The sequence below is a fragment of the Lissotriton vulgaris genome, chromosome 6 (genome assembly GCF_964263255.1).
Source record: "Lissotriton vulgaris chromosome 6, aLisVul1.2, whole genome shotgun sequence".
NCBI lineage: Eukaryota > Metazoa > Chordata > Amphibia > Caudata > Salamandridae > Lissotriton > Lissotriton vulgaris.
Genome location: NC_141694.1, coordinates 1,729,134,928 through 1,729,423,285, shown reverse-complemented (window position 1 = coordinate 1,729,423,285; position 288,358 = coordinate 1,729,134,928). Strand labels below are relative to the sequence as shown.

Below are 288,358 nucleotides of genomic sequence, written 5' to 3'. Positions count from 1 at the left end.
TGTACACCAGTCTGCTTTTCAGTTTCACACTGCAGTCTCTTTTTTTCCCTTTCTGCACACTCTTTTAGCTCCGTTCCCATTGTAACCATATTTCTAATAGTCTCTGCCTACTACTAGGTGGAAAGTTCACAAGACTTTCCCAAACAACATAACTTCTTTTATTTTTCCAAAGAAAATCACAGAGATAGTTGCTGGTTTTATTAAAGTCATTACCTAATTTTAGTTCCCTACACATTTCCACCATCCAATCAAATATGTTATTTTATATTTTACTTGCTGTCCTCCACTATAGCTGCCTTTCAACTACAAAACTGCCTCATTCTGCTGCAGCCTTTTTCTGTGTGCTACTCCTGCTTGTCCCCAAAATGGTCGGAGTCTGGAATGTGGGCCACAGTTTTGTGTTTTGGGCCAGAGAGAGTGCTAGAATGAGGGGCATTGGCAGGGACTTAGATTTACCTAATATAGACATTACTTGAGATGGTCATAGAAGGTTAACTTGGCATCAATTGTTGCCTTTGGTTGAAAGTATTGCAGATTGCCAACATCCAGACCTCATGATTGTGCTCTGTGATGGAAATGACCTTGGCACAATTACTGGCATATGCCTGGAAATCCCAATGAATTATACTTTTGGTAAATTAATGTTACATTTCCCACATACTGCCTTGGTGTTCTCCAACATATGCCAAAAACAGAAGTGACAGTGGCCGACCCAATTTTTAATGCAGTTAGAGAAATCCAGAAAACCCTGTCAGTAAAATAATTTCCACATTTCTCTGAGACCGCAACATGAGCCCTATATACCATAACAATTTACGCTTCCACATGTATAGAATATATCGAATAGACAGAGTCCATTTCACAGACAGAGGCAACAGAATGTTCCTCAAGAACTTAAAATACTGCATCCTGTTCTATGTGTAGTTATCCTCTACACACCGTTTTCAGAGCTAACCCTTTTCCAAAACACTGGTTCTTTTTGTTTTCAAATCCTTATTTCTAATTTCTCACTTGGATCCATGGATCCGCTGTGGATGTTCAGCCAAAGAGGGGTCTGCCAATTATACAGCAGGTGGTTCCACGATGAATCCGCATATCAGTTCCCAACCAAAAGTACACATTCAATACCAGTGGGCACTGGTGACATTTGAAAGTGGTAGGGTGTAAAAGTTGGGTCATAGTGTTACGTCGCAAGCATGTGAAGTGCACAAGCCGAACCAACAGAAATGGTGTTTGAGGAGTTCTTCCCCCAAAACAAATTTGAAAAAACTGTGACAAATGGTACATTTGATAGAAATTTGAAAAAGGACGAAGGTTTATTAAGCAATTGTGAACATATTTTACAATATTTAAACACATCAAAAACTGCCCCATATCTTGCTGCATTAAATATGTTCAACAGATACTGTAGTGAGCACGTCTACAATTAGACATAAGTACATTGAAACTGGAAATGTCGCACGTAAGCAATCTGAAGACTTTACAGTTATAAACTGACCTCCATAGTGCAAGATCTGCCATTGAGAGCAGATGTGCCCTTGCAAAGAATGATTATTAATTAGTTATGACCAGAGTCTAGGGAATTGAGTTTGAGTTCATTACTGCCGTTGAATCATAGATGTGGAGCTGGAATACAGTCCTGCTGGAGTGTGGAAAGTGAAAATAAACATGCACAATGCTGCACAGCCCTGAAGAATGAAAATCTGGTCTTAAATATTAGATGGTGACATTCACATTTGAAACAATTGAATTTGCCTTCTTTAGGATTTATAATTGTCAATTAAGAATTAAAAGCTCCCAAAAAGCAAATTCAATTGCTTCAAATGTGAATGTCATCCTCTAAATTTCGGACCAGCTTTCCCTTCCTCTTTATTTTCACTCTACACACTCCACCAGGCAGCAGTCACGAGGGAGGAACACATTCCAGCTCACAAACAATAAAACCAGTAATTTACAGACAGAGCTTTTGGTTGGGACAATCAAGGGTTCACCAGTTTGGACAAATGCCAGACACCTTCTGAAACATTCATACAAATGAAATCTCTTAGCTTTCCAAAACTTTCCAGCCTGCAATATTCATGCTGCCCGCATGCCATGTGCAGAGCAGGGCTCTTTTTTATCCAGTGCTCAAGATGGCGCAGCCCTTTCAGAGAAACACATTTCTGGCACTGAAGAAATTTCTTTACACAATGAAACATTGATTAGTTCAAAGGAAGCAGTGTGCACTCCAGGAGCTGGGGAACAGCCTAAGACCAGGGTGCAAGCTTTTGCAGTGATATCATACCTGTGTGGACACAACAGCCACTAGTATATTATTGTGTGTTGCGTACGCACATGAGGACATTTCAAACAGCTAAAGCTTTCTGTAGTTAGGCCTAAAATGTGCTCTCCACCTCTCATGACCCTCTTGTGATGACTTTTAAATTGTTACAACCCACTACCTCATTCTCCCTATCAACCTGGTCCACCTCCTCCCACTGAAATGAATGGAGTTCTGTGAATTCCTCCCAGGGTATTGTGTAAGCGTTCGAAAAGCAACCTTATCCATGGCATTTTTAAATTCGGCACAGCCTCTGCCTTGATGTCACTTCTTTTGTTTTGTGACTGCAGGTCAAAGAAGACCTCTCCCAGCAGGCACATGAGCAGCAGGATTTCTGCAAAGTGTATCACAGCTGCCCCATTAAAAATAAGACAACAGCCAGCAAGGAGCAATTTTTTTTCAGCTGCTTGCCATTTTTTCAATTCTTTCTTTGCCTCTTACCTCAGGGTGTTAGGGTAATGCCTCTTTTCCCATTAACACCAGCTGCCCTGTCCAATGCAAAACAACAATATATTTAATATACGGGGTGTGTGAGTGGTTGGCTGGATGTGTGAGTGGTTGTGTGTCTGTGAGTGGGAGTGTAAGCAGTTGTGTTGGTGTGTGAGAGAGTACGTTAGTGACTGTGTGAGTGGTTGTGTGGGTCTGTGAATGGGTGTGAGGATGATTGTGTTGATCTGTGAGTGGGTGTGTGAGTGTGTGTGTAATTCTGTAAGTAGGTGTATGAGTGGTTTTGTGGGTCTGAGTGTGGGTGTGTGAGTGGCTGTAGGGGTGTGTGAGTGGGTGTGTAAGTGGCTGTGTGGGTCTGCTTGAGTGTGTGAATGGTTTTGTGGGTCTGTGACTGGTTGTATGGGTGTGTGAGTGGGTGTGTGAGTGGCTGTGTGGATCTATGAGTGGGTGAGTGAGTGGGTTAGCAGGTCTGTTGGGTGGGTGTCTCAGTGGCTGTATCGGTATGTGAGTGGGTGTATGAGTGGTTTTATGGGTGTGTGAGGGCCTGTGTGGGTGTGTGAGTGGGTGTATGAGTGGCTGTGAGGGTCTGTGAGTAGGTATGTGAGTAGGTTTATGGGTCTGTGAGTGGGTGGGTGAGTGGATGTATAACCAGACCAGCGCTCTGAGTAGAAGGTATATGGTAATAAGGTGTCATTACAATTGGTATGAGAACCTACCTGTAAGTCTCTAGTATATAGTAGGACACATAAGTTTAGAGGCTCAATAGATTTTTTTTTTATATTTCTTTTTAGAGGCTCAATAGATTTAATGCACTTACGTGTACACTGCTGTGCTGTCTGCTGTCATTTGAAAGGCAGCCCTGCTTTGCAGGCTGCTTTTAAAATGAAATTATAAGCATATTTGACTTTTGAATTAAATGTACTTAAACGACCTTATTTTTACATATGTCACCACTAAGGTCTCCCCTGGGTGCCCCCATGGTAGGGTGCTTTTCTTTCCTTTTGCGCGAGGCCCTAGGCGGCCTTAGACGATCTCCTGGTGCCATGTCAAGGCACCACTCTAAGGTTTGGAAGGATGGTAGAGTTGGACACAGGGGATTCACAGGAGGGGCGGTGGGGAAGGAAGGAGCTCAGGACGATGTTGCCATTTTTTTCAGTGGTGTGGAGGAACTTGTGATGGACATTTTGATGCTAGACATCAGTTCAGTGCAGTAGTTTCTTAACTTTATTTGTCATGAGAATCTCGGGCATAGTCTGTTATCTGACAACTCCCCCAGTACCTTTTCTTAGACATCCTCATGGCATTAGCTTAAGGCTAACTCCTTTTGTAGGCATTATCTACATATGCATTATAATAAACAAGGCCACTGCTAAAGAAGATCTTTTTGAGTACGTATTTTTGGATTTCTTAACCGGCACTGCAAGACAGAAGGACATGAGGCTACAATGCCACTTATCCCCAGCACGTTGTGGACGTTACAATGTCATTGTGTACGCTCCATGGCATGCTTCCAGATACGACCAGAGGGACATAAACCCTGGGTCTCTGATATACCAGCACAGTGAGCATGGTGGAGAGCAGGCTTCCGAATAGGTATAAGAGCAGCATGCCACCCTTGACTAAGTAAGTGTGGTGCACCTCACGTACCAGGATTTCTTACTCCTGGATCTATCAACTCCATGTTCTAATGTTGGTTTCATTTTCTTTGAACTTATAACAACATGGCATCTCCCTGGCATTCTTCCACCGAAGATGCAAAAAGATTAATAGTGTGTGACTACAGGGGCATGTTACCTCCTCCTCCCATGTGGCTATTTAGGATTCCCAATAGGGTAAGTCCCATTGTATAAGTGACATCTACACTGTACCACCGACCATAGTATGTTGATTATATGTTAGATATGGAACACGAAGGCACACAGCGTGTGACATACGTAGTATTCACAGAAAAACATTTGCGTGGATATTGCACATTTGCATGACTGCATGTATAACAGCTGTATAAAAATACTGATACAGAGTGAGATGGAATGATTGATCATCACCAGTGGTGAAAGATCACGAACAATACATGATTCACTTTTTTTCATAAGATAACTTGCTGCTAACAAACAGCTAGATTCCATATTTGTTTTCTTTACCATAAGAATCATGACCTATTACGTCTATTGAAAGGCGAGTTATAGCTCACCTTGCTGGCATGAAAGTGCTGCATGCTTTTGTGTGAAGTGATGTGTATCCTTGGCAATGTGTATGTGATGTCCTGATGAAAGCCGTGGACCCAAGTGGCCTTAACTACGGGCTGAAACATGTCAAGGAGTAGTTAAAGCTAGAAGACAATAATATCCTCACACCCTATTGAGATTTATTTTAACCACACCCAAATAACCATTAATTAAGGGACACCAAGGCTGGTTGGAGGTATTTTTTATCTTTTAGGTAGGGAAAATATCCAAAGTGCTCCCTGAAACATTGTCGAGTCCATCCTGGTTTTTAGGGACCAGGATAAGACCAGATGATGAAGCATGCCACTAATAGATTTGATGAGGGTCTATCAAAAGAAAAGGAATCTTTTACTTTCTTCTGATGCTGACAGAGTATTTTTTTGTATGCAAATAAGCCTCAAATGTAGGCAGGGGATACCCATTTGCCTTTTTCTTGTTGTAGTTATGCAAATGTCCTGTCTCTTTCTGTGTTTGTAGACTAGCACCTAAGCTCATCATCTCCTGCACAGAGTATGGGACATTGGAAGCTCCTTCTCCACAGGAGCCCCAGAAATTAGGAAATTCCCTCCCCACAAAGACAAGACGTATCCAAGATCACTTGGAATTTAAGAAAAAAAAATAAAGATCTCACTCTTCCCAAACAGATGATGCAAAGACCACGCCAACCCAATAACCAGGATCTATTCTGACCCAAAGTTGGTAATAATGAGTACATGTACAACTATCTCTCACTATTTTTCAATCCACTCCAGGCATAAGCTCAGCAATCGATTGCAGTGGCACGAGAGGTACAACCCACTGCTCCTCACACAACAAAACTAAACCCTTCCCAGAGACATCGTAAATTACCCAAAAAACAGAAAAAATAAATTAACATAAAACTTACTCATTGTAACCATCTCTCCTCTCACTCCACTACCTGCTTAAGTGCAGTGACCCATGTTAGAATAAGAGCACCAATCTAATCATGACATGCCAAAACACTTCTCACATAAACCAAGGGCATGTCAACATTATTTCAGCCAAGCAATCTCTATGGTGTAGCATGCTATTCATTCACTAATGTGTGTCAGTGCCTTGTCACAGGTATGTCAGGCTATATAAATGCATCTAAAATACAGAATCAGCCTGCTGTTTGAAAAGTCAGGATGCAAACGCTAGGTGCAAATTGTGCACTGACTTTTTTGCAACCTGCTTTGAATTTAGCAATGCAATCTATGTACTATAGGTTGCATTGCAAAATGTCTAGTCGCAGATAGGTGCAGAACAGCCTGCCTAATAATCATAAATTAGTCAGGTCCTGCCCAGTTACTTACAGGTAATCTTGATTATCCTTAGCCCTGGCAGTGCTCATCACATTCATTACATTTGGGGGTGATCCCACGCCTCGCAAGAGAAAGAAACAGCAAGTAAGTCTTACACTAATACCATCTTCCAAGATAGAAAGAAAAGGAGGGATACTAAGGACAGCTCTCAGCTAACCAATTCTTCTAGCAGTAGTAATAGTCAAGAGAAAAGCAGCTTTCAAGGTTAACAAGTTGACAACTATAGATTGTAAAGGTTTAAAGGGACTCCCTGTAAAGCCTTTCAGATAAGGTAGAATTCCAAACAGGAACAGAAGGTCTCCTAGAAGACTTATGGTTAGCACACTTCATCAAATGTTTCACATTCAAAAGATTATCTCTTCCAAAACCTCGGCTTGGAAAGCACGCTACTTGAATCTTAAGGTTGACCCTGCTAAATTCTCATTAAACCTATCTAATAGGAACTGGAGACAGAAGAGTTGCCACGGGAAATAGGAGAAAGGGAAAACGATTCACACCAGCTTTGAAAGATACCCCAGCATTTAGAATAGGGCTTAAGACTTGCAGGATGTCTAGAACCAGGATAAGGGAATTATGCTAAGGAATTCCCCTCTTCTAGAGGCCCATCCTTTCAATTTACAGACTGCAAGAGAACATTTGCAAAATGAAGTCACTCCCAGGTGTGGAGAGGAAAGAGTGAGAGAGGGAACTTCCAGAATGGTGCTCATGAGATTGATTTCGGTAGAGGAAACCCAGATCAGTGTGGCCATAACTGAAGTACCATGATGACCTTCACAGCTTCCTCCTGGAACTCTAGAACACCCTCGGGAAAGAGTGGAAAAGGTGGAAAAGCATATATAGGAGTTCAGGAGGCTAAGGAAGAGATAGAGCATCCACTCCAAATGAGTAGGAGGAGAACCTCGACAGCCGAGTGTCTTCTTGTGAAGCGAATAGGTCTATTATGTCGAACCGAAGACTGAGAGAGGGAAAAAGAAGAAGGGAAGACCCTGCTGAGGTGGTCTATTGTAGAGTTGTCCAATTCCCTGATGTGAATCGCCCTTCCCAATAGTAGATGGATCTTTGCCCAATCTGCTGAGGTTGTAGGGTGAGGGGGCAGGATCTCATACACCCTGTCGATTGATGTACAACATGGTGACAGTATTTGTCTGTCTTGATTAGAACATGTGATAGAGCGCGCAGGTCACCCGACTCTGATTTACCAAATATGCACTACTGGGCCCATGACGTGTTTTATCACTTATTTCATAAATCAGGTACCCTACACACCGCTATCAGTAATTTGAGTTTCCTTTCTAGTTATTTACATGTACCTGACTTATCAATCCTCAAGAACAGGTACCTATGATCACCATGGATCAGGAGCTGTATTTGAGATTCAAGTAGATAAACACCAATATCATATACAATTAAATTTTGTTTATACCTTGTAATAACCACACAGTCAAGAAGTTTCAAAAACCTTTATCTATTAATTTTCGTTGTCATATGCCATGAGAATAAGATTTACACAGATCAGACTATCAATAACTAAGATCAGAAATACAGTGTAGCTATGAATCAATGTAAGAAGCATTTAGATTTTAGGAAATATAAAGGACGGAAACTAGAAACACGCTATTATAGTAAATAGACCTTCAAAAAGTTACTAAAGGAGGGTAAAGAAAGGGAACATACTAATCAAAGTAACTTTCATAATATGCTATCAGTTAAAAGAAAACGTAACTCATGAAAGTTTCTATATCAACAAGTACTTATTTCCTGTAGGGAGGGGAAGACCGGGACATACTATATATGAAAACAGTTTCAGTGGTTGGACTAAAGGTAGAGAGAAATATGGAACAGGCTAGAAAACCATTTGCATGAAAAGTCAATTTTATACAAAGACAGAGAAAATAACATAGGCAAGTTTGCTTTATTTCAGAAAAGAGTTGAGAGTTTGAAAGTTCAGAGATGAGAGTTCAGAGTTGAGAGTTCTGAGTTGAGAGACAAACACCCACACAGACTATATTTACCTAGAACAGGACGGAGACTAACCCTGGCCACGGGTCAGTTTGGAAAGGCGGGAAAGGACCCTCAAGGACTTAGGATGCCAGTAGGCGAGCAGGTACAGCTCAAGGATAGTCAGGACGGGATCACCCCAGGATTGGATCAGGACTGGGCTCACGGAAGGGTACGACCAACACCTGCAGCTTCGGATGCAACGCCTGCGCTACGCCCTCTCTGCAAGGAATCTGTTGGAAGGGCGAGATTTTGATCGATATCTTATCACTATTGATCTAAACCTCGATCTGGTCGACTGAATCTTTATTGCCTGTCATTGAGGGAAGAAAGTGCATCTCTTACCAAGTTAGTTCACCCAATAAAGGACTCCGCTTCAAAGGATCACAAACAACTTCTAGCTTTCAAGGATTTATTATAAAGTCAAGATAAGTTGCAGGTACAAGCATCTCAAGATGAGATTCACAAGATACACGGGCCCAACTACATACATGTGCTCTCTGAAAGCCCTCAGACGAGCAACGGAAACCACCAGCACCAATTCTAAAAATAATAGGGCTATTAGCATAGACACATACTGAGATCTCTCAGACATTTACAGCCGGAGGGAAAATACAGGTTAGGCTGTCCCTACCCTGATCTAGATGGTATCCCTACTTAATCATGTCCCTACCTAACAAAGGTGTCAGCAGTGAATGACCCCCAAGGGAAGTCACCCACTCTCAGTCTCTTGGTATAAACCTATAGTTCTCCAATCATGACCCCTCTCTGCCTACCCATCCGCTCTCTTAAGGGTCCTCAGGCTTCTGCTCTAACTCCCCCCAGGGGTGCTGTCCCTAATACAAAAATACAACAACATTTAGGACGCCCCTCGTGAGACGCCCCTCACGTGGTGTAGCTTCTGGCTTTTTCCATGATGAGGCCTTGTGGTTAGAGTCGACCTTGCTTCTCAGACTCGTCTCCGGCCCGCTGATACCCCTTAAACATTCCGGAACCCTCCTCCATGTCTGGTCCGCTTCTTGAACAGACTTCTATTCATTTTATTTCTAATTGAATACCCCCTTTTCTCTTACAGACAGATAGTTGCAGCCAAATCCCAATTCTCATAGACTTCCAACATCGTTGCAACATTCCCCGGCCCAGACTAATATGTGTAAATCAACGTTAAACTTTTCAGGCCTACAACATTTCTCATAATGATTATAACTTTCGACTTTTTCTTTAATTATGGCATGTTAGTACTCTTATTCTGCTATTCAGTAAACACATCTATAAATCATGGTCTATTTGTTATTACTAAAACATTAGTGCAAGCCACGTTGTGAAATTGAACCACCTTCCCCCTCCCTTCTAGCTCTGGCCCTGAGGCCTACCACGTTTAACGTTTCCGTATGCCATCTTATATTTTAGCAGCTACACAACATGGCTTCAGGAATAATCACGTTTAATTATATCATTTGTTTCACACATTTCTGTATTAGTTCCACTTCTACTTAAATCTCTACATTAACTACACATTTCAGAATATAGATGTAGGTACTATCAGCACTCATGGCATTTCTCTTCATGACTTGTGCTTACTACGTGTAAGTGTGACGCACTTCTACATTTTGGTCAGTTTGCGCTCTCTCAGTTCCCCCCTTTGATGACCTCTCGGGGTCATCATTAACATTCAAACTGCAGTGATTGCTAGCATAACTCGTTTCTGTGTTTCCAAAGCCCTCAGACTCCGGTACTGACTATCTTGTATGGCAGCCAATCTCTGCAGCTGTTTTCTCCGAGCCCTCTCTGACCTTCTTGATCTGTACCATTTGAATACCCTCACCAATCCCCACAACACGATCCCACAGATCAATATTATGATGATAGGTTTTAGTATTTTCCACACAAAGCTTTTGCCTAAGGTGGTGAGCCAACCTCCAGCCTCACTTATTCCATGGCCCACCTTTTCCCAGACATTTTTTCTGCTCAGGTCTTCGATCTCCTTGTGAATATCAGTTATGTTCCTAATAACTTTCTCAAGGGGCTTCGAATTGTCTGGAATGTAAGTGCAACATTCCTGGACCTTCAAAGCCTTACAGACTCCGCCCTCTTTTGCTAATAGGACGTCTAAGGCAAGACGGTTCTGAAGAACCATAGCCCTTATCGATTGCATCTCTCCTTCTACCAACATTAAGGACTGAGCAGTGCTGGCAGACAACCTGTCTACGACTGTTGCCAGTCGTCTAATTTTGACATCATTAAGGATTAATCCCAAAAGAGGGAACACAGCTCCAAAGACATCTCCAACCATTTCTACACCTCCTACATCTCTCCTTCCCCTCGATGATGTCTTGCCCTCGATGATCTCTAAGTCTTGGGCATGATATATTTTAGGGAAGATAATTGCCAAGTAACATGATCCATACCAGTTGTCAGGTAGTCTTACGTAGGCATTTCTTCCACATACAAAATATACATTTGGAATCGCTTGCATTCCCTTCAGGAAGTCTTTAGTATAGTACTCTAAATTGAAAGCATGTTCACAGCTAACTTCTCCCACGTATATATTTTCATAATACGTTTTGGCTCTATGAAGACATAACTTTCCTCTCTGCGTTCTATCTAAAGCTATTGGACCACTACTACCTTTTCTCTTGTGTGCCTTCTCTTCCTCGGTCCAATCTGTTTTCCATTGTCCTGATTTTTTCAAAATCTTTTGTCTCCTATTTCGATCATCCACCTGCCCTATGAACTTTTTCTCGACTTCTGACACCTTGCATGTCAGGTTATTTCTGCGGGCATGTGAAGTATCTAAGGTAATCCAAGGAATGAAAAACTTTGCCAACCTGTCTTCACTCTTCCAGTAGTCCCATTTATTCATTTGTTTATAATTAGGGACTTCTGGTAACACTGCATCGTAATTGGAGAAATAGTATTCAAAACTATCTCTCCCATAAAATATACTAAGCAATAAGCTACATGTAATGCCATACGTCAGCGGGAGGTGATGATATCGAATGCCTTCATCTACAGACGCCGGCAACTGCATGCAGACGTAACAGTCCTTAACCTCCATGGCATCCACGTATTCATACAGAAGTTTAGCATAAGCATTAGACCTAAAGTCTCCTTGGGACTCATCTACGTGTAACCTGCGGGCTTCTGCAGCTAATAACGCTTTTTCTTGAGTGTTTTCCCCTTTCTCACCAGCAACGGTGGGTGTAAGCGCCTCTACAGATTTCACATCAGTTACCTTTGCCTCTTCCTCACGTCCCTTTACATAAGAGACTGTTACTACTAAAGCTATTAATATTATCACTCCTACTATTAGTGTACCTATTATACATTTCGCTCTGCGGTTCTGGGTGCCGGCCTCCATTTCGTCAGACTGTATGGCTCTTTCTTATCTTGGCACAAAGTTTTTTCCTTTCGTTCCTTTACAGTCTCTCTTACTCCTTTTGTCCTTAGAACCACACAACTGGAAGCTGACAACCTTCTTCGCAAAAGTTCTTTACAGTCCAATACAGACAACCCTAGCCCTTCTCCAGTAACTCAAGGGAAGGTCCCTAAGATTCTCTGCTTCCTGGGCGCTAGGTAATCTTCTTTTCTTCTCGCTTATTTACAAAGTCTTTTAAGCATCCACTATCAGGCGATCGCCTGCAGCTTCGACAGCAAAGTTCAATATCTCCATACGAAGATTGTGCTCTTCTTGGGCTGATATCTTTGTACCAAAATCGGGGAATTGCAATTCTGTGAGAAACATGTGTTTTAACTTGCTGAGGCGGGGAGGTCGGGGAACCATAAATGTCAGTGACCCTTCTTGTTCGACACCGGGCACTAACAGTCGTATCTCTACTGTTATGATGGGCTCAGAACTGGACACCACCACCGCTCGGATCCTCCCTGTCACTGGTTTCGAAGCCATCTGTCGCCAGATATGTCCACTCAGGGGTGGAGTATCTCCTGCTAGGTACACGCACTCTTCTTGACCTCCTCAAGACCGGTGCTTCAGCGCCCTGAGCACCTTCTTCCGGGTCTGAATCTTCTGATATCGGAGGAAGGGTTCTCTCTGGAGTTGACCTCAGACTAGAGCTTCTTCTCTGCGGCCAATCCGCTTCTCCACGTACCCTTCTACTCCTTCTCCTCCTTGTCTGTTCACGCTCTCTGTCAGACCTGTCAGTGTCTGACTCGTACTCCCAGCTACTTTCTCCTTCAGTAGCGTCGTCTGTTTCGCTGCTGTACTGACCGTCCTCAGCTTGGTCAGACTCGTTCCTTTCTTCCGCTGGCACCTCTACAGCTTGGCTAGCCCCCTCTATGGCTTCTCGGTCCGCAGCTGGACGTCTATCCGAGAGAGGAGCTGTGTCTTCCAGAGGTGCTGGTACTCTCCGCCTGTGCGACGCGTGGATCCAGTTGGGCAGGCCTCCCACTTTCACTGCCGTGTTCGTGATCAGGATGATCTGAAAGGGCCCACGCCAACGAACATCCAAGCAGCTTCTTCTCACGTGCTTTTTCACCAGGACCCAGTCCCCAGGAAGCAAGTCATGACACGGGTCCTGGCACGATGGTACCTCGGCAGCCTGCACCTGAAGGGACACAGAATGAATGGCGTCAGACAGCCCCTTACAATAGTCCAGGATCATATCATCTGTGATGCTAATCAGTGCAGCAGTTGTGACAGAAGGTAACCTCATTGCTCTTCCCATCAATACCTCATGAGGAGACAAACCAGTTCTCCTATCCGGGGTACTACGGAGGCTCATAAGGACCAATGGCAACGCATCAGGCCAACTCAAGGATGTTGATGAACACACCTTTGCAATTCTGGCCTTGATGGTGCCATTTATTTGCTCCACAATTCCTGAAGCCTCTGGTCGATAACTGCAATGTAGTTTCTGATCTATGTTCAAAGCTGCACAAATCATTTTCACAAGCGAGCTGTTGAAATGCGTTCCCCTATCTGATTCCAAAGAGGCCGGCACCCCGAAGCGCGGGATAAGCTCCCTAAGCAGTAACTTGGCTACTGTGAGGGTGTCGCACCTACGTGTAGGATATGCCTCAACCCATCTGGAGAAAACGCAAACAACCACCAGGATATAACGGAGGCGGCTGCACCTTGGCATTTCAATGAAATCTATCTGCATTCGATTGAATGGACCTCCTGACCTCCCAATGTGGCTCAGTGCAACTGGTGTCTTTTTCCCTACATTCAACTGCTGACACGTCACACAACGCTGGCACACTGCTTCGGCTGCTACTCTGAACTTAGGGTTGTACCAGGTCTGTCTAAACACTCTCAGCATAGCATCTCTTCCTAAGTGGACAGGACCATGCATGTGTCTGGCCATTGGGCTCACCATCTCATTGGGCAACACTGCTCTGCCATCTGCTGAGACCCAGAAATGGGCCTCACCCATCACACATCCTGCCTTTTGCCATGTTTCTTTTTCACAATCAGGAGCATTTTCTTGCATTTCCTTTAGTTCGTCCCATGTATCGACAGTTTCTAATATCATAGCTAATTCAGTCCTTACATTTATTCCACCCACTTCCACCTCTGTGAAAGAGTACCCTGTTTCCGCGCAATACCGTGCGACTTCGTCGGCATATCTATTGCCTTGTGACACGAAGTCCATATTTCTGGTATGTGCGGTGCATTTCACAACTGCGATACCTGCTGGACATTGCAATGCCTCTAACAACAGGCGCACAAATTCTCCATTGCGAATGGGAGAGCCTGAAGAGGTCATGAAACCTCTTTGAGACCACAACTGCCCGTAATCATGAACTACCCCGTAACCATATTGACTGTCAGTGTATATGGTGACTCGGATTTGATTGCTTGCCAGGCAGGCACGTGTCAGGGCAATAATCTCGGCTACCTGAGCGGAGTGTACTCCTTCCAGGCATCCAGCTTCCACTACTCCAGTAATTGTGCAAACAGCGTAAGCTGCTCTCAACTGCCCAACTTCGTCTCTTACACATGAGCCATCGACAAAGAAAATTTCATCTGGGTCAGTCAGTGGCTCATCTACGATGTCGGGTCTTGGTTTGGTGCATAGTTCAGTCACATCGAGGCAGTCATGGTCTGTACAATCTTCATCATCCTCAATATCGTTTGGAAGTGGCATCAAGGTAGCAGGGTTTAAAACAGAGCATCTCCTGAGGGTCACGTTCTCTGCAGCAAGAATGACTTGCTCATAGCGCGTGAGCCTGCTGTTCGTCAGATGCTGTGTTTTAGTCCTGGTCATCAACAATTCAACAGAATGGGGCACGTACACCTCTAACGGGTGCCCCATGACAATATTCTCACACCTCTCGATGCTGACACCTGTTGCGGCAACGGATTTGAGACATCCGGGCAACGCTGCGGCTACTGGGTCTAAAGTAGCCGAGAAATAAGCGACTGGTCTACGGGCATTCCCATGAATTTGGACTAACACAGACAGCGCGCAACCCTCTCTCTCACAACAGTAGAGCAAGAATGGTTTATCGTAATCCGGCATTCCCAGAGCCGGAGCACGACACAAGTCCTCTCTCAGCTGCAGGAATGCCATCAAACAGTCTTTGTCCCATGGTACCGGATCGCTCACCTCCTTGTGCGTCAGTTTTTGCAAGGGCTTTGCTTTCAGTGAAAAGTTTGCAATCCACTGTCGGCAATATCCCACCATTCCTAGGAACATCCTGACTTCTCTCTGTGTTTTAGGCGCATTCATCTTCATGATGGCCTCTATCCTGTCTGGTGACACTTTTCGTTTACCTTTCTCAATTCTGTGTCCCAAGTACTGCACCTCTGTCAGGCAGTACTGCAATTTTCCCGGGGACACCTTATGCCCATTCTCAGCTAGGTGATTTAACAAAGTAATAGAGTCTTCCCTGCAAGCTTCCTCTGTTTCTGACGCCACAAGGAGGTCGTCTATGTACTGGACCAGAACTGACCTCTGGGGCAGCACTAGACTTTCAAGATTTTTCTTTAAAAGCTGGTTGAAGATCGATGGGCTCTCTGTATACCCCTGAGGAATACGACACCATGTTAGGACGCGACCTTCCAGCTTAAATGCGAAAAGAAAATGGCTTTCTTCGTCCAGAGTGATCGAGAAGAAAGCCTGACAAAGATCAATTACAGTGAACCATTCTGCTTGGAACGGTATCTGAAACAGTATCACGGATGGATTCGGTACCACTGGACAACACGAAACGACTATGTTATTAATCTTTCTGAGGTCCTGCACTATCCGGAATTTCCCATTTGGTTTCTGCAAACCCATAATCGGGGAGTTACATGGACTACCCACGATTTCCTTCAGTATTCCCTGCTTAATCATGGATTCGATCACAGGTTTGATGCCTGCAATCGTTTCTGGAGTCAATTTATATTGAGGGGTTCTTGGAAACTCAGCATGCGGTTTCACTACAATTTTCACTGGGTCCACCCCTTTCACCAACCCAATCTCTTCCCCCGTGAAATCCCACACTTCTGGAGCAACCGTCTCTCTCAGATCCCAGGGGAGCTCATCTACTGTCAGAGTGGGATACAATTCCACACATATTCTGGAATTTGCGACTTTAAAATCTGCATCATCGTCATTAGTCAATACCTCCACGCCCTGTGGTGTGCAATATATGGTGCAATTTAACTTGCACAAAAGGTCTCTGCCTAGCAGACATACAGGACTAGAATCGCAAACCACAAACTGATGCTCATCTCTGTACTTCCCTATTTTCACCTGCACGGGTTCAGTCAGAGGACTGGTCATTCTCCTGTTAGCGACCCCCACCACTTGTATGGTCTCTCCAGACATGGGCAGGCCTGGCACTGCGGCTGACCTGATCGTGGATCGGGTCGCTCCTGTGTCTACTAGAAATGTCGTGGGGTACCCTGCCACTTCGGCCTCAACATAGGGTCCCCTCTGATCTACCTCCAGAGCTGCCCCGAGGGTGCAGTCATCCCTTTCTACCCTCTGTCCAGTTAGTGGGTCCACATAATAGCATTCCTCTCCCCCGACAAACAGTGGCATCTGTCTATAGGTCTTACCCATAGTCCCTACTCTGGGTGGCTGCGGGAACTGAGCTCGGGGAGGTGGGCCCCCCCCTTTGAGCACCTTTCCCTGGTATTGCGTTACCCCTCTTGCAGGCGCACTCTGGGTCACTTCCTCTTCTACCTCTTGGTCTCCTATCTCAACATTATAGGGACACTCGCGTTTCCAATGTCCCACCTCGTTACACTGGTGGCACCTAGTTGTTTTCTTTAAGGCAGCTATATCTATCCTGGGTCTAAAGGTGGAGTTCTCCTCATTGCCCTTGTTCTGACTGTACTGTTTCTTTCCTCCAGTACCGGTTCCTGGTTGCTGTTGCTGCTGTCCCCCCTTCCCAGCTGCCTGCATCTGTACCACCATCAGTTTCTCCTTTAGTTTCTTAGCCTTGGAGTCTATCTCATCACAGCAGTACCTGGCATACCTCAGTATTTCGTCTAGGGGTTTATTTTGCCAACAGATCAAGTGTTGCTGTATCATTAAACTAATATCCGGTCTCAGGCCCAAGACGAACTTGGACACAAATTGCCCTATGTCCTTTGGATCCATTACATCCAGACCGCTATACTGTTTGAACGCCTTCAGCAATCTCTCATAGTATTCGTGAACTGTCTCTTTGGGTTCCTGTCTTGTTCGGTCAATTTTTACCCAATCTATGTCTTGCATTGGCACTTTATCTTTCAGCCAAGTCATTACTCTCTCGAACTTTGCCATCACACTCTCGGACGGCCCATTAGTCTTAGCATCTCTCTCGGGCTCTATGGTGGGCCACTCAGCGCTAACCTTGCATGCAGTCCACAAATCTCCTGGCACTACTATGTCAAACAGCGTGTTCAAATCTATCCATAGGACCTTTGAGATTTTTACGAATCTCTCAACTTGCTTATACCACTCCACTGGGTTTTCCCGCAGTTTGGGGAAAGAGGTGGTAAAAGCAGCTAAATCCCCCCTACTCCAAGGGACGTGGACATAAGTCCCATTTGCGACTTCCCTCAAAGGGTATGTCTCTACTCCCTGCTGTCCTCCTGGTGTCATACCAAGTGTGCTTCTCCTGACGGTCCCTCTCTTGGACCACCTCTCTTCCCACTTATCTAGGGCCCTCCACGTCCTTATTCCAGTGATCAGCTCCCTTATGTGTGTTTTCAATCCGATGGTTCTCCTCTCATCTAGATCTCGGTCTGTGTAATGTAGTCTGTGGTTGCCCTGTAATGCTTTTGTTCTTGACAGGTCCACCATATATTTGCCTGCTAGTTCTACCAATTTCTCATGGGTTGCCCTCGCCTTTCGAGTTACGTCCTTTGCCATGAACAGAATTTCATCCTGCTCATACATGTCCATTCTTTCTAAGGGCAGGGTACCGTCTACCATGTCATCCAGATCCGACTTTAAGCTGGAGACATCGAGTCTTTTGGCTTTTATTTCTGCTCGCAATACCTCCTTCGAGGGGGGTTCACAGGTTTCTCTCCCATCCCAACTTCGGGCCCTACGTTTGGGTTCGGGAGAGTTGGGGAGTGCTCTCTCTTGTTCCCATCTCTCCAGGTCCCATGCTCGGCCATCCGATCTGGGAAGGTGATGGAACACGGGCCTGTTACCCCCTACCTTACTTTGTCCATTCTCTCCTCTCTTTTCACAGTAAGCCTCTCTGCTATTCTCCCTTCGATCCCCATTCTCTCTTGGCCTCGTATCACTCAGTATCTGATACGATCCTTCCTGGTTTCCCATATTCCCTGGGCTGCGCTCATGTCCGTCATCACAGGGACTATGGTGCGGCCTTTCGCAACTCCCACTCTGTTCTCTATTGTCTGGCACGCAGTGGATACACTTAAAGCTGTCTCTGTACTCCCGAGCCCTTCTGTCTTCATCACTACGTATTGGGCGAGACACCCCCCCGTTTTCCAGGTCTGATCTGCCTCCACTCCGGGCCCAATGGGTGCCTCTCCTACTGTCCTTCTCCCTCCCGTCCCACTCCGGACTGCTCTCTTCAGCCCCGCAGTGAGTCCGGGCTCTGCTGTCCTGCCTTTCCCTTTCAGCTTCCGCAGTTATGATGTTCTTGTGAGCCTCTACTGCCTCCTCCCACTTCTTCATGTACTCATTTAACTCCTGAAAGGATTTCCGTCCTGATCCCCTCATATCCTCTGGCCATCTAATGTCCCCCAGATCCCCTGCCGTGGGTACTGGGGTGCTCCACTCTCTTGGTATCGGCAACTGGCTTGGGGAGTTGATCGTATCATTCCTCCTTGCCATCTCTGCTCTTTCTCTGTCCCTCCGTACCCGTTCCTCCCCTCTAGCTCTCTCTGGGTCATATATCGATACTATAGGACCTATGGTAACAGGTACCTGTAGTGCATCAGGTAATGCGTAGGATGTGGCACACTCCGTCTCTGGCGGCCTTTGCACCACAAACCTCCCAACTACCTGTTGCACCTGGCTAGCCTGGGACAGTTCTTTCCTTGCAGCGGGATCCCAATCGGGGCTGGGAAGCGGCCCATGCTCTCCTGCATTGCCCCCCCCTTTCTCACTATTCTCAACATCTCCCCCTGCTCTGTTATACGGAGGTGGCCTGTCTGTCAATAATCTGTTTATCAGGCTGTCCTCTGTCTCGCTCTCGTCATCCTCCTCTAGGGGGCTTTTGTTCCCGGGCATCTCTAACACTGGATATAATTTATTTACTTCCAGGTTATGCACCCTCCATCTTTTAGCATCCGCATCCCATTTGGCATCCTGTACTGCCCTTACCGAGCGTTTCACTCTTTCTTGCCGTCTGTTCATGTTCTTTTCATGCGCTGCCCTAATCCATGCATTAAGGGCTTCAAACTGGGTTGGTCTAGGCAAGGGTCTCGTTGAGGTCATAATTGCTTTTAATCTGTGTAGCACCTCTAATCTGAACGTCCCGTACTTCGGGAACGTGAGTTCCTCATTTCCATCTGTCATCTTACTCCACTCTGTGATCCATAGAATCGTATGCAGCCCAACATTTGTCCCCATATAACGGGCTGGTGTACCCTCCGGCGGGGCTTCTTCCCCTTCATACGATCCCCTGCGCTCTCTTTTAAACAGCGCTCTTAACCATTTAAAACACTTCATAATTATGCGCAAAATTTCCAGCTTGAATACTCTGTTTACTTCCTGATGACAATCCACCAATCCTAGCGCGGCTTTGCTAGCTGGCCTATCGCAGCGCGGTCTTTCACCGGCCGGCCAATCCCAGCGCGGCACTTTCTGACGTCACTAGTCTCCGCTTCGCAGCAGCACCCCTCCTTTCTCAGCTCTCTTCGCGGTCATGCATGCGTCCCATTCATACTCCGAAAAATGACTACTTCCGACCAAGCGGTCACTTCCCTCGACTGTACGTCCACAGTCTATCTGTAATTGTCAACACAACTGACGAGATGTCTATCGTCTCTCTGATAGGTTCTTTACACACACAGTAACTTCCGACCAGCGTCCGTTACTCACGCACTCACTCTTACGTTCCCCCTATCTCGGTCCTTCGGGTGATCAGTGGTACCTCGTGACCCCCTTCACTCTAGTTAACAATTACTCTGGGTGTCCGGCACACCCGAACCACTTAAGCTCTCCTTGAACTTAAGATTTCCACCGGTTGTGCGCGCTCACAACCTGTTCCACAGTCACTCTACAAGCATTCAACTCCGCCAGACATGTACAACATAGATACAATACAAAACACCGCAATCTTAACACGCATGACCCTTTATACTCACTCTCGACCGATACTGCTGCTTTTCTGTCTCACGTCATCCGGTCCTTCTTCGGCGGGCGGTTCTTCCGATCATCGATCTCTAGGGGCCTTGGGGTAATCTAACCTGGCCTAGATCACCTTCCTCAAGAAGGCAACCATCCTCTATAGCTACCAACTGGAAGGGCGAGATTTTGATCGATATCTTATCACTATTGATCTAAACCTCGATCTGGTCGACTGAATCTTTATTGCCTGTCATTGAGGGAAGAAAGTGCATCTCTTACCAAGTTAGTTCACCCAATAAAGGACTCCGCTTCAAAGGATCACAAACAACTTCTAGCTTTCAAGGATTTATTATAAAGTCAAGATAATTGCAGGTACAAGCATCTCAAGATGAGATTCACAAGATACACGGGCCCAACTACATACATGTGCTCTCTGAAAGCCCTCAGACGAGCAACGGAAACCACCAGCACCAATTCTACAAATAATAGGGCTATTAGCATAGACACATACTGAGATCTCTCAGACATTTACAGCTGGAGGGAAAATACAGTTTAGGCTGTCCCTACCCTGATCTAGATGGTATCCCTACTTAATCAGGTCCCTACCTAACAAAGGTGTCAGCAGTGAATGACCCCCAAGGGAAGTCACCCACTCTCAGTCTCTTGGTATAAACCTATAGTTCTCCAATCATGACCCCTCTCTGCCTACCCATCCGCTCTCTTAAGGGTCCTCAGGCTTCTGCTCTAACTCCCCCCAGGGGTGCTGTCCCTAATACAAAAATACAACAACATTTAGGACGCCCCTCGTGAGACGCCCCTCACGTGGTGTAGCTTCTGGCTTTTTCCATGATGAGGCCTTGTGGTTAGAGTCGACCTTGCTTCTCAGACTCGTCTCCGGCCCGCTGATACCCCTTAAACATTCCGGAACCCTCCTCCATGTCTGGTCCGCTTCTTGAACAGACTTCTATTCATTTTATTTCTAATTGAATACCCCCTTTTCTCTTACAGACAGATAGTTGCAGCCAAATCCCAATTCTCATAGACTTCCAACATCGTTGCAACATTCCCCGGCCCAGACTAATATGTGTAAATCAACGTTAAACTTTTCAGGCCTACAACATTTCTCATAATGATTATAACTTTCGACTTTTTCTTTAATTATGGCATGTTAGTACTCTTATTCTGCTATTCAGTAAACACATCTATAAATCATGGTCTATTTGTTATTACTAAAACATTAGTGCAAGCCACGTTGTGAAATTGAACCACCTTCCCCCTCCCTTCTAGCTCTGGCCCTGAGGCCTACCACGTTTAACGTTTCCGTATGCCATCTTATATTTTAGCAGCTACACAACATGGCTTCAGGAATAATCACGTTTAATTATATCATTTGTTTCACACATTTCTGTATTAGTTCCACTTCTACTTAAATCTCTACATTAACTACACATTTCAGAATATAGATGTAGGTACTATCAGCACTCATGGCATTTCTCTTCATGACTTGTGCTTACTACGTGTAAGTGTGACGCACTTCTACATTTTGGTCAGTTTGCGCTCTCTCACTGTCAATAACCCCGATTGGGTTCTCGAATCTCCCAGCAAAGTGCTTCGCCAGCACTCAAAGATTTTCTTTCCACCCCAGACTAAGTTTGTGGAAATTACGGACAGAGTGCTCCGCAGCTCTCTGTATCAATCACCTATAGAGTTCGTAGGGTCAGTGACAGGTCGGCTATTGGGACAAGTCGGACAATTTCTCTAGCTAAACCTAGGCCAGTTATACTGTTTTCGGGTCAGTAGACCACCCACAAATGTTGCAAGTGTAAGGATCCCCAACTTTGGATTGGACAAGAGAGGTGGTTAGGTCTTTGTCACCACCTAGAATTTGGTGTTCCCACAATTAACATTCAATTTCTTGAACCCACCCCTTACATTCCAGTTCCCATGGCATACGGTTTATAGAATACAATAGAGCTCACAGTGGAATATCAAAATGTAACAATTTCAGGTGCAGCTCGGCTCTTCTCGCTGGGTCGTAGGTTGATTCCCAGGAGAATCTCAGCTTCGGCAGCCAGCTGGTTAAGTTCCACTACTGCGTGATTCGGTTTTCCTTCATCACGTGGTTAGGGCTGCACGGGCTTCAAAGATGGAGTGACTCCCCGTCCCCCAGGCCCACAATAAGCGATACATGAAAAGTAAGCGAAAACAAATTAGAAACATAGGAAAAATTGAAGACACTGTATACCATGATTGGCTTCACTACACCCCTTACTTTATAATATCTATAGCATTAGGAGTTAAGCAGAATAAACAGCTGAGCAAAAGCAACGGTGGCAAGCGAAAAGCGTGTTAGAACAAAGCGGCCATTTTAGCAATACTGCGCATGAGGGAAAATCTCCCTCCAGAACTACGAGTGCGTCACATCACATGGGCATGACCGACGCATGCGCAGACTGAAATCCCGCATAGCAGCGACCATATTAGTTGCAAGCGTAGTTAGGATTAATAAACACATAGGAAAGCGTCTCTGGGACACCCGCGTGTAGTGTAAAAGTGCACGAATAATAAACGAAACAAATTGGTTATTACGTTAAACGTTATGCGAAGGTTTTGAATTCAAGCAAGTCGCGTAACGTGCGAATCCTTGCTCCATCAATCCCCTCTTTGATGATATTTACTATCATCACTATTAATGGAACCAGATGCCAACTTTTCTTTTTCACATTTCACCCATCTCTATTTCAACAAAGTTTTTGTAGAGCCTTTTGTCTGCAACCTTATTAGGATGGTAGTTCTTCATCTTTTTGTAAATTTGATTATTCAGTTCTTCCAATTCAAGCTCATCAACATTCCGTTTCGCTCCTCTCTTATTCACAGCATACTTCTTTTTGCATTTCAGGCATTTACAACAAATTATTATTATTAGCACAATTCTGATTCCTGCTATTGGCATCAGTATTTTACTCACGAGACTTTTACCTATGTTAGAAAACCAACAACCTACAGAGGAGAGACCATCAGTTAGTCTCTTCCAGGCACTGTCAACCTCCAGTGGTTTGAGTTCCTTTTCCAAATTAGTTATGTTTCTCACATATTTCTTAATTTCAATACTTTTATCTGGAATGTAAATTGCGCTTTCAACATTCTACAGACTCCGCCCTCTTTTGCCAATAAGGTGTCAAGAGCAAGTCGATTTTGTAAAACCATTGATCTGATCGCAACCATTTCAGTATTGACCAGCAGAAAACCAGCAGCTGTGTCAGTAGATAACCGATCCACCACTGTAGACAATTTTCAAATTCAATGTGTATTCAGAACCACGCCCACTCCAGGTATCAATGCACTAAATATATCACCTATAATAATATAATATCCTACTACTCCCAGGAACATTCTGATGTCTTTCTGAGTACGGGGTAATTCCATGTCTCGAATTATCCTTATCCTTTCTGAAGTAACTTTCCGGATACCTTTTTCTATCTGGTGCCCCAGATATTTCACTGAATTTTTGCAGAGCTGTAATTTGTCTGGCGATACCTTATGCCCTCCTTTACCCAGATGATTCAACAATGCAATGGTATCAGTAACACAGTCGTTCCGACTTTTAGACGCCACCAGGAGGTCGTCTATGTACTGGACCAAAACTGATTCTCCAGTTAAGACTAATGATTCAAGGCATCTTTTTAAAATCTGATTGAAAATAGAAGGACTCTCTGTGTACCCTGGAGGGACACGATTCCAGACGTAGACATGACTGTCGAATTCAAATGAGAAAAGAAATTTGCTGTCTGGATGCAATGGGATAGAGAAGAATGCATGACACAAGTCAATGACTGTAAACCATCCAGCATTCCATGGAATTTGGTACAAAATCACTGCGGGGTTTGGCACAATAGGACAACAAGGAACAACAATCTTGTTTACCTTGCGCAGGTCTTGCACTACCCTGTACTTCCCGCTAGGCTTTTTGATTCTAATTATGGGCGAATTACAAGGACTGCTCATTACTTCCTGTATGATGTTGGCTTCTAGCAATCTTTTTATTTCGAGGGCAACTCCGGCTTTCACTTCTGCGTTCATTTTATACTGCTTGGTATTTGGGTAAACTGCATTTGGTTTTATGGCTATTTGAATCAGGTCTACATTTGCCATTAGTCCTACATCCCTTCCAGTGAAATCCCACACTTCTGGTATCACTGTCTGTTGGAGCTCTTCAGGTAAATCTTGCATTGTCAATTTCTTGATTTCTGAGTCAGGCCTTAGCAACATTAATTTGTACAATCCGTCTTCATCTGGAGTCTGGATTTCAACGCCTTTTGGTGTGCAAAAGATGGTGCAGTTCATTTTGCACAGCAAATCACGTCCCAATAAGTTCACAGGACTAGAATCACAGACCACAAATCTGTGCATTTCTTTAAAATTCCCGATTGGGGGGCGTGGCCAAGATGGCGGTGTGAGCGGACGTGCTTTGCCGAGCTCCCGCCGCCGGCCGCCGTTTTCTAGCACTATCATAGCATACATCCCGGCCCGAGTGGTTCCCTGGGGTGCCCGGAATCGATTCTGCTGCGGCAGTGGCGCTGGCTGTCGGCGCTGAAGACCGGCGGCGCCCAATTCCCGCCGAGTCTACCCTGCATCGAGGCGGCCCATTGGGGCCTAGAGTGAGCGGAGCAGCGGGAGCGAGGCCGTGGTGGGCAGAGCCCGGAGGCCGCCTCAGACGCATTCCAGGCGGGCGGCTGTGGTGACGGCAGGTCCGACCCACGCAGCGGTGCACGAGGCCTCCCGCAGTTCCGTGGCGGGGGCTCTGGGGACCTGCTACCCCTCCCCAGCAACGGAGCTACCCCAGCCCTGAGTGCTGCCGGCGCTGCCGGTGAATACCGGCGGAACGAGTGGCGGCGCCTGGAGGGACCGACTCGCAGTCGGAGGTGAGGAGCGAGGGGTGGATGGACGGCCTCCCAGCGGCCAGCGGGACGGAGTCTGCAGAGCGGGGACGGCGGGGGAGAACTGTGGCAGCGCCGGACCCCCTCACACGCTGCAGGGCGCCTGCATTCACCCTCGGCCCCAGCGGTAACAGGACGTTGCAGGAGGTCGCCATTTTGTAGTGCACAGCTCCCCGACCCAGAACACGCATTGACCGGGCCTGGCTCCTCGCTCCCCGCCACTTGGTCCCCCTCTGCGGCCCTACTCCTATTGCACAGCGACCGCCAGTGACAGGTGCGGAGTCATACACCGGCCCAGGCTGTGGGACAGACGACGGGCGGAGGGAGCCCCAATTGCTCAGTGGACAATAGCAGGTTGCTGGAGACTGAATAGGGATCCCTCGCTGTGATCGTGGGGCCCCCTACGCCTAAAGCTCCTTCTGCCCAAGGCAGTGGCTCGCTGCCTCGTGGCCTCCCGGGCTCCTCGGCGGTGGGCCGCCATTTTGTGACTGGGCATGGTCCTGTTCCTGGCCCTCCCATACAGCTCATTAGGCCTTGAGCCGCCTGCTTGTCTGGTCCTGAGGGTCCTTAGCGCACTCGAGGTTTGGGGACTCACGGGCCGCCGACATTGGTAGCGGCTGATCTGTGCACTGGGGGGGGGCTGGAGGGGACATGTCCACCGGGAGGCTCCGGAAAGATCGCACCATAAAAGAGCTCTTCACCCCTAACACGATGGGGAAACGGACGGACGACACTGCGACCGGTCATCGGGTTGGCACCGAGAAGAAGACCACAGAATCTCCGTCCTTGGGAAAGACGGATCCCGAGGGCCCTGTCACGCGGTCCTTTTTAGAGTCCCTCTTTACCGGGCTACGAGAGGACATCCATGCCTTAAAGAAAGAGCTCCAGGAGGAAATAAAGGAGGTACGCCGAGATACCGACGCCATTGGAGAGAGGGTGGCAGATTTAGAGGCCAAAAGTGACGTGCGGGATGCGGAGATAGAGGCGCTGAGACAGGAGTCAGTTCGCATACATGACCAACAGGTGGACCTCCAAACTCATGCAGAGGACTTGGAGAACCGCTCTCGGCGGCACAACATCCGGATAAGGGGAGTAAAGCAGACCCCCGACACGGAAGATCTCTTTCAATTTACGCAGGGGCTGTTCAATCACATTCTGGGCAGGCCGGCAGACTCCCCCTGAGGCTGGACAGAGCCCACCGGACGGGCCCGCCTAGAACTAATGCGGCCTACCCAGCGGACATTCTGGTCTGTGTGCAGGACTTTAGAACAAAAGAAGAGATCCTTAACAAAGCGCGCCAAATGACTCCGGTCACCTATGGTACACACTCCCCGACTCTGTATCAAGACCTAGCTGCCCTTACCTTGGAGAAGCGACGTACCTTTCGGCCAGTCACGGCGGAACTGCGAAAGCGCAATATCTCCTACAGCTGGGGTCACCCCTTCCGCCTGGTGTTTAGGCTAGGCAACAATCTTCACCAACTGCGCTCCCTCAGGGAGGCCTGCAGCCTGCTGGGCATTGAGGAACCGGCGGTGGACGAGGGACCCACGGGGGAGGGTGCTGCCAATGAGGAGACCCCCGGGCGATGGAAGCAACAACGGCGTCGTCGCAGACCGAGGCGCCCCGCAGCGACGGAGATAGAGGAAGGTCAACGAGCTGCAGTGGAAACCGTGGCACAGGGCTTGGTGAAGCCAGACAGCGGCTGACCTCCAGACTGATGGAGCTATGACCCAGATGAGTATGATGGGGCCGGGACCGCTTGAGCCGGCGGCTGGGGCGGAGATTTCGGACTCCACACACTTCCCCGACTGAGACCCTAATACTTCTTCCACGACTGTGGAGGGGGGACGGGCCTGTTCAAACACACCGTTGCCATTGCTCACACACCAAGGATATACTTTACCACCGGTCCAGTGGACTACTTACTGGACCTGGGACTATGTTTGCCCGAGATCTTTTCATGGTTGGGACTAAGGGATGGGGGGCGGGCTGGGAGGGGGGTGTTGCGAATGTTTGGGTTGGGGGGAGTTGAGAGGGGAGAGGGAGGGGGGGGCTCTCCTTGTCCAGGGGATTCTGTCCTTACAAATGGGGTTGGCAGACAGACCTGCGTCGAGCGAGATGTTATTCTACAACTAGCGCCCGCAGCCCAGGTGCTGGACTTAGCTTCATCTGCACTGCGCCCGCCATGACACGCCATTTGACCATACTTTCACTTAATGTGCGGGGCCTCAACAACCCAGTCAAGCGCAAGGCGATATTGTCCTTCCTGGAACACTCGAAAGCTGACATTTGCCTCCTACAAGAGACACACCTTGTATCTAAAGACCACCACAGACTTAAGTCGCGCTCCTTCCCTTGGCAGTTTTTCTCATCCACTCAGAAGAAGGTAGCGGGGGTAGCAGTACTAGTAGCCAAATCCTTTGAGGGGAGGGTCATACAGAAAGAGGCTGAGATCAAGGGGCGGCTCCTCGTCCACAGTTTTCAGGTGGCGGGCCAAACATTACTGGTGGGCACTGTTTACGCGCCGAACGAAGGTCAGGAAAGGTTCTTACACACAGCATTAGAAACGGCCACAGCCACCGCGCACCCGCACTTACTATTGGGTGGAGATCTCAACCTAGTGTTCCACAACACGGCAGACCGCTCAGGCCAGAGGTTCGGACAGGTTGGGGCACTCTCGACGTCAGGACATACACATATTTCAGATCTAGGCCTCACTGACCTATGGAGACACTCCCATCCACATACGACAGCTTACACATACTATTCTGCGGCCCACAAGACCTATGCGAGGTTGGACTATCTTTTGTGCTCTTCCCAACTGACGGCACAAGCTAAGGACGTAGAGATACTTCCGGCCTCGGCAGGTTGCTGGAGACTGAATAGGGATCCCTCGTGGGTGCTGTGATCGTGGGGCCCCCTACGCCTAAAGCTCCTTCTGCCCAGGCAGTGGCTCGCTGCCTCGTGGCCTCCCGGGCTCCTCGGCGGTGGGCCGCCATTTTGTGACTGGGCCCGGTCCTGTTCCTGGCCCTCCCATACGGCTCATTAGGCCTTGAGCCGCCTGCTTGTCTGGTCCTGAGGGTCCTTAGCGCACTCGAGGTTTGGGGACTCACGGGCCGCCGACATTGGTAGCGGCTGATCTGTGCGCTGGGGGGGGGGGGCTGGAGGGGACATGTCCACCGGGAGGCTCCGGAAAGATCGCACCATAAAAGAGCTCTTCACCCCTAACACGATGGGGAAACGGACGGACGACACTGCGACCGGTCAGCGGGTTGGTACCGAGAAGAAGACCACAGAATCTCCGTCCTTGAGAAAGACGGATCCCGAGGGCCCTGTCACGCGGTCCTTTTTAGAGTCCCTCTTTACCGGGCTACGAGAGGACATCCATGCCTTAAAGAAAGAGCTCCAGGAGGAAATAAAGGAGGTACGCCGAGATACCGACGCCATTGGAGAGAGGGTGGCAGATTTAGAGGCCAAAAGTGACGTGCGGGATGCGGAGATAGAGGCGCTGAGACAGGAGTTAGTTCGCATACATGACCAACAGGTGGACCTCCAAACTCATGCAGAGGTCTTGGAGAACCGCTCTCGGCGGCACAACATCCGGATAAGGGGAGTAAAGCAGACCCCGACACGGAAGATCTCTTTCAATTTACGCAGGGGCTGTTCAATCACATTCTGGGCAGGCCGGCAGACTCCCCCTGAGGCTGGACAGAGCCCACCGGACGGGCCCGCCTAGAACTAATGCGGCCTACCCAGCGGACATTCTGGTCTGTGTGCAGGACTTTAGAACAAAAGAAGAGATCCTTAACAAAGCGCGCCAAATGACTCCGGTCACCTATGGTACACACTCCCCGACTCTGTATCAAGACCTAGCTGCCCTTACCTTGGAGAAGCGACGTACCTTTCGGCCAGTCACGGCGGAACTGCGAAAGCGCAATATCTCCTACAGCTGGGGTCACCCCTTCCGCCTGGTGTTTAGGCTAGGCAACAATCTTCACCAACTCCGCTCCCTCAGGGAGTCCTGCAGCCTGCTGGGCATTGAGGAACCGGCGGTGGACGAGGGACCCACGGGGGAGGGTGCTGCCAATGAGGAGACCCCCGGGCGATGGAAGCAACAACGGCGTCATCGCAGACCGAGGCGCCCCGCAGCGACGGAGATAGAGGAAGGTCAACGAGCTGCAGTGGAAACCGTGGCACAGGGCTTGGTGAAGCCCGACAGCGGCTGACCTCCCGACTGATGGAGCTATGACCCAGATGAGTATGATGGGGCCGGGACCGCTTGAGCCGGCGGCCGGGGGGGAGATTTCGGACTCCACACACTTCCCCGACTGAGACCCTAATACTTCTTCCACGACTGTGGAGGGGGGACGGGCCTGTTCAAACACATCGTTGCCATTGCTCACACACCAAGGATATACTTTACCACGGGTCCAGTGGACTACTTACTGGACCTGGGACTATGTTTGCCCGAGATCTTTTCATGGTTGGGACTAAGGGATGGGGGGCGGGCTGGGAGGGGGGTGTTGCGAATGTTTGGGTTGGGGGGGAGTTGAGAGGGGAGAGGGAGGGGGGGCTCTCCTTGTCCAGGGGATTCTGTCCTTACAAATGGGGTTGGCAGACAGACCTGCGTCGAGCGAGATGTTATTCTACAACTAGCGCCCGCAGCCCAGGTGATGGACTTAGCTTCATCTGCACTGCGCCCGCCATGACACGCCATTTGACCATACTTTCACTTAATGTGCGGAGCCTCAACAACCCAGTCAAGCGCAAGGCGATATTGTCCTTCCTGGAACACTCGAAAGCTGACATTTGCCTCCTACAAGAGACACACCTTGTATCTAAAGACCACCACAGACTTAAGTCGCGCTCCTTCCCTTGGCAGTTTTTCTCATCCACTCAGAAGAAGGTAGCGGGGATAGCAATACTAGTAGCCAAATCCTTTGAGGGGAGGGTCATACAGAAAGAGGCTGAGATCAAGGGGCGGCTCCTCGTCCACAGTTTTCAGGTGGCGGGCCAAACATTACTGGTGGGCACTGTTTACGCGCCGAACGAAGGTCAGGAAAGGTTCTTACACACAGCATTAGAAACGGCCACAGCCCCCGCGCACCCGCACTTACTATTGGGTGGAGATCTCAACCTAGTGTTCCACAACACGGCAGACCGCTCAGGCCAGAGGTTCGGACAGGTTGGGGCACTCTCGACGTCAGGACATACACATATTTCAGATCTAGGCCTCACTGACCTATGGAGACACTCCCATCCACATACGACAGCTTACACATACTATTCTGCGGCCCACAAGACCTATGCGAGGTAGGACTATCTTTTGTGCTCTTCCCAACTGACGGCACAAGCTAAGGACGTAGAGATACTTCCGGCCTCGTTGTCTGACCATTCACCAGTGGTGGCGACCTTCCAAGTGGCGCCCACGCCGACACCTCAGCGACACTGGCGGCTTCGAGACGGGCTTCTGCAGGTCCCAGACACACAAGAAAGACTCAAAGCCGCAATCGCTCAATTCTTGACACACAATGCGAATGGAGACACGACTAAAACCACACAATGGGCGGCACTCAAAGCGGTCCTACGAGGTGAGATCATATCAATCGCCGCCGCTAACAATAGGGAAAGAGCGCTGAAGAGAGCCGAACTCACTCAACGGGTGGCTGAACTGGAGCAGATGCACCAACGCACCGGGGCCGCGCGGGCGTGGCACCAGTTGTGCACCGAAAGGAAGATGCTGGCTGCCCTAGATCAAGATGTGGCTGAATACGCTGCCATGCGCCTCAAGCACGCATACTACACCGGAGGTGACCGCTGTGGGAAGCTCTTAGCGAGCAGGCTAAGGGCACAGACTCAGAGACAGCAGGTACACTCCCTCCAATCCGCTCGAGGCACCCAGGTCACGGAAGACGCGGCCATAGCGGCGGCCTTCGGTAAATTTTACGCCGCCCTCTATGATGCAGATTGCCTCGATCCGACGGCCGGCCTGGACTATCTGCGTGACGCGGCGCTTCCCTCCCTGAATCAGGCGCAAGCGGACTTCCTGGACCGGCCCATTGGTCAAGATAAATGAGGCGAAATCGGAGGCCCTGAATGTCTCGTTGCTACCGGAGACCCTGGAAGAGGTCAAAGCGGAGTTCAAAGTGCAGTGGTCTGACACCTCCATCTCCTATCTGGGTGTCCTCCTGACTCCGACGGTGCAGGGCACCGCGGAGGCCAACTACGTGACACTCACTAAGAAAATCCGAGACCAGCTACGGCGTTGGAAACCCCTCACGCTGTCCTGGCTTGGCCGGATCGCGGCTGTTAAAATGACATTGCTGCCCCAGATTCTATACGTGTTCCAGACGCTTCCCCTGCGGCCGCCGACCGGGTGGCTTCAGAAAACCCAGTCGGAGTTAGCGCGGTTTATCTGGAACGGCCGGCACCCGCGGTTTAGGCAAACTATTGCTACTCTGCCCCCCGATCACGGTGAAGTTGGCATACCCGACCTCACGTTACATACTTCCAAGCGGCACAACTACGCACGCTAGTGGAGTGGCATCAACTAGAATCGGGTAAACACTGGCTCTTTCAGGACCAGGCAGTGGCCGGTCGCCCACTACAGGGTATCCCATTCCTCCCACGGTGTCATAGACCCCCCAACCTGTATGCCTCACAGATCACAAGCACAGTCCTCGGGGTGTGGGACAGGGTAGCCGTGGCTAAAGGACTGACCTCCTTTCCCTCGCCGATGACTCCGATATTTGATAACCCGGACTTCACCCCGGGCCTAGACACCAGGGCATACGCGGCATGGAGAGCGACCCCCTGCAGGGATGTGGGACACATGTTTGACCTCAAGGGTATCCTTCCATTCCACAAGGTGAAAGAGGACTATGGCATTGCCGAGACCGATCGCTTACAATATCTGCAGGTGCGACACTGGGCTCTTCACCCCTCGATCCAGCCAGGAGCCCAACGACATCTCACACCCTATGAGAGGTGGCTGCTGACCCGCACATCAGACAAAAAATTAATCTCAGATCTCTACCAACAGCTACTCCTCACCAACATTCACAAATACAACGCAGGAAGGGCTAGGTGGGAGAGAGACCTGGGGCGCCAACTCACGATTAAAGGAAGGGGAGGGGGTTTATTACAGAGCCAGACATTCAGCACACCACACGGGTCTCACTGAGACAATGACCAAAGTCGCCACATACTGGTATCATACACCCGAGAGGTTGCATCGGTGGGATCCCCAGGTTAGCGACCGCTGCTGGAGGGGTTGCGGGGAGCTGGGGACGCTAGAACATTTGTTGTGGGGCTGTGACAGACTCCGTCCGTACTGGACTCCTATTCTGGATCTAATAGACTCTCACCTAGACACGCAACTACCTCGATTCCCAGCCTACATTGTACTGGGTCTCCCTAACGCGCTCATGTACCCCCTGAAATCCTGGAGGGGGAAACTGATCGCACTGGCCCTGGGGGCGGCAGTTCAGAATATAGTAGCCCACTGGAGAGCTGTCCAGGCCCCGCAGCAACTGGGTTGGCTGCATCGTCTTTGGGCGATTCTGGGAATGGAGAAGCTGTCGCTAGCCTCGGCGGGGAGGGGGGCGGACTTTGCAGCACTGTGGCAACCCTTCCTCACCCTGCTGACCGGGGAGTTCAGGGAAGTGAGCTGCCCCCGATATCTGCGGCTGCTGCGACTTGCAGATACCTCACTCCCGGAGCCCGAGACACGCACACACAAGCGCAGAGGCCCAGCACGTGCGGCGCCGACTGGCTCGTAGAGAATCAGTGATGACCTGTTGCCCCATACTGGACTAATGGACAAGGAGAGGGGAGGGAGCGGGAGGAGGGAGGGACCCCAGGGACTGTTTTGTCCTGAGTTGGGGATTCCTGTGAGTTCTCGCATTATTATTGGCTCCGCTTGCACCTCTATGGCACCTCTTTTGTCGCGGCCGGCCCAGATGGGTTGTAGGCGGCTTGCTGTGTTAACTGTGTAGGCCCCTGTGTCGGCACGTTGGGAATAAGCAGTGACTCTGTCCTAGGCCGCCTCCTCCCGAGACCGGCGCTGATGATTTTGAGAGGTGCATTGCGCTTATTTTTCTGCTCAATAAAAAGATTTAATACTAAAATTCCCGATTGAAATCTCCATTGGTTCTGTTACTGGAGTACTAATTATCTGGTTTGACACACCCACTACTTGGATTGCTTCTCCCGAGAGGGGTAGGTTAGGAACGTCTGCTGTTCTCACAGTAGAACGGGTAGCACCAGTGTTCAATAGAAAGGTGACGTCATTTCCTTCAACCTTTCCTTCAATGTATGGCCCTGTCTGGTCTACCGGCAAGGAGGCGCCAAGTACGCACTCCTCGTCCTCCCCACTCAGGCCCCGTCAGTAAGGTTCATCACAGAGGAATGTATCATTCAACAGGAATTGCGAGGTTGCTGCATTTCTATCCTCCCTTCCTTCCCATACCTCGACCCCCTCATTCTGCTGAGCTTGGTTCTTATAGTTAGGTCTAGGAGCGCGAGGCAACTGATTCTGTTTTACCTGTTGCTGGGTCTTTCGTGGCCCCTCTTTCTGCACCTGTGGATTTAAACCATTAATTGTGACATTACCAGTCTGTAAATTCGGACATTCGTCTCTCCAGTGCCCTATCTGACCGCAACCGTGGCAGGGAAATTTCTTCATGGCCTCCTCTCGACTCATTTTAACCCGGGGTTTCCCTCCTTCCCCAGAGCTTGTGTTCGGGGTATTATTATTCATTTTACTTAACTGTTTTTCTTGTTGTTCCGCCAATTTCACTTGAGCCCACATGACCATTTTCCTTTAAGGCCTTCCGTTTATTCTCCAGCTCATCTTCACAGTACTTGGCGTATTTCAGGACCTCATCTATGGGTTTTCCTTGCCAACAGATTTTGTTATCTCTAATCCACTGGGAGATTTCAGGTCTCAATCCCAACACAAATCGATAAATGAAATGGGTCATATCCTTCATTTCAATGTTATCAATTCCACTGTAGGTTTTGAATACCTGCAACAGCCGTTCATAATAGGAGTGAACAGTTTCATCACGATTTTGGGTAGTTCTATCTATGCGGGTCCAATCAGTTTCTTTGCCTGGCACCTTCCCTTTCAAATATTGTATTGCCTTATCATACTGCCGCATTACATTTGGAGAAGGAGCTCCTGTTCTTGAGTCTCTTTCATACTCCTCACTGGGCCAATCAACTGCAATTTTACATTCGGTCCATAAATCTACTGGAACTACAATGTCGAAGAACCCATCTAGGTCCTTCAGGAGGCACTTTTGGACTTTGACGAATCTCTCGACCTGCCTATACCACTCAACAGGCTTCTCTCTTAACTTCGGGAAATCATTGGTAAAGGACACAATATCCTGTCGGGACCATGGTACATGTACATATTTTCCCCCTGGCACTTCTCTCATGGGATACAAGGTTTCTGTCTTATCGACTTCCTTTAGGACATATTCAGAAGTTTTTGGTCTGGCATTACTGTCTTCCTTTTTCTTTGCCCATCTGGCTTTCCATTTTTCTAAGTCTCTCCACTTCTGCAACAAATTCAACAATTCCCTTATCTGCACCTTTTTCCCTGACACATTCATGTTTTCTAGATCCTTATCCGAAAATTCTGCTCTATAAGGCTTTTGTAATACTTTGGATTTGCTAACATCTATTCCCATATTAGCTGCGGTGTCCATTAGTTTCTCATGGAACACTCTGGTGTTTCGGGTAAGGCTTTTGCATATGAACAGTAATTCTTCCTCACTAAGAGTGTTCAGTCTGTCTAGTCCCACGTTTCCAGCCATTAGTTCTTTCAACTCTATTCTTAGCTTGTAAATATCTAATAGTTTTGGCTGGGGAGTTATCTTTTCTAATTCTCTGGTCCATCGATCTATTTCTTCCGGAGTCACCACTGTGGCACTTCGAGTACCTGAAGCTGTGTCTATCAGGACTTCCCTTGCACTAGTCTGTGTTCTCGTTCGAGGTACAATGCTCTCTGGTTCCCTTATGGGCAGATCCAACAGGGAGACCACAGATTCGCATTCACTTATCTGATCGTCAACTATGAGAGGCTCTTTTCTAGGTTGTGCTACAGCTGGGGTAATAACTGGAGTTTTTGGACTAGCCTGTCTATCCCATGAAGAGGAACAACGGGACCAATAGTTACTGGAATTGTCAAAGCTTCAGAACTGGGATTCAACAGTGATATTTTCTGAATTAGTTCATTCCGTTGTTTAATTAAGGCTTCTTTTTCTTGTTCCTGTGAAACCCTTTCAATTGGTGTTTCATGTATTACTTGCGGAACTAAAGGAGGGTACAGACTTGGGGCAGTTGGAACTGTCATGCCGGATCCCTCCTCACCGAATGACCTATAATTTGGAAAAGTTGTATCAGGTCTACAAAATCCGTCTTTACTAGTTTGCCTATTACCTATACCTGTTGTATCTGTTTCACTGGCCCTTCTATTTCTGGGAGGTATGGAAAATGGGTTTTTCGAACTCAGGGTCCTAGATTCCTCATCATATGGCAGTGGATTTTTCATAAGTAAATCCTCCAGGTATTCATCTTCTGAATCACCTGTGGACATTAGGTGTCGGGTTTTCTTGGTGCTTTTTTCTCCTACAGGTTCATCTACACCAAATACTGGAAATAGTCCCTCAACCATCATATTCTGTCTCCACTGTTTCATTTTTTTCTCTTTGGCTTCTCGCTGCAATTTCAGATACCATTTGCTCACTCCTTTTTCCATTCTGGGTCTGTCTCGCTCTAAAGCCTCAATCTCTCATTCTTCTAAAGCCTCATATTGAGTCAATCTTGGTCTGGGATGTAAGTCATTCATTCGGGTCCTCAAATTAAACAGGATTCTACTATTAAAGGTACCATCTAAGGGAAATGCTAAGATTCCATCGTCTTGGGTATACTTTACCCAATTCTCCAACCATACGCAGGTATGATAACCTTTGCCAAACATCATAAATGATGCAGGAGTATTAGGTGGTGGAATGATTATGCCTTCTCTAGTTCTAATAGGCTTGTCTTTCTTGAAATAATTTTTGATTTTGTCAGCAAATTACATTTTCCTCTTGCTTCCGTACATATTGTAAGGTCTGCCTCTTAACATCTGATTCTTGCGAAAACCTAAAAGTTGTGGATCAGGTAAGAATTCGGGATACCACATAGTCTGCGTAACCAGAAATTCCGTGGTCAGCTACGACCCTTTTGTTTACAAATCCTCTTCCAATACCCGCGCGTCTCTCAACAGTTGCAACAACCAATCAACCCTGTGATTGCAAATAATTTCGACCAATGGGTGCGCGGCCTTTTTCGCTAAACGCGGTCTCACGCACCGGCACTCACCCTTCCTTTACAATACCAGCTTCGTTACACGCCCGCTGTTTCAACCATTACCAGCGCGGCACAGAGTGACGTCAGCGCAGCTTCGCGACCGACTCCCTCCTTCGCAAGGTAACGGAAACTTTGAATTTTTCTTAAAGTGCAAGTGCTCAATTTAGTTAACAACGTATAACATTCGCAACTGTACTCGAGTGTCTATAAAGAACGTTTTGTTTCACTGCAAGTAAACCTCTTCTGTCTACTTTTCATACACTACGGATAGACCCTTCTGCCTACCCTTCATACAAGCATTAGAGAACCTGTTACTTCCTTTGGCTCACCAATGTACTCCTTTGCTATCACTCAAGCTCCGATGAACCTACTACTCCTTCCTTGTGTGACCCTTACTAGGTAATATCACAACTGAAGTTTCATTAGCGGACTCGTTCCTACCATTTATTCAACTGTTCATTCAGAAAACCCTAATTAGCGCTTCCAGTTCTGCCTAACCATGCACTAATTTTCCTCACAGCCTGTGACCTCGCTGCAGAGTGGATTCTACTCACCACCCGCTAGGCTATCCCCCGGGGAATTTCCAGACAACATATAACAATCACTAACAATTTGTTAATAAACATTTAATATAGCAGCATTTCATAAAACAATTTAAACATTTCATAACATTTCAAAGCAATAAATTTCAGTCAATCGATTTTTTAAGGAAAAATTATTTTTAGCAGCACAGTTTAAATGTTCACGATTTATCAACAATTAACCTATCTACCTGTCTCAACTAGTCCTAACCATAGCTCTGCTACCAGAAAATTACTGATCGAGCGCACAGGTCACCCGACTCTGATTTACCAAATATGCACTACTGGGCTAATGACGTGTTTTATCACTTATTTCATAAATCAGGTAACCTACACACCGCTATCAGTAATTTGAGTTTCCTTTCTAGTTATTTACATGTACATGACTTACCAATCCTCAAGAACAGGTACCTATGATCACCATGGATCAGGAGCTGTATTTGAGATTCAAGTAGATAAACACCAATATCATATACAATTAAATTTAGTTTATACCTTGTAATAACCACACACTCAAGAAGTTTCAAAAACCTTTATCTATTAATTTTCGTTGTCATATGCCATGAGAATAAGATTTACACAGATCAGACTATCAATAACTAAAATCAGAAATACAGTGTAGCTATGAATCAATGTAAGAAGCATTTAGATTTTAGGAAATATAAAGGACGGAAACTAGAAACACGCTATTATAGTAAATAGACCTTCAAAAAGTTACTAAAGGAGGGTAAAGAAAGGGAACATACTAATCAAAGTAACTTTCATAATATGCTATCAGTTAAAAGAAAACGTCAATCATGAAAGTTTCTATATCAACAAGTACTTATTTCCTGTAGGGAGGGGAAGACTGGGACATACTATATATGAAAACAGTTTCAGTGGTTGGACTAAAGGTAGAGAGAAATATGGAACAGGCTAGAAAACCATTTGCATGAAAAGTCAATTTTATACAAAGACAGAGAAAATAACATAGGCAAGTTTGCTATATTTCAGAAAAGAGTTGAGAGTTTGAAAGTTCAGAGATGAGAGTTCAGAGTTGAGAGTTCTGAGTTGAGAAACAAACACCCACACAGACTATATTTACCTAGAACAGGACGGAGACTAACCCTGGCCACGGGTCAGTTGGGAAAGGCGGGAAAGGACCCTCAAGGACTTAGGATGCCAGTAGGCGAGCAGGTACAGCTCATGGACAGTCAGGACGGGATCACCCCAGGATTGGATCAGGACTGGGCTCACGGAAGGGTACGACCAACACCTGCAGCTTCGGATGCAACGCCTGCGCTACGCCCTCTCTGCAAGGAATCTGCCAATAACCCCGATTGGGTTCTTGAATCTCCCAGCAAAGTGCTTCGCCAGCACTCAAAGGTTTTCTTTCCACCCCAGACTGTTTGTGGAAATTACGGACAGAGTGCTCCGCAGTTCTCTGTATCAATCACCTATAGAGTTCGTAGGGTCAGTGACAGGTCGGCTATTCGGACAAGTCAGACAATTTCTCTAGCTAAACCTAGGCCAGTTATACTGTTTTCGGGTCAGTAGACCATCCACAAATGTTGCAAGAGTAAGGATCCCCAACTTTGGATTGGACAAGAGAGGTGGTTAGGTCATTGTCACCACCTAGAATTTGGTGTTCCCACAATTAATATTCAATTTCTTGAACCCACCCCTTACATTCCAGTGTCCATGGCATACGGTTTATAGAATACAATAGAGCTCACAGTGGAATATCAAAATGTAACAATTTCAGGTGCAGCTCGGCTATTCTCGCTGGGTCGTAGGTTGATTCCCAGGAGAATCTCAGCTTCGGCAGCCAGCTGGCTAAGTTCCACTACTGTGTGATTCGGTTTTCCTTCATCACGTGGTTAGGGCTGCACGGGCTTCAAAGATGGAGTGACTCCCCGTCCCCCAGGCCCACAATAAGCGATACATGAAAAGTAAGCGAAAACAAATTAGAAACATAGGAAAAATTGAAGACACTGTATACCATGATTGGCTTCTCTACACCCCTTACTTTATAATATCTATAGCATTAGGAGTTAAGCAGAATAAACAGCTGAGCAAAAGCAGCGGTGGCAAGCAAAGAGCGTGTTAGAACAAAGCGGCCATTTTAGCAATACTGCGCATGAGCGAAAATCTCCCTCCAGAACTACGAGTGCGTCACATCACATGGATATGACCGACGCATGCGCAGACTGAAATCCCGCATAGCAGCGACCATATTAGTTGCAAGCGTAGTTAGGATTAATAAACACATAGGCAAGCGTCTCTGGGACACCCGCGTGTAGTGTAAAAGTGCACAATTAATAAACGAAACAAATTGGTTATTACGTTAAATGTTATGCGAGGGTTTTGAATTCAAGCAAGTCGCGTAACGTGCGAATCCTTGCTCCATCACATGAAGGTTCCTTATAAAGAGCAGAAAGTAAGCAGAGTGTTGTAAATGTGTTATCTTTCTTCCGTGTTCATTCTTCCAGAATGCTTGTACGCATTCTGGGTTCTTTACTGAATATTCTGTGGGAGTCAGTTGGGAGTTGGTCAGCTGGCATGGTGACTTCTCTGGCTGCGCTCTTAAATAAATATTACCACTTACCTCCAAAGCTTGGCATCATTTCTTCAACAATTTTGATGACGATCCTGTACAGCAGCTGACCTCTGAAGAGCGAGATTTAATCTCTTCAATTCAACTCCGCCAAATACAGCCTCTGAGAGTCGCCCGCACATCAAATCCACTCAGCCCTCCTGTTTTTTCGTATCCACTGCAGCCTACATGTATCCTCATCCTGCTACTGTGCTCAGCACGAAAAAAGGGGAGGAGAAACAAGCCAAAATTCAAGGAAGAAGAGTCCGCTGACGTCACTCGCATTAACTGTAAGTTGCAACAGCGCATGCGTACTCTTGTACGTCATTGTTGCTTGGCACGCCTCTGACTTGTTTTGACGCGTCATCCAGCGTGTCATTCCGGCCTTTGTCAGTGTTGCCTAGCAACGTGGAAGGAGACTAGACGCAACCACGCAGATTTTGATAACAGCAACGCTTCGTTTCAAGTCTCACCAGCATGAACTTGTAACACGTATTTACATCACGGCCATTATTGTGTTTTCAATGTTTTCAGCATTGCCTAGCTACAGCAAGTAGCGCATCGCGCTCAGACTGAAAACGATAACAGCGCTTCATATGATATAGTTACGGTGATGTGCACACCTGTGTGACATTGACAATAATTGCGCAACATGGATTCCTCTTCTCAACTGTGATGTACACACCTGTACAACTTTATAATTACACTATTGAATTAAGAAAACGCTCTTCTTCAAAGTTCTTCTCTACATTGTGTGGGTTATTCATTCGATGATACGCACATCGCTACTTTGCACATTTTAGTTCTCTGAGTTACGTTACAGCACCACATTTATTAGCATCAACCAATATTTTTATGGAATTTGTTTGTTGTGTTTTTAAGTCATTATACTGCTAACATTCTTGATCATCACTATCTGTTTAGTCAAACTATTTTCAAGAAGTGTTATCTTTTGATTTATGTCACAGCATCTTATTGTGTCATGTCTCAACAAATGACAGTTACACTTCCTCCACCATTTTTAAATGAACCCGGCACTCCTTCTATTACATGGGAAGACTGGATCATAATTTTTGACAACTATCTTGATGGTCAAGAATTTTCAGGGTAGCGTAAAAAAACATTACTTCTTAGCACTCTATGCAAAGGAGGTCAATGCATCTTCAGATTTCTTCCTCCAGCACTGCAAGACAATGGTGAACCTTTACCTGATGAATATAAGGAAGCTTTTTGTAGGTTAGAGACACGCTTTTCAAAAGAAGAAAATTTAGTGATGAATCGCTACAAATTTTATACACACCGTCAATGGAGTGAGGAATCAATTGATGATTTTGTTGCTCATTTAAGAGAACTTTCAGTCAAGTGCAAATTTGGTGCTATGTGTGATGAATTAATCAGAGATCAATTAATAGTGCAACGTAACAACAAAAAAATTCAAGAGCGATTATGGGCTGCTAAGAATCCCGCTTTAAAATTGGCAATTGACTTGGCCAAAGTCATTGAAGAATCAGAGAGTTGCATGAAAGAATTACAAAAGAAATCCAGCACTCAACAAGAGGTGTCAGAAGTTTCTGAGAAAAGTTTAAAAGAGGAATGTGATTCAGATGCTGAAGAATCTGTAGTTGTAGTAAGAAATAAAACTAAATCCAGCAGCAAAAAGAGATCTTCCTCCAAGTTTACAAACAAAATTTGTACACGTTGTGGCAGCAATGGCCACACAGCTGAATCAAGATACTGCTTTGCGTCCAACAAAGAGTGCTTGAAATGTGGCAGACTAGGAAATTTTTCAGAATTGTGCAAAACTAAGAACCGCCCAAAAGTAGCAGTGGTTCAAGACTCTACTGGAGAAGTATTCCGCGCGCTAATTTAAGACTGGAATACGGTTTAAGGAATCAGCTCTTGGTCCGCCAAGCTACATTTTTAAAAACATTATTGGCATTTTCTCGAGCCGATGAGGGCACGTTAGCAAATGTGTGCTGGCGTGAGATCTCGAAAGGTCAATATTCGAGAAGCTGGCAGGATTATCTATCCGAGTGTCTTTTAAATTTCGAATGCCCTAACCTGATAGATGAAGTGAGGAGCAAAACGGTTTATAAAAAAACCAATTAATTCAACCGTTGCTCTGTTGTCAGAAATAATGGATAAAGATGAGCTGAGAAAAAAACCCACTTCTGGTCTATAGCAAACTCTTTTGAGAAAATGTTTGTCCAACCTTATTTACTTTTTCATCTAAAACCCTTGATTAAAAAGAAATTTATGCTATTAAGGTTTGGCATATATCCAACCAAAGATGGAACCCCTAAGTGGGAGTATAAATGGTCATCAAATATTTGTAGGCCTTGCGGGCTGTATGAGGAAACTTTGCTGCACATTGTAACACTATGTCCAAAAATGTTGCAGGAACGGAAGACAATTTTAAAACCTATTTTTATAGAAATGGGAGTCAGAACTTGTACTATTTTGCCTAAGTGGTGTCAATGTTTATAGCATACATCAATTCGTTCAATTCATTTTTAAAGCGGAAAATAAATTATGTATGGTTGACAACCAAAGTAAATGATAAATCTGTTACGGCTGCGAAACAATGATTTTACTGTTTTTAAGGAGTAGGTGGGCCATTTTATGGCATTTTTAATTCATTTTGAAATTGGGTAATATTTGTGTATTGTTAGGCAACTTTTATAACTATGCTTGGCTCATCATGGCCACTTATTTTATGATTTTAAAGACCTGAGTATGGGCACTTTATCCCCGAAAGGTGCTATGTATTATAGATTATTTTTAAAATCAAATAATAACTTTTTGCTGCTAGCATAAGGCACATTAGCATTGTTGGTGAAAAATTCAATGCACTTTTTATTTTTCTGCTGATAGCATAAGTCACTTTAGTATTGATGTTGAAATACTATTGTATTTTCGCTGCTAATAGTTATAGACAATCTGCAAATGTGTTCTTATACTCTGCTGCTAAACTGTTATTGTATATTTGCTGCTAGCACATTGCACCTTAGTTTTTGTTATGTGAGCACATTGCACTTTATCTAGACATTGTAGATTGCTGTCAAAAATTGGATAATATTTGCTGTTAGCATCATGCACTTTAATCCCTAACTGGAAAATGGTTAAACACTTGTCGACCAATTTATATTTTGCATTGTATTCATATATGTTCAATCAGACTTTGTGTTTGATATGTACTTTTTCTTTTTGTAATGATTCTAATTAATCAACAAATAAACAATTTACTACTACTACTGGAGAAGTTAGAAAACAAAAAGACAGAATCTTAGTAATTGATAATGTTGATGTTGTTTCAGACAATGATAAGACACTGAAAAGACCAAAAGCTGAATTTACAATTAATAGTCGTGAAGTCTCCCTTATGGTAGACACAGGTTGGAGATACACCATTATTCCACGATCTGTGTTACATGAGCATTGGGGCAATAAATCATTATTGAATAGTGATATTAATCCAACAGGGTATCAAGGGGAGACAATAGACATCTCAGGCTACTCCGAATCTAACATCATGTTCAAAAACAGAGTAACTTTTGGTAAAGTTTATGTCTCTGTTGATGGACCTCCCATTCTAGGATGGAGTCATCAATATGATCTACCCATAATCATCAATCCCAGGGCACATTCACAAGTCATGGTGGTGGATGACCAATCCTTAGAAGACATATTAGAAAAATTCCAAACTGTATTTCAAGATGAGTTAGGTGAACTCAAAGGATATTCACATGTTATTCAGTTGAAGGATAATAGTATTCCTGTGCAACACAAATTAGGAAGAATTCCTCTTTCAGTGAGGGATGATGGTAAGTCTTCATTAAACAAAATGTTACAAAGTGGCGTGATAGAACCGGTTGAGGCATCCTCTTGAGTATCTCTGGTCGACTCGTTATCACTAAGAAATCGGATGGAAAATTGAGATTCTTTGTAGATTTAAGGTCACTAAACAAGTGTGTTGTGGCAGTACCTTTCCATTACCAAATATAAATGAATTATTATCTACATTACAAGGTGCTAAGTACTTCTCAAAATTAGACCTAAAGAGTGTTCACTACCAGATAAGACTCCTTGATGACTCTAAACACCTCACTGCATTTATAACTACAGAGGGTACTTTCCAGTTCACACGTCTTCCGTTTGGCCTAATTTCGGCTGCAAGTGTATTTCAAAGAATGGTTACTGAAATGTTCAAAGGGATTCAGAAAGCGGTTTTCTTTCAGGATGACATTTTAGTTTTCGGAGACTCTGTTGATGATTACAATGCAGTACTTGAAAATGTTCTCAGCAGAATCTCTAAGGCATTTGTCCTTACTCTTCGTAAGGACAAATGTTCCTTTTTGGTTGAAAAAAATGAGTATCTTGATCATGAAATAACAGCATCAGGAGTGAAACCCAAGACAAACCTTTTGGAAGCTATTCACTCAGCTCCATGTCCATCTGACAAAGATCAACTCAGATCTTTCATTGGGTTGATAGAATACTATTCAAAATTCGTCAGAAATTTTTCTGACAATACAGCACAACAAAGTCTTTTGTTAAAAAAAGGAGCAACATTTGTGTGGGGTGATGATCAAAATACTTGTTTTAAGTGTATTAAAAAAGATATATGTGAGGCCAATGTTTTAGCCCCTTTTGACACCAAATGCACATCAGTTGTTATGGTTGATGCCAGTGCCACTGGTTTAGGTGCTGTTCTTTTGCAAAATCACATTGAGGGGGAACGAACAATTGCATTTGCTTCTCGTACACTTACTTCTTCAGAACAGAATTACTCTGTCATAGAGAAAGAAGTACTTGCAGCAGCTTGGGGTGTTCAATATTTTTGCACCTACTTGTGGGGGACAACATTTATTCTAAAATCTGATCACAAACCGTTGGTTCGCATCTTATCTCCTGCTGGTGCTGCCAAGAGTTCTCCAAGGCTAGCTAGATTAGCTTCCAAGCTTCAAGAATACCAGTATGAAATCTCACATGTACAAGCGTAATGTCCAGGCGGATTGTCTCTCCAGATTATCTGTTAAGTGGGAGGATCTTGATGACAAATCTTTTAGTATTGAGAATAATGAAGAATCTGTTGCTTCTATTCAGGATGTCCTAAAAGTTAGTGAATGCACTTTTACTCGTGAAGAATGGTGCAAAGCCATGGCCAATGATCACATTCTCAAAGAAGTTATCCGTCTTATTAATTTGGGTTCTAGAAGGGAAAGTTGTGTACACATTTCTACTCGTTCTTTCTTAAAAATTCTGGATGAATTATCTATTTGCGGTGACAATGTTTTAATGTGAGGTGATAAGTTCATTCCTCCTGCTAGATAAAATTATTATTATCGCTCATGAAGGCCATTCAGGTCATACTTTGACTCAACGCAGATTAAAGGCCAATTTCTGGTGGCCGGGTTTAGATTCTCAGGTCTCTTCTTGGATTGAAAAGTGTCCTCCTTGTAGAGAAGGTGAAAAGAGACTTAAATTGCTGTAGGGTCATCCTCTGGTCAGCTAGAAAGTCCTGGTAGTCCATGGCACAGTATTTGTCTAGATTTCATTGGACCTATGGAAGAACTTCCTTTAAGTCACAGTTTTGTAAGGGATATTACTACTAAAACCACCATAAATTTCTTGAAAACACTCTTTCAGGAAGAAGGTTAACCCAATGTACTTGTCACAGAGAATGGCACACAATTAGTCTCCCATAACATGCGTTCATTATTGTCAAATTGTAGTGTCAAACATCATTGCACTTCTCTATAAAACCCACAAAGTAATGGTTTGTGTAAAAGAATTAACAGATTAGTCAAAGGAATAATCCAAATGTCTTGTTCAAGTGGCAATTTCGATCATGGTATGGTTTGTGATATGATCTGGGCGTATCGCACTACTGTACATGGTAATAATGAGAAGTCACCTTTTGAAATAATGCGTGGAAGATCTCCTGGCACTAAACGTACTTCTTCATGGATTAAAGAGTGGGTTTCTCATGGTGGTCATGATCACTACAATTCCTCAACCATTTTTAATGCCAATGGTACTGTTTTGACACACATTTCAAAAGGGGATCTTGTGAAAATAAAATCAGGAAGAATTTCCAGAGGTCTATCTAAGTTCAAAAGTCCTTTTTGTGTCAAAGAGGTATTTCATCATTACATAGTCTTAACCAATGGTGAGAAATGGAATCTTTGCAGGGTGGCTTTATATCAAAAGAAATCTATGGTTTCTAATGAAGAGATTCACTCTTCCTCTGCTAACAGTGGGACTGGTGGCTACATGTATACTACATCAGAAGATTCCAACTAGTCCCTGAGTTCATTCAATAGGAAAAATGTTGGTTGTGGTGATGCTTCTGATTCTAGTGATTTACAAAACAACTCTATTAATCCTTTTCACTTTCAGGATGCTCCTGTGTCTCTTGACACCAGGATCCCGAGGTGTCGTAGACTACCGGCCTATTTAAATGATTATTGTTGTTAACTTTTTCTTTTCTCCCACGATATGTTTTTTTGTATTGCATTCATAAAATTTATACCAAGTTGTACTTTTTAGCTCTCTTTACTTATAAGATGTCATTGTGGACTTTAATCTGGTCATTTGTTTCTTTTCCCTAAAGAAGGAAGGTATGTTGTAAATGTGTTATCTTTCTTCTGTGTTCATACTTCCAGAATGCTTGTACGCATTCTGGGTACTTCACTGAATATTCTGTGGGAGTCAGTTTGGAGTTGGTCAGCTGGCGTGGTGACTTCTCTGGCTGCGCTCTTAAATAAATATTACCACTTACCTGCAAGAGCTTGGCGTCATTTCTTCAACACAGAGCCATGGGAATCATAAACAGTTCCTTACAATATGAAGATTGGAGTCCCTCTAGATCAAACCATCTCCTCTGGATTGTTCTGGATAAGCAGGCAGCACTCCAACCATCCATGCTGGTGTCCACCATTGTTACTGTGGGAAGGAGAATGAAAGGAGAATCCTCTTACAGGAGGTATAGGATTCAACCATCATTGGTAACTCTTCCTCCCCTATATATTCCCACCTCTGATCAGTAGTAAGAGAATCCAGTACTATCTCCTAGGAAACTGAATTAGAACCATCAGAACTGTCCAGCAAGGAAGTATTCCCAGAGGGATAGCTTTTAAGAGACTGCATAGTCTCAATGATGAGGAAAGAATTTACCCTCAAGCCTCTATGGCATTTTGAGAGGGAGAGACGCCAGGAAAAGAGGAGGAAGAGGTATGTTTCATCATGGCGAGCAAGAAAGGTAGTGTTCACTCTGAACAAGGCAAGAATCAGAGAGACAGAATACACCCCCTTGCTCACACTCAGCCTTTAAATATTTGATACCCGGCGAGACAATCAGCAGGAGAGAGCTCTCCCATGCAGGTTCATCACGAAATATTTAATAGGGTAAATTACATAACAATAGGAGGTCCAGCTCTCCAGCGTGAATTAATAATGAGAGGCCCTGCTTTTCCACCACAGCAAATCTGCTCACCTTGAAGCCGCATAACACAGACAAACCATCTTCGACGTGAAGGCATCCCAGGACTTTTTCACCTTCTCAGTCCGGAGCGAATGTGTAGCGGTGCACTCACGCCCCACAACCAACACCCAGGATAGGATGTTGTTGGGGGTGAAAATGTAGGATCTAAAGCCTAGCAGGGGTCCATCTGTCCTGTGTCAGTCACTGGACAGGATGGAAAAAATAAGAAGTGACATACGGTAAGTAAGCCTGGGTGGGCCTGGTGGGCCCTATCTTATTTCCTATTTCTTTCTCCCGCGAGGGGTGGGATCATCCACAAAAGTAATGAATGTGAGGAGGACAGAGGGATATAGGGATAATAATATGCCAACCCCTGTGATAGGCTAGGCTACAAATATAGGAATGTTGTCTGAATGTATCAGCAGACCAGCATCCATGAGTTTGCATTCCAAAACGTTTTTTTTAAAGAACCTGTGTTCCGTAATCGAACCAGTGCTTCTTTAAAAAACATTTTTTCTTTAAAACCCTACCCCAGTAACCTACCATTATCTAATTTCTGCCAACCATTTGATCTCTGTATCTTTCGAGTCAATTCAGCCTGTCATCTTCCGAGGCGGGCGCCTAGACACCACAGGGAAGTAGTGCGCATTTATTAATTAATATTCCATTTCCCCATTCACTTGAAGCCCCCTTCTGTTTGAGGTGTTGAGTATCTGATCAATGACTTGTGATCATAATTGATAACTCCCTTTTTTTTAAGCAAGTCTTTATTGATATATTTTTTCAACCCTCAATTTTACATAAAATCTAAAAAAAAAAAAAGCTAATATAGACTCCGACCCCCCCGTCCCTACCCCTCCCCCGAGGTATGAATGCATACATGTTTGGACACGGTTAATGATATGACATTTTGTAGCAATATTTTGACACTAATAATATACATTTCCTATATAAGTTCACAAGATTTGACATAGGTAAATTATTAAGCCAGATTCTGTATCCAGCGTGTCAGTGGATCCCAGATTTCCAGCCCCGTCCTTTGTCTTCTTCTACCCTTCCTCCGATATATAGCCATTTCTAGATTATATGTGGCCAAGAGTTTTGTCCGCCATTGTTGAAAAGCAGGAGGATTGGGGTCTAGCCAGGCTGTGGCCAAGCATATTTTAAAGACTGCCGTGGCAATAAATATTAGCCCTTGCATTCCTATGGGACGAATATCTCTGTCCAGTCCAAGTATTAATTCTGTCGTCGTGATTTCAATTCTTGAATTAAAGATTTCGGACAGAAAGGTGGATATTTCCCTACGAATTGTACCCAAAGTAGCACATGTAGCAAATATGTGTACGATGTCTGCCTCATCTGCATACAGCGTGGGCATTCCGTACCTCTACCCATCCCCCACTTGGCAATCTTGATTGGGGTATAGTATAGCTGGAAATATGTTTTATAATATTGGGCTTGCAGGTTAGCCAACATTAAACATGATTGGGATGCCTCAAAGGATTTCTCCCAAGTCCCTCCCATCACATCCAGTTTATCATGCCATTTTGCTGCAAATTTTTCCGTGTCGTCTGATAGTGCGGATGTCAGGTTATTGTAAATTACTCCAATCTTAACGGTCGTATTTATGCTTATAACTTCGATTAGCTGTTTTTTTCTAAACTTGGATGGACCTCCCCCTTTTTTCATTAAGAAGTCTCTAATTTGTAGGAATTTGAAGAAATCTCTTTGGTTTAGCCCGAATTCTCTTTTTAGTTCCTCGAATGACTTAAATCCTGTATTGGAGTAAAAATTGCCACACCGCTAATTCCTGCCCTTTGCCACCTTTTCTTGCAGGCGTCCTTAAACGTTTCTGAGAAGTTGTTATTCCTCACTAAAGTTGTATAATATGAGAATTTCCCGATGCCCAAGAGTTTTCGAACATTGTTCCACGCCGAGTGTACACCCCTAAGGGTTTTAAATCGTACTTTTTTAAAATAACAATTATACGTTAGTCGCCAAAGATGTTCATTAGCTTCGTTGCCTAAGATTAGTTCCTGTGGTGTTGGGATCGCCCCCTCTTGCTCTATAGTCTTTTTTTGGGTAAGCAAAATATTGCTATACTTTAGTATCGTGGCCCACCAGTACAGTTTGAGGTTGGGTAATGCAAGGCGGCATCTATTTTTTGGAAGTGTAATGTATTTAAGTGCTCTGCGTGGTCTTTTATAATTCCATATAAACCGAGAGAATAGGTCCTCTATGTCCTTAACTATTTGTGGGGTAAAATCTAAACATATGTCCTAAAAAAGTATAAGAATTTAGGAAGGTATAACATTTTTATGGCATTGCATCATCCCACTAGGGTCAGGTGAAGATTGTCAATTCTACGGAGGTTTTTTCCCGTTTGCTTTATAAGTAGTTCCAAGTTAATTTTAACCAGATTATCTAGGTCGGATGTTATATTCACTCCTAGGTACGTGGCGCTTGCAACAATCCTGTTTTCCTGATGTGTGATCTTGCTGTTGACAACTATGTGGGTTTTGCCCTGGTTAAGCTTGTGTCCTGATACCTCCCCAAATTGTCTGGCTTCTTCTTCCATAACTTTCACTGCTTCCCTGGGATCTCCTGTGACTATCGCTATGTCGTCCACATAGGCTAAGGTCTTGGTATTACCGTTTATGGTATTGATTGGTGGAATTGCCGGATTGGATTCTAGTCTAAGAATAAAGGGGTTAATAAAGATTGCAAATAATAAGGGGGAGCAAGGACACCCCTCTCTTGTCCCTCTGGTTACTCTTATGTTCCCAGACATCTCCCCATTTATCATAACCACCGCTTCCGGGTTTGTATATACCATGCGGGTAGCTTTAATAAATCGGTCACCAATCTCACTCTTTGACATAGCCGTCCAAAGATACTGCCAGGAGACCCTTTCGAAGGCCTTCTCGGCATCTAATAGTATCAAGGCCATAGGGTTTCCTGCCACCTCCGATATATCAAAGAGTGTGATGACCCTCTGGACATGGTCAGTGGTGGTTCGACCCGGAATGAAGCAGTGTTGGCGTGGCGAGATCATTTTATGTATATGTTGCGCCAATCTGGTTGCCAATAGTTTCGAATACATTTTGGAGTCACAGTTTATTAGTGTGATCGGGCGGTATGATCACAGTTGTGCAGGGTCTTTGTTTTTTTGGGGAATACTATCATTTTTGCCCTGGCCCATGAACCTGGTGGCTGTCCCCCCAAGAAAATATGTGTAATTATTGTTGTTATAATTCCCTTCAGTGGTTTATGGAATTTAGCATAAGATTCAGCCCGGCTGCTTTTCCGATGGCTAAGCTATTAATTGATAACAAGATTTCCCCCCATTCCGGACTTACAGCTAAGCTTTCTTGGTCTTCCTCCGATAGTCAAGGTACAGTAAACTGTTCTATATACTCTTCAATTTTTCTTTGATTGCTATTAGTTTCCTTGTATAGATCTTGGTAGTAATCTTGGAACGCCCCTCTTATCCCTATTGGGTTTTGTATAGGTCTGTTTTTGGGGTCGTTAATTTCTTTAATTGTGTTTGCCATGTTTTTTTGTCTCACTCGTACCGCCAAGTGATGCCCTACTTGTTCGCTAAGTTCATATATTCTTTCTTTATTCACTATAGCTTTATCGACTGCCTTTTTAGTAAATATATCTGCCACATTGTTTCTTGCGATGGCCACTATGCCCAGTGCATCTTCGATGTTCTGCCCCTCTTGTACTGCCCTCGTAAGGTCTGCCTTTGCAATAACTAGTCTTCCCTGTAATGTTTTTATATTCAGTTTTGCCTCCCGTTTAAGATTAAGGGAGAATCTTAGAGTCTCTCCCCTAATTCCCGCCTTTAAGGTATCCCAGATTATTTCAATTGGTGCGCTCCCCATGTTATCCTCTAGGAACTCTGGTATCCATTTGTTTATGCATTGACAATACTTTTCATTAAAAGTAAAGACCTCTCAAAAGTCCACAGAATTTGGCTACATTGCGGCCCTTCGATATCCATGGTGAGCATCAGTGGATTGTGGTCAGATAAGATCCGAGAAAGTCTCTCTATTAGGCATTTTGTTAGGATTGTATGGGAGATAAATATATAATCTAGCCTGGCCAATTTAGTGTGTGGGTGGGAAAAAAATGTATAGCCTGGATCGCTGGGGTGTTTTGCTTGCCAACAGTCCCCTAGCCCATGTGAGGTGCATAAATCTTGGAGTATTCTAAATACTCTGGGTTTCCTTCCTTTATATGTGAAGTCTGGCTTTGATTGCGAGTCCGAGGGTAAGTTCAAGTTGAAATCGCCACACATGATAAAGGGGGATGACCAGTGAGCCAATTCATTTAATATAAATACCAATAAGTCTGGGTCGTCTGTTATTATCGTGGCTTTCTTTCCCTGGCCATATTGACACTCTGTTATTGCCCAGTGCCCTAACTTATCGGCTGCAGATCTGATGAATTGAAGCCCCCCTCCAATTGCCAAAATGGCTACCCCCTTGTCTTTGTCGCCTGCGTTGTCGATATGATCAATCTATATCCCATGTTTTTTAAAAGATGTTGCTGCGACCCTTTCACATGTGTCTCCTGCATGCATATAATATTAGGACCCATTGCCTTGAGGCCGATTGCCACCCTTTGTTTTTTTTTCAAGTCATTAAGGCCACAAATATTAATCGTTAAGATCCTTAATTTAGCTGTTTCTTGCATAGTTCTGATTCATCTTTAAACCATATTTTGTCCTATGTTCTTGATTCCTATTTGTAAGACTATACCATGGTTGTGTCATTTCCTTTAGTTTTAACCCTGATCTATCTATGATTACCTGTGTTGTGTTGTACCTGTGTGTGCTTTCCTCCCCCCCACTCCACCCTTTCCCACCCCCCCCTTACCACCCCTTGAGGCATCCTGAATCCCAGGGAATCCAGGTGTGGGCGTCAGTCTAATCAGTTCGCCGCAGCCCGCCCCGCGTCCCGCACCCTGTGTGTCAAACAAATAGTACGAGGTGGAGGGTGATCTATATAGATGAAAGTTTCTCTATACATTCACACATAACCATATATTATGTCATATTTTGATTACCAGACTTTTCTTTTCACCCCCCCTCTCTTCAGGATTGAGCCCCATCCTTTACTTGCTTTGTGCTTCTCATATTGTCGCAGGTGGCTTTTACCATCGCAGTAGTGCATTTTGCTATTTTTGGTGCTTTTCTGTTTTACGGTTCCCAGAGTCTGAGATTTCTTTTAAAAATGCCTGTGTCTGAATTTCGCTTGTGAAGCTTCGTGTTGTTCCATTGATGATTATTTTTAGTCGAGCTGGGTTTTGCAGAAAGACAGTTGCGCCGATTAGCTCGAAGGGTGTAATTAGTTGTCTCAGCCTCCATCTCCGTTCCACTGTGGCATGGGCATAGTCTGGTCGATCAAAGAACATGAAGCCTTTGTGTTCCCTCTTGCTGGTAGGCCGAGCAAGATCGTAGATGGCTTGGCGCAAGAGAAAGTTCCCAAAGTGTACCAGTATTGCTCTTGGATATTGTGGTGGATTGTGAAATCGCTTTCCGAGGGTTAGGGGGAAGCGGTGAGCACGCTGTACCTCCCTGTCCATTTCCCAGGATTGTAATTCCGGGAAGGCTGTTTTAAGGAGGGTAGTCATGAAGCCCCTTGGGTCGTTTCCATCTGTGCCTTCGGGAATTCCAAGAAAACGCAGATTATTTCGTCTGGCTCTATTTTCTTGGTCTTCGACCTTTAGCATCAGATCTTTTATAATTCCATCCTGCTCTTTTTCTTGTGTTTGAAGGTTAGCGACGTCTTTCTCCAGATTTTCAGTACGCGATTCTACTGAAGCCATTCTGTCTGAGATTTCTGAGCAGGTTTGACCCACTTTTTTGATAGCTCCTTGTAGCTTTGGATGGCAGCGTGATTCCTCCTATTGTCAATTTTAACATCTTCGTGGAAGTTCTTAATAGAGTTTAGTACTTCGCTCAGGGAAGGCTCTGCATGTTTTCCGGTGCAGCTGGTACTTTCGTGTTGTTTATGGCCGATCCCTTTGGTCTCTTCCAAGGTGTACAGCTTATGGTCTGATTCTGTTGTTGGTTTTGAAGTTGAGCTTTTTCGAGTATAGTTGGTTTGTTCTGTATTGCTCCCTTGATCTGTAGTTTCTTCATATGTTATTTTGTTTTGTCTTTTTTGTCTTGCTTTCTTTTTTTCGAGTTTTTTTCTTGGGGTATTATCTTGTCCTGATTCATTCGTTTTCCTTGTGTTCAGGTCAGGGGAGTTTGATAGCTCTGGGGTTGATAGATCAAGTCTTTGAGCCTCACTGATGTCACTTGCCTCACTAGATTGTAGTATTGTATTTTTTGCTGGGGGAGAAGAGTGATTGGATAATGGCGTTTTGTTTGGATGCTTAAGCATTCAAACAATGTCTCTGGTATGGCTGTTGTTGTACTCGCCACTTCTTTTCCCTGAGTGGGGTCTGATATTAGGATTTCTAGATCAGGGGCTGGTCTTGTCACCATATTAGATTCAACTGCAGGCGTTGTAGGATCAGCACGATTTGATCCGCTGGCTTCACCAATTTGGGTCCCTTGTCATCCGGCATAGCGCTTTTGTTTTCAGCTCTAGCGGAGCTACTCATCCCTTCCTTGAGTAGAGGGCTCAAGATATTAGAGATCCTTGGTTGAGACTCTAATGTATTGCCCGGTGGTTTTGGCAGATGCCTTCAGGTTTTTAATTGCTTGTAGTCTTTTTGCTTTTTTAGCCATCAGTTCCAAATTATCATTGCCTACTATATCCTTCCCCTTCTCCTTCCCTTTCTCCGTCTCCATGTCTTTCTCATTGTTTTTATCTTTCTTGTCTTTATTTTTATCTTTATCTTTATTTTTATCTTTATTTTTGCGTTTCTCGTTGTCTTCATTTTTATCTTTATCTTTGTCTTTGTCGTTGTCTTTGTCTTTTTTATCCTTTTCCCTTTCTTTATCTTGGTCTTTATTTTATTTAGCTTTGAACCCTCTAGTCTCAGGTCTTCTTTGTGCACCTTTGGTTTTCTCAGTGCTCTCAGTGCTATGTGTGCTCTCTAAGCTCCCTGTGCTCTGAATGCTCAGTATTTCTTGTGTGTCTTGTAATTCAGGAAATTCAGGTACTCCTTGTGGGGGGTGTTGTAAATTTTGTTCACTAAACTGAGCCTCTCCTGGTCCCGTATACCCCGCCATTCTATGACTTATTGTCACATGTTGGTCTATCGCTTTTACTACAGCTTGAGTTTTTCGGGGTTTTTGCGTTTGAGTTTTTCGGGGATCCCGATGATCCTGATAGTCCTGAAAATTACACACATGTAGTTTGACCCTGTATCTTTTGAGCACTCTTTTACCACCTCCCCAGGTTATTGGAGCCTGGAGGTTCACATAGATTTTCACTGTAGCAGCCGCTCCTCGCTAGTGCTCCCAGCTTCTCCAGTTCTAATTTCCCTACTTGCACGCTTCAAGCCCTTCAAACCCCTAGCTTCAAGCTCCCCTCCGCTTCTGATTCCTGGTCCAGATCTCCGATGGCTACCCCACCTCTCCTCTGTGTTGTCTTGACAGCAGAGTAGCGTGGGCCTTCTGTCAACGGGGGTGCGGAGGACGATGGAAAGCCGACCGAGCGGCTGAACGGCAGGCCGGGAAATCGGTGACAGAGATTATGAGCGGCAAGCAGAGAGTGGCATGCCGCAATACTGGTTAGTAAATGCGGGTAGTAATGTAGTAAATGTGGGTGCTGATACGTGGTTGATACGGGGTACGGCTGTGAAGAGTTGTTTCTTTGATCGCTGATTTCGGTCCACCCGGCCCTTCCGGAAGTTGTCAAGGCAGTTAGTACTACCGCGTGAGGCCGTGAGTTGATGAGATTGTTTTTCGCGAGTGAGGTGAGAGTGCCCTGGAGTTGCGAGTCACGATTCTGTCCTTTCCCTCGCCGCCAGACCAGACCTCACGCCCAGAGTACTGGACTACTGGTAACAGCAGATCAGTCGCCGATCAGTCCGTCGTTCTGTAGGTGCTGAGCCTACTCGATACAAGGTTGAGGCCAGGCAATTCAAGCAAAGAGAGCACAGGCAGTACAGGCAGTCTGTAGTGGGGGATGAGTTGTAGCACTAGTTGTTAGAGTTCACAGTTCAGAGTTAACCGTTGCTGTTGATGTCTGCTATTACTCGCTACAACTCATTAGCTACACATTATATGCATTACCGGCATTACCGACATTATAGGCATAGACAGGTAGACAGTCATAAATCTATACTAATATAATAAAGAGAGAGCCCAAACCTTTGAGGCGGGTAATCTCAGGAACCACAGCACCAATCACAACACCCAATACATCGTTGGAAAGGGCAGTTGCAATAGGCTATGCAGACGCCCACCATATACATTTAAAAGGTCCACCATATACATTTAAAAGGTAAAAGAACCGTGCCAGCAAAGTAGTCCCTTGTGGGCGTGTCTGCGTTGTGCTTTGGGCGTGTGCTGGGGGCGTGACAAACGCTGGGGGAGTGTGGTACGTTCCGCCCTTCATGCCATGTCTAATATTGTGTGCTAATCCCACCCTGCTCCCTTTAAATACCCCTGCACCCCATAATCATATCCCACCCTTACTCCTTAAAATACCCCAACACCCTTAAACACTAACCCATCTTAACCCTATAAATATACCTTGTTCCCCAAAACCCAAACCTATCCCTAAACCCTAAAAATACCCCTGTACCCCAAAACCCAAACCTAGCCCTGAACTCTATAAATACCCCTGTACCTCAAAACCCGAACCTACCCCTGAACCCTAAAAATACCCCTGTACCCCAAAACCCAAACCTAGCCCTGAACCCTAAAAATACCACTGTACCCCAAAACCCAAACCTACCCCTGAACCCTAAAATACCCCTGTACCTCAAAACCCAAACCTAACCCTGAACCCTTAAAATACCCCTGTACCCCAAAACCCAAACCTACCCCTGAACCCTAAAAATACCCCTGTACCCCAAAACCAAACCTAGCCCAGAACCCTAAAAATAACCCTGTGCCCCAAAAGCCAAACCTACCCCTGAACCTTAAAATACCCCTGTACCCCAAAACCAAAACCTAGCCCTGAACCCTTAAAATACTCCTGTACCCCAAAACCCAAACCTACCCCTGAACCCTAAAAATACCCCTATACCCCAAAACCCAAACCTAGGCCTGAATTCTAAAAATACCCCTGTACCCCAAAACCCATACCAATCCCTAAACCCTACAACTACCCCTGTACCCCATAACCCAAAACTATATCTGAACCCTTAAAATACCCAAAAACCCCAAAACATATACCTCAGTACCCCAAAACATATACCCCTATACCCATACTTACATTATCCAAACATTAAAAAAAACATGCTTTTACCATTCATGCATTTACAACGAATTTCGTTGTAAATGTATGCGTGGTAAAAGCATATAAAATGTAATGCCATGCGTTATAATGGCATTGCGGAGTCATGGTACTTTCGTAATGAAAGTATGCGGAGTGATGGTATGCGGAAAGAAAGTTGTGGAATAATGGGTGTTTACCCTCCCCCGGTAAGTACATTGGCGGCACGGCAGCCCACATCTCCAGCAACATACTCATATTTTTTCACCACCCATTTGAAAAATGCACAGGTCTCTCTCATTGATGGCCAGCACCGACATACACTTTTAAACACACCTCCCGCCACAAGTTCTAGAATTGCGAACTTTAGAGCTGGAGAGCTACGTTTGAATCTCGGCATCAGCTCAACATCCTGTGATTCCAGGCAAATCGCTTTGTCTCCCCATGCCTACCACAAATGAATGTGTTCTTCTGTAATGTAAATTGTGCTCATGCCATGTTGTCGAGTTCGCGCTATATAATATTGCAAGGAAAAATAAAGTAGGGAAACTCGAGTTCACACACTACTGAACGCGCACTCTTAAGTGCATCAGCAGTGCACTGTGAATCGGAGCGTTTCAGAGGCCTGTCACAGATAAGAAATGCTATCAAAACGAAATCCTACAAAACAATATACTACTGGCCGGCAGCAATTCATCCCGGACAGCGTCGGGACTGGCTGCTAGTATATGATATACAATGGTAACGGCATCATCCACTTGGATTTGAGATTTTGCGATCCCAGCACAAGTTCACAAGCACTCACTACTGTTAGACGGGGACCCGGAGGGTCGGCCGAGCAAGGGGGAGAGGCCTCCTGGCGAGGGCCCTCTCCTTCAATCGTACGGACGAGCAACTACCCCCCCACAGATGGACGCCACACAAAGATAGGTTCTGTACACTTTTATCGGTATTCTTAGGCAGGTTAACTTGACGATACAGCAGGACCAGGATACGATGATCCCGTCAATTCTAGTCTCTTGGGAAAGGGGGTAGCGGGACAGTCTCAGTACCGGTCCGGTACAGGGGTAGCGGGTGTATAGCTCACAATCCTCGAGCTGGAGGGTCGCAAGTAGGGGCCGCGGCAGCGCCAGCAGGCCTTCAAGGATAGTTCACGAAGAGGATGAGCCGCGGCAGCGCCAGCAGGCCTTCAAGATGGTTCACGAAGAGGATGAGCCGCGGCAGCGCCAGCAGGCCTTCACGATGGTTCACGAAGAGGATGAGCCGCGGCAGCGCCAGCAGGCCTTCAAAGATAGTTCACGATGAGGATGAGCCGCGGCAGCGCCAGCAGGCCTTCAAAGATGGTTCACGAAGAGGATGAGGCGTGGCAGCGCCAGCAGGCCTTCAAAGATAGTTCAGGAAGAGGAGCCGCGGCAGCGCCAGCAGGCCTCCAAGGATGAGTTCGTCTCGGTGTCTCTCGACTCCAGGATACTGCCTTCCTGCTCTGGAGCTTCCCCAGTTATAGGTCTGGCGCCCTTTGATGTCCGGACCCTCGCACTTGGGGGTCGGGAGGTCCGGGATGAGGGAGTCCAGACACCCAGCAGGGGGGTGGACCCAGCGCCCAGGGAGGCTGGGGGTGATCGAAACCTGGCGGAGGGGAGCCATCGACACTCCTTCTTCCATTGACTCGCCAAGTGGTCTCTTTACCCCCTGGGTGGATGGTGGTGCCTCGATGTCGGGGCTTGGCTGGGCCTGAGGCTGAGGTCGACCCTAGGCCACGAGGCCTGGTCGTGGAGGGTCCAAGATGGCGGCGGGGACGGAGACGGTGGTTCGGGAAGGGATCCGGGCCAGCCGAGAAGGTTATGATTATGAGCCGGGGTTCCGTCGGGAAAGAGCTGGGGGTTGACCCGGCGGGTTGCAGGTGTGGTTCTTGTCCGGGGAACAGGGGTAGCAGTAGTCCGCGACCCGCCATGCGGGGAGGGGTCGGGCCTGCCACGAGGCCTGTCCAACACTACCACTTGATGATTAGTTGGCCCCTGCACACAAAAACAGCATCGGCATCGGTAACAGCATCGGTTCCTGGCACTGGAGTTCATGTAGCGCTAGTATACAATCCCTTTTGTCCACCGCGCCACCACAGATCGCTAAGACAGTTTTAGGATAGCAAAAGATAGCCTTAACGGCCCTGAGCGGTATTAGAGGACGACTTCAGCAAAAGATTGTAAATTTCTCTGTGCACATAATCGAGCGTCTCGCCCTTATCTGCCGCTGCTCACTCGCTGCTGGTTGCTGACTACCGCTTATTCCACCTCATTTCTCCATTACCATCAGGGCAGGGCAGGGTAAATGCATGGCACACTAGCCGGGACTCACGGAGCGATGCTTTGCGACCGCTCACACTGACGCCATCTTGCCTCTCTCCACAATGTAATTGATAACTCCCAGTGCGCATCTCAAAAGGGAGAAATTCTGAAAAAAAAACTCCTAATTGCGATTCAGTATGAGTCACAAAATCCAATGTGTGAATCACAAGATGAATCAGGTATTTTTCTAGAACAAAAGTGTTACAAACTCTGATTTTGCATGTTGCAGGGTTTGTGATAACAAAATAGTTTTCAGAGCACAAGTCGGGGGTATGTGCAGGTAGACGGCGTCCACCCACTATTTTCACAGAGTGGGCGTCTACCCTGCCAAGAAGTTCGGGACCCACTGTAAAATATGCTGATTCGTCCAGGTGTAATTTACAAACAACGGGACACTTTCAGCAGCGCCTGCAAATTGTCTACTTTCGATAAGCAACAATGAGTAGGTGAGGCAGGGGGCTTTCTTTTTTCAGACTCCAGCTGGACCCATAACAAAGGCTGAATCTGAGGGGTCATTGGGCCTCCTTTAGTCCTGCCTGGGAGTGGTCTTGAGCCGTTATGTACCCAAGCTAAGCCCCGTAATGAAGCTGCTCATTTCTTACATTGTCCTATTTTTCCCAATAACAATTCTGCCGTGACCTTTTGCACATATTTGTGTGCAGAACAATGTTGGATTAGTTTCTCTGAAACTAGCTTCACACATTACGTTCCTCGAACATCATGTACTAGGCCCTTCTACGCAGTATGTACAAATGTTGTTTCTATCTTCATCCACGGAGCAGAAGAGCTATCTACATATCCATAACATCACTAATCTATACACACATCGCAAAGCTGCTTTCTATATTAAATAAAGAGCATGCTGAGACTTCACAACGCAGCGGTCCGAAATCTCATGAGGGGTGTCCTGTTCATGACCAAGATGGGGTCTTTCATTCTCTCCTGCCAGGTAATGGGGTTGGTGTGTTCCTTTGGGAGATTCTTGTCTCTACACCCACACACACTATAGGTACACTTAAAGTAGGGTGTGCATAGTAGTAGTACTCCTGATTACTGCCCTGTTTTATGTCTGCATATATACACTGTTTTAGTTCCATGGTAGAACTGTATCTACTATTTACGCTTTTGGTGCTTGTAATCACTTTTATCTACTTCTGTCTACTGTTTATCGCAGCACAAGTATTCTAAACAAGAATAATATTGGTTCAATAACTAAACTGAAATTGTCCCACTGTGTATTCTCTGTATGTTTCTCTGAGCTCAAGTAAGCACGAGTGGCTGAGCGAAAGGTTCTGATCTGCTTCCATGATCCCTGAGGCTCAGGGTTGTCATGTTCATTGGTTGCCAGAAACCATTCGGTCCCTGGTAAGGTTAGGGGGGCTTACGGTGGCACTGTGGGCTAGCTGGTTTCTAACCAACATATCCTGCAGTTGTGCCTGGAATCAGTCTAAGCACTTCACTCAAAGTTTATGTTGTCCAACAAATTTGCAGGTTCTACAGATTAGTGGGGACTACACAACAGAGCCTCACACCTAGATGCAAATGCAGTGGAGAGGAACAAAGGTAAACACCTAGTTAGCACTTCAGACGTATTTCAAGAGAGGCAAGCTTTCAACTTTGTTTAGTTCCTGTATTCAAATTATGCATTCACTGTAAGAATGTCAGATGTTTTGGTCTTTCCTAGTATTTACACAAAATAAATTACATTTTAGAGCTCTTATAAGGATTACAATGCAACTGCAAGTAATATAAGGATCTCTTTGTTCAAAGCAATAACCCACTTACCTATCTGCATAAAATAAAATCTGTCATCTGCCTGTTACGTGATGTACTTTGTAGAAGACACATTAACAATTTATGATATTTTTAATTAAAATTGGGGTTAGACAAAACAGAGATCTTTCCAACAAATATATAAACTTTCAGAGTTATCTTACCATTATTATTCACTCAGATTTACTGGGAACTCACAGTTCTCAGCAGCAGGTGCCTTAACCCCATAAGATATTTAAAAATGTATGCGTTACAACCAATTAAGCAGAACAATTTTACTGTCAGTTTTCTCTTTGTTGCCAAATTTTTTGTGGCAGAAGCAAATCTATTTTGGGATTTATTGTGTCACACAAATGTGGCTTTGTAAAAAAAAACCTCAAGGTAGTACATTGCCCTGCCTTGCGTTACCTTATGTCGGGTAGGCAGTATATGGGTGGTGCTTGGGTGTTCCAGTGCATCCACTAATGCATGTTGATGCAAATCTATATTTAAAAAGACTTGTAAACATAGGTTTGCACCAAACTGGTGAGTCGACCTGAGGCTGGTGTAACAAGGAGAAATGTCTTTATTTCTCCTTGTTATTTCCTTGTTGCATAAATGCATTATTCTGCAGCACACATACAAAGAGGAAATAGCTTCATAGGATAGTCTTTGCGTGGCTTTGTAAAAAAAATTAACTAATGCACTGCAGTGCTTTCCGTTGCCATGCGTTACCGTGCTTCAGGTAGGCAATACATGGGTGGTGCTTTGGCATTCCTGTACATTCACTCATGTATTTTGTGTATAAATAATATACACAGTGGCTTTGTAAATAAAAAGAAAACCCAACGCAGGGCAGCATTGAGATATGTGTTACCCTGCATCAGGTAGGCATTACATGTGTGGTGCATTGGGTCTCCCGTACATCCACATATGTATTTTGTGTACAAATAATTTACACAGTCCTCTTACGGCATGCACATCAGCTTCCCTTGGATCAGCTCTCGACTACCACTTTCCTGTAAAAGGATCAAGGTTATTCCCAATTTATGTGAAGAGACATTCCAGCTGGTGAGCTCAAGTCATAGACGTTCCATGATGGCTTTGAGAAAGTCAAAGGGCCTGCGCATTGCAGTGTGCCAGTTAGAGCAAGTCTAGTATTTCCGGCCCAGTCTTACCAGCTCTCACAGGAGTGGAGGTTCCGATTCCCCTGGCACGCATCACTGGCCCGGTGGTGAGCAGAATGACTGGATGCAAAAACAGAGGTGAAAGGTGTCCACACGCTCCTCCACCTACATGGCTGAATCTGCCTAATCTGGCTGATAGTCTTGGTTCGTCCTGGATTGTTGGATAGTTGAATCATTGCTCTTCCTCCACAGGTAATGACTTGCTTCTCCATCACATATGCACACTGCCCCATTGCGACAGCCCTCTCACTTCACCACGGCCCCCACCTCGTATACAGGGTTTGTGACAGCACACACAGGACCCTTCAGGTCACAGCACTGCATAGGGCAACCGCCCTCTTCTGGAGGGAAACATCCTTTACCCTGCAGGCAGAACCATGAACTGCCTTTACTCCAGTCACTACCCCAACTGTGACATTACAATACATTCCTTTACAACACAAGTTGTTACAACGACTTGCTTTAGGGGACACGTTGCTGGACTGGTGTTGAATTTTAAGTCCAACACCTTCCCTACTGATACACTAGTTGGAGTTGTAATTTATACTATTACAAAGTCCAGCGTCCTGCCTAAGGCAAGTCATTGTAATGACTTGCGTGGCAAAGAAACACGTGGTAACATCACAGTCGGGGTAGGGACAGTGGAATAAAGGCATGTTTGGGAAAAGCCTGCAGTTTCTCATACATTCTCTTATAGTTAGAGCAATGCACCAGGAGGATAGCCCTCAATCATAACTGCTGCACCCACCTGGCACACAGAGGTCATGGGCAGCACGCAGGCATTCACTTTGTGCAATTTCAAACACTAAATAGTCATATCTTTCTTTCTCCTATTTCACATCAAAGGTCAATGTCTTGTCTTTAATACGTGGCGCATGAGGTTAGAGTGCGGCTGGCAGGCAGAAGCCACATGAAAGTCAAGTGTCAAACACATCCACTATGTGGCCTAGATTCTTATTACTGTATTCCAAAAAGGGGGAGTGAGAGTGATGCAAGGATTGCTCACCTTCCCAAACACCTAACCATACAAAAATAACAGGAGGAACCACTACTGTGCTTACCCTGTCTCTCTATACCAGCTCACCCTATGGTATTAAAGGGACTCTCAACCACTGGAATTCCAAGTGGCATGCTTCATCGAGTCCTTGTCATGATACATATAGTATATGGGCAGGCTCAACCTTCGTAGCCAGGGGAACTATTTGGTTAATTGGTGGAATCCTAGATTTAAAACAGTCTAGAGAATCGTGAAGGTTAATTTTATTTTCAAAGGGCACGCTGACGGAGTCAAAAACAGGTGGGGATGCACTAAGGAAATGAGCATCCTCTGTATCCGTGGGTCAACGTGTTTCAGCCATCACACCAATGCCTCACCAGGCTAGAAGGCTTTCGTCATGATCTCACGAGGATCCCGTTAGTATACTGTTTGTTTGCATTCCATTGTGAAACTTACATTCACCATACTCACACATGACATACATATCGCCCCATTTGATCCCTATGTTTGCATCTCTTTAGTACTGTCCTATTTAAAATTCCATGTGGGTATGGAGGCAGGTGAACCTTGTAGTCAAACTTTCATCAAAGGTGCCTTCGGCCGTGAACCTATTTGATTCCTTCTTTCTTGGCATCCTAGAATCTTATTACACATGGTGCAACATTACAGTCTATTAAATTCAACCCAAAAGAGACATTTGTCTTAGATCACAGACTTGGGTCAAGCTGGAAAGCCGGGATTAATCCAAGATTTTCTGCTTTCACATTGTTCAGAATAGCCATTAGATGGACATCTTTTTATTTCTCCTATTTTATCAAAGGTTCTCTTATTTTATTAAAGGTTAATGCTTTGCCTTTAATTCTTGGTACATAAAGGTAAAGCATGGCTGCTGGCAGAAGCTGCAACTGTGCACTTTTCACTTCAAATAAAGACTGCCTTGCATAATCCTGTTTGCTCCTGCATGACCCAAATATTTCAATTTTGTGCAGAAGTATCTAAATCTGTCATATAAACAAAGGATTGCGGCCAACAAAGTGAAAACAACTATGGTGCTTTCACCCAAAGTGAAAAAAAAATATTTTCAAAAGCTTCTGTAGCGTGGCATCTACAGTGAAAGCGGCCCGCTGGTAATTAAATAATTAAATAAGCGCAGCCACTAAAGTGAAAGTGGACTGCGCGGTATATTACTTAATTAAGTAAGCGCTGCCGCTAATGTGAAAGAGGACCATGGGATATATTACATAAGAGCAGCTGCTATAGTTAAAGCGGACCACACTGTAATTTGAATAATTACATTACTTTAAAAAAAAAAAGGGGCGGGTGCTGTGATGTATTGGGTGGAATAGGGGAAGAGCATTAAAGAAAATAGTGCTCACCGACTTATAAAGCAGACCATGTATCAACGCCAGTAAAAGGTCCAGTTGTTATGGGAGTTAACAAATGCAGACAAGGCGGTATCAAGGGTGAACTAACAAGCCTAATAACAACTTAGAAGCCAACTTTTAGGAAGGACAATGACACATGCCAATTAAAAATATGTCCGGAGACTGGTTGGGGCTTTAAAGCCATACTCCACTACTGCATGTCTCGCAGGAGCGCATGAGCTGCCCAGGCTCGACCTGGGACGTTGAAACAGGTCCTTACCATGCCCTATATACATGACCTGACCTCCAGCAAAAACATATGGTGCCTAGAGGTAGTAGTGCTGGGACAATTTTTTTGAGTAGGGGATGCTGCCATTAATGTTATGCCACTGAAATTAGAGATTTTGTGAAAACACAAAGCGCTACATAAAGGACAAGTGTAGCAAATGAGCTACGTAGATTCGGCAGGAGTATGGTAGCGCTGTAGTATGTGTCCAGAGTGCATTTTGAAACACATTGTCCCAAATATAGGAGTAAAGCATGAAGTAGCACTGTAATGCCAAATACAGACAGCACATTTTACATGGAAAAGTCCCCTTGATTAGGCTATTACATTTGCATCTTGCATGCAGTTTTACTGCTATACGTATATGTCACACAAACAACAACTTGTTGAAATTTGTTTTCTGAGCATATTTATCGCACAAGTAAAGTGTTTGTTTTGATTTATTAAACTATTTGTAACCATCACAATTCAGAATTAGATATATTTTGAATTACTGTAAAGTTAATTTACAAGTACTTCAAGTACTTCAATTTTGTTGTGTGTTGGAAAACTTTTGACATAATGTAGACTTCTCTTTTCATACTCTCTGTACCCCACGAAGATTGTCTCTTTATTGCAAAATTCACTTACTTTGCAGTAAGAGAAGGGCAAAGTAAATGCCAATTTCCTTATTAAAAAACGTTAAGGAATAATTTGTCAGAAGACAAAGCCTAGCATTTCACCTCTGTCTTCAAACACTACAAGATAATAACAAAATTGAAAGGCCTCATCATTGATAGTAATACTATTAATCCATATGTGTAAAGCGCGAACATGCCACCCTTTAAGTGTTCATGGTCCTGGGGGCCCTTGGGGTGATTAAGTGAGCTATTACCCTGTCTCACATGATGCTGATCTGCCGCCCGCTATCGAACCGTGGTCCCCGTGCTACGGATTCAGCCTCTCTGGCTGCTGCGCCATACCCCTCACCCTAGGTGAACATTCTACTTTTGAACTCCTGCAAGCGTGCTTAATTTAGAAAGTTATGTGCCAGGACCCAAGACATTGCTTAGGATGTAGCTACAGCTTGCCCCGCCCTCTGCCCCTGCAAGTGCTGCAAAGTGCCAGTACCAACGGCCTAGACACAAATAATTTTTTAGTCTATATTGAATTGCTAAATTGACATGTTCTGCTGAAAATAGGCAGACAGTGGCTCCATGTGGGGGCCTGTCATAAGTAAAGTGCTGGTGTTTAGAATTAAATGCTGGTCAGAGTACTGGCAACACAGGCATAAATTAAGCACAGCAGGATTCAAGGTTATTCTGGGAGTACTGCAGCACCTCCTGCATCCTTAGAATCAGCACCCTTGGCTGGAAGGGTGAACAAAAAAATCCTATAGTGACCGATAGGCAGCGTTAGGTGATGGTTACCTGCCACGCTGCTAAGCTTCCACCAATCAAGCCCCCTGCCCCCCTCCCCCGCCTGCACCAGTACCATCTTCTCTTTTAAAGCCATCATGGGCTGTCATGATCTATTTTCTTCTTGCTGCATTTGTACCCAGTCCTGGACTCTCTTATGGATGGAATGCTTTAACTTCCACTTACCTTTCCATTGGATATTGCACAGGGCTCTGATTCTTTCGTTGTAATGCCTCGAGTACCTCATCTGCCGTCCCTCGAGGATATTACACTGCTTACAGTGAGTCATGGGTTTGTTTTGCTCGTCAGATGGATTTGATTATTCATGTATTTTTAGTTCCAGATGGCTCCCTGCACCCCTTCTTGTCCCTGTGTTTGCTGGAGCATGCACCCAGTCCTATCGAGGCCCGTGTGGGCTGGAGTCTGAATCTTGCCTTTATGAGGCACTTTGTGGGCCTGCCTGAGCCTGGTACCACCCTGTGCGCCCGAGAGCATATATACCCTGCCCTTCCTTGAGCCTTGTGTGAGTCAGAACCTACAGCCTGTGCTTTCTCGGGCCCTGTATGAGCTGGAGCATTTGCCCATCCTTTTCGAGGCCTCATCAGAGCCTGAACATGATGCCCCTTTCGGGCTTTTGTGGGCCTTAGTGTGATGCCCACCTTCAGGACCAATCTGGGCCAAAGCTGCTCCCGCCTTGTGTGGGCCGAACCGTATGTCCCCTTCTGTACCCTTAGTCTTCTGTGCCCTATTTCGGCCTGATCCTACTGCCTGTCCCCTTCTGGGTGTGATGTCTTAACTTTTGACTAACTGTCGAAACAAGGGAGGCTCCCAGTGTTTAATATGCAGGCCCACTGCCCCAGACACTACAGGGCCACAACGCCACGTCGCCACCCATAAATCCTCAGATTTTGCCAGGAAGGAACAAATAGCACTCACCTGCGGGTGGCACTGGAAGACAGGGGGAATTAAATTATGGGGTGCCGCTGAGCCGCTCTCTTTCCAGTCTCCCTCTGGCCTCTAAGATGCCTCATCCTGCCTCAGAGTCACAAGCCACGCACTTTTTCCCAATGCGTAGGAGCCCTGCCCCCTGATCATCGGGCGCGCACACACGGAGGGCGGTGACATCTGCGCGCTGCTCACGTGATGCACGTCGTCTACATGACATCATCAATGGTGATCTCATCATGGTCAGGTGGTGGTGTTTAATAAATTAAAATGAGAAGGGCGGCGGCCTGCCACCTGATCAAAGAGCCTGCCTGCCTGCCTGAAATTAAAATCAGCGGACATGCTTCGGAGCATGGTGGTCACTGTGTTCTATTGTTGGGGCCGATTTGGACTGACCGTGACTCACGGTCGGTCCAAATCGGCCCCAACAACAGAACCGGCCCCCGTCTCAAAACCGGCCCCCACCCGGTCCAGCCTACCGGGGGATTGCCCGGTGCCCGGAGTGACCAGTCCGGGCCTGCTGGGGACTCAAAGCACAAGATGCCGCCGAGCCTCACGGGCTCCCAAGATCCAAATGTGCCCCTGCGTTGGAGCGGCCCCCTCTCAGGCCGCCCAAGAACTAATGCGGCTGCGCTCCCGGGGACACTCACCGGGACTCTCGCTGGGACTCCTCTTGGTGCTCTCTCCTCCCCCGCCCTCCTCCCCGGCAGCGCTACTCACCAGCTGCCTCTCCGGGAAGGGGGGGTTGCACCACGCTTCACCCGGTCCCCAATCTCGGGACCAGGACTTCGGAAGGCGGAGCCCTCGTGGCTCCAGGCTCATTCTTCGGCCGGGCTCCCTCATGGCGGCCTCTGCAGACACCCGGGAGCCAGCCAATGGCAGTGCGGCTCCCGGGACGAGCCTCCCCCTCCTCCGACGCCTCAGCCAATCGCTGCGCGGCTCTGCCGATGACACTGCGGGGCTGGGGCCAATCCCAGCGCGGCGTCACTGAGCGGGCTCGTCGCTCTCCGCCAATGGGAGCGCAGATGCTTCGGTCTCTCTCCTCTGAGGATTGTAGAACACAGGCAGCAGCAGAGAAAAGCGTAATAAGGCAAATAAAGCGCTCCCAAGCGCTGAAGGCAATTCACAGAGCTCCCCAGCGCTGAAGGTCCAGGAAAAGCGCCCTCAAGCGCTAGCAGTAAAACAAAAGCGCTCCCAAGCGCTAGAAGGGGAAAATAAAGAGCTCCAAGGCGCCAGTCCAGCGCAAGTACAAGTAAAGCGCCCCTCAGGCACTAGTGCCCCAACAGTCCTCCACAAAGTCCTTCAGGGGTCCAGGACAAGTCCATCAGATATCCAGGGGCTGGGCAGGGCCCAGGGATTCCCCTGGGCCCAAGCAGCAGCACGCCCCTGGTAGGATTCAAGTCCGAAACAAGAACATTTTTAGAGTGTCACAGCACCCTTTTTATACCCAAAATCCTTTGTCTAAAGGGTGCAGGCAGTGTGAGAACCAGCTAGAACTGGTTATAGGGAATTCCTTTCACTGGCCAGCTAGGCACATCAGAAGCACCCCACGGGGTGGAGCCAGCATTGTGTGGGGAAAACCCAGCCTCATTCAGGACCCTCAACCAGACGGTCAATCCACAAGCAGGCCCAGGCTCACTCCTCCCCTCACATCAGCATGCTAAACACTCCATTCACCACAGGGGCAGACCCTCCCAGACTCTTGGAGCCAGGCTCACCAGCCAGCCTCAGCCAATCACACGCCAGACACAAATTACACAAATATGCCAGCTTCTAGAAGTTGCACTTCTACACTAGACACAATCATGCCACATATATCATTACGCAGCATTCAATCTCACGAGTTTGCACATACCAAACTCGGCCCTGCACTCCCCACACATCAGGAACTACCATGGTCACACATATTCCCCATGCATTCCTATGGGAGGGCAGGTCACTCACCACAAATACACAGAGAGCTCACGCACTTTACACTGTACCACAGTGAAAAAGTGCGCAGAGGCCTAAAATCACCACCACCAGGTTCCAGAAACAGGCTAGAAAAAAGCAAAAAAGTTTCGGGGTGAACCTGCCAAAAGGGCCGGGTCCAACAGCTGCCAAAAGGCAACATTTTTTTATATGTAGCTTTCAAAAGTGTGCGTATTCTACCTAAATCATTAGGGTTTGCAAATATACTCATAATGCGCTCAAATGTACTCATTATAGACCTGCTAAACATATATGTGAGGCGTTAAGATCTGATTGCACTTCTCATTATACCATTTCCTGTAAAGTCATGGCTTGTGATGTCACTGACTGTGATGCCACATGTGATGTCACATGCTGTGATGTCACTTGCATACTGCCTAACTAGGTAAATCCCCCCACTTTTTTTAAGACTTGTGCCCTGATAGTTTAATATATCTGGCTCAATGATCGTTATTTCCCTATTACTATTAGCCACACAAGCGTGGCTCCTTTAGCCAAAATAGGATCTTTAGTCAAAAGCATGCTGCATTCTGGAACTTGTAGGCCCAAAGTTAGATTGAGAAAACTGAAACTTACGTACAATTATCAAAGTGCAAGTGCCTAAAAGACCAAGTTAAAATGGACTGTGCTGACAACTTTCTACACATCAAATATGGCGAGATGCAAGGACGCTCTGAAACTTTCTGAATAGAGGGGTAGGCCTAAGTTTTAGACAAAGACCCATGACTTTGCATGTCGTCAGTCTGCTGAGAAAACTGGAATCAAAGAACAGCCCACATGTTTCTCTTCCCATGCACGTCTTCAGAGGCCGCTGGGCTCGTCGGGCTGTATCTGCCGCTAGGGGCACGAAGTGCGACGTGGAAGGAAAAAATGAATCTTGGCGAGGAGCAGCAGCGCTGCTTGAGTACCGAGGCAGACTCGTGATCCGAGAAAGCACGCGGGTCGGAGTCTCCAAAGGAGCGGGGAAGCAAGGGAGGCCGGCACCAGGGAGGGCAAGAGGAGGTGGGAGCTACATCGTTGAGGTCACATACAGGGTATCTAGGAAAAAGGTGAGAAGAGCGGCAGCTCAGCTATCCCGCTAGCTCACTGACAGCCAGAGAAAGGCAGGGGAGGGAGGCTGCAGCTTTGAGTTCCCTGACAGCCTGGGGAGGGGCCCGGCATCCTCGAGAACAGTGACAGGCAGCCAGGAAAGTGCAGGGGTGGCTGCTGCAGTCCCGATCACACAGACAACCGCGGAAGGAGCGTGGGACAGACGAGAGGGGAAAGTGAATGCTGTCCCGGGTAAATACAGAAATAAATCAGGGTAGGGGAGAATTTAGCTTGCAACCCTGTGCACACTAACTGCAAGAACACGATGCCATCAAGGGACAAGAGGTAGTACCGCTGGTGAACACCCGGATGGTAAAAGCAAAGAAAGGGGTGGGTCTGCTTCTTAGGGCGAGCCACTGTCAGCCAGCAAAGGTAGAAAAGGAGGCAGATCTGAACACACTGAAATCAAGGGTAGAGGATGAGGAAGATCTGCTGCTGCTGAGCACACTGACGGACAAGGAGCCTGAAGAGGAGGAGGCGCTAAGTATGCAGGTGGCGTCTAAGCACTCGCCCGAGTCCAAAAACTGCACCTGGCACAGCAGCTTCACTGAATGCCACTTGACAACTATTCACTGATCGCAGCCAGTGGTGGCAGAGCACTGCACGCTCCAGGCGCTAGAATCCAGTGAGCATGGACGGGTTGCTGGTGGTCTGCTTGATTTCCCTGGCTATGTTCCTGGGGTGCTTCCTCCTCGGTCTCATACCTCTGGCCATCAAACTCTCCGAGGTAAGTGCATTCGTTCAACTTGTGCATAAGCTGTTTGTAGACAACTGACTGTGTCCATTATTAAACATGTACGTTTATTTGTGCCACTGACCTTGTTGTCTTGGCGCTATAAACGGGGTATTAGTGTTGGGGGAAGCGCCGTTATTGTGAGTTTGGTTTCAAGCTGTGAAACTTCTCATCATCCTCCTCTGCTTTCTTGTTTACCTATCTGTTTGCTTCTGTTTGCTGTGTGATCACTGAGTGTTCTTTGGGACTGACTGTTCTTCTTTATTTATGATATATTCTATCCTGTCATGTCAAATATGCCTCAGAGTGGGGAGTTGGACTTTCAGTTCCTGGCAGCCGGGTGTACTGAGAGGGCGCGCCCCGGCGGCGGCCCCTCTGTGGTACCTATTTACTACACCCTCGAGCCCCGTGGCACGTAGCGACGTCCTCATGACCTTTGCCCCCTGACCGTGCGCCGTGCCCTGTACGTGCAGCTCGTGAGCCGGTGCACGCGCCACTCCGAGTCACCCCGGTTGGAGCTGAGCTCCCAGAGGGCGCGCGCCTCGGCGGGAGGGAGAAGTCAACAGAGACTGCGTCCGTGGAGACGGCGCATTCCGACAACACACCGAGGGCTCTTCAGGAATCCCAAACACGCCGAGGGGCAGCCGGGTGTGTGCGCAGCAGCACTGCGAGAAAACTACCACTCACCCGCTACTAATGTCTATATAGCCTATGAGGGGAATCCTTAGAGGTGGGCAACCCCCACAAAATTATTTCCCGACTAATCGCCTGACGTCCAAATTGCATTTTGTAGCGCTTACTACCCCTGACGAGGCGAGGTGTCGAAGCGCTTTTTCGGCGAGTATTATAGTGAAATATGAAAGTGATTTCAGTGGTGGATAGGTTAGTCAGTTATTTGTATTCAGAAGGATAGCGGAAGGATAGAAGAGGGAACAAGTTTGCAATTATATAACGCTTGGTACCCCTGATGGGGTGTTGAAGCGCCTTTTTACAGCCAGTAGCATGCTACTCCGGAACCCAGAAAGGATTAGGGGTGAATTAGTATAGTGAAATATGAAAGTAATTTTAATGGTAGATATTAGTCAGTTATTTGGATTGAGAAGGGTAGTGGAGGGATAGAAGAGGGAAAAGGGTTTGCATATATGGGGTGTTGAAGCGCTTTTTCAGGGGGTTGCATGCTACTCCGGAACCCATCTTATCTTATCTTATCTTAACAAAAATTTGTACAGCGCACGTTCACCCAGGGGTTTCTTGCCGCTAACCGATGGAGCTGGAGACTAAGGCCAAGGGGAGAGATGGAGAACTAGGCCAGCGTCTGAACAAACAGCCACGTTTTAAGCTGCCTCCTGAACTGGAGAAGAGTGGTGGAAGAGCGGATCTCTAACGTAAGGGAATTCCACAGTTTAGTGGCAAGCCTGCGTCCTCCTTTCCGTTGAAATTTAAAACGGGGGACAATCAGGAGAATCTGAGAAGCAGACCGCAAAATGCGAAGAGGAGTGCACTTGGGCAGAAGTTCCTGGATGAACCTGGGACTGCGTGAATGAAGAGCTTTAAATGCCATGCAGGCAGTTTTAAAGAGTGTGCGCTGCATGACAGGGAGCCAGTGAAGTTGCTTCAACAGCGGTCTGGCAGATTGCCAGCGAGAGAGATGATAGATAAATCTGGCAGCTTGATTTTGGGCCAGTTGAAGACGTTTAGTGAGCGTCACCGGGAGGCCCAAATAGATGGCATTGGCATAGTCTAAATGAGAAAGTACCAATGCCATCACAACCTGGGTTAGAGCGGACTGAGTGAGCATTCGGCTAATCTTTCTTATTTTCCGCAGCTGGAAAAAGCAAGATGACACCACAGCGTTGACCTGAGGCTTTAGTGATAGCTCATCATCAATAAGTACCCCTAGGTTTTTAACCACTTTTGACGGAGTAGGTGGCTTACCGAGTTTGAGCGGCCAATAATGTGGTCCCCAGAGGAGTTTGCTTTTACCAAAGAGGACAAGCTCCGTCTTCTCAGGATTCAATTTCAGATGGTTACTATCCATCCAATGACCTATGGAGATCATAGTGGACTGGAATTGGTGCACAGATTCTGGGGAGTCGTCAATAGTAAAAGTAAGTTGCAGATCGTCTGCGTAATTAAAAGTGGTGACTTTAAAATGTTTTAATAAGTGCAACAGAGGGAGCATATAAATGTTAAACAAAATAGGAGATAAAGAGGAGCGCTGAGGGACCCCACAGGTAGTATGGAGTTTCGAGGAAGAGAAGGGAGGTAGACCGACAACTTGTGAGCGGTCACTAAGGAAGGATCTGATCCAATCATGGGCAGAGCCACGGATGCCGGCTAATCTGACACAGTCGCGAAGAATGTACCCATAAAGGATTAGTCGTCAATAAGTATAGTGAAATATGAAATTTGAGAAGTGGACATGTTAGTGTATTATTTTGATTCAATAGGATAGTGGAGGGATAGAAGAGTGAAGAATTTAGACTTTTTTTTGGGAGGTCATACTAGGAGTAGGAGGCTTGGGATGAGTAAAAAGGGATGTGGAGGGGAAGAGTAAGAGGGAATAGTTTAGAAAGGTTTGTTTTGGGGGATCGGTATAGTAAAAGGGGTGTCAGATGGTGCAAGGAGGGGTGGAGTAGGGGAGAGTCTAGAAAGGGCTATTTTGGGAATCATAGTAGTGGTATGGGGTTTGGGATGAATGAGAGAGTGGATGTAGAGGATATAGTGATAGAGGTATAGGGTGAGGAATAGGGAAGTGCATTGGAAAGAGTAGTAGAAAGAGGTTTGACATGAGTCAGAGAGTTGAGGTAGAAGATATATCGAGAGAGGGATAGGGTGAGAAATTGGATAGGGTATTGGATATGCTGAATTAGAAGAAATTAATAAATATATAGATCCAGAAGTACATGGAAAGTATATAGATGCATAAAGAAAGTAAGTATATGTAGATTAAAGATATTGATAGAGGTATTGGGTGAGAAATAGAGTAGTGCATTGTATATGTTTTTTTTGGGGGGGGAGTAATAAATATATAGATCCAAGTACATGTAAGGTATATAAATGCATAATGGAAGTAAGTATATATAGATTAAAGATGCATTCAATAAACTCTGGTTTTCAAGTGTTGTACTTAAAAAATTAGATACTGCTTACGCAGAACAATCCTGGGCCCGAGTGCCGGTCCTGCACATTGGCATCCCAGTGTGGGTACACGACCCCGAATTGTCCGGGCAAAAATAATGGCTGGTAAAATAAATGTGCGGGCCGGGCAAGGGCTGTAGGCACAAGATTATCCTGGCCACTGGATGCGGGGAAAGCGTGCAACTAAAGGAAGGAAGAAAGGAAAGTGGAAAAAAAAGACAGGAGAGGGCAAAATAAAAAAACTCAAGAAGGGCAGACAGAAAGAAAAGGAAAGCAGATAAAAGAATGAAAAAGATAGAAAGGTAGGATAAAATGAAGGATAAGAAGCAGAAAAAGAAATGATAACGCAAAGAAAAAGAAGGAAGTACAAAAAAGAAAGCTGAAGAAAAGAGCGAAAGAAAGAAAAAAGAGTGGAGTGAACGAAAGGCAAGGAAGAATGAAAAATAAGGAAGAATAACAAAAGATCAAGAAAGGAAAAAGTAGTAGTATGAAAGAAAGAATAAAGAAAGTGAAAAGAGAAACAGTGGAAGACTGGAGGAAGGAAGGAAGAAAACAACAGGACAAGGAAATGACAGTAATGCGAAAAAGGCATGAAAGAAAAGGAAAAAGTGAATAAAGCAAGACAGAAAGAACAGAAAACGAAAGAAGTAGCGAAATACATAGAATGAAGGAAAGAAATCAAGATTGGGGGCACAGGATACACATCATGTTAGGAACAGCCTTTGTAAAAAGACAGCTGCATGCTCTCAAACCAGCTGAAAAGCAATCAGTGACTACTGGTAGCTCCTAAGACCTGTCGGGGATTTCTTATCTAACTCCTAATCTGAAGATTTTCACTTCCTTTCTCCTCATTGCTGCAGTTGGTGTTGCTAACCAACACACAAATCCAGCAGCTGCGTGCGTCAACTACAGACAGACTGCACCTGCTGCTCACTTCTGTCTGACTGTGGAGTCCATCCCCAGCCTTTATCTTGACTTTGCTTGGTCCCTGCTGAAACGACTGTTTAGGTGTAGTGACGCAACAAAATAAGTCAGTGGCTGGGAAACATTTAAACAGCATGAATTGTAATGCATTTATATGTTGAAATGCAAATATTTTCATTTGGGAAATCAATGGTCTTGGCCTGCTTGCGCCTGATTTCAAAGATGCTGTGGTGTTCACAATGAGACAGTAAGTGTGAACAGTTAATACCCAAAACTATTACAAAGTTTGCAAATGTCCACAATACTGCATTTTTGCATAACTTAGTTGCGTAAAAGGAGCAAGGGAGTATCCAGAAAATTAAAATACCCCCCCTGCTTTGCACTAGAGCTCTGATGGCACCAAGCATGCAAGCCCTCGACTCCTGTTACAAGAGCTCTCTGGTCTCTTTATTTCAAGCATCTATCCATTTATAAAGATCATTTCACCCCTACCTTCGTCTGCTGATACCCACCCTTCTACCTTTGCATTCTGTATTCTGTTGTACATACAATTTATTTATTAGCCATTCTTTACTTTCCTTGTTTCTTACCTCTTAACATTCTGTTCTTGTATTCTGATGTTGTTATGGAGATGGACATTATTTTACTGTCAGTTGGCTCCCTGGTCAACTGAGAGGTGTCCGTTATGCTGCTGGCTCTATTAAAGTCGATACTTACTGGCTGGCGTACTGTCATGGTTAGTACTGTTTTTCTGTAACTCCTTCATGCAACATTCAGATTGTTCTTTAACCGTAGCTAAGTCAATGGCTACTTTTAACATGGGGGTTTTAGCCACCCATAACCTTTCTTGCATCTTTTTGTTATTACATTGAACCATCAGTTTATCTCTTATTAATTCATCCGCCATGGCACCAAACTTGCACTTTATAGAAAGGTCTCTTAATCTGCCAACAAGTCCGTCGACAGTTTCATCGTTCTTTTGGTGGTGTGTATAAAACTTGTAACAATTCATCACAACATTTTCTTCTTTGGCATATCTAACTTCGAGTCTACGCACTGCTTCTTTATATTCATCTGGCACAGGTTCTCCATTAGCTTGAAGAGCTTGAGAAAGATATCTAAAAATACGTTTCCCCTTCTTACAGAAAGTACTCAGTGAAGGTGCCTTTTTTACTTTCTGATTTATTATTTCTTTTGGTCTGATAAAGGAGGAAGATGTGTTGTACTTACCATTTATGTATTAGCCCTTCTTTACTTGCCTTGTTTCTTACCTCTTAGCATTCTGTTCTTGTATTCTGATGTTGTTATGGAGATGGACATTTTTAGGTCTCGCGCCTGCGATGCATATGGCGAAGCCATATGCCATCGCGCAGGGGCGATACTATTGTTGCCGGGTCTGCTTCCCAGAAGACAGGAGATGTCACGCGCACGCTCTGGAAAGCGATCGGCGCCGGCCGCGTGCGCGTGTTTCCCAATCTCCTGTCTCTCTGGGAAGCACACAAGCAAGCCCAGCAAGCCCCGCAAGCCCCGCCAAGGCGCCACGAGTGAACGCAGTAAGAGTTGTGCAGCCCGCGCTGCAGCTGGTAACATTATTTAGTTTCTATCCAATAACGTCGTAGTTCTGCCCTGTTATTAAATACATTCATTTCATTTTGTTTTCCAGCACTCAAAACGTCACAAGATCATTTTGTGTGTCTCAAAGAACGGGTTGTGATGGCATTTCCTCCTCCAGCAAGAGTAATTGAATCCCCTTGTGTTTTTTTTTTTCAATTTGGAGTCATGTGTATAGCGTGCATCTTTAGTATACTTACTACACACTGCTTCAGAATTGTTTCCTGTGTGCAAATATTGGAAATATATATATATTTATATATATATTTTTAGCCCACAGTTTGTATGAAATAATTCATAGAAGTGACTAGTTGCACTTCTGTGGGTTAAATCTTTGTTGGAACCGTCATTCGTGGGGAAGTGGGTGGTTGCCGGGCTCGCGTGTGTGTTGATGACAGGCCCGCAAGAAGCACTAGGCCTCCTCTTGGCTGAGGCCTAGTTGAATCTGATTACTGGATTAGAGGTGCCTGCCCGTCCGTGTCACTTTCAGTTACCAGGTTACTGGTTCGGAGGAGCATTTCACCCAGTGCTCCCAGATCCAGGCCCCTCTCTGCAACACATTCATGTAGAAACGGGAGCCCTGCCGAAAACATAAGCACAAGAAGACCGACTCGCTAATTTTCTATAGTCGGTGTCTACTTAACTTCTGAAGCTAGGAGCGTTACAAGACTTAGTCACACTTATGCGTATATACATAAGTGAATCGGGCCTAGTATTAAGAAACGGACAGCACAGACCCTCTTCCACTGCCCTGGAACGCCAATTTATTTTATACAAACTTGGTTTCATTTAGTAAAAAACAAAAGCCTGTGTTGTGGGAATGCGCGAGCCGTAGTACCATTATTCCACCCCCACTTGTCTGCCTCGTAGGTAGCTTTCCATGTTATCTGTTCACACTTTAAATAACATCTACATTTTCCAAAAACAAGGAAGAAGCTTGCTGTCCTAAGTTGTTTATAGTCGACACACTCGGTATGCAGACTCGAAGCAGGAATGCACATTGCTGTACAGAATTGTCTTATATAATTCTAAATTATTTATGGTGTATGTAAAGCGCTGCCTCGGAGCGCTTTGGAGGTAGGGTCCAGACAAGATAAAGAGGGGTGTCAAGTTAAATTGAATTGACTTGCATGAACTGACGTTGAGTTAAACCCTTTGTGTGTGTGTTTTTTTATTATGTTTGGGGTGCTCTCTAATAAAAAGCTGATAAACCGGTTCATTCCTGCCGTGGTCCGCGGATGGCTTTATCACCTTATCAGTGTTTTCTAAATACCAAGCATGTTGTACAGGCAATACTACTCATTAATACGTGATATAAATCGACACGTAGACTCATTTGTGACTGGAGGTATGGGGAGACATATTTGTGTGGAACCTGTGTATGTGGTGAGGTCGAACGCAACAGGCACTTTGTTTTAATTTGGTGAGTTGTGTAAGGTGGCGACTCAGGGCGAAAGGGTCAAACTTGTTTCAACCATGGTCTCCCGAGCAAAAGGAATGTTTTGTGATTTAGGAATTTTCTTCTCTTTTTTACCGGTGAAATAGGGCAACGCAAGCAGGATAGGTGAGAATTTAGCATGTGGGAAAAGTGTATACATTTATATTAAAAAATGGTCTTTGACGTATTAGTTGCACGATTTTATGATGTCTGCTATCCTCAGTAAACCTACACACCAACCAGATTTCTCTGCTCCTGTTTCCTTCAGACCTCCTTTGGTGGGTTGACTGGTAGGCTCACATGAGGACAATTTACTTTTGAGTTTATTTTGTATTTTTATTTGTAGTGCAGGCCACATTTTCATGACAGGGCGCTCTGCACAGATGCAGATATATCGTGTACAAACGAAGAGCAAAATATCACGGAGCAAAATCTTTCAACAGAAGGACATCAGGTTTCTACTTAGAGTTCTCCTGACCGAGGCGGCCTTGGGGGTGTATAGACTTTAATAAGAGGTCAGAAATGTAACCCAAACACGATTTCTGCAGAGATGAACGCTGCATTGAATACTTTGATGGGACTATTTAAGTACGGCGTAGTAAGCAGTCGTGTGCTGAACTGTGGGGCCCTCTGTAATGTAGGCCTCAACTGCACATCAGGAGTGCATGGGCCCTGGGCCCTATGCATTCAATCAGCATTGCAGCCTTCCGATTTCAGTGCAAATTCGAGTATATGAGCCGTGCAGTGCTCTAGGTCTGTGAGGGTGTCTGTTAGCAACAGCTAACCACTCATAAACAATGTTTATATACCAATTGTAAATTAACAAAAAAGTTATGCAAAGCATTGTCAGAGACAATGCCAGTAACTCAAAATTTAATGCTGCGAGACCTATTGCATTGCAAATGCTTGTTTTACTGTTAGTTGGCTCCCTGGTCAGTTGGGAGGTGTCCGTTACGCTGCTGGTTCTATTAAAGTCTGTACTTACTACTTACCTATTAGTCGCCTGCGTAGTTACTTCACTACATATTCCATTCATTCTTTCATCCATCATTCAATCTACATCCACCCATTCACTCTGCTATCCATCCTCATCCATTCACCCACTCTGCCAACAATCCATCCATCCATCTACCCACCCTGGCAGCTATACATACATCCAGTTTATCATCCACTCTTCCATCCATTAGTCCGCCCCTCCGTCCATCCATCCATCAGTCCACTCTGCCATCTTTTCACCTGTCCATCCACCTATGCATTCCTTTACTTTGCCATCCTTTCACCTGTCCCTCCATCTATCCATACCTTCACACGGTCCTCCTTTCACCTGTTTATCCATCCACCACTTACCCTTTTACCCACACATTCATCCACCCACTCATTCATCTGACCCTCCCTCCCTCCCATCCATCCATCATTCCTTCTAATATTCCTTTCTTCTTTCTTCTTTCCCTTTTTCCATTTACTCATCTTTCGTTCTTCCTTGCACCTGTAGGCTCTTCTATTCTATGTTCATTTCTTGCTATACTTATGGGCTTTTATCTATCACGTTGCAAACAGAAGGGGCCATAAAGAACTCCTTCCCCGTTATTGATGCTAAAGCAAGGAGGTTTTGAACTGGTTGGATGTTGATTCCTGTAGAAATGGTGCCAGGGATGATGACAGTGCAGCCGATCGAGTCCAGGAGTATAGAGAGTATTCTAGGGGCTGTGAAGTAGCTTTCCTTCTTTGATTGTTGTGCATAGGATCTATGCATTGCTCTGTAGTAAGTTCCAACGCTGGCATTGCAATACATTATATCTGGACATACAAATTGTCTCTCCATTACTCAGAACATAAAGGTAAAGTAGGTACCAGATGTTCGGGAGTACAACCGGGTTTACTGTATCGTACAGTAAGTCCTTGTGCTATTTTCAACACATTCCATAAAAGGCTACTACAGATACAAGATTTTACATAGTCTCTGTGTTTCTGTTTTTGTCGCACAATCAATTTATTAGTGCTGTAGTATTATTTTAATTTTCTTGTAAATTTAAAGTACATATCTAAAATTAATTTACATTAATATTCAACATAAGCATATATTTATTTTTGAGCTAAATAACATTTTTTATTGTTCCAAATAGTTTACCATGCAGCTATATCTGCCTGACTGCTGAGTTTCCTATGGCAAAGTATAGGGAAAAGTAAATAAATCTATTTAACTTAAAAATAAATATTAAATATAACTTGCAGTCGGGATACAGCAAGCAACTTTCTATGCAGCCCCAATAGTGTTTTCGAACATTCTCAAGAGGGCAGATAGCTATTTTGCAGCACCAGTTACAACTGGACCGGACGTGTCATACTCTGTTTACCTGGATCTGCTTGCCAGGGTGCCCGCTAAGCCTCGGTCCCTCAAGAATCTCTCCTTACAATGCAAACTGGTCTTGGCAGGCCGGCAGAAGGCTTGAGCTACAGGTGCAGGGAAAGCGTTCTTGGCTTCCTGGGTGATGACCCCTTACCTAGCTGGGGGACTGTCAGACTTTGGCCCTCAATCCTGGTTACAGCAGCTCAAAGTCTTGGCACTTTTCTTTCCCCTGATGAACTGTGCCGTTGAACAACTTGTGCCACCCAACAGGCTCAGGACTCAGCTGGTGTTGAATGCTCACGTAACATTCCACAACCCAGCAAGTGCATCCTAACAATTCTAGAATTCACACATGTAATATGGAAAACACCTAGAGAAGAAGCACATTACAACACAGTCTGCCTTGCTGGGTTTCAGATTTGCGCTTACCGGACCACTGGAGACATCAGCAACGAGTATTAACTCAATGAACCATCTTGCCAGCTGATCATGATCAGGAGATCCTGTCTTGAAAGCGAAATCTCAAGTCACCATTGTCATCCGACAAGGTCTTGAACTGTGGAGGACGTCAATGGCTTCTCTCAGATACCTGTGTTATACCCCACTACAGCAGCGATGTTCATTTGAATTACTCAGACATTTGTAATTTACTTTGCACTAAATCTACCTTGTTATTATAACCTTCATAATATTTAAAGGCACCCGGTGACCAATATGTAACTCCTGTGTAGCTAATGTACAACTGGAGCAACTTAATAGTCCCTCCCTAACCCATTGCTGCTGTCCATTAACCTACTCTGTCTGATGAGCTTTTTGCACCGATGCATATCAGCACACAGGTGATTGGCTGCTTAGTACCCATGGATCACCCAAATCAGCCATCTTCCAGGCAAACAAACAGTACCTGGTTCACAAGCATAACTTACACTTTGAAAAATGTATACTTTTGACTAAGTTTAGTGCGTTTAGGCTAGTCACAAATTCCGAGTGTAAATTTACTCCAAAATATTAGCACACTTACCCAAAAGTGTAAATTACTCAAAAGTGTATAGCCTCAAGTCCTTCAGTTTGGTGGAAACATGTAAATTGCACTTTCTGGGAACATTTACACTGGGATTTTGTGATTAGCTAAAAAGTAGTTCTCTTTCTTAAAAGTGGAAATTACTGAAAAGTATGTTATCTTTGTGAATCAGGGCCATAATTTTGAGTTTAAGGATATTTTTAACTGAGGCAGAGTTTTAGGTTTAGTTTAATAGTGATTAATATCCCAAATAGCAAACCCATTTTTATATCTATAAGAATCCAGTCTGGTCTGGAATGGAAAATTGTGGGACATATGATTGTTGGTGTGTCAGCTGTCATACATGACAAGTGGCGCCCAGCTGTTGCACAATCATCACAGGCATTCCTCATATCATTGCTGAGTGAAGTTAACAACGTTCTTGTCATCACAGTGGCTATGCCTTTGTCAACCACTGGTGTGATTATGAGTGTGCAAACCACAGCAGTGCCTGGCTAAAAGGACAACACAGCATGTTTACTTTTGTTTCCCAACGTTTTATGACACAGGGAGGGCAGCAAATATATCCTGGTAGCCGCTGCAAAATGGCAATTAAATAAGATTTTTTTCAAATTTGTACAGGAAATATAAATACCCACACCAGCAATCGGTTGCTTCGCATGCACCCACCGAATGTGAGGGTGACAGCTAAGAGGGAACACCACCAAGACAACCCAGGAAAACAAAATATATCAATAACAACTGAACCTCTTCCCATTCCCCAAAGACTCATTACGTCAACATGTGCATGGATACCTGTATGCTGGGTTCTCTGTGCCTGCACATGTGTATGTGAATGAGTGCCTGTTTTAGTGTCTCAGGGTGCATACACTGTACAAAAACCAAAACGATTGACATTATCTTTGCTTGTTTATATTGTAGATCACTCTTTTACTGATGTGTATCTATTATCTTGTGCAATCTGGAAGATTGTTTTGGTGTACTGCAAAAAAGAACATTAGTACTATTTGGTTCTTTTAAGCAACAACTTACCAGATACGACTGTGTTTCTTAATATAGTCCATTTACATACTCCTGTTTCTTAAACTGTGTTGTTTTCTATGGCATGCTGTTAACATCTGCTTGTTTAGATTGGTTGGTAATTGAAGCATTTTGTTTAAAAAAATATTTTATAACGTTTGGATATTTTAGCGACAACCTGCTTTTATATGTTTCTGATTGACTTCTATCTATTTGGAAGCAGTTTGCACTTGCACTTTCATTATTGGTAAAAAAAATAAGTCATCAGGATAGAACTGTTGGTGGGGCTGGTCCAAGAAAGTACCTGTCTTGGGGCACAGTTATATATTTTTTTTATGTTAAGTATGTGTATTTATATTTATATGATATTTGTTTTGTACAATTCATGTTGCTTTTATGATCCTAAAGATAAAAACAAAAAGCTTTTCAATCAATCGTTTTTTTTTTACAGCAAAAGCTGCACTTTGTGAGCTTGCTAGGCGCCGGCCTCCTGTGCGGGACAGCTCTGGCCATCATCATTCCAGAAGGGATTGAGCTTCTAGAAGATTCTTCAAGAGGTCAGAATATAACATGTTTGTCAGTTGCCAACAGAAAAAAGACAATAAGCCATTTAGTTCCACTAAACGGGATGGGTCTGAGGTGCCGGGTTTTTAGAGACCCGGTGGTGCCAGGGGACCACACCCGAAGACCTCTGGGTTCTCCCTGTTCTGGACTACAGAAACACAGAGTCTTCTAGTTGAAGTCAGAGATCGAGTTTTATTGGTTGCAACCAAGTAACATGTGTCCTAGAATTACAACAGCACGGGCTGTAAGTTCTCAGGAGACTGTTCGATTTTACAGAACCAGCCTTCTCCTTATATACAGAAATAACAGCTGCGGGCAAGAATTCTTGTGTTTATGATATGGTTATACACATATTTCTACAATAATACAAAGAGCGAAGTCATGCTGATCAGCACATATTTTAGAAGTCCAGATCGTGATGGATTACCCAGCCAGGCCCAGAATTCCCATCAGATATCGATGAAACACCAATAAGGTCGGGCATCCTCCCGTCGTAAAACTGGTCATAAACAAGGAACGCGGACAGGTGTACGTGTGTAGAAAACATGGTCTGTATGCGGTGAATGGTTTATGGCATGTTGTGCTTTGATGATATCTTACTCGGCCACTGGGCGAGGAGCTGCCCAAACAGGTTTGGCTGGAGGCAGTGGAGTCAGCTCGGCCAGGTCATGGGGAAGTCAGCTACGGTGGATGTGTCCTTTCAGATCAAACTCGGCCTTAATCGATTGACTATATGAGGGCAAGTCATAAGATGGATGCCGTTTACAAAATGGAGTCCGAGGGTTCGGAACGGAAACCACGATTTAAGGGTGTTAGCATCACTCAATCGTGACGCAAATGCATAGGGATAATGTCCTAATCATTACCGGTCCGTCGATACCAAATTCGTCATGGTAAGACGATATTTTGTGATACGAGTGTTGGACCTCGATACCGGTGGAACAGCAGGGTCCGGAATTTCAGTACCACAGACCCTCCTTTTGCCCTCATACTAGGCAATAACTCATGTTAATCTGAGTTCAAATCTGTATTGATGAATTCATGGAGATGCTGCTGTAGCATCATTCTGTTGCTCAATTCGTCCCTTGATACAGGCTTCCTTACACATGAAGTAGCACAGAGGCCACATATTGCAGGAGCGCACTGTACAAACAGGCAGAACATAAACAGAATGGCTAGGATCATCCCAATGAAGATCAGAGTTTTCCATCCCCAGGCAGAGATCAGTTCCCAGAGCCACCCTAGCAGGGACCAATCCCCTTTCTCCATGTGAAGGGAATCAGATATTTTGTGTAATTTGGAGATGGCCTGGTATACTGTCGGAGCATTGTCAGGGATGAAAATGCAGCAACTAGATTGGATCACTCTACATACACCACCACGGTCTGCAAGTATGACATCTAGGGCAACCCTGTTCTGGAGTGTCATAAGTCGATCCGACTGAAGCTCAGCTGTCAAGTTGCTAAGGGCACCGGCCGTTTCAGTCACGGCGGGCTCAACTATCCTCGTCAACTGTCGAATGTTCCTGCTGTTCACCATAGGCCCCCAAAATGGCAGAAAACCCTTTGCGAAGTCTCCAAACTCTTGACCCGCAGTGTCGTCTTGACTCACGACACCCCTAACTGTCCTTGTCCGATGGTAATCTGCCCCGGCCGTGTAGGTGGGTGGCAGCAGAAACGAGATAAAGCATGTGCCCGAGAAGTCAGTGGGCAACCAGGTATAGGCTTTGTCATGGCAGACGAAATAGGTGCCTTTAGCCGCCGAGAATGGAGGGGAAGTTCGGGAGGCAAACACATATGTTTCCGTGCATACGCTCTTCCCCAACTGTGCTTTGGGATCCCTGCCAATACCTTGCAGACATAAGTGACCTCGGTGGGGCACTATCCAGACTGGGGAGGATTTCTTTGTTTTCTGGCTTTTGTTTAACACCTTGGGTGCTAGGGGTTTTCCCGCTGGGTGCTGAAATCTTGAAATCCCATGCTTCATGACAAAGCCAGCTCGTCATAAGCACAGCGCAGGTAACACCCATGACGAGCTGGCTTTGTCATCAGCACTGAAGGGGTTAAAGAGATCCCATATTTAGTCATATTCCAACGACTGTAGGGAGTGAGTTCATCTTTAGGAATCGTTTGATACGTGTCAATATCCCTACTCATATTTCTTATTCCTGCCACTAGTGCCTTGTTGCTGGAGTCGCTCTCTGTGGAACGGGGCGGGTATGGTTCTAGGGCGAACAGGAACATGGTCTGGAAAGCCCACAGAGAACCATAATAACTGAATGGCAGGATGAAGTATGGAATGCCCTTATCTGTTGTGTGCGGCATGAGTCCACATATCCAACAATTCGATGTGTTCATTATAGACTGGTGCTGGTGTAGGAGCTGGATGAAGGAGTTATTTACAAACTCTAGTCTTCTGGCAGACTCGTGTTCAGGAAGAGGGTGAAAGGAGTGTAAAGAAACAGTTGGAGGAGGTGTGGGCTGAGTGTTGTTTACAAAGGTGACTTGAAACGTGGATAAGGTATAACCAATCAAGAACATCGTTATGCTACATATCATCAAAATACATATTATCAAGAATCTCTTTCTTGCCATCACAGTGCACATTTTTTTTTTTAAAGTTCATGTGTCTAGCAGGTCTCTCTACCTTTGGAAACTCCATCCTCTGGTTGCTGCCTGCGGTGGGAGGTTGCTTCTGCCAGGGAGTGCGCTCTGTTCAGTCAGGGGTAATTCCCTCCGACTGACCAGAACCGTTGACCTAAATGTCCCCAGCTGTACTCCCCAGACTTCAACCGCGGCCCTAGCAGCAGAACCGGATGGCGGTTCGAAAATCAAAAATGAGCTAGTTCCCTGGGCGAGAGAGCTGTAAAATCAAAAATAGTTCATGGGAAAAAGGGAAAATCGCACTAATTTGATTATGTCAGTTCCTTGGTCTTGACCTCAGATTATATCGTTCTTTCCCAGGTACGGTGTGATCTTCAAACAATGTTTCAGGTTCTGTAGTGTCCAACTGCATTGACGGTGGCACAGATCCTTGCAAAATACAATCGCTCTCTTTATCGGTACCAGTTCCTTTTAATCGTGCATCGCTGAAGGGGACAAAGCGAGGTATGAACTCTGTCTCGGAGTCAGCGACTCCTTGCTGGACCCACCGGTCATATGGAAGGGGCAGCGGGACCCTTTTGCAATGGGCGCCGTGCACCGAGTGTTTTTTCCTGTGGACACGTACTGCAGAGCGGGTAGATAGCAGGACCTGGAAAGGTCCGGTCCAGCGAGGCTCCTTGTTCTTTGTTCGCCTGAAGTTCCGAACTAGGACCCAGGAGCCAGGTTCGATGGCGTGGCCTGGATCGTCAGACGCCGGCGGAGAGGAGCTGTGGACCTGTTGATGTAAAGCATGCAGTTTAGTTGTCAATTCGTGCAAATAGTCAAACAGTGCGGGGTACTCTATTTCACTCAATCTCTTGGGTCTGGGCACACCCCAGATGTTAGCTGGGCGGCCGAACACAATTTCATGTGGGCTAAGTCCTAATCTGGAATGGACAATCATTCTGGTAGACAGGAGTGCTAAAGGCAGGGCGTCTGGCCACTTAAGACCTGTGCTGGCTTGGATCTTGGCTAATTTTAACTTTAACGTGCCGTTATAGCACTCTACTAATCCAGCTGATTGGGGGTGGTTTGCAGCGTGGAATTTCTGCTGGATGCCTAGACACTCACACACTCTCTTCATCACTCGTCCCACGAATTCACTTCCATTATCACTCCAAACAATCCTAGGCATGCCAAATCTAGGGAAGAATTCTTTGACAAGGGCCTTGGCAGTTGACAATGCAGTGTTGTCCTTAAGGAGGTACGCTTCCACCCACCTGGAGAAAGCGCAAACAACAACAAGCACGTATCTCAGGTTGTTACACCTCTCCATGTGGATGAAATCGAGCTGCAAGACCTCGAACGGGTACGTTGGAGGCGCAAAATGACCAGCTGGAGTCGGGGTTCCCCTACCGGGATTGTGCTTCAAACACACCATACAGTTTCTGACCAAATTCTCTGCACATTTTGGGATACCACTATTCTGCCATACTGGGGCCAACAGCTTACAGATTCCTTTCACACTGATGTGTGCCATTCCATGGGCCATCGTCACCACTGCGAGCACATAGGCGTTAGGTAACATCCATCGCTGATGTTCTGACAGTTCGACCCAACAACCATTCGCATCTAATCTACCCTTGCTTTCTCTCCATTCATTCACCTCTTTCTCAGTGGCATCAGCTTGTATAGATTTCACGCTTTCGATGGTGTCCTCACACATACCCACATCAGGGGTCCATCTAGCAGGACCTACAACATACATCCGACTCATTGTGTTCCTTGCCGTCTCTTTCGTGACCTCATCGGCAAATGCATTCCCTCGACCAACATCATCTTGAGTCTTTCTGTGTGCACTGCATTTCACAATTGCAACTTGTAGGGGCAAGGTCAGTGACTCGAGAAGGTCGTGTACTAGCTGGCCGTGTTGAATTTTTGCACCATGTGACGTCAGGAACCCACGTTCACGCCACAATCTTCCAAAACTGTGGGCTACGCCAAAGGCGTATTGGCTATCAGTATACACATTCACTCGTTTTCCTTTCGCCAACACACACGCTCTTGTGAGTGCGACTAACTCTGCTGCTTGCGCGGAATTGTGGGGGATGCGAGCTGTCTCTACAATTGTGTGTAATGTTGTCACGGCATATGCTGCGGTCGTATCACCATTTGGCAACTTGAAACATGAACCATCAACCCATAACGCATCATTACATTCAGGGAGGGGAGTGTCCTGCAAGTCTACTCTCCCTTTTGTCTCTTCCTCCGTCCTAAAGCAGCAATCATGTTTTTCAACCTCATCTGTCTCGGCTGGAATGGGTAATAACGTAGCAGGGTTGAGTGTATCACACCTCTTTATGTGAATGTGACTCGCTAACAGTGTCAATTCATAGCTGGATAGTCGAGCACTAGTTAGATGTTGTGTTTTCATCCTGTTTAGTAGGATATCTACTGCATGTGGGACCATAACGATCAGAGTATTATTCATGACTAACCCAGCAGACTGTCGAATACAGACAGCTGCTGCAGCAGTGGCCCTCAAGCAACTTGGTAATGCCTTAGCTACAGGATCTAGAGTCGCAGAGAAATACGCACATGGGCGTTGTTTGTCCCCAAAGTGTTGCGTCAAGAATGATAATGCGCAACCTTCCTTCTCATAGACATATAATGTAAAAGGCTTACTGTAGTCGGGGTTGCCCAACACAGGAGCCGAACATAATGCCTCACGCAACTCATGGAAACTCGTCTGACAATCTTCAGACCAAGGCAAAGGATTGGGTGTGTCTTTACGGATTAATGCCAGCAAAGGTTTGGCCAATAGTGAGAAGTTCGGTATCCATTGTCTACAGTACGATGTAATGCCCAAGAAGGCACGCACTTCTCTTTGTGTCCTTGGGACGCTCAGTTCTGCAATTGCCTGTATTCTTTCTGGGGTCAGTCTCCTTCCCTCCGTCGATAAGATGTGACCTAAGTAGGTTACTTCTTGTCGACAAAATTGTAATTTGGAAAGCGAGACTTTGTGCTTCATGTCACATAAATGATGTAACACTGACAATGTCACTTGCTTGCAAACTTCTTCCATGTCTGCAGCGATCAGCAGATCGTCCACATACTGGATTAAAGTTGCACCATCCTGCAGAACAATCGTGTCTAGTTGTGTTTTTAGAGCCTGACTGAATATTGATGGACTTTCACAGTAGCCCTGAGGAGCGCGTTTAAAGCGGAAGCTTCGTCCTCCTAAATTGAAGCCAAAGATATCTCTGCTCTCCTCGGCAATCGGGATGCTGAAGAAAGCGTTCTTCAGGTCAATCACTGAAAACCAATTGGCTGAAGCTGGAACCATTGTCAATAAAGCAGTAATGTCGGGGACGACTGGAAACTGTGGTACAACGATCTTATTCACTTCCCTGAGATCAATCACAAATCGGTACACAGGGGGCTGTGAAGGATCGGTACACTTTAAGACAGGCAAAACAGGACTGTTACAATTGTTGCCTGTTGTCTCTTCGATGACATCTTTCTCGATCAGATCGTAAACGATCGCTGACAAAGCCTTTTCACATTCGTTTGAGATTCTATATTGGGGAATGCGTGGTGACCTAACATTAGCTTTCAATGTTATGACATATGGCGTTATTTCCAAACGACCTACATCATTAGAACCATTCGCCCAAAGTACATCCGGAAGAGATGACAATTCGGTTGGAATATTTTCCTTTGCCAAATACATTGGAGAAATTACTTTTCTTCCTACGGTAAGCTGTACTCCCGAAGGGGAGCAGTACAAAGTTGCATATAATCTCTTTAATAAATCCAAGCCTAACAAGTTTTCGCCACAACCTGTTGTAAGAATGAGGGGTGCTTCTAATTCGCATGGGCCAACAGAAATGGGCATGGGACTAGAGATCGGGTTTCTAACAGGGGCGCCAGAAAAACCTACTGAAACATTCATTTCGCCAGACAAAGGTGCGCCAGGAAGTTTTGAGTGCATAATAGAACTTTTTGTAGCACCAGTATCCAGCAGAAATGGCTCCGACACTCCTGATGTGGTCACCTCGACATAAGGTCCATTCTGATCTACTGGAACTGAAACAACTCCCTCTCTTTGTCCATGGCTGTCCTAGCAATTGTTACCCTCATTCTTGTTTTCCGCGTAATAGTCATCTGCATAGTACTGAGCTGACCTGGAAGACGCATTATTCTGTTGGTCAAAGCTATTCATAGAATTCTGAGGCGGAAAAGAAGTGGTATTCTGGGGGAAATTTCCATGGCCCCTACCTCTAGGAGCCTGTTGAACACCTCTACCTCTTTTACCGGAAACACCGTTTAAGCGTCGCGCAAGAGCTGGACAATTACTTTTGAAATGACCCTCTTCTTTGCAATAGGCACATTGATTCGGGCCATACGGAGAACGCTGATGGGAAAACTCGTTTCCTTGCGCGTTTCTCGAATACTGCTGCGGTTGTTGATAATTGGGCTGACTAGGAGTGCGAGGCGGATAGGCTTGCTGGAGAAGAACTTTAGTTTTTAACTCTTTAGTCTTTTTATCTGCCTTATCTAGCTCATCTTTGCGCCTATTTTCGTAGTACTGGGCTGTGGCTAGAATCTGCGCTGACGTGGAAACGGCCCAAGCACTCTCTGAATCTTTCAATTTATTGCACAGTTCAGGAAGCAGATTATGTACAAAATTGTCTACAAACAATCTTTGGCCACCCTCGGTAGCCATATCCTGACCACTATGATCGGTGAAAGTCTCCTCAAATCTCGTGAAAAAGTCAGACACATTCTCATCTTTCTTCTGCTTGCATGCAGACAGCTTGTCCCAATTTACGCGCAATTCAGGCATTAATGTTTTCATGTACGCGATACTCCTACCGGGAAGTTCTGCTATTAGAGGCTCGGGTTTATAACCACCGACTTGTCTAGCATCAGTAGCAGTAATATTAGCCCATGAGTCACCTAGTTCTTGATCATGATCTGTATGACAAATTTTACTCCATAAAGGATGCGGAACAACATTCCCAAACAACATGTCTACATCCGCTAAATTCATTATACATGAGCTGGCAGTCTGTGATAACTCCTTGTAATACCCAGTTGGGTTTTTACGTGGGTCAGGTAGTGTCTGTTTGAGTGCTAAAACTTCAGATCTTTTCCAGGGGACATGTACCCACACACGCTGGAAATGCGGCAGAATTGGTGGATTTACATTCGCATCACCTTCCCTCCATACTGGAGGAACCTCTCTCATGGGGTACTGTCGCGCCTTTTTCTTACCTGACACATCATCTTCATACAATGATCTAGAGACATTTCCCTTACTCCTATAGGATAACAATAAATCTATTGCTTTTTCAACATCGGCACCTACAATCATACCTTCATAGAACTTAAAACGCATACGGAATAATTCCTGCATTTTGCGTTTGGGATCGTTTGTCTCCAAATCTTCACAAAGATATACACACATCTCTTCAAATACGTATCTCTGAGTGGGCGCATCCCACTGACGGAAAACTTCCATAACGGACTGAACATCATATCTAACAGTGTCAGTAACCCATTTGCGTGCTAACTCATTTAGCACTTCTCTTTCCTCGTAATACGGTAGTTGACTACGCAACTGTCTACGTCCTGTTTTAGGGGTCGTTTTAGGGGACCCAAAGAAGGGTGAGAACAGACCAGTGACAGTACTTGCCACTCTCTGTCTGACAGAAGGAGAAGCTTGTGGCGAGGCAGATGCGCCAGAAAAGACAGGCTGATGTAAAGAGGAAGTCGAAGCAACAGCAGAGGTAGTTGAGGCAGTAGCAGACGTAGTATCATAGTGAACAGTTGGAGCAGTGGGCAAAGTTGTAGAAGTAGATGGAGTATGTAGCAAAGGCGGCGGCCCTTGAGAAGGCTGCGCCGGAGAAGTAGGAACCAGCTGAAGAGGGGCTGGTGCTTGTGCAAGAGCTGCATTTCGTGCACTGGGGCGCGGTATAACAAAGCGCTTTGGGGGTGCAGTAGCGTCTAACGCATATGGGGGTGGTGAGTTTAATAAGTGGGACATTAACGGATCTTTCTCTGATGTTCCCTTTGAGCCTTGTCCCTCATGTGGTAACATTGGGTAGCATTTATCTACTGCTAGTTTCTTACTCCTAAGCATTCGTTCACTTTCTTGCTCTTCCTCATTATCCCTGTATGCAACGGCGGCTTGCACCATTGACATACCTCTTTTGGTTTTCTTTGCTAATTTTATTTCTTTCTGTTTGGCTTCTTTGCGCCATAAGCGAAAAGAGTCAAACATCGCCGGCCGGGCTTTCTTCTTGAACAATTTGACCTCGAGGTTGTCTAATACTTCTGAGTCAAAACTACCATATTGGGGCCATTTTAAAACACCATCCTTGCGGGTGTATTTTATCCACACTTCATTATACGTGATAGGACCTACTCCGTGCTTTATATATAACTCATATGTTGGAGTTCCAATCGGAGGAACCGGACACGAATCCTCTAATCGGGAGTCCCTACTACAACCAAGACAAAACAAGTTTCCAAGTCTGCTAAGACCAGGCATCTTCGCTCACTAGTCTAGCTTCAAACTTCAAGGGATTATCTAATTATGATATTGTCGTGAATACACGAATCCCTCGGTTTTGGTGCTTGCAAGAACCAATACAAACCGTATCTCGAGGATACCAAAGACTAAGAACCAAACTAAGGACTGGGAGACGCTCCACTTATACTTAACTGAATATTGAAGATCGGTGACGTCACTAGAAGACTCGTCTATCGTTTCGCTCTACCAAGGATCACTGGGTCCAAAACAGGGCGATAGTCAGGGCAGCAGTCCTTCGTAGCCGTCGGGACGCGGGGAACCTCGCGGCAAAGACTTTCGGAACCACGTCGACATGCAGGGGTCGCTGAAGTGGCTGGCCTTCCTCTGGAATTTTCACACGAAGCTCCTCACGAACATCTGGCTTGGACCGTCACCGCTTGATACCGCCTCGAGTTGGGCACCAACTGAGGTCGGGCATCCTCCCGTCGTAAAACTGGTCATAAACAAGGAACGCGGACAGGTGTACGTGTGTAGAAAACATGGTCTGTATGCGGTGAATAGTTTATGGCATGTTGTGCTTTGATGATATCTTACTCGGCCACTGGGCGAGGAGCTGCCCAAACAGGTTTGGCTGGAGGCAGTGGAGTCAGCTCGGCCAGGTCATGGGGAAGTCAGCTACGGTGGACGCGTCCTTTCAGATCAAACTCGGCCTTAATCGATTGACTATATGAGGGCAAGTCATAAGATGGATGCCGTTTACAAAATGGAGTCCGAGGGTTCGGAACGGAAACCACGATTTAAGGGTGTTAGCTTCACTCAATCGTGACGCAAATGCATAGGGATAATCTCCTAATCATTACCGGTCCGTCGATACCAAATTCGTCATGGTACGACGATATTTTGTGATACGAGTGTTGGACCTCGATACTGGTGGAACAGCAGGGTCTGGAATTTCAGTACCACAGGTCAGCTAAATGCAAAAGGAACACCGAATCCGGTGCACCACTTCATTGAATTCTACCAGACTTTGTATTTTAGGAAAATAATTATAGATCATTTTTGAGAGGTCAGCACAAGTGGGGCTACTCTCTGGTGCCCCCACCACCGCATGGTCTTTCTTTCCGTGTGGGGTGGTATGACTCGATGCTCAATACTGGCATTTGGGCAGTTACTTTATTGTGGCAGTGGTTTTTGATGTCTTTCACCAAATTTACAGGAATTTCTGACCTTTTGCCTATTTTCAAGAGCAGTAAGGGTAGTGGAACTAGGGCCAGTTTCCTTATTCTTCATAATGACTTGTTCCTAGAATACCTTAGTAGTACTAGGTTTGCCTTAGTTCAAGAGCCCCATGATATTTAACTCTGCACACAACAAGACATCAAACTTGGAGCAAAAATTTGTTTGGAAGGGCGGGTTTAATGTGAGGATTGGGTAGCATTCCTCCAATCCCCTGACTGCTGTAAATCTGTGAATATTGCATATTTTTTCACCAAAAGAAGGGTAGGAAAGTAGACAGTTTGCTGACTGCCATGAAGACATTTTTCCATGTTTACCTGAGTAAAGACTGTTTTTTATCGAGTAGGTATCCGTTCACAGAGCAGTACCGGAAGGGAAACCTTCTGGGATGAATACCTCTACTTTGACTCATCCTATTAATATTAATATTATTATTATTTTTTTTTAATAAAAAGTTCTTATAGAGCGCAGAGCTACCCACAACAGGCTTCCAAGTGTTGACGGAACAAGTGAGGACAAATGAGGTCTTGCACAGCTTAGATGAAAAGAGGAGTTTTCAACTGTTTCCTAAAACGAAGAAAAGTTTTTTTCTGATCCAAGCTGGACAGGAAGGGAGTTCCTAAGTTTAGAGACCAGGTAGGCGAATGAACGGCCCTCGCCTCTTGCTCTCCTGATTCTAGGAATGGCTAGGAGGAAGAGGTAATTTGATCTCGGTTCCTTGGGGGCACTGTATGGAGTAATGAGATGTTGAAGGATATGTGGGCCAGGGGAATGCTTTATCCTCTTTGCAATACATAGCACCCCGAATTCTAGTCTTTTGTTTATAGGCAACTAAAGAAGCTGAGCAAGCGCCGAACATACTGATTGCAGTTTGGGCAAGCCCAGCAAAACTCTGGCTGCGGCATTCGGAGTAACCAGCAGCTTTCTGGTGACATATGAGGGGCTGCCAATTACCCTTCTTTGCCTGGGAGACCATGGTTAGATCATTATCTAGAATGATGCTAGGGCTTTTTACTTCCCATGTAGGAGGGAGGTGCTCCACCAAGTATGGGGGCCAGAGGAATTGATCCCAAAGTGGCAAATTATTTCCAGCCACCGTTACCTCTGTTTTATCCCCCGTTTAACTTGAGACAGCTTATAGTCATCCAACTGGTCACCTCTTCCAGGCAGGTAGTTAGTCTTTTAAAGGTTGAGTGAGTTTTGGGCAACTGGGATACAACAATAAGCCATTTAGTTCCACTAAACGGGATGGGTCAGCTAAATGCAAGAGGGACACTGAATCCTGTGCATTACTTCGTTGAAATCTACTAGACTTTGTATTTTAAGAAAATAATTATAGATAATTTTGGAGAGGGCGGCACAAGTGGGGCAACTCTCTGGTGCCCCCACCACCACATGGTCTTTCTTTGCCTGTGGGATGGTATGACTCGGTGCTCAATACTGGCCTTTGGGCAGTTACTTTATTGTGGCAGTGGTTTTTGATGTCTTTCACCAAATTTACAGGAATTTCTGACCTTTTGCCAATTTCCAAGAGCAGTAAGGGTAGTGGAACTAGGGCCAGTTTCCGTATTCTTCATAATGACGTGTTCCTAGAATACCTTAGTAGTACTAGGTTTGCCTTAGTTCAAGAGCCCCATGATAATTAACTCTGCACACAACAAGACCTAAAACTTGGAGCAAAAATTTGTTTGAAAGGGCGGGTTTAATGTGAGGATTGGGTAGCATTCCTCCAATCCCCTGACTACTGTAAATCTGTGAATGTTGCATACATTTTCACCAAAAGAAGAGTAGGAAAGTGAACAGTTTGCTGACTGCCATGAAGACATTTTTCCATGTTTACCTGAGCAAAGACTGCTTTTTATCGAGTAGGTATCTGTTCACAGAGCAGAACCGGAAGGGAAACCTTCTGGGATGAATAACTCTACTTTGACTTATCCTATTAATAGTAATATTATTATTATTATTATTATTATTTTGCAATAAAAAGTTCTTATAGAGCGCAGAGCTACCCACAACGGGCTTCCCAGTGTTGACCAAACAAGTGAGGACAAATGAGGTCTTTCACTACTTAGATGAAAAGAGGAGTTTTCAACTGTTTCCTAAAACTAAGTAAGTTTTTGTCTGATCCAAGCTGGATAGGAAGGGAGTTCCTAAGTTTAGAGACCAGGTAGGCGAATGAACGGCCCTCGCCTCTTGCTCTCCTGATTCTAGGAATGGCTAGAAGGAAGAGGTAATTTGATCTCGGTTCCTTGGGGGCACTGTATGGAGTAATGAGATGTTGAAGGATATGTGGGCCAGGGGAATGCTTTATCCTGTGTGCAATACATAGCACCCCGAATTCTAGTCTTTTGTTTATAGGCAACTAAAGAAGCTGAGCAAGCGCTGAACATACTCATTGCCGTTTGGGCAAGCCCAGCAAAACTCTGGCTGCGGCATTCGGAGTAACCTGCAGCTTTCTGAAGACATATGAGGGGCTGCCAATACCCTTTTTTGCCTGGGAGACCATGGTTAGATCTTTATCTAGAATGATGCTACAGCTTTTTACTTCAGATGTAGGAGGTGCTCCACCAAGTATGGGGGCCAGAGGAATTGAGCCCAAAGTGGCAGATTATTTCCAGCCACCATTACCTCTGTTTTATCCCCGTTTAATTTGAGACAGCTTATAGTCATCCAACTGGTCACCTCTTCCAGGCAGGTAGTTAGTCTTTTAAAGGTTGAGTGAGTTTTGGGCAACTGGGATACAACAATCCAGGTGTCGTCTGCATAAAATAACATAGTGAAACCTAAGGCACAAATGATATATGAAAGAGGCTGGATGTACATATTAAAAAGCATAGGGCTCAATGAAGAGCCCTGTGGCAAGATCTCTAGCTCTAACTGGTGTATCTCTAACAAAAAAAGTCCTTCACTAACCTGAAAGCTACTATTGGCTAGGGACAAAGTTACGCTGCCCCTGTGATTCCGATTTCTTTCTAGTGGGAGACAATGTCAAAAGCTGCTCTCAAATTCAGAAGAATGAGTGCAGCTGCCCCACCCTGGTCCAGTTTCTTCTTGAGGTCCTCAGTAACCAGAAATAGGGCTGTCTCTGTATTGCAACCAGATCAGAAACCAGTCTGCATCTGGTGCAGTAAATTATTGGAATCCAACAATTCAGAAAGAACAGCATTTATACATTTTACTGACCCTGTGAAGTGGGAAGATGGGTTTGTAATGTTCTGCCTTATCAGGGTCAATGGAGGGTTTCTTCAGCAATGGGTGGATGGTTGCGCGTTTCCATGAGTCAAGAACACATCCGCTCTCCAGGATAGATTGTAGATGACCGTTAAAGCAGTTATAACAGCCTCTCCTCCTTAGCCAAGAAATGTTTACTCCCATAAACCAGAAACTATGAGCATGTCACTGCAGACACTGGGATAAAACAATGGCATACATCTCGCAGCTTTAATCCTGACGATCACCTATTTCATCACCTACTAGAGCTCTCACCTTTTGGTTACATTTAAACCTGGAAATGACAAAAAATGCACTACTTGCTGCCTGCAGATCAATTCACTATATTCTCTGATGGTAACATGATAGCAACGTGTATTTTATGCAAAAATGGCCTAGCCAGTCAATGTAAGCATAAACATCCGGGCTTTAGAAGTCCCTCTCAAGTACTCAGAAGCAATTAAGAGTCCACAATACAAATAAATAAACATAGACATAATAATCTCTTTGAGTTTGTGAGGAATTTGATGTTTTAAAAAGTATGTGTGAGGGTGTATAAGGAAGCATGGGAACTGCAGTGGCTCCACAGGCAGCTCCGTACCATGCAAGTTACTTGTTTGGAGGCCTGGGAAGAAGCTAACCATATAGTTCTTCCAGGAACAAAAGATGATGCAAGTGCTAATGTGGAAATGGGTTATTAGATAACCTGGGGCAGATTGTGCTCTGATTCGCTGGCCATGTACACAATAGAGTGTTATTGAAAATGGGTTCCACCCATTTAGCCCTCCACACTATTGATTACCTAGTTTTTGGACCTTTACTGTGGGGGGCTCACATTGGCTGAGTCTCACTCATGGTAATTTGGAAGGTGAGGTCAGCAGCAGAACACAGGCAGGTCCAGTTGAGTCTGGAGGGTGAATAGATGCAGGGCAGATCTCTGGAGCTTGTTCTGTCCCTGTTGCTCAGAACAGGAGGCCAGTCAGCAGACGTTGGAGTCACCCTAGTAGTTCTGGATACAAGGAGACGATCCGGTCTTCCTTCCTCAGGCAGTAGGGCAGCCCTTCTTACAGCAGGTCACCAAGGCAATCCTTCCAGCAGCAGAGCACTCCTTCTTCTGAGTTTCCACAGGTCCAGACGTGATCTGAAGAATGAGTCGGAGGGTCCCATTTATATACTCGGGCTCGCTTTGAAATGGGAGAAGCTTCTGGAGCTATCCCCTCACAGAGGGGTTTGGAATTCCCTGCCTCTCTGTCCTGATCTCAGTCTGTCTGCAGTCACAATAGGCTAGTGTAAAGTTCTTTGTTTGTCAGCTGAGGCAGTGTCTTTGAAGTGCACAACTCCGCCCCCATCCTGCCTTGGATGGCCCATCCTGCCAACACAGAGGCCTTCTATTGTGAGGCTGTTTAGGAAGAATAAACAAAGCCCAACTGCCAGCTACACCTAGTCATGTGACCCAGGAAAAAGGCTGCAGGCACTAAATGGTTAGCCCAAGAGAATGGTACTTTTCTAAAAGTACCATTTTCAGAATTCTGACTTAAAATCCAACTTTACCATTAAAGAGGGTTTTAAATTACAATTCTTCAAATATCAATCATGACATTCCTACCTGCTCCCTTACAAAAGTTATCACTTATTAAATATGATGAGGTAACTCAATGGGAAAGGTTGGCCTCACAGTAGTACAAAACGAATTTGTGGGTTTTTCACTACCAAGATATGTAAAACTTAAAAGTACATATCTAAACTTTTAAATAGAATGCTACTTGCCCAATGAGCTGTTTAGGGCCTACCACAGGGGTAGCTTATATATATTAAAAAAAAATTTAGGCTTGGCAAAAGGTTGATTTTGCCAAGTCAAATTGGCTGTTTAAAACTGCTTAAAGACTACAATGGTAGACGCGAGACATGTTTAGAAGGCCACTTAAGTGGGTGGCATATTACATGCTATAGGCCCACTTGTATCATTTAATTTACCAGCCTTGGGTATATGATATGCCACTTTGCTAGAGACTTACAAGTAAATTAAATATGCCACTCAGGTGTAAGCCAATTCTACTATGCTTAAAGGAGGGCGCACAAGCACGTTATCATTGTTAAAGTGCATAGATTTCTAAAAGCCAACAAAAACGGGTTCAGAAAACAGGAGCGATGATTGCGAAAAGTTTTAGGGTGACCCTACAGAAAGGGCTAGGTCCAACAACCCAAACTAGTTTTCAGCCCTCAGGATGCCCTCGGTAACTACATCATCCAAAGGCTGACAAAACAGAAGGTTAATCCAACTATTGCCGGGCACGTTGCCTGCCTCATGCCAGTGTTTGGGGGGACAGGTCACGCAAGCCCTGCCTGTGCTCATTGTGAGCAGGGGGACTAAACATGGCTCCCGCCACAGGCTTGAGTCAAAAGGACAGGGTGCTCCCGCCTGTTATTAGCACAATTAGTGTGTGATGCTTTGATGCTGTCACGCAGCATCAAAAGGATAATGCTTTACTGGCGAGCCAGTAGGGCCTTTGGGGCTCCCCATGAATACACCCCAAATATTTGTGTCCCGGGGAACCAGAGCACCCCAAACCCAAAACAGAAACACTAGAAATACACCTGGCTCCATTTTATATTCACTACTGCATAAAGGAGCGCCCCATAATGCCTTGCAAGAGCTCCTCTTCGTACTTTTCTTTGACTGTGGGGGCCCCAGGATGGCAGGGGAACCACTAACATAAGCTTTAGGTGTTGTGGCGATGGGAGGACAGGCTGAAGGAGCGCAGCAGTTTTCAACAAAAGAAGTTTACCAAAAACTTTCCTTGAGTCTTCGGGGCGGCACTTGATGGATGAACCCAGGAGAGGTTTATGCAATTTGTAAGCAGTTCTGCAGCTGATGCTGTATGCTTTTCAGCTCAAGAGTGCATGGGCCCCTGTGGTTGGCCCTATGGTTGCATTATGTGACCTGAAGACATAAAAGAAAGACTTTGGCACATGTTCATGGTTGATTTGAATTGCCATACATTATTGACCATGATTATTAACAAGCAATGCAATGCAGTTATGTTGTTACATCTGTTATAGATGGGGGTATTGTGATTATGGGATTCAGGACCCATGAGGGGTCTAATGTGATATGAGGGTGTTACCAAAGTATGTCCATCTATCTGATGTACATGTTTGTAAATTAATGATTAGTATTTAGTAGTGTGTGTGTGCAATAAATATACTTTTCCTTTTCCAAATAAAAAGCATTGACTGGACAATAATGTATCAAGTGTTGTTGCATGCCATCGGATGGAGATTACCATCCCACACCACCTCTCCTGAGTAGGCCTTAGTCCGCTCTGCTTCGCTACCATGAAAGATTCAAAGTGCTACAACGGGGTACTTGGTTCCCAGTAAGGAGACAACAGCGCACCTATTACATGCACAGGACCTGCGCAACTTATAACCCAGTTTCTTACAATTATATGCGCTCTGTCTTTGAGGTGAGTACCCGCTCCAAGGGGGCTAAGCAATGTGCTTAGAAGCTGCTCAGGCAGCAGCTTTATAGAAACTCTCCTCTACTAGGCTCAGCAAAAATACCAAAGACCTGACATTGTCCCTAAAGGGAGGGGCCTTGTTCAAAGTAATAGGATCAATATCAGAAATTGATCTAATGCCAATTTTGTGCAACATAACATCCTTACAGTCTTTGGGCTTTTAATAGCCTGGGCATAAGGCAGATATCTGCCCTGTGGCATATTAATGGTAACTTGTAGCTTGTTGTGGGTATCCATGGCATACTGTTGGTCCAGTATAACATTAGAAATTTTTGGCATGTAGAGGGTATGCATGGCGTGAGATGTTGGCAGAAGGGTTTGCCAGGCAGAATCTACTTTTGGTCGTAGTTTGTGTGAGTGCTTCAAGTATATTTGTCAGGATCCTTCAATCCTGCCATAGGGTTGTGCTTCTTGAAGACCTTCTGTGAGCCTACTTCCATCATGAACACTAGTTTTGAACCTGTGCTGCACTTCAGTGTTCATTCATAAACTTTAAAGATCCTTTGGGAAATCAGTTCCAATCCAGACTCCATTCCAGGCTTTACTTTACAAAGAGATGGAAACTGAAATCTCAGTAGATTGTAAAAAAGGTGATTATATCTATAACAAGGTTGTGAGAGATTTTACAGTTAGGGAATAATGAAGTAATGCATAATGACATGGATAAAGAACCTAGTAAAGTAAAAGAAACTGAAGTAGAGGAAAATATTAATTTGAAGATTAAAAACAAAAATTAGAAACAACAAGTATTTTCAATTTTGAAGAAAAAGAATCAAAATAGTAAATATCATTGCAATAAACTAAAGAAAAGGAGAAAAAGCAAAAAACGATAAAAGGGTCATGAGTTCTGCATTTCAACAGTACATATTTATCAAACAATTTAAATGAATGATGAAGTAAAGATATCACAGTTTAATCCTCTTGCAATAGGCTTTTCACAAGATTTCTTATAGGATTGAAAATGAGAATAAAGAGCAAAATCTCTACCTAAAACTTCTTGATATTGACAATAAGATGAATTAAACAAACCATTAAGATAAATAAGGGAGCTAAATAACCCATCAATAAAAGTGCTTAAATGAGCAGTGAAATCGGTGAGGAAAATAATCAAATAGAACAGATGTTAATCTCTAATAACATCTGAAACAAGAAGCAATTAAACAAGATAAACATATCAGTTGATTAGAAAAGTATTAACTGTAAATGTAAACTTAGTACAATTAGAGGGAGATGAGCTGTGAGTGATTAATGTATTGAGATGAGTGTTCTTAAAAGAGGCGAGTCTTCAACTTTTTCCTAAATTGTAGCATTGTTAGGGGACGGTGCGTTATGGATACACGATGTTGTTCCAGATCGTGGGTGCATAGATGGAAAAGCCTGCTGTCTTTTTTTTTTTTTACACTTCTAAGTCTACATTATGTTAGTGTCCTGGCTATGGGTGTGCCATGGTCTGTGACAGATGGTGAGCTTGTTTGCAAGATAAGAAAGGTGCTAGATGTGTTAGCTTGGTAATTGATGCCACTGGTCTTGACGATGGTGCAAGTCGGCAAGGGGAGTCAATGGAGTTTCATCAGGATTGGGGTGATGTGATCATATTCCTTCAGAGGCTAAGATGTGCTACAGCATGTAGGATGCCCCTAAGCAGTGGCCGTCTGGAGTGTGAGAGGCCATGAAGTAGGGCATCACTACCATCCAAATGCAAGAGTATGAGGGTCTGTACAGCAGTTCTGATGTGACTTGCTGGAAGAAATGGTATGACTTTCCTTAGGAGAGCTTGTACCAGGCCACCTTTGTTTTTGGCAATGTGTTTCTTAAGGGTGAGTTTGGTGTCCAGGGTAAATCTAGGTGACTTGACATTCAGTGAAAGTTGGGGTTTGAAGCCGTCAAGGTTCATGACATTGAACGTTTGTACTGTATTTTATTTATAGTTCTTGGCAAAGAACATCAATTCTGTCTTGGTTGGGTTGATCTTCTGGTAGGCGTTGGACATCCAGAAGTGGATGGTGTAAAAGCAGTGTTTGATGCATTGGGTGTCGTAGGCAGAGGAGACTTTTATGTAAACATTTAAAAAAAATGTTTTATACATTTTTCTTTGCAGCAAAACATACAAAAATATACTGAAAAATAAATCAGCAGGCAGGACATGAGAGGGCATTACCATTATCAAGTGAAAAGGCCTGTAGCTCTAGAACCATTATAGCCAGGAAAGAAAAACACAAGCCCATGGTAGAATCCTACCAGCTACAACGCCAGTACACCATATTCCATCACAATCACCCAGGTGCCCATCCACCCTCAGATGTATTATGGCATGTTCATACACTCCATGTCAAGAATGTCACAGAAATCAGCCATCATCTTCAGCAGAACATCGAGGACACTCCAATGCCACGGCAGGAATCTGGAGTGTATGCGCCGAGGGGCAAGGTAAGCCTGATGTACATCATAAAATTGGATACGTTTGAAATGAGCATTCCGGGACACCCTTGAGGTGCACTCCAGAACACTCCTCCAAGCCCGATCAGTCAGCAGGGACCCAATATCCATTTCCCAACGAGTGCAGAGCTCTACTAGTTCGACCAGTTCCCCTGCTGGAGATCCCTGCTCAGAAGTGTGACTGTGTTAGTTTGTCCTGTAATGAGAAAAAGTAAGTGGAGGCAATCGTGCTACGGTGCCCCGCTACCCCGACCTCCAACACTTACGTATCCTACACACCAGTGCACCATGCAACAAGGAATGTTCCGCAGGGAGGTCGTAAGACTTCCGAAGTGTCATGAAGGGACACAGTTGACCAACTACAAAAAGTTCATCCAACCAACGGACCCCAGCTGTCGTCCAGCGGTGAACACAAGACCAACCCCTTTGTTGCTCCCAGCAGCAAGCAACCAGGAGCGGATGTTTGTGCATATACAGAGTCATAGTACGCGTCCTCATTGGAGCCCTGGCCCAAACATACTGTACTGGAAAGTCTTTTCCACTTGGAGAAATGTCTCTCAGTCTTTGGGACCTTTTCACACCCAGTTTGCACACTTACTCCATGATTCTTAGCAAATCTCTTAGGTATGTTTGTGAGTGGCTATAAAATGAAGCATTTGTAGATAGTCGTTGCATTCCTAATGGCCATGTCCAATTCTTAATTTAAGGCAGTGGTTTCCGGTACTTAGCAGCCGCACATAATTGTCAACACCTGCACTTATGACAGTCTACCACATGGTGGGGCTGTTTGTGCAATTTAGAGATGAGCACAAAAACAGTTGTTTATTAATTCAATATACATTAAATATAGCTAATGCTTATATGTTATAGCTTTGGGGGACTGGAAAAGTCTGAATTGTCACACTAGTAGGCGTATGATGATTAGTACTTGTGTTGGTATTGCCAGTGCTGGCAGGGGCAATGGGTGGTGCAAGCTGCAGTGGCCTCCTGAGGAGGGCCCTGTCTCTTTTTATTTTTTAACCAAATTATGCACGGATGTCCTTTATTCCTTCTATGGCCTTTCATTCCACTGGGCTGGAGCCCCTGAAGGCATGGCACCACCCAATTACCTTGCAGCCCTGGGTGCCCTCGCATTAAGTCAATGTGGATCCCCACCACTGTTGTAAGCTAGATTTTTGTGGCACTAATTCCTCCAGTGTCTGTTCCTTTGAATATGGTGTGTAAATGGTGTTCTTAAAACTATATTTTACAATCATAACTGGTATCTCTAACAGCAAACGTTCTTGCCAATAAGACTTTTGTGCAAATTCAGGAGTAAACCTGCTTGAGGTGCAAAGACTGATAAATTAGTTAAGTAAAGTTTGTTTATTGTTGCTGATGGTCTGCCAGACAAAATTCAATAACAATTATTAAAACAGCCTAGTGGGCCCTACAAAGGAAACTATTATCCAATCCTGCTTGACAAAACATGCAATTACAAGAATAATTCATCTCAACACATGCACGCGCAGTCCTTTCCTGCGGAATCTAGTGAGCCTTGGAAATGTAATATGGATCTTTCACACTTTCATAAGCCACCTGGCTCTGTGCACTGCAGCTGGTGGGTGTGTCATTGCACCTGAATGACAAAGTAAACATAGCGTAGCAGTTAGTAAAAACAAGTACGAGTGAGGACTTACTGGAAGGAGCCATCCACTGGTTAACACATTAACACAATAGAAACATGGGATTACATTATTCGGAGTTTCAGGTTTTTCCATCTTAACCAAGCTTTTACTGTGTGGATAAATGACTTTTCGATTCCTCCAGTTACTATTAAGTGAACCCTAATGCACTGAACATTGTGGTGCCTTTTAATAGGCAAAGACCTTGGCTCACTAATCATATTTAAAAAGTAGCTGGAATGGGTTAGGGAAGATCGGGTTTCAAATCCCAGGTTTAGCATATTGAGTGGCTGAGCGAATCACCTATGTCCAACGAGCCTTATTTGTACATACTTGTAAAGTAAATAGGTTCACAGTACACCTGTAAAATGTAGTGTCAATATTTAAAACCGCAGTGAATGGTTCGACTTCCACGTCGCCACCCCCTCATATCCTGGTTTCAGTAATCATGCCACCAACACACAACAATGGTTTTCTGTGTATATCACTTAGTTGTGTCGCAATAAAATATTATTTGTAAAGGGCTCCTTGCATCTAGGTTTGTTTTATCCTAATAATGATTAATGTACTTATTGACGGCTCATTGCAACAGGGAAAGGAAGGAGGGGATCGACTGAGATCAAGGTAAGTGAAAAGAAAATTACTTAGTTGAAAATGTAGGTGCTTTCTTTTTTATTTGACAAGTTCCTGTACATCGCTGCAAGAAAGGGGGGTGCGTACATGGGGTGGGGCGGCCTAATGCCTCCTAACATTTTTCACTTTTTTATTAGGTTGAGCCAGGGCAACGCATGCGCTGCTCTGAAACATGCTGTATTCGAGTGTGGACACTTGAAGCTCCGCCAACTCGCCACCCATATTTTCCATTAGCTTGTGTCATTGTCCTTTTAAATGCTGGCTCCTGATTCGTTAATAGGCTTGTTAGTCCCTCCTTTTCTTCATTTCTAACCTCCCATGAGGACTGGCCCTTTTACTTCTGCTGTGTTATGGTATGTCTTATTTAGTCTGTGAAACACACACAGATGATGGATGGAATGCAGAGCAAATCAAACATTCTACCACAGTCAGGCGATTTGGGTTAAAGCCATAGTTCTTTTGCTCACAATGCCACCCCAGTTTATACCCAGCCATGTGCAAATCAGTCTTGATCCTGTGCCTCATGGGAACAGTCCAGCCCGAACTGCCACGCCAGGTTCGCCCCAGACACGAAGTAAGCATCCTGGGACCTGTTTCAGGGCATCACCCCTCATCAGCATGATGTTGCTTATATAGGCGGATCTGCAGTTCCTTCTAGATGAGCAGAACTAAAGGAGCTTGACAGATCTTTGGTGTGAAGAGGGCTCGATATTCCAGCAGTGCAGCAAGACAATGTTTGGAGTCTTCTCATTCCTGTACTGTCATGTCTTGAGTTTGAAGAGGAGGTTACTGAGAGCCTTGCAGAGCCCCTTGAGAGCTTGATCAAGCTTCCAAGATATGATGAAAGCTCGAGTTTACCACTTTGTAGGTAAACGTGACCCACATAGTAGTGGAAGCCAGTGGAATTGTTCAAGCTTGTATGATATTTGGTGAACCTTCCTGAGAGCTGTGATTAGTTGACAGTTGTGTCAATGATGCTCTTCAGGGATGTAACATGTGATCCGGGAAGCCAGTGAGAAGGATGTTTGTGATAATTTGTTGTGATGTGGGTGTTGGAAGAAGGGGGACCAAATTGTGTATGAAATGTGTGGGTTATGCATTGAATGGAATGGGTGAGGTCATGGTATCTGGAATGCAGTAAGGTCAGAGTTCTTGTAGGGATGGTTGGGTTAGTTGACACTCACCTGTGGGCGACGTGGTCCTACGCAGCTTCTGCCAGTGGATTCAATTTGAAATTATCATCTTACTCTTCAGGCCTGTGTCCTCAGCCACTTATTACCCACTTTCAATGGCAGTGGCAATGAGTGGCAGTTGGCCGAGGAGCAAGCACAGGGATGAAACATCACTGGAGTGTTGACTCGGCCAACTCCAGTTAAGTTGTCCAGAGAAATTGGTACCAACAATGCTAGAGTCCCATGGTTACTTTCCCTGAAGGGGTCAGAGTATTGGCATACTGAGGGCTGTGGAGTCAATGCCAGAGCAGCTGCGAACCAGAAATGCAGGGCTTGTGATTGCATGCTGTGTTATCTGGTCTACTGTTCTACAAGGTGAAACGATGTGAGTCGTTGCAGTCTGAAATAAAGGCCATCAGCGTGTGTGGTGCTGCAAAATGCACTTTATGTTCTTCTGCATACTGCACACAATACTCGCTTGTTAATTGATAATTGATTGCACATGAGTTGACTTTGTATTTATGCCTGTTGCTGTTTTCTCTGGAGGAACTGAAACAGAAAAAGTAGTCTCTGTATTGCCGTTCTTTTCACAATCACTGATTTCTACAGGTTTGAGCAGATGAAGAGGTATCAGCAGTCTCCATATTTGGTCTCCTTCATCACCACCACTGGTACAATAGGCCAGAGCAGCTGTGTGGAACTGGCGACTCATCTACTGGTGTTGCTTATACAGCCAAATGTTGTAGGAAATGTAAAATATAAACACACTGCAGAAAAAATAAACCATTCCGAACATGTAAAACACAAGAACATAGCGCAGTAACAAAATGAGTCGAAAACACACACCAGTATGTGTTACAAAAACAGTTTAGGTCTAAGTCTTACACTGGCAAGAGTAAGGTGGAAAGTTCTCTGGTGAACAGAATAGGATAAGTAACTTGAAAGGGTTTCAGCTAACGGCCAACCCGTTTTTAGCAAGCATGAAGACATTAATGACTTTAACATATGAGATCACTGGCACGCACTCCGTGCTTCCAAACAGATTGTAACCTGATTAGACAATTTTATTTTATTTTATTTATTTACGCATTTATAGAGCGCAACGAATCATCCCCAAGGGGATCCCTCGGCCCTTCGAGAAATGGGTACTCATAGAAAGGGACCACCTGAAACAGACAGGTCTTTAGCAGTTTCTTAAAACGGGATAGCTCTGCGCAGGACGGTATCTTCTCTGGTAGATTGTTCCAGTAACTGGGAGCCAGATAGGAGAAGGCTCGGCCCCCTATTTTCGCCTTGTTTACTCTTTGTGTACACAAGAAATTACGATTGCTAGATCTTAGCTGTTGTACAGGTTGGCACCAGGTGAGTTTCTTTTTGAGATAGGCAGGGCCTTTCCCCTGTAGCGACCTAAAGACCATGCAGAGCATCTTTAAAAATAGCTTGTTTCTTAACCGGAAGCCAATGAAGTTGGCTCAAGAGGGGGCGGAGGGGGTACATGCCGGCTTGTTCAGGGCAAGGCGAGCTTCAGTGTTCTCCTCCACCTGTAGTTTAGATAGTAAATCTTCCCTTATTCCAACATGCAACGAGTTGCTGTAGTCAAGTCGACTCACCAAGAGTGACTGGCTAAGGGTTTTTCTTGCTGCGAGCATACTCATTGTTCCGAAGTAGGTGCCTGACAATGTCTTGACCTGCTCCTCCATTGATAGTTTATTATCAATCCTGATACCGAGGTTCTTGGTCCAGTTTTTGGGGAAAGGGGCCTCTCCCAGCAAAACAGGCCACCAGTCAGGGAACCAGATTTCTTCGGCCTTCCCGACCAGCAGTATCTCTGTTTTAGATGAGTTGAGCTGTAAGAATTTCTTTCTCATCCATCTCGCGATGCTAGACATGCAGTTTTTACATTTTTATTTAGTTGATATAATGTTGTCCTCGATGGGGACGATCAACTGCATGTCGTCTGCATACGAGATTGTCTTGAACCTATAGCCTCTAACGATTCCAGCCAGGGGGGTCACATACACATGAAATAGGGTGGGACTCAGGACAGATCCCTGAGGAACTCCCCTGTCCACCACTATAGTCTGTGATGCGTAGGAGTCTAACTGGATGCTTTGGGTGCGATCAAATAGATAGCTTTGTATCCATTTAAGGGCCAGGCACTTGACACCAATCCCTCGCAGTCTGTCAAGCAGTATCCTATGAGAGATGGTGTCAAAGGCTGCCGAAAGATCAAGAAGGACGAGGATCACCAGGGTCCCCCTGTCCAATGTCAGCCTTATGGTATCCGTAACCTCCAGCAGTGCAGCCTCCGTGCTGTGAGAGGCACGGAAGCTGGACTGAGAAGGATCCAAAAGGTTGTTTTGTTCCAGATAGTGGGATAAGTGCTGGTTCACCAGTAATGCCATTACCTTTGAGCAGCAGGAGAGGAGCGAGATCGGCCTATAGTTTTGTAGGTCAGTCGGATCCGCTAGCACCTTTTTGAGCAATGGTTTTACACGTGCATTTTTCCACTTCCTCTGGAACGTGGCAGTGTCTAGCGAGATGTTATAGACATTGGCAAGCGCGTCCGCTAAGACCAGACTAAGTTCTGACATGACAGTCGGTGCAGGATCTAATGGAGATTGTGATTTCACAAGGCTTATTAAGGAGCCCACTTGCTCACTTGTGACACGAGGGAAGGATTTTAACCTAAGAGGAATTGATGTTTAATCTGAAAGAACTACAGTAGAGTAAGCTTCCACCAGGTCTCCTTCCACCAATTCAAAAGTGCGGTAGATTGCATCAATCTTGTGGGTGAAGTATTTGGCTAGGTCGTCACACAACTCCTGGGTGGGGGTGGTGATGGATTGTTGACCTTCGGGTTGGTGAATTCCTTCAAGATCTTAAATAGCTCCTTAGAGGAGTTCCTTGCCTCCATGATACGAGAGCCCAGATGTGCTCTTCTGGCTACATTACAGCTATTGAGATAGGCTCTATGTGCCCTTCGGTAAAGTTGTTCATCTGGCTCTGCCTTGGACTTCCTCCATTTCCTTTCCATGACCCTGCATGTAGCTTTTTCTCTCTTTAGGGTGTCTGAATACCAGGGGGCAGGAGCTGCCCTCTCCTGAATCTTTACCCTTTTGAGTGGGGCTATAACATCCAGAGCTTCTCGAATTGAGCCCTCCAGCCTTCCCCAGGCTGAGTTGGGGTACACAATGGGTGTAGGAAAATTAAATTCGCTTAGAACACAAGGCCGTCTTAGGTGCACAATGATAAAACCACACACTCCATTTAAATTACATTTACCACGAATGCACATGCATTCACAAGCAGGTGAATGCTTAGTTTATTAAGCATTGTTGAGAGTGCAAAAAAGAATGTAAAAAGGATTAGGTCAGAGTTTGGGTTTATGAAGTCACAGGTCTTTAAGTGTTTTTCCATCTTCAATCTATAACCTGCTAGTCAATTATTATTTACTTTTTGTAATAAAATATTGTAAAAGATATGTATAAAAAGAGCTGCCTGTGAAGCAGCAATCTGAGAAAGACCATCAGCCTGCATGTAAGTAAAGAGGGTCTTTCTCCTTGTCTCGACAGTCAGTAAAGAACTGTCTTTACATTGCCAAGAGGAGTCCATGTCGTTTTTCCATTTTGGAGATTTTAAAGCATCCTGTAACACAAGTTTACTACATGAATAGGAAATTGTCATACTTGCATTGATGACCAAGTGTCAGGAACCAGCATCTATGTACTAGGCCCGAAGGAGCCCGAAGGAGACTCCTTGTGCTTTTATTGTTAATTCGTATTGCTAGTGCAGTTCCTGAAGAATTAGAGAATTTATTTCAAGAGGTCTTCAATAGGAATTTAGAGAAATTCCAAGGATGTAGACATAGAATTGTTCTGCAAAATGCTGTATCTTTGAATCAATGCCTGAGGAGTGTCCCTTTGACGTACAGGGGACAACTTAAGTAAGCTTATCTTGAAAGCTCAGATTACTTATCTTCAATTGTTAGTTCATTGAAAACCTCTTTCAAACTACGACTTTGTACTGATTTACTCTGTTTTAATTAGGTGATAGTGATTGGTAGCTTTCCACTAGCCACTTTATTGGGGATGTTGTTTTATTGTTTTGAGAGCTTCTATTTTCTCAACTGCAAACTTACCACATTTATAACTCCAGAAGCAGAGTATCAATACACAAACATTTATTTTGGACTCTCGGGCACTGCCTCTGGTTTTTCATAGACTTGTGTGCAACGTTTTACAAGGCTTGGGAGAAGCAAAAGCTTTCCAGGATGACAATCTGGTGTTCGGCAAACACGATAAGGAACCCAACACTGATTTAAGTATGGTGTCATCAGCGTTGCAGGGGTTGAATTTAATAATCAAGCATAGTATGTTCAAAAGTGGGGGGGCCAGAGTAGAATAATCAAGCCATAACATTTTGAAGAATGTTGTACGATCTAAGGATGACTACCTTGATGTGATAGTTATGGATCCAAAACTTGAGTCTAAGGAACATTAATAACATTCTTTGTGCTCAACTACATTTTATTCTAGGTTTATAATTTAGAATTATATGTCTAAACTGGTTGGCTAGGCCTAATGGAATGAAAAACTGGAATGAAAAACTTGCTTTTGGGAACAGGAACAGGAAATATGTTTTAGGAAGATCCAAATGCGCCTTATGTAAACCATTTTGTTGTAGGAAGAAAACTGCAGGAGACACAAGTGAGTGCAAAGTAGGAGTGGTTTTGATGCAGACAAGTTGAAGAGATCTGAGTCCTACATAGAAAAACTACTCAGTATTTCAGCTGGAAGCTCTGGCATTACTTTGGCCAGCTAAGTGGTTTCACACATATCATTGGGAAACAAAGTTTGATAATGAGTGAACCATAAACAGGAGTTGTAATTACATTTAATATGTACCTGGGTTACGTAACAGGCAGATGGTTTTCAATTTCACTTTTGTGTTTGGATATTGGCCGAAAGAAAGTACTGAAGTGGGGTAATGTGAAGTTGCTGTTATGTAGCACGGTGTGAGGAATTTGAGTTGGACAACGCTTGAAAGAGAGTGAATGGATTTGAGAAAAGGAGGATAAGGCTACATGTGACGTCAAGAATTATTTTGTGAAGTGATGGCCATTGCAGAGATATTGAAGTGATAAGTGTCAGACCCATGGAAAAATTAAGGAAGAATTGATGTTACACAATGAAATCCCAGAGGGATTGTGGAAGGATATGTGGAAGGATAGTGCATTGTGGAATGATGATCACCATAAGAAAAACCAAGGAGTATAACTGGATGCCTAAATTGATCTCTAAGTGAGGAATTATGATACATGTTTTAAGAGAGATAAAACAGCAAAGGCATGCAACAATCATGTGATTTCTTTTGAATTGCTGGATAGTCTGTTGAGGAAAGTAGAGTTGGATATTATGTGACCGTTATGATGTTACTTTAGGAGGAATCTTTCCCAATAGTATTTATTGATTATTTCAATAAGTGGTTGGAGGTATGCATCAGTTTTGTTGTGGATCTATTTTGTTCAGATTTATTCCTGAGTAAATTTTATCTGACAATGTGATTCAGGGATATCAAACATTCACACACCGCTTTGCTTCACCCTGAAGCAGATGACCTGGTGCAATAGTTTAACAGTGTAGTCACTGAGTTTGTCCAATCCGCTGTAAAATCAGGAATGGAACGGATAACCATGTTACAAGGGAAATTGTTATCCTAGTGAACCATGCCTAATGCAGCCACAGGAAAGTCACCATTTGAGTTGTTGGGAGAAAGGAAGCTGCTGACAAAACCTATTCATTGATGGTAAATGAAATGACATGGTAGTTTGAAAAAGTTACAGAAAAATGCAATGGTGAGAGATAAAGTGAAGAACTTTTAAAGAAGTGTGAGGCAATATGCTAATAATCTGAAGGGAAATGTGAGATTTGATCGTCCAGGGATTGTATTAGATCAAAGGGTCAGGATAGAGAAACATGAGTTGATTCATAAGAGAGAATACTTTTGGGAAGACCGTTAAAAAGTGGTGGAGATATTCGGGTCTTCGGTAAGTGTGGAACATGGACGGATTTAGAATTTTTATAGGGTGTTGTGGAGTAGATGAGTTTGGTGATTGTGCAGAAAATGCCAATGGTGTAAAGAGCTGTGTTGTCAATGATGGTAAAGGGTTTTTGATTATTTATTTCAATGTAGAGCCAAAATCACAGGTGTTTCTTCTGATGTTAACATTGATTTAGACCTGAGTGCACAAGTAGGAGTGAAAACTTCCTGGGAAATGTAAGGATTTTGTTAGAAGGTAGGGAGTAGTTGTGGATTGCATAGCACTGTATGCATTGTATTTTCTTGTGTGAATTGTAGGGGAAAGGTGTATGGTGACATGCTATTATGTGACTGTTGGAAGACTGGACAGCCTATTATGTGTGGAATGTGTGAGTGATGCATTGAATAGAATGATTGAAGTAATGTTATCCAGAATGAAGTAAGATGAAATGTCTAGAATCGATTGTAGGGACAATTGTGACATACCTGAAGGCAGGGTAGCTTTCCGCTGCTTCTGTTAGTGAATTGAATTTTGGAATAAACATCTTACTCCTCAGGCCAGTGTTCTTGTCTACTTGATGCCCATTCCCAAAACACTGTTGGCTCTGTTAAGTTGATCTAGAACCAAGGTGTTAGGTTGTAATGGACTAGAGACTTGCAACACAAGGCTTATGCAGCTGTTTCAAAGTTTGCTTCATAGAGAAACACTTTTATTTTGTGGAATGTGGTGAGTTGGTGCCATGCAGTTTGTGCCTTTTAGGACATGTGCATTCCGAAGTTGACAGTGGTGCCATGTGGAATCTTAATGATGTGGCACGGTTGACCAGTTGTGATATGGAAGTGTCAAGGTTCATCACTGAGAGCATTCCTGGACACGTTTGTGTTGGTTATTGCTGGTGATTAGCAACAACTCTGTTTTCATGGAGTTGAGCTTCAAGTATGATTTAGACAACCAGGTCTAGATTGTAATGAGGCAATCTTTGATCTTGCTGGTGCTGTTCCCTGATGTGATTTGTAGGTAGAGTTGGAAGTCATCCACATGAAATCATGGGGTTACACCAAAATTGGTTCTCGTTGGTCTGGGCTACAGCTGAACTGTGCTTACTTTTTTTTCTTTTGTTTTTTGTGCTTTAAAATTGTGCATGTATGAAATGAATGTGAGACATGACGCATCAGTGAGCTGATCATATGATGCTGTCCCACAAGCCATTGTGGCTGTGACATAGCAGTAGAATTTTCACTTTGGCTCGAACTGTCTTCCTGTCAGGATAGCATGGGAGCTTCAGTGTGGAGCTGAAGGAAGGCAGGTGACCAGACAACTTGTCCTGTCAGAGGTTACTGAAGGAGCAGATTATTTCAGAACGTTGCCCAGAGTAGTGCTTACCTGAAAGCAGATCTGTGGCCCTTCTCTTGATGGTCATGTGAGGTGTCTTACAGTCATGCTTGACCAGTTGAGGCTCTCCTAAAGTTAGTGGATCATGGTTGGTGTGAGGTAGACAGCAGAATCATAAGCTATTTGGTAGCCTGGCAGAATCCTAATATGCACCATTGCCTCAATGCTCCCTGTTTTCGACTGGTGACTGGCATCCGGTACTCTAGTGACGAATACGTGTAAGTAGTAGTTCCAAGTTAAAGTTTATTCTTCAAGTAGTAACAGCACATCTGGCAGGAGGTGGACAGTATAGTAACCACAGTGTGACAACGCCTCAACGACAATTCTAAACTGACAGGCTTTCACCTGGCGTTTTAGAACGGCAGCTGATACGTCACAACACAAGTGGCACCACCTGCGGGGGTACGGGTGTCCAGGAGGTGGGAGAGGGGAGGGGAGAAAGGAACGGAGGCCTACATTACAACAGGTAGGATGGGTGAATGAAAACCGAGTGCACCGAAAGGAATCCTGGGTATCCCAGAACCATTATACAAGGTAGGCTGGAAGCCAGTGCACGCTGTGAAACGTAGTTATAGGAAAGAAGGTTTGTTCACTAGTTTTGAGTTGCTTCTCAGATTAAAGATGCTGTTAGACCTGTCTGGCCTTTTGCGTAGCCCCTCCTATTAATTATTTATTTTGTCCCCTTTTTGCCCCTCATACCCTTTTTATCTTTTTGTGTCCACTGGATTCTTTTTATGGTGTTGACCTAGGGGTTAGATGCTCTTTGGCCCTCATAGTTTTTACCTGGGGCCTAGGTACCCTTTTCTGTATGGGAATCACAAAATGGTCGCCATTAACTGCCATAACGGTCACCCCTAGGCAGGACCCATAGACTAGAATAGGGGCCTTCCAGAACCTTCTGGTCCCTTCTGGACCTTCTGAGGCCAGCCTATATAAGGTCAGCTGTAGTGCAGCCATTTTGTCTTACCAGAGAGAGTCAGCTGGAGTACAGGCTGTAGTATAAGGTGGGGATAGGATATCCAGAGGGTTGCTCTCCCAGTGCAGGGGCGCCTCTTTACTGTTTCACCATCCCTTTTCCCTTTTAGTTACTGACTTGACCCAGCCCGAGGTATTCCTGGAGACCCTGGGCGCCTGACCGATCCTTAGCCTAGAAGAAAGGGTTGGGAGTGGTTGAGGGTGACTGAATTACTGAGGAGCACAGTCCATTGCCCAGTAAGGAAGTCCTCAGAAAGACTCTGGCAGTGTTTTACCAAGAAGAAGGAAGGGTTAAGGCTGAGGAATCGTTTATTGTGAACCCCTCGTTTGGCTCCCTAAATGAACTGAGGACTTAATTGCCTTTGATTCCCCCCTTCGACATACCAAACGGAATCCCTCCCCGTACCTGTGGTGTCAGACTGCTGGCTTGTGAATAGCGGCTCACCAGGAGGGGAAGACAGGGACCGTGTGGTCGGGGCAGTGATTGCAGGTAGTGTGGACGAGGGGAGAAAGCGATCTCATTCTTTCCTGGGCCAGCGTGGGGTAGACGGAGGCTTTGCGTGGTGAAGGCATTCCCCTGAACAGCGCAAACTTGGTACAGCGGCCGCCGGACCTGGAGTGTGCGAAGCGGAGGAAGGAGAGCCGTCGGAGCTGAGCGGGCTCGGTTGTGGAGCCACTGTTCTCTCGCGCATGCCTGGTTGGGCCGCTTGTCCGTGAGAGGCGGAGTCGGCTCAGGAAGAGGAAACGGGCGTGAGGCGAGCATCGGCTCTCTTCAGCCTGTGTGGCCCCTTCACCCCGCGCCAGCTTTGATATCGAGTGGCTGGTCGGGCGGGTGAGGCAAGTAGCAGCTTCCTTCAGTCAGTGTGGTCCTTTCACCCCGCGCCAGCGCTGACAGCGAGTGGCTGGTCGGGCGGGTGAGGCGGATCGAGCAGCGAGTAGATCCTGGCAGAGACCTCTGGTGTGGTCTCCCTTTTCCCTCGGCGATCCGAGACTTTGGCCCTGTGGGCCCAACTTGAAAAGTAAGGAGGGTGTGTTGGGGGAAACTGAAATTCAGAGTATCACCGACAAGAGGGACTGAGGAGCGGTTCCTCCTTAAGGGTCTAATTGTGAGTGGAAAATTCAAACCATAAGCCCTCAAGACTTCCACACGTAACCCGGTCACTCCCAATGCTGATTTTTGAAAGTTGGTAATTGATGTGATGATAAATAAACCTCTTGGTTTCAGGTTTAGAGGAGAGCTGACGCGGAACAGTTAACTGGGGATAATTAGTCATTGTTCCCTGGAACTACAGGGAGATTTATTGGAACCAACCTTCTGGGGGTCCCATAGGCTACCTAAATCCATGTAGTAAACAGCTGGTGCTCTCTGAGAGCCTGTGTAGTGACTCCTAATACTTGTAATTTGAATTGTCAGAATTCATCTCCAACATTTAGGGATTGGTGGAAACAATGTTTAAATGTTTTTTTCTGTACTGACTAAGGATATTTCGTGGAAAAAGAACAAAGTACTATTTTCATAAAACAGCATGTATTTTCCTACGATATTGTGGTGTAGTGTCCTTTTTGTGTGGAAGTGCACTGAGTTACTGCTGGGTGGGGCGCAAACTTTACACTTGTGTTTCTGGAATCTGACTGTCTCACTCTAGGCCAGGCTACCCTAGGTGGCTTAGCAACACTAGGTCCAACATATTGGTGTCTAGCGGTGGGATGAGAACTGTGGTTGCCACTACTCTGCAGTAACTAAGTGTAATCCACTGACCTACACCTGGAGTTTTCTCCTGGCGGACTTCCTAATTACTACTTTTGTTTTTTTCAAATTCATCCTGGTGGTGGGTGGAGGTAGCTTCAGAGTGCCCCTTGTAAATCTATTCTTTTAGTGTGCTTGTCCCTACATTGCTCTGTAGCAAAATGGAATTTGCTCTGGAAGAACTGGACACTTATTCTGTGGCCCAGCTTAAGGACTTTTGTCAAGACATGGGAGTGTTCTTTAAGCGTGGGGCCAAGATGGGGGAACTCCAGACCAGTTTGAGGGCTTGGGTGGAAGCACATGGAGAAGGGAAGGAGGAGGAAGAGGGGACAGACCGGGACACGGTCATAGAGGTAGAGGGATTGTTCCATCCTGAGGTGGGAAACCTACTGCCAGGACCAATGACCTACTCTAGGAGGGGCAGTAGTGTCTCCGGAGGAAGCTTGACCGAAGCGGAACTCACAGACAGGAGGGAAAAAAGGCAACTGAAGAGGGAGTTAGCCAGGCTAGAACAGGAGAGGGAAGAACGGAGGATGGCTCATGAGTTTAAACTAAAAGAGCTAGAACTCCAGGCCCTGCAATTAGGACCCTCCCCTACTCCAAATGGTGGCAGCGAAACCAGAGAACCAACCAGGGAGTCCAGACCCTACCTGCCCAAAGACATAGTTGCCAGCTATAGTCAGGGGGATGACATAGCCAAGTGGCTGGCTGCCTATGAGGTCTCTTTAAAAGCCCATGGGATCCAGGAGAAACACTGGGGGGGTGGGTTGTATAAGTATATGCCTCCCACTGGTCGGGACACCTTGTTAGCCCTAGAGCAGGAGGAGCAGACCCACTACCGCACCATGAAGTTAGCATTAATCAAAAAGTTTGGGCTAACCCCGGAAAAGTATTGCCAAAAGTTCAGGGGGAGCCACAAGTTAAGCACCCAGAACTGGGTGGATTTCCTGGACTATGCGAGGAAGGCATTGGAGGGCTGGGTACAGGGCAGCGAGGTGAAGGACTATGCGGGGTTGTACGACCTTTTTCTTAAAGAGCATCTACTCGAGAAATGTTTTCCCGAGCTGACCAACCCCCGGAAGCTTGCAGAGGAGGCGGACATCTGGGCAAGTACCCGGGTGTCCTCAAAGGGGACTGGAGGGGATTCCCAAAGGGCCGGACAGGGCGTCCCTCAGAAGAAGGAGGGGGAGATAAAAAACGGGAGTTCTCTAAAGGTCCCCAAAACAGTTTCCAGGGAAAGGGAACAGGTTTCACCCCTAAGGCTAACCCGCCCAGAAACCCTCATCCTGGCCAGAGCCAGCAGCCAAGGGTTGTCCACTGCTTCGAGTGTGGTGGTGTGGGACATTATAAAGGAGATGTCAAATGCCCAAAGAGACCACCTCCTCCCACCGGAGGAAAAGCCCCGGGAGTAGCTAGTGTAGCGCTCGGGGAGGAGTTGCCCTTAGATAAGGGGGGTGAGTGGGCGGGTGTCACCTTGGTGTCCCTGGGAGATCGGGAGATGGTTCCTAAGATCCAGGTGCCCCCAAATACTACCAAGTATGGGCAATGGATCACCATCAATGGCCAGAGAGGGGAGGCTCTGAGAGACACAGGAGCCAGTATGACTATGGTAAGGAGTCAACTGGTGTCTCCAGAGCAGGTGATTCCCAATGTGCTCCACCCCGCCGCGATGGCTGACGGCAGAATGGGCCACTACCCTGTGGCTGAGGTTCCCTTTGAGTGGGAAGGGGTTGCAGGTTTACTTCGAGTTGCCGTAAGCCCTGCCGTGCCAGTTGATTGTCTGCTGGGGAATGACATGGAGCACAATGCTTGGAGAGAGGTGGAATACCGGACGCATTCAGAGATGCTGGGTACACCTGACTGAGCCTGTGTAAGCATGAGGTCTGCGACTGCCCGGAGAGGGAGTTTGCCTGGGTTGGAGTCTGGAACAATGGCCCAACCCGCTGCCAAAAAGGGACAGACCCGAAGACAGGAGAAGCCTGCTTCGGCTTCCACACCCCATGTGACAGATCGGCCACCTGCGGTGGTGGACCAGGAGTCCGTGGAGGGGGAAGTAGTCTCCCTGGAGGACCTACCCATCCCTGCTGAGTGGCATGTGGAGGGATGGCCTACCAGGGAGGAGTTCTGTAAGGGCCAGAAGGCGTGCCCTACCCTTGAGGGACTGAGGCGACAGGCCAAAGCCCAGGCAGCAGGGAACGTTGCGGGACACTACCACATTTACTGGGAGGACGGACTCCTCTACAGTGAACCCAAGGTACCCTTACCTGGTTCATCAAGGGCCTTGGTAGTCCCGCAACGGTACTGAGCCTTTCTGCTGGAATTGGCTCATGAAATACCCTTGGCAGGACACTTAGGTCAGGACAAGACCTTTGCTCTGCTTGTCCACCACTTTTACTGGCCTCAGATGAAAGAGGCGTCTGACACCTACTGTCGGACATGTGTATCCTGCCAAGCCAGTGGGAAAACAGGGGTGAAGCTGAAAGCTCCCCTGCAACCACTTCCTGTCGTTAGCACCCCCTTTGAAAGGGTGGGCATCGACATTGTGGGGCCATTGGATCCACCAACAACGGCTGGTCACAGGTTTATCCTGGTTCTGGTGGATCACGCCACACGGTACCCAGAGGCAATTCCTCTGAGGACTGTTACTGCACCTGTAGTGGCTAGGGCCCTGATGGGGATCTTCACCCGAGTGGGTTTCCCCAAAGAAGTTGTGTCCGACAGGGGGACCAACTTCATGTCAGCATACATGCGGGCAATGTGGAAGGAGTGTGGAGTGACCTACCGGTTCACCACTCCTTATCACCCCCAGTCAAATGGACTGGTAGAAAGGTTCAACAAGACCTTGAAGGGCATGATCAGAAGTCTGCCTGAAAGCCTGCGGAGGAAATGGGACGTCCTCCTACCCTGTTTGCTATTCTCCTACAGGGAAGTGCCACAGAAGGGAGTGGGCTTCAGCCCCTTTGAGCTTCTGTATGGGCACCCTGTACGCGGTCCTCTCAGCCTGGTGAAGGATGGATGGGAAAAGTCTCCCAGGAAACCTCCCCAGGATGTGGTGAGCTCCATGCTGGCCTTCAGGAGCCAAATGGCGAAGTTGTGGAAGCAAGCTTCTGACAACTTGGAGGCCAGCCAGGCAGTAATGAAGGAGTGGTATGACCACAATGCTCACCCGGTGGAGTTGGAGCCTGGCCAGAAAGTGTGGGTGATGGAGCCTGGAGAGCTAAGTGCCCTCCAGGATCGCTGGACAGGCCCCTTTGAGGTGTTGGAAAAGAAGGGTAAGGCCACATACCTGGTGGACCTTAAGACCCCTCGACAGCCCCTACGGGTGCTACATGCTAACCGCCTCAAACCCCACCATGAGAGGCCCGAGGTCATCTTGATGATGGTGACTGATGGAGGAGAGGAAACGGAAAGCGAACCCCTCCCAGACTTGTTTTCGTCTCAGGAAAAGGATGGGTCGGTGGAGGGAGTGATTCTCTTCCCATCCCTAACTCCTGAACAGCGAGAGGACTGCCGCCAGACATTGGAGCAGTACTCTACGTTGTTCTCCCTTGTCCCGGGAAGGACCCACCTGTGTACCCATGATGTGGACACAGGAGACAGCCCACCAGTGAAGTCAAAGACCTACCGGCTGTCCGACAAGGTGAAGGCCAGCATCCACGGTGAAGTTACCAAGATGCTGGAGCTAGGAGTTATAGAACCTTCCAGTAGCCCCTGGTCCAGTCCGGTGGTGCTAGTGCCAAAAGCAGCTCCACCAGGCACCACTCCAGAACTGAGGTTCTGTGTGGATTACCAGGGACTGAACTCAGTTACCAAAACTGATGCTCATCCGATCCCTAGGGCGGATGAATTAATTGACCGGCTGGGAGCTGCCCAATACTTGAGTACCTTTGACCTCACTTCAGGGTACTGGCAGATTTCCCTGACAGATGGAGCAAAGGAAAGGTCAGCCTTCTCCACGCCTGAGGGACACTTCCAATTCTGTGTAATGCCCTTTGGGCTCAAGAATGCCCCTGCCACCTTTCAGCGGCTGGTGAATCAGGTCCTCTCCGGAATGGAGGGTTTCTCCGCTGCTTACCTGGATGACATTGCTGTCTTCAGCAGCAGTTGGGAGGACCATTTGCAACATTTGCAAGCAGTTCTCCAGGCCCTGAAACAAGCTGGCTTGACAATCAAGGCCAGCAAATGTCAGATTGGGCAGGGGTCGTTTGTGTACCTAGGCCACTTGGTGGGTAGGGAAACAGTGCAGCCCCTCCAGGCAAATATTGAGGCGATCATGGCCTGGGAACCCCCCAAGACCCAGACTGAGGTCCGAGCTTTCCTGGGCCTCGCAGGTTACTACCGTCGCTTTGTGAAGGGGTATGGCACTATTGTAGCGCCCCTCACAGAGCTTACCTCAAAGAAACAACCTCGACGGGTAGTTTGGACAGAGGCTTGTCAGCAAGCCTTTGAAAAATTGAAGCAGGCAATGTGTGCAGCACCGGTCCTGAGGGCCCCAGACTTCTCCAAGGAGTTCATTGTCCAGACAGATGCATCAGAACATGGCAATGGGGCAGTGTTATCGCAACTTAATGAAGAGGGTCTTGATCAGCCTGTAGTTTTCCTATCCAGGAGACTGCTTCTCCGGGAACAGAAGTGGAGTGCAATAGAGCGGGAGGCTTTTGCGGTGGTGTGGGCTCTGAAGAAGTTGCGGCCATACTTGTTTGGTTCGCACTTCCTGGTTCAGACTGACCATCGACCCCTTCGTTGGCTGATGCAAATGAAGGGGGAAAACCCCAAGTTGTTGAGATGGTCCATCTCCCTACAGGGAATGGACTTCCGGGTGGAACATCGGCCTGGAGTGGACCACGCCAATGCAGACGGTCTCTCTAGGTATTTCCGCCTTAGTGATGAGGACTCCCAAGGGGTTGGGTAGCTCTCCCCACTTTCAGCTGGGGGGGACGCGTGTTAGACCTGTCTGGCCTTTTGCGTAGCCCCTCCTATTAATTATTTATTTTGTCCCCTTTTTGCCCCTCACACCCTTTTTATCTTTTTGTGTCCACTGGATTATTTTTATGGTGTTGACCTAGGGGTTAGATGCTCTTTGGCCCTCATAGTTTTTACCTGGGGCCTAGGTACCCTTTTCTGACTGGAAAGTATGGGACTCACAAAATGGTCGCCATTAACTGCCATAACGGTCACCCCTAGGCAGGACCCATAGACTAGAATAGGGGCCTTCCAGAACCTTCTGGTCCCTTCTGGACCTTCTGAGGCCAGCCTATATAAGGTCAGCTGTAGTGCAGCCATTTTGTCTTACCAGAGAGAGTCAGCTGGAGTACAGGCTGTAGTATAAGGTGAGTATAGGATATCCAGAGGGTTGCTCTCCCAGTGCAGGGGCGCCTCTTTACTGTTTCACCATCCCTTTTCCCTTTTAGTTACTGACTTGACCCAGCCCGAGGTATTCCTGGAGATCCTGGGCGCCTGACCGATCCTTAGCCTAGAAGAAAGGGTTGGGAGTGGTTGAGGGTGACTGAATTACTGAGGAGCACAGTCCATTGCCCAGTAAGGAAGTCCTCAGAAAGACTCTGGCAGTGTTTTACCAAGAAGAAGGAAGGGTTAAGGCTGAGGAATCGTTTATTGTGACCCCCTCGTTTGGCTCCCTAAATGAACTGAGGACTTAATTGCCTTTGATTCCCCCCTTCGACATACCAAACGGAATCCCTCCGCGTACCTGTGGTGTCAGGCTGCTGGCTTGTGAATAACAGCTCACCAGGAGGGGAAGACAGGGACGTGTAGTCGGGGCAGTGATTGCAGGTAGTGTGGACGAGGGGAGAAAGCGATCTCATTCTTTCCTGGGCCAGCATGGGGTAGACGGAGGCTTTGCGTGGTGAAGGCATTCCCCTGAACGGCGCGAACTTGGTACAGCGGCCGCCGGACCTGGAGTGGGCGGAGCGGAGGAAGGAGAGCCGTCGGAGCTGAGCGGGCTCGGTTGTGGAGCCACTGTTCTCTCGCGCATGCCTGGTTGGGCCGCTTGTCCGTGAGAGGCGGAGTCGGCTCAGGAAGAGGAAACAGGCGTGAGGCGAGCATCGGCTCTCTTCAGCCTGTGTGGCCCCTTCACCCCGCGCCAGCTTTGATATCGAGTGGCTGGTCGGGCGGGTGAGGCAAGTAGCAGCTTCCTTCAGTCAGTGTGGTCCTTTCACCCCGCGCCAGTGCTGACAGCGAGTGGCTGGTCGGGCGGGTGAGGCGGATCGAGCAGCGAGTAGATCCTGGCAGAGACCTCTGGTGTGGTCTCCCTTTTCCCTCGGCGATCCGAGAATTTGGCCCTGTGGGCCCAACTTGAAAAGTAAGGAGGGTGTGTTGGGGGAAACTGAAATTCAGAGTATCACCGACAAGAGGGACTGAGGAGCGGTTCCTCCTTAAGGGTCTAATTGTGAGTGGAAAATTCAAACCATAAGCCCTCAAGAGTTCCACACCTAACCCGGTCACTCCCAATGCTGATTTTTGAAAGTTGGTAATTGATGTGATGATAAATAATCCTCTTGGTTTCAGGTTTAGAGGAGAGCTGACGCGGAACAGTTAACTGGGGATAATTAGTCATTGTTCCCTGGAACTACAGGGAGATTTATTGGAACCAACCTTCTGGGGGTCCCATAGGTTACCTAAATCCATGTAGTAAACAGCTGGTGCTCTCTGAGAGCCTGTGTAGTGACTCCTAATACTTGTAATTTGAATTGTCAGAATTCATCTCCACCATTTAGGGATTGGTGGAAACAATGTTTAAATGTATTTTTCTGTACTGACTAAGGATATTTCGTGGAAAAAGAACAAAGTACTATTTTCATAAAACAGCACGTATTTTCCTACAATATAGTGGTGTAGTGTCCTTTTTGTGTGGAAGTGCACTGAGTTACTGCTGGGTGGGGCGCAAACTTTACACTTGTGTTTCTGGAATCTGACTGTCTTACTCTAGACCAGGCTACCCTAGGTTGCTTAGCAACACTAGGTCCAACAGATGCCATGATTAAAGCTTGCATTTTTTTTCCTCCAAACAAATATCAGCGGAAGGGCAGAGTGAGAGAAGCAGCAAGGACTAATCTGAGGCCCCCAACCCTATTGAGTTAGCAGTGTCACATGAGAACATTGTTGAACCTGGGAGACCCTCGCAGGTTCCTCAAAAAATAAGAGAGTTGGGTATCACTGTGACATGTGAGAAGTTTTTACAGAGTGCCTGCGAAATAACTTTGTCTCTGTCAGGGTGGTGGGTGTACTCAACGTAAACCAGTCTGGCACAGGGAAGGCAATAACTTGGATTTTAGGAAAACACCCCCTGAAATGCAACTGGGACTTAGAAGAGGCACAGATGAAGCAGGCTCTGAGAGCGATAGATCCTCTCATAGGAGAGTCGTATTGTGGAAAATATGAACGGGTAAACAGTGCAGACCGACTGAACCCTATAAATCCAACCCTGTCCATTTCTGGTAGTGGAGCAACAAAGAAAGTTGGTTGGTGAGTTGTTGGAGCGGTCAGTATATATTACCTTGCAGTATTACAAGCAAGACATCACTACATCTCACAACAGTACTACTCAATATCTGGCTTGGACCAGAGACAGCTGGAAATTGATCCATTTTCTACCCCACTGAATTATTTCCAAAGGTAAGTTCAGAATTGAATAGGGTTACCATGTTTGCCTCTAGCTTGTCAGTCAGTTAATTGTAAGTGAACGATAGATAGTTTTTTATACAACGAGAATGTAAGTCTTTGTTTCTTTGAGGCAGAAGAAGTTCACCTTTGTCCACTGATAGATATGATCAATTTTCTAATCTCTCTCCATCAGTCACATTATTAAACAGAGTTATCTTGACATTTTTATTGTTGCCAGAAAATTAGGGTAGGCAAGGGACACTGCAGCAGGTGCTTTTAACTCCATAACATATTTGAAAGAACGGCGCACCCCGAAGTCAGTGCCCAGTGTGGTGAAACCGGTTGCACCGCCCGAAACCCAGCCCTGGGTGACTAAAAGATCTCTTATGATATTTGCTCCTTCTGTCATATTTCCTAGTGTAGAGTATGTCTCTCTCGAGGGTCTAAAGTCAGGCTACATATTGTGCAGGATGTCACTTTGTTCTGCATACTCTTTTGAGTTGTGTGGTTATCTCCTCTTCCAGGTGTGTTCTTTTCGGGGGTGGTTCTCTGCAGGCTGTTTCTGTAGGAGGGTGATCATCTGTATCTACAAGACAGTGGTCATGACTACATTTGGGCTGGGATTGAGCTACTTAAAAATCATGGAGTCATTGTTCGTATGATGCAACATGACGCCATTTATACTTTACCTGGCAGATTTGATGTTCTTTCAGACCTATACCATGTTTTGACCTTTATCACCAGAAAACTAGATTTACAAGATTCTACAGGGTCCAAGAACTAAGAGCCAGATGTACGGCCGTTGGCAAATTGCGAAAAATAGCGAGTTGCAATTTGTGAGTCGATAATGCCAGCCGACATTAGTGTCAGGTACACTGTTTGAAATTCCTAATGGGGTCGCAAATTGCATGCCTCATCAATATTCATGATGCGCTTCCAATTTGTGACCCCATTGGGAAGGGTTGGCACTCCCAGGGATGGTGACCTGCTGGCCTCAGCAGACCACCATGTCTGGGACTGCTTTTAAATTAAGCAATTTTTTTTTAATGCAGCCCGTTTTCCTTGAAGGAAAACGTGATGCGATTAAAATAAGAAAAGTTACACGTTTTCATTTAAGTTTTTAAGGTCCCTGGGACCACTGCCCGCCCAAGTTGCCCCTGCATTCACAAAGGGGAAGGGGTCACCTTCCCTTTTGCGAGTGCTTTACCACCCTCTTGAAGAGGGCGGTAAATTGCGAGTGTTTTGCGACCGCAATTGCGGTTGCAAAACATTCTTACATAGGGTAGCGAGTCGCTATTAGGAAGGGATGACCTTGGAACGCCCCTTCCGCCTAGTGAGTCGCAAATCCTATTTAGCGAGTCGCAAATGAATTGTGACTCGCTAAATATGGTTTATACATGGCTCATTTGTATTTTTGCAAGCGCAAACTGGTTGCAAACCCGTTTGCGCATGCAAAAATGGGTCGTACATCCAGCCCTAAGAGTTCTAAATGCTACAAGGCTGCACTTCTTTTATTGACAATCTCAATCATTTACTTGCATGTCCACATCGTTATCTGCAAGTTGTTGCTCTGAACTCTGATTTCTATCAAGCAGCTACCTGACCTTGATTACCATATGATTTACAAGATTTGAGAAAGTTGCACAGATCAATGTGGCCTCGTCGGCAGATTCTCCACAGTCCTCAGGGGACCTCAGCGTATCAGGATTCTTGTTACAAAAAGAGGCAATTAAAGTGTACTTGGCTTAAACACGTTTGGTCACAGATGGCTAATGAAATTCTTGCATGAAGATTCACGTGTTTCTGAACCATCATGGATTTGCATGAGAACGCATCAGGGTAGATTATCACGTACTGTGAACCCCGGTGTCAAGTCTGCGATAAGTAGCAGAGCTGAGAACCCATCGGTGTTCGAACTCTCTACGTGCTAATCCTGTGCATTCGTTGCTTGGTGATACTTTAATCTGCCTTTAGTGTTGTAGCGAGACAACTCCTCAGGGCATCTGTGTCCTTGGTATTCTGAGTTCATGATGCACTCTGTGTGTACATCAGAGCCCTGGAGTAATGCTATCATACAGGATGCTGAATATTTCCTACATTTAGATGATGACCTTGTTGAAGCACTTTGGCAGAGCGACTAGCTTGTAGTATGCATAAATCTGTAGCAAAATAAACCCTGATTTATTTGGGTAATGATGTATGCCCCGGGCTTTGTGACTTTGTTGTAGCTCTTGCATTTCATTTCATAGCATCATTTTTTGCCACATTTCGTTTTTTACATATTTGTTCTCAGACGGTTTACTGACAGAATATCGACCAAAAAAATATAGATTTAAATAATATAGAGGTAAAAATATAGAATGCAAAAATATCGACTCCCGATACTTAAACAGGTAAGTACAAAAATATCCCCACAAAATATATAGTTTACTATAATATAGTTGTATTAAATATCGTATTTAAAATATATATACTTTAAAATATTAAAATAAACATAAAAGAAATGCTAACTTTAATTTATAAAAAATATATAATTAAATGTATATTTGAACTAATAAACTTCTTTTAAAAAATGTAAACAAATATATGTATATATAATTAGATATATATAAAAATATAAACTAATATTTTAATTAATAATATAATTTAAAAAATCTTACATAGCATAACATTATCAGAAATATACGTAAACATATTTAAATATACCAAAAACATAAAATATTGAAAAAGGGACATAATTTAATTTAAAATAAAATGTAGCAGACATATTTTACAATTTAATTAAAAATAAATTGCAAATGAAAAATATTGCGAATTATAATATTATTATTATTATAATAATTCAAACATAGTTATATAAATTGCAACATAACATAAATTAATACAAATTAAAATAAATATATGTACATTTCCCATCACAATAAAAAGAAAACATTCTTCTACTGAATAAATATAAACATAATTACTCCCACCTAAAACACAAAAGTAATACAATATTTTAAACCACACACAAATAAGATTTACTATTCTAACTACAATAAAAATAAAATTACATTAAATATAACATTACAAAATACTACAATTTACTATTCCCTCTACACTCCCACAACGATAAAATTTATAATTAACCAATAAAAAAAGCAATTCCTTCTCCAGTCAGTGCAACAGTAGGGAAAGTGTTGGATTGCAGAGCGTTAAAATTTTCTATTCCAACTCCCATCAGTGCAACAGAAGGGAAAGCGTTGGATTGCAGAGGGGGGTAAGATTGACTATTTCCACTCCAGTCAGTACAACAGTAGGGAAAGTGTTGTATTGTAGAGGGGTACAATTTACTACTCCCCCAGTCTTCCAAACTCTTGACATAATTTCTTCTCTAATAGAATGGTTAGCAGTGACTCAATCAGAGCCTTTTTAGATATTTCAATGTGGGATTCCCAAAAAAGTCTCTTACATCATAGTGACTAGTTTTTTTGACCTGGGGAAAAAAAGGAAATAGCAACACAAATTCAGGCTCAGAATCTTAAGCAGATATTCTTCTACTCATATATATTATTTTAATATGAAATAAAAGAGCTGATTTTTTTTAGTTTTCCATAGCGATGATCATAACTGAATGAGATTATTCACATCCTTTCTCTCAACTTTTCTTTATCAAAATCGATTGAATAGCCTGGTAGAAATTGGTTGCTTTCTGTAGTTACATCATATTTTTTACAACATCTCTTCAATATCTATCTCTTGTTTTACACTGGAGGTTTTGCTCTGCCCTAAATCTTTAAAATGATCTCAAGCTACTGATTTGTATTCTGAGTTCACCAGGGACCATAAGAGCTTAAATCCTAATGTACCTAAATGGCAGTTCAGAGAGGCTAAGCCAGGGGTTTAAATCTCCGAGCTTCGATCCCCAACCCAAGGAAATTTCAACACCTTCCTAAGGACATTGATTTCTAAAGTGTCAAGCTTTGGATAATTTTCTGTTAACAAGGTTGCAATCTGTAAAGCACGATCAGCAATACAGACTGGTAGGGTAACTACTACTGCATGCTCACCATATCTTTAATTGATTAAACACGGTCCTTGGACTGTAGCTAAGCCCCTTGTTATACTCCATTGGACCTGCAGTTTAAAAAAGCCATTTTGCAAAAAACGCAGTGCCTATATAATGATAAGAAGTCGGCCTCTGCGGCTTTCTGTTGTCTAGATGCCAATAGAAAAATATTTTCTTCCAAGCTTCAATACGTGTTATTTGGTGTTTGTAGTCAAACCATTAGGGCATCTAGTTGACTCTGCAGGACTACCCATTCAAGGATAACTAAGTCATCAGAGTAAAGCAACTTGCCTCTGATTAATAGTAGGTGAATAACCTCTAGCTTCTTTTAAGGGGTTTGGTTGATTACTGAGAAAAAAACAGTACAGGAGCATTGACACAGCTTTGTGTCAATCCATCACAGATCACGATCAGGCCTGTTCTTATGACCTCCTGTCCGAATAAGATTTGTGTCCAATTTACTTGTACAGAAGGCAATAAGAAGTGAACGAAGGCATGCTGGAATACTCAATCTCATAATTTCCTCCTTAGCAAACTTTAGTCTACCTGGTCTAAAGCAGTTTCAAAAGCTTAGGGGCCGATTCCGATCTGGGTCGGAAATCACTCCTATCTGGGGCGTTTTCCGACCGATCCGGACTCCTGCAGTCCAACCGAGCGAGTACCATGCGGCCATATGCTGTCGGTCTCGTTTCGGTCGGACTCCCATTGAAGTCAATGGGAGCCGGTCGTACAACGCGTACATGGGCTCCCATTGACTGAATGGTTACGTTACGGACAAGTGCGCCCCCTACAGTGTGTTCACGTCAGTGCCATCCGCATCGTACATGCCTGTGTTGGGGAGACCCATGGGTCTCCTGTGTCCGACCCGTAAGGCTGCGGGTAACAGGGGGTCCGATGCGGACCCCCAAAGTCCAGCTCCGGGAGCTATTGTGAGCCGTAAGCTCCGACTCGATCCGGCTGTCCGAATCGCGCACCGTACTGGCTCAGAATTTGCCTCCATTGCGCGCCACGGTTAGCTTACGCCCGAGACGTACGGAGCGGTTCGGACCCGGAAACGATTCGGCTGGAGATTTTGCGCTTGTTTGCATCGTACTTCATCGTCCGGACCCGTGTACAAACCGGACGGAAATTCAGCCTCCGAATCTGACCCGCTAATCCCGAACCCGATTTGGAGCCCTTCCGACCGAGATCGGAATCGGCCCCTTAATGGTTCCTATTGCAAGCGCCTGGTGTTCATGTTATCTACTAAGTTGACTGGTTTTTATAAAATCTGTCTATCCGGATATCAAATTCCTGTATTGATAAGGTCTTCTGGTGGTGTGATGGTGCAGGCCCGGTTTCAGTATTTCCTCCAGAAATTTGGGTTATAAGACGTTATACAATGCTCTGACAAAGCAGATGTTTGTATGTATGCATTAACCCCATGTACCTACTGAAGAAAAAGGTGTTTTGTGGATATCCATGCAGGCACATGAAGTATAGTAGTGGTCTATTAAACAACCTTCCCTACTCCATCTTCCCTTCCATGGATGGTGACTATAGGGGGTGTGTACTGCAAGGTCTATGTGGCTATGGAAAGGAATTTGTGCTGTTGTGGTCCAGGTTATCTTTTGAGGGTTGCTTAGTGTCAGTATTTGAGGGCATCTCTAAGGCAACAAATGGACACAAAGTGCTTCAAAAACTTCCCATGATCACTTTGGCCAAACATCGGAGAGCTTTACAAAGTAGATCTTGCCCATCCACCTTCTTGGACCAAATTACATGTATCTTTGGCTCTTTTGAGTCTAGGACATCCCTTGCATATTTTAATTAGTCTTTAAATAAATCTTCCCTGAACAGTCAGCAAATGTGGGCCTATGCTAAATTGAAAGTATGCCTCCTTTCTCTAAAGACTTGGCATTGGTGGTCTCCTACAGAACCACGACCCCTTGGACCCACTGATGTGACTCTCCAATATCCATTTGACTTTTATGAGCATAAGACTCCTGAACCATTTCAAAATACCTATGTCTGAAGTCCTAATATACCCAATAATCTAGAGTGAGCTGTTTTTCAATCCTTTATCCACACCTTCTTGGGGATCTTTTCCGAGCTTGCACAGTGAATTTAGTACCATAAAATTAATTCCAGAAATAATCCTAGCCTTCTTTGGTAGAACAATCTAGGGCTCTTAAATCTCATTCTTTTTCTTGCCCCCTTTGGTAAGGCCCTTGTTCATCGGAACTCTATATAATCAGCCACATGATGGGTAGGAATTTGTTCAAGTGATTGGAGATGATGGAGTTATATTGTATCAATCATATAATTTGTTTTTAATTTAGTTTTGGATGGGAGTACATTTCCAGTGTCCCTCAGACATGCAAATGTGTTCACTGTTCTGATGATACCCAAGATAGTGAACTAAAATTACAAGGACATTCCTCTTTCTTGTAACTGTTTGCAAAAGATCAGTAGGAATGACTCCTCACATAGAAGTCTATCAAAACATGTGCTATCCTATTAGAAATGGCTGTTGGCCTTGAACAGCTTCTGTGTTTGACTACAACATGTTGCAAAACTGATAGATTGCAATATCTACACTAACACAATGCTACGCCATATCACACCACGCCATGAACAACAACACACCACCCTCCAGTTAACCTCATCATATCCTAGATCACACTTTAGCATACAACTTACTACTACACATATCACATAACACCACAGTAAATCATAAGCTATCACACAATGTCACACCATTGAATACCACTTAATGTTGTTCTCTAGCATACACTAACTCACATTAGTGGCGCAACGGAATTTGGACTGGCGTCCCAGGGTGTAGCGCTTAGAGACCTTTGGTGATTAGCGCTTTATAAATGCAATATAACATTAACATTAACCATAACACATCACACTCCGTAACACTGCACCACATTTATTACACACCACATTACAATAAAGTACAGCATGCCGTTCAGCTTTTCTCCACACCACACTTGCTACACAATATCACACCAGACCAGTTCATATCACACCTTATGGGCTAGAACACAAGGAAATAGAAACCAAAAGGCTGAGGGACAGTACCACTAAAATGATACCCTGCACTTCAATGGAAAGTAAAATCATCCATAAATTACTTTTTTGGTGTAATTGTTTACATTTGTAATTTCCATTCCTAGGACCCTGAGGAAATATAAATTTTATGGTCAAGATATGTTCCCTAACGTGTACCCCACCGTCTCCATGTACGAGCTTAAAGTGCATGTAACTTCCCTCCTGTGCCAGCTATGAAGACGCAAATACATTTGCGTCCAACGTTAACATGTCCTCTTTCAGATCCACCCTGAATGGGTTGAATATTCCGTTCCTAAGTATGCCTTGCCAACGTCTTTTTGTGGTGTACTTTACACGTTTTTCAGCTCTGGCGAAGTAGGCCCTGAATTCTGCCATCGAGCCTTTTCCTGCCTTCTGTCTCTGAATGCCTCAGCCTGGGTCTGCCTCTGTACCCGTGACCTCTGCCTTACTCCCTGCGCGGCTAACCGCGCTTAGCTCACCCTGTTGCCTGCCAAGACTGTATTCAACCTTCGAATTATCTGCTCCGCTCCTCAAAGATACATTCCTGCCTACTAGTTCAAGTAAACATCCTTCCAGCTGCAGAGCAAAGGGCCCGGCCTCACTGTCTCCGTGCAAGTAATTCATAGCTCCTGTTACCATGGAAGGCCCATGCCCCCTCGCATCTCATGCAGACACGTAGACGATTATACACGCACTCACAGTCAGTATAGAATAGCCTCTGCCCAAGAGACCTTTCCCTCTAGATAATATGGTTCCCAAACATCAGATATCAGATATGATATAGGAACGAGTTGATCTGACATGCCAGACTTCTGTCTCTTTCCTCTAGTGTAAATGTCAAGTCCCCTGCACCCTCCAGCTCCACGTCAATCACACGTCATGCAGCTGCGCGCGCATCCAAATCTCAGATTTCTGCTGACATTGCAAGATTCTGCTATGTACCCACCCACTTGTGACACTTTCATGTGACGTTTCTAGCACACACCTCTATGTTCACGCCTAGTTCACGCCTTCTGATTACGTATTGCCAACACGTGTGTGCTCTTATCTTGTTTCTCTCAGCTGTTACGCCTACTGTATTGGTTTCCATTATATGATTTAAGTATAAAAGTTATGTCTTGTCAATAAAGTATGCTCTATCCCTTCCTGAACCCCAGTGGTGTCAGGAACCCGATATCCGGTTCAAGAACCATTCCTTTTTAAGGAATAAAACCCCTAAGAACTCTAACACCACGGACTCTGCGTCTTTCTTTCCGATTGAGTTATTTTGTTTTTAGTACTTACCTGCATAGAAATTAGGACGGTAATTAAATATTTACCACATTATTTTGGCGCCCGAACAGGGACCCCTCCCCCACCTTACGCGCCGGTTGGTGCGTTGCAACCTTTGCCCCCTGCCATAAGTCAAGACGGACAATTACGCGTACCCGCAGGATTTCCTGTATCTCCCTCAGGCCTACGGAGGTGACGGAGACTGCGATCAGCACCCAGACGAGGCGGTGAGGAGTGCGGAGGATCCCGACCAGAGCCTAGCCGAAAGAAGCAAGGTCCGAGGTGTCAAGAGGCCCACCAGTTCCGAAGTATTCACGTGTCGAGCCGAGTCGAGTCCAGTCCGGTCCAGTCCAGTCGAGTTTTCCGAGGCCTTCTGTTCCGTGCTTCCCGGTGAGTACCATTGCTGGGGACGCATCTAGACGGGTGCATTTTTATGTATCCGGTAAAGACGGGTTTGGGTACACAAACACGGTCTGCACTGTTTTAGACAGTGTATCTGTACTGTTTAGCAGTACATCAGGCATTCAAGTTCTTGCACTGTTCTCGACAGTGTATCTGTACTGTTTAGCAGTACATCTAGTATCAAGGGTAGTCATATGTGTTCAAAATGTTTTCATGTGATTAATGTCGTGGTATGAGTGATTGTTTGATGTACATTACTGTGTTTTTGTGTAACTAGCTGTGTTCAGAGTAAGTAACAAGTATCGAGTATCCAGTACTAAGTAACAAGATGCCGTTTTTCAATAAATTAAGACAGATAGGAACTAGGAAAGGGATACTAGAGGAAGAAATTCCTATCCCCCCTAGGGACACTCCTGGAAGTTTTATGTACCATAAGCACGGCTTAGATGCCATACTGTATCTAGATTTATGGGCCGATTATACCAAGCACCTAGAGGAGAGACACAGATGGCCCGTTACAGGAACATGGGATGCTGAGTGCATCATGAAAGTAGAAGAAGCGCTATGGAAAAAGAAAGCCAGACAATCTCAGAAAGATGCCATAGAGTTGTGGCGTAAAGAATCACATAAACGTGCCGAAAAAGCACTCCGAAAAGAAGACAGACATAGAGAAGAGTCGGATAAAGTCCGAGAAAACGAATTAGTTAATGAAGGGATCCGAGTAAAAGCAGAACAAGTAGACCGCATGCGAAACAATCTTGTAAATGGCATGTACTTTGTGGCCGAGGGTTTGCCTGAAGCCACTTCAGAAGTACCGAAAGATCTGCCGCCGCCATTGGTTCCGACTAAAGTAAGTCACAGGACCACCAAAGACATATTCCTTGCTTCCTATCTAGACGATGTAGCTCCCGCTTACACCAATCCACGTGCCAACGTACCGCCTACTGACGGTGACGGAGGTGGCAACCCGCTCCGAGACAATGTCCAGCCATTGCCGCAACAAAGTTCACCCGTTCGACAGCCTGCTCCACCTGCTCCTCCACCTCCACCACTTCCCACATCTAAGATTAATATACCACATCCGATTGCACCTGATCCTAATAAGAGACAAGTTCAGGTACAGATACCGATTCCATAGGCCCACAATATGTTTCAGCTCCGCCCCCAGAAAGAAAAATGTTTCATTTTGACAGACAGAATCCTTTACGAGAAGTACACCCAGTTATGAATGCCAATCATGCCTTGGAACGTGTGTTTGTGTACACACCTTTAACAAAGTTGGAATTGTTAGAAATGAAGAAACTAGTACCCTGTCATGATAAAGACCCTGCAGGTTTTCACCGAGAACTTAAAGACATGTTACTCATGGGAGATTACACGTATACGGATATTATGAAATTGTTAAAAGTACTGCTGCCCACCGGCATTTACGAGAAACTCAAGGAAAAAGAATGGGAGGTGGGAGATAAAAAAATTATTTGGACTGAAATAGAAGAGGAGGAAAAAGGTCGTACTCCAGGGCTAGGCCTTGGGGACAAAGCTAAAGCATTACCAGGTTTAATAGTACAGGTTTTGCCAAGATTATTGACAACTAAAAAGGAAGACTGGGACGCAATCTCAGCCTGTAAACAGAAACACGATGAAGATACTAGTGATTTCTATTCAAGATTCGAGAAATGTTTCATTATTAATAGTGGCCTGAAACCAGGTAGCGAGTCATACCCACATCTTTTTGTAACAAAATTAGTTGAGAATTCCCTGACACAAGTTAAGAATCGTGTATATAAGGTTGAAAGTACATGGCAAGCAAATACGCCATCCCAGATGTTACAAATGTTACAATACCACCAGAACAGAATTAGAGAAGAACAGGATCACGAACAGAGACGTATGAAAGACACGAAAATGAAAATGTTAGTGGCCCAGTCGGTTCCAGCCGACGGTCAGAGAAAGGGTGCGACCCAGACAGGTAATTCAGCAGCTCCCGTTAAAGGGACATGCAACTATTGCAAACAGCCAGGTCACTACGTACATAAATGTCCAGTCCTGAAGCACAATATAGCAACAGGTAAAACTAAAGAAAGACCGCATCAGCCTAGACAAGACCAGGTCCAGCAACAGACTTCACAGAATTCACAGCCTATGCATGCTCCACCACATACAGTACAGACCGCAGCGGTATCACAGCCACAGCCACAGCCTATTGCCGCTACGCAGCAAGTTTCACGGCAGATGAGCCAGTATGCCCAATCTGATTATCCCGATTATCAGCGATACACATGAAACAGCCTAGAGAGGGAGGTTGGCTTGCCTCTTATTGAGATTCCTGTAGATCAAGAGGGTCCTTATGTACACAGTCAAGTATTGGGAAAAGACAGAAAGTTTTTAATTGACACAGGGGCCAGCCGCACAACAATCAGCCATGATGAAGTCCCAGGGGCACCCCTCTCAGGCTCACAGAATGTTTCCCTTGGTTTTTCAGGACAGCCTATTGTAAATGAAGTATCGAAACCAGTCCCCCTAGCAGTAGGTCCACTATCACGCGTTACAGACTTGTTACTCACGAAATCATGTCCAGAAAACTTGTTAGGTATCAAGACATTGAAGGCTCTAGGAGCTGTGATATGTTGTTCTCCGGAAGGAGTTAGACTTTTTCTACGTGACTTTAAGGGTCACTATGTATTACGAGAGTTTGATGTCAGATTGAAAAATGTACCGAAACACCTGTGGGCACAAGGCCCAACCGACGTAGGTTGCATGCACATCACACCATACCGTGTTACACTCAAACCAGGAGTTGTTTTACCACGAATCAGACAATACAAGTTACCACCCGATGCTGTAGTGGCTTTACTGGAAATCATTGAAGAGCTCATTGCCCAAGGAGTGGTCGTAGAAACCGACTCCAATATCTGTAATTCCCCTATCATTCCGATTCTTAAACGTACTGATCCCAATGCACCGCCAGTATATCGGCTGGTGATTGATTTACGAGAACTGAATAAATGCATTGTTCCACAGTATCCTGTGGTTCCTGACATCTCATCCTTATTGACTGCTATTGATTCAGAAGCGACGTTCTTTACTGTAATTGATCTCAAGAACGCCTTCTTCAGTGTACCCATTGATCCAGAGAGCCAATATCTCTTCGGATTCAGTTTAAATGGACGAAGTTTCAAATTTTCACGCGCACCTCAAGGATTCACAGAAAGCCCCAGCATCTATAGCCAAGCACTGAAAAGACAACTTGACTGTATCCAAATGCCAGTTAACACTGCCTTACTACAGTACGTCGATGATCTGCTGATCACCGCACGAAGTGAACTCGAATGTGAACAAGCATCACTGACAGTTTTACATTTTCTGGCCGACAAGGGACACAAGGTGTCTCCTTCGAAGCTACAATTCTGTGTTCAGCAAGTTGTGTACCTGGGTCACTTGCTGTCCAAAGTGGGGAGACAGCTCACTCCTGATCGCATCCAGTTAATTGTAAACATGCCACAACCCCAGACACAAAAGGAAGTGCGGGCCTTTATAGGCCTCACCTCGTACTGCAGACAATGGATTCCTCAGTATGCATTTCTAGCTAAGCCACTCATTCAGTTGACAACACAGGAGGCAGCTACTTCGACTGCCCTCCCTTGGACTCAGGAACATACACAGGCCTTTGAGGAATTAAAGAAAGCTTTATGTCAAGCACCAGTTTTAGCGACACCATGCTACAGCAAACCTTTTACACTTTTTGTTACAGAACGTGATGGTACAGCGTTGTCTGTCCTCACTCAAGATCAAGCAGGTTCACATAAGCCTTGTGCTTATTTTTCAAGTACATTGGATTCAGTGGCCCAGGCTCTGCCTGCGTGCTTAAAATCAGTTGCAGCGACAGCCCTAGCAATCAGACAAAGCGACGCAATAGTATTAGGACATCCATTGACAGTACAAGTTCCACATTCTGTAGAGGTCCTTCTAAACCGAACACAGACTCAACACCTGACTATAGCACGACTGACAGGTTATGAATTGATTGGTAATCAAAAGGAGAATGGACACTGGTATCTGCAAAAAACCAAATAGTTTTTTATCGAGAACCCTCATAGACTTCCTGGAATCGTGTCTTAGCGGTATATCTTTTATCCGCCCCCTCAGGAGTCATGGCATAGTCATTGGGTTAACGATTGACGTGCAGGGTGCCTGCCTCACCAGAGGCTACTTCTGGTATTTACAGAAGTGTCCAGAAATAAAAAGTGGGTAGAAAGACTGTTAAAATTAATGAGTAGATCAAAAAAGTGAATTTTATTTACAAAGTCTAATCACTAAGCTAAAAAACATTGTGATATTAAGTAGTCGAGTTATTGAACTACTATATCGTATTCAAAAGGGTGTCGACATGTTTCAGCTCTCGGGGCCCTACAGGGTCAGGGGAGCTTTCGTCAGGACAAGGACAAAAAACAAAAAATACATGGAGATACACACACTATTTGTGTGGTATGAAATGCTGATGGCATGGAATTTCCAAGCTGTATTCAGAGACAAAGAGAAAACACCAACAAATCGTGAGTTGGATAGTGTGTGAGGTACGGCACTATCGAGCACACATTATGTACAGCGCATAATTAATGCTATCACAGATTATTCTGATTGTAGAAATAATCCCAGAAAAGGTTAAAAAAGGAGAAAATAACAGGGTCAAGGTAACTACGGGGAGTGGGGACAGCCAAATCGCCATCTAGTTATCAATGTCTTAGAGACGGGTATCATGCAGAAGTCTTTACATGATGACAAGGTGGGAGCAGAACATGGATTGGAGCCCCGGATTCATGTCTCTGCTAATCAAGACCACATCATACATCCAGCAGTCAGTGTTCGTCATACACGTATCCGAAGGATACCCAATCATTCAATAAAGTTTACCTTTCTGATTGAGTTATTAGGCATCAACAGGGACTCGGAGTCGCTCCTGGGGTTTCACTATGGGGGAGACAACAGCGGGTCTATGGTTATTAGTAGAGGCGTTCTTACCTGGATAGCTGTGTGGAATATCAGGAAACGCCATTCTTACCCATGCGGCCCGGATTTCGTGCCTAGTGCTGACTCTGCCCCTGGTTCAAGGTAGGACAGAGCTCACTGCATTTATATGCTGGTTGTAGACACTAAAAGAGGACTAGTGTTCGGACATGTAATTGACATTCTAATATGGTGGACTCGCTGGTGGGGAATCTAGGTACAATTAGCTAAACTGATGCCACGGGAGTTGGTCATTCATACCTATTACGTCAGTTCTTAAGCGGTCAACCCATCTCTGTTCTTTGTTGAACAAGACTTGTTCAGCATTGTGATCTTTAAAGTCGAGCATTTCCAAAACTGTCCATTTTAGATCATCACACGTGTGACCGGCTTCTACAAAATGGGCACACAGTTTGGTCGTGTTCTTTTTCAGCCTCACATTGCTTCGGTGTTCTCCTATGCGGAGTTTGACTTTACGGCAGGTCATACCAATGTATTGTTTTTGGCACGGACAAGTGATCAGGTAAATCACATGTGAGGAGTTACAATTCGTGTGACTCCTTTGTGTCCAAAGTAATTCATCATTGAGTTGGAGAGTTTTTGTACAGGTGGTGAATTTGCAGACCCCGCATGTACCACAAGGGTAGTGTCCGGTCACTGGAGTCATATTGATGTCTCTGATGTTGGACCTTGGTATAGGTTTCTTCGGTCTTGTGTGAACCAGAACGTCTTTTATATTCTTGGTTCTTCTGTTGGCAAACCTTGGTTTGGGCCATTTTAGGTTGCCAGAGGTGAGTATTTGCCATTTCTTTTTGATGAGTTTTTGGACTTCATGGGTGGCTGGGCAGTAGGTGGTTACACAGGTTACAAGGTCTTTCACTGGTTCTTTGGTCGTACTTTGAAGTAGACAATCTCTCGGCTGATATTTCGCTCGTTTTGCGCACTTCTTTATTATTGCCGGAGTGTAGTTCCTTTTCTTCAGTTTTTGGCTGAGTTCTGCTGCTTGTTGTTTATAGTCAGTTATTTTACTGCAGTTCCGTTTGTGTCTCAGGAATTGGCTGTACGGAAGGTTGTCTCGTAACGGCCGCGGGTGGTAACTGTAGTATGATAGCAGGCAGTTCTTGGCCGTGGGCTTCGTGTAGGTTTTAGTCTCAAGTTTGCCATTTTCTGAAAAGATGGTTAGATCCAGGAAGTCAATTGTAGTTCTACTGGATGTGAAGGTGAACTTTAGCCAGGGGTCTCTGCCATTAAGCCAGTTCATGAAGGTGGTCAGATCCGATTGTGTGTCCCATAGTAGTATGACGTCGTCAATGTAACGTTTCCAATATTTGATATTGGAAAAGTAGGGATTGGTATTGTGCAGGATGCATTCCTCTTCCAAACGGCTCACATAGAGTCCGGCTACTGAGGGCGCAAACGCACTCCCCATGGAGGTCCCATGGCATTGGAGAAATAATTGCCCATTATACTCAAAATAGTTCTCTTGCAATGCTAGTCTGCAACATTCCAGAATAATATGACGCGGGGTCTTGTAATTCCAATCTTGTTTGAAAAGGAGGTCCTCCAACATTTTAAGCGTGTCCTCTTGCGGTAGACTGGTGTAGAGGGATTCCACATCCAGTCCCACTAGCAGCATGCTGTTTTGGTCGTATTCCACATTTGATATTTGGCCCAGTAGGTCTCGCGTATCCTTAAGATATGTGGGTGTTTTCTGGACCAGGGGTTTCAAGTATTCATCTGCGAACTTAGACAATGGCTCCAAAAGGGACCCTATTCCTGAGACAATCGGGCGTCCTGGAGGAGGGATTCTATTTTTGTGGGTTTTTGGCAGGGAGTAAAAGAACGGAGTTTTGGGGTTCTTTGGTGTGAGGTATTCTGCCTCTTTTTTCGATATCCAGTCATTAGTTTCAGCCTCATGTACCATTATGGCTATGATGTTAGTTAATCTTTCTGTGGGGTCGGTGTCAAGGCGTTTATAGAAAGTCTCATTCATCAAGAGAGTTTGGCACTGTTCATCATAGCCTTCTTTTGTGAGGATAACTACCCCGCCCCCCTTATCTGCGGGCTTGATGATAATGTCCTCATTGTCTCTGAGCTCGGAAAGCGCCTTTTTCTCTCTCTTTGTCATGTTTTGATAGACGTTTTTCTTGTGATTCATTTCATCTATCCCTTTCATCACGGCTTGTTCGAATGCCTGGATCTCAATGGGTACTGCTGTAGTTGGTGGGCTGAATTTGGATTTTCTCCTCAAGTTTGTATCCCCGTTTGTCCCTGGGTTTGTAGAGTTGTTAAAAAATGCTTTTAATTTTAGTGTCCTGCAGAATTCAGAGACTTCACATTTAAGTTTGAACCGGTCTGTTGTGGGAGTGGGGACGAAACCTAATCCTTTGTTGAGGACATTCTTCTGATCCTCCGTCAGGGGAAGGGTAGTAAGGTTCACAATTAGTGTGTCTTCTTGCTCGTGCTCGGTTGTGCTGACGCCATGCTCCTTGTTTGTACACTGAGCTGTTGGTCCTGCCACCTGAGGTTTTTCTTTTTGCCTCTCGAAATGTTTTGGCCTCTCCCTAAAAAAGGCTGTGCCTGATGTTGTTTCGCATTTGCTGGCATATGTTGGTTGTCCATTTGGTGTTGCTGGTTACCATTGGGATGGAATGGATTCATCCAACCAGCAAAGGGAGGCATATACGGAGGGTAGTACGGCATTGGGTTGCCGTGGTAGAAAGGTGGTCTTTGCCATCTGTTTCCGCGTCTCGGGCGTTGGAATCTAAAATTATTCCGACCTCTCCTCGGTGTCGACCCATCAGAACTGGTTTCTGAGCCGTCTGACGAAGTACCCCCGTTGGAATCAGCATCAGATCCGTGATTCGTGAACACAAAATCCTCTTTAGAATATGGGTGCATTTTTTCTTGACTGAATTTTTTCAGTTCCTTTGATAGTTTTTGGAGTTTGTTTTGTGTCAAGTATTCTTGCATTTCATCCATTTCTTTTGTGATTTCGTCCAGGCGTTTTTTGTACACTTGGGGATTTATATTCTTTTTTAGTTCGTTCTCGCACTCTTCTATTTCTTGTAGAAGGGCGTCAGATAGCCTTTTGGCTGTTTTCACTATTAAAACTAAATAGTCCAGTGTACATTTCCATGAGATGGAAGACCAATCACGTCGGAATACTAGGTCGTGTAGAAAGATTCTGGGCGCATTGGTCACCCATAAGCCTTTCGGTGCAGATTTAGATCTGAGGTATTCTGTCATTATGATCCCGTGTATTGCTGTCCGGATCTGTTCTCGCTTTTTATTAGTTAGGGTGTCCCACTCATCGGTTTGTGCTATAGTTTCAATGAATTCTTGGTTTTGTAATAGTGAACGACCATAGAAATCAGACGCTGTAACATTCTAAATCCTGCAACATTGTTACCTTCGATTATGACAGATTCAGCCCCGCATGATTGTATAGAGATCATTAATGCAGTAACAATGCCCCGACGAGACTTAACAGATGTTCCACTGACAAATCCAGACCTGACACTTTACGTGGACGGTTCATGTATGAGAACAAACACAGGAGAATTGGTGGCCGCGTATGCAGTGACCACTGAAACTGAAGTCAAGGAAACACACCGTATTGATACACTGTCCGCTCAAGCAGCAGAGCTTATCGCTCTGACCCGAGCCTGTATACTAGCCAAGAACAGAAATGTTAACATATATACAGATTCACGTTATGCTTTCAGAGTCGTACACGACTTCGGAGTGTTATGGCAAGAACGAGGTTTCTTGACCTCTCACGGTGCCAAGATTCAACACGGTCCCCTTATTCAAGCACTGTTAGAAGCAATACATCTGCCTTCAGGCATATCTATCATGAAGTGTAAAGCACATACTAAAGTTACAGACTCTATTTCCCAGGGTAACGACCTGGCAGACCAAACAGCAAAACATACAGCATTGACTCACACCCAGACAACTGATGTGACAAAGACAATAGTGCCGACACATTGTATGACAGTTAGGGATCCCACACTAGATGTAATCGATATTCAGACACATGCCACTCCAGATGAAATCAAGAAATGGACTGAACTAGGAGGGATCCAGACAGATCAGGGATGGATGACGAAGGGGAAATCTACATGGTTTCTCCCCGACTCTATGGTTCAAGTCATAATAAATACAGCACATAGTCCAGCACACCTAGGAGAAAAAGCTATGTTAGACAGTTTACAGAATCTCTGGTACAACAAACATTTACGAGCAGCCGCAAAACAGAAAGTGCGTACTTGCATGATCTGTTGTCAGTTCAATCCAGGTAAAAGCGTCCCTGTAGAGCAAGGTGGATTTCATCCTCCCGATCACCCTTTTGAAGTCCTCCAGATGGATTATATCCAGATGGACCTTTGTCGAGGATTCAAGTACGTCCTCGTAGTTGTTTGTGCACTTTCCCGTTGGACCGAAGCATATCCAGTCCCAGATTACACTGCCCCGACCACTGCCAAGCAGCTGGTTCGTGAATTCTTCCCACGGTACGGCTTGCCTCGTATCGTGTACTCAGATAACGGACAGCCATTCTCATCCGAGCTCATGATGCAGGTTTCACTTCTGCTAGGATACCAGTGGAAATTCCATTGCGTCCGACATCCCGAGGCAGCTGGCCTTGTAGAAAGGCACAATCAGACACTGAAGACACGTCTCGCCAAAATATGTAAAGAGAAAGGGGTCGACTGGATAGTCGCCCTGCCAATTGCACTATTCTACATGAGAATGGTCCCCCATTCGAGATCAGGACTATCCCCGTATGAGGTGGTCTTTGGCCGACCACCAAATATGTGGGGGACGCCCATGCCTAAGAAAATAACCGATGTTGACTGTAATATGCTGACAGATTACCTTGCCTCCTTGATGTCTGCACTCCAATCATGTCGTTCACAGGTTGCCGCAGCCTTTCCCGACAACACTGATGTGAAGCCACACGATGTCCGTCCTAGTGATACTGTCCTGATACGAAATTTCGATAGGAGGAGTCCGCTGGAGCCCCGTTGGCAGGAGCCGAAGCTCGTCCTTCTGACCACGAGGACTGCAATCAAGGTGGAGGTCCGAAAGGGGTGGATCCATACGAGTCACATTAAAAAGTGTAATGAACTGTTGCCAGACACTGACTCTTCCACCCCCTCAAAGGACTGCCCCGATTCTAGTGACTTTGAAGTTTCCAAGAGAGAGAAAACTCCGCAAGAGGAGTATAAATCCAAGTTACGGTCTAGCAAGTCAGACAGTTTAATTGTTTAAGTCCTCCCCTAGGTGAATCGGTTAAATTAGTTTCTGACATGTATCCCCTAGACCGAGATAGAGAGAGAGAGAGACAACTCAAGAAACGTGCATATTGTAAATCACTTCGTAGTCACTGTATAGTGACATTATTGGTTATGTTTTTTCTAAGCCTTCTGATTATTGCTGCCAGTATATTGTTGCATATATATTACCCTATCTTCAAGCGTACCCAATCTGCTTACAATGTCACTGCCGAACATTCTTTTAGTGAATTACCCCCACATGAGTTATCTTACAGACTTGCGCTGCGCAACAACACATTCATTAGTATGTTACATCACTCCCATCAGACTAATAATGCTACAAACTGTTGGATATGTGGCCGACTCCCTCCCTATCAGAAATACAAGGGAGTTCTGCCTTTCTTTCCATACCCGTTCACTCACAATGGCTCATGTGGAGCATGGTTTAGATTAATTAATTCTTTAGACTCTGATATTGCTGTTTTCGAAGGAAGTTGGGTTTGGGGAAACCTGAACTTAGTTCTGCTTAACGCCTGTTACCCTGACAAGAAGGGACTTCCCACTAGGACAGGAACTGATCTAGAAAATGAAGTATATGGATTAGGTAATTATACAATTAACCTCATGATTCTTACTGTTGAATCCGAAGCTGCACCAGTTCTCCCTGCTATGTCAGTGTTACCAGTCACGGGTGACTTATGTGTCAGAAAGAAGGGTTCAGTACACTTAGGTCATAGTAAATGTACTACTGTGGTCGAATTCAGCGATCAAGGCAGGTCTACATTTAGAGCTACTCATCATTCCTACTTTGTTTTTGGCCATACCGCATACATACGCTTACCTCCAGATTGGGATGGTACCTGTTACATTGCATTCCTTCTGCCACCTGTTTTCTTAGCCCCTCCTGATTATCACAGAAATACAAATCTAGTGACCAATAGACTCCGAAGAGACCTCCCGATTGTCGACTATACTGAAACGGCATGGGAGCAATACACAGATTTCAATAAAGGTTTCTTCCCCTACTTAGGTACTGTCTTTAATAGTAAACTGATACGAAAATTAACTAGAACCCTCGAAGCAGTAGTGAATGAAACTACTTCCGCTCTAGGCAACTTAACAGAGGAGCAATCTGCCATGCGGGTTGTTGTTCTTCAAAATCGTCTTGTTATTGACGTCATCCTAGCAGATAGGGGCGGAGCCTGTAAGGTCATCGGGTCGAGTTGCTGTGTTTTCATTCCAGAAAACGCGCCAACAGTATATAAAGCTATCACACGTCTTCATAAAATTGCAAGTTTGATACATCAGAATCCAGGCACCTGGACTTGGTCCGGTTGGTTCTGGACAACGTTGACCGTTTGGGGATGGAAGATCCTATCCTTCCTAGGCATTGCCCTTCTCATAGTATTCAGTTGCTGCCTGTGCCTACAATGTGGGCCAGCGATTTGTGGTCTGTGCGCCACATCATGTATTCCGCATTCAAGTTTCCACTCAAAACGCGAAAAGAAGAAAGAAGAGCAAATGATGTTACATGAACAGACTGATCGATTCATGAGGATCGATATATCATGAAGGGTCCGTAGGGAACAAGGAGGGAATGAGGAAATATAAATTTTATGGTCAAGATATGTTCCCTAACGTGTACCCCACCGTCTCCATGTACGAGCTTAAAGTGCATGTAACTTCCCTCCTGTGCCAGCTATGAAGACGCAAATACATTTGCGTCCAACGTTAACATGTCCTCTTTCAGATCCACCCTGAATGGGTTGAATATTCCGTTCCTAAGTATGCCTTGCCAACGTCTTTTTGTGGTGTACTTTACACGTTTTTCAGCTCTGGCGAAGTAGGCCCTGAATTCTGCCATCGAGCCTTTTCCTGCCTTCTGACTCTGAATGCCTCAGCCTGGGTCTGCCTCTGTACCCTTGACCTCTGCCTTACTCCCTGCGCGGCTAACGGCGCTTAGCTCAGCCTGTTGCCTGCCAAGACTGTATTCAACCTTCGAATTATCTGCTCCGCTCCTCAAAGATACATTCCTGCCTACTAGTTCAAGTAAACATCCTTCCAGCTGCAGAGCAAAGGGCCCGGCCTCACTGTCTCCGTGCAAGTAATTCATAGCTCCTGTTACCATGGAAGGCCCATGCCCCCTCGCATCTCATGCAGACACGTAGACGCTTATACACGCACTCACAGTCAGTATAGAATAGCCTCTGCCCAAAGACCTTTCCCTCTAGATAATATGGTTCCCAAACATCAGATATCAGATATGATATAGGAACGAGTTGATCTGACATGCCAGACTTCTGTCTCTTTCCTCTAGTGTAAATGTCAAGTCCCCTGCACCCTCCAGCTCCACGTCAATCACACGTCATGCAGCTGCGCGCGCATCCAAATCTCAGATTTCTGCTGACATTGCAAGATTCTGCTATGTACCCACCCACTTGTGACACTTTCATGTGACGTTTCTAGCACACACCTCTATGTTCACGCCTAGTTCACGCCTTCTGATTACGTATTGCCAACACGTGTGTGCTCTTATCTTGTTTCTCTCAGCTGTTACGCCTACTGTATTGGTTTCCATTATATGATTTAAGTATAAAAGTTATGTCTTGTCAATAAAGTATGCTCTATCCCTTCCTGAACCCCAGTGGTGTCAGGAACCCGATATCCGGTTCAAGAACCATTCCTTTTTAAGGAATAAAACCCCTAAGAACTCTAACACCACGGACTCTGCGTCTTTCTTTCCGATTGAGTTATTTTGTTTTTAGTACTTACCTGCATAGAAATTAGGACGGTAATTAAATATTTACCACAACCCTGGGATATGTTTTAGTGCCCATAACTTTGGGCCCTATTCATAAAGGTATTTTGGAGTAAGTAAAGTACTACACCTTTAGTAATTCTTTCCATACTTGTACATGCCTTTCTGGATTGTCCCCAAAACATGTAAAATGAGAATAGTCCGGGAATATTCATCTACAATGCGTACAAACAGAGAGGACTTCTTTGCACTTTTACTAATAGGAGTTAGACATTAAGGAGCTGATCCACAAAGGCATTTAGGAGCACTTAAAAGAGTACTCCTGTAGTAGCACTTTCTATACTTAAAAATGCTTTTACGCTTTGGCCGGATAATGTGCTACAATGCTAGTTTTGGCAACCCAGAGAAGGGCTACTTCTCAACTGCCAAACTACAAGGAAACATAGATGAACCCCTTTTGAAGGAAAATGGAATGCAAACTACAGAATGATCGCCATTTACACAAGATTCCATAATGAGCAAAGTCTGATTTTTTTGTGGGTTTGTCAACATGTTTAATTCGGATTCTGCATAATTTAAAGATAAATAAGTATGGTAGAGCATCTCCCCTTAATGCATGTGCCGTTCTTCATCTTTGTGTAAATTATTAGGTCTATAAGATCTGAAAAAATGAATGCTTGACTCTGACTACATCTGCACTGCACTGGGCAATACTGCAACATATGTAGCAGTTGGGCCCACCCCACCAGCTATAACACTTACAGCAAACCATGTCTTTTTAACCAACATCACTTTGAGCAGTGGATAGTCCATACTGATATGATTTAAATTGGATTGGACTTCAATATTTCTTCTGGCCTAGCAAAGTGGACAACTATAGTAAAGAACCTCCATAGGAAGTACATTAAATGCAATATGCATTCCAAATTCACCATCAATACCTTGTCAGCCACTAATAAGCTTAACACCAACTGACAGGTCAAGACATTTGCATCAACATTCTAAATGTGCAATCCTGTTATGGCACCGCATTTGGTCTAAAGCGCAATGTCATCTCACCCGTTCTCTGATAACTGACTGCTTGTCCTTGGCAAACTGGAATAAAATCCCCTGGCTCTTCTGCGTCTCTAACTTCCTTAAGGACCTGAATTGTACATCTTATTTCTCAGAACCTAGCACACTGGTAGATGTTACCAGGAAAGACCTGAAAACCTGTGCTTAACCCATCTGAGAGAACTTCATCACAAGAAGTAATGAAACCCTCAAATGTACAGATTCTTTCGGTCCAGACTGTTTTGGGTATTCAGCCGTATTTATCTTTCCACCTAACTAATCATGAAAAGTATGTTTTGACTAGGTTTCGCTTTGATTCCTTTTTCCGCCTAGTTACTTTTCCAACAGTGAAGGACTGGTCGCATATTCTCATGAAATGCCCTTGCGATGGTACATCATCTCAATCCACAATCCATGTAACACTGTTCTGCAGATACTATGAGATTCCTCACAAGCGCTGGATCATTCCTATACTCCGGAAATTGGGTTTGAGAACATGTCGGCCTGCCTATTTGGCTTCGCAGTTCCTGGATTCTCAATATATTACCAAATGTGTAGCTTGCTTTTTAAAATCATGTCTAAAAATCTGCTGCAAAAAAAGAAGTTCTTTATTTACTTGTCTACCTGTTTGGTATCCCAATGAATTGTTTTTAAACCAATGGTTTTTAATGTTTAATAGTTTTTTATCGTTTTTAATGTAACATACATCGAGTTCTTTACATGCACTGTAACGTTTTATACTTGTACTTTTTATGGTTACGCTATATGCAACCGAACAAAAGTTTATGAACTGAACTGAACTGAAATGTGCAATCAAACAGCTGGGGAAGGTAGGAGAGGGCTTTGACGGGAAAGGAGAAAATAAATAATTAACAATTAACAGGGAAAATCAGGACACTCTGTGGGAAGCAAGGACAGTGAAGGAGATTAAAATACCTGAAAATATGTACACACATAAATATATTGTAAATCAAAACTAGGAACCATTTGTAATTCCCAGTTTTAAGTGGAGAGTTGCTCCTCTTCATGGCGTGTCTCTACAGTACCACAGACAGTCTAAATCTGCCCTCCTCAAATGTCTGTTTTTCTAGAAAAGTATTTTAAGCATGGTATTAACATAGTGCTATCCATAATGAGCTAGGAAAGTGGCAAAGATTTTTGCCATTTTTGAAGCAAAGTCTTTAAGCATAGGATTCCTTAGTACTGTCCACAAAAAGCTGAAAAATGGCACCGTTGTTTTACCGTACCAGGCACAGGGATGCAGCATTGGATTGGTAAAAAAAACATCCATGCCAAGAGAACATATGTACTATAACAAAACAACACACTTGCCAGTGCTGAGAAAATTATTTTCACAAACTGTTGAAATATATAGTGCACATGACAATGACATGAACACTTGCTTTATGAATTGCAACTTTTTAATTTTTCTTTTTTCTTGTAACCTATTCAATTCTACATCTTTTTGATTTTGTGCATGGGAATACAAAACATTCTATGTACATTTATATACAAACATGAAATGCAAATAAACAAACAATACAATATGTACAGTGATTTCACAACTTACATGCAACACATTCTTGGCCATCCATTCATACAAGACATACACACTGGTCCCAGTGTCAAAAATAAACTTTTTTGTTCAATAAATGAATAGTCCGTTCTTTGACCTATCTGAACATCAATTGTAATAGTTATAAGGCAAGCAAAAAAGTCTTTCTACGGGTTCCTCAAGATTATTTCAAACAAAATCAGGGAAATGACCCGGGACCTGGTCGGTCGACGCGTTTCGAGCCCTGTGACTGGCAGGGTTCTCTTCAGGACCAAACAATAACTACAAGAAAAAGGAAAACAATCATCTCGAATGGTTCAATTTTGACATCCAAAAATGTGATGGAAGTGTTGGATGATGTACAACTGAATTTTATGTCATTACTTCGTGAGTTCAGCCAGTTGACAAACTGATTTAGGGTTGCGGGGCTGCCGGTCCAAATGAGAAATACATCATCGATGTATCTCATGTAGTGGGAAATCTGTTCTTTGAAAGGGTTGTCATTGTAGACAAATTTTTGTTTGTATAGTCCCATAAACATCACCGCTAGTTCCGGGGCAAATGGACACCCCATAGCTACTCCTTTTATCTGTAAAAAGAATTCGGAGTCAAATGTAAAAAAGTTTTTTGTAGAGCCAAAGTTGCCAGTTCTACTATAAATTCAGTGGGTACTTGGATCGGTTTGTTTCAGAAGAACGCCAATTGTGTAAGAACCGTACTCATGGGTGACGCTTCCCCGGCAGGAACGGAGGTTCAACTTTGAGAGCCAACACGGAGCTCCATTAACGGTAAGGAGCATACCGTATGAGTATAGAAGTCCCTTCCCAAATTCCACAGAGATGCCAGATGGCAAGCGTTAACACACGCTTTCCATTCTATTTGTTTCTGCAGAAACGACATTCCAACAAAGAACCAGACCCTCGGGAGAATTTCCCCCGACAACTTTTTTACAGCGCAGGTAGGCGCGCACATACACAACACGAATGAATCAGAACATGACGAGCGTGTATGTTTTGATGCAGTGCACTTATTGTTCGTGTTTCTCACTTGTTCCAGCATTCCCCCCCAAACCACTTCTTGCATTTTTGGAATACAATTACCTGTTGGAGCCTTGACCCAACACTCGAGGTAGGTTGATGGTGGTCAGGGTGCAAACTAGGTGTTTATCTCTTGGAACATCATAGTCATGATTGTTTTCCTTTTTCTTGTAGTTATTGTTTGGTCCTGAAGAGAACCCTGCCAGTCACAGGGCTCGAAACGCGTCGACCGACCAGGTCCCGGGTCATTTCCCTGATTTTGTTTGAAATAATCTTGAGGAACCTGTAGAAAGACTTTTTTGCTTGCCTTATAACTATTACAATTGATGTTCAGATAGGTCAAAGAACGGACTATTCATTTATTGAACAAAAAAGTTTATTTTTGACACTGGGACCAGTGTGTATGTCTTGTATGAATGGATGGCCAAGAATGTGTTGCATGTAAGTTGTGAAATCACTGTACATATCGTATTGTTTGTTTATTTGCATTTCATGTTTGTATATAAATGTACATAGAATGTTTTGTATTCCCATGCACAAAATCAAAAAGATGTAGAATTGAATAGGTTACAAGAAAAAAGAAAAATTAAAAAGTTGCAATTCATAAAGCAAGTGTTCATGTCATTGTCATGTGCACTATATATTTCAACAGTTTGTGAAAATAATTTTCTCAGCACTGGCAAGTGTGTTGTTTTGTTATAGTTCATATTGGCTCTGCCTTGCTGAGTTTAGGAGCCAAGACCCTTTTTGTTTCCTAAATATAAAGAGAACATATGTGTCAGATACTGAAACATATTTTCTCCCACAATGGGCATCAGTATAGGTAAAAACCAAACACTTCTAGGGTTATAGAGCTGCATGTATTATGCAAATCAATGCCGGCAACTCTGGGTAGTTCCAGGGTTAAGGTGGAGAGCTACTACTGTTTATGAAGCACATATACAACACCAACACACTCTTAATCAACCACAAAGTCTGTTTTTCTAGTAAAGTCTTTTCACGCTTCAAATTAGCTTGCTTGCCAACTTACGAATATATTTCACTGTGCACGGAGGGGGTAGGGTATGCAGTGGGCAGGACCTGGTCAGTGGCGGCCAGATTGCAACGTTGTGATTGGTGGGCATCCAGGCTCCCCTGACCAATCACAATGCTGCAATGCAGTGTTGTGATTGGTTCAGAGCATCCTGGTTCAACGCTCAACCAGAGAATGGGGGGGGCCGGGGCATGTTCTCCACGCAGGCTGTAATGCAGCCTGCATGGAGAACGGAAAAAGAGCGCATGACTGGTTTTTACAGCCCAAGAGGGATGACCAAACAGTCATTGCGCACTGCTTGGAAGCAGTGGTGCGACGCTCCTCTGCCATAGTAGAGGAGCCGGCACTGGGCCTGGTGCTGAGAGGTACATAAGGGGCACTCTGCCATTCACTAAGCCCTCCCAACCCCTCCCCCAAAAAAAGAAGGGACGCTGAGGCTGTTGCTGATGTCCTGGGGTGCTGTCACACCTCTTAATGGACATCGGCTGCATACAGCCACAAAAGACAAGCAGGAAAACCACTTGTGCAGTGGTTTTCAGCTTGTCTTCCCTGCCAGTGTGTGATTTAGGATCCTTACATGGTGACCATCTCTAAATGATGTGACACATGGTGGCACCATGTGAGTTGGCACGTTTGGATCAGCACAGTGCTCTTTAGTCCAAACTGTAAAAGTGTTTTACCTTGGCATTGATAACACATGCAAATCCGAAGCTTCACAATATTGCAACAAAACTGGAAAAAGGCTTTGGCATTTTTCTGGGAGAAAATTGCCCTTCAGCTTAATTTGGTGCTCGAAATTGGTATGTAAGCCCAAACATTCTGGGAACACTTCTGGGAACTCTCTCTAAATTTCTTTCCCACTGGAAGATCTTTACACCATAAGGACTGGTTCTATGTCATTGAGATCACTTTTTGTTGTCTTGGCGGTGTAAATTGTCCACACTGTTGTACTTCTCCTCTTAAAGAAAATTCTAATCTTTACCCTCCCTTCTAGGAAAATCGGGTGCCTATTAAACATCTTAGAGTTACTGTTCACTTTTTCTAACACATATCCTTCATCACTAAGGGGTCCAAAGTCCATCCGCCATCCCGGTGGAAACGGGACTGTCCGCCACGTGTGCGGCGGTCCCGCCATAGCAATTATGATGCGCTCGCCACAGTGGCGGGCGCATCCAGCATTTTTAACATTGTGGCGGGCGGTGCTCTCAGCCCCGCCCGCCACAATGCTAAAAATGCACGTTGTACATTTCAATGCACAACATGACAGGCACCGCGTGTTGTACATTGAAATGCTGAGGGGTACCATATGTACCCCCCCATGTGCACCCCCCACTTCCCCTTCATCCTGGGGGCCCGCAACGGGCCCCCAAAGCAAAGACCGTATGCCTTTGGAAAGGCATACCCCGAAGCCCATCCAAATATGGCTGGCGGTGTCTGATAGACACCGCCACCATATTAGACCTTTTCCGCCGCTGTCGCCTTGCGACCGCGGCGGAAAAGCGGCGGACGGTCCCCCCGCCATTGTAATATGGCGGGGGGTAAATTGCTGGCAGACGGTGACGGATGGCGGACGGATCGCCACCGCCTGCATGGCGGTGGCGATCCGCCCGCCATCCTAATGGACCCCTAAATGTTTCCTTAAGAGAATTGCTGTCAATCACGGTATATTCTGAACTCGACTCTGCAACCACTGTGATTGCTGATCCAAGGTAATTTCACAGCTAAATTGGAGCTGTCAAAAATAACCTGAAAGAGTAATTGCTTGTCATTTTCCACCAATTCGACTGCATATACATTTCTTGAGTTCAATTCTCCACACACCACGCCCTAGCGAAGAGGCCATGTTTCACACACTTTCAACTGGAAGACTTTTTGACATACAATTAGAATTCTTCCAAAAATGTCCAATGTTTCCTCTACATTAATTAATTTGGTGAAAACATGGTTATGTTTAGTCTTTGTTACCAGATATTCTTTTACTTTAGTACCATACTCATTCTTCTTGTCCATCCAATAAGAAACTTTTTCCATTTGCATTTCTTTAACCTAGACTTCCATGTGCTCTCTTCCCTGGGCAATACATGTATTTTCCATAAGGTCAGGATTATGAGCCAAAACTTTTTCTTGGATTTAAGGATTTACTACATCTTCCTAAATGATGATTTACATGCATATGATAGACCTCTCAGTGCAGTAAGGTAACTTGTTACCTTTTAATTTGTTCTTTTTACTCAAACAGAGAATTTCTACCTCTCTAAAACTCTGATCCGCATATTTTCCCCATGCTGATTACAGGTAACTTGAAACACATCCAGTTGCATGTTTGTCTCCATCTCCCCCAACCTTAATAAGCTTCGGTATGCGCCCCTATACTCTTCTGTCCTCTATACGAATATAGTGTAGCAAAATATGTTGTTTTCTGAAGGCCAAATGTTCTCTCCTCCTATTGCCACAAGATATGAATCAACCAGTTTTACCCACCGTTTCCATGGCTCTCTCAAATCATTGAGGAAAGAGGGTGGTTGAAACTTGCTAGTATCTTTCATTGAGATAAAAAAATGGAGAGAATAGCAGCGCTGAACCCGAATGAAAGGAAGACGTATACCCAAAGAGTTCTGTGACAGTAGGATATAAGACAGATGATTGGAAGCATCCTTGTGGTCAGAGAAACCTTTTCTGGCCACGTTAAGCCTTTAGTAACTAGTGACGGTGTCACTATCATTGCTGGATTCTGTATTACTTGCTCTAGATGATGTAACACTATATGTTGCTACTAACAGTGGCACGGATTAAAAGAAGCGAGCCTTAATGGATAATGCATGCAACTCTGTACGCATAATGGTGTAAGGATGATGATATTGTTTCTGTATCAAGAAACAATAGGATTCCCTAAAGGATTGCTCTGAGTAAGTCTAATTTGTTAGGGATGAAATACCTTTCCTGATCAGTGCTTGTATGAGGTCCTTAAAAAGAGCATCTCTACGTGTGTCACTAGAACAGTTTATCCCTGGACACTAAGATCTATACTCTATAGAACCATTTAGATTTATTGCAGCCCATATCAGATCTTGGCCAATCATACTGGGCCCTTGTAGCATATCTGAGCTGTGTTGGGTGTTTTTGATCAATTCCGTCAATTGTGTTTTCTTTAATTTTACATACTTTACTGTATCACATTTTTTTTTTTAAATACAGGAGCCCGACTTCCATGCAGAAACATTGCACTAAATGTAAACATCTCTCAGGAAAGCCCCACGCCTAAGGGGTCTGCTCAAGAAGACACCAACACCTCTCCTCATTTCTTCATTGGGATCTTCCTGGTAATGGGATTCATCCTCATGTTCATCGTTGATCAGATTAGCAGCTACTTCTCGTACCACGGTAGGTATGTATGTATTGGTTATTTATATAGCATGACACTAGCCAGAAAGCAACGGAGCACTGTACAATACCTGAGGAATGGGAGACAATCAAGTGGGAATTGCACAAATACAATTCACACATTGCATTCCATATTTTTAGGTCCTGGGAGATTAATGGCCACATGTACAAACATTTCATTAATATTCACAAGGTAGGTCGCAATTTACGACTCATTGGGAATAGCCTGTATTCACAGGGATGGTGGCCTGCTGGGGTCTGGAGACTAACATGTCTGTGATGCCTTTTTAGATAAAGCAATTTTGGGCCCGATGTAGGTAATCCCAGATTACCGATTCTTAAATACCGAATCATACCGATTCGGTATTTAAGAACAGGCAAATGGGGTGTAGGTAATTTTACCGAAAAAATTGCGGAATCGGTAAGTTTCGGTAATTACCGAATCGGTATTTACCGATTCGGTAATTGCCATTCATTCCTATGGGCCTGGAGGCCCATAGGAATGAATGTCAATTACCGAATCGGTAAATACCGATTCGGTAATTGGGGGAAACATTGAAGGGTGGCAGGGTGTCACTTTGACACCCTGTTGCACCCCTCAATTGTGTATGGGTGCACATGTTGTAGACATACAACCCTAAGGGCATGTATGTCTGCAACATGGCACTGTTGGAAAAGCAAAAAAAATGCTTTTTCAAGGGTTTTCATAATTACCACCAACTTCTAGTTGGTGGTAAATAACGAATCCTTAGCTGATGAATGCACTAACTTGAGTGCTTCCTACATCCTGGAATCGGTCTTTTACCGAATCGGTATGTTAAGAATTCGGTATTTTACCGAATCCTTAAATTACCGATTCGGTAAAATACCGAATCCTTAAAAAATGCCACCTACATCTGGAAAGCCCAATACCGGTCGGTAACGGCCGAAATTCAGTAATTTCGGCCGTTACCGACCGGTATTTGGCTACCTACATCGGGCCCCCAATCTCTTAAATGCAGCCCGTTTTCCTTCAAGGAAAACAGGATGCATTTATAAAAGAAAAATTAAAACTTTCCTTTTAATTTTTTTAAAAGCAGGCAGTTGTCCGTGGGACAAGATTGTGCAGCCTTCCTTGGATCAGCCCCTGAAACCAGAAATGGGGCGAGGCCATGGCGCCCTTCAGAAAGTAGGCACTGCTGGGCATGCGTGTCAGGGAGCAGAGGAGACTGATTCAGAGGATGACCACACCGCCTCTACCCGTAGGCTAAGATTGCACTGACACTGAATACACTGGCCACTAATACACAAGTGTGTGTGCAACACTCTTGTTTTATGATCTGAAAAAAGGTCTTGTTGTTTGTGTTGTCCCAATAGGATTACTAGTGTAGGTCATCTTGAAAACTAGGGACACAGGTGGTACCTCGTACGAAAATGTTCTTGTCTATAACCCCCCCCCCCCCCCACCCCCTGGAGTACAAACTACAGAGACAGACTTTGACGGAAAGAAACACCCCCTCCCCTTCCTTATCCATATGCTCTCCAACATTTTGACCGCATCCCCCTTCCTACGCCACTGGGGACACACAGGACCATATACCTTATTATAGAAGATGTATTCATGCTGAGCACATTTGGTTCAGGTACAGTATTTCATCTCTGGTGGGTGACGCTGGAGTAAGACCCTTGTTCTATTTGCAGAAAACTATCAATCTTAACATGCTTCTGGCCCTCTTGTTCCCAGGAGCGAGGTTGCTTATCTCATCCTGCACCACTTTTTTCTAGGGTTGAACATTGCTGCATAACGTCCGGGAGGACTGCGGGTGTACCCGCTTTGTGCCACTGCTGAGGGGCTGTTTCCCACCCTGTCCTTCTTATGCTGTTTGTGTTGGCTGCCAGTCTCAGGACACCCACATCTTCTGCTAGGGGCGGGGCCTTTTGCGCTTTATTGTCCATGTTAACCAGGGCATGTTCCAAGTCCTTCAAACTGTGAACTGATGCTTCTCTGGATCACTGTTTTTGTCTAAGACCTCAGAGGGGAGACCCTACATGGTCTGCAACCCCACTTTGAAGTTTCAAGAGGGAAGCCCTCCCTTGAGCCCCCTTCCAACCTTCCCGTCCCTCCTCACCACTTAATACCTGACAGGTGGTGGCTTATTCTTCTTGTTTTTCGGATAGCTGCTGTCCCCGAGGAGAGTTGCCTCCTGACTTCCCTGGACTGATTATGTCAAGAGCTTTGGGGCAAACTGATACTTGTATAGTGTACTACTCACCCGCAAGTGTCTCAAGGCGCTTGTATGAATACCGCTGTGGAACCCATCCTGGCTTTCCTTGTGAGGCGTCCACTCCTGGGCACCCCCAAGGTGGAGGCCAGGCATCCTTAGCGTTGTGGGGGCCGTTGTGGAGATTAAGCAAGCTATTGCCAAGAGTTGCAGAGTGGGACTCCATGATTGGAATAGGCACCGAGGCGAGAATTATCAGGTCCGTGGAATTTTGAGCCCAAAACACGCCGAGGCGGGGAATTGAACCCTGGTCCCGGGCCAGACCTCTGCATCAGGGTCTGCCGCTCCAATCATTGAGCCACACTTGGAGACTATTATTTGTTTGTGTTAGTAAATATAGTATTTGCAAGAACATTAGAACAAAAGTTCACAGTAAAAACCTCTCAAACATTTCTGGTGCACTTTTCATTAGCATTAGCTATCAGTATTTGGGATAATAAGGCCATTTGCAAGATGAAGGATGCATGCCGACAATAGAGGACAACCCCATCTCTCATTTCTTCCCCTGCTGTACTTTGTGTCATGGTCTGCATGGAGGGAATATGACAAAGATTTATGGCAGGGCAGTTTCCTGTTAGAAGCACCTACTAATCCACACATAGATAGTGACCAGTGCAGTACACAGTAAACGATAACCTTCCCAAATGCTGTATTGAAGGAAACTGGCCAGATCAGACAGGCTGGCTGTTTCAACTTGCACCATGACTTGCACTGCGGCTAGCAGTGGGCCGCAAAGCTTTTGGGTATAAGCTGGAGGGTACCTTCAGATCTATGAACTGTGAGGAGAAAACAGTATGCAGCCATATTCCTCGGCAGAAGGTGGGAGAGTGGGCAAAAGAATCTGGTGATTCTTCAGTTATCATACAGGTATGATAATCTGTCTTTAGCTAAATTCCTCTACAACAGTTTTCTGGATCTAATTTACATTTTATTGTAGATCCCAGGACAGGAATGTCTGCTGGCACAAGCATCACTGCAACCCTGGGACTGGTGATACATGCAGCAGGTAAGCTGACTCTTTAAGAGCATTTTAAGTCTGACTTAATTTATGTGTGAAAATAGAAAGAAGTGATTACGGTATTTTTTTAACCATTTAAACAAAACATTTTTTTATATTAAACTGAGAAGTAATGTGCAATCCAACACTGGTTAATGCAAAGGTGTGATCCCTAAATGTAGTTTCAAGTGAAATGTATGTCTCCGCACAGTCCTCAACAAAGAACATGTTAGCAACTGTGGGCACTAATCTAGCAGACAGCTGTGCTTTACATGATGAATGAGGAAAAAATCATTGCAGGGTTAAAGATGCTGTACTTGTACAAAAGCTCAATTCAACTTCGCGAGTTTCAATTTGATCCTCCTTTCATAGCGAGGTTAGCCATAAATTCCTCATCAAAAGGAGGGCTTAAAACTATTGCATATCAAACCACAGGATCTAAGGCAAACAGCATCAATGATCATCACAGAACCAGTTAGTGTCACAAACATGCAACTTCCTCTTTTTTGCAAATTTTTTGATTCCTCCTTTAGCAGTTAATTCTGTGGTTGGGGGTTTTTATGGATTAGACAAAAGTTTGTTTCCCGAGCATAGTGAGAAACCCTAGTTGTAGGAGCACTAGACTAATATTGTCTTACATGATGTGCTATATTGAGGAAGATCACACCAGAGCCCTATTAGGCATCACCCAGCCCCTGGCCTCGCACACAGAATTGAGTATAAAACATAAGGATAATTCTAGTGTTAAAATAGAAGTGCTACTGAAACAAACAGATTCCATGCCTGTGCAAAACTGTGTTTTCTTAGAAATTCTTATGCAATTCTGAGTGGACTCCTAGCTGTTACAGGAAGAATCCCAATACGAAGAGTAGAGAAAGTATATGCTGTGATTTTAGAAGAACATTCCTATAGGACAGTAGAATCTAATACCAACTATTAGAAAGAATAGTGTCCTATATGATATTAGTATATCAGTATGTATGGGTTTATCATTAGTCTACCATCAGAAACACTTAAGACAGCTTCGAAAAGGCACCTGTACTGATCACTTATTGATTCCAAGGTTCACCATAGAGATTTAGTAGGCAACCAAAATACAGAGGCTGACAAAGTCATCTAGTAAAGGAATTCTAGTAATAACTATATGTAACTGGTCAACTGGAATTTCCACCAAGGGATCAGCCTTCATAAAAATGTAAAACACACTGATTATAAACATTGCACCTCGTCAGAAAGAACTTATCAAATGATGTATATCCGATGTCCTCACTGGCATTAATCGTTCAATGGCTCTATTGTCTCTTAGCTGAACGTATCCCAACGGAGGTCCTCTACTTTGCCACTTCACCTGTACACAACCCTCTACCTAGTTCCATGTGTTCTTCCTTTCCCTGACATCTTGACTTTCTCCTTCACTTGTACTTAGTTGACTTACTGCTCAGTATTCCTTTTCCCCATTGCTACCAGAACCCCGTTCCGCCGTCTTGAACACACGTCCCGCACATACTTTCAATACAAAGCCTAATTTTTTTTTTTTTAAATATATTTTTATTGCAGGAATCAGTAAATCGTTACATAATCGACCAGCATTATAGCACAAGCAAAATCAATGAGATACAACCCTCCGTCCCCCCGCCGTAAGTTTCTTACACAGCCATTCGGCCCACAACCCTGGGGTCGGGCGGCGAAATTCAATGGGGGCTCAGAAGGATGTCGAAGCTGGTCCGGATGATCCACTGTCCGTCATCTGCTTTTCCAAACAAGCCTATAAACCCAGAAAGAAAAACCCCACCCTCAAAACGCTACAAACCAAAGAAAACCCTACCCAACCCCGCCATCAGCGCCCGGTAACAACCGCAACAGGATCTGCTAAGGGACCCATAGGGAAAGCAACATGTCTGAAAGTGCAATCGTTTATCGGGACATGGGGCGAGCCACTTCCTCACCTTCAGAGTCGCTGGGGGCGCAATAATCCCTAAGGGCCTGCACTAACGTTTCCCACTCCAGCGCTGCCTCCTGCGCCTTCTCATTACGCTGCCTCCTAGCTAGCTGGTATCTTAGCGTGCTATCCCCCGCCGCCCACTTCAAGAGTTCGCTGTGCCATCGGCTTCCTGTCGGACCAACTCGTGCCTTCCAGTTCCTGGTCACCTCTCGTTTAGCAAGGAGTAGCCCTAAGTCGATGAATTTGCTGGATATTTTATTCTTGGGGGTATGAGGGAACCAGTGCAGGAGTCCCACCGCCGCGTCAAACGATAAGGACCTCCCCGTCACCTCCTCCAGGGTCTTCCCCACTTCTACCCAGTAGGATGACAATCCCGGGCAGGCCCACAGCATGTGGAGAAGGTCCGCCTCCTGGGCCGGGCACCTGGGGCAGTCCGCCGAATTCGTAGCAAAATATCGCCTGATTTTCACCGGGGTCAGATATGCTCTATGGAGCACGTAATAGTGGACCAGTTGAAAGCGGGCGTGGCGTGTGCCCTTCCAGGCTCGCCGCACCAGCTGGGACCAGGTCGTCTCCGGGATCTCCTTGCCAATGTCCTCCTCCCAGCGGTTTCTCAAAGTAGTGAGGGGAGCCAGCCCCTCGTTGATCAGTCTGCCGTAAAGGCAAGTGACCGCCTTCACCGTGCCCGCAGACATCATCACGTATTGGCACACCGGAGATAAAGTGGGTTCCTCCTGCCCGCTTTTCCAGTGCGCCTGGATCGCTCGGACAAGGGCCGAGTGCAGCAGAAAGTCGCCGCGGGGGATCTCGAAGCGATCAATGAGCTCCTGAAAGGGCAAGAGCGCCCCGTCCTCATACAGGTCCCCTATTAGCTGTAAGCCGGCGTCCTCCCAGTTCGCCAATCGTGACCAATCGCCGCCATGGGGGAAGGCCGTCAGCATCCCCAAAGGTATTTCGGGCGCATACGGTGTTCTCAGATGGCCCCGGGCGTGTGCTCGGTTCCAACACAGGCGAACGGTCCGCTCCTCCAGCGACAAGTCCCGTAGGGCCAAACGTTGTTGCAGCGCTATGAAGGAGAGAACATGCCTGGCCATACCCGTCCCCCTTCTGTCTTCTGGGCCCCGGAATTCCCGGGCGATCTCCTGGGTGAAGGTCTGGAGCTGCGCCGCTAAATAATACTTTTCAAAGTCCGGCACCGCAAGCCCACCCTCATCCTTCGGCCTCATCAGGGTCTTGAGGGCCACCCGTCGGCGGCCCGAGCCCCAGAGGAATCCGACTATCATTGATCGTAGCAGTCGAAACGTGGCCGGTGGGACCCAAATCGGTAGTGTCCGGAAATAATATAACAACCGGGGAAGCGCCACCATTTTAAGCAAAGCGATCCGCCCTGCCACTGAGAGCGGTAGCGTGGCCCAGAAGTCCATACAGCCTCGAAGTGCTTGGGTGCTGCGGGCAATGTTCCCATCGAGGAGGTCGGATGGTTCGTGATAGACGTACACCCCCAGGTACTTAAAGCAGTCGGGTTCCCATCTAATCTCCCTACTTAGAGTAGGGGCATGGGTGCCCTTGCGAACCGGGAAAAGACAGGTCTTAGTCCAATTCACCCGGAGGCCCGAGACCTCCCCAAACTCCGTGAGCACCGTCGCAGCTCCATGTAGGGCGGCGAGCGGGTTCTCTAGGAAGAGCAGCAGGTCGTCTGCATACAGCGAAATATAGTGCGGGCCCGAAGGAGTCCATAGGCCCGTATAATGGGCTCCCGATCGGAGATGCAGCGCGAGTGGCTCCACCGCCAGCGCAGAGAAGTGGGGATAGCGAACATCCCTGCCTCGTGCCCCGTTCCACCGGATATTGTGAGGAAATCAGTGGTCCCGCCCGAACCCTGGCCGATGCAGAGGCATAGAGAACCGTGGTCCATCTGACGAAGCCCTCACCGAGGCCGAACCTCCGTAGCACAGTGCAAAGGTAGTCCCATTCCAGGCTATCAAAAGCCTTCTCTAGGTCTACCGATAAGACAACCGGGCACGGGGCATCCACAAGCGGCTCCCCTAGCAAGCGGAACAACCTGCGAATGTTCATGGTCGTGTTACGCCTAGGGATAAAACCAGCTTGGTCCTCATGCACCAGGGAGCTCATGTGTCCCAGCAGCCTCGAGGCCAAGATACTGCTCAGTATTTTATAGTCAACCGTCAGCATTGACAAGGGCCGGTAAGACCCCGGGTCGGATGAGTCCCTTCCGGGTTTGAGGAGTGGAACCACCAACGCCTCGCACATCGAGCTCGGGAGTCGCCCGAGCCTCTTCGCCTCTCTGTAGACTACCAATAACCTAGGGGCTAGGAGGTCAGCATAAGCTGCATAAAACTCCACAGGAAGGCCGTCCAGGCCCGGGGTCCTATTCCTCGCCATCCTTTTAATGGCGCTACGGATCTCTCCTAGTTCTATGTCGGACCCCAGGGCTTTCGCCACGTCCTGCTCCACTGTTCGGAGCTCCAGTGGCCGTAAATAATTATCGAGCAGGTCAGGGTCTCGGGCTGAGCGACTGCGGTACAACCGTTCGTAATATTGCCGGTAGCAGCTCAGAATCTCAGGTTGAGTGTACACCTCGGTTCCGTCTGCCTTGCGCATAGATGTCGTCAATGAGGACTGACGCGTAGGGTTGGCCAGCCATGCCAGCAACGCGCTCGATCTATCCCCCTCTGCGATGGACCGAACCGTATAGGCCTTGTAGTCAAAACAGCGAAGCCGTTCGACTTCCGCCGCCACCGCCTCCTTCGCCTCCGCCGTGCGTACCTGTAATTCAGGGCGCCCGGGGCGGCGAATTTCCAGCTCGCGGAGTTTCCGGTCCGCTGCATCTAGGTCGGCGAGGATAACTCGCCTCATGCCTACCTTTTTAGAAATACAGTAACCCCTCACCACCACCTTAAAAGCGTCCCACTCTAACGCTCTCGTGCTCGCGGTGCCACCGTTGGACGCAAAGTACTCTGAGACCTTATCACCCAGGTCCGCCCTGAAAACACTGTCCTCAAGGATCTCGGGCCGTAATTTCCAGGTGGGCACCGCAGGCGCCCCGGGGAACCAACGAAGGTCCAGCAGGAGGGGGTTATGGTCTGATATGGTTCTGGACAAATATTCAGATCGGACCGCTGCCGAAACCAGTTCGGGCGAGCCAAGAAATCCGTCCAGTCTAACATGCAACTCATGGAGGCTCGAAAAGTAGGAATAGTCCCTAGATGTGGGGTGGTGCGCTCTCCAGATATCCGTTAGACCCCAGTGGGTCTGCCAGTCCCTACGACCCTTAGCCATGCGACGGACCGGAGAATCGGGAAGGGGTGGATGCGAGCGGTCAGTGTCTACATCCACTACTGAGTTGAAATCTCCCCCGAGCAGAAGGGGCCCGGAGAAGAAGTGGGCCAACGAGCCCGATAACCTGGAAAGGAAGGCAGTCTGGTCTATATTAGGAGCGCACACACAGCAAACGTTTAAGTCCCTCCCTCCCAAAGTGCCCGAGATAGCCACATAACGCCCCTCTGGATCTATCACTGTTTTCGTGACCTGGAAGGGAACCCCAGCTCTAACCCAAATCAGCGCCCCTCTGGCATACGCGGAGTACGAAGTGCAAAAGACCTGCCCCCTCCATCTACGCTGTAGCGCCGCCCCTTCCGCCTTGTTCAGATGAGTCTCCTGCAGCAGCGCCATTTGTACCCCCCTACGCACTAAATAAGCGTGGACTTTGTGGCGCCTGGACATAGTATGAAGCCCCCGCACGTTCCAAGTAACACATTACAGATTAGCAACATCAGCCATTGTCCCATATCGTTCTCGCAAAGTCTCCCCATCTGGGTCCCAACAAAGAAAGGATAGCAATCATCCCAGCACTGATGGCGGCCATTTTCCCCAACCAAAACTGAACAACCCAAGAATGAACCAAACCCCCATCCACCCCCCCCAGAACAGGACCCAAATAGCACCATCTAGTTCCCATCCAAACCATACCCTCCAACAACCCACTAACCCCTACTAATCCTGCGGTCGCCACCGTAGGAAGGCTTTAAGGGCCAGGTGCGGGCCGGGCGGAGGCAGTGGGCCCTCGACGCTCAGGCTACCAGGACTAAAGCAAGCCCAAAGCAGTGCCAAAAACCCTCGGGGCAAAAACAGGGCACCCCACCCTCCCTGCCCCGGGAGACAGCATCAATTGTCGGCATCCGCCACCCCCCTGCCGGGCCCCCTCCCAAAATGAAGTAGCTCACCCCATCACCCTTGTCCATCCAGAAGGTCTTCCACCGATTTCGGTGTGATCACCGGTGTATGGACGCTATCAGTCACCGATTCCTCGGAGTCCGTTGGTGCCCCCTCGTCACCAGGGTCTGCTTCCTCCTCAATGGCATCGTCCCGTGAGCCAGATAGCGCAGATAACACCTCCAGCACTCCCCTCCGCTCCGTCGATGTCTCTGCAGTTGAGGGCCCCCCCGAGCGGCCACGGCGACTCCGAATCCTCCTGGATCGCCGTCTCTGCTCCGGCTCCGCCGCCTGCTGGGATGAGGAGCCGAAGCCATCTTTCCCTGCTCTATAAAGTTCGAGCCAGGCACAGACATCCTCCGGGGTATCAAAGAATTGAGTTTTGTCATCGACAATTATGCGGAGCCTTGCAGGATAGAGGAGCGAGTACTGGATGCCCTCGCTCCTGAGCTCGCGCTTGACCGCCAGGAAGGAAAACCGTCTGCGTTGAGTTTCGTAGGTGTAATCCGGGAAGATGTTCACCTGGCTGTTCGCCACTTTGAATGGACCATTATGTCTGGCGGGATTGAGGATGAAGTCTCTGTCCCTAAAATGCAATAACCGCGCCACCACTGGTCTCGGGGCACGTCCCTGCTGCGGCGGCCTCGCCGGGACTCTATGGGCACGCTCCAGGGTGTAGAAGGAGGATAGACCCTCCGGGGCCACCGTGTCACGGAGCCAGGCCTCCAAGTATGCCACCATGTCGCCATCCTCAATCTTTTCCGGCAGGCCCACCACACGGATGTTGTTCCTCCTGTTGCGGCCTTCCGCATCCTCCGCTCTCTGCTCCAGGGCCGTAATCCGGGATAAAGCATCCTTCATAGTCGCAGCCAAGGTTCGCTGCGCCGGCTCCAAGGTTTTCACCGAGCTCTCCACTTCCTTGACCCGGTCCGAAAGTTTGCCGTGGTCCGCTCTAAGGAGACCTAGGCTCGTCGCTACCTGGGCAATGTCCTGCTGGAGGGCCGAGCGGGTGGTCGCTATCGCCTCCAAGACACGGCCAAATTGCTGTTGCATCGATGCACCACCAGAACTCTCCGGGTCCCCACGTTCCTCTTTGTCCTGGGTCTCCGAATCTGAGGCGGCTGGGGTAGTCCCCTTAGCTCCTCTAGGTTTCCCCATGTCGCCGGGCGCACTCCGTGCTGGTCCAGGAACAGGCGTCTCCGAGTGCAGGCTCCGGTTATGACTCTCCCGGTTACTGGGCCTCAAGTCGAGTGCCGGAGATCTCCGTCTCCAGGGCCTGTTGGATCTTCTCCGCTTCGGCTCGCGCCACCACCACGTCGTCCGAGGGCACCGAGGAGGAGGCGGAGACAATCGCCGCCAGGTCGGGCAGGCCCGCGCGGCCGATAAAGTCCCGGGGTGAGGGTCACCAACTCCACCGGACGATTTGCGGCACCAGAGGGTTGCGCCTCCCATGGAAGTGGGTCGGCCAGGAAAAGGTAGCTAAATGCGGTGTCGTGAGTGGGGCCACCGCCGGGAACTCCAGACGTCCGCGTGCGGGATCCACTATAGCGTGGGCATCCGCCCAGTCACCCATCCGAGTGCAATCCTTGTTAAAAAAGTCCAATCTGACCGATAACCAGAACACAGGTCACTGGGAGATGGCAGAGCCGGGGGTGTGCCGCCGCTGGTGATGCCCCTCCAGTCTAATAGATCCGGCCAGGGGGACAATGAAGTCCGGGCGCCATATTGGGTCGCACTCCGCAACTCCGCAAACTTCGATTTTCCGCCGGGTCACCCCTCGTTCAGACCGCGCCAAGGGCCCCGGCAGGTCTCCGTCGGGCCGTTCAGCAGAATGCGGGGTCTGGGGTGCCCCGCAGCCTCCGATTTACAGGATAATCACGGGCTCAGTCCCGGAGCCGAGCTCTCAGGCGACCATCGGCGCCCAAGCCACGCCCAATACAAAGCCTAATACCTCCCAACAAACAACAGGACACTACAAACTAGTGGCAATAGTATTCACAATGGTCAGCACTATTTCCACTGTCTACCTCGCTGGAATTTTGACTCTCTACATCCCTACCAAGAATCTATGCTGCTAGTTGCACAAAACCCATCTTGACCATTGTCCATGTTCCAATCTCTCTTCCGTCTAAGACCCCTCCGCTAGAGCGCACTGCCTGCTAATATCTAGGTTTGCTCTTTATTCAGCGAGTTTAAAACTACCTACAGTTAACATTATGCAATCAGGAAAGTTTGCATACTCAATGTATTTAGATTGTAATTATTTGATTTGCAATTTTGTATTGTTTCTTGTGTAAGTATTATGAATTTGTTGAAGCAAGGCATTCTTAAAAAAATACCCCCATCACCCATTCTGATTTGTATTATCTATCCAATCTGACCTGTCTACCCTTATTGCTTTGTGTACAACATTTCTCTTCGAAACGTTCATATTGCATAAATAAATCAACGTATCCAAAATGTAGTTTTCCTTGCTATTCTCTTTCCACTAACATGTCTCCCCTGGATGCAAGCTGACTTCCCCAGGCCTTTACTGTAGCACCTTTGATGTATTATGTTTCCAGCTACAAACACACTGATCCTAGACTCAGCTCTTTCAGCATTATTCAAATCTGTCCTTTGTAATGCTGAACAGCCTTTAACGCCCCTGTCTTGCAAATTAGCTTCAAAGGCCTCTTAAAACCTATATGAATACTAAGCTATTTAAATGCAAAGTTAGCTATCTACAAATATAGTGTGGCATGAGGCGCATTTCAAAATACGTCCTTTTTTTTTATATCTGTAACATATTCATATTAGCAGCTGCATGGTCCAGAAAGCTAATGTATAAATTCATCTTTTAGGGTCTATCCTGAAGACAGCTTTAGGTGTCTGTTGTCAAAAGACCTATTTCGAACAGTAACCATTATTTACATGGGGTTTGGGTCAGCCGATTGCTTATCATTGGTTGGCTTTATTGTCCATCTCATTCACTTGCTTCTTATTCAATGACTTCCCTTTCTTTTTTTCTCTTTGTCCTTCCCATGTAAATCTCTTCTTCATTTATCCTTTTAATTGGATGACTTGTATTTTACCTCTGCTTACTTTTAGCATTCTATGGCAGCATTATAGTTTTCTTTCTCTCTTCCACTCTAAAGGTGCAGGTTCCTCCTTTCTACACACTCTGTTAACATACTGTGTGTGTGGCTCACCCACACCCCCATACTTCCTCAATCCCTGCCCATCTCCGTCCTGCTCAACTCTTTTTTTGTTTAATAATATCCCCTCCCCTCTGCTGCCCCTTCTTGCTTACTGCCCCCACTGGTCAGTGGTGTTCACTTCCTCCACCCAGCCTCGGTCTTTCTTTCTACCCTACCTATTTACTTTTTACATGTATTTTTTTATTTTTTACTTTTTAGGTTGATATAGAATCTACAATTTGCTACCTTGCCACACCTTTCTTTAAAAGGGCTTTAGCACGCCTTTTATTTAATTTTGTTTAATTTAGCTCTCTAAGATGGGCACCCACCATCTTTGGAACAGTAAATTAAAAAACATAGTCCAGATAACTATCACATTATAACATATGCACGTGTATGCTTAGTGAAACATATGTGTTTATACATCATCATGCCGGGCCGTTATAGTGTCATGACCGAGGTATGTGAATGCGTAATGATAAATATGACATATCTGTTTGTAGAGCACATGTTCACCCAAGGGTATCTTGGTGCTGAATAACAGATGTTTGTTACCCAACTCAATAGTACTAATTTTATTGACCTCAGACGGATGAAAGGCTGAGTGGACCCACCTGGATTTGAACCTGTGACAATAAGATCGAAGACAGGCCCTTACAGTGGACGCATTGGTCCTCTAAGCCACCAGACCCAGCTTTAATGTAAATGTAAATGTAATGTATTACTTGTAAAGCGCACTGTTGCCAGCCGGCGTCCTGGCGCTGTATACCGCTGGGGAACCCGTCTTGGCTTTCTCTGTGGGAAGGTCCCTACTGGGAGTCTCAAGGTGGAGCCAGGCATCCCTGGCGTTGATGGGGCCATTGTGGAGATTAGGCAAGCTAATGCCCAGAGTTGCCGAGTGGGACCCCTGGTTAGAGTAGGCACCGAGGCGAGAATTATCGAGTCCGCTGACCTTGGCCCACGACCCTGCCGCGTCGGGAATTGAACCCTGGTCCCAGGCCGACTTTTGCTTCCGGGTCTGCTGCCTCTAACCAGTGAGCCACACCACTCCACTGGCTTTATATACATCATCACACCAAAGTTTTTTTACATTTGACATTTTTTTTTTTTTTTTTTTTGGTGTAAGAAGTTTATTGCACTTAATACAAAATAAAACAGCATTACACATGTATCGCCTACAACCTCAACAGGCCGGCTGCAGACTCGTTCTTCCGAAAAGGATCGCAGTTGTACACAGCCCATCAGCCGACATCCAGCGGACCGGCGGCGTTGTGTTGGATATTCACAGATCAATCAGTAAGTGCCTTAGTCGCTTACACACCTGCTAGTGTTCTTACTTTTTTTAAACGTATTTTCACCCCTGGGTAACGTACCCATAACAATACTCAAGTTAACATAAAGTGTCCTTCAGCTACAATTACTCCGAATCACAGCATCCTCCCCCCTCCTCATCATCCCATTGTTGTTATTACCAGTAAACAAGTGCTCTCCATAACCTTCCCCTAGTCATGATCAGTTTCTTCTCCAGTCACACTATGCTCCAGTAGATAGTCCCGTAAGAACCCCCAATAGTCCTTGGGCCGGGATCTAATCGGCAGCTCCTCTTCATATGTGTTCAGTGTGTCACGACAATACGTCATGTCTTCCAACCAGTTTTTAATCTCCGGGCCCTTCCCACTGTTCCAATGTAGGGAGACCCTCCGCTTAGCTAACAGCAACGCTACACCACAGAATTTGCGCTTCCGCGCTCTCAGCTGCGGTACTATCCCCAATAAACAAATTTTGGCGGCGCATTCCAGTGATGTACCCAGCATTTCATTCAGCACCCGTATCACCTGTTCCCAGTAACCCGCCACCCTGAGACAATACCAGGCCAGATGCATGAAACCCGCATTGTCTTGCTTACATCTGCTGCACTTCGAATCCTCCCTCAACCCGTATCTATACAATCGATGCGGCGTATAATACACCTGATGCAGGTATTTATAGTGGATGATTCTCAGATTACCATTCGGCGTTAACATGTTTGTGAGCATGCAGGCAGCCTCCTATTCTTCATCAGTCAGTGGTGTCTCTAAGCCTGCACTTCACCTGTCCCTGGCTTTATCTGTGTTATCTCCTATAGCACCCTGTAAGCTTTTATACAGTTTGGACACCATGTGAGAGGCCGAGGGTGTGGTGAGGAGGAGTTGTAACGGCGCGAGCTGTTTCGGTTCCTCTGGGTGTGTGGGATAGTGTTCCTTAAGTGCCCTTTGTAGCCTATAGTAATTGAAGCTGAAGGGTAAGGACGGGTTCTTGATATATTGTAAGTTGTCCAATGTCTGAAAAACCCCATTTACATAAAGGTCGCCTAGTGTTTCTATGCCTGCCCATTTCAACAGGTCCATTCCAACTTTTTCCTGTGTAACTGTAATGTTAGGGTGATGAGCCAGTGGGAGTGCAGGGGCGTACAGTGGCAGAGCGTCCGCCGCTTTTCCCATCAGTCTCCACGCTTCCGTGGTGGTGTTCACGGGGTTGATGTCGCGGTCATGGAGTCTGGGGCGTTTGTGTGTTAGTATGTTCGCCAGCGGTATCGGATCAGCGTCCCCAGCTTCCACAGCCACGTGCGTTAAGAAGGGTATCTCGTGGTGCCAGTAGTGCGCGAATTGCGCCTGAGCGCATAAGTAATACAGATAGAAATCCGGCACCTTGAAACCTCCCTTAGCATATGGCAGTGTCATAGTGTGTAGGTCCATTCTCGCCTGCTTTCCGGCCCAGAGCAAGGTAAGTACCAGTGTGTTAATATTGCGGAATACTGCAGCCGGAGGTTTAATTGGTATGTTATTAACAAGTACAGGAATTTCGGCAGGAGCACCATTTTTACAATCGCGGCCCGATCTGCCAGGGACAAAGGAAGTTTATTCCATCTTTTAATTTTGACTTCAAGGGACGCTATAGCTCGCCCATAGTTCCTGAGTATAACCAATTCAGGGTCCCTGTGGAACCAGACGCCTAGATATTTTGTGGGTTCCTCTTGCCATTCTAATGGGTAATCTAGGGGTGTTGGGTGCGTGCTGTCAGTTAGGGGTATGATAAGAGATTTGTCCCAGTTGATTTGTAGCCCCGACTGTTGCCCAAATAATAAAAGCGGGTTTAAGTGAGGCTCCGGATTCTTGACATATGACACCATGTCGTCAGCGTATAGTGAGATGTGTATTGGGCGTGTCGGCATCTGTATTGCCGAGTAATGATGGTGCTGTCTGATTTTACAAGCCAGTGGCTCCAAGATTAATGCGAAAAGCATCGGCGAGAGCGGGCAGCCCTGCCGGGTGCCTCGGCATATGCAAATGGGTTCCGAAATATACCTGTTTATTCTGATGCGTGCAGACAAGTTCGTGTAGAGCATGGAGATCCAGCCCAAAAACATTAGGGGGAACCCCATTCGTATCAAAACCGCTTGTATGAAGGGCCAGCCAATAGTGTCAAACGCTTTAGCAGCATCTAACAATACTGCCACAGCTTTCGTTTCAGGAGCCAGATAATGTGCCAGGGCAAAGAGTGTGCGTGTGTTATGTGTGGTAGCCCTATCCGGTATGAAGCCGGATTGATCCGGCCGTATTAAGAGGGGCATAAGTGGCTTCAGTCTGTCCGCTAGTAAACTAGCGATTATTTTTGTGTCCACGTTCAAGAGGGACAGGGGGCGATAGGAGTCGCATTTGTCCTCATCCTTGCCCGGTTTGAGGAGCGCAATAAGCAATGCTTCCCTCATAGAGTCCGGCAGAGTCTGGGCCTCATGCGCCGCTCCGTACAGCCTAACTAAATGTGGGGCGAGTAGGTCCGCAAACTCTTTATAGAATTCCGTCACGAACCCATCTGGGCCCGGCGCCTTATTGTTGGGTAACCGCTTAATAGTATCTGTGACCTCCTCCACCGTAACGGGCCAAGCAAGGTACTCCCTATGGCCATCTGTCAGCCACGCCAGCTCAATGTCTTCCATATAGGCGAGCATGTCTTCTTGTGGGGGCGAGGGGCGCGCAGTGTATAGGGCACCATAATGTGTCATGAATTCTTTTGTGATCCCTTTAATGTCACCTACAACCTTCCCGTCGGGGGTACAGACGGATGTTATATTCTGCGGTGTTCTCCCTGAGCATATTTTGTCGGCAAGTGCCTTGCCCGGCCTACCCCCCTCCCCATATCGCCTTGCGGTCGCCCGTTTAGTGACATATTTAAGTTCGTCTAACGTGAAATTGCCATGTTCCGCCAAGAGGACCTGAATCTCCCCCAGCACTTTAGTGTCACCTATGTTCGTGTATACCTGTTCCAGGTTATGTATGGCGTCTTCTCGTGTGCGCAATTGTTGTCGGATATCCTTCAGGATACCTGAGGTCGTACTGATAAAGACCCCCCTGATCGTAGCCTTAAAGGCTTCCCAAAGGAGACATGGATCTTCAGTGGTCGGGCAGTTTAGTGCAAAGTAATCCACTATCGCCGTGTGTATTGAAGTGACATACAAGGGGTCCCGCAGCGCAGCCGCGTTAAAGCGCCAGGTGAAGGGCGGGGGCTCATACTGTGGGACTACAATCTGTAGCAGCACCGGATTGTGATCTGACAGTGTTCTTGGCATATGTTTAACGTGTGCAACCCATGTTAGCACCTCCCGTGTTCCCAACCAATAGTCCAATCTGGACCAGCTATTGTTCGCTGCATTAATGTGCGTCGCAGCTGTCACTCCCGGATTACCCGCCCTCCATATGTCCACTAGTTGGAGATCCTCCACAGCGTCCAGCAACATGTGTCGTGCATTGTTATGGTGTTCCGAGGTGTGTGCGGCCCTATCAAGTGCGTCTTGCAGTGTCACATTAAAATCGCCACCCCACAGTATGTGATCTATCTGCATATCCACAATGTCCTGCCACACCTTTCTAAAAAAAACCCGGGTCATCTACGTTGGGGCCATAAGTGTTCACCAACAGGATCCTCTGGCCTCTGACATTACCCGCCACCAGAACACTTCTACCCTCCGTGTCTCTATGTATGTTCGTGATCGCAAAGTGTGTCCCTTTTCGTATCAGAATACTGACCCCTCTAGAGTATGACGAGTAGTTCGAGCTGGACACCGATTCCGCCCATCAATTTCCCAGGGTGGATGTGCCGGTGCGTGCCATGTGCGTTTCTTGCAAGAATACTATGTCTTCATGTAGTCTGTCAAAATATGCGAACATTTGCCTGATCTTTTTCGGGCTGCCCAGCCCTCTTACATTCCACGTTAGGAAATTTAATGTACTAATTCTCGACATTCACATTGACAGTCATGACTCTAGTTCCCAGTGGACGCCCCTCCGGCATCAGGCAGGAGGCGTTAATCAAACCCCGCAGTGTGCACAGTAAAATCAACATTTGCGTGAAGTCATGGAGTGGAGCACTTGCATAGTAGCGTATGGCGAAGGAGGTCGCCATGCTTCTCAGACACAGAGTTTGCAGCTCGAGTAACCTTGAGAACCCAACCACCCCCCACCCACTTTAGCACCCGAACATTGCCAAAGCCATCCCTTATCAAACTGTAAACATACATTAAACCTGAGAATGGGGCGCACCCGCCTGGGGGTGTCGACAGGTTCACACATCTCCATCCACATAGTGGACAGATGCTTACGACATCTCCTGTGTAATGGTCATACTATTCATCCCCTCCCCCTCCAACCGCCCAAGTGAGACAATAGTAGAACGCAGTACAAATTAGATCAACAACATTCATCGTGGTCCAGCACCTAGTACAGCAGCAGTTCGTGCCAATGGTCCCCAAATGTCTTGCTCAAGGGGCAAATGTACAAGGAACACAAATGTCAGTTAGGGGTTTAAGCGCACCACCTGGGCTCGGTGTTCCGACTCACACCCACTGAATGCTGCTATGATTTGGGATACTCACTGCGTGAAAGCCCTTCTTGAAGCATATCGTTATGAAAGATGCGTGTGGCCTGCCTTCGGATGCGTCCTCAGCCATCCGGCGAGACCGGGCGCCATCTTCGCGCCATTCAGCAGTTCCACGTGTCAGGTCTCGGCGCCGGCAGGCCCACGCTGCTCTCTTAAAGTTCGAAAAGTAACTAAGCAATGTTTCCAGTTCCTCCTGTTATTCCACATCAATCGTCGACGCATCTTGTTCCTGAGCTTTCCTTCGCTTCCCCTGCTTTTTGATAAAGTCATGTGCAGCCTGCACTGTCTGTAGGATAACTGGTTTCCCCATATTCGTGATTTTAAGTTTTGCAGGGTACAGCATGGCGTACTCCAGTCCGAGGTCTTGCAGTTTCTTCTTCACCGGAGCAAACTCCTTCCGCGCCAGTTGCACCGCCATGGTGTGGTCAGGATAGAACTCCAAGGTGTTCCCCTGATAGGCGATTTTACCCATTTCCCTGGCGAGCCGCAGCACCGTGTCTCTGTCTCTATAATTGAGCACGCGGGCTATGATCATCCGTGGGGCAGCTCCTGGTTTCGGCACGGGTGCCAGTGAGCGGTGTGCACGTTCAATCAAAAACACTGGAGATAATTTGTCAGCGCCAAAAATCTCTTTTAGGAGCGTTTCAACAAAGGTTTCCATTTTTCCAGTGTTGGTGGATTCCGGCAGGCCCGATATTCGGATGTTGTTTCGCCTGGACCTGGCCTCTTGGTCCTCCACCTTAGCTCGCAGGGTCTCCACCGTTTTCTCCAGGCCCCCGCACACTTTCGATGTGGTTCTGTGCTCATCCTCCACCTTGGAAATCCTCTGTTCCGCCTCAACAATCCGCTCGTCATGTTTCTCGATTTTTGCTGCCATGTTGTCTACCCTCTGCATTACATTGTCCAGTTTGCCATTCATTTCCTGCAGGCTCTGCTGGATGGCCCGTAGCACCGATTCCATGGCCGACCCTTCTGCCACCCCTCCGTCGTCCTCCACGTCTGGGGTTGTTGCCGTGTTCTTAGGTTGTTTTTTCGTTTCGAAGGGGAGCTTGGTCTGCTGCTTCTCCGGCTTCCCCATGTCCCTAGGCTGCAATGGCGAGGAGCGTCCGTTCGTCCTCGGGCTGCCGACTGATAGAGTCGCGGCCGATGGAGCAGTGCTACGTGTTAGCGTCGCGGTTGCCCACTTCGGGGTACGTCTAGTCATCGGCCCCTATCGCTGGGAGGGAATGCGTTTTGCGTTGCGGCAGCAGACACTCCACCAGAGACCTCGACAGCCGCGGCGCCGCCGGAGTCGTATTTCCCCCTCGGCGCCGATGACCTCGCCAGCCACCGGTGTGTGCCGCCTTTCCAGTTCAAGCGTGCATCAGTTGCCTCCTCGTTCAGTCAGATCTGCTGGCATACCGTGTCGGGGATCGCAAAGTGCGCTTTTCTTGCTGGTGTCTCCGGCAGTGTCCGCTTCCACTTATTCGGGCAGAGACTAACTGTTTCTCCCACTCTGCGGACGGCCGTTGCCACAGTTCATATGCGTTCCAGCGCGTCCGCCATTTTGTCACCGCTGGAACGCACAGCGATATACCATGTGTTTCGTTGTGGTAGCCGTCTCCCGCTGCTTGATGGCCTCGTAGAGGGACCAGTGCCTTGAATCCTTTGCGTCCCCGGTGTTCATGTACTCGTACCATCGCCCGCTCTGCTTTCAATCCCGATGTCGACTGGCGCCGGTCGCGGCCATTTTGGAGTCAGTGCCGGCGATGTTGCTTCTTTCCGCGAAAATATCAGTTTGCGGTCCTTATTCCTTCATAAACTTGCCATAACGGAGTCAGTTGTATGTTCCGACGCTGGATACTATCCGTGTCTCGGCGGTAGCAGCGGTTTAGAAGGGTGAAAAGTCGCTAGTTTCGCACCCGTCCGGCGGAGCTGACACACTAGCCAGCCATTCCGCAGTGCGCCCTCTAGCGCCCCCTCTTTTACATTTGACATTGCTATTTATTATTGTCAATAACTAATTTTTTTCTTTTTGCCAGGACTGAACATCAACGACAAAAAGCATTGGCAAAGCCAAAAGGAGAGCTCTATTGTCTTTGTCAATGCTTATTTATTTTGGTGGGTGTTATGCTAAGTCGCACAACCTATATAACGTATACCTTTGGTTATCAAAATATGTACAGAATGATGACGAAAAGTGAGGAGCAACAGACAATGAGAGCAGTGCTTTTTGTGGTGGCAATTTGGCAAATACAAAAAAAGCAGAGGAGATTCACAGATGTATTCTTCCTATGAAAGGTCATATAGGAATACCCTAGCTTATAGAAAGTAAACACACTGAAATATTGTTTGAAACCGAAAGCAGGTGAGAACATTTTTCGGCTGTTATGAGTATTTCCAGTCACTATTGTTACTACATTTTTGATCTACAGATTCCAATATAGTTGGGACATCTCTGAAGAATGACAATTATAAGAACCTACATATGAGTGTTAATGTTGATATACAATGCACACGACAGGCATATTGTCCCCCGCATCTCCTTCATACCACCACCATCATCTCCCTATATGAGCCAACTCAGTGCCAGAGAACTTGGACTAGGGCTGCAGCCACTTCTGTTTGCATCATTTTAAGAGTAATATATTCCTTTCTCTCTTGCATCAGCTTTGGTTATATGTGTTATATTGTAATTTTCTTTACAGTTTTCTTTTTTGACTAGTGGACTTTGCGGAAGGGGTCAAAGGATACTGCGAGAAACATTTGATGAGCTATACCTTGCGTGCAACTTATCTTTTAGAATCTTACACCTAGAAGAATGGCCATCGAGTCTGAAAGATTGATATTGGATGACTAAGGTTTGCCAGTCGAGAGGTTTCTCAACAAATAACTTTCACTTTCACATACAATGAGGAATATCCCTGCCAAATAAAACAGCAAAAAACCAGCAGTGGGGTCACAATGTGATGATAATCTTGACACCTTGGTGGGAGCTGACTGATCTCACCTATGCTAACGCCTAACGCCAGCTTCAAAATACATGGCACCATATTTTGAATTGTAGCATTTCCCTTCGATTTCCTGAAGGACTTGAAAGTATTTTTATTCGGTAAGTTCCATTTTATCGATGACTCCCGGGCGGTTTTAACTTGGTATGACTGACGTTTGGATTACATTTTTTAACGGGCCTGTCTTTAATGTTTTCCGTTTTTCGGCGACCCTGTGATTTTTAACCTGGATGAAGTGAGAATTTCACTAGCCAAGTGTAGTTGTGCTAAAGCACCAGGTCCAGATGGGGTTCCCGTTGATTTCTTTTCAGAATACCAAGAGCTGTGGGCCCCATTATTAACCATTATATTTAACGAAATTTCAAAGAAGGGACCACCCCATCATGGAAAATGAGCATTTTCGTCCGAATGCACAAATAGGGTTATAAATCCAACCTCCAGAATTATCGTCCTATCTCCCTTTTTAGACTGTACTGCCAAACTGTTGGGGCGTGTCCTACTGAATAGACATGAGGACTAAGCGAGGGAAAAAAACATCCTGATACCAACCCAGTATGGCTTTCAGAAGGGCAGAGGCACGATTGATCAATGCCTGAACCTGAGTTTGACATTCTCTAACTATACCACAGCAAACGGAGGGCAGATTTATGGACCTAACGGCAGCTTTTGACTGTGTAAGGCATGTAAAGTTATGGGCTATAATGTCAGAGATGGGCATTGATCCCCAGCTGATTAATCTAATCCGTGAAATATATTTGCAGTCGTCTGCGTGTGTTCGCTATGGAATGGATGGGGAATGTACAAGTCCCTTTCAAATCATGAGAGGAGTCAGACAAGGCTGTGTTCTTGCCCCATTTTTGTTCTTGTTATACACAAATGATGTGGAAGCCGCCTTAATAGGTTCCACAGTAGACATTCCATATTTCCCCTCAGCACTACTATTGAGACTGGCTTATGCGGACAATGCTGTCTTAATAGCCAGGACTGGAATAGGGCTCCAACGCCTAATAGATGCCTATGTATGTTTTAAGTCATCCTGGACATAAAGGTTAATGAGTCTAAATATTTTATCATGGTGTCAGGAGTACCCCTTCACAATATGTTGCCATCATTTTATATTGGGAATAGGAAATTAGCTGCAGTGGAGACAGTAAACAAACTTGGTCACACATGGTGGGTCGCAGGGCACTGACAATGGAAAGAACTTTGGTTGCAGTTTCTAGTTTCATCAAGAAACTGGGTTCAAAAACTATAGTGACAATAAAAAAGATTTATACTGCCAAAAACATGTTCGGACACAACATATGGGGCAGGGTTGTGGGTACCAATAGACTCCCTCGAGAAGATCGAGGATGGCTTCTTGAAGAGGATAGCTTCTCTCCTTGTCTCATTCTCCAATTATGTCTGTTGCCTAAAACTGGGCTTACCCCACATAATGGACATAGTGAGACTTGCCTCGAACATGCTGTGGCACTCAATCTGGAACAGAAATACAGTGGATCTTAGCCAGGCCATAATACAAAATTGTCTGTCATTGGACCAGGCACAAAAAAAAAAAAAATGGTTACATTACGCTTAATCTACATTGCACTCGCTTAGGCCTACATGAATTGTACACAAACCCGAGTTCCTGTTGCAAATTCCCAAAAAATAGACTCAAGGCCCTGTTTCTAGCAAAGGCAGCCTATGTAAGGAGGGGAAACTATTGTGTAAAAACGGCAGTGGAGGACAAATATTTGTATTAGGAAGGCGTAAGAAATTTGCAACATAGGTTTATCCTTTTAGGGTTTTGTACCAACTTAATCCCTTTGATGTTGGGCTTCCCAGCCAAAAAGTACTCTTTTAGTGAATTGACACCATGCCCATGTGATAACCTATCAGTGCAATGAGATCTTCAACTTTTCTTCTTCTGTCAATATTATTAGAAACAGAGATAAAGATACATTTTACCCCTTTTAAGGCAGCATAATTTTAATCAATGTCGTATTACCTTGTCTTTCGCAACATCTGGTTAGGCAACAAGGATGATACCAGTGGGGGGAGGAGCTACGTCACCAACCAAGATGGCCACATAGTCTCCCGGCTCCGCCGACCTCCTTCTTTCGGTCTGTTATCCTGTTGACTATCCTGATTTCCCGCACCGGATCCGTGTGTGTGATCTGACCTGCTTTCTGGTGGTGCAGTCCCGGAGTCTCTCTGCAGTCGTGGAGCGGAGACACGTCGATGGTTGTGTGAGGCCTAACCCAGCGGGGACGCCGGGGTCTCGAGTGCAAGCTCTGCCGGGTCCGAGTTGAACAACAACGGACTGCCGAATGTGGTAGGGTCCGCTCTCCGGAACATTCGGACTTTTGATTGGTATGCTACTGCTGACTGCCTGGTGTTTCAATAGTGAGGAGACGAGTGACGCACAGTGATGTGTCGCGGGGGTCCCTGACCGGGGGTTCGGCAATCGCTCGTCGATCCTCCCGGATCGGTGCCTCGCTGCGTATTATTGATTGCTAAACTTCAGTCCCTCATGGCTTACTCCTGCTCCGTCTAATTTTGCCCCGTAGAAGGCGCCACTCCATGGGGATTACCATGCTGGAGGAAGAAATGCAGCTAGCGGAGCAGGCTAGACATGGCCCGTCATTGCGAACGGTGCTGGAGGCACTCATGGCACTCAGGGGAACCATTGCAGTCCGGACTTGCAGTTTGTTGTCTGCGACTGATGGCCTCACAGTTCTGAGAGCGGACCCTGACTTGATACCCACACCCCGGCACTCAGCCTGCATTTTAATATCTTTCTCGGAGACTTGTCTTGACTCGGCGCTGGAAGCGGAGTTTGCTCCTACTATACTAGAGCTACCTGACTGTACTGTGCCCGATCGCCCATGGAGCCGTTGAAACCCTCGACTGTGTATCCCCTGGAACATTTGCAAGATATCCCCATTCTGGATTTGTCTACTTTTTATCCTTTGCTGTTTTGAGCCTTGTTGACTCCCCTCCCCTGTCGGTCTCTCAAGATGGCGGATGGGCTACAACTTGGCTTCGGAGACGGGGAGGGGCGCCATTGTCACCAATCATCCATATTGAGAACTGCCGCACTTTTTTCAGCTTTGTGGACGTGGCTTTCTTTAACCAATGACTTTTGTGCACTTGATAGACGGGGCCAGGGTTGAGATTGTTATTTTGGTCTCTCACTGTCACATAGGTTTAACGGGACTGTGTCTTTGTTGATCTAACGGAGTCCGGGGCAGGGTTAGTCATGACGGGGGAAGGAGACCGGGAGTCCGTAGTAACATGCCCTCCTCCGATTTCCCTCACAAGTAGGGTCTTTTGCCTTTTCTTTCTCTCTCCCTTCTATATTTTGGGTTCTATTATTGGGCGACAGGCACGCTGCAAGGGGGTGGCCGTAGTCATCAGCAGGGGTGCAGGGTGGGGGGGTGGGGGGATGGGTGTTCGTTTTTTGTTCTTGTTCTATGTCCTCTTCTCTTCCTTCTCTTTCCTTGTCCTTTTTTCCTTTCTTTTTCGGGTTAGTGTAGTGGGTTCGGCTTTCTTGCATCCTGGTCTCTACACCTGCACCTTGTTTATTCGGGGTATTGGTGCCCTGGGGCGGTCAGTACTGATGGAGTCGGCGAACAAAATGTGCAAATTTATCCTGATGACTCATGTCTCAACTTCGTGAACTCATTGGATAGCGAGTTTCTTTAGAACACGTTGTTTCTCTGCTCGCCCTCCTTTGTGATCCGGGACACTGTGCGATACCCGACTCTTCTACTTATTATTTAAAAATGAAAACCTCCTATCCTGTGTTTAAATCGATTTCTCTTTGCAACCGGTACGCTTTTGAATTGAGATCCTATGATTAGCGGCCAGCCCTGGGGGTTGTAGGCCCTTGTCTGTATTTGATTGCAAATGTTCAATAAAGGTTTTCAAAAAAAAAAAAAAAAGGATGATACCAGTGTCCCTATTAAAGTGAAGTCTAGTTCTGATAACATTTCCAAAGACGTGACAACCAAATCTACTTTTGTTAACATTTCCAAAGATGTGCCAACCAATGAATCTATTCCACGTAATCCGGGAGTCAGAAGATTGTCTGGGCACATCATTTCTAAACCAACCTGGTTTAGTGATTATGTGACTTCATAAAACTTTACAATTAGCATTTTTACTTTTTGTTTGTGTTATTAGCATACTTATGTTAGTTAGCATTGTTCTGTTTTATTTATTTATTATATTTTTTAATTTTGAGAAGGGGATATGTGTTATATTTATATGTGTGTTACACTCCGTACTATGCAACTCGTAATGTTCAACGTTGACGTAGTTGTATTCCATGCTCATGCCCTTGGTCTTCTCTGAGTTCTGGAGTGTAGAACGAAGGGAAGAGCAGGCGCAGTTGAGGCAGCAGCAAAGGGACGAATGCGTGTCTCGGGGTTGGATTACAAATAAACATATATTTTCAAAGATGCCGATGGACCTGTCTTCATTATAAAAGTATTGACTTGTTTTTTCTGAAGAAGCTCAATGACCCTCATTTCTGTTTCCGTGTAGCATCATTTTTGTGGGTCCGCATGCGTAGGAAACTTCTTTAAGGGAGAACTGTGTAAACCTCAGCCATTTTCTCACCTGAGTTTTCTCTTGTAAAGATAATATGAAAGCTAGACCTGATATGACAAAAATATTCGTATAAATTGTGTCATTTTATAATGCTTTTCAAGATCATGAACAATGTTTTACTTCTAATCAATTTTATCTATTTATCATTAACTGGATGGGCGAAGAACATTGCTCGTTCACTTACTGCACCTACTGTATATATTACAGAGATTAACCATGCTGCAATTGGTCCTTTTACCCAACAACTTTTACTAACTTTAAGAAAGAATATTTATATTTTTTTAATATGTATACGTTTATGATCTATGCTTTCAATTTAGATCGAATAAAGTTTGTTGATGATAATGACCCATTATAGTATGCACCCTAATTCTGTAGCCATGGGTGCGGCTTTCCTAAATGTCGGAAGGACAGTTGCACAGGAACCGCTAATGAACCCGCCTGTAACGATGCTGGTCCATAAGAGCTTGTACTGGCTTTGGCATCAGAGTGCATGTAGGTCTATGCATTTGACAGAAGCACTAGATTAACTTCATCACCTACACAAGTTAAAGACCCCTGTGGTTCAACTGGGTGAGCCATTGTTCTTTTATAGAGATTACTGAAAATATCTATTAGCTCTCTTGAGTGAACTTGGTGTTTTACCCATACCAGATATAAAAATAGTTTATAGGAATTTTCGCGAAAATTATAAAGCTGTGTTAAAAACTACACCATGCTAAAGATGCAGGGGTGGAAAGTGGCGGTTCAGAACAGAAGTACAATTAAATGTAATAACCTGCTGCCAGTTTTCACAAATCAATATTATTTCATTAAAAAAATCCAACAAAAACTTTAAAAAGCGAGCCAGTAAGGAATCCTTTTTTTACTGAATCTACAAATCATGCAGTTAATCCAGTGGGTGAGGCAGAGCTATCCCTCAATAAATTGGGCCTATGCTTCAGCATATGGAGCCTTCTCTAATATGCCTTAAAAATATATAACAAAAAATTTCAGGTTGTTTTATTTTACTCAATTGATACAGATTCCACATGTTCTGGCCTTATGTGGCAAAACTCTGTATCACTTCACCCCACAAATCTGAAAATGAGCATTTACGCAGTCCGCATGCATCTTCTCGCCTCAAAGCCTCTTCCTCTGCCATAGTCCATAATTACACAGCCTTTTTCCACCAACCATCCATTGGACCATTTCTTGTCTTCCACGTGATTGCCACCAGATCTTTGGCCAATGCAAATGCTAAATCTAGTAATCTATTTCCCACTTTTTTAGGTTTGGAACTAGGGAATGCACCCAACAGACAAACCTCAAGGTTACATTTAAGCTCTCTGTCTAGAGTCCCCCCTAAATACTGAGTTATTTCAGGCCGCTATGCACTAATTTGGAGAAAGCCCAAACCATGTGGAAAAAACTGCATCTAGCGGCATGCAACGAGCACAAGGCCTAGACTCACCTCAAAATATTTTCCTACATTTCAATGGTAGAGAAATGGCTAATTAGAACATTGAAATGGGTATACTTCAACCTAGTGTTTCAACACTTAGTGTGTATTTGAATATTCTTCTAAAACTGCGTAGCCAGGTGTCTGCCATTCCCTATTGTCATAAAGAGTTTTTTTTTAAAAAAAAGAAAATCTTCAGTACCTAATTTTTAATGGTGAGATTTTGTGCAAAGAAATATGTTTATGGACAAGAGCTCCTGTAAAACCATTTTTCTTGTGAACTTTTATCTAAAAGTTTGTGAGGGTGATATATTTTGCTACTTTGTGTAGTTAGCTGGACATCTTTGCAAAGCTTTGCCATTTTTGCACGACGATCTGATCATCAGATTCACCATCACTTTCTGGCAGTAACTGTATGCACAATGTAAACTGTACGTGAAATGTTTGAAGGGTTTGAACACCTGTCCTCTATTACCTCAAGTTACAGTGAGTATGTATGACCCTTAGAGGTATCCTTGAATCCTGAAGACATGCTCTGGATTTGGAAAGAATGCCTTTGTTGTGTCTTCCGCTAAGTCTTGTCTTGTCCTCCACAGCGGATGGTGTCGCTCTTGGAGCCGCCGTGTCCACATCACAAGTTTCAGTGCAAGTCATCGTCTTCTTCGCAGTCATCCTGCATAAGGTATGCTTCATCATGCCTACTTATAGCCCTTTCAGTCCCAGGGTGTCCACATTGGAGCTCAGAGGTTTGTTTCCTTATTGTGCTTTAACGTTATTCAAACATACTATTTTTTACTCAAAGTACTCGCAGAAAAGACATTGTTTTTCTTCCTTGAACCAACATTTCATTGAGGCAGGTCATGCATGCATCCCTGTTGGAACACTCAAACAAAGGAAGGAGGTCATTTGTTTGAGCTTCTCAAACATTCTGGCATGCCTACCCAGGTCATATTGGCCTTAAGGTTCTGAGTCTGGCAAACACAAACCATGAGCGCATTTGACCGTGGTGTACATTGGCATGAATGGAACATTTGAATGTATTAGTAAATGTTGTCGAAAGACTAGTCATGCGGTTTTCAGAAAGGCTGGGAGTATAAATATCTGAATTTTAGAGGCTCTGATGCACTAATGCAGAATATGTATCAACTGTGCAGGTAATCCACATTTAAGTGTGGATTGGGTGGGGAATGGGTGTGGCGTTGTAGTAGGTGTTGGCTCTCAGCAACTTAAGTGGCAAGGCATGAAATGTATTTAAATTAACTGTTTAAATGAGTTGCTAAACACGTTTGGCTCCTCGGCGTGGCAATCACAGATGAATGAATAAAGGAAGGACTGAGGAGCAGAGGAACTGACATGTAGCAGACACCAGATTCTTATTTTCATGCCTCAGTGTCTACCTTCAGGGTGGCTCCTGTTTTTCCTCTATGTCACGTTCACAGCTTTTTTCACCTGCTGTGTTTCTAGGGTGTACAGATGTCTGTATTATAATTGTTCCTTTGAAACGTGGTGTATTCGTGTAACTATTCAGTTCCAAGGAGGAGAACATTGGGGCCAGACTACTCTAAGTGGTGCTGTACCTGGTGCCCTCAATGCTGACGCGTCGAACAGTATAATGACTGGCTGCATACTGCCAGAAGCAGCTCTGGGTTTCTGTAAAACCCTCACAGACATAGCCTCTATAAATACTGCTTCTGTCTACTCATTGAGCCACCCAAACTAGAATGATTAGAGATGGAAGGATTGTTCTTTGATGTTAGAGTGTCGCCCACCTTTTCAGTCCTAATCTTCTAATATTCAACCCCTACAAAGAACCTCTGTGATAGGTTGATATGACAGCCATAGAGGTAAACGATTACAATTCTATCTGGACCACAGGCCAACAATTATAATAATAAGACAACTTGTTTTTTGCATGATTAAAAGCAAGCAGAGCATGTCGTCGAGCTCTGCAAAGAGACTGACATGTTTCAGTAGGGTGATAGTCGCCAAGGATCCCTCATCTTCATCAGGACCACAAGCACCTCATCAAATACTCTTCAAACTAAGCCTCAAGGATACTAGTTTCACTGTGTCCAGTAATGCTGTGTGTGATGCTTTGGGCATCTCAGATCATCTGCATAATACTGACTGGTCACCTGGCCTCAAATGCTAGTCTGTGCTGGGATCATGCTGAGAGCAGGTGACCCTGGGCGCGGAGCACCAGCTAGCGTCTCTACTGGAAGATGCGCATGGAAATCAGCCCCGCAGCGCAGCAATAGTTGCCCGTGTGTCATTACTGATGGCAGTGTTACTCATTTAAAGTGAAATAAAGATATTAAGATTGAAAAGGGGGATTCCTAATCTAACCAACCCACATTCCCCAGGTTTAGGTATCTGTGTACAGTTTATGTACTCCCAAGTCATTTTTCAACACATTGACGGCACTAAACAAGGTGATTGTATTAGGGTTTCTAGGCAAGAGGGGAACATGTGCACCTGATTTGCAATTGCAGCGATATCACAGGATTCTGGACTACAGTGGTGGAGAGGAACTAGGGGCCAGATGTAGGTAGCCCTTTACCGATCGGAATCGGCCGAAAATACCGATTTTCGGCCGTTTCCGATCGGTAAAGGGCTATTGAGATGTAGGGGCACATTTTCGGTAATTTTACCGAATCGGTATCATTACCGAATCGGTAAATTTACCGATTCGGTAATATGTACCGAATCGGTAAAATAATTACTGATTCGGTAATATTTACCGATTCGGTAAAATTACCGAAAATGCAATGTAGGTAGGCAATGTACCTCCTGCACATGGCTTACAGAATTGGTATTTTACCATGGAAAACAAATCCATGGTAAAATACCGATTCCGGTGTGCATGCACATGTGTGCATGCACACCTATGCCATGTGACAGGCAGACCTGCCCTTAGGGCAGGTATGCCTGCCACATGGCACCCACGCCTGTTTAGGGGGTGCCAGGGGGTGTCAAAGTGACACCCCCTGCACCCTTGTGAAATTCGGTATTTACCGATTCGGTAAATACCGAATCGGTAAAGCCTATTGATTCCTATGGGCTTTGAAGCCCATAGGAATCAATAGGCTTTACCGATTCGTTATTTACCGAATCGGTAAATACCGAATTTTACCGATTCGGTAAAAGGGAACATCTGGATTCCCTACATACCAACCCCTCACATTTACCGAATCTTAATTACCGAATCGGTAAAATTCGGTAATTTTCGGTAATTAAGATTCGGTAAATGTTACTTACCTACATCTGGCCCATAGTTTGTAAGTTCAAAATGTAAAATTAGAAAACTCAAAAGTTTGAATCAAAAAGTCATAAGGTTATATCCTCAATATTGTCTTTGTAATCAGTAGCCAGTTTGAAAGCCAAAGGTTTGATTTTATTTTAACTTCTCGAAAAATAAGAAGTCTTTTTACAGGTGCTCCCTCACTCTATAAGGTACACTAACGTTTACCGCCACATGCTGTCTTATCCATTACATTAACCCATACTCTCTAGTCCTGTCCTGATCGTCTGCCCCACCCCCTATTTCAAACTTTAACCCTAGCTCTAACACTAGGCCTAAACCTGGCAACTTTACCTTGTACCTAATCATAACCTTGATTGATTGAACGGGAAACATCCTTTACAACGCAACTTTTACCACGCAGTGCTTTTACATTGCAACTTTTACAACGCAAACCATTACAACGCATTGCGCTGGGGGGCTCTCTAGGATAGGAAATAGATTTAATTTACTATCCAACACCTTCCCTACTATCCACGGGGACTGGAGTTGGAATAGTAAATTAAACTATTCACTATCCAGCACCCCTCAACACTATGCGTTGTAAAGGCATGCGTTGTAAAACTTGCGATGTAAAAGCATGCGATGTAAAAGCATGCGTTGTGATGTCATACATTCGATAGAACCTACACACTAAGCTTTTGTTTTTTGGACCGCTTGCTTTCTTTTGAACCTTTTTGCTTTGAAACTATTGTTTTTGCATCTTTTTATTCCTATTTGATTCAAACTTTAGACCTAGTACCAGGGCTGGCTTTAGCGCTGGTGGCGCCTGGTGCAACAATGTTTGTTGGCACCACGAAGGACCTCCTTCGCTACAGATTCCCTACCATCCTTTACTGTTCTATGTTAGGTCCCTGTGACAAAAGCAGTAACACACTGAACTATCTACATTGCATGCACTTCTGTGATCTGCATGATGCACGTTCTTTGTAGCAGGCATATTAACCCTCTGCACTACTTTGTGATGTGTCAAAACTTCCACTAGACAAAACTCCTATCTCTCTCCAGCAGACCCATTAATTACGAGAGTTATCTTAACATTTTTATTGTTGCTTGGAAATTACTGGAAGCAAAGAAGCTGCAGCAGTTTGCTTTTACATCTACAATATATTTGACAACATTTCCTGACCTATTCTGTGTGACAGAGACCTGGCTGCAGGATGTCGACACGGCCATTGTCAATCTGGCCTTCCCGCCGGAATACTCGGTATTCACCTTAAACCGAGCTTCAAGAGGCGGAGGAATAGCTCTCGCTGTTAAATCCTGCTATTCTTGTACGTGGCATGGGCAAAAAATCCCGGGTTGCGAAAGCGCATTGTTCAAGGTAGCTATTACATCAAACTTCACCCTGTCGGGCCTATTGATTTATCGGCCCCCGGGGAGTGAAGTGGCTTTCAGAGCGGCGCTACCTGACGCCATTAGTGAACTGGCTACGGGGTGCTCCAATTTTTCCATCATTGGAGACTTAAATCTGCATTTTGACAATTTTATCAGTCCCTCGGTGTCCAGTTTTGTGGCAGACCTTGAGGCGCTCCAGCTGAATCAGCTGGTGGCACAGCCCACCCACTCAGGGGGACATACCCTTGATCCGTTTTTTACTAATCTTACGGAAGCCTGCATTACCAGCTACACACCTCTAGCATGGACTGATCATTATTTGATACAGATCCATTGCCCTATTTCGGCTATTCAACCTAAGCCAGTGGTGTGCTCGGTTCCAAGACGACGCTGGAACAAACTTAAGCTGGATGAGTTTTTCCACCTCCTATCGGCTGACCCATTTGACATCTTGGAATCGCCTGATCAGGTTTATGACAGGTTTTGCAACTGGGTATCCAGGGCTTTGGACACCCTTATTCCCTTGGTAGGCTGTAAAACTGGAGCTGGTAAAGCCAGCCCCTGGTATGACGACTCACTGCGGGCACTGAAGGTCTCTTGTAGGTGTGCAGAGCGGGCTTGGCGTAAAGCCTATAACAGCACGAAGAAAGTTCTCTACCTGTCGACTGTGAAAGTGTATCATCGGGCGGTATGCAGAACTCGTGCCGCATTTTATGCTGCACAATTCAGGACTAGTTCGAACCCGTCTAAAGCTATTTTTAAGGTATTGAAAGACCTTACTGCCCAAAAAGTAACAACGACGCACCAGAGCTCTGTTGAGCACTGTAAAAAATTGGCAGAGTTTTTCCTGGAAAAGGTGAATGCCATTTATCGGGCCTTTCCTTCGGCCACTCCCTCAGCTAATCCATCTCCTAAGCCGTTACCATCTGAGGGATTGCATTCCTTAACTATGTTAACATCTGATAGCCTAGACACATTGACCCGTCGAGTGAAGTCTGGGTCCCCAGAGGATCCACTTTGCCCAGATGTGTTCAAAGACCTAGCGGTACATGATATCTCACCGCTATGTTCCTTGATCAACTCGTCGTTAACATCTGGCGAGGTCCCACTGAAGTGGAAGCGAGCCATGGTTCGGCCTATTCTTAAGAAACCCAGCCTGGACGGCAGCAAGCCTGAGAGCTATCGGCCGATTTCACTCTTGCCGTGGCCGGCTAAGGTTATGGAGGCGCATGTAAATGCCGTCCTTTCGGAACACCTTCGCCGCGCAGATATCCTCGACGCAACGCAGAATGGGTTTAGGGCTGGTCATAGCACAGAGACGGCTCTGCTTTATATGGTGGAGCATCTTCGCTCCGTGCTTGACGCGGGACAAACGGCAGCGCTTGTGTTATTAGATCTGAGCGCTGCCTTTGACACCGTCTCGCACCCGATCCTTCTGCTGCGCCTAGAGGAGGCTGGTGTCACCGGTATCGCTCTCGAGTGGTTCCGGTCGTTTTTAACCAACCGGGCCTTTAGCGTGACCGTCCCACCTTACCAGTCCAAATTCCATCCGTTGAACCTGGGGGTCCCCCAAGGCTCCTCGCTGAGCCCTACGCTGTTTAATCTGTACGTAAGGCCACTAGCTGAGGTTGTCAGGCAATGGGGTATGACAATGGTGTCATACGCCGATGACACCCAGCTAGCGGTCACGATCAGCGGGGATGCCGAAGTCGATGCCCCCAGGTTTCAACAAGGACTGCGGGCGGTCGCCAGCTGGATGACGTCCAACTGTCTCCAGCTGAACGCTAGTAAGACCGAGGTCATGGTTTTTGGCAGACAGCCGGATCTGTGGGGAGAGAGATGGTGGCCTGGGGATTTGGGTCCTGCTCCCATCCCAGTCGCCGAGCTTAAGAACCTCGGGGTCTGGCTGGACCCTTCCCTCACGTTTGTGTGCAATACCAAACGCACGGCAGCATGTTGCTTTGGCATCCTGCGCGGGCTCCGTCCTGTGCTTAAGTTCTTCGATGCCCCCACCAGGCAACTCATGATCCAAGCCACTGTCATCTCCAGGCTGGATTATGCGAGTTCCTTGCTGGCTGGTCTGAATCAGGCAGAGATCGGGCGCTTACAAAGGATTCAGAACGCCGCAGCTAGAGCGGTGGTAGGCCTCCCAAGATTCTGTCCTACCTCTAGTACCCTGCGGTCACTGCATTGGCTTCCGGTGGCCCAGGGGATCCAGTTTAAGGTCCTCTGCGTCGCCTATAAAATTCTGAAGGGGTCCCCAGCAACGATCCTTATGGCCCTCCTTGCCAACTACACCCCAGCGCGACTCTTAAGATCTGCGGACCTAGAACTGGCTGTTGTGCCGCGCTTCAAGCGGAGTAGAGCCGGAGGACGCTCGTTCCAAGTGCGCGCGGCGGTCCTGTGGAACTCCCTGCCGCCGGCGATTCGCGCTATGCGAGATTTGCTTTCCTTTCGCCGCGCGGTGAAAACCTTTTTATTCCCTTAGTTTGTGTACATATGTTGGTTTTTTGTTTTAGTTGTGTTGTGCAGCTGCCTTGTCGGGCTCCAGGACGCTCCTTAGCTGGAGCATCTGTGCGCCAAATAAAAACGCATAACATAACATAACATAACAACACAGAGCCCCTGAAGTCAGCGCACGGTGCCTTGGCACCGGTCGTACAGCCCTAGAGCCGGCCCTGCCCAGTAGTGTGGACAGAATCCTGGCTTTCACAGGGCAGTAACTGGAATGTATTTTGGAGACATGCCTATTGTGGTTGATTCCAAGGAACAAGAAGTGGGCACAGTGTTCAGGTGGCAGTGAGGCTCACTGATCAACAGACACTCTGTGATTAGGAGCAAGATGCAAAGTATGTTGTTTTAGGAGAGAGATCTTAAGTAATCTGTGGTCTTCATCGCTGTTGACATGTATATGATAGTTTTTTGTTGAAAGAGAGTTATGGTATTGCTAGGGCTAATATCTGGCAATCTGATGAGGGTTCCTCCTTGGTGAACACGGCAATGTAACATAGTGACTTATGAGATACGTCACCCAAAGATTGTCTTGAGGGGGCTCCATTGTTTAAGATGTGGCTCAAATGGAAGCATGGTTTTATGGTGCAGGAGAGATGTGGAATGTGTCAGTGACTTGGTACTCTGTGACTGCAGATGTAATTTTGTTTTTGTCACTCTCACTAAAAATACTAGTTTATAAATACATGATATATAAGTGAGCATTCAAATTTGGATCCTGGATCTAGGAGAGGCATTTATATAAAATGCTCAGTTAATTTCACTCGTCAGAGGTTCGTTTTCCTTTTCCTTGTGGTGTCATGTGACCTCAGTAATTGTGATGGGTTTATCTCTGCATTCATGGTCATTATGCTGGAATTAGTGAAAACGGATAAGGTTTAAGTAGTGGAAATCTTTGTTCCTGATAGATAATGAGTCTTGTTTGTGCCAAAGGGATCATGTGTGGGAAAGATAAAGTTGGATGCATTGCACAGCCATCTCATATAATTACCCTTCATACATAAGTAGCTTACTGCCAGCCTGAAGGAGATTTACACTCCCAGCGGTGCTCGGCTGCTTTAGGGTAAAAGCGGTCATCTGATGAGCTACCACTGCCCCTCCTGCCTGCCCAACATGGTGAGATCGCTGCTGCCTGTCCCTGTCCCATCCATGCAGCCTTCCATTGTCTGAGTTCCATGCCCCTATTCCCACTCTCCTGTCCTCCAGGGTCCATTTTGCTGCCATTCCCTTGTGCCCTCCATGCTCTGTTGTACTGCAACTGTTCCTACTGCCCGCTCAGCATGGTCTGTCGTCAAACCCCTGCCCCCTTCCCCTGCCTTCTCTTGTCTGTGTCCAGACCCTAACTCTCCCTTATGCCCTTCATGGTCCTTTGTGCATGGCTTTGCACCCTCCCTCTTGACAACCTTGGCTGTTGTGCTGCCACTAACCCTCTAGATTGCCATGCATAGTCTTTTGTGCTGTCACTTCCCCTCCCACCTGCATTGCGTGGTCAACTTACTTGCTGCCGCTGACCCCCTCCCGCCTTCCCTCCATTGTCTGTGTGTATTCCATTATAGTCTCCCTGTTGCTCTCCATGGTGTGTCGTGCTTCAAGTGGCAATCCCACCTGCCTTGCATGGTCAGCTTGCTGCTCCTGTCCTGCCCCCTTGCTCTTCCTTTTTCACGTGTGGGCCCTATCCTCTCCCTCCTGCCTTCCATGATCCGTTGGTGTGCCCCTGCCCCTCCTGCCTTTCATGGTCCATTGTTTTGCAACTGCCCCTCCTGTCTGTCCACTATGGTCAGCTTGCTACCTTTGCCTCTTTCCCTTTGCTCCACATTGTCCATGTGCATGGCCCTGTCTCCACTTCTGCTTTCCATGGTATGTTTGCTGCACTGCCCTCCCACTTGCCCTGTGTGATGTATTGTGCTGCTGCAACCCCTGGTGCCTGTCCTGTAAGGTCAGTATGCTGTCCCTGCCACCTCCCTCTTGCCCTCTATTGTCTGAATACATGACCCTACCCCATTCCTCCTGTCCTGCGTGTTTCAATGTATCATGCATTCCAACAGTTTGAACTTAGTAAGAGAGAGAATTTAAAGAAGAAAAATCCAGGAAATTGATTTTCTGCGTTGACTTACATTGAAAATAGGAGATTTTAGGTTGGAGATGGCTAAAATAAAGCCCTTTTGGGCTTACAAATATCGGAAGTCTAGTCTGTTGGCATGTATGGTTGTACTCTCACCCCCTCTCGCTTCTATCTTAAATGAAATGTATTGCCTCAGCCTCTCTTGCCTGTCCTGCATGGTTGGTTTGTTGCCCCTGCCCGCTTACCCCTGCCCTCCATGTTCTGTGGTGCTGCCACTGCCCCTGCAAAAACAACAATTGATGGACAGAATGCAGAACAATGTCATACATTCACCCCAGTACAGAGATCTGGGCCTAAATCCATCGTTTATTTGCACTCCACACCACCTCAGTTCAGACATGGCCATAGTCAAATCAGCCTTGACCCTGTGCCTCATGGGAACAGTCCAGCCCGAACTGCCAAGCCATGTCTTTCCTGGACCGGAATAAAGCATCCTAGGACTGGTTTCTGGCTATCAGCCGTCTTCGGCCAGGATAGCTTGACTCCAGTGGTATGGAGAGCATGGGACTCACGTCTGAGCATACCCATCCCACTCGGGTTGACAAATGTAAAAACAACAATTGATGGACAGGATGCCGAACAATGTTATACATTCACCCCAGTACAGAGATCTGGGCCTAAATCCTCCTTTTTTTGCACTCCACACCACCCCAGTTCATACATGGCCATATGCAAATCAGCCTTGACCCTGTCCCTCATGGGAACAGTCCAGCCCGAACTGCCAAGCCGTGTCTTTCCTGGACCGGAATCAAGCATCCTATGACTGGTTTCTGGCTGTCAGCCGTCTTCAGCCAGGATAGCTTGACTCCAGTGGCGTGGAGAGCATGGGATTCACGTCTGAGCATACCCATACCACTCGGGGTGACAAATGCAAAAACAACAATTATTATTATTATTGTTGCATTCATTGAGCGCACAGCTACCCGGAGGTTTCCCGGCGCTTGCCTTGGGAACCCGTCCTGGCTTTTCCCTGTGAGATAGCCCCTACAGGGCATCCCCAAGGTGAAAGCCAGGCATCCCGCCGCAGGGGGGCCGTTGTGGAGATTAAGCAAGCTTAATGTCCAGAGTTGCAGATTGAGAACCCATGATTAGAGCAGGCACCGAAGCGAGAATTATCGAGTCCGTGGACATTTGAGCTCAAGACCCTGCCGCGTCGGGGATTGAACCCTGGTCCCGGGTCTGACCTCAGCTTCCGGGTCTGCCTGCTATACACCGTGAGCCACACTTCTCCACATTGACAAATGCAAAAACAACAATTGATGGACAGAATGCAGAACAATGTCATACATTCACCCCAGTAACTCTGGCGTTGAAGCACACCTGGGACACGCTAGGTGTCACTGTGGTGGGCCCGATGATGAAGCATGCCACCAACTAGGTTGGTGGGTGAGGGCTTTATTAAAAAAAAACAATGGTTTTCCAGTTAAAACGTACATAACTGAGTCTCGCACTTCTAGCTAGTCCTTATTGATATACCATATATGAACTGGGGATCCGGACTAATTTACCTATTCCTCACTCTCGCCTTTGATCAGTCAAATCACTTAATCTCCCAATGCCTAAAACAAAAATGAAGGTATCCTTGTGCAATGTAACTGATGCTCATGTAAAGCACTCCACTACCTTCCGGTCAAGTTCATTCTATATAAAACTGCACACAAAAAATATGCGTTTTGCACACTTCTGACGTTGGGCTATACCTGGGCTACATTTGGGTGATATTTCTGTTACATTTGGCAGTCATGGCCGGTGCAAGTAAGCGGGGTGGGGCGCGGAGGGAAAGTAGACAGTCAACGGTTTTATTTATTCATTAATTTTCCCTATTCCGTCATCTGTTGACTCCCCCTACCCCGTGCCCTGCCCCGTACCGCCCCACAATGCTTAATAGCACTGGCCATAACTGAGATGTTGGCTCTTTTGTCTCCTGTGTTCATTTTGCTAAACGTTTTTGTGAAGTAGCTTCCTTATTTCGTCATTTACTGCAGTATCCTCAGCACAAAGTTTTCACTTCAATTCCATCAAGATGGCATACAGATGTGCCACATGTTTGGCATTATTTCACAATGTGAATAGCACTCTAGTTGCTTGTTAGAACATTGTGGTAAAGTTGCAGATCACCAGGGAGTTAACTGGCAGCCTGCTGATGGTGTTGAAACTGCATTTTTCAGTCTGCATGTCATAATGTTTTAATGCAATAGAAGAGTTAGATATTTGAAAACTCATTTAAAATGTGTTGTAGGGGCATGGCTACGATGTGAATAGCACTCTAGTTGCTTGTTAGAACATTGTGGTAAAGTTGCTGATTACCAGGGAGTTAACTGGTAGCCCTGCATGCTACGGCTCGGTTCGGTGGGTGGTGTGCTGGGGGTGCTGGAGCCCTCCTCGTTGCACTCCGGGGCAGCACTTTAATGATGCTTTTATTCTCAGCAGAAAGGCATCACTAAAACTTTTCGGCTTGTTTGAGCCATTCTCAATCGAGCTGAAACGCCTTTGTGATGCCTTGCTGTTGAGAATAAAAGCGACCATAAAAGTGCTGCCTTCGAGTGCCCGTTTTCTTTGGTTTCTGGTGAATTTGCATGGATGTTGCAGAGATCTGCGACCGCAACAGAGCACCAATCCAGATAGTGGATGAGACCGGGAAGCAATACGTATTTAGATTTTTATTACAGAGTGGCGGTATTCACTTTGTAGTTTATTTATTTTATTTTATTTATTTTTATTTATGTTAAAGGTTTTATATAGCGCTAGCTACACCCGAGGGTATCAGAGCACTTTACATCTACATTGAAGATGAGAGGAAAACATAAAATAAATAGTATATGAGGCAAATAACACCAAACATTACATAAAAATAAAGGTATAAATAGAATAACAAAATGATCACCGTGCATAAATCATAATAGAGAGCAGATAACTATGATCAGTGAGTCGTTGTGGCGAGTAAACTATATAATAAAGTAGGGAGGACAAGTAAGACAGTCTCCTGAGGGGGCAACAGTATGATGAGGGGGGACCTAGGCTCTAAATTACCCCAAAAATTTGGTGAGGAGGTGAATTTTAAGGTCTCTCTTGAATCTGTCATAGGAGGGGTTGCATCGGCGGTCTTTGGGAGGGCGTTCCAAATGGTAAGGGCCTTGCCAGAGAAGGAGCGGGATTTAGATGAGCTTTTTTAGAGAAGAGGTGGAATGAGAAGAAGGGTGTTGGAGCTTCTCAACGATCTAGTACCGCCAGCTTTTTTGAGTTTCGCTGAGAGGTATGTTGGAGTGTCCTGATGGAGGGCTTTGTGTGTGATGCATGCAATTTTGTAAGTGGATCTGCCTTCGATGGGGAGCCATTTGAGGGTAGGAGAGATATGGTCAAAACGTTGATTGTTAGTTGTTAGTCTAGCTGCGATGTTGAGGACAGATTTGGTGAGGGTGAGGTGGATTTTGGGAGTACCAGAGAGAAGGGTATTCCCATAATCAATTTTGGATAGGACTAGAGATTGGATCATTAGTTTGAAGTCGTTGGCTGGGATAATGATTTTTTTGAGGTGGTGGAGTGTGAAGAGTGCACTTTTAGCTGAGTTCTTTACATAGGAGTTTAGTGGGAGTTTATTGGTGATGGTGATACTGAGTGATTTAACAGAATCAGTGAGGGAGAGAGAGCAGTTTTGGGCGTTAAGGTCCGCAATCCATGTTTGGATGGGGAGAGGGTTGCTTTTGGGAGAGAAGAGGAGGATCTCGATTTTGTTAGGGTTGAGTTTAAGATGGTTGTTATGGAACCAAGCTTGGATCTTGGTTAGTGTAGAGTTAAGGTGAAGGATATTGGCATGTGATCTAATTTTATAGTACAGTTGGGTGTCATCAGCGTAAATGTGGTAGTTGATTTTTGCTGGTTTAAGTATGATGGTAAGGGGTTCCATGAAGAGGTTGAAGAGGGCGGGGGAAAGGATGGATCCTTGAGAGACACTTAGAGAGACAGGAGTAGCTTTAGAGAGGCTGTTTTGAATATTAATGTGTTGTGTTCGATGTTGGAAGTAGGATGTGAACCAGGTAAGGACAGTGCCATTAATTTCGAAGGGATCTTTGAGTGTATTGAGTAAGGTAGGGTGGTAGACTGTGTCAAATGCGGCGGTAAGGTCAATGAGGATAAGTAGGTAGCTCTCACCCTTGTCCATATCTAAGTGAATATCATCTACTATGTTTAGCAGTGCGGTTTTGGTGCTACAACCTTTGCGGAAGCCAGATTGAAGGGGGACTAGAAGGTTGAATGTGTCAATGTGATTGTCCAATTGGTGGAGAGCACAATTTTCGAGGGCTTTGGAGAGGAGAGGAAGATTGGAGATAGGGAGGAGATTGTTCGGGTCATTAGGGTCGGCTTTGGGATTTTTTGGGATGGAGGTGGGAACATTTCCTGTAGCGAGGGAGGTGCTAATGATGTTGGTCCAGTAGGGGACAATAATGTGTTTGAGATATAGGATGAGTGCGGACGGGAGAGGGTCTTTAGTGTGGGAGGATGGTTTGAGTTTAGTTAGGATGCTGAAGACTTCGTGTTCAGATACGTGGAGGAAATTATGCCATGAGGCATTATTTTTAGGCAGTGGGATAATGGGGAGAGGATCAGGAGGGATGAGCGATGGGAGGAGGAGTGGAGGAGTCAGAGGGGTGTTCACAGGGAGAGGGAAATAGGGGGTTGAAATGAAAGGGAGTTGAGGGGTGGGTGGAGGTTGAGGGTGGAGGAAGGCGCTGTCAATGTAGCAATTTTTTCACAGAAAAAGTTGGCGATTTCTTCACATTTGTTAATGGAGGCCACCGGGTTAGGCAGTGCAGGAGAGGTTTGATTTCTTATAATGTTGAACAGTTCTCTAGGTCTGTTTTTGGCGTGAGATAATTGGAGACGAAAGAATGAGGCTTTCTCGAAAAAGATTTGTTTCATGTAGGACGATCTGGCATTTCTGAGGAGAGCAATATGGGATGGGGAAGGGTGTTGTCTCCAAGTTCTTTCAGAGAGTGCCTTTCATTATTAAGGTCAAGGCTGAACCATTGTTTAGACAGGATATTTTTTTGCGTCTTCATTTTTAGTGGGGCGAGTTTGTCTAGAATCTCTGAGATAGTTTTATTAAAGTGCTCGGTGAGTTCATTTGCGTTGGAGGAAGGGGCAGAGTGACCAAGATGGGATTGGAGTTTGTGCGCTAACACTCCAGGGGGGATTTGCCTAAGACTTCTGGACATAGTTGTAGTCTTTATGTTTTGTTTAGGGGTGGGTGGCGCTGGGGGGGGGGGGAATAGTAAACAGGATAAGATGATGGTCAGGCCAGTCAATGGGGATGAGGTTGGATAAGGATGCTAGATCAGTGTTAGGAATTAATCACCTTGACATGCGAGATTACTGAGCTGTGGTCTTTTTCCCAGGTCCCTATAACCAAACAGCTAGTTAATTTTTAGACGCTCCCGTAACTGAGAAAAGAGGCACGGCAGAACGTAGCCTTTGCTTGGCTTACTGTTCCGGTACCACGCCCCCTCTTCACTTCCTGGTTCCTGACTCGAGGTCTCCGTGGCGTTCTTTGGATTTCTCCGAGACTCCGTGGACCCTTTCCCGCTTTGTTGCCTTCATTCCCTGACCCTGCCTCAGCTGGATGGTCGTTTACTGTGTGAGCGTATCTTTGCCAAGTTTCGGCGTTTCTTGATTTCTTACGCGAGAGATTTATCGCGTCTGCCCTTACTTTTCTCACGCATTTAGCGGGCGTTACTTCACTCTGTTCTCTTTCCTTGCTACTGTTGTATGATTCAGAATACCTGGCAAGTTCTTTTGTTGTCTTATCCCTCTTGTGAGAGTGAGCGCTCCGCCCTTGCCTCCTTTGAGGGCCGGGTGTCTCTCCTCGTGTGTGTGCTGCTCCGCTGTTTCCGCCCACAACAGCCGGCCGGTGCTCCTCACATCCCCCATATTTTGTTTTCGTTTGTCTGGTGTGAATGTCCCTCGAGAGTTCTACTCCTCCTACCCCGATACTGATTAGTCACCCTACCTTTTTTGAACTCTTCGATAAAGCCTGCCTAATCTACAGTTGGGGTAAGCACACCTGCAGAATCACGCATGTCAATGTCTCCTGCATGCAGGTTAGTGAAGTAAGGATATATTATGTGTATTGCTTATTTTGTTTTCTAGCCTGGACATCCATCTACGACTCCTGCTGTACCCTGCATACCCCCTCGTATGAGGAGAGTGGTGGACACTCCTAGGGTAATTCCCTCATACTTTTAGGAGACAGTAGACAGGAGTGTGTCTCTATTCGCATTCTTGCTCTTGTGTCCTGGAGGTGTAGGGATCCTTCTTCGCTCCCGTGGAAACTTGGTTACTAACCTGACAATCAGTTTTGGAGATGATGGCGTCATGAGTAGGTCTTAGTGTGGTGGGGGCATTGCAAATCTGCTTGAGGTCGCTAATCTCGAGAAGGTTATTGAGAAGGTTGGTTGTACGGTCATTGGGTTCATCCCAGTGAAGGTTAAGATTTCTAAGGAAGAGATCATTGGAGTTGGACCGAAGTAGTGAAGTGGAGATAAGATCGGAAAGTTCTTCTGCAAATGGGAGGTGTTCGCCAGGAGGGTGGTATATGTTATGGAGTCGTATTGGGGGGGGGGGGGGGGCGTTTTTTATTTTGAGTTCGGCTCCTAAGTATTCAAAGGTTGAATAGTCAGGGTTGTTAATTTGGGTGAGTTGTAATTCTTCTTTGAAAATAATTGCTAGCCCACCCCCTATTTTGTCAAAGTTCATCTTTTTTTAGAATAGAGTAGCCAGAAGGTCAAGGATGGGTGTCGAGTGGTATTTGAGCCAAGTTTCCTTAAGGAAGGCAATGTCCGCATCCTCGTTGAGGATGGTTTCTGAAATTTCGGTCGCATGACGAACTGCTGAGCGGCAGTTCACGAGTATGCAAGAAAGAGGTTTTGGTTTGGAGTTAAGGGCAGGGAGGAGTTGAATGTTGGTGAGTTGGGGGGGCCTGGGGGAGCTCAGAGACTCCGGGTTTCTGCAGGTCCCCAGGATGACAGGAATGTTGGAGTGAGGGGGGAGGGTTCAATAGGAGAGGGAGTGTTAAGGTAGGCGTAGCATAGGGCAGATAGATCGGGCGGAGTAGGTATTTGTGGAGCAAAGTGGTCTATCAGAGCGTGGGAGGAGGGGCGTAGTGGACCAAAGATTGGAGTATGGGTGCTTTCTGTGAATAGGGTTAAGAGCATGGGGCCAAGGGGGGCGGACAAAGGGTTTGATGGATTTAATCTGATTGAAGTCTTTTCTGAGCAGTGTTATTTCAGTTGCTAGGGTAGAAAGATTGAAATCTAGGTTACGAAGTAGCTGATGGAGGTTGGGGAGGGGGGCGGTGTCAGGGCTAAAGGAGGGGTTATGGACGGAGTGGTTAGGTAGGGAGGGTTGGAGGCATGTGGTAGTGGTAGTTTTAAGAAGGGGTGATAATATGAGAGGTTCTGCGTTGGGAGGAGGATTGGGAAAGGCCAGTGAGGGGTGTATGAGCCAGGGAGTGGTGGTTGGGTTAGGTACGATGTGTGCTTGACTGGAAGGGGGAGAGGGGGAAGGCGTTGGGGTAGGTGGAGGCAGGGTTTGCTGGGCCCAGGGGGAAGAGGGAGTGGTGAAATTGATGGACATGCAGTTTACGAAGGCAGGGGTGGAGATATGCGGGTAATTGCTCGATGAGGAGCTAGTAAGACGGAGAGGAGGAGTGATAGGGAGTGTCGGAATTGGTCAGTCATTAGGGGATGTGGGGGTTTGGAGGAGTGAATTGTGGGGGTGGCTGAGGGATGGTTCAGGAGGAGAGGGAAGGGTAGGATTATAGGTGAGGGGTGAGTTGTTACGGGTCCGAGTGTCATGGAGGAGTGGAGTAAGTCTCTGGGGGGCAGAAGAGAGTTGGAGGGGGGTCTGGAGGAGGGCAAGTGAGGAGAGGTGGAATTGGATTGCGCTAGGGGTGGTTCGAGTGAGGCTGACAGGGTAGGAGCATTTGCCAGGGGACTGTCATTTTGGAGAGGTTTGGGAGTAGTGGCGGCCGAGGGGGGTCCGGAGGGTTATTGGGACTGAGGGAATGTTGGTGGGGGAGTAGAAAGTGGCAGGTGGTCGGACAGAGTGTTGAAGAGGAGTTTGAAGATTAGGAGGAGTTTCTCAGAAGCTTGGATCAGGATATTTCCCGTTTTGTAGATGGAAATGGTTAATTCACCAGGAAAAATAGAGGAAGGGGAAGTGGTGAGTTTATGACCATAAGGGATTTTAATCGAGCTAGAAACTGGAAAGTGTTGTAAGATGTGCTCGTCCATTTGGATGGGCGTTTGGTGTAGAAAATGTAGTTAGTTTTAATGGGGGATGTGAGGCTGTGATAGTTATCTTCAATGAGGGTTTCAGGATGACGGGTGAGGAGTTTATGTTTGAAGTTCTTTTTGGCATTTTTAGAGAGGATGGGGGGGTATGGAATTGTCCAAGAGTTCGGACCATGTTTGATGAGTGTGGGGTGATTGTTCGTTAGATCCTAATTGGGGGAGGTGTATAGGTAGTGTTGAGGTCGGACATGGTGATGAGGTATATTGTGGGAGAAGGGAAACAAAAAGGGGGGTGGACAGAGAGGGGCAGGCAAGGAGGTGGGAGGGTAATAGCAGAGGGAGATTATGGTGAGTAGTGATGCGTGAGAGGGTATGAGAGGGGCGGGGCAGGCAAATTCTTTCGGGGTCTCAGCAGGAGGGGTGGTGAGTATAGGAACGAGAGATGCGGTAATAACGCGTATGAAGGTCGGAGAAGTGCGAAGTGATGAGGAGAGTATGTGAGAGACTTGTGCAAGATACCAGAGAGGACAGGATATCCACTGATTCCGTTAAAGCTAAGATCGCTATAGGCGGGGAACGATGAATAGGTCTATGGTACAGGTTGAGTCACAAAGGTGAGTTGAGAAACAATTGAGTGTGAAGACTGAGGCAGAAAATTCTATGTCTATAGGGTCACGACAGTCAATATACATGTACGTGCAGAATTAAATAAACATAGTGTAGCGGCGTAATAAGAAAATTCTATGTCTATAGGGTCAAGACAGTCAATGTACATGAATGTGCAGAATTAAATAAACGTAGTGAAGAGGTGTAATAAGAAAGAAGAGCATAAAAGGGGGGAGCGGGGGAATAGGAGAGAGAAAGGGGGGAGAGTATCACATGTGTTGGGTAAGATCAGAGCAGGTAGGGTAGGGGGCAGGAGAATGGGGTCAGAAAGGTGGAGAAGAAGGGCTTAGTGTTAAACAGAGAGACAGAAAAGAGGAGAGGGCATAAGAACATTGAGGGGGTGGGTAGGTGAGATTTAGAATGGAGGCGGGGCAAGAAAAACAAAATTGAACTGCGGGCAGGAAGGTCACAGGAGAGAGTCATAAATTCTCACCCAGGATAGACAGGTCATTCTGTTCGAGGATATACTCCGAACAGTTCAAGTTTCATGGGCGATGGCGTAAGGTTGTGGACTCCGAGGTAGGGTCCAAGGTATTGGGCACTGTGTCCAGACATTGTTTGAGGTGAGTCAGTTTTCCGGTAGAAGTAGGTATTCTTGTGATGGGCCAATTGTACAAGCAGCAACGTTCAATCATGTGCGTCATAAGATGGAGGCAAGGAATCGTATTTTTCAAATCAGAAAAGGTTGCAGAGAGCAAGGCTTCAAATAGATGCTGCGAGCAGAGACAGTGATAGAGCAAATCGGGCATTTCCTTGGACACCCCACGGTGTTAGGCTGCGGGGAGGGACAGGGCCCGAACAAATCAGGGACTTCTTTGGAACCCCCCAATGCGAGGGTGTGAGCAAGACAGTGGCAGAACAAATCAGGGACTTCCTTGGAAACCCCACGATGTGGGTCACCTAGGGCACCGATGTACCGCAGGGATCAGGATTCCTAGGGCTGTTTTGCCGAGCTCTTATTTAGGTAGAGGGGCGCCACTGATCGGACCACCTTGTCAGTTGTACTCAGGGGTCATTTCAGTTAGTGCGTAGCCACCGCCCAGACCAACCTGGTCATGGGATGGTAGAATGAAACAAATACACACAGATAAAAAGCCAAGGTCTTGTGAGTAATGAGGGGGGGCAATGTGAGGCCCTACTCAGTACAATGAAGTCATTGCCAGAGATGCGTTGTCTATCTTACATTAGCAGAGATAGGAATTTCTCTGATGTTTGTCCCTTAATAACTTTGCCCCCTTTTGGTGAATCTCTGTAAAACTTTGCAGACCTATTGCACATGTTATTTTGGTGGAGGATTGAAGTTTTGCAGCGTTTGGTCAAGGGGATGCAAAGAAGAAAGGGGGGTCCCAAAACAGACTTCCACTCCAATGCGTTTTACATAGACTTTTTTATTGGATGTAGCGTGAAAATGGCTGATTGTATTTACATGAAGTTTGGCAGGATTAGACATTATGGTGGAAGATGATCCTTTTAGCTAGTACAGGTAAGTAGAGTACGTATTTTCTAAGTTATAAGGCCTTTTTAATTAGTGATATCAGTTGTCGCTGTATTTTTCCAAAATATGGCGTTATTTCATGGCAGAACTACGGTACCTAACGATGGCAACTGACTAGGTGATTGGCTAATGACTGTCTTTACAAAAGGTAAAGGCAGCCATGTTGTTTTTAGGTAGAGTGTGCCTGTGTCCTGCATTACGTCTTCACATCTAGGTATTATGTTTGGTAATTTTCCCCTAACTATTACCACTTCAGTAAAGTGTTAACCAAGAGAGGTTCTTAATAGAACCAAGGTGAAACAGGGTCCCAAAATTGGACAAAATAGAACCCAATCAAGAGGGCTCTATTCTTGAGTTCTGTTTTCCATCTTTGACCTCTCCTTTGGCCACAAAAAAGATTACAACTCAAGGATAAGAAAAGTAGTAACTTGTCTTTGCTTCGTCCCATGGTGATAGATTGTAGTAGGATCAGTCTTCACCTGATGTAATGCTTTAGGATGTTACATGTACCTCAGTATCATTGTTTGATTTATTATATATCATTTTGAATACTGCACTGTATGTTTTAGAGGTTGTTTGCACTGTATATAATCATTGGGCACATTGTTTTTGGTGCTTTTTGATATGTACATATAGAAAAGTGATAAGAGAAGGCAAGATAATTCTGTCTAGTTTGCCTAGTGACAGGTATGAGTGTTTTGTAAAATAAATGTAAGAAATCAGAAAGTATAAATGATCATACCCCAAGGATAATTAAAAAATCTTTTGGGACAGAACAATGGCTGTTTGATCCATGGTGTCAGCTGCAGTTTTGTTTTAGTTTACAAAAGGTAAAGGCTGCCATGTTGTTTTTAGGTAGAGTGTGCCTGTGTCCTGCATTACGTCTTCAGATCTAGGTATGTATTATGTTTGGTATTTTTCCCCTAACCATTACCACTTCAGTAAAGTGGTGATGGGTAGGGAAAAATATGTATAAGTTTCTATATATTTTTAAAAAAATACAGAGTACCTCTGTACTACCTCAGGAGTGCCCCGGTAACAAAAAATAAAATAAAAACAAATGTTTATAATTAAAAAAACGCTGTAATACAGTATAGTTTGCAAATATAGTGCACTAAAGTCAATATTCTATTTTCAGCATATTTAAATATGCTCATAAATGTCTCCAGAGTAGTGTGTTAATACCTACAAATTACCAATTTTGAAAAATGCACTGTTCTCTCTAGACTGCTATATAATTATTACTCAGTTTGATCTCCTCAACTCTCATCAATCAGGCTTCCGAGCAAACCACAGTACTGAAACTGCTATGACTCACATAATCGACGACGCCCTCCAAATCCTAGATCATAACGACACCTGCCTCCTCATCCTCCTTGATCTCTCCTCCGCATTTGACACCGTCAAACATGAGAACTTACTCGAACTATTAAACACAAGAATGGGCCTATCTGGAACTGTGCTCAAATGGTTTACGTCCTTTCTGCATAACAGGTCGCAGAAATTCAAGAGCAACAACTTGATGTCCGCGCCAAGACCTGTATCGCTAGGCGTACCACAAGGATCCTCCCTATCCCCAACTTTGTTCAACTTAGTTATGGAACCTCTAACCACTTTGCTGCAAGAATCCAATGTACACTTCCACATGTATTCTGATGACACCCAACTTTATCTCAAACTACAATCACCCAAAGACATCACGCTCTTGAACTCAACGATCAGAAGCACTCAATCTTGGCTGGCCGCTAATCATCTCAAACTCAATGCCCTTAAAACAGAGTTCCTTCTGATCTCACCACCCGCGAAGATCACTACCGCACAAATGTGGCTTAAAGACCTCACAGCACTTAATGTTCAACCCACCATTGTGGACTCAGCAAAATCTTTGGGCATAACACTTGACACCAATCTCAGCATGCAGGAACACATCAACAAAGCAACTAAGGGAGCGAACTACCAAATCAACACCCTTAGGAAACTTAAACCTTTCCTTCCAGCCAAAGACTTCCAAACTGCGGTACAATCACTAGTCATACCTCGAATAGAATACGGCAGCACCGCACTCTGCGGTCTCCCCCTAGCTACTATGGCACCCTTAAGAGCCTCTTTAAACGCCGCAGCAAGACTTATCACTGGATCAAAAAAACACTCACACATTTCCCCTGACTTCAAATCCCTGAACTGGCTGCCGTTTGAAGCCAGAATACACCTGAAAATCGCTTGTTTGACGCACAAGGCTATCCACCTGAGCTCACCTAGATACCTTGCACAGAAGCTTACGATTTCTGGAGGCACCAGAAACACTAGAGGTACAAACAATCTTTTGCTAAAGCCTAAAAGATTCCGCAAGGAAAAAACCTATAAACGTTCCTTCTCGGGAATGGCTCCCAGGATTTGGAATTCGCTTCCCCCTGAAACCAGGCTGATCACATCCTCCATACATTTCAAGAAAGAAGTAAAAGCGATCCTCATGGCTAAATACACTTGATCCACTACTGGAGATAAAACTACAAAGACTCGTTACTCATCTGTACTATTTGTTCGAACCCTTTGTATTTTATTTTGACTCTGAATTTGATTGACTTCACTGTTTTATGATATAACTCAATGTACTTCTAACATGATTGATGTATCTGCGTATACATGCTCCCCTTCTCTGTAAAGCGCTCTGATATCTGCGAAGATCTTGTTCGCGCTATATAAAACTTTCAAAATAAATAAACAAAATAAATAAAATAAATAAATATATAGAAAATTATTAATAAAATTCTCTACTTATTACCACTTAAATAAAGTAATTAATTCTTACCTAACCCAGAACGTAGAGAAAGGCAGACTGCAGAATGCAGCAAAACTGTGTTTAAAAGCTACATGGCTGCCTTTTATTTTTGGCAAACACAGTCATTATCCAGTCGCCAGTCACATACTGACCTATCATCTACATGCACCACAGTATACAGTGAACTTTATAACTACGTTTTTTAAACTTATAATTTTAACACTGCTTATGCAATTTACACATACTACCAAACATTAACATTTACACCTCATAATATGTATGCCTGCCACAGAGCATTGACTTCTGTTCACACATTTTTGCACTACGTCTGTTTCAATTGACACACTCCACTCTATATCACTCAGTTCTACGCCACTCCATTCCACACTGCTCCACTTTACATCACGGCACTATACGCCACTACACTCTATACCAATCCATTGTATGCCACTCCACTCTACACCACTCCACTTTACACCACTGTACTCTACGCTATTATACTGTACATCACACTATTCTATAACACTCCAGTCAACACCACTCCACTTTACGCTACTCCACTGTACGCAACTCCACTCTATGACACTGCACGCTATACTACTCAATGCTATTCCACTCTGCGCCACTTGAGTGTGCACCACCACTTTCTATGCTACTCCACTATACACCACACCACTGTACTCCACTGCAGTATACGCTACTCTACTATACCAAAATCCAGTGTATGCTATTACACTGTACAACACTACAATTCTACGCCACTCAACTAAATGCACTCCACTGTACATCTCTAGACTCTGCACTTCTACAGTCTACACTATTCCGCTGTACAACACTTTACTCTACACTACTCCACTATATGCTACTCCACTGTACGTCACTAGACTGAACACAAGTAAACCCAAGCTTATTCCTCTGTACGCTACTTCATTCTGCGCCACTCCACTCTGCGCTACAGCATTCTATGCTATTCCACTCTGACACGCCCTACCGTTCCACTCCACTGTACCCCACTCCAGTGTGCACTATTTCTCTGTGCGCTACACCACTGTATGCCACTCCACTCTACGCCAGGGCACTCTTCGCTATGCAACTCAACACCCCTACACTGTACCTTACTCCAATCAACGCCAGGCCACTCTACAGCAGTCTACTCTATGCCACTCCACGCTATTCTACTGTACACAACTCCACTCTACCACACTCCACTTTACGTCACTCTGCTGTATGCCATTAGTATACACTTTTCACTGCCACCACACTGTATAATACTCCAGTCTATGGCATTCCATTGTATGCTATCACACTTTATACTACTTTATACCAATCCACTCTACGCCTTTCCACTATATGCTATTCTACTATATGCCCCTTCTCCATGCACTAGTTATACCCTTGCATATTACATAACTTATAGCATTTCAACTCCTAGCATTCATAACAACACATGACATCTAGAATGACATGATTTGTGAGAACACAGTGCATCGTAGTGTGGAGAGTTATAGTTGATGTAGTGCAGCGAGTGAGGTGACAAGCTTGTGTTTGTAGTTGCATGACTTATAGCATTAAAAGTGCATTATGGGCAATGAGGTCCACAGAATGACGAACTAATGAACATTGACCAAATGAGTATGGATGCAAGGAAGATCAAATTTGAACTAATTAAACAGGGCATGTAACTGGGGAAAATTCAATATTTTTCATTGAAAATCTTTACGTAAATACCTTTTATTATAAACTTGTTTTCAGGATCGGTGGTACTAAACTATGCCAGTTGTCCTTCTTCACTGTTGACACATAATGATTTAAATACCTAACTAGTGGCCACCCACTTGTGAGCATATGATTTAGACTCTGGAATCGAAATGCGTTATGCTACTTGCTGTGCTAAGAAGACAAAATCGTTAAGAATGGACCGGCTGGTGGGCCAGATTTCAATTAACTGAAAGGTGTTTGGGCGTGTTTTTCGTTTGGAATTTTTATATATATATATATATATATATATATATATATATATATATATATATATATATATATATATATGTTGCTGGTGTTGAGGGTGCTCTCTACAGGAGCTGCCTTCCACCTAAACTTGGGAACTACCCAGAGTTCTCTCCTTCTTTTTTGCATAATTTATGCGTCACTCTATGCCTGCAAGGGTACTGTTTTGACTTATACTGGGTGCTCCCTTGTGTCTGGACAAAGCTAAACCTCTCTAAAGAGCTGTAATGACAGTGAACCACGTGTCAGGGGTTGCTTTTATTCATTTCAGGTTGGCTTGGATGGTATTTTGCCAATTCAAGGCTGTAATATTGTGCCTGGAGTGATAAATTGCTTTTGTCATTTTACAGCTCGGCGTGGATAGCACTTTGCCAATCCTATGCTTAAAGACTTTGCTGTACAAATGGCAAAAGACTTTGTCGTGTTGAGGGTGCTCTATACAGGAGCCGCCTTCCACCTAAACTTGGGAACTACCCAGAGTTCTCTCCTTCTTTTTTGTATAATTTATGCGTCACTCTATGCCTGCAAGGGTACTGTTTTGACTTATACTGGGTGCTCCCTTGTGTCTGGACAAAGCTAAACCTCTCTGAAGAGCTGTAATGACAGCGAAACACGTGTCAGGGGTTGCTTTTATTCATTTCAGGTTGGCTTGGATGGTATTTTACCTATTCAAGGCTGTAATATTGTGCCTGGAGTGATAAATGGCTTTTGTCATTTTACAGCTCGGCGTGGATAGCACTTTGCTAATCCTATGCTTGAAGACTTTGCGTACAAATGGCAAAAGACTTTGTCCATTTCTATCTCTGCGTGGATAGCACTGTGCTAATCCTATGCTTAAAAAACTTTGATAGAAAAGCAGACGTTTGAGGTGAGCAAATTTAGAGTGTCGCTGGTGTTGAGGGTGCTCTATACAGGAGCTGCCTTCCACCTAAACTTGGAAACTACCCAGAGTTCTCTCCTTCTTTTTTGCATAATTTATGCGTCACACTATGCCTGCAAGGGTACTGTTTTGATATATAAATATATTTATATATATATATCAGCCCTAGAAGATTTATTTTCCATTTTCAATCTCCGTGTTAAAGTTGCTGTTATTAAGTGTGTAAGTGACATTGAAATATTGTAGACGGCTGCCTGCATTCTGAGGGCTTGCTTAGGCCCTTACATATTTTGGTTTGCTTTACAAGTAATAATAATAAATTGATGGCAAACAGAAAGGCTTTTAGGTAAAAAAAAAGAAATCCCTAATAAAGCAATATCATCAGTACAGGTTTTAAATGTACATTTTTTATTGCAGCCATGTTCAGTTGGAAGCTTTTTTTCTTTTTCTTTTTGTTGCATACGCTAAAAGAAAATATGAATCATTGCACCAGTTTGACATGGCCAGACCTTTTGGCTTTTCAGTGCTTGTAGGAATTGTTTGTTATGCTGTTTGAAGGCCTTTGCTTATCACTAATCTTACTTGTGCATTATTTTGTTTCATGATAACTGTTGTTGGATTAATAGCTTTGGCATAAAGCAAATATATGTACGCACATTCGTTTTCTTAAAGATGCCACTAAATAATGGTACTTTATCACACCTACTATTTTCTGTGTATGCCTTTAGGTTTACTACTTACAATGGAAATGTCATCTTCTGATTCTTTTGCAAAGCACTTTTCTTTGAGGGTACAGCTTCAAGCCTCTAAAGCAATCTGTTCATCAAAGGGCCCCCTCCAAGATTACATATTGTTGTAAGATGTTGCTTCTTTATAGCCGAGGGCAACGCTAACTAAGCTGCTGAACGATTGCCATATGTTTTCTCCAAAAAAAGGCAAACTTGTAGCTCACATTGTGTGCAGCCAGACCACAGATTCGTTGTTTAAAAACAAGATGAAGAAAGAGGCATTCTCTATTGACCTCTCTCCCAGGACCATCTAATCTGGTGCTATAAATTGTTTATAAATTGTTTCATCAGCAGTATCTCCCGTGGTAGGGTCAGAGGCTAGTAAGTCATTTACAGGTTCAGGCCCATCTGTCTGTATTTTGGGGCTAACAGGGTAACCAAGAAGGTGCAACTATGTAAAATGATAGAGTTCCAGATGGCGGAGTCAGCAGAATGTCAGAGATTCTGCATTAGTAATGGTTCTCTTTCCATGTATCTTTATACTGGGATGCAGAGTGCAATGGAAGGTTGGCCCCTGGTCCACAACGTGCAGAAGGCCAGGTTGTCACTGTAAATAAACATTATGGGAGTTCTCCTTAACTGCCCTGTAACTGTTTTTCAGTAAAGCGCATACTGCTTGTGTCTTCTAGGCCCCTGCCGCCTTTGGCCTCGTTACATTCTTGATGCATGCTGGCTTGGAGAAAGCCCAAATTCAGAAACACCTCTTGGCCTTTTCTCTGGCTGCACCTATTCTGGCAATTTCAACATATGCAATACTAAGTATGGTGAGTCAAATTTGGAAAATGATCAATAATTTAACTAAATGGTAAATGTCTCGCATAGATGCTAAAATGTATAGCAGTCTTTGTAAATATTAAAACTAGATATAAATGTAGCGCGTGTGTGTTTGTCTTGTGAAATACTTTTATTTTAACTAAGTATTTTTTATAAAGGTCGTAAATGGGGTTGAAAGAACCTGAAAATTTAAAGGTTCATTCTTTATTACCTTTTCATATTTCTTCATTGTCTCAGTCCTTACACCAAAAGGTTTATCTTGTGTTATTTACAACCACTTGCTCAAACTTCGACCTGCAGTGGGCTGGCCCCTGCTTTAGTTCCTCCTCTTCCTGGTTTCCCTGAAAAGGGAAAAGGACCCAAGCAACATCCTATGATCCCCTTTACACTCTTACAGTTGCTGCCAGTCCTATCTAGGATTGCCTCTGTTCACAATATAATGTTCGATATGCATATTTAAGTGACTGCGGCCCCTGCAGGTGTAGTCAGCCAGATGAGGGGCTTGTTGGTTACAGTATTGTTACAAGGGCTGGGCTTTCTTTAGCAGCTCCCATTTTCTCCCTCCACTTCTCCAGCTCCTCATCCTACATCTCGGGTATCTTTTGTATGGTTTGTCCCTTCTATGGGTTTGGACCCTGGAGATGAGATTGAAAAGGAAAGTGACCTTTGGGTTTTGGAATGACGCTCCCTCAGGATACCAACCTGCTCCAGACAGTTCAGGGTTTCCACCTCCCTAGCTCCTCCAGATCCAAATTAATCAAGCATTTTCTGTTGCTTTCAGTGCACGAGAGGTTCGTGCCTCTCCCAAACAGACCAGATGCACATATGCTGTCAGTTTGGTCATCCTGCCATGGATTTGTTTGCCAAAAGGTTTGGTCCCAGAGCTCCTCACGTTCTCGCCTTGTTTCAGGATCTACTGGCAGAGAGGGTGGACACTCTGGTAAAGGATTGGCCCATGGGTCTGTATGGTCCTTTCCCCCATTCCACTTGAGCCTTTGGGTGCTGTGCAAAATCCACCAAGAGATTCTACCATATTAAACAGGAGTTGGTTGCCCTTTTTGTTATCAATGTGGGTGGAACCAATGTGCCTGCTGTTTGTGGTATGTGTCCTCTTACCCCAGTATTGGAACTTTCATAGATTCCCATGCTTTGTATCATTCCCCTTCGTCGGAATGGGAGTCTCGGTAACAAAAATACCATAGCTGTAGGTACAAAAGACAATGGAAAAAGGCCTAGGCCTCATTTCCTTTTGTAGCATATCACCCTCTTTGTGTAAAAGAGACCAAACTTTGGCCTCAGCCAATCAGAAGTGCCTCACCACTTAGAACCTTCCTGAAGGAACCTCAGAGCCTCAGATTTTCTACCGCACGTTGTGCTAGGGAGTCTCCTTTGAGCTCTGCTCAACTTCTACTCTTCAAAAGGATTACTTCAGGATTTTCTAAAGGATTTTCTTCAGAATCTTCCAGATTCTCTTCAGGATTGTTACTACCTTCCAGGATGTCGGAAATTGAGAAGAAAAAAGCCCTTTTCAAGCCTTGTTCATCCTGTGGCAAGAAAAGGCTTTTTGTGGAGGATAAGCATAAGGACTGCATTTATTGCCTCTATCCTGACCACCAGGCTGCTGACTGTCAGATCTGTTGCACTATTTCCGCCAAAACCCTCCGGGACCGTGAGGGTAGGCTCCTGACATGGCTGCAAAAGCTTAAATCAAGGAAGGATACTGTCTCAAGTGACAGTGAGGATGCTGGATCGATGTCTTCTACAAGAAGGTCAGTGAAAAGGGGTAGGGGTTCCCCTTCTACTTCTGTGGGAAGATCTTCAAAGGCCTCAAAAAAGACCCCCAGTGAGTCTGAGAGCCCAGGTCCCAGCAAATCTCCTCACGGAAGTGTAAAGGAGAGGGATGGACCTTCTACGCCTTCTACAGGTGAGAAGACTGCTACAGCCTTCAAAACACCTTCATGCCAGTCTTCTGAGAGGACTTCTAAGTCCTCGACGACGAAGACGTCGACAGCGGGAGGCCCGTCGACGAGGACATCGAAGACTCCATCGACAGGAGGTTCGTCGACGTCGCTACCGCCGACGGCGGAGTCCTCGCCGTCGACGGAGAAACTGAAGACGCCGACGACGAAGGTACCAGCTTCAAGGGTGTCGACGAAGGAGTCGTCGACGACGAAAGCCCCGTCGACGTCGAAAGCCCCGTCGACGACGAAGGCCCCGTCGACGTCGAAGGCCCCGTCAACGACGAAGGCCCCGTCGACGTCGAAGGCCCCGTCGACGACGATGACGACGGTGTCGACGGCGAGAGTCCCGTTGACGACGATGACGACGGTGTCGACGACTGCGGTCTCGTCGACTAGGGCGTCGACGACTACTACAGTGACTAGGACAACGGCTGGCGTGTCGACAGTTTCATCGTCGACGACGTTCACGACACCTATCTCGACGGCGTACATACAACCGTCGACTACGGAACCGACGATATTGTCCACAGAAAAGCGGATTACCATTTCTGTGACGCGGATCAGAGGAGGATGAACAAGATGCATATAGCTATGCCAATAGTCCTTCCCAACTATTTGTCAAATGCCAGGACACTGACTCAGAGGGCGAATACGACCACGAGGAACGTGGTCATAGTCAGCAGCAGCAGCTGCAACCTGAACAGGAAATGGTTTCAGTGCCAACGTCTTTCCTGCAAGATCTACATAAGATGCTACAGGACTATAAATCTAAGGCCAGTAGACCTCTGCCGAATACGTCAACGCCTGCTACGCCTTTAAGGACTCCGGCTTCATTGGTGCCACCTACTTTAACGGCTCCAACTTCTCCACAGCCTCAAGCGTCCTTCCAACAGGATTCCTCTGGATTGCCAGGGACTCATGATGTTGATGAATCCTCGGATGAGGACCAGCAGTCGGATCATGTCTCTAATCCCGACACGGAATATGATGAATATGTTATTAACAATCCCGCATCGCCAAATCCGGACCCGGCGGACTCCCCGCCAGCGGATATTGGAGGCTTCCATCAGCTGATGGAGAGAGCTGCGGCAAGATTTAAATTGGCAATGCCTGAGGTTACCACAGATTGTTTCTTATATGATTTTAAGGAACCCTTTCGGAAGACTGCCAGGTCCATCCCTATCGTGGATCACCTATGGAAAGAGGGCATAAAGGCAATGACACACCCGGCGACGGTGGTCCCGGTGCTACCGCTTCTCGATAAGAAGTACAAGGCGACCAATGATGCCCCTGCGGCCTTGACAGGTTATCCAAGACCAGACTCTGTGATCTCGCAGGCAGCGCAGAGGAAATCGCGCAACCCTTCGGCACCACTGACAACTCCTCCGGACAAGGAAGGGCGGAGGTTGGATAACGTGAGAAAAAGATTCTCATCGATGGCAAGTTTGCTGGTGCGAGCGGCTAATGCCTTAGCGATCCTGAGTAGGTACGACCGTCAACTCTGGTGCGATGTCACCCCGTACCTTGACCAGCTGCCTCCTGAATCTACGTCTGAGGCAAAGAAGATTTTACAAGAGGGAGAGGCGACGTCGATGGAAATCATCTATTGTGCAATGGATATTGCAACTACTGCATTCCGTTCACTGGCTGGAGCGGCAGTACTCCGTCGCCAAGGTTGGCTTAAAGCTACCTGGTTCCGGCCCGAGGTCCAGAATAAAGTATTGGATCTCCCCTTTGATGGGGAAGCGTTGTTCGGCATTTCATTGACGACACCCTGCAAGATATAAAAAAGGACACTGAGACCGCTAGGTCTTTAGGAACACTTCAGTACAGAAAGTCTCCTTTCAAGGGATCCAGAGGCAGGGGTGGTACTTACAGAGGATCCTTCCAACAACAACGCTATTCCAACACAGATCCGGTTCCCAGCAACACCGTCAGCCTTACCAGCAGCGGCAGGGCCAGTCTTCCAACTACTCCAGGCCTTACGGTAAAGGAAAGCAGGGGGCACGAGGACGAGATTCGTCCAAGCGCCAATAGCGGCCTCCTGGCTCTTCCTACTGGACCCTCCTTCAGGAAGTCATCAGTTGGAGGCAGGGTCAACAAATACCTTCACAACTGGTCCAAGATAACATCGGACCGTTGGGTGCTCAACATCATTCGGAAAGGGCATACCTTAGAGTTCACACAAGTTCCGCCACCCAAGCCCCCGGCAGCCACTCCTTCAAAACACCAGCGTCTCCTTCGGCTCGAAGTTCAACAGATGCTCCGAAAAGGGGCGATAGAGCCAGTTCCATCAAACCAAAGAGGTCAAGGATTTTATTCCAGGTTCTTCCTGGTGAAGAAGACGCTCGACAAGTGGCGCCCCATTTTAGACCTCAGGGGGCTAAACACCTATCTCATTTCTCTGTCCTTCCGGATGGTGTCCCTCCAGGACATCTTGAAGCTGATCAGCCCGGGGGATTACATGGCCACACTCGAGGATGCCTATTTCCACGTTCCGATTCACCCAGCGCACAGAAGGTTTCTGCGTTTCACAGTAACAAAGAGCCATTACCAATTCAGGGTTTTACCCTTTGGACTCCGCTCAGCCCCAAGAATATTCACAAAGGTGCTGGCACCAGTAGCAGCTTTCCTGTGAAAAGACAAGTTTCAGGTCTTCCCCTATCTGGACGACTGGTTACTGAAAGCTCCATCCAGAAAAACAGCGCTACAGGCGGTTCAAGCATGTACCAATTTATTTCAGAACCTGGGTCTCACTCTAAACAACGAGAAATCTTGCCAGATCCCATCCAGAAGAGCTCGATTTCTGGGAGCCATCTTGGATTCGAAGCTTTCACGAGCTTTTCCTACTCCAGAAAGGAGGCAGAAATTACAAACCATGGCCCAAGACTTGCAAACAAGAAAGTCTCTTTCAGTACGCCGCTACAAGTCTCCGCTGGGAGTAATATCATCGTGTATTCCACTAATCCCCCATTGCAGACTGAGGATGCGTCCCTTGCAGGAACAACTGGACAATCAATGGAAGCAAGTCCACGGTTCTTTCGACGACAGAGTGGCTATCACTCCGGAGATGAAGGACGCGGCCTTATGGTGGACAGATCAAAACAACTTGTCCCAAGGCCTATCCTTCGCAAGCGACCCATCTCCACAAGTGATAACGACGGACGCGTCATTGGAGGGTTGGGGAGCAGTGCTGTGGGGCCTACATGTCAGTGGTCATTGGTCAACCCAGGAAAAACGCCTCCACATCAACCTGTTGGAACTCAGGGCGATACGACTGGCTCTGCAAGCGTTTCTTCCTCGCCTGGAAGGTTCACAAGTGCTTATCAGGACGGACAACACCACGGCCATGCACTATGTGAACAAGGAAGGAGGGACCAGATCGCGCCCATTGTCACGAGAAGCCCAGCAGGTCTGGGAATGGGCGATCCAACACAAGATGTCTCTGATGGCAGAACACTTGCCTGGCGTTCTAAACTAAAACGCCGACAGACTGAGCAGGTCATCCTCGGTCAGCCACGAATGGGAGTTGAATCAGGAAGTCTTGGAACAAGTCTTCAGCCAGTGGGGAAATCGGACATCGACCTTTTTGCCACTCCGACCAACAAGAAACGCCGGTCCTACGCAAGCAGGCTTCCCCATCAAGATTCACTGGGAAATGCCCTTTCGATAGCCTGGTCGTAGACATTTGTCTACGCTTTTCCTCCCATTCCTCTGATACCACGACTAATCAAGAAACTCAAGGTGGAACCGTGCAGGATGATCCTGATAGCCCCGGCTTGGCCGAGGCAGTTCTGGTTCACGGAGCTCCATCTGTTGTCGATAGCTCCCCCCTTGCCTCTAAGGATTCTGCTGGATCTTCTCAGGATGTCCGAAGGACAGATTTTGCATCCAGACCCTCAGTCGTTACACCTGACTGCATGGCTCCTGAACAGCGAGAATTTATGAACCGGCCATTGTCAAGGGAGGTTAGGGAAGTTCTGTCCCAAGCAAGGGCTCCTTCAACTAACAAAACTTACCGCCTTAAGTGGAAAAGATTCTGTTGTTGGTGTCGAAGGCAAAACATTGATCCATTCAATTCCAAGCCTCATCAGATCCTACCTTACCTGCTGTCTTTGGCCAAATCTGGTCTAGCCCATTCATCAATTAAGGTCCATTTGGCTGCTTTGTCACGATTCAGAAGGACAGACTCTGGGCCTTCATTATGGTCTTCCAGAATAATCAAGCAATTTCTTAAGGGCCTGTTCAGGGTCTATCCACCGGTGAGACCGCCTCCTCCAACATGGCATTTGAATCTGGTCCTTTCTCAACTTATGAAGGGTCCATTTGAACCAGTCCATCTTTTTGACATCAAATATCTTTCGTGGAAATTGGCTCTTCTCCTTGCTCTCACGTCGGCTCGGCGTGTAGGAGAATTACAGGCTTTGACCATCCAAGAACCTTTCCTTCAATTCAAGAGGAACACTGTCATCATGAGGACTAACCCTAGGTTCATGCCAAAGGTTCCCTCGGATTTCCACTTGAATGAACCGGTCATTCTGAAAACATTCTTTCCTCAGCCTTCCACGCCAGCGGAAAAAGCGTTGCATTCGTTGGATGTGCAGCGATGCTTAAAATTTTATTTGCAACGTACTAAAGATTTTAGAAAATCTTCTCAACTGTTTGTGGCCTTCCGGGGACCGAGTAAAGGCCTTCCACTATCCAAACAGGGTGTTTCAAGGTGGATCACAAGCGCTATATTACATTGTCACAAGGCTGCTGGTAAACCTCTGACTGGAAAGATACGAGCGCATTCCACAAGATCTGTGGCTTCTTCAACAGCCCTCTTCGCGGGGGTGCAAATTAAGGATATCTGCAGAGCTGCTACCTGGAGCAGCGTCCACACCTTTACCAAGCATTACTGCTTGGAATCTCTGCAACAGGATGATGCAGCAGTAGGACAGGCTGTCCTGAGGAACCTCTTCCACTAATGGTGAGCTTTCCTTTCTTCCCACCTTCCATTTTTTCACATTTTGTATCTAATGTCATGTTGTCTACTGCTATTATTTACAATGCAAAATGTGATTATCTTGCCAACTGCTTACTACTCTGATACAAAGCATGGGAATCTATGAAAGTTCCAATACTGGGGTAAGAAAACAAGTTACTTACCTGTAACTTTAGTTCCCCAGTATTGGTAACTTTCATAGATTCCCATGCGCCCACCCACCTCCCCGGGGAAAGCTCAGCCTACTACAGATATGGTGTCTAAGTACACAACGGCTACGAAAATCTGAGGCTCTGAGGTTCCTTCAGGAAGGTTCTAAGTGGTGAGGCACTTCTGATTGGCTGAGGCCAAAGTTTGGTCTCTTTTACACAAAGAGGGTGATATGCTACAAAAGGAAATGAGGCCTAGGCTTTTTTCCATTGTCTTTTGTACCTACAGCTATGGTATTTTTGTTACCGAGACTCCCATTCCGACGACGGGGAATGATACAAAGCATGGGAATCTATGAAAGTTACCAATACTGGGGAACTAAAGTTACAGGTAAGTAACTTGTTTTCTTCTGTCTCGCCTGTGGTGACTGGTTTCCAATTGTCCTGTGTGAAGTTGACAAGTTGGAGGCTGGGAGACTAGAGGTGCTTTAGATGGGACTCAGTGGTGAGACTGAGGTTGTCGTTCAGCCATCCAGGAAACTGTCCACATGCTGGGCCTAATTCCATGACTCCATTTCTTTTCATGTGTATGACTAAAGGTGTGTAAACTCTGATTATTATTCTCCTAGACGTTTGGATTAGTTTGCTTGAAGGATTCTATAAGGATTTGGAAGTGCACCAAGGCATGTTATGGCCCAGGGTGGGGGTACTTGAAGTCTCTGTGTCTGTTGGTTCCCTATCTGCTGAAGGGTTTATTGAATCTGAATCTTTCTAGGAACTTGATTGTTCCTCTGAAGACTCTGCCCTAGGTGTCTTAGAAAAGCCACCGTGTGAGCCTTTTGAACGGATTTCCTTTGATCTTCTAACCTACAATATGTTGTTTCATATGGCCATCTTCACCTTGAGGCATTTGAGAGACCTGGGCAATTTGGGTGTGTTCTGGTCCTTGCCTGCTGGATAAATGTGTTCTCCTTCCTGGCCCTTGCTTTCTGTGCAAGATCCTTTCAGGCTTTCATCATGAGGCGATGCTTCCTGCCACGTTAAGCAGATGGGTGTTGTATGCTATCAAAAAGGGACACTAATTGAGGAAGACAGTAGTTCCAACTGTCCTAAAAGGACGTTCCACTGGGTGATGGCCTTTTGAGCTTCAGCTTCTGAGATTTCAATGGTTGATTCTGTAGGGCTGCAACTTGGGCATTCCCAGTCACTCTTGTGGCTCATCATCGTTTGCAGCTTCTTGTGGCCACAGCACAAGGGGTGGGGGAAGCTGTTTTGTCTGCTACTGTTTCTTGAAACTGTAAATATCACAAGTGTGTTTTACATTACATTGTTGGTGGTGTTGCTTTGGTTATGGAATGCCTCAACCAGTGGTGTGTTTTTCTAGCATACCATCACTATTGGTGTGAATGTAACCAGGGAGATGGAGATGGGGGGTAATGAGGTAATCCTCATTACACCCCTTCTATTTTTCTCCCTTACAGTGACGCCTTCTAGGGTGATTGTTTTCTTGATACTTTCAGAAAGTGCTACTGTGTCACTGCACTGTAATGGGACGTGGCGGGGCAGGACTGTGCCCAGGAGGGAGTATCAAAACAGAAGAAAGACTTGGGATTGTAACCAGGGGCTTCATGGTCTATCATGAAGGCAGCATGCCACACTTTTGTCATGATTGTGAGGGAGACTAGAAATAATAAGGATTACCTCAAGTTATTTGGACATTTTGCATTCGCTAGTGTAAAAAGTGATAAAAGTGAATTCACTAATATGGTGGAGATGCGTTATACCAAAGGGTATGTCATGCTGTTTACAGATGTTTTAACTTCTGTCTTTTTCTTTCATATATTTCTCTACTCAGACTGGAGGCACCACACAGCACAGGATGAGCGCCACAGGGAATGGAATGCTGTTCTCAGCTGGGACATTTCTGTATGTCGCGACAGTGCATGTCTTACCAGAGATCAGCAGTCGAAGCCACGACCACCAGCACACACCAGGCGAGCACAGACAGGGCCTGGGCATCCTCGAGACCCTCACTCTTGTGACCGGAGCAGTGCTACCAGTGCTGCTTTCTTTGGGACTCCATGATGAGTAAAGCCCTTACAGACAGAGACACTGCAACCTGGTGACTCCCATACCAACAGAGACACTGCACCCTGGTGACGCCAATACCAGCGGAGACACTGCAACCTGGTGACTCCCATACTAACTGAGACATTGCAACCTGGTAATTCTCATACTAACAGAAACACTGCAACCTAGTGACACCCATGCTAACAGAGACACTGACACTGAAACGTGGTGACTCCCATACCAACAGAGACACAGCACTCTGGTGACGCCAATACTAACATAGACACTACAACCTGGTGACTCCCATACTAACAGAGACACTCCACCCTGGTGACGGCAATTCCAGCGGTGACACTGCAGCCTGGTGACGCTCATAACAGCAGAGAGACTGCTACCTGGTGAGACCCATACAAGCAGAGACACTGCAACCTGGTGTCACCCATACAAGCAGAGACACTGCAACCTGGTGTCACTCATACCAGCAGAGACACTGCAAGCTGGTGACATCCATATAAACAGAGACTCTGCAACCTGGTGACGCCCATACCATCCGAGACGTTGCAACTTGGTGTCGCTCATAGAAACAGAAACACTGCAACTTGACAAAGGCCATATGACTAGAGACCTTGCTACGTGGTGACACCCTTACTAACAGAAACACTGCAACCCGATGGCATGCATACAGACAGGGACAATGCAACCTGGTGATACCCATATCAAAAGACCCTCCATACTAACAGAGACACTGCAATATGGCGACACCTTTACTAATGGGGACATTTTAACATAGTTTCAGGCCAATTTCCTGCATAACCAACCATAGTCACTGTGATTTTATGATAGTATTATCTGAAATAAGCACAGTTTTGTGAAAGATATTAACACTCCAGACAGAAACTCAAATCGTTTATTTATTGAGATGTTTTTCACCATCTTTTTCATTGGCACTCACTTAAAATCCTTTTTTGTCTGTGGTCTACATTTCCTTTTCTACTAATAACAACTTCAGTTGATTCTGTAAGTTGTTAACTTTGTTTATATTTGCTGTAATGGTTTCTATTCCTGTGTGAGCTCAGTGCTTTATACTTTAGTAGAAATGATTTCCTTACAAGTTCAGGAATACTCACTATTGTAAAAATGTATTGTAAAATGTTTACTTTGTGGGGTTCTTTGAAAATCTTTGCACATAAGGAGGTGCCTGTGGACAATTTGGGGATGTGCCTTCTATTTCTCCAAGTTCCCCAGATGATGTGCCTTGTTAGCAGTGGCTACACTTGCACTCAGCTCCTTCCATTCCATATAAGTGAAAATACCGAATAATGCCACTGTGTGAGCAATACTGGAATTGTGCCACAGCTACTGAAGTCATTGTCTCCACTTCACACTAAACCCCAATCAGCAACATGACTTCCCTTAACTCCCCACCCACTAACCCACAGGAGCAGGAATGTGTAGCATAGATACATGCCTTTTGTCGATGTAACTGTAACTATTTTTTATTTTATTCCTTGTCCAAAAAACATCTTTAATATCCTGCATGCATGTTAAAATGAACTTCCACGTGGTTGCAGCACTTCAATGCTAGACCATGTATGAGATCCCATATTTCATCACAAGCCAACGCAGAGTTCACGTGCACTGGTTGCAACCATCCCCGCTACAAATGATCCGGGAGTTCGTAGACCACTGTCTTATTACTCCAAAACTGGACCCACTGGAGTAATCCCATACCACAGACGTCTGTGGATTCTTGGACGTAGATGTGGGGGTGTGAGGAGGTCAGAAACGTGTTAAGTGCTACAGCACTGGTATTTGCATCAGCTACAGATACTAACTTAAATTGGGCTACTTTGGTGTCCAAGGGAAAGATGTCCACTTGAAATAATCGAAACGTTTGTTATCAGCTGTGGGTAGAGGTGTGCCCTCTGGCTTTCAGTGTTTGAGGGACGACTTGTTTTTGTATTTTTAGTGGTCAAAAAGGTTTTGTACTTCGAACAACGTCTTTTACCTTCTCCCTAGGATCATCACTGGTCTGCTGTTGAATAAACTAATTGTGAAATTGTAGCATTTTACTTGTTTTTGTGCTAATAGTAGAATGTTTCCATATACCTCGAAAGACCACACTTCTTCCATCTCAGTGCTGTACATAACTAGTATTAGTATTAACCAGTATACATTTGCCAAGCTAATTTGGCCTTGAAACGTGTGGCCTGCTATTCAAGGGTGAAGTTTACAGCAAATGTTTAACTTTCTAAGCCAGTGTTTCCCAAACTGTGGTCTGCGGACCCCCAGGGGTCCATGACACATTCACAGGGGGTCCTCAAGCAGCAATTTTAAAAGCACAACAAAGTTCCTTGTAGATTTAGCAGTTTTCCAGCAACAATAAAAGTGTCAAGATAACGTCAGTGATTAATCTACCAGCTGGAGAGAGATGAGAGGTTTGTCCAGTGGCAGCTTTGACTTTTCTAATGTAGAACAGAGGGTTAATGTGCCTACTGCAAAGAACGTGTACCAAGCATTTTAAAAGACAGTGTTTTATGTGCATAGGTTAGTGGGTTGCTGCTTTTTTCACAGAGCTTCTTTTGTTACTCTGCAGTTCATAAGTGGCAATCATAATCTAGCACAGTGACCTATAAACTGTCTTCAAAGAGCTGCTTGCCATCTGCATGGTACAAGTTAGAAACACATGTTTTTCCAAGTCTTTCATTATCCTGATGCTGCAAAAAAGTTTTATTTGGGTGGAAATACATTTTTATTGTTAAAGTCAATGCTAACCACTGTGTTATGTTCTGGATCCTGGGTTTGTGCTTCTCCTAAAAATGCCTTCCAGTATGAATGACATGTGAATCCTACACCTTGTAGTCGCATTTGCCTTATGTAACATGATGCAACATATTTACAACAATATATCGCATCTCTGTGCTTTCCCCTGCGCTGGCGCAAAAACTGCTGCCATGCACCTGCACAGGCACCCTTGCACCATGGTGCAAGGATGCCTTCGTCGTAGGGAGATTATTTATATGCAGGAAGGTCTCCCCTCTTGCATACAAACAATCAGAAATGGCGTTATTCAACTTCTAAGTGTGCTGCATTAGCACACATAGAAATAGCAAAACGTCATTGTTTTACTGATTGTTTATGTGCAGGAAGGGAGACCTTACTGTATATAAACAATCACCAGAGGTGATTTCCTCTTTCTGTGTGTGCTACAGAATGCAACACTCATAGAAAGAGGAAAAAACAAGGAGAAATTAATACATTTCTCCTCGTTGCGCCTCCCTACGCCTCCCCTGTGGAGGCATAGCATTCAGACAAATTTCCAGATTTACGATTTCTAGTAAATATGGAAATGTGTCTGGTTTCATGGGTGTTGCGTGGGAACACCCACAGCAACACCCATGGAAAGCCCCTTTCACGCAATGTGCTGTGTGCAAATGGGCCATAATTACAAAACCAAGAAAAGTCACGCAGGATGGCTTTTCCTGCCTTCGAAATATGGGGCACTAACATATGCCACTGTTGCGTCACTTTTTGTGACGCACCCGTGGCTCAAGGGGCTTGTAAATCTGCTCCTATGTGTGTGATGTAAAGTGGTCTAACATCCTACAATGGTATGAGAGACACATGGAATACATGTGACAGAGGGGCTACGGAGAGATGAGAGGCACTGTTGGAGGGTGATAATAAGTGAATCATTAAAGAACCCCGACAAAGATTGTCGTATCCTGGTGCATAGTAAAGTCATCATTTACTATTCTAAAAAGATGATACAATTCAATATATAATGACACATTTTTGTAGAACGCACCATTGTTTCAAACATTTTCTTGACGGGAGAGCCTCCCAAAGCCCCCCTTTGTAGTGGTCAGGCTCACTCACTGCACTTGGTGTGCAATGTATGGGGACTGGTCTGAAAACATTTACCAGGGCTGCTTTGGATTTCCAGGCTGGCCCTGGCAAGAGCCTTGTACTGCAAAATAAAACCAGCCATTCAAAAGTTAGTCACGGAGATGCAGCACTAACCTTCCAGTTTTTTGCAAATTCTTTCAATATAAAATACTAAAATTCTTAGTAATGCGAGTATTTGTTTTGTGTGCACACGTGTGTTTATTGTTTTCGAATTACTGTTTTAATGTTTGAAACTTAGTTCATATAAATTGCTTGGGGGTCCCCGGCTTCCAGTGATGACTCAATGGGGCTCCTCAGAAGTCAAAAGTTTGGGAACCACTGTTCTAGAGAGCTAACGCTTTTCAAGAATACAGGTGTTCAGGCTGATAGTGTGTAAGTATCAGCTGTTCTTCTAGGGATCACCGTTGAGACAGCACAGCTACCCACTGAATTGAGATTGATATACCTTATTTGAAATAAACTGCTGTATTCTGTCTATGGCAGGATCAAGGCTGAAAGTCCACATCGTCATCACCTTCCTCTGTGATAACCCCTCGAGACAGAGCTGTCATGGCTGAGGGAGATAGGGAGAGAGACCTATTAAAATACATAACACAGGCTCAAAGTCCTTAGACTTGCTTACCAACACATTGGTTCTAGTCTAGTCGAATCACCTTCCGTCTCCTTACCCACGCACACAAAGCTCTTCACGACCAAGGCCCGAGCTACCTCAACAACCGCATCAACTTCTACGCTCCCAAACGACACCTCCGATCAGCCTGTCACGCCCTCGCCGCCGTCCCCCGCATCCGAAGAACGACAACAGGAGGAAGGTCCTTCTCCTACCTGGCCGCCAAGACCTGGAACTCCCTCCCGACCGACCTGCGCCTGACCCAAGACCACCTCGCCTTCAGGAAGAAGCTCAAGACCTGGCTGTTCGGGTAGCAGCAGCACCCCCCCCCCCTAGCGCCTTGAGACCCTTCGGGTAAGTAGAGCGCTCTATAAATGCCTATGATTGATTGATTGATCGAGTCCCGGAATTAAGGGTTTTAGCTGTAGTGGGAAACATCCATTACCACTCGGGCATTGCATCGCAATGCCTTTACATTGCGGGTATTACAACGCAAGTCGTAACAACGACTGGCGCTGTATGGCGCTCTAACCTAAGGAATAGTATGATTTACTATTCTAACACCTTCCCTACTGTATGTAGACTGGTGTTGGAATAGTAAATTATACTATTCCTAAGTCCAGGGCCCTCCAGCGCAAGTCGTTGTAACGACTTGCATTGTAAAAACTGCAATGTAACGTACCGCGATCATTTTGATTGTGTTGTAATGTCACAACAGCTTGATAGTACAAACATAAAATGTATGCCTAGTTTTCATTTTAGGTAGGCTAAAACAGGTTCTTTCATTGGAAATTTGAAGATTGTCTTTCTGTCTCTTTTCTGCAACTCATAGGGAGGATACTTCATGCATGCATGGAGCATCAACCCTACAGGTTTCTTTTGTGCTGCCAGAATAAGACTCCTAGTATTTATCAGCGTTCCATTGTAAGCAGCAGCACATCTGTGATACCAGTAGATTTAACTTTTTCTCAGAGTAATTCTTGGAAAAAGAAAATGTAAACCATCTATCCTTAAAGGGAATATCCAGATAATGAAAGGTGGCATGTTTCATTATAAAAGCGTAGTTCCTAGTGAGCGCTATGCATTCCAAGTCCTTTTGCATAAAGCGATTGGCAAACTCCAGGTCTGGCTGCCCTAACAATAGAAACAAGAGACCGAATTGAATCCAAACTACCTTAACAATTCTTAGCCCTACATACAATACTCTAACAGTGGATACTGTAATAGAACATGCTAAAGGGCGCTTTGTTCTGGACTCAATACCCTAACATTTCCATTAGAATTGGCTCTTAGAAGCTCAAAGGGTAAGGGGTGATTGATTGTAAAAACTGCCTCTTGTCAAAGAAGCACAATTTGCTCTCCTTCAGTGGTTTGATCTACAAGCAATCTTATACCCATTTTGAATAGATTTTCAGGTTCTCTTGGTGAACGTTTTACTTGTTTATACTGGCGAAACTTGTTAAAGTTTGCATCTTAACTAGCATAGATAAACCCTCTCCTTTTATCTATGCCATCTTACCATGCAAGTATGGGCTATGCAATTGAGATAATATCTTTTCTTTGGAAAAACTTTGGATGAAGAAAGACTGACAACATAATGGGCCTGATGTGCTAAAGCTGGAGCTTTTGATGTTCATTGGCAGTTTGGCTTCCTTTGAATTGACCTGCAAGTCAAATGTCACATTTCCAAGAGGTAGTATTTCACTTTTTAAAATAACAGGGGTGAGAGTTCTGTTGGAGACAATGTCTTGTTAGACTGATCAACAAGGTGCATAATGGTCATCCAGAGCACTACACATAGCCATTCATGTGGAAAGATTCCAACCTGGCCAAGACATATTTGTTTTCTGGATCCCACCCCAAGATTAGGATTCATAATCTGGCTAATAGGAGGTAATTTACACGTCAGTTTTGAGAGGGGAGATGGAATTCTATCCCTTTTCTGTTAATAAGGACAGTCCAATAAGAGTTAGCCTTATTTCTTTTTGTTTCTTTCCACAATGTTCCTTACATTCTTTCATCTTCGCTCCCTTCCTTTCTTCCTTTCCTTCTTCATTTCTTCCTATTGGTCTTTCTTTCTCTCCTTACCTTCTTTGATATTTCTTCTCTTTTGTCGCCCCTTTTCTTTTTCTCCTGCCTTTTCATTTGCTCCTTCTGTATTTCTTTCCTTCCTTCTTTTCCCCCCATCCTTTATCCTCCACTCCACCATACCTCACGTCTTCTATTCCTTCAATTCTTCTTTATCCCTGTACTATTTCTCTTCCTTTCATCTTCCTTTTCTTTCTTTCTTCTCCCTTCCTTTAATCACAACCTTTCCTCTCTTACCCGTGTTTTCCTTCCATCATTTCTTGTGGCTTGCTTTCCTTTCTACCCTCCTTTGAACAGGTCCCATGACAAAGCCTATTACTCGCCCAGCTACAGTTGACGTAGCAGGGCTTAATGATGCCACTGTTGAGTGCCTTAGCGTGTTTATTAATAATGTTAATTTTTTGTAGGTGGCCATGATAGTTTTCATGAGAACCCCTTAGAGAGCCAAATGACTTTGTTTTTGCTAATGGGCCAGTATGTCTACTCACTATTCCTAAAGCACCATTTAAGCTTAAATCAGCAACATATATTTTGCTGCCAGTTTTTCCCACTGGTGCTCAGATGAGTTCACAGTTGTGCTAGTCAGCCTGGTACAAGTAAAATAAAATAAAATTATGATTTTAAAACAATCTTATGACCCATTCATGAATGCATGATTCATTTGCACCTTATTAGCAAATCAGGTTGTTACCTGTCTTTTGGCCTGAGGAAGACCCCTCCAAATCGTACATCGGGATGAAATGTCAACATTTTCTACTTTTAGTTACTCATTTATTGTTGAACATCTTGTGATCCTGAATTTATATGTGTCCAGATTTAAATCTATTTGTGTCCTTAAGGCTATTCGTCTCTGGACTCTTTAATATTGTTCACCATTTTTACTTCCACACTGTTTGCACCTGAAGCACATGATACTTGAACTGTTTATCAACCTATGACTGGTGTCTATAATACAATTACATGAAATTGCTAGTTTGTATTGCATGGATTGCTGTCAGGGATTATGATTTGCACTTTAGGAAAGAAGCTTGAATGAATCTGAATGGAACTTTGTTCTTTTATATATATATATAAGAATTCCTGAGAATACTGGGTTTGCCTCTTGGTTGTCTTCTCATTGGGACCCAAGAGAGCGCCTTTCAGGTCTCTTCTATATCTATCAAGCAAGTCACATGACACTTGATGGCCTTGTGCTCAAATTCTCAGTATGAAGAAACCTCATTGAAAATGGGGCTCAAAATAATTGTACTACTAAATACCTTTTTTGATCTATGGTAACCTCTTAAGTTATTATGACCTACTACTTGAAGCCACATCTACTTTTGAGTCCCGCCATCTCTTAATAGGTCAGTGTCCTTCTCAGAGCAAATTTTTTATTCTTCCACATGTTGTCTCTCACTTACACTTCACATTAAAAAGTTGTGCTCATAAATTATTGTTTATGTTTCAATACCCAACCAAAGACTAACATTTCCAAGGCCAAAAATAAGATTGAGAAAGGATTTATAGTTTTGAAGGGAACACATTGGAGTTTCATAAGCTTTAATAAATAGTACACACACATTCTTTCTTGTAGTACGTTTTCACCAAGGAGAAGTCCAAACAATTTAATTAAAATAGGTGTGCATTCAAGCTATTCATCATAAATTCTGTAAGTGAAAACATCTGCTACATATATTTACTACATAATATAACTCCTTGCCTTTTAATACATTTATATATAAAGTGAAAAACTTTGTGACATGCAAACTATCTGGATAAAGTAATAGATAGACAAAGAGCTTTTAATTTGACTGTCTTAAGCACTCACCATAAGGTAATGAGCATATCAGATAAAATTCATTATATGAGGATAAAGGGAAATTACATCTCTGACCCTCCATATCAGCAAAAGTTATGACATTGAACAAAAAACTTTCCTATAATCCCCAGTTCCATAGGAGAATTCTGTACAGGAGCTATTTTTAACATATATTGTTTTAGCACTATATCAGATTACCATCACTGACAAATTACGGAGTAGCACATATAGAACTATAGTAGTCATAGCAATAACATTAAATCTGGTAAACACAACAGTAATTGAGGACAATAATACAAGCATGGGCACGCAACAAATTAAAGCCTCTTCAATAACCTTTACCTATTGTGCACACAATTTTTCAACAAACGCTTGATCTTCCCCTCATCGCTCGTAGCTGCCATTATAAATGATCTTGTTTTTTTAATGTAAAGAGAACGTTTGGCAGTGTAAGTTACCAAGACCTTTCCAGTATCCTTCTTTCAATCTGTAGCACTATTTCCATATGTGATACACACGGAGGGTGTAACCTACAAGCAAAAAGTAGGACTTAAAACTAACAAGGCAAAGTCTTTCATCCTAATCTCTGGCCGGAAGGACAGGAAAGTCCAGAGCTTTTATATTTCTTGAAAAAAAAAATAACCCATACTGATACCTTTTCTTACCTAGGCGTAACATTTGATAGGCAACTATCATGGTCCCATATGCTCGCTACCAGGGGGTTATCACTTGAGAGAAGTATCATTGCTCTCCACTCATTTATCAAAAAAATGGGGGCGAAATCTATTGAAATGGTAAAAAAGGTCTATGCAGCTGAATCAGTGCCGGTAGCAACCTATGGGGCAGGCATATGGGTTTATACCAACCCGTTTGCCCTCCAAGTGATAGAGGACATCTTTTGGAAAAAACTAGTGGGCCTCCCAGTAAGCTGCTCCAACCTTATTACTCACACAGAATTGGAGGTCCCATATTAGACCGATACAATCTCTTTTGCACCAATTATCTTATGGCACTCCATTTGGAGAAGGGAGTCTATTCACATTACTCAAAAACGAATTGAAGACTGTTTATCCATGGAAAATGTCCATATGATCCCATGGATTTCCTATATCAAATCTACTCTCTCCTTCTTAGGTTTAGAGCGCTTATTTGTTACCCCTAGGAACTGCTTGAGTATTTCAAAACGGGAGATACAATCCCGTTTTCTTAAACAAAGGGCAGATGCCAGACTGCAAACAAATTGTACAAAGGTATCGGTAAAATTAGACCTTGAAGGTCCAAAGGTTCAGGAAGGGACAATGTCATATTTATTTACTGTGACAAACTCACGCCATAGATTCTTTTTAATCAGATTCCGATTGAATTTTATCCCTTGTATGTTGGCACACCCTGCAGGAATCTATTCTCTAAACAAATTACCCTTTTGTCCCTGCGATGGTACCTCTGCACAATCAAATTGACGTTTTTTTTCTTCTGCAAATTTTACAGGGAACCTCGCAAAAGATTTACTCTGCCCCTGATGCACAAATTTCACTTAAACAATGTTGTGTAGCAATGTTATTTTTACAATCCCTGCCTAATTCTAAGGTTTGCTTCTCAGTGGCTTCTTTTTTAACTCAATCACGGAAGATCAGGCGGCTACTAGTGAACGACTTTTAAACAGTTTTTATTAATTGTTTTTTAATTGCGATTGTTATAACTTTGTTTTATTATCTTTAAACTGACATGTACATAATTTTCGATTCTGCACTGATTGATTGATGTCTTAAACTGTATTCATCTGTACTTTTATGATCTTATATTATACGTATCGAATAAAGTAAATTGACTGACTGACTGATACACACAGTAAAGATCATTGATAGATTTGCCTACCAATAATACTCATAGTGCGTATTGGGCACATGTTGATTTATTAGGGGACTCCGCATTAAAAGTACATTAACATATTCATATGCAATAAATGATAGAGTTGAATAAGCCTTGAAATATTGTTGGAATCACGCATTATTAATACTGCTAACTCCTTCTTTAAAATGCACCATCAATTAAGTGTGGTTGCAGTGATAACTTAGTTTTAAGCACATGCTTTGGATCTATAGTGGACTCATGTAATACTACTATGTGTGAGATCAGTGGGTACATGTTAAATATTTGTGATGAAGTCATTCTAAGCGTATTCTAGCACATACTTTGAACCATACTAGTGAACCTCGGGTAAATTAGCTACACTGTCAACCAACATACATGGTTTTCAAGTTAAGTATGTTGACCTTGGATAGCACCACAGTTTAATCTGTGGATTTCATTACACAACCGGAGGCACCCAATATGCATAGTCTTTTATTGCCACCTCATTCAGCAGCACCTTTCAAAAACTTTTCCAAACAAGGACAATTCAGAATTGGAACACAAACAATCCATAAATGTCACTGTAATAGAACACTCTTCCTCTTTTAAATGCTGCTTCTGAACTGATAAGTACCTTAACTATCTATTGTATATTATCTCTAAGGGCTGCACTGTGGAAAGAGTGTGAGTGTATGATGGAACAATGTGTGTTTGGCTTCTAATTTTTGAAAGCTGGCGTGTGTTTAAATGGTTTTGAAACTTTATGGAAAATTAGCTAACTTAAAAAAGTATATATATAATAATTATTTATTGATCACATTAGTTGGCAGACCGTATTTGTTTCTGTAGTGTTTAACTTTTAGCCTTCCACTGATTACAATTGGTTTCAAAAGAACGCTAATTTGATATATGGGCGCGTGCAGCAGAGCTTGCGGCTGCAAAGAATCATAAAAGGGAGCGGAGGTCGACGCAAGGTAAGCGCTAGCTGCCTTTTTAAAAAGAAACACGGTGGCGTGTTGGTTTTAGATTTCTAACCACACGCAGATAGAAAGTAAAGAAGTGAACCAGGAATTGATTGCCGTGATTTCGCAAGATCAACGGGGACATCTCAAATTAAAATAAAATGTATTGAAAAAAGCAGAAGTATGCTGGCGATTTAAGGAAAGTTCCGTAGTTACCACGTAAAGTGAGACATTGTCACGCACAGCTGTTCGGAGGTGCATTAATTCGGTGAAGTAGATAAGGGAGTAAGAATAAATAGGGAAATTAGAGTTTTTTAACCAATGTTAAGATTCACATTTAGATTGACGAATAATTTTAGTTGTGTAGTGCAGAATTTTGGCAGAACAAAGCAACCATGTCCACAGAAGGTAGGGGACCAGAATATGGTTGAAGTAAGGGTGAGTGAAGAAAATGTACATAGGCTGATTCAAAGTGAAGTAAAAGCATCTATGAAAGAGGTTGCTGAATTGGTTATGGTTAGAAAAAGGAAGGATTGTTCCCTTACCAAAGGCAGTTTCCCTGAATTATGGAAGCACGCCACTCTCCTTCCCTTTGAGAAGAAACCGAATGTTGATTCAGGGGAACTGAATAATTATAGACCTATCTCTCTGCTGCCAGCACCAGCAAAAATGCTAGAAAACATAGTGCAGTGACAATTGGACAAGTTCATCAAGAGCCATAACATCCTGCACAACACGCAATCTGGTTTCCGTGCTGGCTTTAGCACAGCGAAGGTGCTATTCGAGGTGGCAGACTCGGTAAGGATGGCGCTGGAATCAGGGGCATCAGCTATGCTGGTGCTCCTGGATCTTTCAGCAGCATTTGACACGGTAGACCACTCAATACTGGTTCAACGTCTTTCGGACATTTTTGTTGGGGTACTGCCCTGGCTCGGCTGAAGTCATTCATCCATAAGCGTACACAAAGGGTGGCTTTTCAACCGTATCACTCCGACCGTAAGCACTTATGGTGCGGAATGCTGCAAGGTTTGGCCCTAAGCCCCATCTATTTGCCCCCATTATTCTCTCTGATAGCCAACTGGGGTGTGAAGGCGATTTCCTACACGGATGACACGCAGCTGGTATTTCCCTTTAATGAACAGTTGGAAGATTCTTTTAAGAGCTTTAAGGGCTGTTTAAAAGATATTGCCCACTGGATGAATAACAACAAACTCAAACTGAACGCTGAAAAACGGAAGTGATGTTTTTTGGTAAAAACCAGCCTCCTGCTGCAGATCTTTGGTGGCTGGTGGAAATGGGTTTACCACCCACTCCAGTTGACATTGCCAAAAATGTCAGAGTAAAGTGGCTGCTGACTTATCTTTTTCGGCCCAAATTGTGACAGCTGCCTGCTTCGGCAGTTTGAGAAACCTACGGAAATGTATACATCTGCTGCCAGAGAATTGCCGCCGGGGCATAGTCCATGCCACAGTGACTTCTCACCTGGACTATGCGAACGGCCTCTACTTGGGCTTACCGGCTTACCTTGTTAAGAAACTTCAAATGGTTCAGAATGGTGCTGCGAAATTGATTAGACATTTCCCTTTTCGGCAGCATATTTCTCTGCATATCAAGGAACTACATTGGTTGCTGGTAGCCAACAGAATCAAATTTAAGGCCTTAACCTTAGCTTTTCGGTCAATCCATGGAATGTGCCCTATTTATTTGAAACAGAGGCCAGGTGCCTACAAGCAGACTCGCTCTCGGAGGTCTAATTCTCAGACCCTGCTCTGCACCCCTCGAGTTAAGAAATTTCGGATGGGTGGCATATCTTTTATGCTTGGTGCATCCATGCTATGGAATTACCTGCCTAATGCCTTGCGCCAGATTGCCTCTGAAGCACAATTCAGGAAAGCAGCAAAAACATGGCTTTTTAATTTAGATTAATGGCCTGAAATCCCGGTCGTTGTGTGACTCTCGAATGCCACCGGTTGCTATAGCGCCGGGACACCTCTATTAGAGGTAGCTATTCGCGCTCTATTAATGGCTGCATTATTATTGGACCACTGGTGAGAAATTTTTCTCATTGTCAGAAGAGGAGGAGAATAGGAAAGGAAGTAAATAGGTTAAGAAGCTTAGAAAAACTAAGCATATGACTTAGAGCAGAAAAGATGGATTAACTCCATGAAAACGTTGGGTGTCCGAAGTGGCATTAGAGCAAAGGTGTGATTGACAACACACAAGAAATATCAGATGATGTGATCACAAGTGAATCTGATGACAATGTCATGCAAAGAATTGGACAAATGTATGATGAGTACATTTTGGACATAAATCAGGATTGTGACTTAAATGATGATATTAAAGGTGATGAATTTACTTCAGCAAATGCTGTGATAAAAGACACTATGGGGGAAGAGATGTTCAGTCCCTACAAAATACGTCGGCCAAGAAGTGCTGATTAGTGGTCTTTGGAAAATGTAAAGGAATGTATAAGAACTTTGGAGAGAGAAGTGAGAAATGTCCTAAAGGCGGAATGCTCAAGGCCTCAGATTAAGGATAAAGTATTCTATACTCCCAATCTGGATCCAGACATGATATCCTACCTTTTTAAGATGGGGAGAGATCCAAGTAAGGGTCTAGAAAGATCACTAAAGCAATGCCAGGATCGTCTACTGGATGCTTTGGGTGTAATGGCTAAAATTATGAATGTGGGAGAGGATGCACATTTAAATGGCAAACAAGTTGATATGGAGTTATTAAGAGGTTGGAGCCAGAGAGTTATGGTGTTTTTAGGGAATACCAGTTCTGGGCTCTTGGCAGAACCTAGGAAATCAGTTCTAACGAAAATTAATCCTAAACTGGGAGACTTGGCTAATAAGGAGGGAAGCACCAATGTGAAAGGGTTACTCTTTGGTGAGGGCATAGTAAAAAGTTTAAGAAAGCATGTAGACACTTTCACGAGAAAGGTTTTTGGAGGTGATTTTGGAAGGGCCAGCAGACTATAACCATATGCTGCCCTAGAATATCAAAGGTCCCAATATAATTACATCAACAGAGGGACTGAAAGAGGCTTCCAAGGTTCCTCAGGATTCTTCCTTCATAAAGGATGGTTTGGAAGAACTAGAAGTATCTGGGTAAGAGGGCAGACAACATCTGGGTCCTGCGGTGAGTATGGAGATTTCTTTTGGTTCTTCCCAAAAAAGAATAGGGGGACAGTTGCGAAAATTTGTAAAGGAGTGGAAATGTATAACAAACAATCCATGGATCTTGAGTACAATTCAAGATTACGAAAAAGAATTGGTGGAGGTACCGAGTCTATTAAAGGAACCAAAGGAGTTAAGTCTAAATCAGGAACAAGTGAGAATAGCAGATTTAGATAGAAATGCAATGTTAGAAAAATGACTAATTTGTTTAATAGGAGATCACTTCAAAGGATTTGTAAGCATCTTATTTTTTGTGGGGAAAAGAACAAGTGATGGAGACCAGTAATCTGAGAATTTTAAATCGATCTATAGTTTACAGACATTTCAAGATGGAGAGGATCGTCTATTAAGGGATACAGTCAGAGTTTCCTTCAGTGCAGATGGAGAAATCAGTTATATCAGTTTCTATGCCTACCATTTAGTCTTTCATCAGCACCCACCTTGATGCTTTACAAAGGTGATGCGTGCTGTGGTAGCTTATATGAAGGAAAGAGGTTTTTGCATGATTGTTTATCTCAACATTATTTTGATATCACAGGATGTGGAGATGTTAGTAACTCAATTAAAGGAAACAATTCATTTCTTAGAAAGTTTGGGTTGTCTCATAAACTAGGAGAAATCTACTATGATTCCATGATGCTCCCTCCGGAGCGACCGTTGCGCTCTATAAATACCCCTTCAAATTCAAATCTCAGAACTTGGAATTCTTAGGTTTCAGGATAGACACAATTGGGGAGTTGTTGTTGTTACCAGAAAAGAAAACAAAGCTGATGAAGAAGGAGGTTTCACACGTTGTAAAGAAGGACAGTTTGACATTGAGAGATTTGACAAGAATATTAGGATTCTTTTCTTCATCAACCCAAGCTATATTCCCAGGTCTTTTTCATTATCGAGCGTTGCAGAGGGTAAAAGTGAGGCCTTGAGAGAAGGCTTATTACATTGGGACAAGGGTGTTTTTGAATCAGGAAGTGAGAGCAGAACTGGATTGGTGGATGCACAATATGGAGGCTTGAAATGGAAGACCAATTTTTGGATGCGTGCCAGAATTTGGCCTGGAGACGGATGCCAGTTTGATTGGTTGAGGTTCCTTGATGGACAGAGCAGGAAACAGGTGGTGCACGGTCAAGTAAAGAGAAGGGCCATCATAAAAATTGTCTGGAATTAACCACAGATTTATATGCCCTGAGGAGTTTCAGGAATATATTACAGGGGCAGAAAGTTTTGATAAAAATGGACAATCTTTCAGCAGGGTCTTCCATAAACCGCTTAGGTTGTTGCAGGTCCAAAACTCTGTCAAAAATAGCAAAGGAACTTTGGTTATTTTGTCTCGAGCACAGGATAAGCTTAAGAGTTGAATATCTTCCAGGGGTGGGGAATTTAGAAGCAGATTGGAATTCGAGATGTGAAAGATTTCAGCATCGGGAAACTGGGACAAAGGTTTTTCAAGAGGATATAACAGGTTTTGGGTCCTTTGGAAGGGGATCTTTTTGCAACCAGATTGACATTTCAGTTAGTTACCATATCCAAGGGTATGACAGCAATAGATGCATTCCAGCAGAAATTGCTATATATAGGGTTATGCATTTCCTCCATTTGCAATGATTCAGAGAGTTCTTATGAAGGTGAGGAAAGGAGAGTTGTCAGTTAGTATTAGTAACACCTTTTTGGGTGTCACATGCGTGGACACCAGGCATAGATACAAAGGAATATGGAGGATTTGGGTTGGTTGGTGCATGGAAAGGAGTCTGGATCCTGTGGAGGCTTCTGTGGTCGGGGTTGCACAATTTTTAGTTGAACAATTTGAAAAGGGACTGAGTTATAGGACGCTAAATTGTTATAGATCCACAGATTATGCAGGTCATGTATTAGTCAGGGGTAAATCAGTTTGTAGTAATGTTTTGGTTTGAAGGATTTTGAAGAGCATGAGACTAAAGAGGCCTCTGAAAGTAAGGTATATCTTGTGGGATGTGAATATGATCTTGAAGTTATTTCTATCATGGCATTGAACAAAAGCTGACAACACTTTTGTGTTTTGTGTCTTGTAGAAGAGTGTTGTATGTTAAATGTCTAGAGGTTAACAACAGAATGTTTAATCCAGATGGAGTGTTTTTTAAAAAAAGGAAAAGGCCAAAAACTTTTCAAGTAAATATTTTATCCAAATATGATGAAAGTATGAAGTTATGTGTGGTTGACTGTATGAGGGAAAATGAGTCTAAAGTATTGGAGAATAGAAGGGATAGTGAACATAAATTATTAACCTCTTCCATGCGTTGGACAGCCCCCAGCCATCTGACGTCACGGTGGGCGTGTGCAGAAGACGGCCGGGGGCCGTCCAGACTGCGCATGCGTGGAATTCTTCCACACCGCGGGGGAATTCCGGCCGTAGCGAAGCGGTTAATCTCAAATGTAAGACCATTTAGAGAGGTAAGTAATGTAACAATTTCAAGATGGGTCAACATTGCAATGGAAGAAGCAGGGGTGAATGTGGAACGGTATAAAGCCCATTCTTTAGGAAGCGCTATGGCAAGAAAAGATTGTTGGTCTGGGGGGAAAATGCAATACATTTTGAAAGCAGCTGATTGGTCAAATGTGGATACTTTTGCTAAGCATTATTTTAGACCAATTGAACACATGTCAGAGGTGGTGTTGAAGGGCTTTCAACACACATAATGGTAACCTCTGGTCATGTAACGAAATGGCGATTATCAGATTAACAGAAGTAGAGAATCACTATTTCATTAAAGACACGGAAGCTAACATTATCCCTCCTGCCTCTCCCATTAGTAATACAAAAACAAAAATAAAGCATTTTATTGCAGACAAGCAAAAAAGGATGTGTAATTTAGTGGTGCTTTCTTTTGAGAACAAGATATTATTACATATGTACTTTCTTTTATACCATATTCGCAGTTGTGAGGATATAGGATCATGGAAGTTACAGATTGGAGGATGAATTTTGGCTTCTTCACACTTTTGCATTTAAAAGAGGAAGAGTGCTCTATTACAGTGACATTTTGTTTTAATTCTGGATTGTTCTTGCTTGGAAAAGTTCTTTATAGGTGCTGTTGACTGAGGTGGTAATAAAAGAGTATGCATAATGTTAGCCTCAGTGTCTTTAGTGAAATCCTGATTCACTGCTCATGTTAATTTGAGAATCGCCATTCTTTGGCAGAGTTTCGCATAAGAGGTGTTGAGTCGCATCTGGGTGTCAGCATATGACAGTGACTGTAGAAGAACACTTAGAAAAACCTTACCTAAACTCCAATCTCAAGTCCACAATACCCTGGCTCTGAATTGAAGAGACAAGTGGAATATGGGGGCTGGAGGACAGTGACAAACACTGGGCACAGCGACTTCTCACAGGTGCTTTGGGTCTCAAGCCAATACCTAGTCCTACTTGAATCTTGTGCTCATTCTAAAGATAAACAACAGCTTAACTTTATCATTGAACTGTAAATCATGCCAAGAAAACAGCTAATTACAGATTTAGGGATAGATCTATGAAGCATTTTTGTGGTCGCAAATGGCCTGATTTGCAGAATTGGGCTGTTGCTTTTTGCAATGTACAAAGCCCAAATAGCGATTCAGTAGCTTGTTACCATATTGCAATTTGGGTTTTGCGATTCGGTGTGTAGAGGAGCCGTGTTGAGGGCGTCTTTTCCTTAAGGCGTTCCTTCCTAATAGCGTTTCAAAATGGTATGTATGAATGTTTTGCAACCATAATGCAGTTGCAAAACATTCGCAACTTATCGCTATTCAAGAACTGGTGGTAACCCATTTGCAAATGGGAAGGGGTCCCAAAGGGTTCTCAAAATATTTTGAAGAACAGGAAGCGGTCCCACAGACCACTGCCTGCTTTATTTAAAATAAATTTATTTAAAAGCAACCACATAAATGGTGGTCTGCTGACCCCAGCAGGCTACCAATCCAGTGATGGCAGCGAATTATAGTGGGCAACACATTGCCACCTACCTCATTAATATTCATGAGGTAGGTCAAAAGGGTTTCATACATTTGGAATGGTGATTTCCTAGTTGAGATTTGCAAAAATCACAATTAGGAAATCACTATTCCTAACTTTCATCTAGCCCATAGTTTCTCTTACCAGCCTTCATAGTTGCGAATGTGGTAAAGAATGGTTGGGAAGACCGGTAATCCAGCCAAACAACTGCAAGCCAAGAGGAGCTGTCATACGGTTCATACGAATTAAGTAGTACTCTGTATCCAGACAACATAAACGTCAAAATATAGGGTCTGAGTCCACCCATTTCATCAGAGTATGTTGGCCCAATTCTTAGACAGCTCACAGTGCCCCATCCGAATCCCTAACCATAACAGGGTGCCAGATGGTATCTGCAACCTCAGAAAAATACAACTATAATTCCCAAGCAAATCGTAGAAATAGATCTACCCTTTCGTTGTTACTGAGGCATGTCCAGAGAAAGACTCAAGACATTTACAAATTGGCTTTACAAACATTTATTGAAGCAATTATATTCTTGTGTAAAAAACACGAGCTACAATTATTAGTAGGAGGAAGCAAAGCATTGTTACCAGCATTACAAGAATTGTGAAAATGATAAACAGTTCAACTATTATGACAATATTGTGTTATTATAAGATAATGCATATATGTATACTCCTACCTACACTATCAAGATCATAGTGAAAGTACCCTCTGTCAGATCTCTTGGGATAGCCAAACTCTCCATACCTGTGTATGGTGTCACAGCATCCACGATAATCCATAGAGGTGCTCCTCTGGTGCATAAAGTTCATAGGTGGTTTATATAATAAAACCACTGTTGTAATCGCTCTGTGTCAGATGTGCAGAGCTGATGTGTTTGTTTGTCTTTACAACTCAGATCTGTCTCCAGCCGGACAACTAAAAACAATAATAGCATGCTCAATGTTCGTAGTCGTTGATGGAGTGTACTAGGCAACTTGATAATGTGCTTACTAAGAATGTGCTGCCTGCAGAACCATTTCTAAGTGTGCTATCATATGTGCAAAGCGTGTAAACAGTCACTGTTTAGAAAAGAGGTCAAGTTTAAACATGTAACTAAAATGGCGATTTATGCTCAGTTCCTGTTCAACCTTAGAACAGAGAAGGTGCAATTCCCAATTTCAGGGCCAAGGGAGAACCCATAGAGAGCTGTTGGGAGAACAAAATTAAGTTGTAGTAATAGAAGTCCAGGTGTGAACTAGAGCTGAGTGTGGACAAGCCACAACAACCTGTTGTCAGGCAATGGTTGTCTGTACTGCTTGCTGCTTACACTGTCTCTATCTGCATTAAACCAAAAGTCACTACCCACCACCAGTAGATAATGTAATGTAGGCAACTACCATAGTGTCAGTCAAGGTGTGGACACACCCACAGTGCCACCTACTACCATTTCAAAGCCTCCACAGCATGAGGGTGTTTATAAAACATGAATGTAAGTGTTAGATATTGGATTTCTGGTTGGCAGAGATATGCACCCTATCAAAGCAGGAACCACAATCCTAGTCAGGGTAAGCAACAAGCACACCCTAAATTAACCTGTGCTCACCCCCTGGTAGCCTGGCACAGAGCAGTCAGGCTTAACTTAAGTAACATTGTGGAATGTTTTTGTGCAACACTTCAAACAGTAAAACAGTGAAAACACAACACAAAAAGATACCACTCCTGATCTGAAAAATAGAATGTAATTTAATGAACAAAATAAGACCAAAACGATAATATTCCAATTAGTAGAATGAGTTATTAATTTTTAAAGAGTAAACTGAATCGTGCTTAAAAGCAAAAAGTGCCAACCAATGCTATCTGGTCGCGCTAGACCTGGTCAAATCCAAAACTTCAGGCCAACCGCAATAGAGCACAGGTGGAATACAGGAAGCAGCCTTGGCCCACTGAAAAGTACCTTGTTTGCACTGATGCCGAGGGAGATGCAGGGAGTACAGGAGGCACTGCGCCGCTCTCTATCCTTAGGATGGAGGCGATACATCTGCTCCAAGCCACGCAAAGTCAGAGATGCGTCGGAGATGAAGGCAATGCGCCGCACAGTCATCAATGCAATGCACTCTATCCTCGCAGCAGTAGTGATGCATCGGGGTCGATGGAGATGCACTGTTTCGTAGCAGCACAACAGCGTTGATGTGTGGATTTCTGCAGGAGCAGCACTTTATACCCAATTCCAAGGGCCCAGGACTGAATTGGCACCATTTGGCAGGGCAAGACTCACAAATGGTCGGAAGTCATGGTCACAAGTGGTTGGGAGTCTTTAATGTCCCTGAGACTTCAGAATGGAGACAAGCCAGCAAGCCCTTGGAGTCACTCTGGATTCAAGTGATGCACGTCCAGTCCTCACCCAGGCAAGGAGCACAGCAGGCAAGTCAGCACAGCAAGAAAGCAGTTCTTCCAGAGCAGCAGTCCAGCAGAGTGGCAGTCCTTCAGCAGCACAGCAGTCCTTCCTGGCAGAGTATCCACTGGTCAGGAATTGTACTGAGTTGGTGGTGTCAGAGGTTAAGTACTTATACCCAGTTGTGCCTCTGAAGTAGGGGAAACTTCTTAGCGATGCCTTTGAGGTGTACAGAGTCCTTGTCCTTCCTGCCCTGGCGCAAGACTCTCTACTGGTGGGGCATGCATTCCTTTGTATGGGGACAGGACACAGTCTATTCAGGTGTGTCAGCTCCTCCCTCCCATCCTGCCCAGGATGGCCCATCAGTATGTGGATGGCCCATCAGTCACACCTCAGCTTCCTTTGTGTGTGGCTGTCTAGAGAGAACGCGTGAAGCCCAGCTGTAACCCACCGTAGACGTGTATTCAGTGATAGGCTGAAGCCACCAAATGGCTAAAGTAAGAACATGACAGCTTTCTAAAATCCAAATTAGGATGAATAAAAGTAGGGGTTCACAAGAAAATCTTCAAATTCAATGACAGAGGACACAACAACATTTGTATCTTGACCTATAGATTGTCAATGCATGTGAGAACCCACTTTCCAACTCAAAATGCAAACGCCTGTATCTCACATGAGAACTAGACATAAAATATCAATTTAACAAGACCATCTTCAGGACAGAGTAGTTGTGCAAAGATCCAAGACTCCCTAGTAGATGAGTCGACTAGTGACTGATTGATCAACTGTTCCCTATTGAAGAACCAGGCGAGATTAAAATATTTGCATGTACTAAGTAATCTCCCTGTAAATTTATAGGGTAGATGCAATGTTTAGAAAAATGTCACTCACGATCAAAGCAGAGGTACTCACAGTCTGTCTCTGTCAGCAATCAACAGCGTATACTGTGAGTGTACATGAAGATTTTCTTGTGAACCCCTGCTTTTATGAATCTTAATTTGAATATAAATTGGATATGAAGACATACACCTTTGTGTTAATACTTCTTTTCTTAAAGAGTAAGATATATAATCTTTAATTCATTTACAATGTCATGCATAGACTTCTTCAATAATTGATATAGTAGTCTAAACATTTGCTAAAGATTGAACCCCTTCTTGGCACCATTATCTATGTGACTTTCAATACCCAAGCCCACAAGGGAATATTGGGTTGCCCTTATATGGCATATCTTAGGGATGACTTACATATATTAACAAGAAAAGCTTGGACCTGGCTAGAGGGTTAACTTGCCAGGTCGACATGGTAGCTTAAATGCACACACAAGCTCTGCAGTGGCAGGCCTGAGATATGTTTTGAAGGGCTACTTAAGGTAGTGACGCAATCAGTGTTGCAGGCCCACTAGTAGGATTTAATTTACGGCCCCTGTGCACAGGTAGTGCACTTTAGTACGGACTTATATATTTTTTCGCTAATTGTGGATAAGTCCATCAAACTATGTTTAGGGAGAGGCCTCATGCCCATCAGCACTGGTTATCACTGGTAAAGGTGCCAGAGTCCTAAAACCAACTTAAACAAGTTTAGAAAAAGGGGAAGAGAAAGGCAAAAAGTTTGGGGATGACTCTGCAGAGAGGACCATGTCCAAGAGTAAGGTAAACTTTCAGCAATGGATGCCATGTTACTTTAGATCCAATTGCTGCTGGTGACTCCTATGTCTCAGAGGTTCTTGGATACAGTTCTGATGGTGTGAGAAAAGCGAACCTTTATTGGCTATTGGCATCTGTTGTATTTTCTTTTCAGCCAGAATACTAGGAGTGGGCTGGATATGAGTGCTAGTGCAAGGGGCAGTAAAGACCATCCTTTAGATGAAGGTTGGGCTGCTTACAAATAAGGTGCAGTGGACTGGTGAGCTGTATATTATAGAGGCTGTGTGGTGTAAGGGAAGTGAAAGGAAGAGAAAATGCAACAGTTATTTCTTTAGAAAGTTTAGGGCCAGAATGGAAGTATATAGCTGGGTTATTTTACATAAGGTTTCATAAGGGTTCTTTGGGCTGGAGGTTAGATGGCACTGTGAGTAATTGGACTTGCTGGACCATATGGAACCTTAGGTGTAATAAATAGGGCACCCCAATACATAATTATTTGTGGAGTGTGAAAAGGTGAGTGAAGAAGGTGGGAATAGGTTGTGGGCCATTTGACCAAATGTGTAAAAGAAAAGCTCTTGGGGAACAATGGTCCCAAATGATCTTGTCAAGGCTGTTCTAGGCTTAGCTACATTGGCCACATATGTTTTAGTGATGTGTACACCAGCCCTTGTCAGCATAGAAGATAGCTGAGATTGTGCCCCTGATAAGATACTGGGGATGGAATTGCCAAGGCAGACCCATTTCCTGTTACTCAAGAGAGCGGAGTATAGTGCTTGGACAAGTAGATACAGAATCTTCAAAGTGCAGTATACATCTCAAAGGGCCTGAAATATAAGATAGTGTGGCTCCAATACTTCAACAAGTTCAGCCAGCGTTCAATGGAAGTGGATCAAGCCTTGCAATTTTGAAGGCTTATTACAATACTAGTAAATTAACAGTAATATGCCTGCTTGTTAGGCATGTTAAACGTGTCAATAAGAATATGTGATCAGGGCTAGCATTTAGTCAATCTATGCTCTGTGTGTCATTCAAGTGTTTTAGGCACACTGGACCACTACTCTACAGTGCAGCATATACATGACCCCGCTAGACAGTGATGGCTGATGTTACAATGATGAGCATCGGCTGGGGCAATAGAAATTACCAGCTCTTTCCAGCTGTGGCAGAAAGTTTACAGATAACTGACTGATATATGTTTGTACCCTCAGTCTGTCCTGTTTTGGTGGGTGCCTCAGCAGCCATTCATGGGTAAAGCTATAGTGGATGTAATACCATACTTTGCAATTGGTATATTCTAAACATTATTTACAGTTTTTTCACCATATACATTTTAATTTTTTAATCATCAAAAAAGGTATCTGTACACAAATAAAGAAAGAATTGTTACATACAGTTTACTTTAAAAAACGTTTTTTCTTGTTTACAATGTGCAAGTCAATTGCATTCACAAGTATTGTATTGTCTATACACCCCCATATCGTACTCCACTCTCTCATTCATACACCAAATAGACTCATCCTCTCGTGTACACCATTCACTCCTAACCCAGCCACATACAACATACACCGCTGGTTGCAACTGGGAAAAGTCTCCAATTCCTACCATTGTTGTGTTGTGGACTGGGGTCTCTCAAACAGCAGTCAATATATGTTTCAGTGGGGAAAGATGTTGGCAACCCACGTTCTTCAGGACCACACAATAAGCAACAGGTACTGTAGTGGGCCAATTTGGGGTAATCTGTCTATCAAATGGTTATAGCCACATCACTCTAGTCTCCTGACACATCTCTTAAATGTGTGATGACAATGCTGCCAAGTAGTTATAAGATGCTGGATTGAAGCTCTCTTTCAATACCACTCTGCAAACGCGCCTCCTGGCGCGCTCTTGGTTGGGGAATGAAGTCCCCTTCACTGGTGAGGGTCCTTAGAGGCCAACTAGCCCACCTGTTACCTCCAGTAAGACCCACACAATAGGATTGCTGAGAGGTGGTACCATGCCATGGCCCTTTCTCCACCACTCTGCAAATGCGGCTCCTGGCACACTACTGGTTGTGGGAATTATGTCCCCTTGCCTCTTGAGGGTCCCTGGGAGCAACTAGCCCTCCTGTTACCTCCAGTAAGCCCCTGCACAGCTGGATTGCTCTGAGGTGGTAAGAGGACATGCACTCTTTCTCCACCACTCTGCAAACGCACCTCCTGGAGCACTGCTGCTTGGGGTATGAAGTCCATTTTAGTCCTGAGGCCTCAAGGGGACCTCATTGCCCCACCAGCAGTGCACCCAGAAATGCATTTGCAGAGTGGTGGAAAAGGGGCATGGCCTCCGACCCCCTCTCAGCTATCCCAGTGTGAGGGGCTTACTGGAGGTAACAGGTAGGCTAGTTGGCACCTAAGGACCCTGAGGCGTGAAGGGGACTTCATCTCCCAACCAAGAGCGTGCCAGGAAGTGTGTTTGCAGCGTGGTGGTGAAAGGGGGAGTGGCCTGCTATCACAACTCAGTAATCCTGCTGTATGGGACTTACTTTCCAAGGAAATTATAAATTATAATACTTTTAAAGTGACAAGTATACCAGAAAATGTGCTTGAACTTTGAAGGGAAAAGTACACTTGGTGTCTTACTGCTATGACCACAATCCATCAGGAAAGACCATAATGCATTGAGAATGAATCTAATTGGTTGTCCCTTTGCAGGTATAAAATAACGTCAGATGCTTTGCAAGTTCATTGAACTGCCCTTTGAACTCATGAATAAGGTTATGGAACCGAAACCTGTCGAGAGAGGCACACCAATGCTCATGTCCTGGATGGAATAAACAGAATACTCTTGCTGTTGAATACGTCTCATTTCTCTCTATGGGTATTAGAGAGACTTTGCTTGATTAATTGCTGGCGTAGCCCAACCCTGTTAGAGACTGCACCACCTCAACAAAAGTTGACATTGTGCCGCCTGAAGGAATGTAGGTGGCTCGAGCTATCGCAGACTCACTGCGTAGAGGGCCCTTGTTGCCCTTGGAATATGGCGACTTTTGGGAACGTAAACAAGGTGAACCCACTTGGACTTTTTGAAATGATAAATTATGATACTTTTAAAGCAACATGCATACCAGAATATGTGATTGAACTTTGAAGGGTAAAGTACATTTGGTGCCTTACTACTATGACCAATATCCATCAGGAAGGACCATAATGCATTGAGAATGAATCTAATTGGTTGTCACTTTGCAGGTATAAAATAACATCAGATGTTTTCCAAGTTGATTGAACTGCCGTTTTAAGCCATAAATATGGTTATGGAACCAAAACAAGGCGGGGGAGGCCCACCAATGCTCATGTTCTGGATGGAATAAACATAATACACTTGCAGTTGAGTGTGTCTCATTTCTCTCTATGGGTATTGGAGAGACTTTGCTTGATTTTTATATATTTATATATATATATATATCCCCAAAGTTCAGAAACATCCAACACGCTCTCGGAATCCAACACAGAACACCATACGCCGAGTCCAAGGGTGTTTATTAACACAAACTACATGTTTCGGCCTGACAAAGGCCTTGCTCACGGTATATATATATATATAGGCAAATCGGCAGTTCAATCAACTTGCAAAGCGACTGATGTTACTTTATACCTTCAAAAGGACAACCAATTAGATTCATTCTCAATGCATTATGGTCCTTCCTGATCCATTGTCGTCATATTAGTAAGACACCAAATGTACTTTGCTTGATTGATATATATATCGCCAGTAGGTAGATATATTTAGGACCTATTTTCCATAGGAAATCCGCAACATTCTATTTGGAATAACTTTGGCACCAGTTGAGGAATCTTCGCGACATTTTCACAACTGGTGGGGCGCTCAGGTCCGCTCCTATCCTGAAAGTCTTGCAGGGATTCGTGAAGCGGGGGCCGAGAAAAACGGGGGTCCCAAAACGTGTTTTCCCCATGCAATTTTCCATGGTACAGCTCGAACGACTGAAAGGAATAACACCAAATTTGGCAAAGTTGTAGTCCTCAGTTCAGACTCATGCCTTTTGCTTAAATGGTGTAAATCCGTTCAGTAGTTCCTGAGAAAATTACATTTAAAAGTACATATATATCTAAGCCCTCGGAGGATGCATGCTAATTGGCTGTCAACACTCCAAACCAGGAAGTGTTGGCAGCCATCTTGTGCCTCGGTAGAACCGAGGTACAAGAAATCCCGGCGGCCCAATCCCCCCCACACTGCCCCGGGGACCGCCACCCCCAGGGCTTTAACATAATATGTGCTGGGGCACCGGCCACCCGCAGCCCCGGGGACCACCACCCCGGGGCTTAATAGTATTGTTTTTGAGGGGCCTCTAAGGCCCCCCGAGCTTGGGGGCTCAATGTAATTAACATTGCGGGGGGCACAATGCCCCCCCGCAGCCCCGGGAACCGCCACCCCTGGGGCTTATTTTTAAATTTAATTAAAAAAAAAACCTTGTGTGAGGAGGGCTTGAACCCCCTCACACGCCCCAGGGACCGCCACCTCCACGGGGCACTAAATATTTAAATTAGGGGTCCTTGACGGACCCCCCAGCCTCGGGGACCACCAACCACCGGGGCTTTGCAGATGGTGGGAGGGGGGCCACGTGGCCCCCCTCTTGGAGCCTTGTTATGGCCCAGGGGACTGCCACCCCCAGGGCTGGCTCCTGCAGTGTCCTGGGGTGCCCACCCCCGGGACACTGTAGTTTGCTATGGCAGGGTGGGAGCCTCGCGGCTCCAACCCTGTCATAGCAAACCTGCTCTCTCTTCCAAATAGCAAAACAGATTGCTTTTCCACAGGGAGAGCAGCATGTTAACTGCTCCACATGTGGAAAAGTAATTCCGGCTGCTGCAGGATGCGGGGAGCCATCTGGGACCGCGAGGGGATTAGGGACCCCCCCACGGTCCCCAATAAAGAGGGCCAGCCCCTGGGGATGGGGAGCCCGGGAGGGGGGCCACGCGGCACCCCTCCCCAAAATGTAATTTAAAAAAATTATTTTTAAAAAGGGCCCGCTCCGGGGGATGGAGTCCCCGGGGCCATAAGTGGCCACAGGAGAGGGGCAGGGCAGCCTCCCTCCAAATAAAAAATATTTTTTTTAAAAGGCCCATGCCCCGGGGGTGGGGTCCCCGGGGCAGATTTTGGCCTCAGGAGGGGGAGCACGTGACCCCTTCCCAATTTTGTTATTTAAAAAAAAGAAATTGGGGGCAGGGCCTGGGGGATGGGGTCCACAGGGCCAAAAGATTAGAAAAAGAAGGGGGGCTACACAACCCCTCTTCTTCATTATTATTTTTTTTAACGGGATCGTGGCCGGAGGCCAGGCCCCCCTCATTGCACCACTCTGCAAACTCGCCCCCTGGCACGTTTGCAGAGGGGGAACAAATTCCCCTTGAATACGAGGGGTCCCTGGGGGCCAACTAGCCCACCAGTAACCTCCAGTATGCGCCAGGAGGCTGCATTGCAGAGAGGAGTTCTGAAGCCATGCCCCTTTTTACATATCTCTGCAACGCAGCTCTGTGTGCTGGTGGACTAGCTGCACCCCAGGGACCCTCAGTTTTCAAGAGGAGTTAATCCCCCAACTTAAAAGGTGCCACTGGTCGCGTTTGCACAGTGGTGAAGGGAGGGGGTGGGGCCTGAGTTCACATGTGTGCAAACACACCCTGTGGCGCGGTTTAAGTTGGGGAATTAATTACTTGTCAATCCTGAGGGTCCCTGGGGGCCGACTAGCCCACCAGGTACCTCCAGTAAGCGTCACGGAGCTGCGTTGCAGAGTGTTGTAAAAAGGGGCGTGGCCTCTGAACACCTCTCTGAAACGCAGCCTCCTGGGCATGTGAACAAGGGCTCTGGGAGCCCGAAACGCGTTATGCACTCTCGCACAACTTGAGCAATAAAAAAGAAGAAAGCTAATATCTGGTCCTGTGGTCTGTCTCCTGGTTTTTCGTGTCCGGATGCAAGGAGTTTTTCGAGGATATATATATATATATATATATATATATATATTGCAGTACTCTATCCTTCCAGAATCCAGTCACCAAACCACGGACTCAGATAGACAACGCGGACCCAATTTTTTCGTGCGTTTCTTCATTTATTTAAAGTTTTCCGCCCTGCATCAGTATGCCGCCATGACGCGTTTCGGTCCGACCTGGACCTTGATCACATGACGCGTTACTCATGGACCGGTGCCAAATTTAAAGTGCAAGGTAACACAAGATTGTAAACAGCTGTGACATTACAGAAATAGAACTGAAAAACAGACTATGTCACGCACAATATATATACATCAGACTGCAAAAGGATTACATGGGGATTCCAGTGGAATGTACAAGTTAAAATCACACATATATACAGATAATTTCATAAATGTACCCCTCCATATATGTAAAAAAATATATATACATCTCTGTATAAAAAAAAATATATATCTTTCGTAATAAATAAAGACATTTTTAGTGCATGGCTCCTTAATTGATTTACGGAACTCTAACCACATAATAATAATATGCAGCAAAGCCACTGGTCACACACTATACGTGCGTCCTTCTGCAGTCTGTAATACGCTGTTTACATTAATACTGCCCAAGTGGGCGAGCACTTAAACAAGATTAGGCATCCTGATCCTAGTATTAAATGATCGATTTTATCAGCTGCCAGAATATTTTAGGCGAGAAATTTAGTGATAAATTAACAGTGAATCAGTGAAAAATAAATCAAAAGTACTACATTCGATTACAACTAATAACCACCAATATGTTCAGTGAGTGATTAAAAAAAGACAATGCTTAGTTACATAACTTTAGCGCAGATGTATGTGTAGAGAGACATGTAGAGGCATTCTATAATAGATAAATGGAGAGTTTCAGCGGTACCATAGCAGTATATTTTCTCAAACAATAGTTCCAAAACACCTAGGCAGTGCAAAGCTGACCAAACTTACTATCTATCACTACAGGGACAGTGAGACTAGATTTATATACATGTGTATAAGTCCTCTGTGGTGTTAAGACCATTTGGAACTTTGGAATTTAATTCCAAGATGTATCTAGTCTCCAACACTCTTAAGGCACTATCCCTGTTTCCCCTTTTGCGCGATGAAGGTATACAATCAATGGCAAAGTACTGAAGAAGAGTGTTATCACTGCCATGTTTGGCTTCGAAATGCCGTGCTACCGGGTATGTTTGGTCCTTGTTGTTAATGGCCCGGAGGTGTTGAAGGATCCTCATGTGCATGGGTAGTTTAGTACTGCCAATATAGCGCAATGCGCAAGGGCATTCCAACACATAAACAACGTATTCAGTTTTACATGTAATGCGTCGTTTGATTTTAACAGGTTGGGGCAAGAAAGGAGTATTATATTCCTTGACATTTTTGGCATGCTTGCAAGCTTTGCAATGAAAATATTTAAAAAAGCCTTTTTGTTTGGAAAGCCAGTTGGTGGGGGGCCTGATTTCAGGATTACATTTGTCCAGACTATTACCCATGGATCTGGCTTTACGAAAAGTTATCTGAGGGGTAGGGTTGTCCCTAAGTAAGTCCTCGCCTATAACGGGGTCCTTCAACAATAAATCCCAATGTCTTCTGAGTATTTTTCTAATGGCCGCCTGTTGTTTGTTATAGGTGACAATGACCCTCACCTTTTTACTGGCACCACTAGCCGTGACAGGGATTCTAGGGGATAAGGCACTCTCACGATTCAGAGACTCAGTTTTGTGAATGGCTTTCTCTATAATCGCTGGACTATATCCCCTTAGAAGGAACCGTTCCTTACAACTCTTCTGTGCCAGTTTGCATTCCTCCTCATCACTGCAGATGCGTTTGATCCGCAGCATCTCCCCATAGGGGATGCTGTTGATCAAGTGCTGGGGATGATGACTAGAGGCATGAAGAACCGAGTTTCCAGCGGTGGGCTTGCGATGTAGTCTAGTACATATACTGTTATTATTTATATATACTTCCACATCTAGAAAGACTACAGAGGTCTTCAGAGGTCTATATATATATATCAATCAAGCAAAGTCTCTCCAATAGCCATAGAGAGAAATGACTTACCTTCGTATGCTTACATTCACAATATTTTGATACCCAATAGTTCGGCTACGTAATTTCAGTACATGCTATTTTGCCCATGATATCCTGACATTCAGCCATGCTTTCCTATTTCTCGGATTTAGGAACAGACATTTGCCAGGGCTGCTACTTTGCTATTCTGAAGAGTGTACTGGTGTTCTACTTTTCAGTCTTCTTTTGTAGGTTGCTGAATCAAGTCTGAAAAATAAAGGGTTCTTTTAGCTCTGATGAAGCACTTCTTGGCAGAGAAAAGTTTTCCGTTCTCCTGGCAGGCTCTACTTTGTATCTCGTAAGTAGGTCACTTCGGGAAAAGAAACAAAAAGATGTTTGAGGCCTGAATCCAGGCACAGGTCTCAGGGTTGCGTTCAGGCGATAGCTGCTGCTGTGCCTGCGCTCAGTGCCCTTCTGGTGGTGTTTAAATGGCCCGTCTGTGGGGGCACTGCACAAGCAGTTCCCTCACTATATAATAAAAGGTGCTGCAGAAAGCTGCATCAGTGGAAATACAATCCTCCAGTGTAGATGTCTCAGCAGTCAGGTGGATGGACACAAAATCCTATTTTTGGAAAAGTACACTGACGGGTTTTCCTCTAGGGATGCTTGGTTCTACGATCACCTATGTGATTCTGTAGGCATGATAGAAGACTATAAAAAATGAGAGAAAAAGGGGAGACGGAGGGGAGGGGGGGAGTTACGTGATCCTAACCATTTACAGAAAAAAAGACAAATAAATTAAGTTAATTTATTCTAGAGATGTGAAGTAGAGGTCCTGTCTCAAATGTATCATAAATGTTCTGGTGCACCCTTTTATTCTTTCACGCATGCAAAATATTACAGTCAGTTCACGGTGACAGCCAACACTTTTTTCATAGAGAAAGTCCACATTATCAAGGTTGTAAAAGTGAAACATAAAATAATTCAGTGTCTAAACCAAAGCAAAAATGGCAAAGTAAATCGAGTATTTGGTGAAAAAGCATAAACGAAATAATGACAACGAAAGTTTTCAGCACACATATATTTTGAAACATGTACTTATTTTTATATCAGTAGTCATTCCACTGAAACACTACAAAGAACCAATTCAACAACATAAAACAGAAAAGCACAATTGCAAGTACAATTTAAAAAAAAATCCAAATAGCAACCAACAATCACAAGACACAATTAAAAAATGCTAAGATCTACGCAGTTAAAGAAAGCATTATTACTGTTTAAGAAATGAGCCAGGAATATCACCAAACTGTAAAATACCTCCACAGTAGGCGGATTCAACAGTAGATACACCGTTCCTTCGTTTGTTTCTACTGAGTATTTAAGAAGTATAGATCAAAGAGTGGCAGCTGCAGATACAGCAAACTAAGACAAAAAAACATTTTTTTTTTAAAACATGATTCATGGCCTGTGTCATAGTTCCATAGTGTTAACAACTGAGGTGGAAGTCAATTGCCCCTCTTTTAATCCATACACTTCTCCAATAGGGATTTGTTCGAAATTTAATTTCATGAAAACCCAACCGAAAGATGGACTGATATTAGCTTTCAAAACACAGAGTCGCATCGGCAACAACAACCAAATGACTGAGCAGCCTGCAAAAGATGAAATAGGTAGGAGAGGAGGGGGTAGCTCTGGAACATGCACATTGGTGAGGCCAAGAGGAGGGGGCTGTGCTGTCAAAGGCAAAGAAACAGACTAGAGGGGTGCATACAGAGAAGCATGAAGTCAGGTTTGCTCTATTCCATGATAGTCCAGGGATGAGTGCACCTGCTGGGAAGGAATAACAGCACTGTGAGATGAGAGGGAGATGGAGAGCAGGAGGGGGAGTAAGACCCCTATTCGTATGCACAGCAAAAGGCGCAGGAAAAGAGAAGAAGCTGTGGTACTACGGTGGTGAAACAGAGAAGGAAGAAGTTGGAATGGGATACAGAGGTTGAAGAAAACTGTGGAAATGAAGAAAGAGTGGGATTGGGGAAAGAAAGAAGTGAAGAGGGAAATGTGTAATAGTATTGAGGACAAACTGGTGTAACTCTAGTTTCAATATTATTTCAGATTCACCTGCCAGGGGTGAAGGGAGCCACCGAGTGGTCATGGAAGGTGTAAGGGAAAGGTTTGACTGTGTCACTCATGGAGGCAGTGGAAATAATCTAGACATGGAAGAAAGAGGAACCTGGCCCTGCACAAGATATGAAAAGCACACAGCATCCCATCAAAGGGAGGTACTTCAACGTGAGTGACCATCAAAGTTTGGGAACAAAAATATGGCAGGATGTAGGCGGAACACAGGAGGAGAGTAGGTAGCAACAAAGTGAGGTTTTAGAGGCCAAGGAGGCCTCCAGTGAGTCAGATGAGGAAATAAGGTGTTAACTGAGGATATGGTGAAACAACTTGGAAACACATGTCGACCCTAAAAAGGAAGAAAAGAAGAAAAAGAGAGGAAGGAGAAGGAAGGTCAGGTAAGTGAATCACATTGACCAGGGATAAAAGCTGTTTATATCAGAGACGTAGACGGTGGGGTACTTTTGCCTGAGACAGAAAAGGAGAAGATAAGAGGACGAAAGACAGAGTAAGCTGAAAAGATATAGGTCAGAAAGTACAAGATACACCCCTAAAACTCCCAGATATGTACATAGGGAAATCTTTTCAGTCTCACCTGATGACATTAAGGTTAGAAAAAGATCTAGTCAAGGAAATTCATAGGTATCTTTAAAATATGAGGCAGGGCTTACCCTTGCAAAAAAGGTTATGCGTGCCGGAGGATAAGTTGATAGAGTGGTGTCTACATGTCTCCACTCACTGGCTCCACCAACTTGCTATGGAATACATGGGCAGCAAGCTCCTGATATCTTCCCTGTCTACAAGACTGCCCAACCCAGAGAGCAGTGGGTTTTCAGTAAAAGGCACGAGTTCCCATAGGGGGTGCATGCTGGTTATATCGCTGAGCAGCTTCCAAAAATTCTCTTGTACATTCAAAGACAAGTGCTCGGAATGTGCGAATAGGGAGCCGGTGATTCCAATTTCAGATGAAAGGCAGAGCGACGGGGAAGGACCAGACTAGAGATGTTGGGAAATGGCTGATATGCCAAATAAAGCGTACAGGTGTTAAGTGTGGAGGTCCTATTCTCATTTACAGGCACAGAGAGTACGAATGGGCTGGAAGAGGGTTTCTCAATAGGTTTTAGGGTTCCATACAGCGGTATAATGACAAGTAGAGGTGCCGAAGATTTGGCGTCTGTAAAAGATAACCAGTTAGAAGACAGGAATTAGGAGCGATGCAGGAGTAAACGAATGACAAGCAGCAGGCAGGATTACACTCAGCATGATTGATTACATCAGGTCTTGCAGACAGCGCCTGCGTGCTGGTGCTCGACCGAAAAAATACTTGTCGAGTAGAATGGTTGACAAAGATATAAAAGGCAGAATCCTGATTCTGTTGCTATTGTTCTCAAGAAGGTGGATTGTAGGCTTAGATTAATACATACATGGCCAGAAGGTGACCAGAAAATGGTTTGATTGGTAATGTTGGAAGAGAAAAAGATAATCAAAGGGTGAGAATATTTGGTGGGGTTCACAAGCTTTTGTAAATGTAATCAATCAATCAATCAAGAGTATTTGTAAAGCGCGCTACTCACCCGCTAGGGTCTCAAGGCGCTGGGGGGGGGGGGGGGGGGGGGGGGGGGGTCTGCTACTGCTCGAAAAGCCAGGTCTTGAGTTGCTTCCTGAAGGAGACATGGTCCTGGGTGAGTCGTAGGTGGGTGGGGAGGGTGTTCCAGGTCTTGGCCGCCAGGTAGGTGAAGGATCTTCCTCCGGTGGTGGTTCAGCGGATCTGTGGGACGGTGGCGAGGGCAAGGCTGGCGGAGCCGAGCTGGCGGGTTGGCGTGTAGAACGTGAGGTGGTTGTTGAGGTATTCGAGGCCCAAGTCATGGAGAGCCTTGTGTGCGTGGGTAAGGAGTCTGAACGTGATCCTTTTGCTGATGGGGAGCCAGTGCAGGTCCCTCAGGTTGGCGGAGATGTGGCTGTGTCGGGGGATGTCCAAGAAGAGTCGTGCTGAGGCGTTCTGGATGCACTGGAGTCTTTTCTGTAGTTTGGCGGTGGTCCCAGCGTAGAGGGCGTTCCCGTAGTCCAGACGGCTGGTGACGAGGGCCTGGGTGTTTTCTTGGTTCCAGTGGGGATCCAGCGGAAGATCTTACGGAGCATGCGGAGAGTGTTGAAGCAGGAGGAGGTAACAGCGATAACTTGCTTGGCCATTGTGAGGGAGGAGTCAAGGATGAAGCCCAGGTTGCGTGCGTGGTCCGTGGGCTTGGGTGGGGGGCCCAGAGCAGGGGGCCACCAGGAGTTGTCCCAGGCGGAGATGAATGGGCCGAGGATGAGGACTTCCGTCTTGTCTGAGTTCAGTTTCAGGCAGCTGAGCTTCATCCAGTCTGCAGTGTCTTTCATTCCGTCCTGGAAGCTGGCTCTGGCGGAGGTGGGGTCGTTGGTGAGAGAGAGGATCAGTTGGGTATCATCGGCGTAGGATTTGATGTTGAGGTTGTGCTTGCGTGCCATGGCGGCGAGGGGGCTCATGTAGACGTTGAAGAGGGTGAGGCTGAGCGAGGAACCTTGAGGTACGCCGCAGATGATCTTGGTGGCTTCTGCGAGGAAGGGCGGGAGACAGACTCTTTGGGTTCTGTCGGAGAGGAAGGAGGTGATCCATTCCAGGGCCTTTCCTAGGATCCCGGCGTGGCGGAGGCGGGTTGTCAGGGTGCGGTGGCAGACTGTGTCGAACGCAGCCGAAAGGTCGAGCAGGATGAGGGCGGCGGTTTCTCCGTTGTCCAGCAGGGTCCGGATGTCATCGGTGGCCTCGATGAGGGCGGTCTCGGTTCTGTGGTTCGCTCGGAATCCAGACTGCGATGGGTCGAGGGAGCCGTTCGTCTCTAGGAAGGCTGTCAGCTGTTTGTTGATGGTTTTCTCGATGACTTTTGCAGGGAAGGGGAGGAGCGAGATGGGGCGGAAGTTCTTGAAGTCTGAGGGGTCTGCGGTGGGTTTCTTCAGGAGGGCGCTGATCTCTGCATGCTTCCAGCTCTCCGGGAAGGTGGCGGATATGAAGGAGTTGTTGATGATGTCCCGAAGTTTGGGTGCAATGATGGAGTCGGCTTAGTTGAAGATGTGGTGAAGGGCAGGTATCGGCTGGGGAGCCCGAGTGGATGGTGTTCATCGTGTCGGTGGTATCTTCCGCGCTGACCTGAGTCCACGCGCACATGGTGGTGGTGGGGGGTGTAGCTTCGGTGGTGGGGTACGTGTTCTGAGTGCCGGAGCTGTCGTGTATGTCGATTATCTTACTGTGAAAAAAGGTGGCCAGAGAGTTGCAGAGGTCTTGAGAAGGCGTGATGTTGTTGTTGCTGGCGTTGGGGTTGGAGAGCTCTTTCACGACGTTGAAGAGTTCCTTGCTGTTGTGGGTGTTGTTGTCCAGTCGTTCTCTGAAGGATGACCTTTTGGTGGTCGGGATCAGCTGGTGGTGTTTGCGGGTGGCGTTGTAGAGGTCTGTCATGTTGTCGGTTGACTGGTTGTGGCGCCAGTCTTTCTCGAGGTCACGGCAGGATTTCTTAGAGTCTTTGAGATCGTTGGTGAACCATGCAGCTTTCTTGCTGTTGAGGTTGCTGGGAGGGTTTTTCAGTGGAGCAAGGGTGTCGTCGCAGTCGGTGATCCACTGTGTGAGGTTGCCGGCTCCTTTGTTGGGGTCCGTGGTGTTGGTGGGAGGGTTTAGGCACAAGTAGGTGGTGAGTTTGTCGGTGGTGATCTTGCTCCAGCATCTTCGGGGGGTTTGTTGAGGTCGGTGGTGGGTCGTTGTTTTCCTGAAGTTGAAGTGTACGCAGCTGTGGTCAGTCCAGTGGACCTCGGTGGTGTGGCTGAAGGAGATGTGGTTGCTGGAGGAGAAGACAGGGTCGAGCATGTGGCCGGCGTAATGGGTGGGGGTGTTGACCAGTTGCTTGAATCCGAGGTTGGCGAGGTTGTCTAGTAGGGCGGTGGTGTTGTTGTCCTGGTCGTTCTCCAGGTAGAAATTGAGGTCTCCTAGGAGGATGTAGTCGGGGGAGGCGAGAGCGAGTGGGCTGATGAAGTCTGCGATGGCCTCGCTGAAGTGTGAGCGTGGTCCCGGGGGTCTGTAGATGAGGGTTCCTCTGAGGGTGGTCTTGGGGTCGGTGTGAATCTGGAAGTGCAGGTGCTCTGCGGTGGCGAGGGTGTCATCGGTGTGGGTCGTGATGCGGATAGTGTTTCTGTGGGCGATGGCGATGCCTCCTCCGGTCTGGTTGACGCGGTCCCTCCGGATGATCTTGTAGCCGTCCGGAATGGCAATGGCAATGTCAGGGGCTGAGGAGGCGTTCATCCAGGTTTCCGTGAAGAAGGCGACGTCTGGTGCCGTTTTGTCCAGGAGGTCCCATAGTTCGACGGCGTGCCTGTGGATAGAGCGGGTGTTGAGCAGGATGCACTTGAGGTGGTTGTTGTTGGTGGCTGTTTTGGCTGGCGCGGTGCAGGACCGAGTGCAGGTGAAGTAGCAGGCGTGGCAGATGAAGGCTCCATGGGTGCGTTTCCGGGTGGCTTGGTAGCAGGCTGGATGTCGGTCGGTGTTGAGTGCGTGGAGGGTGGCGGCGTCGTAGCTCAGTCGGGTTGGCTGGCTCTGGCGGGGTCCAGGGGATCTGGCGTTGGGCGCGGTCCAGGAAGGGGGGCGTAGACGGGCTTGCCTTTGGCGAGCAATCGGCGCGCCCGCTGCGCGTGGCCGCTGCGCATACGCTCGCCCCCCGTCATTTATGAAGTGGGAGGGAGGAGCAGCTGGGAGGCGGGAGCGGGCGGCGAATTGGGAGCGGGAGACAGGAGAAGGGGGCGGGTCGCAGGAGAGCAGCGGCGGGAAGCAGAGGGGGGGTTGGAAAGAGCGGGAAAGCAGAGCGGGGGAGAGCGAGGGCAAGCCTGGGCAAGTCTGGAGAGCGAGGGCAAGCCTGGGCAAGCCTGGGGAGCGAGGGCAAGCCTGGAGAGCAGGGGCCCTAAGGAGAGGTGGCAGTAAGAGGGCAAAGCAGGCAGAGGCAGCAGAATCCAGGCGCACGGGGGCTGTGCGGTAGTAGAGTGACCGGGTCAAGGGTCACTTGTAGTGTAGTGCGTTTTCTTGAAAGCCTATGCCAGTCTTCATCAGGATAACTAGCGATCTGGTAAGCTGCCATTTGGAAACATATTCGGACTTCTGAGTCAGATATTAGTTTGTGTCAGGCTTATGAGTGGCCACAGACCTGGAAAAGAATGACCACAATATAGTTTTTTTGACATTTTTTCCGATTTAGTGCAGGACCGAAAGGATTTGGTTGACAGGAATGTGACAGCTGTGTGTACAGTATGGTAGTAGTAAACTCTGTAAACAAATTGAACACAAAGGGCAAATGGACACTAACAGTTATGAGAGCATTGGTACTCTGTGCTTGAGTCAGGACATCATTTTCAGGGTGCCGCATAATGCAGACTTAGAAAACTGTACAATAGACTCTTGTCCCCATTCGCTTTGGGGAGGATTCCATGGGCCTGCACCACAGGAAGAGGAGCGAACAACCAGATAAAGAGAAACTAGGGCACTGAAGAGAGTAAAGACACAGGGACGAATTACTCCTTCTGGCGTCCTTGAGCACTTACAGACAGGCTCAAGTGAATTTGGGGGAAGCTGGGATGGGAAATAGAACAAGGAAGATGGAGATTTAGAACAGAAGAGGGAATTTTGGAGTGGGTTACCTGGGATTTTTTTTAAAATGTATAACACTGCACAATAGTGACTAAACTGGTGGGTTTGTGTTTTTGGGGACATTATTTTGGAGTTATGAGGCTTCCAGATGAGAACTTGTCAAGCTAACTCTTGCAGGGGTCGATACCTAGGTCTTCTTCTCCTGAACATAAAACAAAAAGGTTTCACGAAGGAGGAGGAAAGAGAAACCAGATAGTAATCTGTTTGTTTTTCCATTGGAAAAACGTAGAACAGAAGGGGAAAACCTCTGAAAAAGAAGGTGTCAGAAAATGCCTGGTTCCAAGTAAGCATAATGGCATGATAGAAAGAGCATCAATCTAAAGGCACCCAAAGTGAGCAACAAACTGAAGCTCCCTACCAATTGTCAGCCATCTAGCAAAGGGCTGTTGAATCAAAAGAAGCAAACAATCTATGGATAGCTTCTCAAGATAAAAATTATGGACTGTTGTTCGGGACTTTCGATACTCACAGAGAATGTTCTATCTACCATAAAAGAGGAGTTAAGGCAGTATTCATCCAAAAGGCACAAAGGTGATTGGAAGACCTAAGAAGAACATAAGATCCTAGGATTGGTAGGATAGGTGGGAATATGAATACCTCAAGTGGTGATAGAGAACAGACAGGTTCCTGATGTAGGACAGGGGCCTTTAGAACCAAATGGGTAGAGTGAATTGTTTAAGAGTCTGAGGAAATAATAGAATATTTATGTGTATTTATTTGCTGTACATGATTTGTATTGCCAGAGTCTTAAGATGTGAGTGATGAAGGTGTGATTAATTTTAACTCTGCTCTGCATCTATTTAAAAAAATCTCTCAACAACTTGAAAATATGTCCATTGGTTTATTGCCATATTTTCCAAGAAAAGAGAAAGAGGGAAAGAAAGATGGCACTGTGTCTGGGGTGGGAACCAGGTGAGAAGGGAAGGGATTATCAGACAGGCAGAGAAATGGAAAAGCAGCAGGCACATCACAGGGAGTCTGCCTTCTGCCAAAGCATTTAAAAATAAACATAAACAACAAAGGCACAGAGGGAATTGAACAGTCTTGAGACACATTGTATTCCTTTAATTTGGGACATTTACCCTTGCTACAAACTAATTGAATTTCCCATGCTCCATTTAGTATTTTTTAAACGAGCATTGGCAAAGCCAAAAGGTCCCAGAAATGCACGATTTTTTGGCTTTGTCAATGTTAATATCTTTTAGCCAAGAGCACACAATTTAAGTGTGTAAGTAAGATTTTGGAATGGCACAGAAGTGACTTTCTTCTATATAAAACCTGTCTGGGTCTAAAGAGGATGCTAGAGGGTGTAAAAATATATTTTAGTCCATATAACTTCCAAGTCAGATGGCCAATGGTGTGGTATTCAGGTACACTAATTGCAAAGACAAAGCAACATTTTTGGTACACCACAGACTTCTAATTTTAGGTGCAAAAAGATAACATATTAAAAGTGAGACGTGTGTCAGCTGGAAATTTTGAACTGTCCCATTACAAGAGACTCTGGTAAATTGCTGTTGAGAATAAACCCACAAAGGAGTAGTATGCACTGACTTTGCAGCAGCGCCGGGATCTGTCTGTGTGTCTCTAACAAGACCTGGCATGCGAGTAAGGGCGCCTCACGTTGTGCCATCTTCCCACTCGATCTACTTCCCATCCTGTTCACGCTTTCTGTTCTGTAAATCATTTTAGTAGACTGTAAAAAAGCAAGGGAACCCTTGTTATTGTCAGTATGCAGTGCAGGATCAGCTCAGAAGGGGCCGCTGTGAGCCAGGGGGATGTATGTCCATCTGAAAACGTAAACAGAAAATAACAAGCACTTGTAAAAAAAAACAGAAATGGAAAAAGGTTGCTAGTGGTCACGTGACATACTCCCTTACTGGCAATTTCTAGCACTGAGCATACGCTGTCATAGTCATTCTAACACACCAGCGATAGTACTTAAAGTATATACTAATTATTTACTGAAGCTATTAAATGTTAAAACAAAAAAAAGCTTACATGAGTGGGCTTGTACTGTGTCATCTCAAATACTCCGCATAGCGTATGCTGAAAACAGCTCATCCACTCGCATCTCACATGTGCACATGACAACTAATTCCCACAAAATGTAGGTATTCTAAAGAAATGGAGAAAACACTCACAGCCTGATTCATGAAAACCGGAATCTGCGATTCTCAAATAGCGAAAAATAGCGATTCGCTATTGAGAAATCGCAGATCAGAATTCATGATGTTTTGCGATTATAAAATGCGATTCGCACGCGGCCGCAAAATCCTTTTGCGATTATCGATAATCGCAGAAAAATTGCTATTTCCGGCTACATCCGTGTCGGGATCGCGATATCGCAAATAGCGATATCGCTAATTGCGAGATCGTAAAATCGCGAGATCGGGAAAACGGGAAGTCGCATTTCGAGCCCAGTGATGACATCACAACCAGGAAGCAGCCAGTTCCCACCCCCATTCACCACAGAGAGGCAGCCCTCGAGTCAGCAACTGGGAGAGCTCCTGCTATTCTTTTTGGATTCCAACTCTGAAACAACAGTGCTGCAATGTCTGAGGAAGCTGTTCCTGGGCCCAGCAACACCACAGGGCGCAAGAGGAAGTTAACATTTTCCGAACAGGAGCTGGAGCATTTGATAGAAGGGGTGGTGGCCAACCACTCCAAACTGTTTGGCAAGGACTCTAGGAGGGTGCCGGAGCAGGAAAAAAGGAGGATCTGGCAGGGAATAGCGTCCACAGTGAACTCTGTGGGTGTGGCTGATAGGTTATGTTATGTTATGTTATGTTATGTTATTTTATTTTATAAAGCGCAACGGATGCCGCAGCCAAGAGGCGTCCCGGCGCTTAGGAAATGGTAAAAAACACAACACGGAAATTAATACAACCAGAGAAGAGAGCTAAACAGTAGAAAATAAGAAGGTCTTCAAGGCTTTTCTGAACGGGAGCAGATCAGGAATAGAGCGAAGAGAGGCAGGCAGGGAGTTCCAGAGAGCTGCTGCCATCACAGAGAAAGAGCGTCCGCCCATCCTTGCTTTCCTAAAACGTGGCACTACAGCAAGGTTTGTCCCTGAGGATAGAAGGACTCTGGAAGGCACATAATGACAAATTAATTGTGACAAAATGGGGGGAGAAGCCAGCTTCAGGATTTTAAAAGTTAAACAAAGGGTTTTAAATTTGATTCTTTGCCCGACGGGCAGCCAGTGAAGATCCTGGATAGTACGGCGTACAGAGACAAACTTCGGAAGGCCAACCAACATCCTGGCAGCCGCATTTTGCACCCGCTGAAGTCGAACTAATTCTGCTTGATTGGCGCCCAGGAACAGAGAGCTGGCATAGTCTAGTCTAGCCAAGACCGTGGCCTGGACAATGATCTGTCTCGTGTCAGCATCGAAAAACTTAAAAATAGGTCGCAAACACCGCAGGGCACCGAAACAAGTACCGGCAACCCGTTTAGTGTGGGCGGTGAATGAAAGTTTATCATCCAACCACACCCCAAGGTTCCTGACTTCAGCCACTGGGGTGGGAGCAGGGCCCAATTCAGATGGCCACCACTGATCGCCCCAAAGCTCGCTTTCCCTACCAAAAATAATAACCTCGGTTTTAGAGGCGTTCAGTTGGAGGCGATTGTTTGCCATCCAGCCCGCCACAGCTTTTAACGCGGACTGAAAAGTGGCAGCATCCATGTTGGACTCTCCATTAAGTGCCACCGCCAACTGCGTGTCATCGGCGTATGACACCATGGAGAGACCAAAACTATGGGCAACCTCAGCCAACGGTTGAACATATAAATTAAATAAGGTAGGGCTTAGGGCCGACCCCTGCGGGACACCCTGCGAGATCGGGCGAGGAGCAGAAACAAAAGGGGGAGTGGATACTTTAAAAGTTCGATCAGTGAGGAAAGATCGAAACCACTCGAGCGCTCTCTCTCCAACTCCGGCCTCCTCAAGGCGATGGAGGAGGATCTGATGGGACACCGTGTCAAATGCGGCACTGAGATCCAATAGGATCAGTGCCGCCGTTTGACCTTGGTCCAACATCTTCCTGATGTTCTCCACCACTGCTAGAAGAGCCGTTTCGGTACTGTGACCCGCACGGAACCCATTCTGCGAATTATCCAGTATTTTCGCTTCCTGCAGATGGAGTGACAGGATGCGATTAGCATGAGATTCTGCTAATTTCGCTAGCCAAGGAAGCAGGGAAATCGGCCGATAATGTTCCGATTTAGTGGGATCAAGGGCCGGTTTTTTAAGAATGGGAATAATAGTAGCCTGCTTCCAAGCACTAGGCACACAGCCGGTGTTAAAAGACAGCTCAATGAGACTGTGCATGACCGGATAGCAGCACTCAGCAATTTCCTGAGTGCTGGTATAGGTCACTGGACGAACTAAAAAAACGCTGGTACGACCTCCGAGGTCGTGCCAAAGAGAAGGTGGCTGAGCGCCTTGGAGAGGCATCGGGCACTGGAGGGGGAGGACCTACAGTCCCTCCAAACACAGCCTTGGAGGACCAAGTTGAAGACACACTTGAGAGGGAGGCGTGCATTGGAGTTACGTGTCTGGACTCATCCCGCCCCACCAAAGACATCCAAGGTAAGTGGCATGCGACTGCGACCCTGTCCCCTATGAATGTCCATGACCATATAGCCTCCCATAATGTTCCATAGTCATGCCATTGTTGCACATCAGGTAATGCCCTAAAGCATTGTGGGACATGTAGTGTGGCCACAATGTAGTAGTACCACAATGCAGCCAGACAGGTTCCAAAGTACGCAAAGCCATAGCCAGTCAGGGAATGTCACCCAGCATGCATGTAGCAACTGCACGTGTGACAGATACATGCAACTAATGAACGTCCACTTACCCTCACAGGTGGCGCAGACAGCAGCGACAGCGAGAGGCTGCTAATAGATGAGGAGGCCCAGGATGAGGAGGAGGTGCCGCCATATACACAGGCACCAGCCCCTGCCGCAGCAACAACACCAGCAGCCAGGTCCACCAGCAGTGTGCCTCCTGCGTCTGGCGCAGCAACCACTGCCGCAGCCAGGCCCACAACTAGTGTGCCCCCAGCCTCAGCCGCAACAACTACAGCCGCAGCCAGGCCCACAACTAGTTTGCCCCCAGCCTCAGCCGCAACAACTACAGCCGCAGCCAGGCCCACTACCAGTGTGCCTCCAGCCCCTGCCGCACCAGCAACGCCTGCTGTGACACCACCAGCAGCTGGTGCTTCTACATCAGGGCCTGCGACAGCGGCAACACAGTGGCCAGCCACTGTGTCAGGCCAGCAGAGCAGGCGTGGCAGGTCTCGCCAGCAGACCAATGCAGCAATGAGCAGGAGGGGGAATGGACAGCGGCTGGCGCGAATGAGCGTGGAAAGACGCATGCTGCATATACATCAGCTGCAGGCACGCCGGCAAGGGGCCATACAGCTACAGCTGTACAACATTGGGCGCAATGTGGCCGGAGTGGGGGACCGCATGGACCGCATGACGGCGGCCATGGCAGGTGTGGGGGAGGGAATGGCCCACATGACTGCAGCCATGGAGGCCAACACTGCAGCTATAACATCTCAGCGCAACGCAGCACGCCGGCGCCACCGTCAGCTATTGACCCGGCTGACGGCCTACACCAGGTCCAATTATGTTGAAGGCAATGCAACATCACAGTCATCGCGGCGGTCCCTTGCACAGCAGCAGCAGCTCATCCAGTGCTGCGAGGATGTGGCCAGGGTCCTTGAGCACCTGACCACTGCCGTGACAGCACTACACCCTCCTGCTCTACCTGGCACTGTTGGGGGTGATGATGTCAGTGAGGGGACATCGAGCATGAGCAGCCACTCTGCCTCACAAGTAGGGGCACTCAGGCGCAGCACCAGGCCCACGGCAGGTACACGTGCCTTGGAAGAGGATGAGCCTCAGAGGCGCTTGGGTGGTACGCGCAGGAGGCGCAATTGACTTCATATGACTATTTCTGGCACAGGCTGAGTATAAGCCTGCCCTGTCCTTTCACACAGCAGTATGGCGAAATACTGTTACCAATGACAACATTTATAGTGGTAGCATTATTGTGAATGAAACAATAATAATTTATTTTGCAGCACACATTGGCGTTGTGTCATTATTGCATTTTGCATGCATTTGTGATTTGTGGGGTGAGGGTAGAGGGTGCACTAGAAACTGTTCATTGTGATGTGGTTGCGGCGTCTGTGGCCATCAGCTGGGTTCTCTCCGCGTGCATGGCGCGCATGTGCAGGTGGCCGGTCGTCCCCTTCAGATTCACTGCCAGAGATGTCGACAGGTATCCGGCGCTTGGTAGCAATGTTGTGTAGGATAGCACGCACAGCCACAATGCGGCAGCACACTTCAGGACTGTAGTACATGGCCCCACCTGTCTTGTGAAGTATGCGGAATCTGCTCTTCAGTAGCCCAAATGTTCTCTCTATGCAATTCCTTGTGCGTATGTGTGATACGTTGTAACGCCGTTGCTGTGGTGTAGCAGGGTTGAGGTATGGGGTGAGGAGGTATTCATGCAGGGCGTAGCCACTGTCACCTGAATGAGAGGAGCAGAGGGTGAGTGCCTGTGCAGCGCAGCTAGTCATTCGCAATGTGACATTGTGGGCAAAGTGTACTTACCAAGTAGGTGTCCTTCCCCGAAGTCTCCCCTGACCAGTCGTGTGTGGAGGCCGTTGTGGCGGAATATGAATGAGTCATGTGTACTCCCCGGGTACTGTGCCACTATGTCGGTGATGTATGTCTTTGCATTGCAGACCATCTGGATGTTGAGGGAGTGGTAGGACTTGCGATTGCGGTACATGTACTCCGTTCCAGCAGGTGGGCAAATGTGGACATGGGTACAGTCAATGCATCCTACCACGTGTGGGAAACGGGCAACATTGTAGAATTGTAGCTTGGTCTCATCCAATTCCTGTTGGCTGGTGGGAAATTTGATGTGCTGGTGTAGCTGGGTCAGCATTGCGTCAAGGAAACTACGTAGGCAACGGGACATGGTGGGCTGGGATATCCCCCCAGCTACCACAACTATCCCCTGGAAGCTATCAGAGGCCAGGAGGTGCAGGCTGCACAATTCCTGGACATGTGTTGGGACGGCATTGGTCCGCCTTGTTGGGTGCTGCATCAGGGGGTCAAGGTCCTGTATAAGCTTGATGATCATAGCCCCATTCAGCCGGTACTTTGCGTATATTTGCTCTCTGGTCTGGCCCAGCAGGGTGACCCGCTGGCGGAATATCCTCTCCTGGATTCTGCGTCTCCTCCTTGCTGCTCGCTGTAGCCTTCGCCGCCTGACCATGTACATTCCTGGCATTGTGAGACTCCTTCTGCTGTTGCTGCTTCCCCTTAAGTGTGTTTGGTCAGGCCTGCACCAGTTACTGATTGGCCAACGGTTTTTCAAACATTTTTTTCCAATGGGTTTGATGGTTACCACCTGCTTTGGGTTCTCCTTAAATTGCGCCTTGCAAAATGCGATTTTTGGCTTTTTCGCTAATAGCGATTTTTCATGAATACCGATTGCGAGTTATGTGCGAATTCGCTATTATTTTCGCTGATTCCGTGCATTCTCGCTATTTCCGATTCGCTATTGGTATCCTGCCGGCATTCTGCGAATGTTTTAGCGATTTCGCAAATCTGTGTTTGCGATTTCGCATTTTTGATGGTGAATTCCGATTTTGGAAATTGCGCCCGCGATAGCTTTTTCGCAGCTATTGCGGGTGCAATTTTGCTTCATGAATCAACTTACATCCACACACACCCAAAGGCAGATTCTTTCCATGTCATAGCAATCCACAAATTCGACAATGGCTCCTCGCCTGCCACTGCTTCCACAGGTTTCCCATGATCTTTCCATTTTAAAAATACACTGGAAACAGGAACCAGCAGAAACACAATATTGGTGGGTCCATTCAAGACTCCGTCAATGACAGATGTATTGATAACGCAATGACAGTCTGCCCTGAGAAGCAGTGTGTGTTATCTTCCACAGTCTGTCCTCCATCCGATCCTGTCAGCTATGCTCCAGACTTTTAGCTCCCCGATCCTTGCCTTCAGGATGACGGGGAGGTTTGCGGATCGAATGTGCAAAGTGTGGCTGGTCAGCCAGAAGGAAAGGCAGTGAAGACATGCAGAGCCACCTCTCACATGCAGTTGCTCCCCATAGTAAAAAAAATGCACTCTAAAAAGTACTACATTTATATAACATTTCATGGAATAAATTAAGCTAAAAGATAGACAAGAATGTAATTAAATCATCAGTGGGGAGTTGACCGCTAGTTTGATGCATGTTGGTGATAGGAACAAGATTTACAGGTCTGTTTACAGAAACGGAGCTCGGGGTGAGTGAAAACACAAGCACTCTTATGAAGTGTTCTTAAACAAACACAAAAAGTAGTTCCTAAAACAGTTCCTAAAATGGTAGCAGTGGAGGATAATAGTAATTGGTCCAGGCCCTCGGGGCGGGCTAAACACAGAAAAAAGCATGACACATGCATGCCCGGGACAAATGGTGAGAAAGAATATGAGAGAGCTGATGGAGCCAGCGAATGGGAAGCCTATGGGAGGGCTGAAGCCCATATATTGAATATAACAGTCTCTTTGAGACAACGTATGAGCTGTCTAGCCGAGACCTAAAAATCAGTCATGTTAAACTTCCGAGTAAATACTATTGGCCTCCTAAAAACTAATTTCTTCCTATTCTACACTGGATCTCTGACTTCAAAACTCTCAACTGCTCTTTTTCCATCTCTAACTCAGTCAAATCCCTCTGCATCAGCGTTGACCAGAACCTCGGTCTTACTCCACATATAAAATATTCAGCCAAAGGCGCTCTCTTCACACTCCACCATCTCAACAAACTAAACCCTTAACCCCTTCTGTGTTGCGCGGATTTTCCCCCGGTGCTGAACGTTCCATTGGGCCTATGGAACCATGACGGAACAGTTCCGTCATAAGCACAGGCCACCTTATGCTCATGACGGAACCGTTCCGTCATTAGCATGGAAGAGGTTAATTCCTGCTGATGACTTTAAATCAGTGGTAAAACCATTGGTCCTTTCTAGACTCGGCTGCGATAATGCCACTCTCTCTGGAACTCCTAACGTTCACCTAGCCCCTATCAAATCTGTTCTTAACCTTGCTGCCAAGCTTATTACTGACTGTAAGCGGTTTGATCACATCTCCCCATCCTCAAAGACCTTAAACGGCTTCCTATTGAAGGCAGATCCACTTACAAGACTGCTTGCATCACGCACAAAGCCCTCCATCAAACCACTCCATCTTACCTCTCAGATAAACTCCGCAAGGCGGGCTGTGCTAGAACAATGAGGAGCACCAACACTCTCGTCCTAGTCCCGCCCTTATTAAAAAAGAAATCTACACAGTCTCGCTCTTTCTCTGGAAACGCATCCTCTGTATGGAATGCCCTCCCTAAAGAACTGCGTTGCAACCCCTCGTACCCCAGCTTCAAAAAAGACCTCACGCTGCTCCTTCTCAACAAGCACTGGGGTCCCTAATACATTGTCAATGGACACTTATTCTCACCCCTGCCCTGACTGAATGGATCCCCTCTACTTTTGTCTCACCCCCTTTCCCCCCTCCATCACATTCTTTCATTTACGAACACCTCCCCCCCCTTTATTAGCATAGATACCCTTCTTCCACCTTCTTTCTCTTTACCTCCACAGTCGCCCTACATTTTCTCTCCCTCCTCATCCACTAACTAACTTTGCTTTCTTCCACTCCTACTATCTTCGATATTTTGTTAGCCTTATGTTTTCCTAGTTAATTTACCTCATTTAAAATTAACACTGTTTGCCTGGTTTTATGACCTCAATGTATAAAAATTATACTGCAATTCTCTATTACCAAATCCTGTAAAGCACTATGATACTCTTGGGTTCAGCCAGCGCTATAAAACCTTTCAAATAAATAAATAAAAAATACAGTATTAGTATTCCAACTTCCAGCACCCTCCCTACAGCAAGTCGTGTAAATGCATTGCGGTGTAAAGGTCTGAGATGTAACAACATGGTCATTGTAATGACCGTGTTGTAATGGCATGCGTTCTAAACGCATGCGTTGTAACGTGCCATATTCAATTTGATGTGGGTCCTTTAGGGGAGGTCAAATATGAGTCTTGCTGCTGAGTTCTGTATTGTCTGGAATCTCTTCAGGTGCCATGCAGTGATTCCTACGTAGAATGTGTTTCCGTAGTCCAGTCTGCTGGTGAGGAGAGCCTGCGTGAGAGTCCTTATGGTAGTTGCCGGAAGCCACCTGAAGAGCTTGAGGAGCATGCATAGGGTGTGGAAGCAAGTAGATGAGACTGCATTGACTTGCTTCTCCGTGGAAAGCTTGCTATCCATAATGATGCTGAAGTTGCAGACGTGTTCTGTTGGGGGTGTGCCAAGCTTCGTGGGCCACCATATGTCGGTCCATGGTGAGGTATTGTTCCCAAAGATGAGGATTTCTGTTTTTTCGGTATTGAGTTTGAGACAGTTTTCCGTCATGCAGTCCACGATGTTCATCATGCATCTGTAGAAGTTAGCTTTAGTGGTGGGGGGATCTTCATGTAGTGAGAGGATGAGCTGTGTGTTGTCGGCGTAGAAGATGATATGGAGTCCGTGTGATCTGACAGTAGTGGCAAGGGCAGTCATGTAGGTGCTGAAGAGGGTCAGGCCGAGGGACGATCCTTGGGGGACTCCTCAGGTGATCTTCCGCTATGAGGTGATCCATTTGAGGACGTTTCTTTGAATCCCGATTTGGTGGAGTCTATTGATCAGGATGTGGTGTCAAAGGTGGCCCCATGGTCCAGGAGGGCTCTGTTGTCATCTGTGGCTGTGATCAGGGCTGTCTCGGTTCTGTGGTTAGCTTGAAATCCAGATTGGGAGGGGTCCAGGAGGCTGTGGTCTTGTTGGTGTTGGATGTGTTGCTGGTTTATCACTTTCTCGAGGACTTTTGTTGGCCAGTGCAGTTCAGTATAAGTTCTCTTAATCATGGGTCACTGAGTTGGCTAACTTCTTTACTTTAAAAATCAAACAGATCCAAGACTCTTTTTCCCCCTCTGGCCTTATCTCAGATCTCATCGATAGTAATCCTTCAACCTCATCCACTGAATCCAGTCCTGTCTTATCGGAGTTTCCAGCTATGTCTACATCTACCTCTCTAGATCTCCTTCTCAGTCAGGCTCCCCATTGGACCCGTGTCCTGCGACCTTTCTAGCCAGTACCGCCAAGATTCTGAACCCTTTAATAAATCCTGTTCTCAATCTATCCCTGACAAGCGGCACTGTCCCCCCTGCCTGGAAAAGGGCAATGGTTGTACCACTTCTGAAAAAGCCTGGTCTTGACCCTGAGAAGCATGTAAACTACAGGCCAATATCTCTTTTACCCAGTTTAGCAAAGATTGTGGAAAAGCACGTCCACTCTGTGCTCTCCACTTTCCTGGAAGATCATGGTCTACTCCACCCCACCTAGTCAGGCTTCCGCTCCAATCTGAGCACCGAGACCGCTCTCTTGGAAGTAAATGAAGCCATCAAGGAAGTTCTTGACTCAAGTGGAAGAGCTATGCTGGTGATGTTAGATCTGTCGGCGGCCTTCGACACCGTCCCCCACGAGGGTCTCTTGAGTAGACTCTATGAGATCGGCCTCAGAGGGACGATGTTGAGCTGGCTTAGATCCTATCGAGCGGGCCGTCGACAGGTGGTCTGGGCCCCCCCGCACTCTGCCGAAGTGCCGCTGTTGGAGGTCGGAGTCCCTCAAGGGTCGGTGCTTAGCCCGACTCTTTTTAACATCTTTATGACTCCATTGGCGGTACTGGCGGAGTCTCTTGGTGCCCAGATCATATCATACTCTGACGACACCCAGCTTCTCTTCACCTGTAAAAAGGGTGCGGAGTTTGACGGAGAGAGCATCCGTGGTTGCCTTGGGGCTGTCTTCGACTGGTTTCAGCGAAGCAGCCTCAAGTGCAACCCTGATAAATCGGAGGTGCTCTTCTTTGGTTGTCAGGTAGACCCACCTTGGCAGGACTGGTGGCCGGTGAGTATGTCTCCTCCGTCATCTTCCTCCTCGGTGGCCAAAAATCTTGGGGTTAAAATCGATAACAATCTTTCTTTGAAATCTCAGATAACAGGCCTCACCGGTACATGCTTCGGTCTCCTGAAAATGCTGCGCAAATTCCTCCCTCTGCTTCCTCTGGTCCATAGGAGGTTAACGGTACAGGCCTTAATTTGTTCTAGGCTCGACTATTCTAATATTCTTTACTTGGGTCTTCCGGACTACCTTCTGCAAAAACTTCAAGTGGTCCAAAACTCTGCGGCGAGGGCCATTTTTGGCCTCCCCCGCCATGCTAGAGCATCGGAGCTGCTACTCTCCTTTCACTGGCTTCCTGTCAGGAAGCGGATTGTCTTCAAGGCACTTACATTGGCCCATAAGGCACTCCATTCGGTTGGGGCCAACTACATTCAGAAACGGCTTACTTTTTATAAGCCTACTAGATCCCTTAGATCTGAATCTCTCGCTCTGGCTACTGTCCCAATCATTAGAAAAGCTAGGATAGGTGGCCGTTCTTTTAAACATCTCGCCCCCAAGTTGTGGAACTCCCTCCCCTTGGATCTCCGTTGCACTCCTAATTTGCTGGCCTTTAGAAAGGGCCTGAAAACTTGGCTTTATAGTCAATAACTGGTTTGTTTTCCGTTTCTTTTACTCTCTTTTTCAGCTATGGGTCAGAAAGCGCCGGGACACTCCTTGGAGTAGCCGAGCGCTATATAAGACACCCATAACATGTAACAAAGGGGAGTAGAGAGGTGGGCAGGTAGTTCTTCATTTTGGATGGGTCGGCGGATGATTTTTACAGGAGGGGCCTCACTTTAGCGTATTTCAAATCCATCAATTACCCTGAAGCTGTACCTCTAAGGTGCATGGCTGCAATGGTATTCGCAACAGCTCTCCTGGGGATCTTTTCAAGGGCCAGAATTTCAAGGATGGTAATTTCTGATGGGGAACCAACTTCATCTCTTCTAACATGAAAGGGGTGTGGGAGTAAGCTAGTGTGACATGGCACTTCTCCACAGCATACCACCCACAAACCAATGGTTTTGTTGAGCAGTTTAATAAAACACTGAAGAGCATGATGGGAACTCTGCTGAAGAACCTCAGGAGGAAGTTGGATCTTCTCCTGTCAAGTCTATTTTTCCCTACTGAGAGATTCCACAAAAGGGAATAGGGTTCAGCCCCTTTGGGCTTCTGTATGGACACCCGGTACGGGGTCCACTCATCTTAGTCAGAGAGGGAAGAAAAGAAAACTCAGAGTCTCCAAAGAAGGATATAGTGGACTTATGTGGCCAGAGGAAGTTTGTTGGACTTGGCCACTTTTCCCAAAAATTTTCGCTTTTCGCCCCCCCTAATGTAGGATATCTCCCCCATGGTAAAGGTTACTGAATAGGCCATGTGAGGTATGAGAAGCCCTGTGTAATGTTAAATGCAATGCAATGGTGTGTACATTTATTTCCCCCCATTGTAAACATGTACCCTGGTGAAATGCTGCATTTGTGTTTTGCATTTGAAATGGCTGCCATGGCTGGGCGTTGTGCCACCTGACTGCAGTAGGTTAGCGGTCTAGTCATTAGGTACCCAGTCACCCCAGCATTTGGAGGGAAAGTCTGGCACCCAGGGTGCTCTACTCCTCCCCCTGAGCCAGTTAGAACTAGTCCACCTGAAAATTCTATAGGCGTCCAGCCTTTCTGGTATAGGTAGAGCAGTAGAGTTGTCGTGTGAGACAGAGCTGGGACAGGAATGTGAGGGGACCTGCTGCCAGGGGATACCGCCACTTGGGCCTGTGTGCTGGACCCTGCACCCATCTAGGACCCCCCTACTGCCCCCAGGGCTTGTAAAGCCCCACTTCAGGAGTTTAGGCTGCTGTGTAGGAGGAAGGCCACGCTGCAGTGGGGATGGTGAAAGCCTACCACCCTGCTTTGATGATGCCCCCACTAACTGCTGACCTGGCCCAGTAGTACCTACTGCTCTGTCCCCCGGACCCCTGAAGAAGCAGGGCCCCCCTAGGTCCCTGAATCTGCCGGGACCCTGCGCCGCGCAAGCGCTGTGCAAAGAAGCGCCTAGAAGGGAAGGAGCATCTTGGACCCCCCACCTCCCAGGAGGTGAGGAGTGTTACCCCGGGGCTTGCTGCTGAGACTGTCCGCCCCTCTTGCAGTGTGTGCCTGGAAGTGCTGGCCTGCAGAAGACTGCTTGTGTCACAAGAGCGCTGTGAACAAGACTGCCCTTCTGATTGCCTGCCAAGCGCTATAATCTGAGAAGAGCTGGCCTGTTAAAGGACTGCCCTGCTGATTGCCTGCAAGCGCTATAATCTGGGAAGCGCTGGCCTGTTAAAGAACTGAATTGCTGAGTGCCTGCTAAGCACTATAATCGTGGAAGCGCTGTGCTGCAGAAGCCCTGGGTGGTCATAAACTGCCTGAACTGTACTGCCTGCTGCTGGCCTGAGCGCTGTCAGCGCTGTTGTGACTGCCCCCAAAGCGCCGCTGTGTACTCTAAGCGCTGTACCTGCTGAGTGCCGTGTTGGGAGGAATGTGCTCTCAAGGAGCTGTGGCACCTGTATGCAGAGTTGTTCAAGGAGGGAGCCTACCCCTCATTGCCCCCGGGACTAGTGTTTGGCTGCCACGGATGCCGTCCTGCCCCCTGGAGGTTAATGGTCTTCTGACCTACTGATTTTGCTGAGGCACCAGGTTGTTAGCTGTGCCCACTCAAGGTAATGTTGCCCCTGCACCAGTATGCCTACGGTTTTGATGCCTAGTGTTTTCATGTTACCTGTCCAGCTGTGATGCTCTTGCGTCTAATGTTGATGCCCACCGGTCTATGTTGGATGGAAGTGCTTTTGTGACTAAAGTGTTCCCTGCCTCAGGATTTAGGCCCAGGCCTGTTATTACATTTGCATGCCTATGCCAGTTGTTAATGTCAGGTGCCACCTGTTTCTTTTCACAGGAGACGCAGATGCAGGCCCTGTTGTGTGGCTATGCCTTCATACCTAAGTGTATTTTATGTCTAATGCTTTAGTTTACGCCTACAGCTTACTTCTAGGTGAGGCCAAGGATTAAGGTCTGAGTTTGCCCTGCAATATTGATCCTATGTTTTATGCATTTCCTGACATTCTTTTTATTTCAGCTGGACACTAATGGGCTTCCTTAACCCTTTTTCTTACTTCTCCCATTTTTTCTTGTAAATAATACCCCTGGTATACTTGGCTCTGGCGCCAGTTGGCGCCCCATTGTGATTACTGCTGTTATTGTGTTTTATCTTTGCAGGTTGGAGATAATACAAGACTTATTCTTTTTCCAACCAGAAGCAGTGTTCTGTCTCTTTTGTGGTGTGCCTGGTGTGTCGTCTGTGGGTACTGCGTGAATGCTTTCCACATGTCCTCTGAAGTTTGGCCTGCCCGCTCTGCTCCATGCTACCCCCTGTAGAATTGGTGACCCCATTTCTAACAAAGTTGATGGTGCAATACAGGAGTCAGGCAAAGGAAAACATTCAGCAGGGTACCCAAGTGCTGATAGAGAAATGGTATGACCAGAAAGCTTTGCTGACTGGGTAGCAGGAAGGCCAGTGGGTGTTGGTGATAAAGCCTATTTGTCCAAAAGCTTTGAGGAGAAATGATGTGGGCCACACAAAGTAGTTCAGAACGTTTCTGAGGTAAACTACTTTGTGGACACAGGAGGCACTAGGTAACCTAAAAGGGTGTTCCATGTGAACAGGACCTCGCAGGCCCTGATCGGTGGCCTCATTGTAACCTACTGAAAGACTATACAGTGGATATCATGGCTAAGATGTGTAGAAAGGCTGACCAGGCTGAGGGATGAATTAAGGTGGAAGTTATCAAGATTTTGGACACTTGGGTCATAGAGAGGTCTTGTGTCCTTGAGTAAGTGTCAGGTGTGGCAGTCCTCTGTCTACTTTAGGCACTCTATCGCAGTCATCCTGAAACTATAACTTTGTCCTGGTCTGGCACGACTGGATAACCACTGTTCGCACTTTGTGCTTCTAAGAGCTATGCTTACCGTAAAACTTTGAAATGGCATCTCTCTAGTTCGAGTGGATTTTTGTTGTTTTGGTGTCAAATAATTTATTACATTTCACTCGATTTCTTTCTAAATTGGTGTGGGACTTTGCTTGTGTTATGTTTTTACCTTATTGCTGTTTGTGTACAGTATCAACTTTACACATTGCCTCTAAGTTAATATTGACTGCTTTTGTGCTGAGCTACCAGAGGGTTAAGCACAAGTTAATTTCCTGTTTGTGGCTCACTCTGACAAGGATTGCAGCTGTTGCTTGAGAAGGGCTTGCACCCCCTTAACCAAAAATCCAATTTCTCACAGTTAATGCTCAGTAGTGGACCCAGTACTTGTGTTTGTGCAGTACCATACATTGTGCAGTACCATACATTTGTTTCAATTCTCCTGGTTTGGCCATTTTTTGCTTTTTCCAAATTCACTCCCGTCCTACCTTGCTGTATGTGCCTGTGACTCTACCTGCAAGTATGGAGTTTGTGCTCAGCAACCAAGAGGGCTACACTGCTGCTGAGGTTACAAAATTATGCAGGGAGGACTTCCAGCAAAAAAGGAGCTCCAAGGAGAAGCTCCAAAAGGCCCTCAGGGCTGGGAGGAGCCTAATCAGTTGCATGCCACAGAAGAGGAGGAGGAGGCCATTGTGGAACAAGAAGAGGACCTGGGCACAGGTCCTGGGCTGCAGCCTCCTGGAAAGGGGAACACTTGCCCATAGGTAGGGAAATTCCTACCACGCCAGGTAGCATTGTGTCTTCCAACGATTTGCCCCCAGAAGAGGTAGGGGACAGAAGGGCTGAAAGAGAGCTCAAGTTGCAACTAGCTAAATTGAAATTGGAGGCAACGAAGATGAGGCTGCTGCCAAGAGGGGTCTTGAAGAAAGGAAAATGGCCCTGGAGCAGAAACTGGCACAGGAAAATAAGGCGGAGAGCCCTGGAAGAAAAAAAGATCTTATTGGCTCGGGAAGTGAGTTTTAGGGAGCTGAACCTGAAGGCCAAACAAAGCACAAGGTCCAGCAACAATGGTGGCAGCGAAACCACAGTGTCCCATGAGGAAAGGAGAGTCCACATAACTAAAGAATTTAGGGGCATATTTATCATTATGTTACCCAGCAAGTCCAAGCCCTTGGTCACGCCCACTATCGAGAGGCCACGCCCCCCACCCCCTACTTCAATGAGTGCCTACCGGATGCGCAGCGGACGAGCGCAGCGGGCGCGCCAAAGGCGCGCCTAAGGCAAACCCGTCTGCGCCCGTCAGCGGCCCGGAGGTGGACGGAGTGGCGGGAGGGGCTGGCTCAAGGCTCACATATTCGGCGTCGAATCTACTCTTACTTAGAAATAATAAGGATACATGTCGTGTGGTTTTTCCTGGGCGATACAGGGGCAAAAGGCGATGTCAAGGCTGCGGATGGATTCCAGGCAATTCCCCGGTGGGGGGGGGGGCTGCCAGCCCTAAGGCCAATGTTAAATATCTGTGCCTTCTACTTAATACTCGCTCCCTGAGCAGGCGTGCCCTGGATATCCACGAGCTTTTAGCTGTCGAAAAACCTGTTTGCTTAATGCTAACTGAAACGTGGCTGGGGGAGTCCTCCAATTCGGATATTGCGATTGCTATTCCTCCTGATTATGTGATTTTTAGGCACGATAGACTGAACGGGAGGGGTGGATAGGTAGCGATTGTGGTCAGGAGATCTGCCACATGTGTGGTTATCCCTATGGAGACCATTCCTGGCTGCGAATCCCTAGCGTTTTCTATAGCCCTATCCCCCCATCAATCCCTTTCTGGGCTCTTGGTTTACAGACAGCCAGGTCAGCTGGGGTCTTTTCACAAGGAGCTGCAGGTGCTGGCATCAGCACTTTGTTTAAAGACAGAACACGGTATTGTGCTTGGGGACTTTAACATTCATATGGATGTGGGGACGGATGGTGACACGATTAAAATCAATGATGTCACCTCCCCCCATGGCCTCATCCCCCACCTGGCTGTCCCGACTCATAACAAGGGCCACACCCTTGATCAGGTGTTCTCCACCATTCCACTGGACATGGCCAGTCCTGTCCCTGTCCTTGGATCGGACCATTTTCTGATTAGATTTCAGATTTTGGGTACTAATAAGTCATCCTGTGCAATGTCGAGTCATCCTAGGCAGACAGGTCGGGCATATCATCGGGTGACCCCTGAAAGTTTGGCCCAGGCCTGTTTGGATCATCCCTGTCCTCTATCAGGAGATCTAGAGCGGGATCTCGATCTGCTGCAGGAGTGGCTAGTGGAGCGATTAGATGAATTAGCCCCTGAGACTGTTCCCCGGAAAACCTCTAGACGGATTTCTGCTCCTTGGTTTACGGAGGCTTTGGCACTGTCACGGCGCAAGTGTAAGGTAGCAGAGAGGCTTTGGCGCCAGCAGTATGATCCTGGGACCAAGACTTCCTATAGGGCTACCATTAAGGCCTATCATGCGGACATTGTTATCGAAAAGAAGAACTATTTCTCTGCAAGAATTGAGACTGCTTCAAGTTCCTGCAGGGAAATTTTCACTATTGTGAAGGAGTTTATAACTCCTAAAGCAAATGCGTTGCATCATGAGTTCTCAGAGCCATGGGTGATCTCGCTAGCTAGTTTTTTTACCACCAAGATCAAACGGATTCAGGACTCTTTTTCTTCCTTGGGCCCGAGCGATGTTACCATCCCGGTGGACCAGTTGAATCTGACAGATGGACTTGGACCCTTTCTTTCAGAATTTCCATCTCTCCTGATCAAGCTTAAGTCAGGGTCACCCTCTGACCCTTGCCCTGCTAAATTTTTGGCTACGGTAGCGGAGGTTCTGAACCTGTTGATTAATCCCATCCTTAACCTGTCACTGACTGGTGGTGTGGTTCCCGCGGTCTGGAAGTAGGCGATGGTTGTGCCTCTCCTTAAAAAGGCGGGTCTAGACCCAGAGCTACATGCCAACTACAGGCCGATCTCCCTCCTGCCTGCTCTGGCAAAGATAGTAGAAAAGCATGTGCACACTGTGCTTTCTACTTACCTTGAAACCCACAGCCTGCTGCACTCCACCCAGTCTGGCTTCCGGTCCAACCTAAGCACCGAGACTGCGCTATTAGAGATCAATGAGGCCGTCAAGGAAGTGCTGGATGCTGGAGGAAGGGCCACGTTGGTAATGTTAGACCTGTCGGCGGCTTTCGACACCGTCCCTCATGAGGGTCTCCTTAGCAGGCTCCATGAGATCGGTCTGAGAGGGACGGTGTTGAGCTGGTTTAGATCTTATTTAGCTGGCAACCGGCAGGTCGTCTGGGCCCCTCCATACTCAGCCGAAGTGCCACCTCTGGAGGTCAGAGTCCCGCAGGGCTTGGTGCTGAGTCCGACTCTCTTTAATATCTTTATGACCCCTCTGGCGGTGCTGGCTGAGTCTTTCGGGGCTCAGATCGTGTCATACGCCGATGACACCCAGCTCCTTTTCACTTGTGGGAAGGGGGCCGAGTTTGACGGAGAGAGAGCATTCGGGGGTGTCTTGGGGCTGTTTTCGAATGGTTTCAGCGAAACAGCCTCAAGTGCAACCCAGATAAATCAGAGGTGCTCTTCTTCGGGTGTCAGTCTGACCTGAGCTGGAAGGATTGGTGGCCGGTGAACATGTTCCCCCCCCCGCGTCTTCTTCTCTTGTTGCCAAGAACTTGGGGGTTAAGATTGACACGGGCCTGTCGCTTAAGTCCCAGATCCTTGGATTGGCCGGCACGTGTTATGGCCTCCTTAAAATGCTGCGTAAGTTCCTTCCCCTGCTCCCGCTGGCGCATAGGAAGACTACGGTCCAGGCCCTTATTGGCTCACGGTTGGACTACTCGAATGTCCTATATTTGGGGTTACCCAAATACCTACTCCAAAGACTCCAGGTGGTCCACAACTCGGCGGCATGGGCCATTTTTGGCCTACACCGCCGAGCGAGAGCCTTGGACCTTTTACACTCCCTTCATTGGCTGCCTATTCGTAAGCGGATTGTTTTTAAAGCACTTACGCTGGCGCATAAGGCACTCCATGCTGTGGGTGCTGAATATATCCTGAAACAACTTGTTTTCTATAAACCAACCAGATCCTTAAGATCGGAATCTCTCGGCCTTGCCGTTGTCCCTGCTGTTAGGAAAGAAAGGGTGGGGGGACGCTCCTTCAAACGCTTGGCGCCCCAGTTATGGAACACCCTCCCTCTGTCGCTCCGCTGCACTTAATTCAGGGTCACCCTCTGACCCTTGCCCTGCTAGATTTTTGGCTAGGGTAGCGGAGGTTCTGAACCCGTTGATTAATCCCATCCTTTTTTTTTTTGTGAACCTTTATTCGTATTGCAATCAAATACAGGTACGGGCCTACAACCCTTTCGGCCGGCCGCGAAACAAGGTAAAAAGGTAGCAATCAATACGAAGAATCAGAGCAGTGCAAAAGCCGGAACGACATGTACACAGGAAACAACACGTGGGCATACGGTCAGGTCCGAAATCAGGATTACAGAGGTTCATTTTACTATAAGGAACTGAAGAAGTGCCATACAATCACACGTGGTCCTACAACTCAGCACGCAAATCAGGATATCCACAATGAATATAAACTCAGACGAAGTAGTGAGGTTACAGCATATAAATCAGGAGAGACATTGGCACAAATCCGATGAAGAGCAATCCCCAACCCCACCCCTCAAAGCAGTACACGTTACAGGAACCACGAATGAAGACGACACTATAGAAAAAGACGAAGACTAAAGGGCCATGGAAACAAAAAATGGACAAACCCCACCCCCCTACCCCCACCCTGCACACCCGCGGAAGGCCAAGGCCTACCCCCCCAGCCGTGCCTGTCGCCCTAATGGAACCCGAAATTTAGAAAGAGAAAGAGAAAAGACAAAGAGCATAGATGGAGGAGGGCCCTCAAAATCGCCACCCGGCCCCGCCCATCACCCCTGCACGTGGAGGAAGTCCAAAAGCAAAATGGAACATCGCGGAGAGCGTCAAGTACCAAGCACATCAAAAATACAACCCCAGTACAAACACACCCAAAGCACTATCAGATAACGTGAGGGCCACCGAAACCTAAAATGCATCACCCCTGGCCTCGTCTATCAACGGAACCACCCAATGATCCCTTGTCAATCGAGTTACAGTACTTTTTGGAGGATCTGAAGGATCCAAGCGAATCAGTCCCGAGTAATACCAAAAAAGGGTTTAGCAGTTCGAGTCCATCCAGTCGTGTGCAGCCGAAGTCCAAGGGCGGCAATATCACGCCCGCGGGTGCCACAAAGTCCAAGCACAGCAATACCATCCATGAAGTGGAAATATCACTGTCCGGCGAATGCCGCGGTGTTGTTGAGGCGGCCCAAAAAGGAGAACAGCAGCGCGTCCCTAGGATCAGGATAGGCATGTGTCCCAAAGAGGCACTCACGTGTGCATCCTTGCTGTCCAGGGAGGACGAAGCAACCAGGTCTCTCGGTAGTTCACGGAATCCAGGCGGGTCCAGAGTCCTCCCCAAGGAAGTAGAAACGGGCACCGAGGCACTCCATTGAAATCGGACTACGTCCGCACTGGGCGATGAAACAACAATGGCGGCCATTTTTCGGTCCAGGTCCCAAACATTGCAAATCAGGGACTCGCGCAGCTCCGTTAGGGCGGCCAGGACATCTTTGGGCGTGGGCTCCATTGTGCGCCGCAAGCATCCCACGTCCATGTCTACGGCAGCCATCCGATCGGGACATGGTCCTTGATGAGGGGTGTCAGCCGCCATCTTCGTCAGTTCGGCCCCGTCCCACTGCACCTCACTGTGGGGACCGACCCCAGCACAGGGCGCTGCTAAGTGTACGCCCGGAACACAAAGTTATGAGGCGGGTTCCCCAGGGAGAGCCACCAAAAGGCTAAACAAATGACCCTGCCACTCCCTGGGGGCTGCCCGCCTGTCTCGGGGGCGATCCTTGGTTACGTCCGGGCACGGAGTCCGAAGAGGGGGGCCAGGAGTCACGCACCCCGCTCAACTCCAGTAAGCCTCTCGGCCCCCAAGGCTCTTCGACAAGGGACCTGGCTGATGCTGCTTTCAGCGGCACTCCGAGACAACGGCACCCTCCGACCGACTCCACATCACCAGAGGCGGCCGCTGTAGTTGCAGTCGCCGCCGGCCGCCCGTTGCAATCGACACCCCGGCTTCGTCACTGCACGGGCCGCTGAGCAATGGGTGGGGAATTCTCCGGCTTCACATCACGCAGGAATCTCAGGAGCAGGTGGTAAGTGAAAACTCCCCTTCTTTTATCGAACTATACCTTTGTAGTTCAGAACGAACAACAGGATGGGCATGCAGGGAGAGAGCGCTCACGGAGCCGAGCGGCTATGCGGCCATTTCGGTTGCTGGCTTGGCTCCTCCCCCCGATTAATCCCATCCTTAACCTGTCACTGACTAGTGGTGTGGTTCCCGCGGTCTGGAAGCAGGCGATGGTTGTGCCTCTCCTTAAAAAGGCGGGTCTAGAACCCGAGCTACATGCCAACTACAGGCCGATCTCCCTCCTGCCTGCTCTGGCAAAGATAGTAAAAAAGCATGTGCACACTGTGCTTTCTACATTCCTTGAAACCCACAGCCTGCTGCACTCCACCCAGTCTGGCTTCCGGTCCAACCTGAGCACCGAGACGGCGCTATTAGAGATCAATGAGGCCGTCAAGGAAGTGCTGGATGCTGGAGGAAGGGCCATGTTGGTAATGTTAGACCTGTCGGTGGCTTTCGACAACGTCCCTCATGAGGGTCTCCTTAGCAGGCTCCATGAGATCGGTCTGAGAGGGACGGTGTTGTGCTGGTTTAGATCTTATTTAGCTGGCCGCAGGCAGGTGGTCTGGGCCCCTCCATACTCAGCCGAAGTGCCGCCTCTGGAGGTCGGAGTTCCGCAGGGCTCGGTACTGAGTCCGACTCTCTTTAATATCTTTATGACCCCTCTGGCGGTGCTGGCTGAGTCTTTCGGGGCTCAGATCGTGTCATACGCCGATGACACTCAGCTCCTTTTCACTTGTGGGAAGGGGGCCGAGTTTGACGGAGAGAGCATCCGGGGGTGTCTTGGGGCTGTTTTCGAATGTTTCAGCGAAACAGCTTCAAGTGCAACCCAGATAAATCAGAGGTGCTCTTCTTTGGGTGTCAGTCTGACCTGAGCTGGAAGGATTGGTGGCCGGTGAACATGTTCCCCGTCGCGTCTTCTTCTCTTGTTGCCAAGAACTTGGGGGTTAAGATTGACACGGGCCTGTCACTTAAGTCCCAGATCCTTGGATTGGCCGGCACGTGTTATGGCCTCCTTAAAATGCTGCGTAAGTTCCTTCCACCGCTCCCGCTGGCGCATAGGAAGACTACGGTCCAGGCCCTTATTGGCTCACGGTTGGACTACTCGAATGTCCTATATTTGGGGTTACCCGAATACCTACTCCAAAGACTCCAGGTGGTCCAAAACTCGGCGGCACGGGCCATTTTTGGCCTACACCGCCGAGCGAGAGCCTCTGACCTTTTACACTCCCTTCATTGGCTGCCTATTCGTAAGCGGATTGTTTTTAAAGCACTTACGCTGGCGCATAAGGCACTCCATGCTGTGGGTGCTGAATATATCCAGAAACGACTTCTTTTCTTTGAACCAACCAAATCCTTAAGATCGGAATCTCTCGGCCTTGCCGTTGTCCCTGCTGTTAGGAAAGCAAGGGTGGGAGGACGCTCCTTCAAACGCTTGGCGCCCCAGTTATGGAACACCCTCCCTCTGTCGCTCCGCTGCACTTCGAATCTGCTGGCCTTTAGAAAGGGTCTGAAGACGTGGCTTTATGGTCAGTAATTTGCTTGCTTGTTTCCTCTTTTCTTCCTGTAGTCTGTTGTGGGTCTGAAAGCGCCGGAACACTCCTCGGAGTAGTGGAGCGCTATATAAGACACCCATTAACATTAACATTATCCTTACTGTGCTGCATGATAGGGCAAGGGCAGGAGTGTGTGATAATTAACACTGTATGGAGCATTCCTGTATTTTTCCCAGCGCTGCTGCACAATGTGCTGCCTAGTGCCAATGCAGGCACTCTTGCACCATGGTGCCCTCAGACCCAGGTCTCTGATCACTTGTGGACCTGAAAAAGGCTCAGATGAAGGATTGCTCTACTGCCTACTACTGGCGGGATTGTCCTTCTACAAGTACTGCCCTGCTGTCTGACTAAGAAAGACTGGACCTGCACCTTGAACCCAGAACAAGAGTGGCTACAAAGGCTAGCTGACTGCCCTCCTGTTCTGAGCTACAGGGACAAAAAAAGGTTCAGAGACCTGTCCTTCATCTGTTCAGCTATCCAGACTCAACGAGACCTGCCTGCTGCTGGCTTCTGCTGGAGTGAGTCCTGATCACCAAGAGGTGCCCCCTAGGTCTTGGACCCACTGGCTGGCATCAGTGTACTCCTTCTGGCCAAACTATGGGTTCTCTTCGAACCAACGCAACTCAATGCATTGAAGCGCAACACAAGAACGCACACTGCAGCACCTCTCTGGCCTCATTGGAACAGACGTAGGACCTTGCATTGTGGCCCTCACAGCACCTCATGACTAGGATTGTGGCTGTTGCTTGAAAAGGGCTCACCGCCACCTTACAACAAGCCATGTGAACTCAACTGGATGACACAGTTAGAGACCATCCAGTAGCCTTTGTTAGCAGATCACTACCCAGATAGCTGAAGTAGGCAGCTATTGACGAGTGTTTTGTCATAGTGTGGGTCTTGCGTAAGTTCGGCCCTTATTTGCTTGGTATTGCTTGTGGTGTAAATGGATCATAAGCTACTGAAATTAATGGCTATGAAGGGAGAGAACCTCAAGTTGACAGGTTTTTTTTTGCAAGAGTTAGACTTTGTGGTGGAGCAGAACCAAATTGAGCCACAGGAATGCTGATGGACTTTCCCACCGATCGGACCACCCAGCCTCTCCAAGTTAGGAGTTGATTCGGGATGTTCTGATCTTGGTGGGGTGTCTGTTGGGATGGAAAAATACCCTTTGTAGTAATGGACACGCACCCCTGATCTGAGTGCCCAGCTGCACTAATGTCGGGATCCCTAATGCTGATTTTTGTTGTCCTAGGGAAGCACTGATCATGTGAGTACGCTAGGACATGTGCTAGCCTCAGATTGGGGTCTTGTTGGACTGGGAATGGCGCCAAGAAGCACTACTCTCATAATGGTAGAACATAACTGCCTTCACCAGGAGTTAAGGAGCACAGTGGTGGCAGAACACAGTGTGGTAATCGGGAGTCAACAGGTCCTTTTTAACATGTGTGACTGGAGTGAGGGCTACATGCTCACTCACTTTTTAAAGTTCTGCTACTGTGTGCTTAACTTACCTCTTTACTTACATTGGTTGTATGTGAAGTGCTGCGCAGCGCAAGACTGGTGACTGAGCTGGATGTTTGTGTGCCTGGGAAGGATACAATATAGGGATAGGGCAGTGCATGCATGTACTGGGTCTATAAGTACCCGTGAGATGCAGTGCGTGCCTTTACTGGGTGTATGCCAGATGCAACACTTGCTGCAAAGGATCCATCACTTAGCAGAGTATTTTGCAAGAGGTTGACTGAGAACGCCATGCACCAATCCTACTGCCTGCTGTGTGTTGCCTGGTGGAAAGAATTCTAGTGCTGCCAGCATTTCAGGAAGGAGGAATGAAAGTGGATCCCTCTGTTGGCCTACAGGGTATCCTTAGTGATGAATGTTTTCTGTGGAACCCACATCAAACTTGTATACTGTCTGGATCTCAAGCTGACTTGTGTCATGGGTTCCGGACAGTTGTTAAGTCCAAGTCCGTCTTGCTCTCATCCTGTGTTTTGGCCTGGTTTCCACCCTCGTGCTGCATAATTTATTGTAGCTGAATAGGAATCAGATATAGCACAATATAGTGGACTAACAGTGCTGCATCCAATGACGGCATACTCAATAATAGAAGTGTGAGCTGCTGCAAGCAACCTGTAAGAGCTTGATAAATCTAAGGCTGTTTGTATTGGCATGGCCCTGTGTGTGAGATGGTTCCTAGACCCTTCTATCGCCCCCCCCCCTACCACCCCTTTCCCGCTTGCCTGTTGCGAACACTTGTATGGGTCTTAAGAATCCTCACTTCCGGCCTCGGCAAGGCAGCGGTGCAGTCGACGGCCGGAAGCGCAGCCACGTCATCAGTACTTCCGGAGGAGGTCGCTTATCAGACGCGACTCCCCGAAGTACGGCGCTTCATTCACTTTTCACGGCGGTTCCTGAAGCCGTATACCGTTCCCTATGTCTGGATCCTGACCGCGCTGTTGCGCTTTGTCTTTCCTAGTGGGTAGCGCAGGAGCGCTTCGCTTGTCATTTCATCGCGCTAAGGAGCGCATTGACATTTCCCTTGTTAGCAGTGCAGGAGCGATTTACCATTCATTTCACTGCGCTAAGGAGCGCATTGACATTTCCTTTGTTAGCAGCGCAGGAGCGCTTTACCTTTCATTTCACAGCGCTAAGGAGTGCATTGACATTTCCCTTATTAGGAGCGCTTTACCTTTCGTTTTTCACCCGCGCTAAGGAGTGCATTGACATTTTCCTTGTGTCCATTTCCAGGAGTACTAGTATTTAGTTTTCCTTGATGGCAGCAGGGCCGCTATACATATGAGGAGGTAAGCTGTGTCCCATATGAGGGTTTGTGATTGCCGAGCAAGAGAATAGTAGTTAATCAGTGTTCCCTTATCCCCCTGTCCAGTTGGTGCCCTGGGACTAATCACGTAATGGACATCCGCCACCGACTACACCCCCAGCATTCCTGCCCTAGACTTTTGGCTGCCATCCTCACTCACATCCTATTCCTGGTTTGTTTTCTATCCAGAACAGGGTAGGGTGTGTGTGGGGGCGATAGTTCGTGTCGTCTCTGCGAGGACTCACCACAAGAAGCAGGTACTTGTGGGGACACCCCCTGACAGTGTGCAGATGTGTGCGAGATTTTATTTTTTTCAACTCAAACAGTGCATGTACTGTGGTTTTGGTATCCATTAATGTTTTGTCCTAGTTTTTGTATTGTTTCACAGTTTGCAGGCCATCAAAGGGGCAGAAATTTGCAAGATTCAGGCTTCGGTTGGTACGCCACTTTGCACCTGTAGCGACAATGGGATGACTGGACTTGTCCGAGAACCGCTCCAGAGACTCTGGGTACAATATAATATTTGAGATACTAATTAATGATTAATATAAGACCTCAAATGCAGCATGGTACTACTACAAATGCACTGAGGAGCTGAACACGTCACAGAAACACAGAAGAGAGGTCACAAACTGATTCCTTTTTTAAATCTCATCAGTTTTCAACTTGAGAAACGCCAAAAAGCCCTCAACTCGGATTAGACAATTGATGAGTGTGAACAATCCAAAGGAAAGGGAATGTATTATCTGTCAACTCTCCACATGAATAGCCACACAAATAATAAACATACTCAACAGGCAATCAGGGCAGGGGCGACAAAAATGGAGATTCAGTTGTGGAGTTTCGAATGTGGAACAGAAATGTGCAATAAATGGAGGAACAGGTTTCCTTGAGCAGTCCCTTTTGTCAGTGAAGTTTTCTGTTTTCAGCAGTTAACTGTGTATCCATGCTAGAGGAAACTGCCCATGTGTGGGAGGAACATTCTGTAGTGCTTTCTGTATCTGGGCATAATGATAATGTTTGGGAAAGGATGTCTGACGTGTTCAGTGAGCTGTTGAAAAGGTCAGGAGAATCCAGGTAGTGTGCCCATTGATAACTTGCATAGATTACCTACAAAGAGGACAAAGGCACGGAAGATACAGTGGGAGTTATCATACAAAAACCTGTAGTCCGAGAGAAGGTTTCAAGTGTAGTGAAAAAAGACAAACAATCTTAAGTTTCTGACAGACAAGTTCAAAAGTTCACTGATTTTTACATGGCGACGATGCAAAGCGAACAGGCCCTGATGGGAATCAAAAAAAATTAGAACGAATGGAGAGACAGGCAATTGTTGGTTTCTCTGCAAATCTCAGACTAACGTAAATGGGAAAGACATATAGTGATGTGAAAAATAAAGTACACCCTCTTAAGATTCTATGCTATTGAAAATGGGCCAAGATTCTGACGTCACTGCAAATACATGCACCTGATATGGTAAACACCGCCTAACTCAGAATGCTGACCACAAACAAACAGCTTTGCAAACGAGTCAGAAAACTCTGAATCATATCCAATGTGTGTGGTGTACTTTTTAAACATCAAAGATGGCAGAAAACTACATCATTTCACAATATACCTTTAAGGAAAGACTGATGAAAATGTGACAAGACAATGTGCAAAGGTACACAGTAAAGTCGCAGAATCATCACGGATTTGTCCCAGAACAGCAATAAATCATGATAGAAAAGCCAACAGAAGAATTGTTTCTGCTGTGGGGTACGGTTACCAAGGCAATGCTGTGCTCTACATAGGCACCCTATTCTCAAAATAAGCAAGAAACGAAGCTTCCCAACTAACCCTTCCCCTCATCCCTCTTTGAACATCCAACACAGTCCGCATGCCACTACTCTCATCAATACTAAATGCCTCACTACAAAATATTACTGTTCTATCTCAATCCAGTACCATAAGCGTGATAACTCGAACGAAGAATTCCAACCCAAGGAACAGCACACAAGACCTTAACAGCTAGTCACAGCTAAACTGTTATCCCTTTCCAAACTCTTCAAATGCTCAGTCCACCACCAGTTAAGTACTTTCTCACCATCTTCTAAACCTGCTCCGACTTGCAAGCAGGAGAAGCTGATGACAATGGAACAAATACACTCACACTACCCGATCCCTGAACATTCTGCGTCAGAGTAGTTGACCTAATATTAAATAGCAACAAACATTGCATGGGAACCAAAGACAGGGCCCTTAGCTGAATAGCTGCATCTTCTAAGACCGGCCTCAAATAGTCCTATTTTCTCAATACTAAGTAATACCTTGCCCCCTCACATTTGGTTCCATACAAAAGTGTTCTCTTTCCGTATTCCATTTCAGTACTTCACCTCCTTATCTTAATTCGGTTCACTTGAGACCACTGCTATACTTGGACAACCCAAATTCTCCTAAGCATTTGGCACAATGCTATACAGTATACCTTTATGATGGACACCCACTCTCCCTGATCGCAAACCTATAAAGCAGTCTATGTGAGTTCACACATATAGTCCTGTGTAAATGTACTTTGGCCTGGACAAAGTACTTGGGAGTACTCTCCGTAGTGAAACGTGTTGGCTGTCTTGCAATCATTAGAAAATCCTTGGTAATACAATTAGTACTGGAAAGGAACAAGCCATTCCACATGGGATTCCAGTCAGTGGTACCTGGAAACGGATCACTACTAAACCCTCCATTTGGAGGTCATTCATAGAAACGATGGCTAGCTTGGGCAAGGTCAGTTCCGAAGCAGAGTGTAATGAAGAAATTCTGACCTCTGTAGCAAAAACTACAATAGAATCCTTCTAGATTACCAGAATAGAAAATATTTGCCATTAACCCTAGGTACATGTTTCATATAAAAGGGAGCACAGGTTTTCTGGAAGTTTGATATGGAATCCTCTCAGGAGAAGGCTAAAGCTTCTGATGAGAACGATGCACTTAATTCAGGAAAGTATTTGCCATAAAAACAGAAAAAGAGTGCAGGAACTTTTTGATAAAGTAGGAGAAGTAAAGAGATGCTATTAATAGTCCAACTCTTTCAGAGCACAATCTAAAATAAGGCAGTATTAGGAATGCAGCACCAAATATGAGAACATGCCCTAATTTTGTTAAATGGTACCAGATGATGTTCCAATTTACTGCTCACAAATTTTGATATATTTTACTTTTATTATGATATAAGCCATATAAATTTAATACAATATTCATAAAAACATTATAATTTATAAGAAAATACTTTGAGGTGGACTGAAACGTAAATAAATATTTCATAATTACATTCAAATGGAATAATTACATTTTTCAAACTTGAGTGTGTAGAAAAGCATTAGGATCAACACATGTATTAGGAAATCAATTAATGTAGTCATCAAGTATAAAAGTGAATACAAATAATCAATAAACCACTTCAATGCAATATTGTTCGATAAAAATCTTGTACAGCAATAGACTTGAACTTGTTGATCAATAACGAAAACCACTCCACACACCATGCTTTTTAATCCCAGAGAGTGCTTTTATCTCACTTCAAGGGCATTTACTATATTCAGCATATCGTGCCAGTTTTAAATCGTTTACTGCAGCATTGTATCATTGAAAAAGATTATAAACAATGTGTTTGCATACATCCTATGCAAAGCGAATGTATCTATTTATACCACTTGATGTGGTCAGTGATAACTGACATTGCTTGTATTATTGTGAGATAGTATGCATCTAATCTTCACTGTTATTTAAACATTTATGCTTCATTGCTGCATTACTTATATTTTTACATTTCAGCACAACAGATTCCCCCCATGTATTCTTGCCAGAGAGCTGGTTCCATATTCATAACAATATTTAACACTGTTCGTAAAACTTTATTTAAAGTGCTCTTCCCCAATAAAAGTAATGAAATTATACAGTAAAATGTACAGGATTAAGGATGGAAACCCTCTGCTATATTGCTACTCATAACCTATCTCCGGAAAATAGCAGGAGGGAAACCCATCAATTACGGCCTACTGATATTCTACGAATGTCCATTGACACACCACTTTTCTTAAGAACTATTCGATTCTAATTGATGTTTTAAATTCTGCCAGATTTAAGGATCAAATACATGTCCTATTTTTACCTCTTTGGGTTAGATTAAAAGTGGGTCGGAAATAAATGCATCTGATAATAGGATGCGTTAAATACCTCAATACTATCTTACATTTTAGGTCACACCTGCCGAAATTTAACAGGAGAAATGAGTACAGTATTTACCTTACCATGCAGATTTTGGTGCGTTAAACACCAAAATCTGCATATTGTTCCCCAAAAACTCTATATAATAGATGTTTTTTATCACCGTTAATAAATAATGTTCCCGGGGTATTGTTAATTATGAGGTGCGATAAATTACACCTTCCTTTGTAAGCAGGCCCTAAGTAGCATTATGTAGACTGCCCTTTATTTTGTGATATTGCCTTGAATCTTTGAAAAACAGGATGAGGTCAGGTGACAACAGATGTCGCGCTAAAATCTAGGACAATCCGAAAAGTGCAAAGAAAAAGGTAGAGTTTTCTTTAACATTGAAACCTTTGCTGTTATGTTGTCTATACACGCACAGCACTTCTAGGCCTACGCTGTCAAGTTCTGTTTCAGGGATTAAACTAAGTCCAAAAAAGAGGAAGCCTAAGAAAAATGCTTATAAAAAACGTTAAAAAATCCTACCTTACCAGTCGTCTTCATTACCACGCCACAATGAGGTATACCTTTACCATCGGAAAGATTCCCTAGTGTTAATCAAACATGTGCATGTGTGTTTAAATCCTCTTAGAATGAACTTTATACTTTTCTTTGTCTATCCCTGGTCATGAGATTACACAAGGCTAATTATGCAAAGATCCAGTGGGGTAGGCATGGCCAGGTACCTGAGGAGTTCCCAGTGGAAAGAGGGGTACGCCAAGGCTGTGCCATGCCGCCAACACGTTTTTCCCTATATATTAATGGTGTAGTAGAGCGCATGTTATCTTCGTATGTCGATGCTCCAATTTTGGATGGTTTGAACACCCCAATATTACTTTTTGCAGACGACACATTGATATTATCTAAAACCCCTAGTGGCCTTCAGCGTGCCCTGAACATTTTTGAGGACTTTTGTAGGGATCGTGGCCTCGAAATAAATGTGGCCAAAACAAAGCTTATGACCTTTAATCCTTACCCCAGCTTCAGAGGGAACTTTTTCTTGGATGGCCAGAAGGTGGAAATAGTATCAGACTTCGTCTATCTGGAAGTTCATATTGACAAGGGTGTTAAGTGGAAGAAACATATGGAACTGGCGGCTCTTAAATTCCGCCAAAATACAGGTGTCGTAAGTGCTGAGCACAAAAAATCACTGACTAGACCAATCAAGCCGTCACTTCAGGTATATGAGGCCAAAGCAGTTAGCTCTGCGCTATATGGCGCTGAGCTTTGGAGCTAGGACAACCTGGTACCACTAACACTCACAGAAAATAAATTTCTCCGAAGCCTTACTGCACTACCTAAAAGTACACCCATGAAGCCGCTACGTTGCGAATTGGGTAGGAAAGCCATATCTGATATGGCCAGATTGCGACCCATTTTATATTGGCGCCGCATCTGGGTCACTACTGAACTCGCACATTACGCAAGGGGCTTCCTGGATGTAATCAACCGGGATAAATTCCACAAGATAGGTTGGTTAGGGGATTTGCGTAGAACTTTGGGGACTTTGGGCTTGAACGAGCTTTGGGAGAAACCAGAGGATGTGCAGTTTTCGGCTAAAGAAATTATAAAAACAAAGTACTGGGAAACAGTAAATCATAGGAACTGGAAGGATGCTGACGCTTCTACTTTGGAGGGCCAGTATCTTGAAGTGAAATTTTGCCCTTCCCTTGAGTCTTACTGGGACATTATACCTAAGCCCCAGGAAAGGAAGTTATACTCCCAGCTCAGGGTGGGGTCCATTCCTATTAGATCGTGAACTGGAAGATGGGCCGGAGGCAACTTTCATATTTGTCCATCTTGTAAAGTCTGAACAGAGTCTATTGCCCATTTACTGTTTGTATGTGCGGCCTACTGTTTACCCCGACGTGTCTGGTTGAGGGCCATGAGCTTGGCACAAGGGATAGCGTTGTGGCCCTTAGAATAATACGTACTAGTTCTTCCCCCACCATCGCTGTGGCTGTTGCGAAATATCTAGGTTGGGCATGTGCAGTTAGAAGAACCTCCCTGGCATAACGATAGGATGCGGAGAGTAATGTAGTCCTTTTTCTGCTCTTCCTATTAGCCATTAAGAATCTGTCTATACATTGGTGTTGTATTTTGCATGAATTTTGTGGTTTACAGTGAATTTTAATGGAAGTCTTGGAGCTTTATTTTTTAACATTCTTGTGATTGTGAATAGGTTTTTAATATTATTGCCATGAATGTACGGTTTTAAGGTGTACTGCTTTTATGAGTTTTTTTACCTCGAATAAAGCATACTTGACTGACTGACTTTTCTTTGTCTTTGAAATCTTTAAATGCCAACACCACCACAGCCAGGAGGAATGGTGGTGTGCAAATACTTTGAAAAGGAAGAAGAGACTGAGGCCCGATTACAAATGGCATGTATTCA

General features: G+C 45.6%; 1 protein-coding gene across 2 annotated transcripts; it reads left to right on the top strand.

The window, feature by feature from the left end:
- Nucleotides 1–69,442: 69,442 nt before the first annotated feature.
- On the top strand, nt 69,443–218,855 carry LOC147709380 (zinc transporter ZIP9-like). Of its 2 annotated transcripts, none has more exons than XM_086927958.1 (7): nt 69,443–70,391; nt 82,351–82,456; nt 152,938–153,123; nt 156,322–156,390; nt 181,275–181,360; nt 207,480–207,614; nt 216,577–218,855. In XM_086927958.1, exons 1-7 carry the CDS (start codon nt 70,296–70,298, stop codon nt 216,811–216,813), a joined length of 915 nt encoding a protein of 304 aa, XP_086784084.1. In that variant the 5' UTR covers nt 69,443–70,295; the 3' UTR covers nt 216,814–218,855. The 2 variants fall into 2 exon arrangements, with proteins under 2 accessions (XP_086784084.1, XP_086784085.1); XM_086927959.1 differs by lacking the exon at nt 69,443–70,391 and adding an exon at nt 72,353–72,505.
- The last annotated feature ends 69,503 nt before the right edge of the window (nt 218,856–288,358 follow it).

Excerpts from the sequence above, each read along its gene's own strand:
- LOC147709380 (XM_086927958.1), top strand. The coding sequence starts at position 70,296 with ATGGACGGGTTGCTGGTGGTCTGCTTGATTTCCCTGGCTATGTTCCTG. Across the intron at positions 156,391-181,274 it reads ACTGGTGATACATGCAGCAG|CGGATGGTGTCGCTCTTGGA; the intron begins GTAAGCTGACTC and ends TGTCCTCCACAG. Across the intron at positions 207,615-216,576 it reads CATATGCAATACTAAGTATG|ACTGGAGGCACCACACAGCA; the intron begins GTGAGTCAAATT and ends TTCTCTACTCAG.